The sequence below is a fragment of the Rattus norvegicus genome, chromosome 8 (assembly GCF_036323735.1).
Source record: "Rattus norvegicus strain BN/NHsdMcwi chromosome 8, GRCr8, whole genome shotgun sequence".
NCBI classification, from domain to species: domain Eukaryota; kingdom Metazoa; phylum Chordata; class Mammalia; order Rodentia; family Muridae; genus Rattus; species Rattus norvegicus.
This window is the reverse complement of record NC_086026.1, coordinates 24,423,225-24,711,582: the sequence shown is the minus strand read 5'-3', so window position 1 is coordinate 24,711,582 and position 288,358 is coordinate 24,423,225. Positions and strand designations below refer to the sequence as shown.

Sequence of the window (288,358 nt, the reverse complement as noted above, 5' to 3'; positions counted from 1 at the left end):
ATGATTGTCATTTTTGAAAAATGAGTTACAATTCAAGTACAGTTACACATTACTGCTGGCTCAAGCAACCTGGAGGTAACAGGAGTCAGAAAGAAACTTATCTGTTCAGATCATGCAGGCTGTGGGTCTAACATATCCTAAAAACTCTTACTTATTGGATACAGCTGAATGTTAAAATACTTGCTGCAGCCCAGACCCCGTGGGAAAGAGACCTCACCGCCTGGTCAGGTGGGCACTCCTGAGGCTGCAGAGCAGAAGAGACCACCAACACTGCCCACACCTGCCCACATCACTGGCCCAAGAGGAAACTGTATAAGGCCTCTGGGCTCCCGTGGGGGAGGGCCCAGGAGCGGCAGGACCCCTGCCTGAGACACGGCCGGAACCTGAAGGAAACAGACCGGATAAAAAGTTCTCTGTACCCAAATCCCGTGGGAGGGAGAGCTAAACCTTCAGAGAGGCAGACAAGCCTGGGAAACCAGAAGAGACTGCTCTCTGTACATACATCTCGGATGCCAGAGGAAAACACCAAAGGCCATCTGGAACCCTGGTGCACTGAAGCTCCGGGAAGGGGCGGCACAGGTCTTCCTGGTTGCTGCCACCACAAAGAGCCCGTGGGCAGCACCCCGCGAGCGAACTTGAGCCTCGGGACCACAGGTAAGACCAACTTGTATGCTGCAAGTGACCTGCCTGGTGAACTCAAGACACAGGCCCACAGGAACAGCTGAAGACCTGTACAGAGGAAAAACTACACACACGAAAGCAGAACACTCTGTCCCCATAACTGGCTGAAAGAAAACAGTAAAACAGGTCTACAGCACTCCTGACACACAGGCTTATAGGGACAGTCTAGCCACTGTCAGAAATAGCAGAACAAAGTAACACTAGAGGTAATCTGATGGCGAGAGGCAAGCGCAGGAACCCAAGCAACAGAAACCAAGACTACATGGCATCATCGGAGCCCAAGTCTCCCAACAAAACAAACATGGAATGTCCAAACACACCAGAAAAGCAAGATCTAGTTTCAAAATCATATTTGATCATGATGCTGGAGGACTTCAAGAAAGACGTGAAGAACTCCCTTAGAGAAACACAGGAAAACATTAATAAACAAGTAGAAGCCTACAGAGAGGAAGCACAAAAATGCCTGAAAGAATTCCAGGAAAACACAAATAAACAAGTAGAAGCCCATAGAGAGGAGTCACAAAAATCCCTGAAAGAATTCCAGGAAAACACAATCAAACAGTTGAAGGAATTAAAAATGGAAATAGAAGCAATCAAGAAAGAACACATGGAAACAACCCTGGATATAGAAAACCAAAAGAAGAGACAAGGAGCTGTAGATACAAGCTTCACCAACAGAATACAAGAGATGGAAGAGAGAATCTCAGGAGCAGAAGATTCCATAGAAATCATTGACTCAACTGTCAAAGATAATGTAAAGCGGAAAAAGCTACTGGTCCAAAACATACAGGAAATCCAGGACTCAATGAGAAGATCAAACCTAAGGATAATAGGTATAGAAGAGAGTGAAGACTCCCAGCTCAAAGGACCAGAAAATATCTTCAACAAAATCATAGAAGAAAACTTCACTAACCTAAAAAAAGAAATACCCATAGGCATACAAGAAGCCTACAGAACTCCAAAGAGATTGGACCAGAAAAGAAACACCTCCCGTCACATAATAATCAAAACACCAAACACACAAAATAAAGAAAGAATATTAAAAGCAGTAAGGGAAAAAGGTCAAGTAACATATAAAGGCAGACCTATCAGAATCATACCAGACTTCTCGCCAGAAACTATGAAGGCCAGAAGATCCTGGACTGATGTCATACAGACCCTAAGAGAACACAAATGCCAGCCCAGGTTACTGTATCCTGCAAAACTCTCAATTAACATAGATGGAGAAACCAAGATATTCCATGACAAAACCAAATTTAAGTGATATCTTTCTACAAATCCAGCACTACAAAGGATAATAAATGGTAAAACCCAACATAAGGAGGCAAGCTATACCCTAGAAGAAGCAAGAAACTAATCGTCTTGGCAACAAAACAAAGAGAATGGAAGCACACAAACATAACCTCACATCCAAATATGAATATAACGGGAAGCAATAATCACTATTCCTTAATATCTCTCAAAATCAATGGCCTCAACTCCCCAATAAAAAGACATAGATTAACAAACTGGATATGCAACGAGGACCCTGCATTCTGCTGCCTACAGGAAACACACCTCAGAGACAAAGACAGATATTACCTCAGAGTGAAAGGCTGGAAAACAATTTTCCAAGCAAATGGTCAGAAGAAGCAAGCTGGAGTAGCCATTCTAATATCAAATAAAATCAATTTTTCAATTAAAAGTCATCAAAAAAGATAAGGAAGGACACTTCATATTCATCAAAGGAAAAATCCACCAAGATAAACTCTCAATCCTAAATATCTATGCCCCAAATACAAGGGCACCTACATACGTAAAAGAAATCTTACTAAAGCTCAAAACACACATTGCACCTCACACAATAATAGTGGGAGATTTCAACACCCCACTCTCATCAATGGACAGATCATGGAAACAGAAATTAAACAGAGATGTAGACAAACTAAGAGAAGTCATGAGCCAAATGGACTTAATGGATATTTATAGAACATTCTATCCTAAAGCAAAAGGATATACCTTCTTCTCAGCTCCTCATGGTACTTTCTCCAAAATTGACCATATAATTGGTCAAAAAACGGGCCTCAACAGGTACAGAAAGATAGAAATAATCCCACGCGTGCTATCGGACCACCACGGCCTAAAACTGGTCTTCAATAACAATCAAGGAAGAATGCCCACATATACTTGGAAATTGAACAATGCTCTACTCAATGATAACCTGGTCAAGGAAGAAATAAAGAAAGAAATTAAAAACTTTTTAGAATTTAATGAAACTGAAGGTACAACATATCCAAACTTATTGGACACAATGAAAGCTGTGCTAAGAGGAAAACTCATAGCGTTGAGTGCCTGCAGAAAGAAACAGGAAAGAGCATGTGTCAGGAGCTTGACAGCACACCTAAAAGCTCTAGAACAAAAAGAAGCAAATACACCCATGAGGAGTAGAAGGCAGGAAATAATCAAACTCAGAGCGGAAATCAACCAAGTAGAAACAAAAAGGACCATAGAAAGAATCAACAGAACCAAAAGTTGGTTCTTTGAGAAAATCAAGAAGATAGATAAACCCTTAGCCAGACTAATGAGAGGACACAGAGAGTACGTCCAAATTAAAAAATCAGAAATGAAAAGGGAGACATAACAACAGATTCAGAGGAAATTCAAAAAATCATCAGATCTTACTATAAAAACCTATATTCAACAAAACTTGAAAATCTTCAGGAAATGGACAATTTCCTAGACAGATACCAGGTACCGAAGTTAAATCAGGAACAGATTAAAACAGTTAAACAACCCCATAACTCCTAAGGAAATAGAAGCAGTCATTAAAGGTCTCCCAACCAAAAAGAGCCCAGGTCCAGACGGGTTTAGTGCAGAATTCTATCAAACCTTCATAGAAGACCTCATACCAATATTATCCAAACTATTCCACAAAATTGAAACAGATGGATCACTACCGAATACCTTCTACGAAGCCACAATTACTCTTATACCTAAACCACACAAAGACACAACAAAGAAAGAGAACTTCAGACCAATTTCCCTTATGAATATCGACGCAAAAATACTCAACAAAATTCTGGCAAACCGAATCCAAGAGCACATCAAAACAATCATCCACCATGACCAAGTAGGCTTCATCCCAGGCATGCAGGGATAGTTTAATATACGGAAAACTATCAACGTGGTCCATTATATAAACAAACTGAAAGAACAAAACCACATGATCATTTCATTAGACGCTGAGAAAGCATTTGACAAAATTCAACACCCCTTCATGATAAAAGTCCTGGAAAGAATAGGAATTCAGGGCCCATACCTGAACATAGTAAAAGCCATATACAGCAAACCAGTTGCTAACATTAAACTAAATGGAGAGAAACTTGAAGCAATCCCACTAAAATCAGGGACTAGACAAGGCTGCCCACTCTCTCCCTACTTATTCAATATAGTTCTTGAAGTTCTAGCCAGAGCAATCAGACAACAAAAGGAGGTCAAGGGGATGCAGATCGGAAAAGAAGAAGTCAAAATATCACTATTTGCAGAGGATATGATAGTATATTTAAGTGATCCCAAAAGTTCCACCAGAGAACTACTAAAGCTGATAAACAACTTCAGCAAATTGGCTGGGTATAAAATTAACTCAAATAAATCAGTTGCCTTCCTCTATACAAAAGAGAAACAAGCCGAGAAAGAAATTAGGGAAACGACACCCTTCATAATAGACCCAAATAATATAAAGTACCTCGGTGTGACTTTAACAAAGCAAGTAAAAGATCTGTACAATAAGAACTTCAAGACACTGAAGAAGGAAATTGAAGAAGACCTCAGAAGATGGAAAGATCTCCCATGCTCATGGATTGGCAGGATTAATATAGTAAAAATGGCCATTTTACCAAAAGTGATCTACAGATTCAATGCAATCCCCATCAAAATACCAATCCAATTCTTCAAAGAGTTAGACAGAACAATTTGCAAATTCATCTGGAATAACAAAAAACCCAGGATAGCTAAAGCTATCCTCAACAATAAAAGGACTTCAGGGGGAATCACTATCCCTGAACTCAAGCAGTATTACAGAGCAATAGTGATAAAAACTGCATGGTATTGGCACAGAGACAGGCAGATAGACCAATGGAATAGAATTGAAGACCCAGAAATGAACCCACACACCTATGGTCACTTGATTTTTGACAAAGGAGCCAAAACCATCCAATGGAAAAAAGATAGCATTTTCAGCAAATGGTGCTGGTTCAACTGGAGGTCAACATGTAGAAGAATGCAGATCGATCCATGCTTATCACCCTGTACAAAGCTTAAGTCCAAGTGGATCAAGGACCTCCACATCAAACCAGACACACTCAAACTAATAGAAGAAAAACTAGGGAAGCATCTGGAACACATGGGCACTGGAAAAAATTTCCTAAACAAAGCACCAATGGCTTACGCTAAGATCAAGAATCGACAAATGGGATCTCATAAAACTGCAACGCTTCTGTAAGGCAAAGGACACTGTGGTTAGGAAAAAACGACAACCAACAGATTGGGAAAAGATCTTTACCAATCCTACAACAGATAGAGGCCTTATATCCAAAATATACAAAGAACTCAAGAAGTTAGACCGCAGGGAAACAAATAACCCTATTAAAAATGGGGTTCAGAGCTAAACAAAGAATTCACAGCTGAGGAATGCTGAATGGCTGAGAAACACCTAAAGAAATGTTCAACATCTTTAGTCATAAGGGAAATGCAAATCAAAACAACCCTGAGATTTCACCTCACACCAGTGAGAATGGCTAAGATCAAAAACTCAGGGGACAACAGATGCTGGCGAGGATGTGGAGTAAGAGGAACACTCCTCCATTGTTGGTGGGACTGCATACTGGTACAACCATTCTGGAAATCAGTCTGGAGGATCCTCAGAAAATTGGACATTGAACTGCCTGAGGATCCAGCTATACCTCTCTTGGGCATATACCCAAAAGATGCCCCAACATATAAGAAAGACACGTGCTCCACTATGTTCATTGCAGCCTTATTTATAATAGCCAGAAGCTGGAAAGAACCCAGATGCCCTTCAACAGAGGAATGGATACAGAAAATGTGGTACATCTACACCATGGAATATTACTCAGCTATCAAAAACAACGACTTTATGAAATTCGTAGGCAAATGGTTGGAACTGGAAAATATCATCCTGAGTGAGCTAACCCAATCACAGAAAGACATACATGGTATGCACTCATTGATAAGTGGCTATTAGCCCAAATGCTTGAATTACCCTAGATGCCTAGAACAAATGAAACTCAAGACGGATGATCAAAATGTGAATGCTTCACTCCTTCTTTAAAAGGGGAACAAGAATACCCTTGGCAGGGAAGAGAGAGGCAAAGATTAAAACAGAGACTGAAGGAACACCCATTCAGAGCCTGCCCCACATGTGGCCCATACATATACAGCCACCCAATTAGACAAGATGGATGAAGCAAAGAAGTGCAGGCCGACAGGAGCCGGATGTAGATCGCTCCTGAGAGACACAGCCAGAATGCAACAAATACAGAGGCAAATCCCAGCAGCAAACCACTGAACTGAGAATAGGACCCCCGTTGAAGGAATCAGAGAAAGAACTGGAAGAGCTTGAAGGGGCTCGAGACCCCATATGTACAACAATGAAAAGCAACCAGAGCTTCCAGGGACTAAGCCACTACCTAAAGACTATACATGGACTGACCCTGGACTCTGACCTCATAGGTAGCAATGAATATCCTAGTAAGAGCACCAGTGGAGGGGAAGCCCTGGGTCCTGCTATGACTGAACCCCCTGTGAACTAGACTGTTGGGGGGAGTGCGGCAATGGGGGGAGGGGAACACCCATAAGAAGGGGAGGGGGGAGGGGGATGTTTGCCCGTATACCGCGAAAGGGAATAACACTCGAAATGTATATAAGAAATACTCAAGTTAATAAAAAAAAAAAAGACAAAAAATACTTGCTGCAAACACTGACTACAATTCCCAGAATCATACATGTGTACACATGTGAGTACAGGCACACACACACACACACACACACACACACACACACACAATTCTGTATAAAGTTTATAGTAGATTATCTTGTGTATTATATAATTTTATATAACAGTATTTTTATATAGTTATTTATTATGTGTTGTGAAAATTCCATCTCCACAGCACTCCATCTTTCATTTTTACAACCCATTTTGATTACCTTTATTTCTCTGAACCAGTTATTCTCGAACTTCCTAATGCTATGACCTTTTAATATAGTTCCTCTTGTGGTAACCCTCTACCATAAATTTATTTTTGTTGCTACTTCATAGCTACAATTTTGCTACTGTTATGTACTGTAATATAACTAGCTATGTTTTCCAATGGTCTTAGATGATCCCTATGAAAGGGTCATTTAACCCCAAAAAGGGACCACAACTCCTAGATTGTGAACCACTGTTCTATGGGTTTATTTCTTTAAGCTTTAGATTCCATGAATAAAAATGACAACATACCATAACTATCTTTCTGGGTCTGGTTTATTTCACTTTACATGTTTCCTCAAAGTTTCACTCTTGTCAAACAACAAAGAGGATATTTGCACAACAGCTTTGTGGGAGGAATTTCTTGTTCTATGTGTAAATTCAAAGCAAAGTGATTAAAAACAGATAAGAATTCCTGTCTAGTGATGAGACAGATACAAAACAAGCAAACACATATGCACAGCCACTTTAGCTATTATTAGCTCTGAAGAAAGGAATGAAAACTAGGATAAGACAGTGAGTCATCAACATAGGAGGCTTGCAGAGGGAACATGGTGTGGTCAGGGACACATATGAGTATGTGGTATGATCACATTACAAAAATTTTAATCCCATGAAACACCTGGTGAAGAACATTGTTGAAAATAACAAGTACAGAATTCCTGGTGTAGGTGTGTTCTTATAGCTAATGTAGTTGAAAAACAGAGTGAGAAAAAAAGAAAAAAAAAGAAATAAAGGGGGAATAATATTTTAGAGATTAGAAGTGTGTCTTATTTCTTACCTGCAGAACATGGAACTTCTATAAGTAGGGGGTGCTAATACATAGATGGACAAATAGATGGCTGGGTGAATAGACAGATGTATATGTGCATAAATGAATTGGGTAAGGAAATTGATGGAATCATGGATGATTAGTGGATGAATGGATGGGTGGGTAGGTAGGTAGATGGATGGATAGATGGATGAATGGGTAGATGTGTGATTGGGTGAGTAGACAGATGAGTGGGTGGGTGTAAGGATGGTGAATAAATGAGTTCATCAATGGGTAGATGGATAGGTAAACATATCCACAGATGGATGAATAGGTAGAGGAGTGGATAGATGGATGAATGAATGGGAAGATGGATGGAGGAATGATTGCATGTATGAATGAGGTAGACGCAAGAGTATCACAAGTTCGATGATAGCTTGAGCTACACAGAGAGTCTCAGAAAACAATTTATTGCTCTTTTCTTATTGTGCTTGCTGAAGTAACATATACACAAATTAATGAATATGAAAATGCAACAGATAGATGAAGATGTTTAATAAAATAAAGTTAAGAAGAAATTAAAGACAATTATTCTAAATTAGCACTGGAACGCTTTAGGTTGAAAAAGGAGGAGGAGACTAATTGGAGCTGAAAGGATGATTCAGAATGTAGAGGTGCTATTGTGTAGGCCTAAAATCTTAATCAGATTTCACAAAGCAGCAGGAGAGAATCAAACCCAGAGAGATAGCCTCTGATTTTCACATGTGTGCCATGATACTCACTTGAGAACATAAGCAAAATAAATAAATAAGTATACATGTTTTTAAGATGATAATTTACTTTATTAGTATGGTAAATGATCCTCAAAGAAATATGTGATGGTCTTTGGAGAAAGGAGCCTTTGGGAAGTAACTGGGAATAGATGAGGCCATAAGGATAGGTCCCTCATAATGGCTTTTGTAGATTTATAAGAAGAGGAAGAAATATTTATGCTAGCAAGCTTGACTGTGTCACTTAACATAATGTTCTGATTCATGTTATGATACATCAAAGTGCTCCTCACTAGATGCTGGAACGATGCTCTAAGAATTCTCTGTATTCAGAACTATGAGGGCCAAAACTTTCAATTTATTTATTTATTCATTTACTTATTTATCTATTTATTTGTTCATCTATCCATTCAGTCATTCATTCACTTATTCATAGGCTGTGTCTCACTATGTATTTCTAGATAATGTGGAACTTGTTGGAATCAGGCTGACCTCATACCCGGAGATCCATATACCTTTGCCTCCTCCCTGCTGAGATTAAAGTCATGTGTCATAACCTATTTCTTATGAATGACTGTCTCAGATATATAATATAGCAATGACAAGAACAAAAACAACAACAAGAAGAGACTAAGAGTGTTTTCTTCAGCTTTTTTGCTCTTTTATTTAAAGATTGCTTTTGACTTTTCAGAGTCTTTATCAATGGATGAGTGCGTACATGTGCACAGACACACCACTACCAATACCAACACCACCAAGATAGTCAATGTACTGAGACAGTCTATTTAAATGTGACCTTACTAAAATACCAAAGTCAAATAACTTAACTGTTATAAAAAAAAGTCCATTTTCTCTCACAGTATGATTTTCTTTCTCTCCTTCCTCCCTTCCACACACCACACACCTCTCTGACTTGTTCTCTCTCTCTCTCTCTCTCTCTCTCTCTCTCTCTCTCTCTCTCTCTCTCTCTCTCTGTGAGTGTGTGTGTGTGTGTGTGTGTATGAGAGAGAGAGAGAGAGAGAGAGATATGTTGGCATGTCCTTTTAGCTATTTTATATTTTATAAGTAAGTATATCTCCAACTTCTCTTCTTTTTTTTATTAGAGAATACTTTATTAGTTTTGTAATCAAGCCCATGTAGATAAGACCTTACATATTTAGTACAGTGTTACCCCATACAAATGGAAAAAATTCAGTTCAACATTTCTAGACCAATATGGCTCTTAATTTCTGTACAATGCCAACTCAACACAGTAAACTGGGATACATTTTTCCAATGTTGACAGCACAGCTAAAGTTTACAAAAATTCAAATTGCATATAGATATGGGTATACCAATAATAGCAGTATGTTAGTCATCAATGGATTTTCCAGGTTCTGCAGTCATTTGAACAAAATTGTAGAGACATCATTTAAAAAAAAAAGAAAAAAACTAAACCCCAGAAAAAAGCTCAGTTCTGTTACTCTCCTGGTACCTGGCACCATGTTTTTAAAACTAGCTTCTCAATCATCATCTGGAAAGAAAACATTCTGAGTAACATCATGAAAAATCTCTCTGATAAAACACAGTCATCACTACATATCATAAAGCAGGTACAGCTATTTTACTTTCACAGAGGTATGATACAGTACTAGAGGGTGGAATTTAAAAGGCATTATTTGAGGGGTTGGGGATTTAGCTCAGTGGTAGAGCGCTTGCCTAGGAAGCGCAAGGCCCTGTGTTCGGTCCCCAGCTCCGAAAAAAAGAACCAAAAAAAAAAAGGCATTATTTGAGACTTGATTCTATCTTTCCAGCAGTGGGCCCAAAGGATGGTGCAACACAGCTTTGTAAAGAAACATACTCTTAGATAAGATTTCCTTTCACTACTTGGCACAGTTCTAAGGATTCATTCTCTCCGTGAATGTCAACTAAAAATGGTTATTAAAAATAAAATATCCCTAAAACAAAACAATTTTACCACTGAATTCACATGAAGATAGCCTAGTAGAGACAAGTTAGACCTCACCTTATCAATATATTATCAAATCTACTATGTTTAAATGGTGAAACCTCGAAGAAAGAAGATGCCAAGTAGTGCTTCAAAGCTTCCAACAACAATCAAACACAGCATCATTTTAAATAGAAGCAGAAGCCATATATGGCTCATCTTAATATACTCAAGGATGCTATCTTAGTCAGGATTTCTATTCCTGCACAAACAATTGACCAAGAAGCAAGTTGGAGAGGAAAGGGTTTATTCAGCTTACCCTTCCATGATGCTGTTCATCACCAAAGGAAATCAGGACTGGAATTCAAGAAGTCAGGAAGCAGGAGCTGATGCAGAGGCCATAGAGGGATGTTTCTTACTGGCTTGCTTGCTTCCCCTGGTTTGCTCAGCTTGCTTTTTATATAGAACCAAGACTACCAGCCCAGGGACAGCACCACCCACAATGAACTGACTCCTCCCAGCTTGATCACTAATTGAGAAAATGCTGGGTCTCACGAAGGCATTTCCACAAGTGATGCTCCTTTTTCTGTGATAACTCTAGCTTGTGTCAAGTTGACACACAAAATTAGCCAGTGCACATGCTGACATCAATATTTAATCATCTGCTCAATCATCCAGGAAGGAGAGAGCAATCAGTTGCTACTGTACTTTATTGCGTTCAACCAAATCACCATGGTACAAAAATTGCAAGCTGCCATAATAAAAAATAAGGCTTCTCTATCCAGCACCAGATAGCATCATTTTACTTTCAAGTCTAGAAATGCCGTACACACATCCAAAGAATACGAGGGAACAAAAGAAGCACAGCTGATGTATTAATGAAACCACTCAGTGTCCAGCTGGACTACTTTGTGGTTATGATTCTTCTCCAACTTCTGGGGTTTCATGCTCCTCAGGACTAAACTGTACCACTTACAGATTGCTTGCACACTTGTATATAAATCAACTAAAGATGCAAAGGTTACAGAGGAGTTGGGAGCCTTTGAAGCCTCATTGTAATTGGTGTAGCAACTCTGTGAGTGTAAAATGCTCTATGCCCCCTTGTATGTCTCACAGGATGTCACCGATCACTTTATCCCTGTGGTTGCTGGGTTTATTTGACTTCACTTTCTCTGCCTGCCCACCCCTGCATAAGTCACAGCCTTTATGGTTTTGTTTCTTTCGTTTTGATAGCCTAAAGTTTGATTGGTCCAGTTCTAACAGGTTTGGTGGTTCTGGTGGGTGTATGGGGCGGCTTTGCGTCTACTTTTCCCTGACAGATACCAGGAAAGTCGCTCAGTGTCTCGGGTTTACTTGTATCACTGTCCACTCTCTTGGCTTTGTCTCCTATCTGTTTGCTCTGTTCGCTTTCTGAGAACTGATTGAAAAACCCCTGCTCTCTGCTTTGCCTGGAGCGCAAACTGTGCAGGAAAGGGCTGTGCCATTCTCAGTGTAGTAAGGGCTACCTGGAACTCCTTCTAATGAACAATGCTGTTCATTTCGCTAGACTGTCTGTTTGGAATTGTTGATGTAGCCCTGAATGGACTAGAGGTTCACATGCTGTTTCAACCACTGATTGGAGGTATTCCTGGTTTGATGTAAATGCCACTCACCAAGGCTTTTAGTCCCACTTCAGAAATTTTCCTGTGGATGCCATCATGCCATGCTGCGTCCCAGCAGGGATTAACCCTCTGAAAGGCTGGTTTATTGCCTCCTCCTCCTCCTCCTCCTCCTCATTCTCCTCCTCATCCTCATCCTCCTCTTTCTCTTCTGAGATTCCTCACTAAGAACATGAGACAATCATAGTTAAAGTCTGTGAGCAAAATAAAGCAGTTCCATATCCCACACCTGAGATTAAACAAAAACATATTCACATGGCATAACTGAGTTTTTAAAGAAACCAAAATTTTCATATCTCTCTCTCCCTCTCTTTTTCCCAACTCTGTTTCTTTCCACAGTTTATACTCATCACTAAATCATTGAGCTTTTATAACAGTTCATACTTTCTGGGGCTGGAGATATGGATCAGCAGTTAAGAGCACTGACTACTTACTCTTCCAGAGGTCCTGAGTTCAATTCCCAGTAACAACATGTTGGTTCACAACCAATTGTAATGGGCATCTGATGGCCTCTTCTGGTGTGTCTGAAGTCAGCAACACTGTAGGCACATACACGAAATAAAGAAATAAACCGAAAAAAGAAAAAAAATAGCAAAACAGTTCATACTCTCAACTCTATGTCCTGAAATCATTGCCCTTGCCATACTGTTCTTGAGCTATTGGTGAGATTTGAAACCCTATGCACTGTTGGTGAAAATCTAAATTTGTTCAACCACTGTAGAAATCAGTATGCTTGTTCCAAAAAACAAAAAGAGAAATTCCACATAGATCCCACTATACCTGTGAAGAAATTCATTACAAACAGGATGACTTGGTTAACATAACAACTCCCAGACCACATATCCCAGAAACAGTTTCAAATCAATGATTATTGCAACACTTCTCATGATAACTAAATTTGAAATAAACTTATTTAATAATGGAGAAATGGATGTAGTGAATGTGTTTTAGATAAACAGTGATGATTTTTTTCAGGCATAAAGAAGAATCAAATAATTTTGTTTTGTAGGAAATGGATATAACTGGGAAAACAATATTAAGAAAATTAAGCTATTCTCAGAAAGACAAGTATTATTTTCCTTCATGTGTAGAACCCAGGTTTTACATAAATCCATAAAAATCATATATGTTATAGGACATAAGAACAGAAGCAAAAATATTTAGAGTGTGGTTATCAACCTGTGGGTCACGACCTCCTTGAGGGTTGAATGACCTTTTAACAAAGGTCATTTAAGACCACCAGAAAACACAGATATTTACATTATAGTTCATAACAGTAGCAAAATTATAACTATGAAGTAGCAACAAAAATGATTTTATGGTTATGTGTTACCGCAACCTGAAGAACTATATTTAAGGGTCATAGCATTAAGAAAGTTGAGAACCACTGGTTTAGAGGAATGAAGAAAGGTAATCAAAATGGGCTGTTATGAAAAATGGAGCATTGTGTGGAGGGAATTTTCATAACAAACAATAAAAAGCTCTGTAAAAATATTGCTATAGAAATCAATAATGTACACAATGAGAATATACTATAAAATTTTTAGAAAAGTGTGTGTGTGTGTGTGTGTGTGTGTGTGTGTCTGTCTGTCTGTCTGTCTGTCTGTCTGCCTGCCTGTCTGTCTCTATGGTTCTGGGAGTTGTAGTCAGTGTTTGTAGTATGCATTTCAACACTCAGGTATACCCAATAGGAATAGATTTTAAAATATATCAGACCCCCAGCCTACACGATCTGAGCAGTAATTCTGGCTCTGACTCCTGCTAACTTCAGCTCACTTCAGGGATAGGAAACAGACTATGGAAACTTTTTTCTGATTCTTGCGCCAGAGCCTGGCAACCAACCTAAAACATCCACGGGTACCTGTCTTTTTGGGACTCCAGGAAAGCTAGAGCAAGGTTCTAACAGCCAATCCTGGCCTGGGAACAAGCAAGGGAATCCTTTTGAGCCCTGTTCAGCCTTGAGGGATTAGAGCAATTGTGCACATTTGATATCAGTGGAACTCAGCCACCTGGATGCCCTACCCTGGGAAAGAAGTGTCTATAGGCCCCCAACCAGGAAGCTGGACTGGGGTCAAAAAAGACTCCGGCATCTTCCTGATATGGTAAATGGCCGGCCTACAGCAGAAACTCCCTGGTGGCCGGCAATGGCTGCTGGCCCTGCTGGTACTGAGGTTCCTACTATCCAAAGGTAAGGGTTTCCTGCTTCTCCTCTTTTTGGGGAAGGAAAGTCATGGCATGCATGACTCAGATTCATTCTCCTTCAGCCATAACTATTAACACTAATGGCCTCCATTTTCAGCCTGTGCTACTACCTGCCTGGGACTTCCCCATGTGTTCAAATATATCAACGGGGGCCACACTTCTGTTTTATTTTCTCACTACCTCATATTCCACATTTATCTACTTTTTCTTTGATCTCTCTTAAGTTGAAAGCTGCATGAAGACAGGTTACAGTTTTGCCTACAATAAGCCTTCTGTAAATATGTTTCTTACATAGGTAGGAGTGAAAAGCATGGTGGTCAAAGACTCACCTTTGGGGGTTTAATTGCATCATTGCCTTTTCCTAACTACAAAGCTAAACTAAACTACTGACTTGGTCATTTTAGGTCTCTATATTCCCCATTTGTAACGTATTTATCATACTCATGCAATATAACTGGTTCGATGGAATTGTCCAGATCATGACTAGCAATTTATTATACTCATTAATGTTTATTCATTGTTTAAATAAATGGGTCCGTTACACACACACATATGTGTATATATGTTCACATGTACATATATCATATTTTGATTATATTTACTATCCCTCCTACCTTCTGTCTCCCTATCCTTAGTTACCTACCCATAGATAGGATTCCCATGAAAGTCTTTAGTCCTATTCACTCAGAAGAATCATCCATGTAAGGAGAGCAAAAATTTAGAAGAGCAGATGTTAAGTACAGATTCCTAGGTCCTACTTACTGACTTACTTACTTACTTACTTACTTACTTACTTCCAGGTTTCTCAGGAAATAACCTTGAGTAAATCTTTCATCCATCTGTGCTTTAGTATTCCCACAATTAAAATGGCTTACTAGATACTGAGAAGCAGTTAATAAGGTGTTTGCCACCTAAGTAAGGACCTGAATTCTATCCATAATAACCACATAGAAATCTGGGCTTGGTGATACATACTTGGAATCCCAGTGTTAGGAAGGGAGAAATGGACAATCTCTGGGGCTCAATGACCACCATGTCTAGTGAGTCAGAGAAACCCAAGTCTTAGAGAAAGACTATTTCACAAATAAAGATAGATAGCACCTTAGTAATGGCACTGTTTGGAGTCTGGCTTCCATACACATAGTACAAATAGAATTATGGAAGATAAGGGTAGCTCAGTGATAGAGCAGTTATCTAGTAAACAGTTCAATCTTAAACCCTGTAATCAATTAATAATCCTATGCTCCGGGTATCTCACCACTGGATGTAAGTGCAAAATACTAGCAGAATATCAATGAGATACCTGTACACATAGCAATGCTATCCACAATGGTTGAAATCTAGAACTACCCAACTAACATCTTCCTATCTGTTTTTCTTTCTTCCTTTCTTTCTTTCCTTTTTTTCTTTCACTTCTTTCTTTCTTTCCTCCCTCCTTCCTACCTTCCTTCTGTCCTTCCTTCTTTTTCTTCTTTCTTCCTTCTGCCTTCCTTCTCTCCCTCCCTCCTTGCTTTCTTTCTGCCTGTCCTTTATTCCTTTCTTTTCTTCTCCCTCCCTTCCTGTCTTTCTTCTTTAATTCATTCTTTCAAAAATTCTGAGTACCAAGGTAAATGAATAAATTTTTGAAAAGAGCACAAGGGATTGACCTTGTGACTTAATAATTTGGATTATTATATATTAAGCGATTCTTCATAAGACATTCTTCAGCAATTTAATAATAACATGACAGAAATAAAATAAATAAATACCAAGATTAGCATCTGGCTGCAACTAGCCTGGTGTCACTGGCTGCATGTCTTAGGACAGAAACCTGTCAAGGAGGATAAAAAAACAAACTGCATTATCACAGATGAATGTTATTTTCAAATGCTATTCTTAAAATCTGTGCTCCATTTCTAAAAATTCTAAAAAGCCCAACTTAAACTTATGCTCCGACATAACAGTACTTTTCTTCCCTCTCCTTTTCTTTGTTTTTGTCACAGGTATATATAAATATATAAATAATATCTGATGAGTTCACTTAGTTTCACCCATATGTATAAGGGTTTAAGGTTGACCACTTGCTTTTCATAATGTCTCATAAGGATCATCCTTGAAGAAGGTTGATTTTCACTTTGTCAGCTGTCTTTAATCACCTGTAACTCTTCTAGTGATGCGGCCTGGTGAAACACTCTCCATCTTCATTGTCATATCAACTAAATTTTTCTGTCTTATATAGAAAACCCAATCTAGCAACCTGCATTCTGGTCCTCTGGGTTTTATGATCTTTCCATTCTACCTTACCCAATTTTCTCTGAGACTATCAAGTAGAAGTTGTGTTGTAGATGTATGAATTGGGACTTGCCAACCCACCTCCAACTCTTCTCCACATTTTGACCACTTGCAGATTTCTGAAATGTTGTCCCTCTGGTTAAAAAAAAAGTTTTTTTATGAAAGAATACAACTACACTTACCTGTTTGTTTAAGACTGAACATTAAGAATGTGGTTAGATCATGTGGATCCATCAACAACTGGAGAGGGGCTGTCCCTAAAGCTATTCCCCTTCTGTGGAATCCATTCCCCTAACTGGGCTGCCTTGTCTGGCCTCAGTAGGACACAATCCATGTATCCCTGCAGATACTTAATGCATTTGGGTAGTGGGATATCCAAGGTAAAGCCCTGCCCTCTCAGAGGAGAAGGGGAGACTGGCAAGGACTGGGGAAAGGGAAGGGGTAGCAACCAGGATATAAAATGAGTAAATAAATAAATTAAAGAGAAAAAAGAAAGTGGTTAGTAATTAGTATCTGCTCCTCTAGATTCCATGGCCTAACCAGCATGGGTAGTAGGCTAGATTTACAGTACCAGGCACTGGAGAATTAGGTCCAGGGCTTGGAGACAGCAGGAAGTGGGTGGGTGGATGGGGAGGCACACTTCTGGAGGCCAGGGGGTGGGGGTAGGGAGATTAGGGAGATGGAATTGGGGGCTTTCCGGAGAGGAAAAAAGGAAAGGGGATAACATGTGAAATGTAAATAAAGAAAATATCCAATTAAAAAAAACAGGCTTCTCCTTTACGAAGCAAGAGTTCAGGTTTGCAAATGAACTCTGCTCCATCTAGAGTCTAGTTGTCCTTTGACTGTATTGGAAGCAACATTTTAATTACAGATGTGTGTTCATCTCCAGTTGTCTTATGGAATTATGAATAATAAAAGAATGATGCCTCATAATAAAAAAAGAATTTGATCATTTATAAGTTGGTTGATCTTTATTTTGTAGGTTTTCATTATCTTTAACTGCTTACAATAAGTAACTTTTATAAGAATAAGGCTTTACAAATTTATCTCCATTAGGCTTGGGTCTTAAAACTTACAACGTTGAATTGAAGCTCTTTTAAGATGAAAATAAATTTTAGGTCATAGATACAAGTCCTAGAAAAAACGAGAATATACATCTATACACACACACACACACACACACACACACATATATATATATATATACACACACAAAATAACAGTTTTTATATGACTGTTTTGTTAGTATCTAGCATTTAACAAGGACAGAGATATAAGTGATTAAACATACATATTTAAGTGAGGTTTTTCTAACATAAACAGACAATTATATCTTAGGAATTAATATGTAGCATGTTATAACAAGTTAAGATTACATACATTAGATTGTACATACATTTTTGACTATTAACATTGTTTTGTTCCTCTTGTTGGTTTTATGTTAACCAGGAATGAGTATTTACAGAGTTAGACACTCATAATTATTGCATTTAGCCATTGTACCTTGCTTATATTTTTAAAATTGTTTTATTTATTTATAATCTAAATGTTGCCTCCCTTCCCGGTGTCCCCTCCAAGAGTTTTTCACCCCATGCCCCCTTTTGCCTCTGAGAGAATGTTCCGCTCCTATCCCGCATACTTACCTCACCCACCAATCCGCCCCAGCTTCATATATGTATTTATTATTTTTTTAAAAAACATGAGACATTAGAGTAACAAATAAATCTCATCTTCATTTATTATAAGAAAAGATTTAAAAGAAGGCATTAGGCAATATTTAGGGCCTTTATTTAGTATTTTTAACAGGTTTGTGTTATTGTTGTTGTTGTTGCTGCTGTTGTTGTTGTATAGGTGGACATCCTCACCGTTTTTAGGTTTTAGCCTATACACCCAGAAAATCTTGAGGTCTTATATAATTAGGCTGTAATTACACACAACCAGATGAGAGGAATGACTGGATACTCAGTGAAGGGCCAATGACCTTGTCTATCTCCTCTTTATTTAAAGAAATATTAACATTTAATAGGCCAGTTGTAATTGTTTAAACAGGTACATTTGACATTCTAAAAGTGGGCATTGTTTAGCTTAGAAAGAATACAGCATTACCTTAACAAAGGAAGGCTGAATGCAAATTAATATCAGTGATGGTGCAAATTAATATTACCTGTATATACCATATAAAACCACTAGGCCTTGCTAATTTCAGGTAAACCTTACAGAAAACAGGACTTTTATAACTTGTATAAGAAGTAGAGTTTTTGTATCATAATCATTATTAAATGTATGTTTGCATCATCTAACAGAATTTAGCTGAAGACACCCTATTACAACTATGAAGTTGGATTTATTACTGAGGAATTTTGGACAGAGGGTTCCTTTTGTCATTTTTTAAAATAGCAATTTTATTATTTAATTATTTAGCTAATTTTTTATAGCTGATTGTACCATGAGATAAGATCTACAATAGTTTCTACTAGAAATAGTTTGCATCTTAGCTATTTAAATGTTCATAGACCTTATAGCATGTGATAAACAACAGAAGCCTATGTTAGAAGTGCTTTTCTTTTTTGCTGTTAAATATATCATGTCTTTGGGGATTAGGATAGAGAGCTTCTTAGTAAAGTAAAACAGGCTGTGACTTTTTTTGTACCCAAAGACATTCCAGTCTCTGTGGGACTGCATCCAGTGTTCTGCATCTCTACACCCAGTTTGTTTTGTTTCTGTAGATGGGGGCAGACCACTTGAAAAGCCTAACAGGAAACTGAAGAGTCAAAACAAAGGCAAAAGGCTGCAGAAAGTAAATAAGCCCCAAGAACAAAAAGACCACCCAGGCTCCCCTAAGGTAGTAGAAACTGGCTGGAAGACAAAGCAGAAACAGCAGGCAGGCAGGCAGGCATTAGGACCCAGGGCAGAATGTATCTCCAGTTTTCTTTTGTGATAAGTTTTGGCTCTCGGCCAGGATGTAAACTGAAGCTGAATGCAGGAATGAGAGGAGTTAAAATGAGTTAGGGGGTGGGGGGAGGGTTGGGAGTGAGAGGGTGTTGCTCAGATCCTTTGTGAAAGTTGTTTAGATCTGTAAGAACATCAATATTGAAAGTTTCAAAACTGAGGCCAGGTATAGCCATTATCAGAGTGTTTTGGCTAGATTTGAGTAGGTAATTGAACTTTGTGTGCTGAAGCTCACTAAGAAGGAGCTTTTCAAGCCCCCATTTTTGAAAAAAATGGTTTAAGTTTAAAGTGACAACCATGACAAGTGGAGTGTGCCTTATATGAGTGCCTGTGGTGACCCTGGATTTTGGGAAAGAAGAAAATGAGCCCAAGTGTTAAGAGGGGGGCATCCCCACGTTACAACCATGGGAGGCTCCCAAACCTCCAAGAATTTCATGATTTGGAAATGGAGTAAGAACTTCCCAGGTCTTTGAGATCTGCTCAGGGGACCTCTGAGTCAGGAAAAGAAGGACAAATTGTGCAATATTGTGTAGGTTTGTTAAGAACTGGAATCAGAAAAAAACTGAACTGAACCTATTTTAGCCGGACCCACCTCACCTAGATCATGAGGTAGCATTTGCACTGGGCTAAGAAGTCACCGTATTATTTATTTATATATTTAACAGCAAAAACTGGGATAAGAAATTACCTTCTCCTGGCACCTATCTGTCTTCGAAAGAAAATATTTCTAGCATTGCAGAGTCTAAGTCAGAAAACCACAGTCCCATGGAGCTTTGATTCACATAAAGCTGATTTTTCTGGCTGAGTTATGAACTGTTAGGCCCTGCAGACCCTGTGACCAGCCATGTCTGAGGAGAGATTAGTGAGTGTCTATTTGTACTGGGCTTCAGTCAGAGCTAGGTTGCCAGGAGTCTTTTATGAAGTCCAGGCCTCCAGTGCCTCAGGGCTCAAGTTTCAGTGGAAGCAGAGACAAATAATAGGGGTTGTATACAAGGCAGGACTATTCCCACAGCACTTTAGGCCTAGGGAAGCTTGTTATGAAATAGCAGAGCAGAAGAGAAAAAGAAAAAGGGAGTTTATAGGAAGAAAGAGAAAGAAAAGAGAGGAGAGAAGAGAGCACAGAGAAAGAGAAGGGGAAGTACGGGAGACCAGAAGAAGCAAAGATATCTATGTGAGAGAGAACATGCAAATGGGAGAGGGGTTAGCTAGAGAGGAAAGGGGAGAGATACAGAAAAGGGTCCAGAAAGATGGGAGAGACAAGGGGGAATATTTTAAAAAGAAAAGAAAGATGTAGACAGGTATTCACAGAGACTCACAAAGAAAGTGAATAGATACTGGAGAGAGCAGGGGATATGATGTAATCTGAGAGAATGATAGGAAAATTGGGTGAAAGAGAAATTTGGAGAGAGCAAGATCTCAAGAGAAATAAATGCTTAAAGTGGCTATGGGGAGACAGTGAAGGAAAGAGACCGAGAAAGAAGAAAACATAATGCAACTCTATATGGAGTGGGCAAACATAAAGATGCAGACAGAACAAAAGACAGAGGGTGTGAAATTAGGGAAAAGCTAAGGGGAGCGCAAGGTCTGGAAAATATTGAGGAAGAAACACAAAGGTAAATATACCAAGACTGGAAGGAAGGGTGATGACAAGGGAGGAAGCTAGGGATGCAGTCTAGTGTGGAACCATGATCCTAATGGCCATTAGAAATGAGACCAGATATTTGTCCCTGAGGAGACCTTTCCCATCTTTTCCCATGAAAAGGGAAGCAACCCTCTTAGGAAACCCTGCCCTGCTTCCTCTCTATACTATTTTCACCTTCCTGGAAATGGTAGAGGGCTAGGTTTAATACCCAAGCATGAAGGAGTACAGGATAGATAATACAGGATAGATATTACAAGAGTGAAGAGAGGAAAGAGAGGAGAGGATTTAAGAGTAGAAAATGGAGGATTCTACTTGAATACAATAACCACAGTATGGCTCAAAGAAACAGAAAATGAATATAACCAAGCAAGGAACCTTCTCTTTGTAAAAAGTGTGTGGACACTGTATGTTTGTAAAACTTGTGTGATAGAATCCAAGTCAGCCAAACAAGCAGCACATGTGGCCAAGATGACCTCTGTCTTCTATCCATAATGCAGGTAGCAGATATCTCACCTCATTGGTAGAGAACTCTACTTCACAGTCTGAGAAGATGGATCACCTATGTGTAGGGGAAAGGGAATAGTCATCTAAGAGTTGGATAAATATGCACATTACAAAATGGGACAGGATGAGAGAATATTAACTCTTATCAGGCAAGCTGCCTTTGGTAAAACAAAATCATTCCTCACAGATGATATAGGTAGGATAGAAGAGGTGGAAAGAGATCAACCAAGGAGCTGGGGTTTGGGGTTTTTTCATCTTGTCTAGTGTTTTGATTTTCCATTTTTAAATGAAATTCATTGTGTGCCTGTTTTGTACCTTCCATAAGATACGGCATAACAGCCCTGCAATGAATGTTCTTTGGACAGATGCCAAGTATGAAAACCACATGGTCTCACTGGTTGTATTTCTGTGTTTGTCCATAGAATGCTTTAAAATTAATGTCTCAGGACTCTACCTCAAATTAGTATTTCTTGAAAAAAGCTTCCTCATAATACCTTAAAACACAGCTAAAACTAAGAACTTTGCACTGAAGTGGTTTCTAAATGATGGCCCATGTAACATTTCGGATTTACAATATACATGTTTGGCTGCTCTGTTTCTTTCAAATATATGAATGTCAGTACAGGTCTGGGCTGTAGCTCAATTGGTAGAATACTTGCTCAATTAGAGCCTTGAATTGAATGCCTAGCATGTCACAAACCAAGGTAATAGGAAATATTTATAATCATAATACTCAGGAAGTACAGGCTAAAGGACTAAAAGTTCAAGTTCATCTTGGGGTTCATAGTAAATTTGAGGCCAATCAGTGGGAAATAAGAAAGGCTTCCAATCCCCAGAACTCAGTAGGAAATTTAAAAAGGCTTTGTATCTGTAAGCTCTACAACAACAGATTCACCTCAAAAAAATGTTATGAAAATTGTAAATATCAAGGCAACAGTATAACAAAGCAATAATTTACAACTTAAGTTTAATCTCTGAGACCCTCATGTCAGATGGAGAGAACTGACTTTTGCAACTTGATCTTCAACCTCCACAAGTACACTGGAATCATACATTTTCTCATACATAAATTTTTACAAAGGTTTTTAGCAGTAGAAGAGGCCAGGGGTGTTGCTCTGTGATTCAATATTTGCCTAGCCTGCAAATAGCCCTGGGTTCTTTCCTCAGCTCTTTTTTGTAAAAAACAAAAACAAACAAACAAATAAAAAAACAAACAAATAAACAAAAAACCACACTAAGTTCACAGGTACTTTTATGCACAGGCATACACACACACACACACACACACACACACACACACACACACACACACCCCTACAGTGGTCTCTGATTTAGTCAAACAGTGCTTGCCTGGCAAGCACAAGGTATGGATTGTGTGCCATTGCCAGTGCTATAATTTAGGGAATAAATAACAAATCCGAGTGACAACATTGTACACAGTCAGAAGATTTAATTTTCCTTCCTAATCTCTCTTGCCATATTGCTTCATGATACAATTTTCCCACCCACCAAACTTTACTAGTTTTATTTAAACTTGCTTACATATAAGATTTTATGCCCTACTTGAGGTTTTTACTTTCCATCTTTCCATATGTGTTCCTTCTTCACTCTGCTCTCAGTCTTTAGCATTAGTTCTAAATGACATGAATGACATGAATGAAGAACTTTTTTCGTTTTTTTTTTTTGTTGTTGTTGTTGTTGTTTTGTTTTGTTTTTTTGCATAGATTTGGGTTCCAGGCCTCAACAAAGCCTCTTTACAGCATAGAGACATCACTACTGAAAACTACAACTGAATGCAATGCAGAGATTTATCTACATCACCTCTACTAAATCTCTAGGGATAAGACAGCATTGAAGAAGAGGGAGCAGAAAGATTGGAAGAACCAGAATATCAGGAAGTATGCAGTGAAATATTCTTTCCTAAAAATGACTGTATAGACAAGAGAAGATTAATAGCAAAATTAATGGACATGTTACTGTACAAGAAGGGAAAATTTTCTGTCCCCGCCAGCGGTGACCCAGTTATTCAAGGTCCCGAAGGGGCGCTACCCTTGGGCCTAAATGGGGGGCGAGAGAAGAGGGAGACCAAGCAAGATTCTGTTGTCAAGGTCTCGTTTATTGGGGTGAATGTTACAGCTTTTAAGGCTTTCAGGTAGGGGGAGTGTCCTTTGTGAAACACAGAGGAGGGGGAGGTGCAGATATAGGTAGTGATAGCTGGAGGCAAAGAGGTCAGGCAGTGGAGACACTGGGTATTGATTCAGGAGGTAACAGATATCTGCTAAGGGAGCTGAGGCATCCTTTGAATGTTATCTTTCTGTGCCGTAAATTCATGGGAGAGGCTTTCATTCAACAATCTTAAGACTTAAGTCAGTCATCTTAGGGGTGAATCTCTGTGGCCAAACAGCCCAGAGTCACCTAGTCACTTTGAACCATGCAGTCAAAAAGCGGCTAGGCCCAAATCCAATATGGCTCAGTACAATTTTAGGGTCCTATCCCTAGACAAAGACCCATGGTAACTGAGGACTCTAGGGAAAAAATCACCATCACCCAGGGATGAACCCCCTCCTAAGCTGTAAAACAAGATGCTCTTCTTGGAAATCCTAGTTTTCAGGGACTGGGGAGGTACTCACTGAGTACAATATTTGCTGCACAAGGACTATACACAAAAGTGGATATGTGCGAATAACAGCAAATTTGCTCTGCAAGTCTGAGGACCCAAATTCAAATCTCCAGTTCCCTGAAATCTAAGATTTCCAGAGGGAGGATCTTGTTTTGCACACTAAGCTCACTTCAATCTCAGTAACTATCCAAAGCTGGCCCTGAACTCAAAATCTTACTACTTTAACCTACCAAATGATGGGATTCCAAAAGTGTTTCACCATAACTTGATGGTTTCATTTTTTTTATAAAATATATCAGAATTTTAAAAATATTTATTATCATTGGAAGAGGAAGAAAATATTTCAAATTGCATATGTAGAGGTGAAAGGAGGACTTGTGATCTCATTCTCTCCTTTCATTTTTATGTTGGTTCCAGTAATCAAAATCAGGCCTTCCAGCATATGTAGCAAGAATTATTCCCTACTGAGCTTCTAGATAGTTGGATTAAAATTTTGTGTTTGTGTGTAACTTGTTTACGTGTTTATTTGTATATTACTACTACTGTTAGGGTGGACACACATGAGGATAACTTGTGAGAATCATTATTTCCTTCTACCATGTGAGTTCTCAGAGATCAAACTCAGATCATCTGACTTGATAGCCTGTGTCTTTCCCTGTTGAGGCATTGAGCTAGCCCAGCTATGGCTTTTATAGTTCTTTTAAAGAGTCGATTACTTTATCCCTAGATGAAAATTCTAGTTGTTGGTTCATCTTCAGAAAGTATCAACTGATGATAATGTGGTATAGGGATACTCCATGGTGATTATAAGTGACACAATAGTAGTTAGTTATTGTATTAAGCAACTATCTCTAAACAGTACTTATGTTTAGAAAGGAATTATTCCTTTGGCAGCTTGTCTCACTGCTTATTGCATGTTGACATTGTGAGACCTCGAGCTTTCAATAGCTCCAGGAAATGGATTATTTCTACTTGTCTTTGTTTCTATTTGGGTCTTTTTCTATGTGTATATTTGTTGTGCAAAAAAGGCTAACATTGATTAAACAACCTGTTCAAATATATACATCATATATATATACACATATATATATATATACATATATATAATGTGTGTGTATGTATACATGTTACGCACATAGGTGTGTGCACACATGAAAGAAGAGAAGGATTTTGGTTATCTTACCCTATCACTTTACATGTTATTCTCTTGATACAGGGTCACGTACTGAACCTGGAGCTAGACTGGCAACCAGTCATTCCTAGTGATCCTATCTCTACCCCACAGTACAGGGGTTAAAGTCATAAAAGGAAGCAGATGCATCTTTTTACACAGCTGTCAAAGATTTAAACTCAAATTTCTCATGCATGTGGAAGAAGCACTCTTACTCACTGACCAGTGTCTCTGATATTTTATAAGAGAAAAAAACTAAAGAGAACATTTAATGCTGACAAAGGTGGATGGAGAGATCCTGAGGAATCAGGAGTAAAGAACTATATAGGTGACATTTTCTACTTCTTAAGCATGCAGTCAGCACTTCTTAGGAGGACAAACATAGTGGATAATGGAGATTCAGATAGGATAAGGTGGAGTCATCCTTGAACATTTAGAAACTTAACAGAAGACGATAAGGTACAAATGGAGATATATTGATATTTGTTGGAAAGATGTTCCAGGCAATGGGAATAGCAAGGGCATGGTCTCTGAGGCAGAAGTGTGTCTGAAACACAAAGAAATTAGGTTTTCTGAAACACTGTGGTCCAATGAAAAGGACAGGGGGGTAAAGAAAAAAATAATGGCTGCCTGAAAGTGACATAAGACAAAAATGCAGAGCTAAAGAAAGATGTGAAGCTTTCCTCCAACACATTTTCATTCTTGTTTTTCACAAAAACAACTCCAGGAAGTGGTAGTCTGAACTCCACACAGCAGACAGGTCAAGGCTGAGTTTGAGAGCATATACCACCACACCTACTTCCTAAGTACTTTACATGCAAAGCTTCAGTGGCCTTCGTGCAAAGCTTCTAACACATTTTAGAAACTGTCTTTTAAAAGTTGTTCTTATTATCAGGCATCTTGTATATGAGAGCACAAAATATACATTTAGTAAGTTTGGAAAGAGTAAGACAGAAAATGAGTGAAAGGATAAATGGACAAAGGACATATAGGTGAAGATGTTCCATAACACCGGACTGTATAAACCGAAACAACCCCTAAAAAAAGACAGAAGACAAAGTGACTTACGCCTATAATTTTAGCATTTGGGAGGCTGAGGCAGAAAAATCACAGTGAATTTAAGGATGGGGACTAGGTTACAATGTAAAGCACTGGTGAGTTAAAATAGTAATGATAATAACAGTAATAATAATAATAATAATAATAATAATAATAATAATAATAATAATAATGTTTAAAATTATGTGCCAGCCTTTGAGAGTACAGGCAAGACAGGCTTTTTATGCAGATTTAGCTGAAGGCTTCAATCTCTTGCATTCTTGAGCATAAGGAAAATCTCTGAAAGTTCCAGAAGAGACAGGATTGGGAAGATGGTCCAGACTAAAATTCCTTCCACAGGAGTGTGAGAACTTGAAATCATATCTGAAACACCCATGTGAAAAACAGACAGAAGCAGGCAGGTAGTATTACCCTAGCCTAATCTGTCTTCAGCAGATACAGACAGAATGCTCATTGGCAACCCAGCATAGCAGTCTGGCCACCTTCAGTAAGAAGTCTTGTTTCAGGGAAAAGAAATGGTCAGGTGGACTAAATCACCATGAAACCCAAATATATGAGCTCAGTCTCAACATAGTCACATGGTGAAAGAGAAAGAGAAGCTGAATACCCTCAAATTAGCCTCTCACTGATAAACATGTGCATTGGTACATACGTAGTAGTACATGGACACACACACACACACACACACACACACACACACACACACACACACACACGGTTCCAACAGAGCTCCAACCCAGGAACAAAGATTTGATACACATTCAGAATACTTCTTCACATGACTCCCTATCTGTTTGATCATATGCATTGCTGTTTCCTCACTGTAGTCTACGGCTATTTGTTAAAAGTGAGTTAGGATGTGGTCATGGACTTGTGTGCATTGCTGTGCACACTACTGAATATATTTGTAGTTACATCTGTGGCCAGACTATTGATGAATATTAAAACAATTTGCTTTCAGACTTTTAATTTTCAATAATATAGCTCTATCAACATGATACAACCTATTATCAACCAAGAAGTGAATCTCAATGTGAAGTTATCTATGTTAGGTTGGCCTAATTGTTTTAATTAAATTAACTGAATAGAGAAATTGAGCTGAGCAAAAGCAGGCAAGCAAGTGAGTATATATGCATTTGTTTCTTTCTACTTTTGACTATGGTTATTACAGGACGCACTTCAAGTTCCTTCAGTTGACTTCCCTCAATGATGGAATGTAATCTAGAGTTGTAAGGAAAATAAGTCCTTCTTTACCATGAATTTTGGGTGTTTCTGCCAAGAACTTTTTGGAAAAGTATACAGGTACAACGAATCAATGTCAGAGCATCCATTTGAGAATAACTTTTTGTTTTTCCTGTTTTACACTATGACTACTTATATTTAATTATTGTTCTATGAGAAAATATTCTCAGATATGATGGCACATGAAAAACAAGTTGGGAATCTAATTCAGTTAATAGAGTGAGTGCCTAACATGCGTGAGGTCCTAGTTTCTAATCACAGCAAAGAATAAAAAAGTTATCACGGTGGTTCGTGCTAATAATGCCAGGATCAGGAGATAGGAGAAGGGCAAGGTCTATTTGAGAGCCTGCGTCAAAGCAAAATGCAATATAATAAAAGATAACCTAGGAGTAAACAAAAATACAGAAAACAATGGTATCCATGGCTTCTGGTTGCTTCCTGGAAATTTTGGATACTAGACAACAATGGAAAGATATCCTCAAAATATTTTGATGATTATTTTTAGGTCTCAAACTTAGAACAAATGGCTAGCTGAGCTGGTTATTAACATATCACAGTAGACACTGGTTCTTCCAGCATCCTTCAGTTCCTGGGCTGGAAAAGTAGAAGGTAGGGGGCAGGAAGAGGCTAAGGGATGCTAGGAAAACCTAGAAGCTCGCAGCCAACACCCAGTTTTGGTAAATTAAATAAGCACCTCAGTTATTGGTCCAGGGTTTGATACTTAAAAATTATAAAATTCAAGAATAGTGGTAATAGCAAAGCAATGGGATTCTCATAAAACGGGATGGGAAGAATCAGAGAACACAGGCAGTTGGCTGCCTGCCACATGGCAACTAGGATGTCTATGTGATTCCCATAACATATGTAAGAAAAAAAAGCAAACAAACAAAATATATGGAGCAACGAGCCTTGTAATTTAAGAACTGAGAGAAGTGAAGACATGTGGATCCAACAAGTATTGCCTGATAGGTGCATCCCAGGCTAAATGAGAGAAAATTTTTCACCAGAACAATACAGAAACCAGTTTTCTGCCCACTTGCCTCTGTATAAACTAGTGATGTGACCACACCAAGATCTCATTAAGGCGAAAGGTTTTATTGTAGATTAGAGGGGAAAAATGGTCAAAGGCATCAATAAGACTTCAGAGCAGGAAGAGAATGTAGTAGGCTGAACACAGTCAGCACACTGGAATTTACCATGAGAAAAGAGAGATATGAGAGAGTAAAACAGCACTAAGAGAAAGGGGCAAGAGAGAGAATGGCAAAAATAACAGGGTTTTAAAAAATGACATGCACACACACACATGCATGTGCGCTCGCGCACACACACACACACACACACACACAGAAAGAAATTATAAAGTTTTGTGGTTTGAGTGCTACCAAGGTGGAATGTCTTCAATACCTGGGCATGGTGTTTCTAAATGAAGTTGTTAGGCCAGGGACAAGCCATCCTTTTTGGATAGAGGCTATTGCCCTGTACAACTTGACTCAATTCCTCATGACCTAGGCTATTAAAGAACATTGAGAAGCCACTTCTTCATCAATGCATCTAACACGCTGAGCCATACTCCTAAACAGCACCTAATACCTATTTCATATTGAAAAGGTATGATAGTCCTGTTTAATAAAAAAAGTTGTATTTATAGTCATGTGTATGTTTGTTTGTGTGTGGAAGTATGATCATGTGAATATGAGTGCCCTTGGAGCCCAGAAGGAACATCGGTGAATGAAAATGTGCTGCTCCTAAGTATAGTTGGAGAGAACGTTTGATTGTAGATATGAGGGAGAGAGCAGCCAGAGACATCTGGAAGAGTCCAGAGTGAACATGGCCAGCAGAACACACCGATCCATGAGTAGAGAGAAGGGAATATTGAGAGAGGAAGAGAGGAGGTCAAGATAACCAGGAGAGCACAAGGGAACCAAGAGAACCAAGAGTGAAATAAAAAAAGAGCATGTAGACATAATGGCTGGCTTATATCGGATCAGAAGCTGGGGGGTAGGGAGGCAAAGATCAAATGGTAGGATGGAGAGATTTTTACATAGGAGGAGGGGCGAAACATGCTAAGAGGAGCTGCAGATACAGAGTGAGACCTTCTCTGAGTTTCTTTGAGACTAATCAATAAAATTCTCTAGAATTTGATCTATAGATTGTGAGCCACCTAATGTGAGTACTGGAAATTGAAATTAGGGGTTTTTTGAAATTTTATTTTTTTATTAGATATTTTTTATTTACATTTCAAATGTTATTCCCTTTCCCAAAGCACTATATATAGTAATCACTTGGCCACCTTTCTAGTCTCTGTTTTTCTAGTGCTGGGTATGGAACCTAGGGCCAATGCTTTAGGCAAGAGTTAAAATACTTTCATGCCTCCCTTTCCTTCTGTGCTTTCTAAAGATATTTTCCTTGAATAGAGGAAGCCATGGCCACATATTTGATGGTTAGTTTTTGAAATATTTTATTATGTTTTATAGAGGATGTCTTTTTTAAAAAAAATGTATTATTGGGACTGGAGAGACATGTATCCTTTGTTCAACATAAAAACCTGAATTCAATCCTCCAACCACGTGTTTAAAAACAGTGGTGGCATGATTCACAGTTGTAATCCCAGCAGTATGGAGGCAAATGCAGATGAATCCTAGGGGCCAGTGGTCAAACAGATGTGATAGTAGTTCTAATTGTCAGCTTGACACAATATTTAATTATCTAGGAGATGAAAAATTATCTAGATAGGGTTGGCCTGTGAACATGCCTATGAGGAATTGAATTGTCTTCTTTAATGTGAGAAGGGCAAGTTTGTTGTGTCTCATACAATGCCTTTGGATTGGGGCTTGAGAATGTCTGAGAGGGAAAAGATAGCTGCGGACTTAGAAGCAAGTAGTATGTAAATCATTCTATTAGGTCTCAGGTAGGCCATATGTACGAAAATGAGCTCAAATTGAATTATAGAATACGTTCTGGCCATTATGTAAAAGTCAGCTTTCCTAAGGAACTTGGGAAACCAATTCCCATCTGCCATAGGAGACATTGCCCTCATCGCTGGCAGAAGAGACATCATACTGAAGCCTCTAGGCTCTCTCAATATCAAAAGTACTTTTCCCATATTTCAAAGTCTATGCTACCATACTTCCCACCCTCAATCCCTCTTCTTTATAATCCACATGATAACTATCTGTCTGTCTGACTGTCTGTCTTTCATCTCTATCACACACATACACACTCTCTCTCTCTCTCTCTCTCTCTCTCTCTCTCTCTCTCTCTCTCTTCTCTATTCTCTATGTCTTGAAATCTTCATTATGTTCTATTTCCCTAGCTGTGGTCATGTCCCATCTGTTTAATTTTCTGTCTAGACTATTTCCGAAGCCTCTAGATGTATTCTCTCTCTTATTCACAACAAAAATCTTTCCTCCCGAAAACTCCTCCATTTCTGGTGAGAGTGCAAACTTGTACAACCACTCTGAAAATCATTTTGGCAGTTTCTCAAAAAATTAGGAAGACCTAAGCTATACCATTCCTGGGCATATACCCAAGATATGCTTTACCATACCACAGGGACACTTGTTCACCTATGTTCAAAGCAACTCCACTAATAATAGCCAGAAACTGGAAGCAACTCAGATGACTGTCAACTAAAGATTGGATAAAGAAAATGTGGTTCATTTATGCAATGGAAAACTTCTTAGCTGTTAAAAACAAGGACATCATAAAACTTGTAGGAAAATGGATGGAACTAGGAAATAGTACACCTACTTGTAGGCAAAGAGATAGACATCATTTTGTATGGTCAGGTAATCCATACCAAAAGGACATGTGTAGTATGTACCCATTTATAAGTGGATATTAGCCATAAAGTACATAATACCCACACTACAATTCACAGACACAACGAAGCTAAATAAGGAGGGCCCAAGAGAGGATACTTGAATCTCACACAGAAGGGGAAATAGTCACCAGCGGTGGATAGATGCGGGAGGGAACAGGTGAGTCGATGGGAATCCTGTGTAGGGAGAGTTAGGAAGTACTCAGTGGGATCTCCCCCTTCTCAGAGAAGGGGAGGAGGAGAAAGAGGAGGGGTTACGTGTGGGTGGGACTGGGAAAGGTGGGGCTGTGATTGGGACCAAAAGTGAAGAAATAAATTAATTAATGAAGAAAACAAACAAACAAAAAACTTCCCTCTGTTATTGCAGTCATCATGTAGGCATTTTCTTCACTGTGCCCCCTTGCAACCACTAATGTTCTCTTAACTTTTTACTATAGCGTAATGTGACCTGTTGTCTCAAACTTTTGCTGCTTTGATTCCACTCAGTAATTGTATATAACCTGAAATTTTGAGCCAAGTAAGCCCTTTCTTCCCTAAATTGCTTTTGTCAGGGAATGTTATCACAGAAGCAGAAATGAAACTAAGATACCAGCTTGGCTACTTTTTCAGATTCAGGCCAGATAAAGACCTTATTTCAGAAAAATAGAAATGAAGTAAATTCATACAGCTCCTGACTTCCTGCCTGAGGAATTACTTTTGAGGTTGTCCTTGAACTCTATGTGCAAAGCATACATGGACCCACACCCTCATACATTAACACACATATTTAAGTGGAAACACACACACACACGAGAACACACAAATTAATCCACTATATAGCTTGATTTATGCTGAGTATTTTTTTCATTAATTTATTTATTCACTTTATATCCAAGTCACAGACCATCTTTCCCCTCTCCTCTCCCAGTTCCACCCTCACAAATACCTACTCCTATTTCCCCCTCTCTTTCTCCTCAGAAAAAGGAAAGCTTCCTAGGGTCTCTCGCTGTTCTAGGACATCACATCACAGCAGAAATTTGTGTGTCATCTTTCATTGAGGCCCAAACAGGCAGTCTAGCTAGGGAAAGGGTATTCAATGGCAGGCAACAGAGTCAGAAATAGCCCCTGCTCCAAATGTTAGAGGTCACGATGAAGACCAAGCTGCAAATGTGTACAGGGTCTATGAACAGCCCCTTTGAGTTCTTTAGTTGGTTTTTCAGTCTCTGTGAGTCCTCAAGGTCCCAGATGAGTTAACTCTGTATGTAGGTCTTCTTTTGGTGTCCTTCATTCTCCTGGCTTTCTCAATTCTATCTCCCACTCTTTCACATGACTCCCTGACCCTTACCTGGTGTTGGCTGTGGATCTCTGCATCTGTTCTCATCAGCTGCTGGATAAAGCCTCTCAGGAGGCATTTATGCTAGGCTCCTGTCTGTAAGCATAGCAGAATATCACTAATAGTGTCAGAGTTTGGATCTCTCCCATGGGATGGGTCTCAAGTCAGGTAAGTCATTGGTTAGCCATTCCCTCAATCTCTATCCATCTTTATCCCTGCATATCTTTTATGCAGGACAATTCTGGGTGGATGGTTTTGTGAGTGAATTGATGTCCCCCTCACTCCACTGAAAATCCTACCTAGCTACAGGAAGTGGTCACTTCAGCCTCCATAGCCCTGGCTGGTATGAGTCTCAGCTAGGTTAGGGGTCACCTTAGTAAACTCCTGGGAGTTTTCCCTATCCCATGTTTCTGGCTAATCTCAAAGATGCCCTCACGGAATCCCATTCTCTCTCCCATGTCCCTCTCCCCACACCTGAACCCTAACCATCTCCTCCTCCTCAGACCATCTCCCATCCAATCCCCTCTATTTGTCCATCTTCAATGTCTATTTTTTCCCCATCTGCATCAGATTCAAGCTTCATCCGTTGGGCCCTCATTATTTAGTTTCTTTGTGTCTGGGGATGGCTGCACAGTTATCCTGTACTTTGTGGCTAATGTTCACTTATCAGTGGATATACCATTCACATCTTTCTATTTTTGGCTTACGTTTTTCCAGATGATATTTTCTAGTTTCAATCATTTGCATGAAAATTTCATAGTGTCTATATTTTTAATAGCTAAGTAGTATTCTGTTGTGTAACTGTGCCACATTTTCTTTATCCATTCTTCAGTTGAGGGACATTTAGGTTGCTTCCAGTTTCTGGATATTTCTAATAAAGCTGCTACAAACATAGTTGAGTAAGGATCCTTGTATTACACTGAGGCATCTTTTGGGAATATTCCCAGGAGTTTGGTATATCTGGCTGTTGAGGTAGAACTATTTCCAATTTTCTACAAAACTGCCAAATTGGTTTCCAAAGTGTTTGTACAAATTTGCACTCTCATCAGCAATAAATGAGTCTTTCTCTTATTCTACATCCTTGCCAGCATGTGCTGTCACTTGAGTTTTTGATCTTAGCCATTCTGACAGGTATAAGATGAAATTCCAGACTTGTTTTGATTTGCATTTTCCTGATGACTAAGGACTTTGAACATTTCTTTTAGTGGTACTTGGCCATTAGAGATCCCTTTTCTGAGAGGTCTCTGTTTAGATTCTGGGAATCTTAAAGTAAGAGAATGTGATTTAATTAATCACTCCAAGAGTCCTGTAAGTCTGATCTTGATTATTTATTTCTTTGGGAATGATACAGCTATAAAATAAAAAGTGGTGTGCTCAGTGACACAGTGTGTGTAGTAAGTAGTTTTTGTGCAGACTCTAGTTAGACTATGATTGAGTGTATGTTGCCCTTTGGAACATTCTGGTGGGGAATGAGCACTTGACTAAAAGTGGTTGTGTGGGTGTGAACTGTAGATCTGAGAGTGGTGAGTCATAATGTGAGTCACTGTACCACAGATGATTAGTATTAATGACATGGGAGTTTGCTCTCTACATTCTCTTCTTCAGAGATGCTGGTCCCCTGAGTTTCAAGAATGAGAACAACTTGAGTCCCAGTGACCCTGAACAGCTGAGAGCTATTTTTGCAAAATCTGGGTGTTGGCCTCAGTTTTGGCATAATCAAAGTCACTTTTGTTTACTCGAAACCCAACAATGCAAAAAACAATTGTACTTATTCCACACCTTAACTTTTCTTCCACCTGATGCTTCCAAACATTTTCTTTGATGGGGAGGGTTGATGGGGCTACACATGAAGAAGATAGATGACTGAGCAGATAAAGGTACATATTGCCAAGCCTGATTACCTGAGTATGATACACAGTACCCACACAATAAACAGAATAACAATTCCTGAAAGCTGTGGTATATGTTCCACATGTGCTCTTTGGCATGTGAATGTGTGGGAATGTACACACATACACACACACACACACACACACAGAGAGTGAGACAGACAGAGAGAGAGAGAGCAAGAGAGAGAGAGAGAGAGAGAGAGAGAGAGAGAAATGTAATTTTAAAATAAAAATGATTGTTTCAGTTTATTTTAAAAATCTACTTTTCTTTAGGATCTTTGGATGTTCCTAGCATTCTGAATATTGTAAACCCATCTATGGAGCGCATACTTATAAAGTAAACCTTTGATAGCTTATTATTATATATCTATTAAAATTTTAAAAAATACTTTTAGGGCCTATGATTGAAGCATCATCAGGAGAGTTGTTACTAAGCTTGCACAGAGTCCCAAGTTCCATACCGAGTACCGTATAAGTTAGATGTATTGCTATAAAGCTGTGATCTCAGGTTTCTGTAGGTGGAAGTAGGAATAGCAGTAATTGAAGTAATACATAGCAAGTTCAAGACCAGCTTATCTACATGACACCCTCTTTCTCACAAAATATTTATTAAAGATGTTGTTATAAGGCTAAACATGTTGGCACAATCCTTCAATCCAGGAGGCACTGACACACAGTACGGGATCGCAAGTATCTCAGGCCAGTTTAAAGTTCACTATGGGGCAAAAGATAATATGAGTTTTCTGATGTTCCTGCCTCTACTTCAAGTGATGATATTATAAGCATGTGCTGCCATGTCTGTTTTATGTAATGTAGGAACAGAACATAACCTTTCATGTATCATAAGCAAGTATTTTACTACTGATCTCCATTCGAGCCCTTCCTTGAGATTTATTCATTTTGTTTTGGTCTTTTGTTTTGTTTCTTTTTGTTGTTGTTGGTTTTTGTTTGGTTTTAAAGAGTGCTTCTTACTATGGAGTCCCAGGCATCATGGCACTCACTATGTGTCTTAGGCTTAGTCAGAACTCATGGTTCTTATCCTGCCTCAGATTTGTGAACACTGGAATTACAGGAATACACAGCCATGCCTAGCTGGGGTATCCGCTTTTAAATGAAGGTAAGGGTCATTAAAAACAGGAGGTGATAGCGATAATTAGAACAATGGTAGGTATGTTGAACCCTGAAGAGATTGTGCCCTGAGTACACTGTGTTAATGTTCTCTCTAGACTATTGCAATAGAGAGGAATGAATACAACATTCATGTACATCTGCACATTCAACCACTATGTAGTGAATGTATTCATTTCAAAACAAATCACGCCTGCACTGGACATATACAGACTCTTATCCCTACTCTCTAAAGGGTGCAGTTATCATATTATTAAAAAAATTTTCATTGCTTCTAATCTATGGGAAGATATATGTGATCAAAGGCAAATAATATGCTATTTTATATGAGGAACCTGAGCTCTACTTTTTACTGTCTGCAGAACTTTCTGGAATTCATATTTGTGTTTACCAAAAAAAGACTGACTATATTGTATATGGAGAGGAAATTTTTTTGACATTGTTACTTTAGAGTTTCAGCTACAAATATACCAATTAAATGTGTTTCTTCCATGTTATAAGCTCTATTTCTTTTTTAGCTTTTTGCGTGTACCTGTTATCATGTTTGTGAATGTGAGAGTGGGTACCCCTCAAAGCCACAAGAAGGTATAGGTCCCATAAATAAAGATGGTTTTATAGGCAGCTATAAGCCCCCAGAAATGGGATGCTAGGAACTGAAATCAGGTACACAGGAGGAGCAGCAAAGTACTCTTAACCACTGAGCCATCTTCTACATCCATACAACCCCAATTAAAATACAAGCAACAACAACAACAATAACAACAGCAATATCATCATCATCATCATCATCATCATCATCATCATCATCCATGATTCTTACGAGGATTAAGCAACCTGGTAAAAAGTAAATTAAAACTACAAAACAGAGCTGATGAGATTGGCTCACAAAGATAAAGGTATTTCTGTCAAAAGATAGATGAACAAAGTTTAATCCTTAGGTCTTATATGATGGAAGAAGACAGGTAATCACAAAGTTATCCTATGACTTTCACATAGGATATGTACACACTCACAATAAATAACAAATATATAAATTAATGGAATTTTTTTAAATAACAAAATTAAAACAAGGGGACAAATGAGGGTATCAGACAAGTCGAAAGCTGATTGTTCTTAAAACCCAAGCTTGGCTTTGTCCACTTTGCCTAAAGCAGTTGCCATGGGAAAAATAGACTCACCCTGTTTTTACGAGGGTCTTCAGGAAACCCAGCACACTTTCCACAGCAAACTTATTTCTGTGAAAAGGTGCAATATTGTAACTGATTCAAACAGCCACAAGGAACAGCCAGTCCCACTACATTTTACACCACCCTACCACCTCAGAGGAAATACTGTTCTTCAAGCTGGATGGTCAGAACTGAAACTTACATTCTTAAGTGAACTGAAAAACAACAACAACAACAGTTTAAGAGAAACACAATTGTTATTTTAAAGAACAGGATAAAACTTATGCAGTGACAGTAGACAAATGTTGTCAAGTCTACTTTTGAGACTCCACTACATAAAGAGCTAAAATAATTCCCTACCATTACCTGGGAAGAGGAAACTAAAGACAAAGGAGGTACAGGCTCTACCTGACCTTGGAAGTCTCTAATATTTTTGAGGTAAAAATAACTTTGAAAGGAAAAAAGCACATTTCTCTAAAATTTTGAATAAGGAACAAAAAAGACAGAGTATAAGGACTCATCTGTAACAAAGTAGATCTGTTTCTGAACATCACCTACGTCTGAACCTTGGGCCCAGGAGCAAGAAGAGAAGGAATGGGCAACAGAATGTAATTGCAGCTGGGAACTTCCTTCATCTCAGCTTGCTGGGGAAACAATGCCAACCATGAAACCATGAGCTTCCCCATTTCTCAACTATGTGCCTAAGATATTAACATTTGTGTGCTTTTATGTGTCCCATCCTTGTGGTTTTCTTGGCATGCAGTCTGGTATTGCCTTGCACGAGGAACTGTACTTTGCAAATGTTTAGTTTTAAAAATCCTTTCTTCTCCTTCACGTTCACAGCATTGCAATGTCCACTGAAACCATTAATTCTTTAGGGACTGACGTTTGTGTGCGTGTGTGTGTGTGTGTGTGTGTGTGTGTGTGTGTATGTGTGTGTGTGTGTGTGTATGTGTTAACAAAGTCCATGTAATGAGTAGTAGATGAACCTCTGTTAGCAGAATACTTGAGTGGCATGCATAGTTCAGTCCCCAGCACTATATACAAGGTATGATTGCTCACATCTATAATCGTAGTGTTTGGGAGGTAGAGGTAGGATGAGCTGAACTTCAAGAACTAGGATACTTAGATACTTAGAATGTTTGAAGCTAGATTGGGCTATGTGAAATCTTTTCACAGAAAAAGAAATGAAAGAAAAGGAAAGAAGGTGAAGAGAGGAAAGACAGAGAAGGGAGAGGAAGAGAAGTGATTGAGGAAGACACTCAATATTGACTTCTTATCTTTACTTTCACACACACACACACACACACACACACACACGTTTGTGTACATGTACCTGCATGCATAAGTGCATGTAGCACATACAAAATTAACATATGAATGAAGCCAATCAAAAAGAGAAACACTGGAAACCCATCTACATCAAGGCTGATATGTAACATAGCATGCATAGAGAAAATGCACGTTTTGGGATTGAATCAAAATCTGTGATATTAGAATGTAAAAATACTAATGGTTTGTACAGAGTTGTACAGGCATAAAAGCCTAGAACTCCCAGTATGAGCTGTCCAGATTTGGATGTCTACCTATAGTACACTGAGCCTCTCCAACATCGTGGATTCCAGCGTTGTTTAGTATTAATTCTTTCTCTCTTTAATAGCAGTAAGGGAGGGGGTAAAGTCATAGCTTCATTCTGTTACCGTCAACAGCTTGGGGAGTACTTTTAGAAACTTTGATGCAAGACAGTTTGGGATTTGAAACTTGAGTGCAGAAAAGAAATTCAAGACAAGTCAGCATGGAAGAGTCAGTGCTTTTTATCAAAGTTTATTTCTCTCTGATAAAGTAAAACTCGGGGTCAAATAGGGTTGCACCAGGATTTAGGGTATGTGTAATTTAATGGGGCTTTCTGGTAAGATTCATAGAGAATTGCAGCTTACAGTTGAGAAGTAAGAAATGCCTTAAACACATGTTAATAGTTCTAGAATTATTGCTTCTGAGATGGTGAAAGGCTTCAATTAGGCTGCAAGGTGAGAAACACTCCTCTCTTCTGGTGTCTCCTTATTGTTGATGTTTCTTTATTTTGCCTTATCATGGTCCTGGGTCTCAGTGGGAGATATAGTTTCTATATAGGATCCATGATCTTGAAAGAAAATCATTGAAGCAGCTTATGTTACCCTAACTCCACATCTCCTTTTGTCCTGAGCCTCAAGTTGCATGTTCTTTTTTTTTTTTTTTTTTTTCGGAGCTGGGGACCGAACCCAGGGCCTTGCGGTTGCTAGGCAAGCGCTCTACCTCTGAGCCAAATCCCCAACCCCTCAAGTTGCATGTAAACAAAAAGTTTCTCCCTTCTTCTGAAAAAGTATTTTAATAAGATATTTTACAGAGTAAAGTGTTCCTCTCTGCTGGGAAAGGGTGTCTTGTGTAACAAACAAACAAACAAACAAACAAACAAATAAGTCATGCCCTGCACCTGGTATGATATGAATTTTAAAATTGTACCCTGCCTTGTTTTGGTACCAGGAGTCATTCTGAGGATCCTGGTTTAAGATATTCACTACCCTCCTAATTGGCTTAATAAGTGTGGTGGTATGTAATTCTCTCTTAGTTATTTTAATCGTGTTGAACAGTGCTAGCCTAGGAGATGACTGTCACTTAAACTGCAAATTTTACTTTTGCAGTGATGTTGAATCCAAACTTGACTTGAGTCATTATAAGTTCCCCACCAGTAACACCCTGGCCCTTAAGTGAGATAATTCACTGTTACAGTATGAAAGCACTTGCTATCAAACCTGATGGCCTAACTTCAATACTTGGAATCCTCATGAGAAAAGACAAGAACGAACACAAAAGTTGTCCTTAGACTGTGTGTGTGGGGGGGCTGTAATATATATATATATATATATATATATATATATATATTACAAAAGTGATCACTTAAACATTGAGGCCTTAGTGGACCTCAAATATTATTCTATAAAGTTACTGAAAAGAATGTGGGAGAGAGAAGAAAAAGAAAAATATGTTCCAGCTTAGAGGAACTCCCTTAGGCCATGCTTCTAATAAGCCAATTTCATTCCTCATATCACATTGGCTTATGGCCATATTTACATGGATTTTCATTCACTGCTAATGTACCTTGGAGAAAGAAATGCAAATAGCAGCCTTTCCAAGGCTGTCATTTCTTACTTTGCCTTTGTTCTCAGTTCCTCAGTTAAGTTTCACCTTTTAGTGTCTCTTTTCATGTTCCATGAAAGATACACAGGCATTCACATCATATCAATGAAAATATCCTTTGAAGGCATTTAGATAGGTCTCTTCAACAATCCAAAGTAAATGGAATAAAACATGCAATTCAATGTAAATTTTATGTGAAAATCAAGATTCAAAGGAGCAGCGGTGCTGTGTATACATGACTCATTCTCCTCTATCTCTCTGTCTCTCTTTCTGTCTCTCTCTCTGTCTCTGTCTCTGTCTCGCTCTTTCTCTCTTTTACTCTCTCTCTGCGTGTGCGTGTGTGTGTGTGTGTGTGTGTGTGTGTGTGTGTGTTTGTGTGTGTGTGTGTGATGTATTATGACTATACATGAACAGACACTGGGTGCAGGTGTACATATTTGTGACAAAGCAAGAAGTCAATATCATGATTTTTTGGGACAGAGTCTCTTCACTGAATCTGGAGTTGAAGGATTCCCCCTTCCCCAGGACTTGGATTATAGGCAAGTACAGTTGGACCTGGCTTTTACATTGGTTCTGGGGATCAGCCTGAAGTTCTCATACTTACAAAGAAAGCACTTCACCAAATGAGCCATTTCCAGAGGTCAAACTGGGGGATTTTTAGGAGAAAGTTAATGAAGATGTGAACATCCTTTTAGGAGGGTGGCTGGTCACAAAATATGACTGCATGGTCATAAAGATGAGAAACTTTATAACTTTATAAGATATGTTTCTAAAAATTCTTCTGTGTATCCACATGTTTTCAGAGATGAAGAGGATCGTTTAAAAATATAAAAAGGATATAATAATCTGGAAATAGTTTGACCTCTGTCTTAGCTAGGGTTACTATTGCTGCAATGAAATACCATGACCAAAAAGCAAGTTGGGAAAGAAGAGGTTTATATGGTCGTACTTTCATATCACTGTTCATCATTCAGGAAAGTCAGAACAGGAACTGAAACAGGGTATAAACCTGGAGGCAGTGGATAACTCGGAAGCAGTTGAGGAGTGCTGCTTACTATTGTCTTGCTCCTCACAATTGGCTCAGGTTATTTTCTTATAGAAGCCAGGACCACCAGCTTAGGCTCAACCACAATGTGCTGAGCTCTCCTCATCAATCACCAATTTAAAAAATGCTCCACAGGTCTGCCTACAGCCCAATCTTATGAAGTCATATTCTCGATTGAGGCTCCCTCCTCTCTGATAACTTCTACTTTGTGTCAAGCTTATATAAAAACTAGGCAGGATAAATCCCTAGAGTCAATGTCTGATAAGCTCAGTCCCAATACAATGATATTGAAAGGTGGTGCGAACATCAATGCATTGTGGTGGGAGGTCCCATAAATAACAACTGGTGTGTTGTTATTTAAAGTGGGACCTTGAGCAAGTCTCCAAGAGCTCAGGATATGAGAGCTTTGGCAGCTCTAAGACAGCTAGATTTCTCTGGCTTGCTGTCTAGACATAATCTTTTATAAGGTCGATGATCTTTAACCTACCCTGAACGTGTCACCCCATGATGTATGTCCACGCCTTTACCTTTCTAAACTTCTCAACCTGTGATATATCATTGTCTTTCTGCTCTCTGAAAATGTATCTTTCCAGACACTCTGATGACTCATGTTCTATGTGATGTATTCTTCCACTTTTTTTTGCCTCCTTTCTAACAGAAAATTATCCAACAGCTTTTTCTATCACACTTATCTACCCCACAGTCAGCTCAGTTGATGCAGGCATTCTATCCTTGATATGCTTTAACTATCTCTAAATGACCTCTTTACAAACTACCTCGATGGTTCTCTACTAATACAAAAGTGTATTGAATGATGCTCTCATAACACGCTGAAGGGAAGAACAGGTAGAATTTTGAGGATGATCTTCTTACTACATATAAAAATATTAAGACACAATAGTCAGTGTTAGTACATCCTGTATTTCATTAATATTGGGACTAACCATTTTTTGTTGATTATAGACTCAGAGATTGATGTAATAAATTGCTGGCAGGGCTATAAATAGACTTCAGATTGTCAATTAACTTCCTGAATATTAAATGATGTATTAGGGACTGTGTACATCAATCCCCCCTAAAATTTAAGAATTAAGTTGATTCTCAAGTAGATATTGGCAACATTATACAATTCTGCTGTAGCTTATTTAAATTTATTCCCCAGATTAGTTGAAGGCTAGGATTAACCAAAGTTGATAGAGTGCTTGCCCAGCATACAGAACGCCTTGTATTCATTTCCTAACACAAGTACTTGTGTTGTATACATGTTGTTAGGCATGAAAAAAAATTATTCCCACTATGCCTGATTAAGCAAGCTTTATTTACATGAGCATGAGGGACTAGTCAAATGCCTGTCTCACTCTAAACAAATTTTAGAAAGCAGCCCCTCACTGGCTTTTGACATCACTTTAATGGGGAAGGATTATGGTAGAGAGAATATTATCAAGACAATTGCCTGTTAGCACCTGGACAGAAGAGTGGGAAGACTTAGGGGTAAGGCTGCCTGTGAGCTAGACAAGTGTGATAGAAAACAGCTACTGGGATATTTGACTCTTAGAAAGGAGGCAATAAAAATAACTGGAAGAATACATCATGCAGAAGGGGAAATATCAAAATATCTGGAAAGACACGTTTTTCAGAAGGCAAAAGGACAATCATTTTTTTCAGAGGTTCAGGAGTTTAGCAAGGCAAAAACCATCATGGGGTTACAAGTTCAGTGTAGGTTGAAAACTGTAGTTGGCAGGCTATATTAGGCCTAGGAAACAAACTTATTCTTGTGAATTATGACAAATAAATAAACATATCGAATAATGTGGCTTCTCAACAGCATTGTGCTGCCTTAACAACAATGCAGTCTCTGTTTTGGTTTTACAAAACCTATAATACCAGCACTCAGTACTTGAAGGCAGGAAGATTAGGAGTTCAAGGTCACCCTCTGCTAGGCTACTGTGCCTCTTGGAAGACTTTTTGTTTGTTTGTTTGTTTGTTTGTTTACAATTCAAATATTGTCCCCCTTCCCTTTTTCCCTTCTGCAACCTCCCTATCCCATAACCCCTTCCGGCCCTCCAGTATGAAGATACTCCCCCACCCACCCCCTCCCTCCTTACCACCCTAGCATCCCCCTATGCTGGGACTTTGAGCCTCCACAAAACCAAGGGCCTCTCCTCCCATTGATACTAGATACAGCAATCATCTCTTACATCTGTACCTGGACCCATGGGGTTCCTCTATCTTTGGTTGGTGATTTAGTCCCTGGTAGCCCTAGGGATCCAGTTAGTTGATATTGTTGTTCTTCCTATGGGCTTGCAAACACCTTCATCTCCTACAGTCCTGCCCCTAACTCATCCGTTAGGGTTCCTGTGGTCAGCCCAATGGTTGGTTGCAAACTGCACATCTGCATTGGTCAGGTTCTGTTAGAGATTCTGGGGGTGGGGGGTGGGGGTAGGGCAGTATAACCGGTTCCTGTCAGCAAGTGCTTCTGAGCATCACCAATAGTGTCTGGATTTTGTGTCTGCAGATGGGATGAATTCCTAGGTGCGGCAGTTATTGCAACACCATAGGAAGAACAATGTCAACCAGTCACACCCCTCCAGACCTCTCAGGGACTAAATCACCAACCAAAGACATAGAGGGAGCTATGGCTCCAGACACTTACATAGCAGAGGATGGCATTATCTGGCATAAATAGGAGAAGGCCTTGGCCCTGTGAAAGATCATTTCCCCAGTGTAAGGGAATGCCAGGGTGGTGAGGTGGAAGCAGGGGGAAAGGAGATGGGAGGGGGGAACTGGAACCGGGAAAGGGAATAACATTTGAAATGTAAGTACATAAAATATCCAATAAAATGTGCCATATATATACATATATATATATGTATATATATATATGAACAAATATATTTCCATATATTTAAATAATGTATGTAATATATAAATATATATAGAAATCTAAAAAGAGACATTTGTAATATCTAAAATTGCTGCTGTTTGTAATACCTGGAAAGGGAGAAAGAATACCATTGACATATAATAGAAATAATCTAATGGGTGGATACTATTTAAACATCCTGCATACATAAAAAGCCTCTGAGAGCCTAGATTAACTGGTCTAAAATATTACTACAAAAATAAATAGTCTATATGGAAAACAGTATAAATATACACAAAGGCATTGAAGTATGGTGAATAAATATTTACTCTCGGTGTTTACATAATACTTCATTTTAAAGGCATAAAATAAACCTAAGTGACCACCAACAGATTAATGGAAAATGAAAATATTGAATACAGACGAAATGGAGTGGTTTTCAGACAATTTAAAATAAAAAGAAAAGAAAAGAGGAACCAGAGAGACTGTCAGTAAAGATGCTTTGGGTAAAACCTGACAATCTCAATGCTGTCCTCTGACTTCTACAGAATGTTTTGGGGTATTCAAACTTCCACCATTACACAATAAAAAAATATAAAAATTAAAAAATGAAATCCTATCATGTATATCAAAGTGGTAAATATGCATGTATATGTCAAGCCCAGAGACCAACCTCAGATATCAGTTCATCTTATTAATCTTATTTTTGATACTGAATTTTATTCAGCATTTTTATTTAAAATTCTTATTTTATGTATGTGACGGCTTTGCCTGCATGTGTATAGGTAAAATTATAAATTGCTGAATTTGTTTATCATTTTTAGAGGATTTTTTGTAGAATTTGCACGATTTCTAATTTACAAAGTATCTTGTTATCTGTAAATAGATAATTCATTGGCTATTTATATTCCTTATTTTCCTTGTCATGTCTTATTGTTTCAGGAAGTACTCTGAGCACAATATTGAGCAGTAGAAGAGACTTCCATGTCAGACTTTCTTATTGGCCTGGTGCTTGCAAATTAGGATAGATTTGTTGGCAAGAAAACTCCAATTTTTCTCCTGGTACTCCCTCCCTAATACCGGGATTCTGGACATGCATGGCCATGCCTGGCTTTTTCCTGAAACTCAGGTCCCTCTGCTTGCATGTCTAGTGCCTTTATCAATTGAGCCATTTCCTCAGTCCCTTCACATGAATTTTAACAAAGTGTTTCTTTATGGATAAAAGGGAGATATTACCATTTTACAATACTGACAAGAAATACCAGAAAGACTGAGAAGAATCAGGGTGAGTAAAGGATATACCCAGGTCACTCAATAACTGAAGAACTAGGTATGGTCCGTTGTTATTTCTGCATCTAGGATTGAGCTGGCCCTTTGTTTACAATGATGGATATTTATCATATAAAGATTTGTTAGGGAATGCACCAAATGAAACTCATTTGTGCTCTAATTTTTTTAAATTTCTGAAAAAATTGTATGGTATTTCCTTTTTCTCTTCTCTGCAGGAGGAATTGCACACTTGGACACTGGTACTACGCTAGGCCCCTTTACAACCACAGGAATCTTGCAAGACAATCACGTACCCACGACTCAGCCTCTTACACAGGGAATGTACCATGAGTTGCTTAGCTACTCTGAAAGACCACCAAGGAAATTCTCACTGCTCCAAGTGGGAAACATGAATGGCTCATCTGTGGATGCCAGAAAGCAGAGGGACCAGAACAAACTCATCAGAAAGTCAGAATCCAGTCCAGATCCTTCAAAGTCAACTGAAAAGCCAGTAGTCCTTATGAAGCCCAGGAAGCCAGGCACTAGAGGCCAAGGATGGGATCCAGGAGGCCAGAGACTCTCAGAGCATCCTTTTCCACACGGCCAGCCATACTCAGGATACTCAAGGACACGACTCTGGCAAGATTCCCACCCCAGGACCAGATGTAGTAAGTGATTGTATTTTACTTTTTTCAAGTAGACTCTATATATATATATACCTATTGTATTCCCTTTGGATTTTATTTTATTTAAAATTGGTTTTAGCCCAAATTTATTTATTATAGAATTTACAATTTTAACCAGTTGTTTTTTTTTTTTTTGCTTTCTTTTCTTCCTCTTAAAAAAATGTCACCATTCAAAGTATCAGATATCCTTATGTCATTTTCATACATGCTTAGTTTTAGTTAACTCTCCCCTCCACTTCTCTCATCTCCCTGAACCCCCCCCCCATTTAACCTCCTTTTATTTTTATATAACATGTTCTATTTTGTCCCCTACCTTTCTTCTTTAAAATCCCTTTTACCATTTCTTATGGGCCCCTTTCCAGTTTCCTGGCAACAATGAACAATCCTCCACAAACTTACATAAATTGAAATTAGAACTTAAGATGCACATTTGAGAAAGAATATAGAGTATTTGGTTTTATGAAACTGGGTGGACCCATTAATATTTTCCTGTTTCATATGTTTTCTTCAATTTTCATATATTTTGTGGTGAATAAAATTTCATTGTGTATGTACTATTTTATTGTCCATTCATCAATTGTTAGACATTTAGGCTGATTCCATTTCCTAGCTATTATAATGCAATAACAGTAAACATAGATTATTATTACATTAGCAATATAAAATAATCTGTTTATTGGACATTTTCATTACCCTTTCGTGTATACCTTTTACATATTCTCATGGTTATTTTTCTCTTTACAAATAGTTTACTTTTTAATTTTAAGTCTTTTTTTAAAATCTAGATTTTTTATATGAAAGAAAACATGCTGTATTTGTGATTCTGAATGTGCCTTTTTTATTTAAAATGATGAGCTTCATTTTCCTACCAATCCCATATAATTACATCAGTCTGATATTTTGAAGTAGATTAGTAAATGGCTTCATGATGGAAACATTCTAAGAGATGTGCCTTTTCTTTCATTGTGTGATGATCATAGTGCACACTTACATACTACTCGTGAGTATAGATGAATTACATGTGGCTATTCTTTTTCTTTTGAGATACTGATATGGGAAGTTTAGGGGTCTCTTTGATATCAATGTAGGCCTTTACTATTACTTGAGAAAAGCTGTAATTCAGGAGTTAGAGACTAGGATGTTCATGGTTACACAAAATGCTCAAATCAGTAAAATTTATGAATTATTGATGGTAAATTTTAGAGTTCATAGGTGGGATTTCAAGAGAAGGAGAGAAGGCAGAGCTCCTATAAGAGATGCAGGTTCCAGGAAGTTGGGGACTATCAACTCTTGGTCTGGAAGCTTAATATGGGACTTCGGGCAGAAATGGAATATAGCTGGTCAGGCTGGCAAGCTGAATGATGAAGAATAATGAGGTGTTCAATGTGTCTCTCCATTTCACTCACATCCTCACATACAGTATCCAGACAAATATACAAGACAAAATGTAACCAGGAACCAGAATTCTGCTCTGGCATTCCTGTCCTCCAGCAAGGATATTCTGGGAACTGTTGCCTTGTGGTCTCTTCCCTTCCGATCAATCCTTATTCTCATCAACAGGGTCTCACATGTCACAGACAGTCTCAAATTTGTTATGTAGCTAAGGTCGGCCTTGATCTTTTGATCTTCCCCCTTCTACTTTCAAAGTACTGGGATTGCTACTCTTCTCAGTTTGTAGAGTATTACAGATGCAGTCCAAGATCTTGTACATGCTAGGCAAGCACTCTACTAACTGAGTGAGCTACCACATCATCCCTCTATAGATTTACTTTAAGATTTATTTTTACCCAAGATACAGTCCACAGATCACATGAAGCTCAAGAAGAAGGATGACCAAATTGCAGATGCTTCACTCTTTCTTAAAAGAGAGAACAAAAATATTTATTGGTGGGGATATGGAGACAGTTTGGAGCAGAGACTGAAGAATCGGTCATTCAGAGCCTGCCACATATGTGTATACAGCCCATATATATACAGCCACCAAAACTAGATAAGATTGATGAAGCTAAGAAATGCATGCTGACAGGAGCTGGATATAAATGTCAGCTAAGAGACACTTCCATAGCACATCAAATACAGAGGCGAATGCTAGCAGCAAACCACTGTACTGAGAACGGGATCCCCATTGGAGGAATTAGAGAAAGGATTGAAAGAGCTGAAGGGGTTTGCAGACCTATAAGAACAACAATGCCAACCAATCAGAGCTCCTAGGGACTAAACCACTGTCCAAAGACTATTCGTGGTTTGACCCATGACTTCAACTGCCTATGTAGCAGAGGATGGTCTTGTTTGGCACCAATGGGAGGAGAAGTCTATAGTCCTGCCAAGGTTGGACTCCCAGTGCAGTCGGGGAGGGGAAAGAAGGAGTGGATAGGGGAGAAGACCCTTATAGAATAAGGGGAGGGGGATGGAATAGGGAGCTTATGTCTGGGAAACCGGGAAAGGGAGTAACATTTGAAATGTAAATAAAAAACTATCCAATAAAAGAAAAAAGAATTATTTTATTTTAACAATGTATATGTGTTTGTCTGTGTGTCTGTATATGCATATTACTACAGGTATCCACAGAGATTATGATATCAGATATTCTGGAAGCTATATTTCCAAGCAGTTGTGTGCTACCTAGTGTGGATTCTTAGATCCAATGCAAGCAGTATACTCTCTTAACTGTTGACACATCTCTCCAGCTTCATGCACATGACTTCTCAATGCAACTGAGAAATGATAATATTTTAGTCAGGATTCTCCAGATCAGAACTCATAAAATGATATTTACTAGAATAGCTTTCAAGCAGTTGTTCAGCTGGTCCAACAGTGACTGTCTAGTAACAGAAGGTCCAAGAATCCAATAGTTGTTCAGTCTATAAGGCTGGATGACTCAGTTGATGGTCTTTAGTATATGTCAGGATCCAGAAGAAGTAGACTCTAATTCCAGTGAAGAAATAAACTTGCTAGAGAAATGTAGAGTACACAGTTAAAACACAAAATCTTCCTTCTTTCATGCCCTTTACACAGGATGCAATTGAAAGGTATGTCACTGATTAAAGGTAAATTTTCCCACCTCAAAAGATCTGAATTCAGTTCTCTGCACCCAAATCCCGTGGGAGGGAGAGCTAAACCTTCAGAGAGGCGGACACGCCTGGGAAACCAGAAGAGACTGCACTCTGTGCACATCCAGATGCCAGAGGAAAACACCAAACGCCATCTGGAACCCTGGTGCACAGAGGCTCCCGGAAAGAGCGGCGCAGATCTTCCCGGTTGCTGCCGCCACGGAGAGGACTTAGGCAGTACCCCACGAGCAAACATGAGCCTTGGAACCGCAGGTAGGACCAACTTTTCCCCTGCAAGAAACCTGCCTGGAGAACTCAGGACACACAGAGGCAAAATTCCTCTAGGACCGGGCACTACCTGTGTTTACCAGAAGTCCCACACCCGCGGATCCCGGCCCGCAGCAGCTCTCTGCTCCCAAACCCCGTGGTAGAGAGACCTCACCGCCTGATCAGGTGGGCACTCCTGAGGCTGTAGAGCGGAGGAGACCACCAACACTGCCCACCCCTGCCCACATCCCTGGCCCAAGAGGCAACTGTATAAGGCCTCTGGGTTCCCGTAGGGGAGGGCCCAGGGGCGGCAGGACCCCTGCGCCTGAGACACCGCCAGAACCTGAAGGAAACAGACCGGATAAACAGTTCTCTGCACCCAAATCCTGTGGGAGGGAGAGCTAAACCTTCAGAGAGGCGGACACGCCTGGGAAACCAGAAGAGACTGCACTCTGTGCACATCCAGACGCCAGAGGAAAACACCAAACGCCATCTGGAACCCTGGTGCACGGAGGCTCCCGGAAAGAGTGGCGCAGATCTTCCCGGTTGCTGCCGCCGCGGAGAGGACTTAGGCAGTACCCCACGAGCAAACTTGAGCCTTGGAACCACAGGTAGGACCAACTTTTCCCCCGCAAGAAACCTGCCTGGTGAACTCTAAGACACAGGCCCACAGGAACAGCTGAAGACCTGTAGAGAGGAAAAACTACACGCCCGAAAGCAGAACACTCTGTCCCCATAACTGGCTGAAAGAAAACAGGAAAACAGGTCTACAGCACTCCTGACACACAGGCTTATAGGACAGTCTAGCCACGGTCAGAAATAGCAGAACAAAGTAACACTACAGATAATCTGATGGCGAGAGGCAAGCACAGGAACCCAAGCAACAGAAACCAAGACTACATGGCATCATCGGAGCCCAATTCTCCCACCAAAGCAAACACGGAATATCCAAACACACCAGAAAAGCAAGATCTAGTTTCAAAATCATATTTGATCATGATGCTGGAGGACTTCAAGAAAGACATAAAGAACTCCCTTAGAGAACAAGTAGAAGCCTACAGAGAGGAATCGCAAAAATCCCTGAAAGAATTCCAGGAAAACACAATCAAACAGTTGAAGGAATTAAAAATGGAAATAGAAGCAATCAAGAAAGAACACATGGAAACAACCCTGGACATAGAAAATCAAAAGAAAAGACAAGGAGCTGTAGATACAAGCTTCACCAACAGAATACAAGAGATGGAAGAGAGAATATCGGGAGCAGAAGATTCCCTAGAAATCATTGACTCAACTGTCAAAGATAATGTAAAGCAGAAAAAGCTACTGGTCCAAAACATATAGGAAATCCAGGACTCAATGAGAAGATCAAACCTAAGGATAATAGGTATAGAAGAGAGTGAAGACTCCCAGCTCAAAGGACCAGTAGATATCTTCAACAAAATCATAGAAGAAAACTTCCCTAACCTAAAAAAAGAGATACCCATAGGCATACAAGAAGCCTACAGAACTCCAAATAGATTGGACCAGAAAAGAAACACCTCCCGTCACATAATTGTCAAAACACCAAACGCACAAAATAAAGAAAGAATATTAAAAGCAGTAAGGGAAAAAGGTCAAGTAACATATAAAGGCAGACCTATCAGAATCACACCAGACTTTTCGCCAGAAACTATGAAGGCCAGAAGATCCTGGACAGATGTCATACAGACCCTAAGAGAACACAAATGCCAGCCCAGGATACTGTATCCTGCAAAACTCTCAATTAACATAGATGGAGAAACCAAGATATTCCATGACAAAACCAAATTTACACAATATCTTTCTACAAATCCAGCACTACAAAGGATAATAAAGGGTAAAGCCCAACATAAGGAGGCAAGCTATACCCTAGAAGAAGCAAGAAACTAATCGTCTTGGCAACAAAACAAAGAGAATGAAAGCACACAAACATAACCTCACATCCAAATATGAATATAACAGGAAGCAATAATCACTATTCCTTAATATCTCTCAACATCAATGGCCTCAACTCCCCAATAAAAAGACATAGATTAACAAACTGGATACGCAATGAGGACCCTGCATTCTGCTGCCTACAGGAAACACACCTCAGAGACAAAGACAGACACTACCTCAGAGTGAAAGGCTGGAAAACAACTTTCCAAGCAAATGGTCAGAAGAAGCAAGCTGGAGTAGCCATTCTAATATCAAATAAAATCAATTTTCAATTAAAAGTCATCAAAAAAGATAAGGAAGGACACTTCATATTCATCAAAGGAAAAATCCACCAAGATGAACTCTCAATCCTCATCTTCGATTGGTTTATATACAAGTGTGCAATTTCTAGGCTTGAAAGTAAAATGATGCTATCTGGTGCTGGATAGAGGAGCCTTATTTTTTATTTTGGCAGCTTGCTATTTTTGTAACACGGTGATTTGGTTGAACACAATAAAATACAGTAGTAACTGATCTCCCCCTCTTCCTGGATGAGTGAGGAGATGATTAAAAAAAAAAAGGCTGGAAGACAATTTTCTAAGCAAATGGTACCAAGAAACAATCTTGTAGCCATTCTAATATCAAATAAAATTGACTTCCAACCAAAAGTTATCAAAAAACATAAGGGACCACACTTCATACTCATCAAAGGAAAAAATCTACAAAGATGAACTCTGAATTCTGGACATCTATGCTACAAATGTAAGGGCACCCACATTCATAAAAGAAACTTTACTAAGAGCTTGAAACACACATTGCACCACACACAATCATAGTGGGAGACTTCAACACTTCACTCTCATCAATGGACAGATCATGGAAATAGAAATTAAACACAGACACAGTGAAACTAACAGAAGTTCTGAACCAAATGGATTTAACAGAGATCTATAGAACATTTCATCCTAAGACAAAAGAATATACCTTCTTCTCAGCACCTCATGGTACTTTCTCCAAATTGAACATATAATTGGTCATAAAACAGGCCTCAATAGATATAAGAAGATTGAAATAATATCTGTGCATCCTATCAGATCACCACAGACAAACTGTTTATTACTAACAACATGAACAAGAGAAATGGAATACATACACATGGAATCTGAACAATGCTTTACTCGATGATAATTTGAGGAAAAAATAAAGAAATTAAAGACTTTTTAGAATTTAATGCAAATGATCAGATAAGCCATCTAAACAGTCCCATAACTACTAAAGAAATAGAAGCAGTCATTAAATTCTCTGAACGAAAACTGCCCAGGACGAGATGGGTTTAGTGCAGAATTCTATCAGACCTTCATAGAAGACCTAATACCAATACTGTCCAAACTATTCCACAAAATATAAACAGAGGGAACATTACCCAATTCCGTCTATGAAGCCACAATTATGCTTATACGTAAACCACACAAGAGCCCAAAGAAAGAAAGAGAACTTCAGACCAATCTCCCTTATGAATATTGTTGCAAAAATACTCAATAAAATTGTTGCAAACTGAAAACAAAACAAAAAAAAAAGATCTGAATTCAAGGTATATTTTCTCACCTCAAAAGATCTAGATCAAAAGTGGGTCTTATTACTTCAAATTATTTAATTAAGAAGAAATCCCTCACAGATGCACACAGTCACATGGGCTTTGGCTAATTCACTACGTAGTTGACAACCAAGATTAGCTATCACAGATGTAAACAGAGATGTATGAGATTCCTGAAAGAGTGACATGGTCTACAATGTTTTTGAGACTGGATCTTATTATGTGGTTTATACTGGTAGCCTTGAATTTTCAGGCCTCCTCTCTCTCTCAGAACTGAGACTATATGTGTGTGCTAAGTTAGTTTTTATTACCATTGTTATTTAAATAATTTAGTATACAGGCATGGTGGCATGTATCTCTATTCCATTGAGGCATGGTGACCATAAGTTTGAGACTAACCAAGGATACATGAAACCCTACCTTAGAAAAAAAGGAACAAAATAACAAGAGCCAAAAGGATGGACTAGAAGATAAAATCAATTATCACACAAGCGCGATGACTTCAATTTGAACTATAGATCCCATAACAGAAAAAAGACTCTTAAAAGCTGTCCTCTGACCTACACACACACACACACAGACACACACAAACACACACACACTCACCACAATCAACACCACCACTTCCACCACATAATAATAATAGTAATAATAGTAATAATAATAAATACCAAATAACAACAATAATATTTTTAAATTGACTTGAGATATGTCTCAGAGGTTAAAGCACTTACATACAAGCAAGAGGATCAGATTTATATTGACAGAATTATATGTAAATGCCAGGTGACTATAGTAGCTCACTTGCAATTCCAGCTGTGAAATGTAGAGTCAGGCAATCCCAAGTGCAATTTAGCTAGCAACACTGCACATGTCCATGAACTTTGTATTCAATTGAGGGACCTTCACTCAATGAACAATGTGGACAAGAAATGAAGAATGATTCCCCACATCAATCTTTGGTGTCTACATACATGCTCACACATACATATGCACCCATAGTAACATGAACCAACACACAGAAAAATGAGAAAAATTAGATTTACTTTAAAGTGATAAATGATACAATATAGAGACTGAGAAACCACCAGCACAGAAGAAAACTTTTGTGAGCTGTTCCTCTTGATTTTTTCTCCTTTTCTATTAAAAAAATCTATATATTTTTGTTTCTTTAACATATAGATATGTTTGTAGGGTTATATTCCACATATGAACAGAACCAGGGAATCAGAAATAAAGAAAATAAGGACTGTGGACTGAGGTGATCTTTCTTCGGTGTTTTCATTTATTTCTTCCATTCCTTCTTTCTTCCTTTTTTCTTTCCGTCTTCTCTTTCTGCTTTGGTTACTATTTTGTTTAATACAGGTTATCACTATGTTGCTCAAATTGTCTGTCCTTAAACTAATAATTATTCTAGTTTACTTTCTTGGCTTCTAGAAACACAAAGCTATCCAGCCATTGTAGCTATATCAGTAAGCTCCAAGTACCATGAGAGACCTAGTCTCATGGACAGAAGGTATCAAGAAAGATACCCTGCAAGTCACTGCCCCCTGGAACTGAATATCTTCTTCAAAAGACAGACCTTGGCCTGGGGTTTTTTGGCTTATTTCCTCAAGAACATTTCCTTGAAGCTTTTTTCAGCTACTTCTGTAGACATTTGGGATTAGCAGACTGTCAAAGTGGTCCCTGAGCTGACAGATACTCACAGGCATGTCCAGGAGACATTGAAAAGCAGAGGGTGTGACTATCATCAGACTCTCTTTGCAGGAGGAAAATGTTGTCCTGGCATTTGAGAACTGACAGAAAATCTCTACTGGAACTACAGAAAGCTAAGATTGAGTCCCGCCCTGAAACACAGCATGAATTGCTCATTTATTTGGCAAATATTTATTGAGCACCTGACCTGCTGTATAACAATGTCTATTTGGAGGACAATGACTCATGGGGAATTAAAATGTCAGAATGTCTATTTTCTCACAGGATTATAATTTAACAGATATTATAAAAGAAGAGGGCAAGTGCTATGATTGGTGACTGCTATATATGGTGTGCAAGAACACACTACAGCAGTAGTGTGTTTAATCAAGGATAAGGAAGGGGCAAAAGAGTACCAACCCCCACCTGAGATATTATGAGCCATTTGCAACTAATGGTTGCTAGAAGAGGTGGCATTCCTTATTTAATTGTGTAGCTTTTGATAGCTTGCTCTTACTACCAAGTAAGTACTTCCCACTTATGCTTTGGCAAGAAACTCTAATAAAATTCAACGTACCACACACAGAAAGAAGACATGAAAAGAGGGAAACTTGTCCCAAAGATGCTTTTCAGAGAAAGGGGTGGGGAGATGAACATGTTGGTTGTGTTCCTTTAATCCGAGGACTTGGGAGGCACTGACAGGCAAATATTTGTGAGTTTGCAGACAGCCCCATCTACATAGCAAGTTTTAGGCCAGCCAAGGCTACATAGCAAGATTTTCTCTCTTAAAAGCAAAGAAAAAAGAAACAAGCAAAAAGTTGAAAGGTATCTACATTGTATTATCAAAATTGATTCTATTCATTTTCCAAAGGCGAGCAAGTACATGTTTCAAAAACTCCACATGCTCCACTGTAATGAAATCAATAAATTTAAACACAACATTGAGACTGGTTTATCTTGAGACTCTAGCCATGAGAAGAAACCCACCCATGACACTGCCTGGAGGGCCAGGACCCAGAGACTGGAGAGTCCAAGAGACCTAGGAAAAAGCCAAACATGTCTACTTCCTAGCAGTGGGATGTGCCCACTTCTGGGACTCTTCTCTTTCCATTGTGTTGCCTCTCCCTGTCTTACTATGAAGGAAGGTGCTTAGTATTATCATAGCCTGATATGCCATATTTGATTGATCTCTCAGAGAAGCCTCTCTCTTTTCTGAAGGGAAATGATGGAAGAATGGATTTTGGAGGGATAGGAAGATGGGAGAAAGTGACTGGGAGGAGAGGAGGGATGGAAACTGCAGTCAGGATCTAATTTGAGAGAATTAAAAAAGCTAAACAATGACAAATCACTGAAGTGGGAAGATTCCTATTGGAAAGTATTATTCTGTGTGATAGAAAAGATGGGAGAGAGCAGGATAATGGTAAAAATGACTCAAAATCCTCTCTCTCTCTCTCTCTCTCTCTCTCTCTCTCTCTCTCTCTCTCTGTGTGTGTATGTGTGTGTGTGTGCATATGTATACACACACAATTTTAAAGAATAAACAAACAGAAAGAAGGACTGTATAGATTTGAGAAAGAGCAAGGGATTACATGGGAGAAAGTGAACAGAGAAAAGGGAAAGGAGAGACAATGTAATTATGTTAAAGTTTCCACAATTAAAAAGGAGCTTGGGCAATGACTCACTCTAAAGTACTTTCTGTGAAAGCACACAGAGCCATGCTTTATCCGCAGAAGCAGTGGTTGAGTATGTTTTCAATCCCAAGCCTGGAGAGGTAGAAACAGAGTGATACTTGAGACTTATGGACTAACTAGGTTAGGCAAACCAGCGTGCCTAGTGAAAGAGTTTGTCCTGAGGAACAACACACCCAAAGTTGAAAGGTTAACCTCTGGTCTTTACAACTGTGGTGTGTGTGTGTGTGTGTGTGTGTGTGTGTGTGTGTGTGTGAGAGAGAGAGAGAGAGAGAGAGAGAGAGAGAGAGAGAGGGAGGGAGAGGGAGAGGGAGAGGGAGAGGGAGAGGGAGAGGGAGAGGGAGAGGGAGAGGGAGAGGGAGAGGGAGAGAGATATGAACCTACACACATATATCCCATGCATGAATATCATATACTTTCCCATACACACAGATTGTAACCGCAGTAAAAGATTCAATGAGTGATGAAACTGAAAGCATTCACTCTGTTTTCCTTGTGCCAGACTCTAGAGAAAACACGGCACCAACGTTATTTTATCCTTTCAATTTTAGACAAGCAATTAGACATAGTCATGTGTGCTGTTACATGCCTGTATTGCCAGTCCTTGGAAGACAGAGGCAGAAGGGTCAGAAACTCAAGGCATGGCTCAGTTACATAGGGAATTTGAACCCAGCCTGGGCTGCGTAAGACTCTATATTAAAATAATAATAAAGAAAAGAAAGGAACATAGAGAGGAAAAGAAGCAATTTCAGTGTGATACAGCTGCAACACCACTATTTTTTGGCACACATAATAGTCTTGTCATCTTGACAGAATCAGCAGAATCAGCTAAGAGACAAACCTCTAGGTAGTTCTGTGAGAAATTTTGAGATTGCATTCAAGATATGAAGATCCACCCTGGGACTGGATGGCACAATTTTTCAGCTTCCCGACTGTGGACGCAATGTAGCCAACTATCTCTAGTTCCTGTCGGCATGCTTTCCAATCACAAAAGATTGTGCCCTTTAACAGTGAGCCCACATAAACACTTCCTTCTTAAGCTTCTTTGTCAGACATTTTTTCATAGCAGCAAGAAAACCCACAAATACATCACCTAACATTAAAAGACTATGCACCCCAAAAAATCCCCAAAGTATGTCCTCTTAGTTTAGGAATGGCCGGCTTAGTTTAGGAACTGGCCTGCATTGGTTAGCGTGTTTTTAACATCTTTTACATTTTAGATAATTTTAGATTTTCCAAAGGATTAGATCATATTTAGTATTTCTACTATCATGTATGAGAACTCTCTGTACCCCTTAATTTTGCAACTATGGATTTAGCAATCACACTACCAAAAAGAAAATATCAGTATGATGTTGAAACAGAAGCAATTTGTAAACATTTAAAAGTCAAGATATTTCATATCAGAATCATATTAGCGAAATTTAAAATTGCAGTGGTGATAACTGAAAAATTGGGGCATCCAGACACTCTATTCCTCATTTCTTTTCCGTGTGTATGTGGGGGAAGGGTGGTAGTGATGGATGTAGTGTCTTATGCAGCCCAAGCTGGCTTCAAATTCCTTATGTAGCCCAGGATGATCTTGAACTCCTGATCTTCCCTATTTCCACCTCCAGAGTGTGAAGATTGCAAGATTTCAGTTGTATAGCACTATACCTAGTTTATGGTTCTGAAGATAGAACATGGACTTAAATCATGTTAGTCAAGTACTCTACCAAACTGAGCCTCTAGCTCTGTACCTCATTCTGGCAAAGGAATTATGTATAGCTGAAACTGCTGGTTCTGGACATGCATTATGTGGGATCAGCTGTTCCCATAGAGTAACTCCAGAAATAACTACACTCTTACCTTAAGCTATCTGCCTTATTAGAAAGGCATGCAAGTCTGATACCAGCTCAGTTAGCTTTGTACTAATATAACAGTTTTATGTCCCAGTGAATCTGCTAAGGAGACACTGCCATCTTATGATCTAGCAATTTTATTCTCTTGGGATATAGAAAATATATTCAGGATTTCAAAAATTATACCAGGAAATAAATCAAGATCTCAAAAATTATTTAAACTACCATAATTGTTTCAGCACTATTGGTCACAGTCAAGATATGTATGGACCTACCTACTGCTTATTAGTAGGTAGAAAATGAATAATCTGAAATAGATGTGTGTAGGTGCATGCATAAACACACACGAGTGTTATTAGGCTATAAAAAGAAGAAAATCACTGGATCTGGTAACATGAACTTGCTTTTCCAGCACTCAGGAAGAGACAGGAGATATCAAGTTCAAGCATCTTCAATTATACAGCAAGACGTCTCAACTACCCATCGCCATATCTAATATACATACAATACAAACTAACCCAAAGGCTGTGCACATTTATAAAGATAGAGAGCCTGTTGTACAATATGAGTGAGCAAAAGTGTCATCTTACTAAGGCATAAAAAGAATATTGTATTATTCTACTTACAAGTGATGTGTAAAATAAATAAACAAGAGGACAGAATAGAATATAGGCTATCAGGGTTGGGTAGATGGCTCATCAGTTAAGAGTGCTTGTTACCTTTCCACAGGATCTGAGTTTGGCTTCCAGCACCCATGTTGAGAGGCTCATAGCACCTGAATCTCTAGCTCTAGCAGATCTGATGCCCTCTTCTTGACTCTGTGAGCACCTGTACATACATGTGTGCACTTTCACACACACACACACACACACACTCACACACTCACACACACGCATGCACACACACACACACACTTTTTTTAAAAATTAACCTTCAAAAAAGCAGATTGGTTACCAATAGCTAGAGTAAGATACACAATTCTGACGTGTGTATGTGCACATATATTTGTTCAAGTAGAGATTAGAAGTTTATGTTGACTTTGCTTCTTTATCTCCTTACATATTTTAAATCTTTAATTACTCTTTGTGTCTACCTACATATGCATCTCTCTTCCCCCCCCCCTCTCTGTGCATGGCATGCATGCATGCCACATTATACTTGTGGAGGTTAGTGGATAACTCAGGGCTCATGCATGCCAAGCAAATGAGAACTCTACCAAATGAGCTACATTCTCAGCTCTTTGTGTTATTTCTTGCACATTGCTGATATACTTTGTAGTCCTTGGGTTTTGGCATATGACTCTGATACAGTATACGGGTCTTGAAGGGATACACTCTTGGGTCTTGATTGGTTTTGTTTTCTCTTCAAAGTAAAGAATTAAAGGGTAGGAAATATCTGAAGCATGACAGGTAGCTGCAGAGAAATCTCTCACACCTGAAATATAATCAGCAGTTGAAAGAAGAAGTTAATAGAGTGAGGAAACACACACAGGCAGCAGCAGACACACAAAGAAAAAGATCCTCAGGAAAGTCAAGGGGGGACTTGGAAAACTGAAAAATTCTAGTCTCTTCTTAAGAATTGGGGTGTTTTAAGCCTCTGAAGAGTTTCCCTCCCTAAATTAGGGTTAGACAGTTTGAAGACAGGATGATTGATTGGTTAGCCGTAGTGGTGTGTATGTAGTCTCTTGATACAGTCTTGAACTCTGAATGGGCCATCAGCAGAGGGGTCTCCAAGTGGGAGCAAAAAAAAAAAGCTTGCAAGCTTTTGTCTCAAGTCTGGAGTTGAACAGGAGGCTGGGTACCTTGGAGATTTGCCACCTTATCTAGCCATGACCCTTCTCAGTGTGCTGAATGCCCTTCTGCCTTCCTTCCATTTGGCTAGTTAGAATTATTCATACTTCAGGTCTCTTTCACCAGGTTTCACTGAGTGTCAAGAAAAAATTATTTTTTTTCTTTGTGTGTTCAACATAGTTTTTACTACCTGCTTCCCTTGGAGTCACTTTTAGATTCCTTAGCAGAGGCACTGTGACCACTGTCATACCCTCACACAAAGCTCCCAGCAAAATTCAGACTGCACTAATTCAGTCCTTTCCTCTTCCTCTCCTTTTTCACATTCCCACAAATTACTTTGTTGCTGTGCTCAAGGCACATTAGCTTCTTGAGGCTGCTGTAACAAGATAATCCTGGGTAAGGTTTCATCTTTTGAGATCACATTTACCCTGGATGAAATGCATAGGTATCATTTGTACTCACGCACATTTAGATGAATGTCTAACAAAGCCCAAGATACTGTAGAAATTCAGACTACCAGCATCAACCCAGGGAATCATAGATATTGCCTTCTTTTTCTACCATAGAAGGTATATCCATTCCATGTGAGAGAGCCAACCCTTGAGTATTAATGATGCTCTGCTATGCTTGCAGACAGGAATCTACTATAATGACCTCCTGAGCAGCTTCATCCAGAAGGAGATGGAGGCAGATACAAAGACCCAGCCAAACATCAGGGAGAGCCCCTGGAGTCATGTGGAAGAATGGAGGATGGAATTGAACAAGCTGGAGGGGTCAAGGATACCTCAAGAAGACCTAAAGAGCCAACTCGCATTGGCCTGTGGGGCCTCACAGAGAATGGGTCACCATCCAAGAAGCATGCAGGACCAAGGCAGTTAGTGTTCTTAACCACTAAGTCATCACTCTAGCTCCAGTTTGTTTATCTTTTAAATATTTGTTTATTTTTGAGCCAGGCTCTTTCTACGGAGACAAGAGTAGCCTCAAATTCAAAGACATCCTCCTGCCTCTGCCCAGGAGTACTGAGATTAAAGGCATGCACCAACATGCCTCAGTTTTTAAACACATATGTACTTAATGTATTTTGATTATTTTTATCCCTAACTATCCCTCCTCAATCTTCCTCTGAGACACTTCTTCTTAATACATCTCTCCTCCTTTTCCCTTTCCTCCTTTTCCTCTCTTTCCTCTTCTCTCCCCTCAAACAATGAGTTCAAGTAGTTTTTAAAATTACTTTAATTAATTAATGATTTTAATTGCACATTCATAGTTGTGGGACTATTTACTGAATCCCACTGGCTATACCTCTGAAGAAAATTGACTCCTCCTCCCACAGCAACCACTAACTGCCTCATCCCATATTATTGAACATAGTCATGACAATCACCCAACAGATGTTCTTAAAGGCCCATCTCCCAGAGGGTTCTATATTCTGTCAAATTAGCAGTTAACACTACTTATGTCAAAATATATTGTGTCAAATACTCTTTGGAATATTCACAATTTCGAATATATATATTCACAATATATATATATATTTATATATGTGACACATATCTGATCATATCATTAAGCAAGCACCTTCTATATTCCCCATAAGCCCTCTGTCATTGACATATAACCCTAGTACTTGTTTCCCCCTTTTTTGATAAACATAGAATTTATGCACAATAATAAACACATGAGTATACAGCATAAGCCATTTACCCCTACACTTTATTAAAAAAGTAAAACCATAAGGAGTTTTGGAAGAGAGGAAGCAGGTTTTGCTTTTTCTCTCTGGGGGAAGCAAGCAAAGCTGGGAGAATCACAACATTCAAAATCATAACTTTCATAGGCATAGAGACCTGAGAATGCAAGATTTAGTTTAGGCAAATGATGGACACCTACCAGTACAGGGAAGGCCCTAAAAGCAAACTGTAGACTTCAGACTTGAGCCTGACGCTTGTCAGAAGGCAAAGAAAAATTTGTACCAGGAGCGAAGGAGGCTGGCTTTGCATTTTTGAAAGGTCACTGTGTTGGCTGGGTGAAGGGGAATTAACAGAGGTTGGAGTGTTGACAAGCAATCAGAGTCATTAAAAACAATTTTCAAAGTCAGAGCAGAGAGGAGGGTATGGACATGGATAAAGTGGCAGGTAGTTCAACAGTCACACAAAAAGCTCTCAAAGAAAGAATTCCAAAGTGGCGTTTCTGTGGAAGCCTGGTTGTGAATCCCTTCAAATATTTACCTTATACATTAGAAATACCATTACCATGATTCAAGGAAATCCCAAGGTTTTCAACAATTTTTTATCCAACAAATATTTTTGGTTGTAATTACTGTTCTTTTGTCATTTTATTATTAGCTTTTAATTTACTGTATATTGAGATGTTGTCCATACTAGCCTCAAAAACAACTTCCAAAACCTAGGATTTCCGGTATATACCTCCATACCCACTTTATACAGTGCTGGGGATGAACCCCCAGCAGCATACATGCTAGTGAGAACTCTGTCACCCAAACTACATATAATACTGCCCTTGAACATTATATGAACACAAATTCAGGAGGCAATTATATAGTCTTCAGTTATATAACTTCTCTATGGGTTGCATATAGAACATGTGGGAATTTAGTAAGTTTTGTGAAGGGTATAGTTGAGAGGAGATATTAAATAAATGCCTTTTGTTGAAACTGGAATTAATGTCCATGTTTATGGCTACAAGTACATGTTTCCTTGATGCCTTGCATTCAATTAAATGCTCAGTAAATATTATCACAGTCATAATAGCTTTTGCTATGGGGATTGGAACACTTGATATTCCCATATTCTCCATCATTTTCTCTTGACTTCTCTGCCATTCTGACCCTCATTCATTCTTTTGTGGAAACTCCCTTCAAAGGACTTCTCAACAGATTCCTCTGAGCTTCCTCTAACTCCACCTAACCTGTGGTATTTCAATTGTGGGATGGTTCCTTGTCTTTGAAATCCCCTTGTCAGTCTGGTTGGATTACAACACTGTAAGAATTTTTTTTTCTTCTTTCAGTTCTATAACTACACTTAATTTGACACTTAAAAGTATGTTCTCACCCATCCATATCAACAGAGTTTTGTTTGTTGTTTTTTGTTTGTTTTTGTTTTTTAATGTAGCAGAGACATAGCTTACTTACTAAGCTTGTTTGGTGAATCCTTATTTTCCTAGACAAAACCACATGGATTCTGTATGGAATATCGTTCATTCCACAGATTTGTTGAGCCTGTACCAATGAACACATTTGGAATCCCATCTCCTTTTTGGCAAACTTTTTGGATATATTTTATGCCCAAGACAATACTTCTTGAAACACTCTCCATAGATGTGCTCGATCAAAATACATTGTATACATTTATGATATCCTTAAATAATAATAAAGTGAGAGTGATTGAGGAAGGCACCTGAAATATACTTCTGCTTCCATATGCATGTATAGATGTATTGTTAACATCTATAATTCCAGCATCTGGAATGCAAAGATATTAGAATTGTCATTTATTTGAATGACTACCTGGACTTCCCCAGTAAGAACGGCCTGGAGTACAACTCATGGGTAAAACTCTCTCTAGTGAGAGACTTTTTGCATGGCTCACTTGAACACATGAGGTGGAGCTGTGAACCCAGACACAAATGCCTATGGAATGGGGTGAATCCTAGTTTGGTGATGACTAGAAATAATTACAGTACCTAGTACGTGTTCAACATGAAACTATACCCCTTAATCTTGCCCCAATTGCTTTTTATTTCAAAGACGTATTTCATTTTAATTATGTCTGTGACTGTATGTGGATATGTGCACATGAGTGGAATGGTTGTGGAAGCCAGATGAGGGAACCAGATCGGTTGTAGTTAGAGTTACAGGAAGTTTTAATGAGACCTGAACTGGGGTCCTGAGTGCTTATAGCATATAATTATAAAAAAAAGTCCACACTAAGTCCAGCTAAGTACTGGCAATGGTGGTCTCACCCTCTCCTATGGTTTCTGTGGCTAACAGGCTGCCAAGCTACACTGATCTTCACAGGCCAAGCACCCCCAGTTGCTCGACAGCAGAAAGCCCGCTCGCTCCCTTGGCACGAATTCCCATAACCCCATAAAATGAAAATTCCAGAGGCTTGTAATTTATTAGTTAGATCTATAACAGTAAATCTTCAACCCCCAAAATTCACACACAAGGACTCAAAACTCAATTGATATAAATACAAACTGCACACCTCCATGGGGCAAATGTATCCTGTATTATAATATTTCACCTCTATAATATTCACAGCTACCTGTGGCTCATCCAGGCCACGTGATTCTGCTTCATCTTCCCCCACATTCTCTCTGTCCTGTCTCCTTTCACTTTCCGTAGCCTAAAACTTTAAGTTCCACCTTCCCTTCTGCTCCCCAATCAAAGGGTTTATCCTTATCTGATTTATTAAGATTTCACGTAGCCTCTTCTGCATATAGGCACAATGCACAGGACCAAAAGAACAGAGAGCAATTCACACTTGCCCTTTTTTAAGGTAGGGCAACTTTTGTACTTGGGCTATGGTGACTGATGATGACTGATGATAAAATGGCTGATGGTACCTGGGAGGCTTACGGTTCCATCACAGAGAAAGTGATAAACTGTTTATACTCCCCAGGGTTGGAGCTGAGTAGATGATTCAGCAAGTAAAGGTGCTTGCTGAACAAACATGAGAACCTGAGTTCAAAACTCATGTTTGAATCCCTTGTATCTATATAAAAAGGTTCTGTGTGTGTCTGTGACCCTCCAGCATTGTGTGAGCATAAAGAAGATCACGGAGTAAGCTGGCTGCCACACTAGCTAGCTTCAGATGGACTGGGAGCCCTTTCTTAAGGGTACAAGTATAGCGGCAGATACCCAATTCCCTCCACTAGGCTTTGCAATAGATGAGTACACATGTATGTATATCATAAATACCTCTCTGGTGCTGACAGGGGAATGCAGAGATCTAAGTCAGATGGTTGGCTATTGATTTGAACATCCTAGTGTCTGAGGGACCCCATTTTCCTGTCTTGGGAGTTGAAAGGGAGTAAAACAGAGTTGTTACCAAGGATAATGAATGACTTGGCTTCTGCTTCTGTTTACTTTTTGTGGGTGGAGAGTGCCTTGGTAGGGACTGCCGTTGAAAGTTCAGACAAAAGCCAAGCTCAGCATCTCCTGCTCTTCTTCTCCACCGCCTCCAACTGCTGTATTCTCTTTGGAAAACTTCTTCACTACGACCTCACCTGGGCCAGCTGATTCTGGCTTACCCTTCTCCCTTGGGTTCTATGACATCTATTCCAGGAAGCCTGATTTAATTCTCCAACCACTTCCATGTTGAAGTCTGATGTCTCATACTGACTTATTAGTTACAGGTCAACCCTGTACTTGTTTATATGCCCATCACCAATGAGGCACATGCTCAATATGCCCCTGTGAGGAGGGAGTGAAAATTCCAAATATTACAAGCGGCATAAGCAGGGAAAGCAAACTGGTGGGTAAACCTTCAGGAAACTGCAAGAAGATGGTGACCTGAAAGGTGGAGGTGGAGGTTACTAATAATTAAACTTGTACCAACCATAGGTTTATAAAGTTTAGTTCCAGGGACAAGAGGTAAGAGAGACATGGAGACCTGAATTCCAAACTCTGACCTCTTTACCCTGAGCACCTGCACTCACTGACTTTGGGAGATGGGTGATCTTAAAGCTACTATACCTGTCTGTGAAAGGCTGAAAAACTGAGACTTTCCTAAGGATCTGGGCAAGTGGAAAGAATGGTCAAGGAGATTCCATTTCTTATCCTACTTGATTTTTAGTAGGCTATTGAGAAAGGAGTCTGAGGAGATAGCTAAATCAGTAAAATGTTTGAACTGTAAGCAGGAGAGCCCGAGTTCAATTCATGGAACCTACCTATAAAGCCCTGCAATGTGTTCAGAGTATGGTAATGTACTGGTGTGATGGTCTGTGCATTTGTAATCCCTATACTGGGAATATAAGCATGGGGAAGAGATGCACATACTGGGGCTTGCTAGTCAATCCATCTAACCACATTAGTGAACCCCATGTCAGTGGAAAACCATTCAAATGGCACAGTGGGTAAAGACAGTTGTCACCAAGCTTGAGGACCTGAGTTTTATCTACAGCTGAAATCCACATGGTAGACAAAGAAAAATGAATCTTACATGATATACACCTGCACACACATATTGAAGCAAGCAAAAAATATATCAATAAAATAAAACAAAAAGCAAAAAAAAAAAAAACCAACCAATACACCCACCCAAAAAATAACAAAGAAACATAATAAAATAATTAAATTCTAAAATGTTGAACAGCTCCTGAGAAATTAAGACACTTAACAACTGTCTTCTGAAATTCACACATGGTTACATGCACCAAAATACATGTATAAATAAATGAACATTCCCCCAACAGAACCTAGAAGAGATTATGGGTCTTGAAAATAAGAACCAGAAACTCCAAATCTCTTGCTGAATTCAATTTTTTTATTTTTTTTTCATTTTATTTAAAATTTGTGTATATGGGTGTTTGGCTGCATGTGTGTCTGTGCCTGATGTTCAGCTAAGGGTGTCAGATCTCCTTGAACTAGAGAAACAGATGGCTGTTAGCCACTGTGTTGGTGTCTCAAATTAAACCTGGGTCCTCTGAAAGAGCATCCAATGTTCTTAATATCTAAAGGATATTTTCTGCACTTCTTGCTGAATTCTGTGCAGCAATTTGCACCCTTCCTGTCTGTCAGGGCAACTGAGCAGCTTGACTTAGAAGAAATACACTACAGTCCCTGCAGTGCAGGACAGGGATGATGGTCGAGACAAAAGAAAATGGGGTGACTGTTGTGAGCTACTAAAAAGCTTAGTCTTCATTTTCATCTTTCCTGGCAACTAAGGAGTTCCCACCCAGGAATGCTGCCTGCCCCGCACTCCCACACATGCCAAACTGACATATACTCTGTAGGAGTTGAACCTTCCCCAGAGGACGGTCCACCCCATTCCTATCTGGTGGTACCAGGCTCTAAGTGAGAAGCTATCAGGTAAAATGTGTGTGTGTGAGTGTGTGTGCGTGTGTGTGCGTGTGTGTGCGTGTGTGTGTGTAGGAGGGTAGCGGGGTAAAAAGAAAAGATGTGTACCAGAGGTTTCTCTTTCCTCCTTCAAACTCAGACAGATCAGACATCTTGCTTAGTACTAGAGTCAAGCTTTGCTAAGGGCAATAATTACCCTTGGCCTTGTATTAGTATACAAGGTGTTAGTCACTGTATAGGCTCTGAATAATGCCAGATGACATTTGCCAGCTGTGACAGCCATTGCTTCCCTCTAGGGCAAGTAGGTCCTGCCTCTCTTAGCAAGGTGTGTCAACACCCTCCCTGAAGCTAAGCTGAGGGCAGGTTAGTCTGGGTTCAGTCTCTCAGAACCTTACTTGGAGTAAGAAGCAAAGCACAGCCCAGCCAGGCAGGAGGATGGGACAGGAGGACCTGCCCTGCTCAGCACATCAATGCAGGTACCTGCTGACTCTGACTGCCAGTCTTTTGCTCACGTATGGGCCAGGTAAGAAGTAATGGACTCAAAAGACTCTGGGAGGAGAGGAACTAGTAACATGGGTACTCTGGCTTTTGCAAACTGCTCTATGGGTTTGTCACTAGCAGCTGAGAACAGAACTGTAGGTTGAAGGGGACTTTAATTTATGTACACCTGGGTCCCTGACATCTCATGTAAAAGAACTGAATGTGAAGTCAGAATGTACCCTTCAGTGAATTAATTGAATAATCTGAAAGACAATAGGAATTTGAAGAGAGTTAAATGTAGGTATTAGGAGAGTAATATTTTTAAGTGCCACAGCAATAGATGTGTGTGCTACTTTAGATATTTCAAGACTGTATGATCTGCAGTAATTTGAGGTATCAGCAAAAATAGGTATGTCTAAATTCCTTTTTCTCATCCATAGAATCTTGTCTTCAAAGAAGAGTCTGTCTTAGATACATTGTAGTTGGAAGAGAGCTGGTAGATATAAAATGTTTATCGAGAAAAATATATATATATCACAGGAGATAAGGTTTCAGGCATAGCTCATTAGCTATTTTGAGAAAATCTCCTTTTTCTCTCTCCCTTTGTGTGTGTTTCTTTGCACATGTGTGTTTGCATATGTGTCTGTGTGTGTGTGTCTCTGTGTGTGTGTGTGTGTGTGTGTGTGTGTGTGTGTGTGTTCATGTGCCATAACACAAATTTGAAAGTCAGAGGACAACCTCAGGTGTAATTTTCTCACCTTCCACATTGTCAGAGATAGTCTCTTCTTCATCGTTTGCATATGCAAGATAGTTAGTCCACGAGTTTCTGGGCACTCAGGTGTCTATGTAGTACTGAGATTGCAGACATGCACTGATAAATATAGTTTAATTGGGTTCTGGAGATCTAAACTTAGACATGTATTGAAAGTGTTTTACCCACTGAACCACCTCCCTGACTTCGTGTTAAATATTAAAAGTACCTTTTAATCACAATTATTTATTTATTTTTATCTATTTATTTGTGTGGGAGGGGCTCACATGCTGTAATATCAAGAGAACATTAGAGGAAAACTTGTAGGAGTCTGTTCTCTTCTTCTGCCATGTGGATCCCTGGATTCACAGTCAGATCATCAGCTTTGGTGATAAGCTCCTTTGCCTACTAAGCCATCTCACTTTTCCACATTAACTATTTTTTAGCAAGCTTCTTTGTTCTTTATAAAAATGAGCATACTAGTTTTGTCAATTACATGGGCAACTCATAGATGTCCACAAGTGTGAGATAAAAATCAGAACCAGAAGAGTGAGTAGGAATAGGTTGTCCTTTCCTTCATGGTGTCCCTATTGTTTCCAAACTTGGTGTTCTGCCTCAGAAGCAACCAGGATGAGAGCTCTCTCTTTTTCTCTTTCTTTTAAGTAAATACTTTCTTTAAAACTACCTGATAAGGCTGCACTTTTCTGTACTGATATTTATGAGTTCACAATACTATTATTTTGTACAGGAAATATCTTCTAGGCTCTGAGTGCAACTGACCAGGTTCTGTTTGCTCACTTGCTTAATCATAACCTTATTCTTTCATAACTTTATAGAACCCTGGGCTTCTAGCACCCAAGAGAAACTCTCAGGGAGGACAAGCTGCCACAGGATTCCTTGATAGTTTATCCAGTGGGTAAGACAAATGACTGCCCACATTGGAGGTACAGTGCTGCACTCGTTAGTGACTCGTTTAGTGACTTTGAAGTATTGTAGTTAGGGAAGTATGCCTTCATTACACGGAAGCACTGGATTTTCAAAACAGGGTACTGGCAAGGAGTTTTACCGCTATGGTTCTTAGGAGGTAGAGAAGGCATTATTTCAGAGTAGACTAAGAGGGCAAAAGCACAATCAACAACTAGTGCCAAGTCTATTTGGGTAGATATGGTGAACTGAATGTAGAGTTATATGATATAAGGATAGGTAGAGGGATGAGCAAAAGTGGAATGACATTCTAGGAACTTTTCCTAAGACCTGTTCTTGATTCCAAAGGATGAACTTTTTAGGTCTGTGGGTCATTTAGGAAAATCTTCCTCAGTTATGCTTCCCCTACCATAGAAAAGAGGTATGTGACTATTGTGGAGGGTCAGGAAGAACACACACACACACACACACACACACACACAGAGAGAGAGAGAGAGAGAGAGAGAGAGAGAGAGAGAGAGAGAGAGAGAGAGAGAGAGCTCCTGCAGAAAAAGATGCAAAATAATCCAGGCCTCAATGTGGAGCCTCCCAAACTCTCCCAAGTGCATACATTTTCTACTGACTTCATGAGCAGGAAAATTTAGACTTTCAAAGGAAATCTTTCCAGTATCTAAAATACACTGAAGTTGGGGCAAAAGAAAGCCCTCAGTGCACTTGGAAAGTTAAATGTCAGTTCATTTACTCTTTGCTAAAGACAAAGACACCTCCATACCTCTGAAAAGGTAGGGGCAAGAGACGTTCAGCATATTCCAAAATCCAGAGATAGTTTTGGCTCCTCCCTTGTTCTTTCCTCCCCAAACCCCAAATCATCCTAGCTAGTACTGAAGTATTAAAGTCCTGGCCACCAGGGGACCCTGGAAAAGCATTGCAGTTTGATATCTTTGTGAGGTTCTGACAGCCTTCAGAACTCTTGATACGAAATACTAGTAATGAGTGTTAGCCCTGGAAATCCAAGTGTATTGCTTGCCAGGCAGAGAGAAAATCCAGGCTCTATTGACTATGTATCATTGATTAACTTGATGCTTCTGGTTATCAATTAGCCACTTGTACACCTTGGACAAGCCTCATTGCACCTGGACAAAGCTCCTATATTGTAATATTTTAGTATTATTATTGTTAACTTAGTGTGTTTAGTTTATTTCAATGTAATCATATATGTATGTAGAGGCTAAAACACCATCATGTTTTATAGGTTGTGGTAACACATATGATATTGAGTATCGACTTGAAGTCTGAAAGATCCTTCAGGGATAAGGATACTCCATCAGTAGATTTTGGAGACCATTGGGTCCTGCTGAAATTCAAAGATTCTTGTAATGTTGAACAAAAATTGAACATTGTCTTAGTTACACTTTTATTGCCATGACAAAAATGCCATGATCAAGGCAACTTATAAATTCATTTGGAGATCCAGACGCCATCATGGACACAAGCTTGGCAGCAGGCAGACATGGCACTGGAGTAGTAATTAAAAGCTTGCATCATGAAATATAACCATGAAGGATTGGGACTTTCATGTACCACTGTCTGCACATGCTCCATTACATGTAGCTGTGGTATTCCAGTATTCCTGCCTACCTAGATGTTTCTTTTTGTAAAAATATTTTAGTGGTTCCTTTGTGAATTTCACATAATGCACCCACCAATCTCACTTATCTCCCTGTCCTTCCTTATCTGCCCTGTGCCCTCATAGTCCCCCCCCAAAAAACAAACAACAGACATATAAACAAATATTTTGCCATGGAAGCTGCAGTATGCCACAGTATACCATTTTGCCTCAACAGCTTTTCTTGCAAATGTCCACTGCAGTGAGTCATTTTGTGCTGATTCGAGCCCTTTGGCTTTGGCTCACTGAATCCTCACTGGGATTTCTCTCAGATATCCTGTTGCCCTGTGTTATAGAGATTGTGAAGCTTTGGTTCTGGAGGACCACCCCCTTCACAAGCTCCAGCAGTTCATAGAGTGTAGACATAGGGGTGGGCCAACTCAAAGCTCTGGATCTGGGACTGGGTGGGTTGATCAGCTTGAAGCTCTTCCTCTCACATACCATCAGGGCAAGCTCTTCGGCACCCACACCACCTGGGCCAGATCTCCAGCATAAGCAAGCTTTCTTGAGGTTTCTTATGCATCACACTTAGAACTTAACTCTTCATGTCACTACTCTTCTTCCATGGGAACAGCTGAGAAAACATAGCTGTGCCTGCATCGTCAGACTTTTATCATAGTTTTTTTTCCTGCAGTCACACAGCTGAGTCGGCATACTAAAGTACCTGAAATATACAGGTTTTCATATCCCAGAAAAAATAATTAGACCAGGAATACAGAAATATAGATGTATTATTAAGAAAGGGAAAGCACTCCCAAGAACATAAATGGACAGGTGAGCTGAGCAAAAAGCCTGTGCTCAAAAGTGCTGAAAATTAGGCCTTTATGGATCACGACCCTTTATAGATCATTCACAACACACACATCTTTCTCTTTTTTTACTCGTATATCTTGAGCTTCGGGGAACATGCTGTTTGTTATGTGCAGCCCAGATAGAGAAGAGCTTCCAGCCTTTCTGGCAACTCCCTTTATTTATATATGAACCTTTTTATTTATGTTATATACCTTGGATTTAAACATACTTATTCATTTTTGTGTTTACATCTTGAGGAGTCCAGGCTTTGAAGCAAGTGTGTAGGTCAGAGGACAACTTTCAGGAATCTGTATCTTCTTTCTACCTTGGAAAGATGGTGCCTCTCATGCTGTATTTTCTGCTTCAGTGTATTGTTATTGTCTTGCTAGCCTGTAAGCTTCTTTTTTTTTCGGGTGATGCCTGTGTCTATGACTCTTCATCTCTTCCCTAGGTTTTCTATCTCTAGAGTTGTCTCCCTTTGTGCCTTTTTATTGTTTCTATTTCCATTTTTAGGTCATGGATTTTTTTTTATCTTTTTTAACTTGGGTATTTCTTATTTACATTTCAATTGTTATTCCCTTTCCCGGTTTCCAGGCCAACATCTCCCTAACCCCTCCCCCCGCTTCTCTATGGGTGCCTGTAAGCTTCTATGTGACTCTTCTATTTCCACTTCCTGTCTAACCTAGGAATGGTAAGTTTGCAGACATTCGTTACACACCTGGGAAAAAAGAAGAAAAAGGAGAAAACAACAACAAATATCCCTGCTGGGATGGCAGGTTAGAAAAGGAAGCTTCAAAACCATGAATATAAAAAGTAAATTAAACAACAATAAGGATCCAATAAGAAAGTCAATGACAAAGAAGAAGAGTAGACAACCAAGGGTACTGGACTGAGGTGGCACATATGGATGTGACTTTTTCTATAGAGAAGGAATATAGAAAAGCAAGATATTATAATCAATCTACTCTAATTCATCTTGGTTAATTTTTATTGGTACACCTGGAGAGAATGGTGTTTTTTCCCATCATTTCTGCTTTAATCTCAGAGAAATTCATGTTTAGTGAAGTGAGTTGAGCCAAAACCAAGAAGAAACTCAGAGTTCCAGGACTTGCATTCCTGTCTAGTGTGTAAATGTAAGGCTTTGAATATCTCTGGGCATTTTCTGAATCTGTGAATGTTACCTAGTATTGTGGCCATGGGTGTCGATCAACATACACTAGGGAGTATACTATGTGTGTACTTGTGTATATAAATGTTTAACTGAGACTATATATTTGTGGGTATCTGTATGTGAGAAGGACCATGTATATGCATACAAGTTTGAGGATATTTTGTATGCTTAAGTGAAAATGTGTTCACAAGTTTCTGTCAGCATATCCCTTAGATGGCTGTCTCTGCACATGAGTATTGTACATGTTTGTATTTGGGTCTGCATGAATGTTGTTCTGAGTAAAGATCTGAGCCTGTACTGAAGTGTCCACATCCTGTGTTCCATGGCAAAGAATTGAGCCATAAACTCATAAAAAAGAGCAATAGACCCAGTTTGTTGAGAAAGGAAAGCACTCCCAGAATAAGAGCAGGTTAGAGTGCTGAGAAGAGTCCACAACATTGGGCCATGATTCACATGGCCTTTCAAAAGACATTTACATAGCAGCTGTCTCTCTGAAATTTGCAGAGCCTGAGTTTTCCTTGAACATGATCCATTTGTTGTATGAAGGCCAAGTAGTATAGGGCTTTCAATTGTTCTCTACCAATTGCCTTCCTTTATATGTTAATCTTATTGTTTCTTCAGTCTCTTCTCCCACAACATTGTGGGTATGTGTATATAATGAGTTAGTTTCTCTTACAGGAAGATCCCAGTTTTCACTCCTGGTAGAATGCCTTTAATTTCTCATGAGAGAGTCAGCCCTTAACTCTCTCCTTCCAGGGCAGGCAGCAGGGAAAGGAGCCACTTTTACTGAGATCTCAAAGACCTCATCTATCTTTGTGACTTTAGGCTGAACCAACAAGCTGGAAGGCTGGGCAAGGACTAGTAGTTCAGTCTATTGTCTTCAGGAGGCAGGAGTGCTCAACATTTTCAGGACTCTCTGAGCTCCTCCTCACCTGTGAGTGAAGGCTGCTCAGACTGGTCTGACCTCATACTTCTGTGGATCTGGACTTCCACACTGTAAAGAGAGAAACCGTTCCTGCAGCAGGAAGGTGGGGTGGCTCGGGCTGGCTCTTGGGTGTCCCCATACCCTCCTGATCTTCCTTCCCATCTTTCTTCACCAGTTTTACCGGATTGCATTTATCTGTTTCTGAGACATGTTCTTGATGTTTGTAAATCTGACAAGTTACTCCACTGGTAAAACCCACTCATTCCTACAATTATCATCTTTCTTCAATATCTATAGAGAAATGGGTTCAGATGTTCTGGGACACTAAATTCCCAGGATGATAAAGTCGCTTTTAGAAAAAGCTGTGGCTTTTAGCATGGCCTACCAACATTTTTCCCATATAATTTCAATCCTCTCTAGACTACTTATAATATCTATTGTAATTCATCTGTATCTGTAAGTGATCTGTAAATAGTTGTTACAAGGTGTTTAAGGGACTAATAAGGATGAAAGCCTATATGGTTTTAGTAAAAGTATATTTGTTCTTTCTAAATATTTCATCCTATAGTTGATTGAATAACAAAGACAGGGAGGGGAATATCTGAAAAAGTCATAGATACAGAGAGAAAGAAATGTAGCATTATTTCTCTCATATGAAAAGAGTGGACTTAAATATAAATATATAAGTATCCATGGATGAGTGGGTATGAGTATGTATTGGTGAATATATTATGTATGTATAATCCTTTGGTGGCCCTGTTCTTATTTTTATTGATGCTGTGCACAACCTACTAAGTTGTTTATTGGCTTTTTTCCATGGCACGGGCTCAAGTATTTTAATATAGTGTAATCTTATAATAGGAGGAGCTTCTCAGTCCCAGAACAGTCAGTCATGTACATGGTTCTGGACAATTCATGTTAAGGAGGTTTAGAGCATAGAACTGTCCTTGTGTTGGTCAGAGGGTGGACTTCATCATGAAACCTCTACTCACAAGAAGGTAGTAGTACACAAATTCCTAGTTGTAAAAATCAACAGTATTTTCAGATGTGACTTGTCTCACTGTATGTCATATAGAAGCAAATATCTGTTTCATGAAGGAATGAGAACAAACTTCACTAGGTGTCAGTGGCTGAGGACACAGAGACACAATTCCACACTCTCATCCTCAGAAGCCTGTAGCATTCCATTAACCTTTTAGGAACCTCAACTTTTAGGAACCTCAAAGCTGGATTCAAGGCTTTGATAAAAAAAGAATTTCAGGACTAGCTAGTATGAAGCAGAGTTAAAGATTTATTAAAGATATTTCAATGAAAAGTTAAATGTGAAGATTAAGAATAAAAGGGGAATCCCATGGGGAAATTGAAGCATATTGACTTTTAAATATGTGCTTTCCAGGGATAATAAGAAATAAAAAATATTACACAATTATCAATATGAAGTTTTTTCCCCATCTTTAATAAATTGGGTATTTCTTTTTTACATTTCTTTTTTTTTAATCTTTATTAACTTGAATATTTCTTATTTACATTTCGATTGTTATTCCCTTTCCCGGTTTCCAGGCAAACATCACCCTAATCCCTCCCCCTCCCCTTCCTTATGGGTGTTCCCCTCCCAACCCTCCCCCCATTGCCGCCCTCCCCCCAACAGTCTAGTTCACTGGGGGTTCAGTCTTAGCAGGACCCAGGGCTTCCCCTTCCTCTGGTGCTCTTTCTAGGATATTCATTGCTACCTATGAGGTCAGAGTCCAGGGTCAGTCCATGTATAGTCTTTAGGTAGTGGCTTAGTCCCTGGAAGCTCTGGTTGCTTGAAATTGTTGTACATATGGGGTCTCGAGCCCCTTCAAGCTCTTCCAGTTCTTTCTCTGATTCCTTCAACGGGGGTCCTATTCTCAGTTCAGTGGTTTGCTGCTGGCATTCGCCTCTGTATTTGCTGTATTCTGGCTGTGTCTCTCAGGAGCGATCTACATCCGGCTCCTGTCGGTCTGCACTTCTTTGCTTCATCCATCTTGTCTAATTGGGTGGCTGTATATGTATGGGCCACATGTGGGGCAGGCTCTGAATGGGAGTTCCTTCAGTCTCTGTTTTAATCTTTGCCTCTCTCTTCCTTGCCAAGGGTATTCTTGTTCCCCTTTTAGAGAAGGAGTGAAGCATTCACATTTTGATCATCCGTCTTGACTTTCATTTGTTCTAGACACCTAGAGTAATTCAAGCATTTGGGCTAATAGCCACTTATCAGTAAGTGCATACCATGTATGTCTTTCTGTGATTGGGTTAGCTCATTCAGGATGATATTTTCCAGTTCCAACCATTTGCCTACGAATTTCATAAAGCCGTTGTTTTTGATAGCTGAGTAATATTCCATTGTGTAGATGTACCACATTTTCTGTAGCCATTCCTCTGTTGAAGGGCATCTGGGTTCTTTCCAGCTTCTGGCTATTATAAATAAGGCTGCGATGAACATAGTGGAGCACGTGTCTTTTTTATATGTTGGGGCATCTTTTGGGTATATGCCCAAGAGAGGTATAGCTGGATCCTCAGGCAGTTCAATGTCCAATTTTCTGAGGAACCTCCAGACTGATTTCCAGAATGGTTGTACCAGTCTGCAATCCCACCAACAATGGAGGAGTGTTCCTCTTTCTCCGCATCCTCGCCAGCATCTGCTGTCACCTGAGTTTTTGATCTTAGCCATTCTCACTGGTGTGAGGTGAAATCTCAGGGTTTTTTTGATTTGCATTTCCCTTATGACTAAAGATGTTGAACATTCTTTAGGTGTTTCTCATCCATTCGGCATTCCTCAGCTGTGAATTCTTTGTTTAGCTCTGAACCCCATTTTTAATAGGGTTATTTGTCTCCCTGCGGTCTAACTTCTTGAGTTCTTTGTATATTTTGGATATAAGGCCTCTATCTGTTGTAGGATTGGTAAAGATCTTTTCCCAATCTGTTGGTTGCCGATTTGTCCTAACCACAGTGTCCTTTGCCTTACAGAAGCTTTGCAGTTTTATGAGATCCCATTTGTTGATTCTTGATCTTAGAGCATAAGCCATTGGTGTTTTGTTCAGGAAATTTTTTCCAGTGCCCATGTGTTCCAGATGCTTCCCTAGTTTTTCTTCTATTAGATTGAGTGTATCAGGTTTGATGTGGAGGTCCTTGATCCACTTGGACTTAAGCTTTGTACAGGGTGATAAGCATGGATCAATCTGCATTTTCTACATGTTGACCTCCAGTTGAACCAGCACCATTTGCTGAAAATGCTATCTTTTTTCCATTGGATGGTTTTGGCTCCTTTGTCAAAAATCAAGTGACCATAGGTGTATGGGTTCATTTCTGGGTCTTCAATTCTATTCCATTGGTCTATCTGTCTGTCTCTGTACCAGTACCAAGCAGTTTTTATCACTATTGCTCTGTAATACTGCTTGAGTTCAGGGATAGTGATTCCCCCTGAAGTCCTTTTATTGTTGAGGATAGTTTTAGCTATCCTGGGTTTTTTGTTATTCCAGATGAATTTGCAAATTGTTCTGTCTAACTCTTTGAAGAATTGGATTGGTATTTTGATGGGGATTGCATTGAATCTGTAGATTGCTTTTGGTAAAATGGCCATTTTTACTATATTAATCCTGCCAACCAATGGCATGGGAGATCTTTCCATCTTCTGAGGTCTTCTTCAATTTCTTTCTTCAGTGTCTTGAAGTTCTTATTGTACAGATCTTTTACTTGCTTTGTTAAAGTCACACTGAGGTACTTTATATTATTTGGGTCTATTATGAAGGGTGTCGTTTCCCTAATTTCTTTCTCGGCTTGTTTCTCTTTTGTGTAGAGGAAGGCTACTGATTTATTTGAGGTAATTTTATACCCAGCCACTTTGCTGAAGTTGTTTATCAGCTTTAGTAGTTCTCTGGTGGAACTTTTGGGATCACTTAAATATACTATCATATCATCTGCAAATAGTGATATTTTGACTTCTTCTTTTCCGATCTGTATCCCCTGGACCTCCTTTTGTTGTCTGATTGCTCTGGCTAGAAATTCAAGAACTATATTGAATAAGTAGGGAGAGAGTGGGCAGCCTTGTCTAGTCCCTGATTTTAGTGGGATTGCTTCAAGTTTCTCTCCATTTAGTTTAATGTTAGAAACTGGTTTGCTGTATATGGCTTTTACTATGTTTAGGTATGGGCCTTGAATTCCTATTCATTCCAGGACTTTTATCATGAAGGGGTGTTGAATTTTGTCAAATGCTTTCTCAGCATCTAATGAAATGATCATGTGGTTTTGTTCTTTCAGTTTGTTTATATAATGGATCTCGTTGATGGTTTTCCATATATTAAACCATCCCTGCATGCCTGGGATGAAGCCTACTTGATCATGGTGGATGATTGTTTTGATGTGCTCTTGGATTCGGTTTGCCAGAATTTTGTTGAGTATTTTTGCGTCGATATTCATAAGGGAAATTGGTCTGAAGTTCTCTTTCTTTGTTGGGTCTTTGTGTGGTTTAGGTATAAGAGTAATTGTGGCTTCATAGAAGGAATTCGGGAGTGATCCATCTGTTTCAATTTTGTGGAATAGTTTGGATAATATTGGTATGAGGTCTTCTATGAATGTTTGATAGAATTCTACACTAGACCCATCTGAACCTCGGCTCTTTTTGGTTGGGAGACCTTTAATGACTGCTTCTATTTCCTTAGGAGATATGGGATTGTTTAACTGGTTTATCTGTTCCTGATTTAACTTCGGTACCTGATATTTGTCTAGGAAATTGTCCATTTCCTGTAGATTTTCAAGTTTTGTTGAATATAGGCTTTTATAGTAAGATCTGATGATTTTTTTAATTTCCTCTGAATCTGTAGTTATGTCTCCCTTTTCATTTCTGATTTTGTTAATTTGGACACACTCTCTGTGTCCTCTCGTTAGTCTGGCTAAGGGTTTATCTATCTTGTTGATTTTCTCAAAGAACCAACTTTTGGTTCTGTTGATTTTTTCTATGGTCCTTTTTGTTTCTACTTGGTTGATTTCAGCTCTGAGTTTGATTATTTCCTGCCTTCTACTCCTCCTGGGTGTATTTGCTTCTTTTTGTTCTAGAGCTTTTAGGTGTGCTGTCAAGCTGCTGACATATGCTCTTTCCTGTTTCTTTCTGCAGGCACTCAGCGCTATGAGTTTTCCTCTTAGCACAGCTTTCATTGTGTCCCATAAGTTTGGGTATGTTGTACCTTCATTTTCATTAAATTCTAAAAAGTCTTTAATTTCTTTCTTTATTTCTTCCTTGACCAGGTTATCGCTGAGTAGAGCATTGTTCAACTTCCACATATATGTGGGCATTCTTCCCTTATTATTATTGAAGACCAGTTTTAGGCCGTTGTGGTCCGATAGCACGCATGGGATTATTTCTATCTTTCTGTATCTGTTGAGGCCCGTTTTTTGACCAATTATATGGTCAATTTTGGAGAAAGTACCATGAGGAGCTGAGAAGAAGGTATATCCTTTTGCTTTAGGATAGAATGTTCTATAAATATCTGTTAAGTCCATTTGGCTCATGACTTCTCTTAGTCTGTCTACGTCTCTGTTTAATTTCTGTTTCCATGATCTGTCCATTGATGAGAGTGGGGTGTTGAAATCTCCCACTATTATTGTGTGAGGTGGAATGTGTGTTTTGAGCTTTAGTAAGGTTTCTTTTACGTATGTAGGTGCCCTTGTATTTGGGGCATAGATATTTAGGATTGAGAGTTCATCTTGGTGGATTTTTCCTTTGATGAATATGAAGTGTCCTTCCTTATCTTTTTTGATGACTTTTAATTGACAATTGATTTTATTTGATATTAGAATGGCTACTCCAGCTTGCTTCTTCTGACCATTTGCTTGGAAAGTTGTTTTCCAGCCTTTCACTCTGAGGTAGTGTCTGTCTTTGTCTCTGAGGTGTGTTTCCTGTAGGCAGCAGAATGCAGGGTCCTCATTGCATATCCAGTTTGTTAATCTATGTCTTTTTATTGGGGAGTTGAGGCCATTGATGTTGAGAGATATTAAGGAATAGTGATTATTGCTTCCTGTTATATTCATATTTGGATGTGAGGTTATGTTTGTGTGCTTTTCTTCTCTTTGTTTTGTTGCCAAGACGATTAGTTTCTTGCTTCTTCTAGGGTATAGCTTGCCTCCTTATGTTGGGCTTTACCCTTTATTATCCTTTGTAGTGCTGGATTTGTAGAAAGATATTGTGTAAATTTGGCTTTGTCATGGAATATCTTGGTTTCTCCATCTATGTTAATTGAGAGTTTTGCAGGATACAGTAACCTGGGCTGGCACTTGTGTTCTCTTAGGGTCTGTATGACATCTGTCCAGGATCTTCTGGCCTTCATAGTTTCTGGCGAAAAGTCTGGTGTGATTCTGATAGGTCTGCCTTTATATGTTACTTGACCTTTTTCCCTTACTGCTTTTAATGTTCTTTCTTTATTTTGTGCGTTTGGTGTTTTGACTATTCTGTGACCGGAGGTGTTTCTTTTCTGGTCCAATCTATTTGGAGTTCTGTAGGCTTCTTGTATGCCTATGGGTATCTCTTTTTTTAGGTTAGGGAAGTTTTCTTCTATGATTTTGTTGAAGATATTTACTGGTCCCTTGAGCTGGGAGTCTTCACTCTCTTCTATACCTATTATCCTTAGTTTTGATCTTCTCATTGAGTCCTGTATTTCCTGTATGTTTTGGACCAGTAGCTTTTTCTGCTTTACATTATCTTTGACAGTTGAGTTCATGATTTCTAGGGAATCTTCTGCTCCCGAGATTCTCTCTTCCATCTCTTGTATTCTGTTGGTGAAGCTTCTATCTACAGCTCCTTGTCTCTTCTTTTGATTTTCTATATCCAGGGTTGTTTCCATGTGTTCTTTCTTGATTGCTTCTATTGCCATTTTTAATTCCTTTAACTGTTTGATTGTGTTTTCCTGGAATTCTTTCAGGGATTTTTGTGTCTCCTCTCTATGGATTTCTACTCGTTTATTTATGTTTTCCTGGAATTCTTTCAGGCATTTTTGTGATTCCTCTCTGTAGGCTTCTACTTGTTCTCTAAGGGAGTTCTTCACGTCTTTCTTGAATTCCTCCAGCATCATGATCAAATATGATTTTGAAACTAGATCTTGCTTTTCTGGTGTGTTTGGATATTCCATGTTTATTGTGGTGGGAGAATTGGGCTTAAATGATGCCATGTAGTCTTGGTTTCTGTTGCTTGGGTTCCTGTGCTTGCCTCTCGCCATCAGATTATCTCTAGTGTTACTTTGTTCTGCTATTTCTGACAGTGGCTAGACTGTCCTATAAGCCTGTGTGTCAGGAGTGCTGTAGACCTGTTTTCCTGTTTTCTTTCAGCCAGTTATGGGGACAGAGTGTTCTGCTTTCGGGCGTGTAGTCCTTCCTCTCTACAGGTCTTCAGCTGTTCCTGTGGGCCTGTGTCTTGAGTTCACCAGGCAGGTCACTTGCAGCGGAAAAGTTGGTCCTACCTGAGGTTCCGAGGCTCAAGTGTGCTCGTGGGGTACTGCCCAAGTCCTCTCCGCGGCGGCAGCAACCGAGAAGATCTGCACTGCTCTTTCTGGGAGCTTCAGTGCACCAGGGTTCCAGATGGCGTTTGGTGTTTTCCTCTGGCGTCTGGATGTGCGCAGAGTGCAGTCTCTTCTGGTTTCCCAGGCGTGTCTGCCTCTCTGTAGGTTTAGCTCTCCCTCCCACGGGATTTGGGTGCAGAGAACTGTTTATCCCGTCTGCTTCCCTCAGGTTCCAGTGGTGTCTCAGGCGCAGGGGTCCTGCCGCTCCTGGGCCCTCCCCCATGGGATCCCAGAGGCCCTCTACAGTTTCCTCCCGGGCCAGGGATGTGGGCAGGGGTGGGCAGTGCTGGTGGTCTCCTCTGCTCTGCAGCCTCAGGAGTGCCCACCTGACCAGGCGGTGAGGTCTCTCTCCCACGGGGTTTGGGAGCAGAGAGCTGCTGCAGGCCGGGATCCGCGGGTGTGGGGGTAAACGACCTTCTAAATATACTTCCCTTCACTGTCCAATGGCAATTATAATCTCCCAAGATAGAGTATAAACAGTTATTGCAACCCAACTTATCTAGAATAGCTAAACCTGGTATTAGGGATATATGCCTGTGTGTGCATGTGTGTATGTGTGAGCGTGTGTGTATGTGTCTCTTTTTTACATTTCAAACGTTATTCCCTTCACCAGTTTCCAGGCCCACATTCCCCTAACCCCTCTCCCTCCCCTTCTACATGGGTGTTCCCCTCCCATTCTCCCCCCATTACCACCCTCCCCCCAAGAATCCTGAGTGGTTCTCAAGTTATATCTCAAAAGGTTATTAAGAAATATTTGTTTTTCTATTGCCATCTTCTTTTTGAAATCTATTTTTTCTTGGATATTTTATGTATTTACATTTCAAGTCCAATTGGATCAAATCCCAAAACCCCTCCCACGTACACTCCCTCTGCCTCTGCTTCTAAGAGGATGCTCCCACTCCCACTTACCCACTCCCACTTCAATGCCATGGCAGTCCCCTATATTGGGGAAACGAGCCTTCTCTCAGGAGATACCCATATCTGACTCCTGTCAGCAAACATTTCTTGGCATCAGCAATAATGACTGGGTTTAATGGCTGCATGTGGGATAGATTGTCCAGTGGACCCATCTCTAAATGACCTTTTCTTCAGTCCCTGCTCCATTCTTTGTCCCTGTATTTCCTCCTGTGAGTATTTTGTTCTCTCTTCTAAGAAGGACTGAAGCATACACATTTATTCTTCCTCCTTGTTGAGCTTCATATAATCTGTGAATATTTTCTTAGGTATTCCAAACTTTGGGGCTAATATCTACTTATCAGTGAGTGGATACCATGTGTGTTCTTTTGTGACTAGAATATCTCACTAAGGGTGATATTTTCTAGTTCCATCCATTTGCCTAAGTGTTTCATGTAATCATTGTTTTTAACAGTTGAATAGTACACCATTGTGTAAAGGTACCACATTTTCTGTATCCATTCTTCTATTGAAGGACATATGAGTCCTTTCCAGCTTCTGGCTATTATAAATAAGACTGCTATATACATAGTAGAGCATGTGTCCTTGTTATACATTGGAGCACCTTTTGGGTTTATACCTAGGAGTGGTATACCTGGGTCCGCAGATAGTACTATTTCCAATTTTGTGAGCAATCTCCAGTCTGATTTCCAGAATGGTTGTACCAGTTTACAGTCCCACAAACAATGGAGAAGTAGTTCCTATTTCTCCACATCCTCTCCTGAGTTTTAATCCTAGCCATTATGACTGATGTGAGATGGAATTTTAGAGTTGTTTTGATTTTCATTTCCCTGATGTTTAAAGATATTGAACATTTACTTGGGTGCTTCTAAGCCATTTGGTCTTTCTCAGGTGGTAATTCTTTTTTAGCTCAGTGTGCAATTTTTAGTAGGATTATTTGATTTGCTGGAATCTAATTTCTTGGCTTAATTGTATACATTGGATATTAGTCCTTCACTGGATGTAGGATTGGTAATAATCTTTTCCCAATCTGTTGGTTGACATTTTGTCCTATTGACAGTGTCCTTTACCTTACAGAAGTTTTGCAATGTTTTGAGGGCCCACTGATCTATTCTTGATCTAAGAGCATAAGACATCAGTATTCTGTTCAGGAAATTTTCACCTGTGTCCATGTGTTCGAAGCTCTTCCCCACATTCTCTTCTGTTAGTTTCAGTGTATCTGGTATTATTTTGAGGTCTGAATCTACTTGGAGTTGAGATTTGTACAAGGAGATAATAATAGGTAAGTTTTCATTCTTCTACATGCTGACTAGTTAAAACAACACCATTTGTTGAAAATGTCCTTTTTCCATTGGATAATTTTAGCTCCTTTTTCAAAGATCAAGTGACCATAGGTATATGGTTTTATTTCTGGGTCATTGATTCCATTCCGTTGGTCTACCTGCCTGTTTCTGTACAAATACCATGCAATTTTAATCATGATTGCTCTGTAATACACCTTGAGGTCAGGCATGGAGATTGCTCCAGAAGTTCTTTTATTGTTCAGAATAGATTTTGCTATCCTAGGTTTTTTGTTATTCCAAATGTATTTTCAAATTGCTTTTTCTGTGAAAAATTGAGTTGGATTTTGGGTGGGGATTTCATTAAATATCATTAAATATGGCTTTCAGCAAGATGGCCATTTTTACTATGTTAATCAATTATCATGGGAGATCTTTCCATCTTCTGAGATCCTCTTCAATTTCTTTCTCCAGGGACTTGAAATTCTTGTCATACAAGACAAGAATTGCTTGTTTAGAGTCCCATCAAGGTATTTTACATTATTTGTGACTATGTGATGGAATTCTTTTCCCTAATTTCTTTCTCAGTCTGTTTATCCTTTGAGTAGAGGAAGGCTACTGATTTATTTGAGTTAGTTTTACACCCAACCACTTTGTTTATCAGGCTTAGTAGTTCTCTGATGAAATGTTTGGTGAGAATTTTATTGAATATTTTTGCATCCATATTCATGAGAGAAATTGTTCTAGAGTTTTCTTTGTTGGATATTTGTGGAGTTTAGGTATAAACATAATTGTGGCTTCATATAAAAAATCATATCATCTGCAAATAGTGACATTTTAACTTCTTCCTTTCCAATTTGTATCCTATTGAGCTCTTTTTGTTGTCTAATTCCTCTGGCTAGGACTTGGAGTGCTATTTTGAATAGGAAGGGAGAGAGTAGGGAGCCTTGTCTCATCCCGTATTTTATTGGGATTGCTTCATGTTTTTCTTCATTTAGTTTGATATTGGCTACATGTTTGCTGTATACTGCTTTTACTATGTTTAGGTATAGGCCTGGAATTTCTGATCTTTCCACACTTATCATGAAAGGTTAGTGAATTATGTCAAACAGTTTCTCAGCATCTAATGAGATGATGATGTGTTTTTTTCATTGTGTTATTTTATATAGTGGATTACATTAATAGATTTCTGTATATGAAAGTATCCTTGCATGTCTGGGATGAAGCCTAATTGAACATGGTAAATGATTGTTTTGATGTATTCTTGGATTCAGGGTATGAGAATTTTATTGAATATTTTTGCATCCATATTCACGAAGGAAATTGTTCTGAAGTTTTCTTTCTTTCTTGGGTCTTTGTGCGGTTTAGGTATAACCAGAAATGTGGCTTCATAGAAAAAATTGGGTACTATTCTTCCTGTTTATATTTTGTGGAATACTTTAGAGAATATTGAAATTAGGTCTACTATGAAGATCTGATAGAATTTTTCAGTAAACATAACTGATCTGGGTTTTTTGGGGGGGGAGACTTTTTTAATTTTTTTATTGGATAATTTATTATCGACATTTCAAATGTTATTTCCTTTCCCGGTTTCCTGTCCATAAGTTCCCTATCCCCTCCCACTCCTCTTCTTCTATAAGGCTGTTTCCCTCTCCTTTGACCCCCCTTGTTCTCCCCATAACATTCCCCTGCACTGTGGGTCCAACCTTGGCAGGACCAAGGGCTTCTCCTTCCTTTGATGCCCAACAAGGCTATCCTCTGCTATATATGCAGGTGGAGCCATGGGTTAGTCCATGTATAGTCTTTAGGTAATAGTTTAGTCCCTGGGAGCTCTGGTTGGTTGGTATTGTTGATCTTATGGGGTGGAAAGACCCTTCAGTTCTTTCAATCCTTTCTCTAATTCCTCCAACGGGAGTCCAGTTCTCACTTCAATGGTTTGCTGCTAGCATTCACCTCTGTTTTTGACATGCTCTGGCTTTGTCTCTCAGGAGAGTTCTATATCTGTTTCCTGTCAGCATGCACTTTTTAGCTTCATCAATCTTATCTAGTTTGGTAGCTGTGTATATATGGGCCACATGTGGGGCAGACTCAGAATGGCCATTGCTTCAGTATCTGCTCCAAATTTGCCTCTATATCCACTCCTATGAATAATTTTATTTTCCCTTTTAAGAAGGACTAAAGTATCCGCATTTTGGTCATCCTTCTTGAGCTTCATGTGGTCTGTTGATTGTATCTTAGGTAATTAGAGCTTTTGGGCTTATAACCACTTATCAGTGAGTAAATACCATGTGACTTTTTGTGGGATTGCGTTACCTCACTCAGGATGATATTCTCTAGTTCAATCCATTTGCGTATGAATTTCATGAAGTCATTGTTTTTGATAGCTGAGTAGTACTCCATTGTGTAGATGTACCACATTTGATGTATCTATTCCTCTGTTGAAGGGCATCTGGGTTCTTTCCAGCTTCTGGGTATTATAAATATGGCTGCTATGAACTTATTGGAGCATAAGTCTTTGATATATGTTGGAGCATCTTTTCAGTATATGCCTAGGAGAGAGGTATAGCTGGATCCTCAGGTAGTGCAATGTCCAATTTTCTGAGGAACTTCTAGAATAATTTCCAGAGTGGTTGTACCAGTTTGCAACCACACCAACAGTGGAGGAGTGTTCATCTTTCCATACATCCTTCCCAACATCTGTGGTCGCCTGACTTTTTGATCTTAGCAGTCCTGACAGTTGTGAGTTAGAATCTCAGGGTTGTTTTGATTTACATTTCCCTGATGTATAATGTTGTTGAGCATTTCTCTAGGTACTTCTCAGCCATTCCATAATCCTCACCTGAGAATTCTTTGTTTAGCTCTGTACCTCATTTTTAATAGGATCATTTGGCTCTCTGGAGTCTAACTTCTTGAGTTGTTTATATATTTTGGATATTAGACCTCTATCAGATGTAGGATTGGTAAAGATCTTTTCCCAATCTGTTGGTTGCCTGGCATTTTGTCCTAATGATGATGTCCTCTGCCTTACAGAAGTTTTGCAGTTTTATGAGGTTCCATTTGTCAATTCTTGATTTAGTACATAGACCATTAATGTTTTGTTCAGGAAATTTTCCCCAGTGCCCATGTGTTCAAGACTCTTCCCTACTTTTTCATCTATTAGATTGAGTTTATCTGGCTTTATGTGGAGGTCCTTGATCCACTTGGACTTAAGCTGTGTACAGGGTGATAGGAATGGGTCAATGTGCATTCTTCTACATTCTGACCTCCAGTTGATCCAGCACCATTTGTTAAAAATGCTATCTTTTTTCTATTGGTTGGTTTCAATTCCTTTGTCAAAGATCAAGTGATCACAGGTGTGTGGGTTCATTTCTGGGTCTTCAGTTCCATTCCACTGATCTACCTGCCTGTCTCTGTACACATACCATACAGTCTTTATCATTATTGCTCTGTAATACTCCTTGAGGCCAGGGATGATTATTCCCTCAGATGTCCTTTTATTGTTGAGGATAGTTTTCACTATCCTGGGTTTTTTGTTATTCCAAATGAATTTGCAAATTGCTCTTCTAACTCTATGAAAATGTGAGTTGGAATTTTGATGGGGATTGCATTGTATCTGTAGATTGCTTTTGGCAAAATGGCAATTTTTACGATATTAATCTGTCCAATCCATGAGCATGGGCAGTCTTCCTATCTTCTGAGATCTTCTTCAATTTCTTTCTTCAGAGACTTGAAATTCTTGTTATCAGATCTTTCACTTGCTTGGTTAAAGTCACAGCAAGATATTTTATGTTATTTCTGATAACTGTGAAGTATATCCTTTCCCTCATTTCTTTCTCAGCCCTTTTATCCTTTGAGTAGAGGAAGAATATTGATGTGTTTGAGTTAATTTTATACCCAGCCATTTTGCTTATTGTTGTTTCTCATGCTTAGTATTCTCTGGTGGAACTTTTGGGGTCACGTAATTATATTATCATTTCTTCTTCAAGTAGTGATATTTTGACTTCTTCCTTTCCAATTTGTAAACCTTTGACCTCTTTCATTTCCTGATTGCTCTGGTTGACTTGGAGTAGTATACTAAATAAGTAGGGAGAGAGTGGACAGCCTTGTTTAGTCCCTGATTTTAGTGGGATTGCTTCAAGTTTCTCTCTGGTTTGCTGTCCATTGCTTTTACTATGTTTAGGTATGGGCCTTGAATTCCTGATCTTTCCATGACTTTTGTCAAGAAAGGGTACTGAATTTTGTCAAATGCTTTCTCAGCACCTAATGAAATGATCATGTGATTTTTTTCTTTGAATTTGTTTACATAGTGGATTACGTTGATGGATAATCATACACTGAACCAATCCTGCATTCCTGGGATAAAGTCTATGTGATCATGATAAATGATCATTTTGATGTGGTCTTGGATTCAGTTTCAGTGAATGTTCTTGAGTTATTTTGCCTAGTTATTCATAAGAGCAATTGGTCTGAATTTTTCTTTCTGTGTTGGGTCTTTCTGGGGATTAGGTATAAGCATAATTGTGGCTTCATAGAAGAAATTGGGTAGTGCTCCGTCTGTTTCTATTTTGTGGAATAGTTTGGACAGTATTGGTTTGAGGTCTTCTATGAAGGGCTATAGAATTCTGTACTAAACCCATCTGGTCCGGAGCTCTTTTTGTTGGGAGACTTTTAATAACTGCTTCTATTTCTTTAGGTGTTATGGTGTTGTTTAAATGGTTTATCTGATCCTAATTTAAGTTTGGTACCATGAATTTGTCTAGAAAATTGTCCATTTCCCTCAGATTTTCCAGTTTTGTTGAAGATCGTCTTTGGTAGTAGGATCTGATGACTTTTTTGAACTTCCTCAGATTCTCTTGTTGTCTCCCATTTAATTTCTGATTTTGTTAATTTAGATACACTCTCTGTGACATCTGGTTAGTCTGGCTAAGAGTTTATCTATCTTGTTGATTTTCTCAAGTAACCAGTTCCTGGTTGTGTTGACTCTTTGTTTAATCATTTTTCTTTCTACTTGGTTGATTTCAGCCCAGAGTTTGATTATTTCCTGCCTTCTACTCCTCTTGTGTGTAATTGTTTCTTTTTGTTCTAGAGATTTTAGGTGTTCTGTGAAGCTGCTAAAGTATGCTCTCTCCTCTTCCTTTTCAAGGCACTTGGAGCTATGATTTTTTTCCTCTTAGCACTGCTTTCATGTGTCCCATAAGTATTTTTATGTTGTGTCTTCATTTTCATTAAATACTAAAAAGTCTTTCATTTCCTTCTTAATTTCTTCCTTGACTGAGTTATCATTGAGTAGAGTATTGCTGAACTTCCATATATATTTGGGTTTTCTGCCGTTTTTGTTCTTATTGAAGACCAGCTTTAGTCCTTGGTGATCTTATAGGATTCATGGGATTATCTCAATCTTCTTGTATCTGTTGAGGCCTGTTTTGTGACATAGTATAGGGTCAATTTTGGAGAAGGTACCATTAGGTGCTGAGAAAAAGGTATATTCTTTTGTTTTAGGATGAAATGTTCTATAAATATTTGTTAAATCCATTTGGTTCATAACTTCTGTTAGTTCCTCTATGTTTCTGTGTAGTTTCTGTTCCCATGATTTATCCATTGATGAGCAGGGAGTGTTGAAGTCACTCACTATTGTTGTGTGAGCTACAATGTGTGCTTTGTGCTTTACTAAAGTTTCTTTTCTTACATTTCAATCATTATTCCCCTTCCTGGTTTCCTGTCCATAAACCCCCATTGAATATTAGCCAAAAAGCTCAAATTATCCAAGATGTAATCCACAGGCTACAGGAAGTTCAAGAAGAAAAATGACAAAAATGGGAATACTCCCACTCCTTCTTAAAAGGGCAAAAAAATTATCCAGAGCAAAGTTATGAAATGGAAGCAAAGTTTAGAGCAGTGACTCAAGGCATGTCCATTCAAAGCCTGACCCATATGTGGCCTATATATATACAGTGATTGTTGTTTCCTATTATTTTTGTTGGGAGAGTTAGAATTTTATTTCTATGGCTATCATCTTTTGTGTTTGTTGCAAAAAGATTACTTTGTTGCTATTTCTAGTATGTAGTTTCCCTCCTTGTGTTGGAGTTTTCCATCTATTATCTTCTGTAGAGCTGGATTTGTGGAAAGTTATTGTATAAATTTGGTTTTGTCATGGAATATCTTGGTTTCTTCATATATGGTAATTGAGAGTTTTGCTGGATATAGTAGCCTGTTGTGGCATTTGTGTTTTCTTCGGGTCTGTATGTCAACTGCCCTGAATCTTCTGCTCCCTTCTATACCTATTATCCTTAGCTTTGGTCTTCTTATTTGTTCTGGATTGCCTGGAAATTTTGGCTTAGGAGCTTTTTTCCTTTTTTCATTTTCTTTCACTGTTGAGTCAATATTTTCTGTGGTAACTTCTGCCTTGAGATTCTCTCTTCAATCTCTTGTATTCTATTGGTCATGGTTGCATGTATGACTCCTGATGTCTTTCCCAGTTTTTTTTTTTCTCCAGGGTTGTCTCCCTTTGTTATTTCTTAATGTTTCTATTTCCATTTTTAGATTTTGGGTGGTTTTGTTCAATTCCTTCACCTGTTTGGCTGTATTTTCCTGTAATTCTTTAATATGTTTTTGTGTTTCCTTTTTGAGTGTTTCTACTTGTTTACCTGTATTCTCCTGTATTTCTTTAAGGGGCTTATTTTTTGCCCTTCTTAAAGTCCTCTATTATTATCATATGATGTGATTTTAAATCCAAACCTTGCTTTTATGGTGTGTTGGGATACCCAGTATTTTCTCTGGTGGGAGAACTGGGTTCTGATGATGCCAAGTTGTCTTGGTTTCTGATGCGTGGGTTCTTGTCCTTGCCTCTTGCTATCTGGTTATCTCTAATGTTAGTTGGTCTTGATGTCTCTGAATGGAACTTGTCCCTCCTCTGAACCTGTGATCCTGTGAGCATGTGAGTCTGTGAGCCAGTGAGAGCCTGTGAGCCTATGAGCCTGTGAGCCTGTGAGGCTATGAACCTGTGGTCTTACAAGTGAGAGCACTCCTGAGAGACCATCTCTCTGGGCAGGTTTGGGGTCTGGAGGACTGTCAGATAGGCTTATCTCTGGGTGCTGATAGAGACTGGAAGTGTCTGTCCCAGGCTGCTTTTGTGGTTTCCATGCGCTGTGTGTTCCCTGCAGTTCTCTCTTTGGATAGTTAGTGGAGAGAAAATGGGTTCCAACCTGTGGGCTTAGGAGTGAGAGTGCTGCTGCAAGATCAGCATTTTGGGGACAGCATTTTGGTCTGGAGAGCTATGTAACAGTCCCAGCTCTGAGCACAGATAGAGACCAGGAAGCCCATCTCTCTGTTGATAAATGAAGTTATAAAATGTCTTCCAAGGTGCCATGTGTGTGATTATAGTCTGATAACATTAAAACAAGTGGTCACAAAGGCTGCAAAGGGGCTTAGGATAAGTGTTGTTGTAACTGGGGTTCTGGTGAAAATCTTAGTAAATCTAAGATTTACAAAGAGAAAAGTCTTAAACAGTTGTTAGTGGTGCTGAAATGGCTGCTTTTGTGTTGGTTAGAGGATTCAACCAGACTCCCGAATAAAGTATTATTCTTCTTTTTCTATGCCTATAATTATTCCTATCTTTTTTTTTGCTTCAGGAAGCCCTGCTTTAATCTCCAAAGATTTCATAGATGCCTCTATCACTTGAAAAGATGCTAACTTTCTTCACCTAAACTCTGAAAGTACACTACAAAGTCCTTCAACTATAGGATCATCTATGATGATAAACAAAAACAAACAAAGTATAACTTCAGAGAGACATAAAACAAATCTAATCCTTAGGTTGCCTTAGATTTCTATAGAAATGCCTGCCTTTCTCACCTCTCCCTTTACAAATTTCTCTTTGACTATCAACTACCTATAGATATGAAAGGAGAGGTGGGGCCTCATGAGCCTATCATAGATAAATTCGTAAAGGACTATTGAGAGGCGCTATCTGTCTCTGTTTTATTCAGGAAATCATAGCTGCTGGGAGTTTATGTAGTTCACAATTTTATCATGTCCAGAAGATACTGTTTTACCTTGGTCCTCTTTAACCTCTGGTTCTTGTATTCTTTCTTCCTTTTTCTTTGAACGTTCGTTGGGATGGAGGATGTGTTTGACATACTATCATTCCTGAGATTTACAGGAAAAAAACAAATTGCACCATTTTGGGCCAAATTTGAAGCCAGCTGTATTTATTAAATATTAAAGTATGACAAACAGATGGATTTCGGTCAGGAACACTCCCTGGGTTTTACCACCTAAGTGGCCCACAAGACACATATTGCAGGAGGTTATAAAGGCAAACATATAAGCCACCATACTTTTCCATGAGGCTATTGTTATATTCGAAGAAATACAATGCCCAGCATCCCAGGTGGTTCCTTGGTCCTTAAGTAGGTGGAGTTTACAAACTGGTTTTGGGTATTACAGTAAAAGTCCCTTTTATAGCAGAGGGCTCTATAGACTCTTTCTTTCTACAAATTGACCAATTGTGTGTCTCTATATTTATTATCATCCATTGCACAAAACCACTTTCCCAATGAGGACTGAGAGCACTACTAAAAACATATAGAAGGAAACCTGGTACTATATTTATTTACCAAACTGATAGTGGTAGATTTTGCCCTAAGAAATATGAGTTCCCTAGCTCTGGGTTCGTGGCTAGATTTATAGGACTAGGCACAAGTTTTCACCTGTGAAGTGGACCATAAATTAAAAAAAAAAGTTGTTTATCCCCATAACATTTACACCAGTGTGGTATGTATTAACATATCTTGCCAAAACAATTGTTATTGTAGCCTACAGTGTTCATGGCTGGATAATCTTGTTAATTGATTTTGTATCCCAGGAGTTTACATAGCTACCAGGGAGAAATCTTCTGTCAGTATCAGGTTGGCTTTTCCATGTCTTATTACAAAAGAGTGTGTTTTTCTGAGTACATTCAGTGCTTTATCATATAGGTATGTATCCATCAGTCCTGTTGTTCCTGAATTCTAAGGTGACTTCAGGTTTTCCCACCCACCTTTGAACATTCAGAATAGGATATCAAACTGACAGTAATATTTCCAAAGGGACAGAAAATGAAGACAAAACAATGTAAGATTCTGTTTTTTTTTTTATTAGGTTTATTCTTTTTGTCTTTATATATTCATAAAGTGCATTCTGACTACTATTTCCTCCAACCTCTTATATTTCTCCAATATTTATTAACTTTTTTTGACCTATTGGCCCCTTCCCTAGATCTATGACTTCTGGTTTTGACATATAATCCATTTAGGTTAGAACTATCTATTGAAGCCTGGTGTGGGTTACCAGTGAACACATAACTGACTCTCCTCCCTGAATATACTAGCAGTATGTAATTCAGTATGTAACAGTACAAGGTTCCCCTGAGCCCCTATCCTTTCTATGACTGTTAATGAGTCCACTTTTATACCCAGCTAATAGAAAAGAATGCCACATTTTATCATGCAGTTTAATACACTACAACTAAAAAATTCAAGACTTTTAGGCACAGATCTCAAATGTTTACTTTGAATGTGTCACCATAATTAAAATAATAACAACACAAACCCATAAATTCTGTAAAATTCTGCCAGTGCTTAGATACTAACTACATGGTGTTTTATGTGTATGTGAGTGCTTGGCTTACTGCACTTGAGCAGGGGAATAAAGCCTGATTTTCTCAGAATACATGGCCTATTACCAGCCTCCACCCCCTGTCAATCCAGGTTTAAAGACATAAATGGCATTGGCTTGTAAATTGAGAAATTTACATGAGAAACAGCCTACTTAGAATGAAACAGAAAGCCCCAGAGAAATCACAATAGGACCAAATATAGAAAATCACTCCAGTGATCCCCTGCAACTTTCCATTAAACATATATTTACATGTAGAACTATAGTCAAATCCCTGCTAATATTTGACCAAAGAAAAAAGTCAGCCTTAGGCTCATGATGGTTTCTTTAAAGGGATATAGAATAAATGTATTCCCCCCCCTCTGTGTGTGTGTGTGTGTATTTATGTATGTATGTATGTATGTATGTATGTATGTATGTATGTATATATGTATGCATGCATGTCTTTAAGTTTGTAATGTAAATATCGCTACAAAGAGATAAATTGCATGCTCCTTTTCATACACCTAGATTTTCCATAACTTGTTAAAGTAAGAAATTCGATCTAGGCATGATGATATTATAATTCTAATACTTAGAAGATAAGAGAGGAAGAACTGGAGTTTTATTTAGTTCAGGGTTACATGGCAAGTTTCAGACCAACCTAGATTCATAAAAGAGATCCACAAAGAAAGAAAAAGAATGAGGGAATGAGAAAGAGAAAAAGTAAAATAAAAGAGAAGGGTGGGTGGAACACAAGGAAGGAAGAAAGCCAATGAGGATATCAGAAATTAAAAAGAGAAAAGAAAAAGAAGAAAGGGAAGAAGGGCTGAAAAGAAGGATTAAAAAAAAGTGGCTCACAACCATTCTGTAATGGGATCCAATGACCTCTCATGGTGTGTCTGTAGACAGCAGCAGTGTAGTCACATATGAAAAATAAAGAGGAGACAGAGATAGAAAAAAAATTTTAAAAAAGGATAAAAGAAAAGGAAAGGTAGGAATGTATGGCACTTCCAACTGTGTGATGGACATAGAAGACACAATGTAAAAACAGGCAGAGAAAGATAAATAATGCGTTATTATATATTTTAATATATACATGAGATGTTGAAAGTCAAATTTATAGCACAGAAAAATATGGAAATGAGATTCTGGAAGCCGGAGGATGCGAGAGAGTTTGACCAATTAGTAGGGAGCATTAGAACACCTAAATTTTTTTTCATAGATACATCTTCCAACAGTAATGCTAGTTTGTAGTACAGGAAATAATACCTTAGGAACAGGTATTAATGTATTACCTGTTCCTTATTACCTTAGCAATTTAGGTATGTGTGTGTCTGTGTGCATGCATGCATGTATGTGTGTGTTCGCACGCGCGCACGCGTGCATGTGTGTGTGTGTGTGTGTGTGTGTGTGTGTGTGCTTAATATATGAAAATGTGTGTTGCAGATTCACACACCCATGCATGCCCACAAATTTATCAGAGAAAGATGGAAAGATGGCAGGTGTCCTGATTCATTACTTTCCACCTTATTCCCATGAGACAGGGGCTCTTACCAAAACCAGAGCTAGACTTGTGACTATCAATCCCCCATGATCCTCCAAGACCATTAACCTGTGAAGTAATGGAATTACAGATAGATGTATACATACCCTCACCTGATTTTTAACAGGGTCCTTGGGATCCAAATAGGTCCTCGGGCTCTTGCAACAACTCTTTTATCCAATGAACCATTGCCCTAGTGTCATGTATGTAGGTCCCCCCCTCCTTCTTTTGATACTTTTCATGATTTTTTGTATGTGTACATGGTGTGTGGAAGTATGTATATGTTTGTTTTGTGCATGTATGTATGTGTGTGCGGAGGCCTGAGGTGAATGTCATGAATCACATTAAAACTTCTTACCACTTTCTTCATTGAGAAATTCTCCATCAAACCCAGAGGTCTTCAGTATGGTTAGTCTTCCTAGTCAGCCTTCCCCCAGGAGCCCTGTCTCTACATTTTCTGGATAGAAATTATGATCAGGTGCTGAGTTATCTCCCTAAACATAGATATTTTTCTTTTTCTTTATCTTTCTGAGAGAATTAACTATATACACCTCCTAGTAAAGTTTAATAAGCATTTGTGTATCATGAATGTACCAAGAAATCATGGATTTATTCTATTGTATGTTCAACCTGTTACAAACTATTAACTTCTTGATATTAGCTATTTTTAAAATGTATTTATTTCTTGAGAATTTCATACATATAAATAACAAATTTTTATCATATTCCCTTCACTCCTGTCTCTAACTAATCCCAGACTTCTTCATCATGTTCCGTTTCCAATTTCATGTCCTTTTCCTTTGTAAATAAACATTTTGTAGTACATTTTTAGTGTTTGTGTGTGTGTGTGTGTGTGTGTGTGTGTGTGTGTGTGTGTGTGTGTGTGTGTTCATGTCCCAGTATACATGTGGAGGTCAGAGGAAAATTTTTTTTTTTCAAAACCAGAAATTTATTTCTTTACTAAGACAGGATCTCATGTGGCCCAGGCTGCCTGTGATTTTGAACTAAATCCTGATCAATGTCTTCATTTCCAGAGTGCTGACGTTACAGACATTTACCAGCACCCCATTTTATGTAGTATTAGAGCCTAAATCCAGGGCTTCATGCATGCTATATCAGTACTTTGCCAAGCTATCTATGGCTCCAGGCAGAGGAAAATTTTTATAAGTCAGTTATTTCCTTCCACTATGTGCATATCAGGAATCAAATAATCAATCTCAGTTTGTCAGATTCGGCAGCAGTACTTTTACCTGTTGAACTCTCTTCAGCAATTCCTCTCCTTCTCCTCCTCCTCCTCTTCTTCCTCCTCCTTTTTATGTTTCTTCCCTTCTTTTTTGAGTGACCCATTGAGTCTAATTAATGCTGGCTTCATGCATGCTGATATAGCACTAACCATGGACAATTTTTTTCAGGGGCCACAACTCTGTAGAGAACTGACTGTCTCTTACCAATCTACAGTCGATTGTCATTAACTCTACCTCCCCTAGCCATGCTGGAATATTAATTGACTTGATGTTGTGTTGGTCTTGCATAGTCCAGCAGAGTAGCCATGAATTCATTAGAGCAATGGTCCTGTCCTGTCCTTTGTAGCTCTGGTTCTTAGAGTCTTTCAACTTCCTTTTCTAGAAGGCTCCTTGAGCATTAAGGAGAGAAAATGTAATTTAGGGCTGAACACTCCATAGTCATTTATTCCCTGTATTTTAATCAAACCTGCTTATTTTTATAGCTATTAGGCTGTTGGTTTTGTTTTTAAGCTATATTTCACGCAACTTCACTTGATAAATAATATAATGTTGTAGTGATTATTTTAATACATGCTTTGTGAACATAGGAATGCTAAGTTAGAAATATTTTATATTGAAACCACATAAATATAGTCAAGGATAAAATTACTTCTGATACATGAATATAAAAAAGATATGATTAATGCAGTTATCAAGCATAATAAGATTCAAATCATCATATGGGTATATGAAGGTATGTACAGCTATTCCTAAGTATATTATTGGATTATTAATTTTATAATTATTTATTATTTGTCAAGAGTTTACTATATCAAGTAAACAAAAACCAACTTTGCCTTCTCATGTAGCCTCAGCATTCCAAGAACAACATAGTTCTAGTGGATCTATGACATCAGTTCTTAGACCAACACCTAAGACAAGCACAAGAAGTTTGGACACAAGCCCAACAGCAGTGACTGATTCTACTTTACTTTGGAGAAATAGCATTCCTTCAAAGCTGGCCACTCTAAAAGGCACAGGAAACTCAAAGAAAGCAGTGAACACCATGAAAGCTACCAGTTCTACTTCCAGTGTACATTTTTGGTCAGTTATACCTAAAACTACATTGTCCAGAATGCTCTCTGAAATGACAGGGAAGAGCACTGGTTCTCCTTCCATGACCTCATCTAATTATACCAGGACTGAGATATATAATGGGGCTGCATTAAATAGTACTCTTCTGTCAGACACATCTACCATTCTAACTATGACAGAAACTAACATAACTGAGATGATTTCAACAACAAAACCTACTTCTAATCTTACTGAAGTGCCCTTTACTAATTCTGTTCTTGTATCCAGCACAGAATCTATAACTAACAGCAATTCCAATCCAATAACTAATCAGCTGATCAAACCAGAAGAAACCATCACTGGAATGTCTACTGGACCCCCAAACGCCATAATCAGCAAAGAAATTACCACTAATAAGACAGAACATTTTGTGGTATCCCCAAATGTGATTATATCTCTTGGTATATCAGCAACTATGTCAGGATCAGGAATGTACTCCAGTGACTCTCAGAATTATTCATTGTTAGAGACATTTACAGACTCATCACTACCAGAAGAAATCAGCTCTAAAGGTTTCAGGGTTAGTACAATCAGAACAAATTCTTCATCACCTACTAGTTTCACATCAGACAGACATCTACCTACTACTCATAACACTACCAAACAAGGTTGGACCACAGCTCGAATACAATCTAGCACACTCGAAAAAATGGATTCATTTACACAGTACAGTCCAAACCATACAGAAATGCCTATGAATCTCTCTTTTCTTGAATCTTCAACAAAAGACATGTCTGCTGGAACCACATCTTTTACAACACTACATGAATCAATATCAGAAGATACTTCTTTAGGAATCACCTCAGAATCACAATTGACAAATAGCAACACTGGACATTCTCTGGTGACATCAAGCAAGGTGACTTCTAAAAATCCATCAACCTCTGCCTCAATCAAGGTCACTAACTCCAGTAGGGTGAATACATTTCCACACCCAGAAGCCAGGGATCCTCCTAAAATTATTGCTTCAGAACCATGGACATCTACTCCTTGGTATGATGCCATGTTTGCAGATGCCATAACAATGCCACATGGGTCATATTCACCTTCTGTTATTTCTTCCATGATAGACACACACAATACATCATGTACTTGTTCTATGGCCTATGTCATCACAGTTTCTAAGGACGTAATCCCAGCAAACTTGCACACAAGCTCAGGACATGTGACTTCCTCAATCCCAAGCTTGAATAGCAGACCTCAGAAGAGTTTCAACACTGCACAAGTGTCCAAAATCTCACAGGTGACCACTGTTTCCTCAGTCACGAAAGGAAACAAGAAAAATGGGAATTCAGTACCCCAACTCAAACAAACCATTACCCCTATACCAATCTTATCTGAACATGAATATTTCACAATTCTAATCAGCTCAGAAGGCACCACATTTTCACCTCCACAGTCAATGTCCTTTGCCACAGAAGGTACTGAAAAACAGACAGCTTTTTCCTTTATCGAAGCATGGAAAAATTCCAGTAAATTGGAAGATAGGCATCCAACAAAAGAACACACAATTAGCCAGAATAATGTATCTACTACTCCTTCTCTGCTCACATCTGCGACAAAAGGGATATCTGCTGGCAGAACATTCCTTTCTAAGTTATATCACTCAACGTCAGAGAACACTTCCACTGGAATCTCCACCAAGTACTCAAGATCTACAACCACTACAGAATCAGAAGAGACTACAAGCAGCCACAGGAAATATTCTGAGGTGATGTCAAATATGGTAACTTCCAAAGACATATCAACCATGACTTCAAACATAGAGACCCAATACAGTGGGACACAGACATTTTCACTTTCAGAATTCATGATTAAGTCTACCAACATCAACCCTACAACCACATCCAGGACTCATTTACTTTTGAAAGAGTCAATGTCTACAAGTTCAACAAGACCTACAACTGAGGCATCCTCATATTCTCCAGTTCCTGCCAATGTAGGCAGGTACAGCACCACGTCTCTTGATTATGTCACTTCCATCTTCATAATTCCTAAGTTCCCAATCCCTACTGGATTATATATGACCTCCAAATCAGTGACCCCTTCTATACCAAACTCCAACAGTGCCCAACTCTCAAAAATCTCAGAGAGAATCTCTGTTTCCTCACTTACACCAGTGGAAGACATGAAAGATAACACTTACAAACAAACCACCACACCTACATCAGTCTCAGTTGAAAATGTGTCTTTCACAACCATTATGTCAACCATGGAACTTTCACCTACACAGTCAGTCTCATTTGAAAGTACAGAGATTATGACAGGTACATCTTTCCCCTTGAGGACAGCATGGACAGATTTCAGTACAGCTGAAAACATAAATGCAACCACAGAATATAACACTAGCCATAGTGAACTTTCCACTAGCCATTCTCCATTTGAATCTAGGATAGGACTCATATCTGCTGACAGCATATTCTTTTCAGATTTTCAGTCAACATCAGAAGATACTTCCCCCAGAACCCCCATCAGTCTCCCTACCTCCACTATCAGTTCAGAATCAGAAGAGATGAAAAGTAGACCCATGGGACATTCTACAGTTATCTCAGCCATTTTGACTTATCCAGAAACATTAAGCATTGCCTTAGTAAATGATACTCACTCCAGTGGGACACATATATTTCCATTTTCAGAATCCATGGCTCCTGTCAACAGTTCTTCAGCATCATGGACAATGACTCCTGAGAAAAAGTCCATGTCTACGGATTCCAAAAAAATACAAGAGTCACTTTCACTGACCCCTGATACATCCTTGTCACACAGTAATAGTAGTCATACTTCTGAATCTGTTGTCTCTTTGTTCACAATTGCTAAGGATTCAATTCCAACAGATTCATATACTAGTTCAGGTTCTGTCACTCTTTATATTCCAAGCTGGAGCAGCATCTCTCAACTAAGCTCCAACCCCATTCATGCTCCCCAAATGTCCCAGATGAATACTTATTCCTCAGTCACACCAGGGTCCAACATGGGAATCAGTCATCCTGTACCTGAATTCCAATATACCATTCCATCTGTTTCAGTGCCATCTGAAAGGAAAACTTTCCCCACTACCTTGCCTATTACAGAAGTATCCATACTTTCACCTACACAATCAACATCATATAAAAATACAAATATGAGCACACAGACAGTTACCCACCTGACCACATTGACACAAGCTAATGTATCTGAGAAGGTACACTCAAGTACAGATTTCATTAGAAGCCCTTCTGCAGTGACTAATAGTTCCTCTACTCTGGTATCAAGTACAACATTCATATCTCCTAATAACACAATACTCCCAATGCGTCAGTATTTTACATCAGAGCATACCAAGGTTACATCAGAAGATATGACCAGTGGAATTTTCACCAAGTTTCATGGCTTCAACACCATCCCAGAAATAGAAGAAATGTCTACCAGTCAGATTAGAAATTCTAATGTGACTTCAAACATTGCCCTTTCCCTAGAAACATCAACCATGTCATCAGAGTTAGACAATTTTATGAGTTTCAGCCCAGCCCCTACAATCACAGAGACATCCACATTTCTAAGCCAAAGGTATGAAGTCCCATCAATTGAAACTTTTTCAACTTTAAAAAGAAGTCTACCTGGCAACTCTCCAGGATATCTTGATAAATCTTCCTTAATATCCTCTGTTACTTCTACAGGAGAAAATGGCACCCCCTCTCCTAGTTCTCTTGTCTCAGTCTTAACCCCTTCTAAGGAGGCAATCACAACCAGGTTGGATAAACAGTTAGATAATTTGTCTACTTCATTTCTGAATTGGACCAGTAGCACACATTCAAGCCAAGAGACTTCCCAGGTTAGCAAACATTCACAGACAAGCCCTACTTCCTCTGTTAAATCAGAAATAATTATGGAAGTCAGCAGTTCTGTACTCCAATCCAAATCTTCTATTACTCCTGCATCAGTTTCAACTAAAACTGCATTTTCAACCATGTTTCAGAATCCCTTGATGGGTACTACAGTTTTTATTTCACAGCCAACATTCTCTGATGCCTCTGGAACTGTAACAAATACAACGTCCTCCCTAAACCAACCACTTCCAGAAACTATTACTCTTGAAGAGACCACCATCCCCACAACACATAATACTGCTCTGTCTCAGTTAACCCCTAACATGTCTACTAGCCTCTCCATTTCAGAATCCATTAGAGCTGGCAGAATCCCCACAGGAAGCCCTCTTTATCCCTCAGAATCAGAAGATATTACTCCTAGAAGCATCTCTGGACTCATTACCTACTCTAGCACAGAAGAACACATAGAGTTAAGCTCCATTTTTGGGGTAGCTAATTCTGTGTCTTTATTAAATGATACCCTATCCAGGGATACTTCAACCACTGTCCCTATGACAGAATTTTCATCATCTGAGCCTCAAACATCTCCACATTCATCCTGGATAACTGAATCTAGCATTTTTGGGGAACAGTCTCAAACAAGTTCTTTATCCAAGGAAAAACACACCACTATAGATTCCACAACTACTATGACTGAGAAAACCACACTTTTACCTGTTACTTCTACCTCTCAAGGACAAAATGTCTCCTCCCTTGATTTTGCAGCTGCACTAGTAACTTCTATTCAAGAGGCAATCTCAAATGAAAAAGATACAAGTATAATATCTGGGAGCACCTCAATTCAAAGCCTGGATACTACAGAGCATTCAACTCCAGGTTCTTCATATAACATGGAAAACTTGCAGACCAGTCACATTTCCTCAAAATCTCCAGCAACAAGAGTGGAAACTGATAGTCCTGGAATGCATTCCAAAGGCACTGTGTTAATTAATTCAGTTCCATCAAGAATAACTAAAATGACTTCACAAAGCAATTGGGACACAATAATTTCCCCATCAATGCCCTTATTTAATGGTGCACATTCAGAAACTCAGAAAACTTTCCCCATAACTTCAATAAAACAGGAAACTAGCATGTCTGAAGATATTGACTTGACGAAACATATTTCTGGTCTTTTTACAGTGTCTACTAGCACTGACCCTGGAATTTCAAGAAAAGAAGCTAACTCAACTGATAGATCATCCATTCCAAGCTCTGTATCCTTTGCAAAGACAACAGACATCTCAATTCGAAATGCCTCCAGTAGCTCTACTCTTTACTTTCCAAGCCCTGACATCAGTCAGGTAGTTAGTGTTGAGAAATCATCCAACATCACCATTCTTTTGAACACAACAGATCCTACAGCTGATGCTGAGGTGTTCTCTGCTATAACTCAGACATTTTTACATTCAGACTCAATCTCTCATCCCAGCAGTTCTGAGTTACTCTCATGGACAGACTCTCCACTCCAGGAAGCAACTTCCTCCATGAATTATATAGAAACTATACCTGGGACAGCATCATTGTTTCCTGCTATTTCTCTATCAGAAGGACAAGGGCTCTTTTTTCCCTCTTCTGGCGAAACAATTAAAGATGAGTTGCTCATAAACTTAGCTTCCTTTAGAACTTCATTTCCAAGCTGGAGCAACAGTGAGCTAGCCACCTCAAAGGACACCAGAACCTCACAAACATCTTACAGTCCCACCAGAACTGAAGTAACCACTGTGGACATAGCCACTTCTGGATATCAGGCCCAATACACTGTATCATCTGAGACTCTTTCATTCGGTAGTACTGCCTCTTCATTGTTGACAGCACCAACCAAGACTACTTCTGCTTCCTCTTTATCACCACAGAGCTCAAACTCCACTTCTTTTCCTAAGGCTTCATTCCCCACTTCTGAATTGTTTAAAACAAAAGATATATTGAGTAGAAGCTTGAAATTGGGAGTGAGTTTTCCTCCAAATTTGAGCAGCACATCACTTGAAGTCCTGGGTTTATCTGAAGTTAATAAAGAAAATCATAATTCTCCCTCAAGTTTCACAGTAACCAATATGAATACCATTAGTATGGGACATGAACAAAGTTCCTCTGTATCAATGCCTTATGACTCATCTAGAGACACCAATAAAATGAGCACTCCTTCCTCTATATGGGTGACTACTATGTCCACATCATTGTCTAGCCATTCAGAAACACCAAGATCTAATACTGAGCCACTTTCCCATTTGACTTCTGGATTGCGGGACACTAGCATATCCCTACAAACAAACAAACCTTCTGTTCCTGAGCCCACTCTCCTTTTGCCAAGTTCTGAGGCTGATGGCACATCTACTATGAATATATCATCGCCATATCAGAATCTATCTTCAGGGTTTACTAAAGTTTCAGCAGAAACAGTTACTATTTTAAATACTTCTTCATCTATTCTAGAGTCTACTGGGATAACATCCTTCCCAGTATACAATTTTACTATACCTTCTCAAGAAAGTATCCTTGTTCCAAGAACTGATATACTACCTTCAGCTGAGACCACTTTGATTGATCCAACACTTTCTCCCACAGAGGAGATGACTTTAATTGCCACAACCAGCAATCCAACATCCAGTTCACATGTGACTTCCAAGAATTTCCATTCTATAATACAGTCAAGCCATTTGTTTGCCACCATTGTAAAAAAATTATCTCCTTCAATTTCAACACCATTGCCCTATCCTGCTTCCAGTACCACTGACTCTACAGCCAGCCCATCCTCCCAAGAGATTACTACTCCTTCAGGTAATTTACAAATTGAAGATAACGGTGTTGTGATATTCCATGGTTATGTTTATAATCTCGAAGTCTAGTTCCCAATCCATCCAGATGACTTTATCATTCTTCTTGAAAAGCAAAATGACTGAAAGAGCTGACTTGGGAAAGGTTACAAGTGCTTCTCAGGTTCCTACACATTCAACCAGGTTGATAAATAAGCAGCACTATTTCTAAATTCCTACTTACTGACCAGTGAGGCTCATAGGCCATACTCCTTTCCCTTGAGGTAGAGAGAAAATTAGGAGTTCATTATTGCATTGATATTTATTTATGATTTCTACAGTTGTCAACAGTGAATCAGAAAAATTGAGCAAATTTTTTGGCTTTCACTCAGATATTCTCATACATGGTCAAACAATGCTCTCATCATCCTCAATTCCTACTATAAATACTTCTGCTCTCTCTTCTACCTTCTCTTACATTCCTTCCACACCCTTTGTAGTCAGTATTCTCCTTTGGAGGCTTTTATTTGTTTGTTTGTTTCCACAGGATATAATATTTATGATATTTATTTTACTGTCAGCCTAATTTTGGTTACCATTATTATTTCTAGTTCCTACAAATGATTTCATTTCATTCTTCTACATGGCTGAGTAAAACGCTGTTGTTTAACTATGTTTGCAAAATCAGCCGTTTATTTAAAAGCAGGTATTCTTTTTGTGCATTTTTGGAGATGAAAACTAGGACCTTGCCCGCATGAGGCAAGTGCTTTACAGATGACTTATACCCTCTCCTTCCATACTAGAAGATACTTTAGCAAACAGTGATTGAACTTCTGACATCAATCAGTTCTAAGAACTGAGCTAGGCATAAACAAAACAGAAAAACAATCAAGATCATGAGTAATTACTACAATGTAGTAGATGGTCTAGTATAATTGTTAATAATAATGGTGATGAGAATAACAATTAGGCTTAAATAGTTCTTACTTCTATGTCAACTGCTGTTTCATGAGGGTTTTTAACATTCATTGTAATATTATTTTTGTATTCACTTGTACAACTTCATTGTAATGAAGTTGAGATACAGAGAAGATATGAAATAATTTTCTCACCATCATAATACTGGAAGAATTGAGCTAAGAACTTAGGTATGATTGATGTATGCCTGTCACTCTAGCATATGGGAGGCTTTGGGGAAAATATTCTTATTTCAAAGAGAGCCAGGGGTATATAGTGAAACAGTGTCTGAAAAACCAAGGAGAAATAGCTTAGTCTAGAATACTGCCCATAGCATGCATAATGCCATAGGACTGATTCCCCAGCACTCCCCCCAAAAAAAGATTTCACACTATGCAGGAATATAAATTTATCTTCTTAATGATTAATTCAAACAGGGGCAGATAAAAGTTCAAGAACATAAGAGATTCTGGAATTACAGTAGCCATAGGAAGGCAAGATTTTGAAGAGAGATTGTAATCCCTGTCAAATACTACAGAAAGACCAAGCTGGCATAAAAGTGAGAGGTATTTTGGCAACATGGATAGATAAGTTATGTGTAGAGGAGTAGATTAAAGGCAAAGTAACATATAGATAAAAGGCAGAGATTTTGTTTGATATGGTTTTTTTAGATTTGCAAATTCACAATTCAAGTGAATTGACAAATATGCGCTATGGCTAAGCATCACATGCAGCCATTGTTCTATGTTTTCTTTTTTTTTTTTTTTTGAAAAAATTTAAAAATTTTTTATTATATATTTCTTTACTTACATTTCAAAGGTTATCCCCCTTCCTGGTTTCCTGTCCATAAGCCTCCATTCCCTCCCCTCCCTCTCCCCCATACAAGTATTCCCCCTATGCATCCCCCTTATTGCCCTCCCCCATATTCCCCTGCACTGGGGGGTCCAACCTTGGGAAAACCAAGGACTTTCCCTTCCACTGGTGCCCCAACAAGGCTATTCTCTGCTACATATGCAGTTGGAGTCCTGGCTCAGTCCATGTATAGTCCTTCGGTAGTGGTTTAGTCCCTGGAAGCTCTGGTTAGTTGGCATTTTTGTTTTTAATGGGGTTGCAAGCTCCTTCAACTCTTTCAATACTTCCTCTAATTCACCCTAAGGGGGTCCAATCTCAGTTCAGTGGTTTGCTGCTAGCATTGACCTCTGTATTTAACATGCTCTGGATGTGTCTCTCAGGAGAGATCTATATCCAATCCCTTTCCACATGCATTTTTTAGCTTCATCAATCTTATCTAGTTTTGGTGGCTGTATATAAATGGTCCACATGTGGGTCCTCCTCTGAATGACCATTCCTTGAGTCACTGCTCTAAATTTTGCTTCCATATCCCCTCCTATGAATATTTTCCCCCTTTTAAGAAGGAGTGGGAGCATCTGCATTTTGGTCATCCTCCTTCTTGAGCTTCCTGTGGTCTGTAAATTGCATCTTGGGTAATTTGAGCTTTTTGGCTAATATCCACTTATCAGTGAGTCCATACCAAGTGTGTTTTTCTGTTATTGAGTAACCTCACTCAGGATGATATTTTCTAGTTCATTCCATTTGCCTATGAATTTCATGAAGTCTTTGTTTTTGACAGCTGAGTAGTACTCCACTGTGTAGATGGAATTTTTTAAATCCATTCTTCTGTTGAAGGGCATCTGGGTACTTTCCAGCTTCCGGCTATTATAAATAAGGCTGCTATGAACATAGTGGAGCATGTGTCTTTGTTGTATTTTGGGGAACCTTTAGGGTATATGCCCAAGAGAGGTATAGCTGGGTCCTCAGGTAGTGTAATGTCCAATTTTCTGAGGAACGTCCAGACTGATTTTCAGAATGGTTGTACCAGTTTGCAATCCCACCAACAATGGAGGGGTGTTCCTCTTTCTCCACATCCTTGCCAGCATCTGCTGTCACCTGAATTTTTTATCTTAGCCATTCTTACTGGTGTGAGGTGGAATCTCTGGCTTGTTTTGATTCCCATTTCCCTGATGACTAAGGATGCTGGCTAAGGAACATTTCTTTAGGTGCTTTTTGGCCATTCGATAATCCTCAGCTGAGAATGTTTTGCTGAGCTCTCTATCCCATTTTTTAATAGGGTTATTTGGCTCTCTGGAGTCTAACTTCTTGAATTCTTTGTATAGTTTGGATATTAGCCCTCCATCAGATGTAGGATTGGTAAAGATCTTTTCCCAATATGTTGGTTGCCATTTTGTCCTAATGACAGTGTCTTTTGCTTTACAAAAGCTTTGCAGTTTTAGGAGGTTTCATTTGTTGATTCTTGATCTTAGAGCATAAACCATTGGTGTTTTGTTCAGGAAATTTTCCCCAGTGCCCATGTGTTTGAGACTCTTCCCCACTGTTTTATGTTTTGTATATATATATAAATGTACATTATATAAAATATATAATATATATTATATATAATATATTATAGTGCTGACAGAATTAATTTAAGTGTATAACATAATATATTATAATATAAAATAATAAATAATATAATTGTATATGTATAATATAGTATATATATTATAGTACTGACAGAATTAATTTAAATGTATAACATTATATATATATGTGTATGTATGTATGTATGTACGTATGTATGTATTATAGGTGCCATATATAATCTATATATGACAAATGGAGGCCCAGGCTGGCCTAAAACCCATTCTGTAAATTAAGCCGACACTAAATTTAAAATAATCCTGTTGAAGCCATGCACACAGTAGAGATTACAGATATTATCAGAGCACCAGACATGACTCAAGGGAAATTTTTTGCCTTTTCATTGAACATGCTATTAGAGTTACATCACAGTGAAAGAGTAGTAAGGAAAATTGTGTAATCATGGAAACTGAAGGAATAAAATGCCTGATTATGTGGGAGGATTCCAGAAATGAAATCACACTTCCAAGATAGCAATAAGTACAGGAAAAGACTTTTTAGGGACACTATCTCTCTGAAAGAATTAAATTTGATACCAGATTTTATTTGTTACACAAATTCAAAAAATGCCCTCTTAAACCACTACTACTTTATTGGGAAGTATGTTTGAGTCCCTACAGAAATACTTTTAACAAGTCTCAAGAAAGCTAGAGATACTGGAAATTATTGATTCACTTTCTATATACATTGTATTCTATATCACCAGGCCTCAAATTCATGATTCTTCTGCCCTATGATCTTTAATATTTGTATTTAAGGTCTATAACACTGTATGTTACTTTGATTCTTCTTGTAGTTCATTCATACTCTATAGTGAAATCAAATCAAATAAAAAGAGAAGAACAGTTTTACGTAAAATTGGGAGAAAAGGAGGGCAGACATAAAAGGTTGGGGATATGATTTATTTGGTAGAGTGCTTCTTGACATACACAAGGATCTTGTTTCTACCCCCAGTGTTGTACAAGGTATGCCTGGAGATACACACCTGTCATCCCATTACTCAGGAGGTATAGAAAGAAGGATTAGAAACTCAACGTCATCCTTAGCTATGTATCAAGTTTGAGACAAACCTGGGCTGCGTGAGACCCTGCTTTTTAAAAAAGTGAGAGTTAACCTATAGGAAGAGATGTGCCTAATCCTCGAGAGGCCCCAGGAAAAGAGGGTGCCTGGTGTGGGGAGCACCCTCTTGAAAGCAAGTAGGAGAAATGGGATGAGAAACTGTTGGAGGAGATATCTGGAGGAGCAGGCAATGGCTGGAATGTAAATAAATGAATTAACAAAGAAAAGAAAAAGAAATTGTGAAAGAAACAGGAGGAGGAGAAAGGGAGGAAGAGAAATGAAGTAAAGATCAACAGTATAAAGCAAAGGTTAAAAGAAAAGAAAGATATTCAGATCTGCACATAGTCAGGATGGGCAGATTGATACATTTATAGGAAAGATATGGATATAGAAACTGGCTAGTCATCTTGTGTAGCTGTGACTCCAGGTCACTTTCACAGACTCTACGAAAGACATGTACTCATGGACTGATCTATTTAAACAATTGGCTTTCTGGAAGACATAGTTACCTGCTTTCTTCCTCATTCTCACATGTAGAAATGGAAGATGGCATGCAATACCACACAGAGATATCTAATGAAACTGCCCATGAAGACACTGCAGGCCTGGACAAGGGTCCTCTGGCTTCCATATCACCTGGTAACCATAAAGGTACATCCCATCATGCGTACTCCCAAGAAATAGAAATAATACCTTTTAAATTTCTTCCTGTTTCAAATAAACACACTTCTTGTTTTCTTAAAGAGAATACTATATGGTTTTTATGAATCCTTGTAAGAACTGGATCTTTGTCTAATGGTTACTATGTAGAAACCAGTGTATACCAGTATTTTTTATAATATGCTCAAAAATCTTCAGTGCAGACAACAAAATGTTAATTTCACTCTTCCCCATTCTTTCTCTAAAGTGTTTCTGTGTAACTCATCTTGGACTGATTCAAAAAAATGCTGATATCAAGAAGTACCACCATTTTCACATTGATAAACTAATTTAATAAAATATATGTGTTGGAAATTATGATATAAACAGACTGCACAGAAAGACAGCAAAGGGACAAAATAATTATAGTCCAATTTTGTGTGTAGGAGTGTTGTGGATACTCTGCAGCAGCTCATGTATACTAAACAAGCACACTGTTGCTAAAGCCTGCTCTTAGCTCCTCATTAGCAGTCAAGGACTCTGTCGATGAGCCATGCCCCAAAGTTCCTCACTGGAAGATTCTAGGCACAAATGTTACCAGAGAACCATGCTCCCAGCTTCTCACTGAGGGATTCTAGGCAAGTGATCTACTGTGAACAGTATCCATATGCCTTTTCATGAACTTCCTTAATGTGTCCAAAAATTCCTTATGTACCAGAGACTTTGAACTTGTGGTTCTTACCTCAACTTAGTGAGTATCTGGAATTATAGACCTAGCAATACACCTTTTGAAAATTTTTTATTCTATTTTCAAGTGTAAAATTCTACAGTCACTGTGCTGGGTTATAGCCCAACAGAATACTTACTTAGTGGGTGTGAAGTGCTAGCTTCAGCCTCCAGCAATGCAATCAATCAAATAATCAATCAGTCACTAATAATGGCTTTTCAAAAAATCCAGAAAAGTACAAATAACACAGCGTGAACCCATGCTTCATCTAGGCAGAAGTAATCATTAACATTTATAGTCTTTTATATATTAATTTTAAAATACATACACAACATGTTAAACTTATTGAAGACAGAGCTGGTAGTTCAGGGCTATAATGCTCAACAAGCAGCTAAGTAAGTAGGACTGGGAGTTTGATAACAACTTGGATAAGTTAATGAGACCCTTTTCAGAACATAATTGAAAGAAGAGCTGAGAATATACCTCCATGATAAAAACTTGATTAACACTACAAGGCAGTGGGTTTTATTCTCAGCACTGTAAGGCATGAGGTACAAAATTCATTTATTAAAAATATGTTAAAACAAATCAAATTATTGGTAAAACTTTCAAGAGATTTTATGCTGTATACTTTATACTACTGTATACTTACAAATATACCAATAGCATTTTATTCTATATGTTATAAATTACTATAGAAGGTGAATATAATCAAAATACATTAGACAAACTTCACAAAGTATGAATAAAGAGAAAAAAATTAATATTAGTGTGTTAGTGAGATGGTTCAATTAGTAAAAGTGCTTATCCCCATGCCTGGTGACATAGGTTCAAGCCCAGAATACACACAGTAGAAGAGAATTGGCTCCCACAATTGTCTTCTGATCTCTTTATGCATACCTTGGCACACATACATAATAACTTGGACCCACACACACAAAATTAACAAAAATAATTTTACTTGCTATAGGTACTATACTACAACTTTCATTGTGTCCAATGTACTATTTCCATTTTTCAATTTGAAAAGGCTGCAATGGAATGTCTTGTATCATAGAGAGATTTTATGATAGAGGCAATATTTGAATTAGGCTTTAAAGGAGGAAAATCACTATGTCAGAAAGAAAAATAGTTAAGGAGGACCTTCTGCATGGACATCAGAGCTATACATCATGGCCGAGAGAGAAGTAAGATGTAGGGACCATAGCAAATTAACCTTTGCTTATTGTGAGAAAGAGGAGAAAAAAGAAACTCTAGGCATACATGTAAAAGCCTTGCAATTTCTGAGTGCTCTTTTACAAAATTCTGGCAAATGTGTGATTTCTTCCTGGAGACCATGACATGTCTAAACCTGAGAAATTCTGCTTCAAAGAAAGTTGTTTAGGTTTGTTTAAAAAAAAGAAAAGGTTCAGTACCACGGTTTGATAACATAATATTGTTCACTTGTTCACTGCAAGACTTCTAACATTATTGGGGGATTTGCATACTTAAAGACTCTACATAAGCTCGGAATGTAGCTCACATGCATCAAGGACTGACTTTGAGTTACAAATTTGCATAAACTTGGCAAGGTGATGCATACCTGCTATTCCAGCACCCTGGAGGTGGAAAGAGGAGGACCAGAAATTCAGGATCAACTTGAGATGAATCATAATTTTGAGGCCAGCTTAGGCTATGTGAGACCTTGTCTACAATAAATGTAGATATGTGCCTATAGGAAGTGACCTCTTTATGTCAAAATAATAGAGGTTCCCACACTTTTAAAAATATATTCATTCATATATTCATATACATACGAATGTATATATGAATGTCTGTATGTACGTTGTGCACCCACCACATGAACATAGTACCCATGAGGCTAGAAGAGGGCATCTGATTCCTCTGAAATGGAGCTATATAGATTGTTATAAACTGCCATGGCTCCTACGAATTAAACCTGGGTCCTCAGAGGAGAAGCCACTGCTATTTAGGATTGTGTCATCTCTTCAGGCCCAAGCTTTGCTGAGTGCCTACCACATATCAAGCAGTCAAACATTAATAGATATTACCAAATAGTACTGCTGGAAATGAAAATTGTTGTTCAGATATTATGGTAAGAAAATGAAACATAATTAATTCTCAGTGAAGCTGAATTTAAGCTTGCCTGTGAATGGAACAAAATTAATGGGACCTGATGAGGGATAGATAAGGCAGGAGCAGGAAAGAGCTTAAACTTGATCAGTACAGATAATAGAGGGGAACATGGATTAAATTTATGTCACAAATTATGGAGAAGATACAGCCCAAAGGGATAAAGACTCATTTGGTAGAGTACTTGCCTAGAATTCAGAAATTACTCAATTTCCATCCTTACCGCAATATAAACTAAGTATGATGGTGCATATCTATAATCTCAGTAAATAGGAGGCATGAAGATCAAAAGTTAAGAATATCATCAGCTATGAGGTTGAGTTTAAAGGCTGGCCTGGGAAACACGAGATCCCAAAACACACACACACACACACACACACACACACACACACACACACACACACCAAAAAAATTTAAAAAGCAGAAGAGGGGAAAACAGATGCTTAATGTAGCAAAATTCATAGTACTCTTTCCCAAGTCATAGCATGCCACCCACATCCCAGAAAGGCAGCATTTTATAGGTATGTCTCCACCTTTTATTATGTAGAGAAAAAGTATGAATTTTGTATCAAGAAAGTATAAACATTTTTATGATTTGTGTTACATGTCTCAACTTACAGATCTAACCACAGAAGAAGCAGTAAAAGCAGAGACCACTGCCACAGCTTTGAAGGTCACTTCCATTTTCAATTCAAACACCAAAATGTCAACTGCCAATTCAAGACCCTCGACTCACCTCAAGACATCAGAGAAAACAACCAACATCAACACAGCAGAGATGATTATTACAGCCTCAGATACTTCCCAAAATTTACTAGAGATAGCACCATCATTTTCCACAGGCCTTAGAGAAAATACTAGCATGATTTCCAGGAGAAGTTCACCTCCTTACAGTAGAGAACCAGAAATTACAATTCCATATATCACCAGTCTTAAGACAAAGACAATACCAAATGTTTATACTTTGACAGCCCCCTCTTCTGAGTCTGATACAATCTCATGGATCACCCATGATTTAGAAATTACTTCAGCTGTTGCCAAGACAACCACAAATGCTTCTCAAGTTGAATCAGATTCTATGGTGTCCATAGCCACCAATCCCAGAGGAGAACACAGTTCAAACATTTCAACAGCAGCTGTTTTCCCTGCCATACCAGATTTGGCATCTATTGAACAAGTAAGCAGATTGTTTGATCCAACTATAGCTATCTCATCTAGTATTTCTGAAATGAAAAACGTAGACAGTCACAGTTCTAAGGAAGATACAAGAACATCTAAACCTATTCTGACAAATTCACCTTCTGAGCCATATAATACAATTTCTCTTATCTCTTATGCTGGGGGAAAGACTGGTTCACCCATGTCTACTATAACTGTCTCTCCAGATGTAAGAGAAATAATGAGACCACTTTTCCCTAGCTCTGGAAACACAAATCATACAAGAAACCAACCTATTTCTCAAGGTCAATCAAAAACCACGACCTCATGGATCACCCATCCTGGAACAGAAGTAACTTCAAGGGTCTTAACTACAACTATCTCACCTAATATTCAAGAGATGGTAACCTCAAAATCTGTAAATCCTACTGCTAAACTACAGACCACAACTTCATTGATAATTGATGGTGAAGAACATCCCAGTTTAGCCACGTCTACTCGAGCTGTCCCTCTAGGTGTAATAGAAGAAATGCCACCACCACTAATTAACATGAGCACAGAAAAGAATGCAAGGACTTCAACTCTAGATTTTTTCCTATATCAACCAGAGACCACAACCTCTTGGACCACTAACCCTGAAAAAGAAACCATCTTAGGAATTCATACTACAAATTATTCACCTAGTGTTACAGACAGGATGACCTCAATAAATCTGAACTATACTCCTTCTGAACCAGAATCTATAAAATCATTGGATATACATGTGGAGGGAAATCCCAGTACATCCATGTCTATTCAGACTGTTTTACCAAGTATAAGAGAAATGATGATATCACAGGCCACTAATTATGGAAGAGAGAAACATATAAGCACTTCAGCCCTGCCTGTTTCCTTAGGTCAAAGACAGACCACAGCCTCATTGGTGAACCATGCTGAAAATGAAGCAACTTCAGAGGCTTTACCAACCACCATTTCAACTATTCAAGGAATGAGTTCAACAACCCGTATGACTTCTGAACCACACACCACAGCTTCATTGGTCACGCATAATGGAGAACAACATAGTTCAGACATGTCTACACTGCCTGCCTCTTCAGGTATAACAAAAATGAAACAACCACTGGAAACTTCTACAGGAAAAGAAAACCAGTCAGTCTTTACAATTCTGGCTGTTTCCCTAGGTGTACCAAAGACCAAATCTATAAACACTACATCAAATATTCTGGACATGATTATCTCAAAAGCTCAGAACCATACTTCTTCTGATGGACACACCATAACTTCACTGGTTACTCATGCTGGGACACAGTCCAGTTTATCCATGTCTACTGAGGCACCCTCTTCAAGTATAACAAAATTAACAGCATCTCTGTTCACAGATATGGGCAAAGAAGATGTTGCAATAACTTCTCTGCCTATTTCTTCAGGTGAAATGGGAAGAAGAGCACCATCAGTCACCAAACCTGAAAAAGAAGTCACTTCAGAAGATCAATCTATCACCATTTCAAATAGCATTCAACAAATTATGACCTCACCAACGGTTATTCCTACTGAACCACATACCATAGTTTTAGTAGACACCCATTTTGGGGACCAACCCAGTTCAGCTATGTCAACTCTGCCTGTCACTTCAGATTTAACAAAAATCATACCATCACTGAGCACAAGACCTGGTACAGAAAGTCATTCAGTGACTTCTACTATGGGTATTTCTGAAGGTCAGTTGGAGACCACAACCTTAGGAGATACTCATACTGGAAGAGAAGGCAATTCACTGACATTATCTGCAGTCATCTCAACTAGTGCTCCAGACATAATGATCTCAACAACTAAGAATGAAACTACTTCTGATACACAGACTATAACATCATTAATCACCCTTGTTGAAGAACACCACAGTTTATCTGTGCCTACTCAGGGTGACTCTCCAGGTATAATGAAAGAGACATCATCACTATTCACTGATTTAGGCACAGAAAGCTATACAATGACATCAACTCTGCCTGTCTTTTCAGGTCAACCAAATATTAGAAAAACATGGGTCAAACATTCTGAAACAGAAGTCACTGCAGGAATATTACCTACTACCATTTTAACTAGTATTCCAGAAATTATGGCCTCACCAACTTCTCTTCTTTCTGAGCCACATACCACAGTTTCATTAATCAGCCATGTTGGGGGAGAGCCCAGTTTGGCCATGTCTACACTGCCAGTCTCAGGAACTTTAACAGAAAACATACCATCAGAGGTAAATTACCCTGGCATAGAAGGCCATTCAATGACTTCAGCTCTAGATGGTACCAGGGATCATATAGATTCTACAGATCAATGGGTCTCCCATCATTCCAAAGAGGGAACTTCAATGGTCCTTTATACAACCATCTCAACCAGTGCTCCGGACATGGTTGTTTCAATAAATAAGAACCAAATATCTTCTGATACACACACTGTAACATCATTCATCACCCAAGCTAAGGGACAGCCCAGTTTATCAGGGTCTACTCAAGATATCTCTCCAGCTATAAAAGAAGTACCACAATCAATATTCAATGACTCAGACACAGAAAGCTATGCAGTGACTTCAACTCTGCCTGCTTCTTCACATGAACCAGAGACTAGAACCAAATGGATCCCTAATACTAAAATGGAAGACAAATTAGGAGTGCTATCTACAACCATTTCTTCAAGTACACCAGAAATGATGATATCTCCAACACCTATTACTTCTGAAATACATTCCACAGTTTCACTCTTCACTCATGTTGGAGAACAAGACAATATTGCCATGTCTTCTCTGACAGTCTCTCCAAGTATAACAAAATTCACAGCTACCCAGCAAACTCACACTGATACAGAAAGCCATACAGAGACATCAGCTCTCAATGTTTCTACAGGTCAAGCAGAATCAACAACTACATGGCTCACCCAGTCAGCAAAAAAAGAGACTACACAGGTTCTTTCTACAACATCACCTACTGTTTCAGACGTGATGACATCAGCAACTCTATACAGCACTTCTCCTGGTACACAGACCATAACATCATTCATCAGCAATGATGGGGAACAGTCCAGTTTACCTACATCTACTCAGGGCATCTCTCCAGGTATAACAAAAGGGATACCATCATTATTTACTAACTTAAATACAGAAAGCTATTCAATGACTTCAACTATGCCTGTATATTCAGGTCAACCAGACACTATGACACTATGGGACACTAATTCTGAAAAAGAAGTCACTGCAGGGGATTTAGCTACCACCATTTCATCTAGTGTTCTAGAAATGAAGACTTCAAAGACTACTTTTCTTACAGAATCACATACTACAATTCCATCCATCTCCCATGTTGTAGAACAACACAATCCAGTCATGTCTACTCTCCCTGTCTCTACAGGTATAAAAGAAATCATACCTTCACAAGGAACTCACTCTGATACAGAAAACCATTCACTGACTTCAGCTCTAAATGTTTCTGCAGGTCAAGCAGAATCAACAACTACATGGCTCACCCAAACAGCAAAAAGAGAGACTTCAGGGGTTCTTTCTAGAACAATGTCACCTACTGTTCCAGACATGATGACATCAGCACCTCTAAACAACACTTCTCCTAGTACACAGACCATAACATCATTCATCAGCCATGATGGGGAACAGCCCAGTTTATCTATGTCTACTCAGGACATCTCTGCAGGTATGACAGAAGGGACACCATCATTATTCACTGCCTTAAACACCAAAAGTAATGCAATGACTTCAAATATGCCCGCATCTTCAGGTCAAACAGAGTCCAGGACACCATGGGACACTAATTCTGAAATGAAAGCTACTTCAGGGACCTTATCTAACACCATTTCATATAATGTTCCAGAAATGAAGATCTTACCAACTGTTCTTCCTTCAGAAACATATTCTGCAAAAGTTCCATTAGTCACCGAAGTTGTGGGACAACACAGTTCAGTCATGTCTACTCTCCCTTTCTCTCCAGGTAGAACAGAAAGCATACCATCACTGGAAACTACTTCTGGTACAGAAAACTATTCAGTCACTTCTACCCTGGATATGTCTATAGATCAAGCAGGATCCACCACCCCGTGGGGCACACATACTGGAAGAAAAAATAATTTAGTGGGTACATCTACAATAATTTCAACCACTGCTCTAGAGATGATGACTTCAATAAGTAAGAATCAAGCTTCTTCTGAAACACAGACCATAACATCATTTATCAACCATGCTGCAGGGCAGCCCAGTTTATCTGGGTCTACTCAGGGAATCTCTTCTGGGATAAAAGAAATGACACCATCACTATTCACAGACTTAGACACAGACAGTAATGTAATGACTTCAACTATGCCTGCTTCTTCAGGACAAGCAGAGACTAGGACACCATTGGGCACTACCTCTGAAATGAAAGTGACTTCTGGGACCTTATCTACCACCATTTCATATACTGTTCCACAAATGATGGCCTCAGCCACTTTTCTTCCTTCAGAACCACATACTACTGTTCCATTAGTCACCCATGTTGTGGGACAACCCAGTTCAGTCATGTCTACTCTGCCTTTCTCTCCAGGTAGAACAGAAAGTATTCCGTCACTGGAAATTAGCTCTCAAATAGAAAATTATTCAGTGACTTCTACCCTGGATATGTCTATAGATCAAGCAGGATCCACAACCCCATGGGCCACCCACACTGAAAAAGAAGGCACTTCAGGAACTCCATCTTCAATCATCTCAACTAGTGCTCCAGACAGGATGACTTCAATAACTAAGAATCAAACTTCTTCTGAAACACAGACAATATCATCATTAATCAGCCATGATGAGGGACAGCACAATTTTTCTGTGTATTCTCACAACATCTCTCCTGGGATAAGAGAAGTGACACAGTCACTATTTACTGACTTAGGCAAAAACAGCTATGCAATGAATTCAACTTTGCCTGCTTCTTCCAGTCAAGCAGAGATTAGGACACCATGGGACAGTAATACTGAAATGAAAGACACTTCTGGGACCTTATCTACCACCATTTCATATACTCTTCCACAAGTGATGACCTCAGTAACTGTTATTCCTTCAGAACCGCAAACTGCAACTGTTTCATTAGTCACCCATGCCGTGGGACAACCCAGTTCAGTCATGTCTACTCTCTCTTTCTCTCCAGGTAGAACAGAAAGTCAGTCATCACTGGTAATTAGCTCTGATATAGAAAATTATTCAGTGATCTCTACCCTGGATATGTCTATAGATGAAGGATCCACCACCCCATGGGGCACCCATACTGGAAGAGAAGGCACTTCAGGTACTCCATCTTCAATCATCTCAACCAGTGTTACAGAGATGATGCCTTCAATAACTAAGAATCAAACTTCTTCTAAAACACAGACCATAACATCATTCATCAGTCATGATGATGGACAGCCCAGTATATCCGTGTCTACTAAAGGAATCTCTCCTGGGATAGAAGAAACGACACCATCACTATTCACAGACTTAGGCCCAGACAGCAATGTAATGACTTCAGCTATGCCTGCTTCTTCAGGTCAAGCAGAATCTAGAACACCATGGGACACTACCTCTGAAATGAAATCTACTTCTGGGACCTTATCCACCACCATTTCACATACTGTTCCAGAAATGATGACCTCAGCAACTTTTCCTCCTTCAGAAACACATATTACAAATCCAATAGTCATCGACATCGTGGGACAACCCAGTTCAGTCAAGTCTACTCTCCCTTCCTCTCCAAGTAGAACAGAAAGTATGCCATCAATGGACACTAGCTCTCATACAGAAAACTATTCAGTGACCTCTACCTTCGATAAGTCTATAGATCAAGCAGGATCCACAAACCCATGGAACACCCACACTGACAAAGGAAGCACTTCAGGAACTCTATCTTCAATCATCTCAACCAGTGCTCCTGAGATGATGTCTTCAATAACTAAGGATCAAACTTCTTCTGAAACACAGACCATAACGTCATTCATCAGTCATGATGATGGACAGCCCAGTATATCTGTGTCTAATAAGGGAATCTCTCCTGGGATAGAAGAAACGATATCATCACTATTCACAGACTTAGGCCCAGACAGCAATGTAATGACTTCAGCTATGCCTGCTTCTTCAGGTCAAGCAGAATCTAGAACACCATGGGACACTACCTCTGAAATGAAATCTACTTCTGGGACCTTATCCACCACCATTTCACATACTGTTCCAGAAAAGATGACCTCAGCAACTTTTCCTCCTTCAGAAACACATATTACAAATCCAATAGTCATCGACATCGTGGGACAACCCAGTTCAGTCAAGTCTACTCTCCCTTTCTCTCCAAGTAGAACAGAAAGTATGCCATCAATGGACACTAGCTCTCATACAGAAAACTATTCAGTGACCTCTACCTTCGATAAGTCTATAGATCAAGCAGGATCCACAAACCCATGGAACACCCACACTGGCAAAGGAAGCACTTCAGGAACTCTATCTTCAATCATCTCAACCAGTGCTCCTGAGATGATGTCTTCAATACCTAAGAATCAAACTTCTTCTGCAACACAGTCCATAACAACATTCATCAGTCATGATGATGAACAGCCCAGTTTATCCATGTCTACTCAGGGAATCTCTCCTGGGACAAAACAAATGACACCATCACCATTCACAGACTTAGGCCCAGGCAGCTATGCAATGGCTTCCACTTTGCCTGCTTCTTCAGTTCTAGCAGAGACTAGGACACCATGGGATACTACATCTGAAATGAAAGGTACTTCTGGGACCTTATCCACCACTGTTTCATATAGTGTTCCAGAAATGACAACCTCAGCAACTTTTCTTCCTTCAGAACCACATACTACAATTCCAATAGTCACCCATGTTGTGGGACAGCCCAGTTCAGTCATGTCTACTCTCCCTTTATCTCCAAGTAGAACAGAAAGTATGCCATCAATGGACACTAGCTCTCATACAGAAAACTATTCAATGACCTCTACCTTGGATATGTCTATAGATCAAGCAGGATCCACAAACCCATGGAACACCCACACTGACAAAGAAAGTACTTCAGGAACTCTACCTTCAATCATCTCAACCAGTGCTCCTGAGATGATGTCTTCAATACCTAAAAATCAAACTTCTTCTGCAACACAGACCATAACATCATTCATCAGTCATGATGATGGACAGTCCAGTTTATCCGTTTCTACTAAGGGAATCTCTCCTGGAATAAAAGAAATGACACCATCATCATTCACAGACTTAGGCCCAGGCAGCTATGCAATGGCTTCCACTTTGCTTGCTTTCTCAGGTCAAGCAGAGACTAGGACACCATGGGACACTACCTCTGAAAAGAAATCTACTTCTGGGACCTTATCCACGACCATTTCATATACTGTTCCAGAAATGGTGACCTCAGCAACTTTTCTTCCTTCAGAAACACATACTACAATTCCAATAGTCACCCATGTTGTGGGACAGCCCAGTTCAGTCATGTCTACTCTCCCTTTATCTCCAAGTAGAACTGAAAGTATGCCATCAATGGACACTAGCTCTCATACAGAAAACTATTCAATGACCTCTACCTTGGATATGTCTATAGATCAAGCAGGATCCACAAACCCATGGAACACCCACACTGACAAAGAAAGTACTTCAGGAACTCTACCTTCAATCATCTCAACCAGTGCTCCTGAGATGATGTCTTCAATACCTAAAAATCAAACTTCTTCTGCAACACAGACCATAACATCATTCATCAGTCATGATGATGGACAGTCCAGTTTATCCGTTTCTACTAAGGGAATCTCTCCTGGAATAAAAGAAATGACACCATCATCATTCACAGACTTAGGCCCAGGCAGCTATGCAATGGCTTCCACTTTGCTTGCTTCCTCAGGTCAAGTGGAGGCTAGGACACCATGGGACACTACCTCTGAAATGAAATCTACTTATGGGACCTTATTCACCACTGTTTCATATAGTGTTCCAGAAATGACAACCTCAGCAACTTTTCTTCCTTCAGAACCACATACTACAATTCCAATAGTCACCCATGTTGTGGGACAGCCCAGTTCAGTCATGTCTACTCTCCCTTTATCTCCAAGTAGAACAGAAAGTATGCCATCAATGGACACTAGCTCTCATACAGAAAACTATTCAATGACCTCTACCTTGGATATGTCTATAGATCAAGCAGGATCCACAAACCCATGGAACACCCACACTGACAAAGAAAGTACTTCAGGAACTCTACCTTCAATCATCTCAACCAGTGCTCCTGAGATGATGTCTTCAATACCTAAAAATCAAACTTCTTCTGCAACACAGACCATAACATCATTCATCAGTCATGATGATGGACAGTCCAGTTTATCCGTTTCTACTAAGGGAATCTCTCCTGGAATAAAAGAAATGACACCATCATCATTCACAGACTTAGGCCCAGGCAGCTATGCAATGGCTTCCACTTTGCTTGCTTTCTCAGGTCAAGCAGAGACTAGGACACCATGGGACACTACCTCTGAAAAGAAATCTACTTCTGGGACCTTATCCACGACCATTTCATATACTGTTCCAGAAATGGTGACCTCAGCAACTTTTCTTCCTTCAGAAACACATACTACAATTCCAATAGTCACCCATCTTGTGGGACAACCCAGTTCAGTCATGTCTACTCTCCCTTTATCTCCAAGTAGAACAGAAAGTATGCCATCACTGGACACTAGCTCTCATACAGAAAACTATTCAGTGACCTCTACCTTGGATATGTCTATAGATCAAGCAGGATCCACAACTGCATGGGCCATCCACACTGAAAAAGAAAGCACTTCAGGAACTCCATCTACAATCATCTCAACTAGTGCTCCAGACAGGATGACTTCAACAACTAAGAATCAAACTTCTTCTGAAACACAGACCATATCATCATTCATCAGCCATGATGAGGGACAGCCCAGTTTATCCATGTCAACTCCCAGCATTTCTCCCTTGATGACAGAAGTGACACAATCACTCTTCACTGACTTAGGTACAGACAGCTATGCAATGACTTCAACTTTGCCTACTTCTTCAGGTCAAGCACACTCTAGCCCACCATGGGACACTAATTCTGAAATGAAAACCACTTCTGCAACCTTATCTACCACCATTTTATCTACTCTGCCAGAAATGATGACCTCAGCATCTCTTATTCCTTCTGAACCACATTCTACAGTTCCATTATTCACCCATGTTGAGGGACAACCCAGTTCAGTTTTGTCTACCCTATTGATCTCTCCAGGTATAACAGAAGTAATGTCATCACTAGTCACTAGCTCTGCCACAGAAACCAATTCAGTGACTTACAATATGGATATTTCCACAGAACAACCAGGATTCACAACACCTTGGGGCACTCATTCTGGAAAAGAAAGCACTTCAAGAACTCTATCTACGATAATCTCAACTAGTGCTCCAGACAGGATGACTTCAATAACTCAGAATCACTTTTCTTCTGATACGCAGACCACAGAATCTTTGAACACCCATGGTGGAGGATATCACAGTTTATTGCTATCAAGTCCGAATATCATTTCAGATATAACACGAGTGACACCAGAACTATTTACAACCTTGAGCACTGAAAGCTATACAGTGACTTCTATTCTGCCTGCATCCCCAGATCAAGGAGAGACTACTGCACAATTGCTAAACCAACCTGTAAAGGAATCCCCTTCAGTGGTTCTACCTACCACCATTTCAACCAGTGTTTCAGAAGTGATGACCTCACCTCTTTCTGAACTTCATACCATAGATTCATTAGTCACTCATGTTGGGGGACAGCTTTCATCCATGTCTAATTTTACTGTCTCTCCTGGTATTACAGAAATTATATCATCACAGGACACTAGTTATGTCACTGAAAGTCATTCAGTGACATCAGTTCTAGCTCTTTCCCCAAGTCCATTGGCAACCACAAGCCCATGGGAAACCCATCCCAGTAGAGAAGCGATTTCAGAGATTCTTACTATAAACACCTCACCTAGTGCTATAGACTCAATGACATCAAAATCTAAAATTCATTCTTCTTCTGAAACACAGTCCATAATATCAACGGTCACCCATGGTGAGGTACAACCAAGTATGTCTGTGTCTACTCAGGCTAGCTCACCGAGTATAACAGAAGTGACACAATTACTATCCACTGACTTAGGCACAGGAAACTATTCAATAGCTTCTACTCTACCTGCTTCATTAGGTCAAACAGAGACAAAAGCTCCATCAGTCACTAATCTTGAAACAGAAGTCACTTCAGGAGCCCTATCTACCATTATTTCAACTATTGTTTCAGAAATGATGACCTCATCAACTGTTAGTCCACATACTACAGCTTCATTAGTCTCTCATGTTGGGGAACAGCCCAGTTCAACCATAACTACTTTGCCTGCCTCTCCAGATAGAACAGAAATCATACCATCACTAGTCACTCACCCTGGCACAACAAGCCATATAGTATCTTCACCTCTGGACATTTCCCCAGGTCAAGCAGAATCCACAGCTCCATGGGTCACCCACTCTGGGAATGAAGGGTATTCAGGAGTTCTTTCTACAACCATCTTATCTAGTGTTCCAGGCATGATGACATCAAAAACTCAGAACCATACTTCTTTTGATACACAGACCATAACATCTTTCATCACCCATGCTGAGGAGCAGGACAGTTTATCTTTGTCTACTCAGGGTGTCTCTCCAAGTATAACAGAAGTGACACCATCGCTATTTACTGAGTTGGACACAGAAAAATCTGCATTCCCATCAACTCTGCCTGTTTCTGTATTTCCACCTGGGAGTAAAACCACATCAGTCACCCATCCTCAAACAGAAGTCACCTCAGGGTCTTCTATCATCATAACAGCTAATGTTCCAGACATGATGTCATCACCAACTCTTATTCCTTCTGATCCACATACTACAGTTTCATTAGTCACCCATGTTGCAGAACAGCCTAGTTCAGCAATGTCTATTCTGCCTGTCTCTCCAAGTACTACAGAAACTATATCACCACTAGTCACTCACTCTGGCACAGAAAGCCATTCAGTAACTTCAACTCTGGCTGTTTCCTCAAGTCATTCAGAGACCACACCCCAATGGATCACCCATACCGGGCATGAAGGGACTTCAGGGACTCTGCCTACAACCACCTCTTCTAGTATTCCAGATATTATGACCTCAACAACTTTAAACCACACTCTTTCTAAATCACAGACAGTAAAATCATTGTTCACACATGTTGGTGGCCAACCCAGCTTAAACATGACCACCATGGCATTTTCTCCAAGTATACCAAAATTGACAACATCACCGAGTACAAAATTCATCACAGAAAGCCACCCTACCACTGTGGCTTTGTCTTCAAGTCTGTCAAAAACTACAGCCTCTTTGGTGACTCCTCAAATGGAATCCACTTTAAGTTTTCTAACTACTACCATTCCATCTACTATTCTAGAAATGATAACACCACCATCCCTTCTTACTTCTGAACTACACACCACAATTTCACTGGCCACACCTCTTGAGGGACAACTTACTTCATCCACATCTACTCTGGCCATTTCTTCTGGTGTAACAGAAAAGATACCATTACTAGTAACTAGTTCTACCACAGAAATCTATTCAGTATCTTCAACTCTGGATACTTCTCCAGGTCTAGAGAGTCCTGACTCAATGGACACCACTCCTAAAATAGAAGCCACCTCAAATATTCTAAGTACAGACATCTCACCTAGTGTTCCAGACTTGATGTCCTCACCAACTCATATTCCTTTTGAACCACATGCTACATTGTCATTAGCAACCTATGTTGGGGAACAATCCAGTTCAAATATTTCTACTCTGACACATTTTCCTGGTATAAAAAATATAGTAACACCACTGGCCACTACCTCTTTGGTAGAGCCACATACAACTGTTCCAACTCTGTCTGTTCCTGCAGATCAAAGGGAGACCACAGCCCTGTCGGTCACCCATTCTGGAAAAGAAGTCATGTCAACAGTTTCCAGTCCATCTACTTTACCTGGGGATCCAGAAAGAACTGAAACATGGGTTATACTTTCTGCCAAGACCAGCACCCCACACCCCACAACAAATTTCCCATTTTCTTATAGTGATACCACTTCCTCAGCATCTGAGGTAGAGACCAGTTCAGTCACAACTCTATTATCTGGTGCTTCTGAAGAAGCTACCTCTCTCTCTGTCCACATTGGGACTACGACAAGTACAACTACTCTAACTGTAAACCCTTCATCTATTTTACCAGGAAGTACAGGCTTTTGGCCTTCCAGTCCTTCCACAGAATATACTCTGACTGTGTCCTCTCTTCTCCCTGGGTTTTCTGACCATCCTACAACTAGTAAATCTAGTACTGCAACTTCACAGAACATAGAAATGTCACCATCTCTCAGTACAATTAGACATTCAGATTTTGTCAGTGATGTCATAAGCCCCACTGTAACCTTATTACCATCAGAGTCTTCAACACATGCATTAACTGACCTGGAAACCACAAATGAAGCCACTCATTCAGCTACCACAAGTTCAAGACCCACTGAGGCTGAGATTACAACTACATTACATGGAAGTTCATTTGCCCTTCTGACCACAAGTAGAACATCCACATTGTCCCCTGAGAATGTGACTTCAAGGCCAAGTAAGCATGAAGATTTTTACTGTAGTAATATACATATATATATATATATATATATACATGCATACATATATGTATATGTATATATCAATCATATATGTCTGTGTATCTGTGTGTGTTTGTGTATAATGTAAATATTTTTCTGAAAATGTTTTAGGTGTTCAATTCAGTATTGTTTGTACAGTGTTATGTACCATCACTTTCAGTTTTTAGGCAGTTGTTAGATTCCCGTTTGTTGCTGGCTTGCTGGAGATTGAATTCAGGACCTCACACACTTTCCAAGTCCCAGGCTACTAAGTTGTACCTGCAACCCTCCAAAAAATTTTAATCACCACAAACTAAAATTTTGTACACATTCAACAGTAATTTGTCCTTTTATATTCCTCCCAACTATTAGTGATTCTATTTGTTTCCTATCTATATACTGCATGTTTTAGCAGGAGTTATACAGATAATCACAGATACTATGAGTTTAGTACTGCAACAGTCATGGCATACTTACAATATAAACATTCATAGCTCATAATGCCTTACTTTGACCCTTATATTTTTCTGTACCCTCTTCCTCAATGTTCCCTGAGCCTTAGCGTGGATAGCTCAATGTATTTATATATCCACACATTTATTTACCTATTTGTGTGTGTTTGAGTGAGGGTTTATGGTGTTTGCATTGCATCACTCTTTATTACCTTATATTTGCTTCATATTATTCCCTTAATGTAGGGTTTTTCACTGAACTTGGAACTAAACTGGCAGTGAGGAATCCTGAGAGATGATCCTATCTCCACCCACATGACTGTTCTGGTGTTTTAGCCACATGTTCAATTTTTTTTTACGTGGGTGCTAGGGATTTGAACTCAGATCCTCATACTGGCACAGCAAGCCCTCTCACACATAGATCACTCTTCACAGACCCAAGAGCTACAGCTCTTTTATTAAATTTTGAATTGATATTTTATTTTTTCTTTTTATTCTATTTTTGAAATTATAATGTAATTGCATAAATTTCATTTTTTTATCCTCCCTTCAAACCCTCCCATAAAGCCCTACTTTTGTTTTTAAAATTTACATTGTTTTCATATGCATGTATGCATATGTAAATATTATATGCTCCAAAATTCTGACTTTTTATTGGTTATTTTCTTTGAAATAGTCTTTATCTGCTGCAAAAACACATTTTCTTGATGAGAGGTGAGGATTACACTTTTCAGGACAAATGTTTAGATTGTTGTTTGGGATTATGCTGGCTTAATAAATTAGTTGTTTTATGTTTTCTGGGTATGGTTAACAGTATTAAGTTCCCAATACCAAGCTTGATTTGCATCTTTTGAGCATGTCTTAAAACTAACTTTGAGAATTATTGGTTGTCACAAAGATATACATTCCACTACATCCCCATAAGGTTACTGTGGAATACTAGTAGTTATTGTGGTTCATAGGCGTTATACCTGGATAAGACAGTTTGCTGTTTTTCTCCTTTGAAATCTTCCACAGTGTTCTTTGGTATGATGAAAGGTAATCTTCAATGAGGAGGCATTAAAAACATTTCCAGCTCAGGATCCAAGTCCACCTCAAGTCCAGCTCAAGTCCACCTCCAGTTATATTCATCCAACAAAACCACACCTCATATGTCCTTTTCAAATATTGTTACTCCCTGATGACTAAGTGTTCAGGCTTTTCTTCAAACATTTATCTCCTTGAACACAGAACTTAGCTCTCTTTCTCCTTAAACTAAAAAAGGGTTTTATATTTTTCCTTGCTCAGCTTGCTCCTTTTTATTGTAAATCTGCATTAGAGTGACTATTAATAACCATGCAGCAGCCTATGACACGCTACCTTGAAATCTCCTCTGCCAATGCTTTTAATCCAAAATGCTTCAATTTAGCCTTAGGCATATTGCATGGGGGGGGTTTAAAGGCAGAAAGCACCTACATTCTTCTCAAAAATATCACAAGAATAGTTTTTAGGTCACTTATTAATATTCTTCTCCTCTAAAATCATTTAAATGGGTCTTCCCATTCCACATTATCTTCAGCATGACGGTCTTCTATGTTTCTACTAGGATAGCTTGTTAAGATATCCTGTTTAAAGTGTCCAGCAAATTTTCTAGTACAAAGTCCCAAAACTTCTGCTCTCCTCCAACAAACAGCATTGTCATGCCTAGCATAACAATACTCTACTTCTTCTTACCCACATCTTTTACTTCTTGGTCCTTTTCCTTTTAAAGTAATTCCTTAATCCTTTTCAAATATTTCTTTTTCCTTGTGACTGAGTGTATAGGGACCATTCTTGTTAAACCACTACAGATGAAAGGTTGGATGTGGTGCAAAAGGGACTTGCCAATTGTGGAAATTGGGCTGGGTCCTGGTGGAATCCTTGAGGCAGATTTCAATACAGGCAATATTGGCCAGACTAGGCTCAAGAACTGCATGTTCTAGATTCTGAGCTATATTCTGCAGGTAAAGGTAGGACAACGATGGAGGGCGGGTTTAGGGCTACTCACTGGATTAGACTCTGGAGAAGATCTTAAGATGTGTGTTCTTGCATCAATTTGATGTGATGTTTTCTAGACTCAGCCTTCTCCATTATCCCTGTGTTGAGTCATATCAACTTATACCTGCTTTCCCATAGTTCATTTCTTCTTACCTTCAGGGCCACAGAATACTCTTCTCTTGGAATTCTTGAGTTTTATTTTGTTTCTTGTAATTTTCTTTTTCTGAACTTACCGTGACTTCTCATAGACCATAAATATCTCCCATTCACAGATGCATATGCATCTATTCTATTCATTTTCTCATATCTTCATTTTCCTTTTTGTATTTTGAATTTTCTAAATTTTTATCATTTCTCTAAGAAAATTTCCTAACCATAGTGCTAATATGTTTTTGCTTTTTCCCATTTTTTTATTATGAGTATGAGTAAGGGCTTATTTAAAAGATTGTAAACAAAATACAAATTTCTATACAGGTAAAGAAAATGTCTCCTCCTCCTCCTCTTCCTCCTCCTCAATCATCCTCCTCCTTGTTTTCCTCCTCCTCATACTCTAACAAATATTAACTGCCTATCAAATTGCAGGGAGGAACAGAGCTTCATGACCTCCTCATCCAAGCAACTATTCCTTAAGATGAGACAGGGCTTTGTGAAGATCCATCTGACATTCCCTAAATCAACCACAGGATGCTGACTGATCTCATTTCCTACAAGTCATCATATCTGCTGTGAATATAAGAATATGAAATGCCCAATATATCTTAAATACAACATTCCTCAGCACTCTGACTCCATTCCTTCTTCTGGATCTTATATAACTTCTAAACCTTCACAATTTTCCATGAGATTTTTTAGGGCATTATAGATACATCCAATTTATGGCTGAACTTTCAAAAATCACTTATTCTCATCACTTTGACCAGTTCTAGGTCTTTACTGTTACTACTCTCCACTGAAAATTTTGGGTGGTGTGGCTCATATCTGAAAATAAAAAGTCTTAGTCCTTTCTTGTGTCAATGCAATGTTAATAACTTGTCACCTTTGGTCCTTCTTCGCTGAGAATTCGGGATCCTTTTGGAGAGGAAGTCAATTATCTACTAAGCTCCACCTCCCTGCCTTTATTTTGGCAAAAAAAAAAAAGGATTTTGGATAAGATATCCTAGACTATCTACTAGGCACTGTAGCCACTAGACAGTATTAGTCTTCTCCTCACATCTGGTTCTGTAGTAAAGCAGAAAAAAATTTGTCTCTTTCTTTCTCCCTCTTTCTCCACCCCCCACACACAAACACGAACACAAACACAAACACAAACACAAGTTCATTGTTATACTCACACATTCTCTCTCCCCTCCAGCTACAAGTATCCATCCAGAGCTAGTGCCATTCATATTCAACTTGACAATCACCAACCTGCCTTATACAACAGAAATGGGCCACCCAAACTCTTTACTCTTCAACAGGACAGAGGCAGCTTTGAAACTTTTGGTAATGTACAACATCATACTATGGCTTACTTTTCCTTCACCCCACCCAGTCTCTGGGACCTTTCTCACCTATCTTTCTGTCTTATGCACAGCTCCAGTCCTTGTTCATTAATACTAGCATTGGTGCTGGCTATTCTGGTTGCAAACTGACCTTGATCAGGTAAGTCTTCTTTTGTTTATATCATGGAGAACTTCTCTGTAATGGACTAATATATCTGGGGTTCAAAAGAGGAACATAAGAAAATAAAGGCAACATAAAAGACTGGAATCACTGTCTTTGAATTAGTGCAAGAGAGACAGGCCATCCTAAATGAAGAGGCTGCTCATGAAAGTTACATACATGAAGACAATTTTCTGGAGCATTGATAGTCCCTGATCAGAAAAGGTAGTATAAAGTCATTTAGCAATCACAGAATTCCTTATTTCATGCCATACTCTGTGACTTAGCAACCCTGACTTTCTTTCTGAAAAAGTTATTGTTTGTAGAGAAGGGAGCAGTTGCACAAACCTGAAACCATGAATTAACCAGATCAAAGAGACCATTAAACTCTACACAGAGGCTAAAACAGACCAGTAATGAAGGTTTTAGCTCCACCCTGGGGAGCTGGGTAAAGCTCTCTATGGGTTATGATGGTTGAAATATATTTTGAGAGTGAATGTATAGTAACCAAGGAAACAAAGGAAAATAAACCATTTCCTGGGTGGTTTGTTATTAGTAATCGAAGATGTAAGAGTTGGGCATGGATTCATGTTACTATGCCTTCTCCTCCACCTCCTTTTATTTATCCTCTTTTTTCCCTCTTACTTCTGTTCTGCCTCTTACTCTTCCTTCTTTTCTATTTTCTTCCCTCCACAAAAAAGCTCTATGATACTGCTGACTAAAGTGTAGCAGAGTGAATAAAGAATTAATGGATGAAAAATGAATAAAGAAAAAGAGAAGAGGGGAGTATGATAGAAGTAGAAGAAATAGAGAATAAAGGAGGTAGTTGAGAAGGATGGAGAAAAAAGTTTAAAATTATGTAGAAAGAAGAGTGGTTTAAAAAAGGAAGGAAGGGGGGCAAAAATAAATGTGGGAATTAGAAAGGGATCAGCTGGTAAGTATTCCAAGAATTCTCATAGTAACATTGAATATTATAGTAAAAATGGCTGGTAGTTGATATGATATATGTTAATGAAAGGAAAAATGAGAGCAAGAGAAAGAAATGAACACATTTTTAGAATGTACAAACTTTACAAAGTAGGAAATCTAAAGAAACAGGACTTAGAAGTATGCAACTGAGAAAGTCTCTCATGGTCTATTAAAAAGTCTAGACCCACAGTGAACAGGATTGTTGCAGGGAAGGCAGTAATGGGGGGCAGGATGGTGAGGGGAATGCCCATATAGAAGGGGAGGGGGAGGGGTTAGGAGAATGTTGGCCTGGAAACCTGGAAATAGAATAACACTTGAAATGTAAATAAGAAATACCCAATTTAATAAAGATGGGGAAAAAAGACATGTAAAGCCAGGAGGTACTCTACTTTAAAGAGCTATGTACAATTCTCTTCTCCCTAAGTGAATCATTCATGTATTTCTACCACTCTAGGTCTGAACAGAATGGCACAGCCACTGGAGTAGACACTATTTGCACCTACCACTCTGACCCAATGAGTCATCCTCTGGACAGAGAGAAATTGTATCAAGAAGTAACCCAGCTGACCAATGGTATTACCAGGCTGGGTCCCTGTACTTTAGATAAAGACAGCCTCTATATCAATGGTGAGTATCTGTTAGAATGGAGGCCATTTAATGCCCAGTGTTAGTTTTCACTGTTATAAAAAGGTAAGAGAAACCAGTTTCAGTCCAGGTCAATTAGTTGCTGTATTATTGATTTGCTTTCCTCATCACTGTGCCAAAATATCTGACAAGGGAAGCTTAAGAGAGAAATATCATATATTGGTCCAGTTCCACATTACAGTCATAGCAGTGACATCATGTCAGCAGGAGCTTAAAGCAGCCAGTCACATTGCATCTGCAATAAGGAAGCAGAGTGAGAGAAATCCTGGAATTAAGTTCCTCTTTGTTTTCATTCAGTCTGAGATTCCAGCTGGCTGGATGGTACCATCCACATTCAATGTCTATTTTCCCACATCAAATTGGAGAATCATTGTAGAAATGCCTTCATAGACACAGCATATCTGTTTTCATATGATTATAAATTTAATCAACTTGATAGAGATTCATCATTGTTATTTGGTTACTTTTAGGCCCATGTCAAGGTAAAAATATGGTGGAATATATAGAAAAGGTAATCTGCTCTTTTATGGGATCCAGGGAATATAGAGATAAGGAGAGTATGGGGACATGATATATCCTTCGATGGCATGTAGAACCAGTGACCTAATCAAATGAGCTTGCACCTCTGCTAATAATTCATTCAGTTATTAGTTCATTCATTGAAGAGGTTATCACTCTTATAAACCAATCACCTTTCAACAGTTTCACCAGTTAGGACACAAGCCTTCAAGTGACATTTCCCAATAACTCATTTATAGGTGATTTTGATTTCCAGAAGATATATACCCATGTCACACATCCATGTCACATACTAAAAGGATAATAATATATTCTGATACATACACATAAGTGGATGCTAGTAAGCATCCCAAATATGCAAGATAGCTCTTTGCTAGTTTTTTTAAGTCAATAGTCCCAATCTTGAGATATTATTGCACATAAACTTTTGATTTCTATCATTTAATTTATTGTTTGAGAATTTCTTGGAAACCTGGTCCAATATTTCTTAGATGACTTGTTTTGACGTACTCAATCCACACCCCCCACCCCAAAGAAGTCCAAAATATTTCCTGTTTTACTACTTGGGATTTTTTGGGTTTGCTGCTAGCATTCACCTCTGTATTTGTCATGCTCGAGCTGAGCCTCTCAGGAGAAAACTATATCAGGCTCCTGTCAGCATGCACTTCTTGGCTTCATCAATATTGTCTAGGTTTGGTGGCTGTATATATGTATATAGGCTGGATCCCCAGGTGGGGCAGGCTCTGAATAGCCATTCCTTAAGTCTCTGCTCCAAACTTTGTCTCCGTATCTTCTCCTGTGAATATTTTCCCCCTTTTAAAAACTGAAGCACTTTTGTCATACTTCTTCTTGAACTTCATGTGGTCTGTGGATTGTATATTGGGTAATTCAAGCTTTTGGGCTATAATCCACTTATCAGTGAGTACACATCATGTGTGTTTGTTTGTGATTGGGTTACCTCACTCAGGATGATATTTTCTAGTTCCATCCATTTGCCTATGAATTTCATGACATCATTGTTTTTGATAGCTGAATAGTACTCCATTGTGTAGATGTACCACATTTTCTGTATCAGTTTCTCTCTTGAAGGGCATTTGGGTTCTTTCCAGCTTCTGGCTATTATAATTAAGGCTGCTATGAACATAGGGAAGCATCGGTCTTTGTTGTATGTTAGATCATCATTTGGGTATATGCCCAGGAGAGGTATAGCTGGGTCCTCTGGTAAAATACAGAGATAGAAGAGAGAATCTCTGGGGCAGAAGATACCAGAGAAATCATTGACACAGCCATTAAAGGTAATATAAAATTCAAAAAGTTCCTAACCCGAAACATCCAGGAAATCTAGGACACAATGAGAAGATCAAACCTAAGGATAATAGATATAGAAGAGAGTCAAGACTCCCAACTTAAAGGGCCAGTAAATATCTTCAACAAAATTATAGAACAAAACTTCACTAACATAAAGAAAGAGATGGCCATAAACATACAAGAAGCCTACAGAATTCCAAATAGGTTTGGCCAGAATAGAAATTCCTCCTGTCACATAATTGTCGAAACACCAAACGCACAAAACAATGAAAGAATATTAAATGCAGTAAGGGGAAAAGGTCAAGTAACATATAATGGCAAACTATCAGAATTACACCAGACTTCTCACCAGAGAATATGAAAGCCAGAAGATCCTGGGCAGATGTCATATAGACACTAAGAGAACACAAATGCCAGTCCAGGCTATTATATCCAGCAAAATTACTTGGGGTTAAATTTCCTCTTGTTCCTTCTTCTCTTCATCTTCCTCTTTCTCCTCTTTGTGGTCCTCTTCCTCTTCTCTTTCCTTCTGTCCACATCCTTTTGCACCTATCATCTTCCTTTTTCTCCTTCCCATTCTTGCTTTCTTCCTCTTTGTTCTTGTGTCTCCTCTTCCTCCTCTTCCTCCTTTTCTTCTCTTTCTTCCCTTCTTCTATTGCTTTTGATCCTCTTTTATCTCCTTCTATTTCTGATTCTCCTATTAATTTTTTCACCTGTTCGTCTTTCTTGCTTTAGTATCACTTTTTATCCCCATAACCTCTTTTATTATTATTATAAGACCTCAATTAGAGTAGAAGATGATGGGCTAAGTTGGGAATGATGATGATTCTATGCCTAAATGTTTCCCAGTTGCCTAAGAGTCACTCTCCTAATTCTCAGGCTTCACAAGATATCTCAGAAAACTACAGCTCTGAAAAACCATTGTCATCCTTAATAAATACACATAAAATACTTCCTGTTGACGTGCTGTCTACAGCAAGACTGTCACAGCAAGGCTACTGCTGTGACATTAATAGCATTAATAGCAGCTTATGTTTATCAAAAGGATCCTGTTTGGTGAGAATTTTGGAATCATGTTACTCTTATGTAAAACTTTTTGAGTTTCTTTTTTTTACTCATTTTGACTGAGAATGATTATGCATTCAAGGAGGAAATAATTTGCCAAAGGTTATGACTATAAAACATTACAGGATGAGGATTTCACTCATGGACACTCGTCTCAGCTAACATGGTGAACCATCCAAGCACTGCAATCCCAAAACTTCATCTTACCTGATTCATAGCTAGATATTTCCTTCTTTATATCCAATTGGAGTTTCCCTTTATATATAATATGAAATACATATTTCACTTTATTATTTAAGGTACATAATGTTTCGTTACTATGATAAAATACCCTGATCCAGAGGTAGTAGATATCTGCAGCAAAATATTATTCTATAGATATTAAAGGAATTTAGTCCACATGAACTCACAGTGGTTGTGACTAAAACCACAAGACTTAAACAACAACCAAAATACAAACATGAATGGGGAATTCTAATTTCTGCTATCTATGTATATATAAGACTACTGGGGCATGGTTAAATCAATAACCCCAACCATACAACATGTTGACACCTTATTTATTTTTATATGTATTTATTTTTATTGGCTATTTTATGTATTTACATTTCAAACGTTATCCCCTTTCCCCATTCTCCTCTCCCCCTCCCTCCTCCCTTGATTCTATGAAGATGCTCCCACTTCCACCCTCCCACTCCCACCTTAACACTTTGGCATTTCCCTAAACTGGGGAAACAAGTCTTCACAATACCAAGAGGTTCTCCTCCTATTGATGCCAGACAATGCCATCCACTGCTACATATGTTTCTGGAGTCACTCCATGTGTACTCTTTGGTTGGCAGTTTAGTCCCTGGGAGCTCTGGGGATATGGTTGGTTGATATTGCTGTTCTTCCTATAGAGTTGCAAATCCCTTCAGTTCCTTCAGTCCTTTCTCTAACTCCTCCATTGGGGTTCCTGTGTTCAATCCAATGGTTAGTTGCAAGCATCCTTATCTGTATCAGTAAGGATCTGGCATATTTTCAATGGACTTCCATATCAGGTTCCTGTCAGCAAGTACTTCTTGGCATCCGCAATAGTGACTGTTTGGTGGCTGCATATGGGATGGATCCCCAGGTGGTGCAGTCTCTGGATGGGCTTTCATTCAATCTCTGCTCCACATTTTGTCTCCATATTTCCATCTGTGAGTATTTTGTTCTCCCTTTTTTTTCTTTTCTTTTTTTTCAGAGCTGGGGACCGAACCCAGGGTCTTGCGCTTGCTAGGCAAGCGCTCTGCCACTGAGCTAAATTCCCAACCTTTTTGTTCCCCTTTTTAAGAAGCACTGAAACATCCACACTTTGGTCTTCCTTCTTCTTGAGCTTCATAAGATCTGTGAATTTTTTCTTGAGTATTCTGAGATTTTGGGCTAATATCCACTTATCAGTGAGTGCATACTGTGTGTTCTTTTGTGACTGGGTTACCTCACTCAGGATATTTTCTAGATCCATTCATTTGCCTTAGAATTTCAAGTAGTCAACGTTTTTAACAGCTGAGTAGTACTCAATTGTGTACCACATTTTATGTATCCATTCCTCTATTGAAGAACTTCTGGGTTCTTTCCAGCTTCTGGCTATTATAAATAAAGCGGCTATAAACATAGTGGAGCACATGTCCTTGTTATCTGTTGGAGCATCTTTTGGGTATATGACTGGAGTGGTATAGTTGTGTCCTTAGGTAGTACTATGTCCAATTTTTTGAGGGCCCCTAGACTGATTTCTAGAATGGTTGCACCAGCTTTCATTCCCATAATCAATGACTCCTTATTTAATAGCATCCATCAATAGTGCCTCAAGTAGGATTTGGAGTTCCTAATGAAGGTGTTACTTGGGCTTATTCTTCAAGGTACAGCCCAGCATGGCAGAAAAGTCAGTGCACCACTAGCTTTAATCTACTAGATGAATCATATCTAGAAGCAATAAGTGTAGAGGTATGGGAGAGAAATTAAGAAACTCAGCTAGTTTTTCTACTTTCTCTATATTTCAGGATATCTGCCCACGGAATCATATCACCCACATTAAGGGGAACTGTCTTACCTCAATTAATCTGATCAAATAATCCCTTATACTCATGTCCATAGGCTAAGATAATTTACGTCATCCCTTACTGGTATGACATAAGGCTTGTCTTCTCTGACATTGTATAACCTTTCAAGTTTACAATATCAAAAATTATTGAAAATGTACTACAAAATTTGGATGAAACAAAATATTTTCGACAATATGAGTATTGTTTAGTGGTAGATTTGTTTTGTATGGCGATCTACAAGCCAGATAATCCTTCCAGAATTTACTGTTGCATTAGAAAAATGAATAAAAGATATAGATGTAAAGTCAAATGTCAAATGAAATAATACAGGAATAATTAGTTAATTTCAGTGTTTTGCCTAAATCTGATTTTTATTTTTATTCCTTAGATAGAATATGAGAAATGGAATGCATGATCCAAAAAGTAGACATGGAAAGTTGTTTTATGGCCTCCTCCTCCTCTTCTTTATCATCCTTCTGTTCCTCTTCTTTCTCCTTTTTTCTTTCCTTCTCCTCCAACCTACATTCCCTCCTTATCTATTTTCCTCCAGAGAAAAAGTAATGGGATGTTCTTTCCTTGGCTTTCTCCTCTTTCTACTTCTTTGCCTCCTGGTGTGCATCTCAGAGGTAGGTCACTTGCCTAGTATGCACAACACTCTAGATTCAATTCACAGTGTTGGTGCATACACACACACAGACAGACAGACAGACACACACACACACACACGGACACACACACACAGACACACACACACACACACACACACACACACAAACACAAGCACACTTTCCTCTCCAATTTATGTCAAAACCCAGTTGAAAGAAATTATATCTAATACTCTATTTTCACCAAAAAAACATCATATTCCTTTCATCAAAGTTTCCCAGTTTCTCATCATCCATATATGATCCAGTATATTATATATATATATATATATATATTATATACACATATATGTTTATGTATATATGTGTGCACAAGGTTCTAAATTTATCTATACATCAAAGGATATCTGTTTGGGATATTCCTTTGAATACCCTACCTTCAACCAGAGACCCTACTTTATAGCCAAAGAAATGACGCAGAAAATACAGAGGATGTTTCTTTCTGTCTGACGGGCAATGTTATACTTAACAGACCAGAACAGGCAGTTGCCTAGGGATGGAACTGCCTACAGTATGATGCATCTTTCTGTATCACCTAACCAAGACAGTCTCCAGGATGTCAATCTCATCAATGTACTAGAGATACTAAACTAGTATCATCAATTTTTTAACCATAACAAGAGGTGCCTAGGGAGCCCTACTTTCTTAAATACCGTCAATGAAGTTTGTTGTAACCAAAGGGAAACGAAGTTGAGTGAAAAAAAAAGATTTAAATTATCTTCACAGATAGAGAAAATGTAAATATACTTATCATAAACACATTTTTACCTTGGCAGAGAAAATATAAATATACTTATCATATTTCTATGTTTTACCTTGACAGTATATGAACTATTATTATTATGGCATAGTATATTCACCTCAAAATTTAGGTCTTTTTAATTATTGTATGCATTTTAAATTTTTAAATTATTTTTCATTTTATTTTTATTTATTAAACTTTTCCTTAAACCACACACACACACACACACACACACACATGTGTGTGTGTGTATTCTGTTTACTCTAGCCCTACATTAACTCTTGATTCCCTTCCAGACTTGTCTTTATTTCCTTACAGATCCCATTCCCACATTCATGTCTTTTTTGTTTTGTTTTGTGATTGTATAAAATTCAAGTCTTATTGTACTGTTTCAGTAAAATTAATCTTTATTATAGTCATCATAAATATTATTGCAGAACAGGGCACTTAAGAGCAAATATTCAGTCATTAATGTTTATATATAAATCTCACAGTGATTCATAATGACGTCTATGTTCAGGTCTAATGATTTTTCATCTATTAGTGCTTACATAATAGTCCTTTATTATTACTCTCTCTTTCCTGCTTGCAGGTTATAACCATCGGTACTGGATCCCTACAACCAGCAGTGAGTTCACAGAGCTGTGGTGCCTTAATATCTCCTGGACCTCCCCTTCCCTAGAGGCAACATAATAGGAGACTATATATATATACATATATATATATACATATATATATACATATATATATACTTACACACACACAAATACACACACACTCACATATATATATATATATATTAGGTTTTATATATATATAACCTATTTGATTATTTATATTTCATTATTATTAATTCTGTAATATAAAATGGTTCAAAAGACTGCTTACATAGAAACTAAATGAAACTATCACTTTGATTATAGCCATCCCAGGTTACAGAGTATATTACACTTCACACTTCTCTTTTCTGTTACAGCTACAAGTCCATCTCTGGTTCACTTCACCCTCAATTTCACTATAACCAACCTGCACCATTCAGAGGGCATGGGATCTCAAGGGTCTGATATATTCAACAACACAGAGAGGATCTTGAATCACCTGGTAAGAGCTCTCTCTGGCTCATCCTGTGTCATTTCAGTCTGGTAAACCTTGGCCCTTAACTTGTCTTCTCTTTTATCAACAGCTAAAGCCCATGTTCAAGATTAGCAGTATTGGATCCCTTTATTCTCGATGTAGATTGATCTCACTGAGGTAAGAAGACTGAAATAGATATACAGCACATGTTGATGATCAATAGGCGCTAATGCCTAACATCTTGCTCCTAGAGTTCTAGAGGCAGGTGGCCAGCAACTCTTCTCTACTAATTTTCCTTTCAGAGGGGAAAATGTCGACTTCCTTTTCTTATAGGAGACAATGATAAGTAAATGTATTGATGACTTCCTGTTAAGTTTTGTTGTAATATTATTCCTGATGCTGTGATAAAAATTCGGTGAGGGCAGTATACACAAGGAAATATTTTGGCTTAGAACTTTATGTTATAGCATATCATATGGACAATTTACAGTAGAAAGGACTTCAGAACAGTGATCATATCATACCAACAGTCAAGAGTAGAGGAAAATTAAGGGACCCATCTGACTATTGCCTACTAGTTTACTTTCTTCATTCTTAGAAGTTCAGACTGGGTGTGATCAACAAAAGTCTGAATCTGTCTGCTTCAACTAAAAGCCAACACCATTTTTTCACAGAATTTCTGACAAACTGACCTGACCCAGAGAATTTTCTCTTTAAGCAAGCCTTTTCATAGCCAATACCAGCTTATGTGAGGTTGACATTTAAAACTGACCATATGGAAATAAGACACAGAAATGATGAGAAATATATCTGGCATCAATGGTTGAATACACGTTAAGTCAGTTGAAATTGTTTTCTTTGAACTTATTTTCAGATTCCTTTTTTTTTCTATCCCATGGTTACATTTCTATTGTTAGCACATGTGAGTCTAAGTTTTAGTTGTTTATGTTAAAGATAGCACAAATACTGACATGCTCAGAGGCTATGTCCTTTTTGTTTAAAGGACGTTGGCTCTGTAATGCATTGTCTTCTTCTGGCCCTGAGGCCATTAATTCCCCATGAGGAACCCCTCCTCTTCTCTCCCAAGGTTCTTGGAATCCCCATTTTGCAATCTCTGTCTCTTTTTCTTGCTAGGCCTGAGAAAGATGGAACAGCTACTGGAGTGGATGCGGTTTGTACTCTCCACTCTGATCCCTTGGGCTTTCAGCTGGACAGAGAGAAGCTGTACTGGGAACTGAGCAATAACACCCAGGGTGGTACCAAGCTAGGATCCTTCACTTTAGAAAAGGACAGTCTGTATATAAATGGTGAGAATCCCCTTAGCAATCATAACCTGAAGATGAGAATGTAATTCTAAGACCAGTGTACTTTCTGGTTGATCATAAGACCCTTCCTATATATCATCTTAAACATGAGCAATCACCCGCTAAGTTAAGTGCACATATAATGTTTAGAATCTTCAACTCCTTCTCTTTTCTCTCTATCACTACATTACAAAGAATTTTTTGAACATGTGTCTAACCAACAAAAGCCTTGCTAAAGCCACATCGAAGATTATCTCTGGTTGAATCCAATGATTGTTAGACATTGCTTCAAATATGGGTCTGTTTGCAGTTGAGTTTATTGTTTTGTTTTACATTAAGGTACATTTTGCTCTGTGGCTGTGGCTGGCCCAGAACTAATAATTTAATCAAATCTGTCCTCAAATTCATGATTCTCATGCTTCAACCTCTCTTGAATGCTGGGATTCGCAGTATATAGTCACACACACACACACACACACACACACACACACACACACACACACACACATATATATGTATATATACATATATATATATATATATATTTTATATCTCTGTGGAGCTAAAACACCTCTATCATGCTTGCTTCATGTCTCGCCATATTCTTTGAGCCTTAGTTCCATTTGAAGATTTCATTTTGAAATCCTGAGTAAAAAGTGCTAGTTCCTGCCTGTAATCTCTAAGTTTGCCTAGTATATTCAGTAGTCTTGGTTTCATCTCTAGTAACATAAGGAAGAGAGGATATGGGGAGGAATAGAGGAGGAACTAGAAGGAGAAGAAGCAGAATCAAAACTAAAAAGCATTTACCAGGAGTGACCTCCACTTTTTGCAATCATGACACTTCAGAGATGAGATGGAAGATTTTTTTCAAGATTATGCTCAGCATAACTCTCTGAGTTACAGAGAGAATTTAAGGTCTCCCTGGTTACAGAATGAAATTTTATCACAAATAAATTAAGGACTCCAACTCAAACAAAAGTTAGATCTTTCATCTTTTTCCACTTCTATGCTATAAAATTAAAATAGAACAGTTTGTGAATATATGTAGTAGAAATAGGGGAATGTTTGTTGTCCCAAGTAAATTATAAGTTCATTAGAACAAATACAGTTCTTCCGATGACATCTAGATTTTAAATATTTCCCAGGGTACTTGAACTCAGAGATGAGGATGATGGACCTAAGCTATGTTATAAACATGTCTATCCTCACATTATCATTCTTTCCTGTTACCATTGCAGGTTTTACATATAAAAGAATCTCTGCTTCCACTCTTAACAGTGAGTACTTAGAGGCTAATTGTTATGTTTACTATACCCTATGGGAACAGTAGTTAATCTACCCCCTACTGAATCCAAGCTTGTGAAGATGAAAAAAAAATAAATTAAAAACTGGACTACCATTTCTCACCCCCCCCCCCGCCCTGCCATCATATGGCTGAATTTGTAGAGCAAAAATGCTCTCTTGTGACATTTATGCAGTACCTTAAATAGAATTATTCACTCCAATCCATTTCTCCTCAGCTCCGGTGACCTCCTCTCTTTTTCTCATGGAGACCTCCACTGCAAAACCTATCCTCTCTACTGGTAGGTACCTACTTTCTCCAGGTCATTCTTTGAAGCCAGCTCTCAAAGACAGGACATTGGAGATAACTGAGAGAACCCAGAGTGTTCATGGGTACTTCTTCGTCTTTGAATTTCTCAAGAGCAGGAGATTGGTTATACTCAAATTACCAGCCATATCAATCTTGGACAGCGTATTTATTTTGAGGGCCCCATTTTCCTCAACTACCAAATATACAATTATTTAAAACTTCATACTAAGACTCAAAGAGTCACTCCTTTATATACTTATAGCTCAGTAGCAAAACGATTAATAAACATTAACAGACTCTAGATTTGAATTTACTTTAATCTTTTGTTAATATGTATGTATGCATGTGTGGCCACAGAGGCCAGAAGAGTGTCCAAGCCCCTGTGATTAGAGTTGTAGGCATTTGTGAGCCACGAGGTGTGGGTGCTGTTATAAAATATAATATGTTGAGGGATACTTGGCAGACCAATGCCAATGTATGTCCTTGGGTAACTATGCCATGCAACAGATATAGTATAAAAGTAATTTATTTGGGGGCAGAAATGGGAGTGAATACCTTGAGAAGGGATAGAGGCAGACAGTAGACGGAGAGCAACAGTCATAGAATGATGAGGAAGGGTGGCATAGCAAAGCCATGATAGCAGATGGCAAGGCATGAGATTATGGGTGGCAGAGAATAGAAAAGAGGGAGAGGGAAGCTAACCCGGAGCATGTGGGAACAGAGAGAGAAAGCTGGAATGGTGGGCAATCCTTTTATACAGTTGATATCTGGTGGCATGGCAGGTGATAACTTAAGCAATTGCTAGGTCTCTGAGGGCACACTAGTGGAATCACCTCTAAGGGAACAGGTACTGTGAACTAAACCTGAGTACTCAGGCAAGGGTAAGAGTTCCAGTCAAGTGTTGAAAGGAAGGAGCAAGAATGTGATATAAAGCCGACAAGAAATAAAGACAACAAAAGCTAAGGCTAAGACCAGGAGATACTGTAGTTGCTGAAAAACCTATGCCAAGCAACTTATTTAGAAGTACAGCATCAGTCTGTACCCACAGCTGACCCTGTGCCAAAGCTCTCTATGCTGGGATGCCAATGAGAGAGAACTGGTTTCTCAGGAGTGCTGAGAAACCTGAGAGCACAGGTAGGACTACCACTTCTGTTCCAAAGAACCTGCATGAAGCCCTTGGGATGCAGGACCTTAGGAACAGTCTGGGACAGGTGCCTTCCAGTTTCAATTTCTCCCTAAAGCTGACCCTGTGCCATAGGTCTCTGTACCCAGATCTTGCAGACAGAGAACTGGAATGCAAGAACACATGAGAGCTCAGGTAGGACCACCACTTCTGCTCAGAGGACCTGACAAGAGCCCTCAGGACACTGGAACTGAGGGGCAGTTTGGGACAACGTCATTCCAGTTTCTACCAGTACCTAGAACTGACCCTGTGAGAGAGCTCTCCCTATCCAAATACCAGTGAAAGAGAGCTGCTCTTCCAGGAGTGCTGATACACAGACTTACAGGAAGGTTAAGACACTGTCAGAGACAGCAAGACCAGCTAAAACTAGAGATAACCAGATGGCAAGAGGCAAGTCTAAGAACCTAAGCAACAGAAACTAAGGGCACTTGGCAATTTGAGAATCAAATTCTCCCACCACAGCAAGTCCTAGATAACAAAAAACATCAGAAAAGTAAGAATCTATTTTAAAATCACATGTTAGAGGACTTTAAAGACATAAATACCTCCTTAAAAGAAATACAGCAGAACACAGGTTAACAAGTAGAAGCCCTTAAAGAGGAAACACAAAAATCCTTTAAAGGGTTACATGATAACACAACTGACAAGTGAAAGAATTGAAGAAAACCATCCAGGATCTAAAAACGGAAATCGAAACAATAAAGAAATAAAAATAAATAAATAAAAGGACAGCATTGTATATAGAAAACCTAGGAAAGAGATCGGAAGTCATAGAAACAAATACCACCAACAGAATAAAAGAGATTGAAGAGAAAATCTCAGGGGCAGAGAAAATACCATAGAAAACATTGACACAAATGCAAAATGCAAAATGTAAAAGATTTTAACCTAAAACATTCAGGAAATCCAGGACACATGAGAAGACCAAACCTATGAATAATAGGTATAAAAGAAAGCAAAGATTCCCAACTTAACTGTCAGTAAATATCTTCAATAAAATTATAGGAAAAAAAAACTTCCCTAACCGAAAAAAAGAGATGCCGATGAACATAAAAGAAGACTACAGAACTTCAAATAGAATGGACCAGAAAAGAAATTCCTCCTGTCATATAATAATCAAACCAACAAATGCACAAAACAAAGAAAGAATATTAAAAGCAGTGAGATAAAAAGGTCAAGTAACATATAAAGGCAGACCTCTCAAAATTATATCAGACTTCTCAACAGAACTTATGAAAGCTAGAAGATCTTAGGCAGATGTCATACAGAACCTAAGAGAATACAACTGCCAGACCAGGTTACTATATTCAGCAAAATTCTCAATTACCATAGATGGAGAAATCAACATGTTCTATGACAAAACCAAATTTATACAGTATCTTTCTACAAATCTAGCTCTACAAAGGAAAATAGATGGAAAACTTCAATACAAAGAGGGAAACTACACACAAGAAAAAGCAAGAAATTAATCATCTTCCAACTAACCTAAAAGAAGATAGGTACAGAAACATAATTCTAGCTCTAACAACAAAAATAACAGGAAACAACAATTACTGGTCCCTAATATCTCTCAATATCAATGTATCAAGGGACTCAATTACCCAATGAAAACACATAAACTAACAGACTGGACACATAAAGAGGACCTAGCAGTTTGATGCTTAGAAGAAACCCACTTCAGTGACAAACACAGACACTTCCTCAGAGTAAAAGGCTGGGAAATTTTTTTCCAAGCAAATGTTCCCAAGAAAAAAGCGTAAGTAGCCATTCTAATATTGAATAAAATAGACTTTCAAACAAAAGTTTTCAAAAACAATAAGGAAAGACAATTGATACTCATAAAAGGAAAAATCCACCAAGATAAATTCTCAGTTCTGAAAACTATACTCCAAATGCAAGAGAACCCACATTCATAAAAGGAACTTTACTAAAGTTCAAAGCACACATTACACCCAACACAATAATAGTGGATGACTTCAACACGCCACTCTCATCAATGGACAGATCATGGAAACAGAAACTAAACAGAGACACAGAGAAAGTAATAGAAGCTATGAACCAAATGTTTTTAACAGACATGTATAGAACGTTTCATCCTAAAACAAATACAAGAAGATTGAAATAATTCCATGCATCCTATCAAATCACCACAGTGTAAGGCTGCTCTTCATTAACAACAAAACTGACAGAAAGCACACTTACGCATGGAAGCTGAAAATTTTTCTATTTAATGATAACTTTGACAATGAAGATATAAAAAAATTAAAGATTTTTTTTAGAATTTAGTGAAAATGAAGGTACAACATACCCAAACTTATGGGACAAAATGAAAGCAGTTCTAAGAGGAAAATGCATAGCTCTGAGTGTGGCCAAAAGGAAACCAGAGAGATCATTCAATAGTAACTTGACAACACACCTGAGAGTTCTAGAACAAAGATAAGCAAATGTACACCAGAAGAATAGACAGCATGTAATAATCAAACTCAGGGCTGAAATCAATCAAGTAGAAACAAAAAGAAGTATACAAAGAATCAACAAAAGCAGGAGCTAGTCTTTGAGAAAATCAACAAGATAGATAAACACTTAGCCATACTAACCAGAGAACACAGAGACAGTATTGAAATTAAAACGTCAGAAATGGAAAAGGAGACATAGCAAAAAAATGAGGAAATCCAAAAATATCATCAGATCCTACTCTAAAAGCCTATACTCAACAAAACTGGAAAATCTGGAGAAAATGGACAATTTTCTAGACAGATACCAGGTGCCAAAGTTAGATCAGGATCAGATAAGCCATCTAAAAAGACCCATAATTCCAAAAGAAATAGAAGCCATCATTAAAAGTCTCTCAAAAAATATTATAAGAACTAACAAACAAACAAACAAACAAACAAAAAACCCAAAACCCAGGACAAGATGAACCCAGGAGAATTCTATCAGACCTTCAAAGGGTATTTTTACCAATACTCTTCAAACTACTCCACAAATAGAAAGAGAAGGAACACTACCCAATTCATACTATGAAGCCACAATTACAATTATACCTAAACAATACAAAGATGACACAACAAAGAAGAACTTCAGAACAAATTCCCATATGAATATCAATGACAAAGTACTCCATAAGATTCTCATGAACCAAATGCAAGAATGCATCAAAATGACCATCCATCATGATCAAGGAGGCATCATCCCAGGGATGCAGGTATGGTTCAATATATGGAAATCTATTAATGGAATCAACTATCAAAACAAATTAAAACAAAAAACAAAAACAACTACATAATCATTGCCTTGGATGGTGAGAAAGCATTTGAAAAAATTCAACACCACTTCATGACAGAAGTCTTGGAAAGGTCATGAATGCAAGGCCAATGCCTAAACATAGTAAAAGCAGCAAACTGGTAGTCAATCTCAAGCTAAATGAAGAGAAACTTGAAGCAATCCCACTAAAATCAGGGACTAGACAAGGCTGCCCACTCTCTCCCTTCCTATTCAATGTGGTAGTTGAAGTCATAGCCACAGCAATTAGACAACAAAAAGAGGTTAAAGTGATACAAACTGGAAAAGAGGATGTCAAAATATCACTATTTTCAAATGATATGATTGTATACTTAAGTGACCCTAACAGTTCCACCAGAGAATTACTAACCCTGATAAACAACTTCAGCAAAGTGACTGAGTATAAAATTAACCTAAACAAATCAGTAGCCTTCCTCTACTCAAAGGATAAACAGGCTGAGAAAGAAATTAGGGAAATGACTCCCTTCACAATAGTCACAAATACCATAAAATACCTTGGTGTGACTCTAACCAAAATATTGAAAGATCTGTATGACAAGAACTTCAAGTCTCTGAAGAAAGAGATTGAAGAAGATCTCAGAAGATGGAAAGATCTTCCATGCTCAAGGATTGAAAGGATTAATATAGTAAAAATGTACATTTTGCCAAAATCAATCTACAGATTTAATGTAATCCTCATCAAAATCCCAAGTCAATTCTTGACAGAGTTAGATAGAACAATTTGCAAATTCATCTGGAATAACAAACAAACAAACAAACAAAACAACCACAGAATAGCAAAAACTCTTCTCCACAATAAAAGGGCTTCTGGGAGAATCACCAAACTTGCAGCTGCATTTACAGAGCAATAGTGATAAAATCAACATGGTACTAGTACAGAGACTGCAGATATCAATGGAATAGAATTGAAGACCCAGAAATTAACTCACACACCAATAGTCATTTAATCTTTGACAGAGGATGCCAACTGCCCCAGCCTGTGGGGGTTCAGAAGAGATCTGTGTGGGAGCAAAACAATTGGGGAACAGGAGGCACAAGGAAGGAGAACAAGTTTGATCACGCTCTCAAATTTTATTTCCGTGTAGTGGCTCATGAAGACAAGCAAGAGGGAAGGCCACGCAGTGCCAAAACCAATTTCACTACTGTTACACCCTCTTATTGTTCTTTCAGTTCTTATAACCCTAAATCTCAAATTGCAGGTGTGTTGATAAGAACAGATAACTGGCTAGGTTTCTCAGAGTGGGCTTGACATTCCTCAAACATTCCTGAGACAAAGGTGGGCTTGGCTTCCATCCAATGGAAAAAGACAGCATTTTCAACAAAATGGTGCTCGATCAATTCACCAATTGGTGAATTCAGCACCAATTCAGCACGTAGGAGAATGCAAATTGACCCATTCTTATTGCTTTATACAAAGCTTGATCCAAGAGGATCAAGGACCTACACAGAACACCAGATACACTGAAACTAATAGAATAGAAAGTGGGGAAGAACCATGAACTGGGGAAAATTTCCTGAACAGAACACCAATGGCTTATTCTCTAAGATCAAGAATTAACAAATGGGACCTCATAAAATTGCAAAATTACTATAAGGCAAAGGACACTGTCATTAGGACAACTGGCAACAAACAGATTGGGAAAAGATCTTTATGAATCCTACATTCTATAGAGGGCTAATGTCCAATATAAACAAAGACCTTAAAACGTTAGACTCTAGTGAATCAAGTAATCCTGAAAAAGGGGGGGGGGCTACAGAGCAAAACAAACAATTCTCAACTGGGGAATGGACAAGAAGCACCTAAAGAAATGTTCAACATCCTTAGTCATCAGGGAAATGCAAATTAAATTCCACCTCACATCAGTCAGAATGGCTAAGATCAAAAACTCAGGTAACAACAAATGCTATCAAGGATGTGAAAAAAGAGGAACATTCCTCCATGTTTGGTGGGATTGCAAGTTGGTACAACCACTCTGAAAATCAGTTTGCAGGTTCCCCAGAGACCTGAGGACCCAATTATACTACTCCTAGGCATATACCTAAAAGATGCTCCAACATATAACTAGGACACATTCTTTGCTACGTTCATAGCAGTCTTATTTATAATAGCCAGAAGCTAGTAAGAACCCAGATGTCCCTCAACAGAGGATGGATACAGAAAATATGCTACCTTGCACAATGGAGTACTACTCAGCTATTAAAAACAATGACTTCATGAAATTCTTAGGAAAATGGATGGAACTAGAAAATATCATCCTGAGTGAGGTATCCCAATCACAAAAGTACACACATGGTATGCACTCACTGATAAGAGACTATTAACCCAAAAGCTCAAAATACCCAAGATACACTTTTGAAAAACTCGTGAAGTTCAGGAAGAAGGAAGACCAACATGGGGATTCTTCAGCCCTGCTTAGAAGGGGGAAAATTGCTCACAACAGGAAATTTGGAGACAATGTGTGGATCAGAGACTGCCCCACCTGGGGAATCCATTTGTTATAGAAACACCAAAACCAGACAACATTGCTGATGCCAAGAAGTGCAGGCTGTCAAGAGTCTGATACAGCTGTCATGTGAGAGGCTCTGCCACAGCATGACAAATACAGAGAGGATGCTAGCAGCCAACCATTGAACTGAGAATGGGGTCCCCAGGAAGGAGTTTGAAAAAGGACTGAGGGAGCTGAAGGTGTTTGCAACGGCATAAGTAGGACAACAATATCAATTAACCAACACTTCCAGTGCTCCCAGGCACTAAACCACCATCGTAAGAGTACTCAGGTATGGACCTATGGCTCTAGCTGCATGTGTAGCAGAGGAAGGACTTATCAGTCATCAATCGGAGAAGAGTCCCTTGATGATGTCCAGGCTTGATGCCCCAATGTAGGAGAATGTCAGGTCAGGGGAAGTTGGTGGGTGCGTGAGGAAGCACCCCCATACAGAAAGAGGGGGAGGAGAGTGGGATAGCAGGTTTCTGGAGGGGAAACCAGGGAAGGGGTTAACATTTAAAATGTAAATAAAAAATATATCCAGCAAAAGAAAAAGAAAAAGAAGAAAAAGAAGAAGAAAAAGAAAAAGAAAAAGAAGAAGTACAACATCATAACTTGTTTTCCAGTGAAGGAAATGGCCAAGCAGAGAGTTAAGTCAGACAATGTTGGCTAAGAGAGCACAGGATAACTCAAATAAGGTCGCCTTAGGACTGATACCCACAGCTCAGGAAGATGAGACAGATCCTTACAAACCACAAGCTTATTTCCTCCTCTCTTTTCATGACCCTTATTCCTACTGATTCGGATCATCTAAAAATTAAGGAGAGAAACGCCTCCTTACTCATACAGATATCACTCTAGGGTCACCTATTTTAACTGAGCACTTACCTGAACATTGTCCCTTACCCTCTTTTTTTTCCTCTGTCCTGATGGCTGTTTACTACAGTCTAGAGCCTGTATCCCAGATTCACCCTGTACTTCTCAAGTCCGTTCCTGGACAAGAACATGGAACTAAAATGTTTTTTGTTCTTTCATGGGGCGTCTAAAAAAGACTTGAATCAATATGGCTCCCCACATTCTTAATTGTATGTGTATTTCTATGTGTGTGTGCATGTGTGTACATATTTGTGTGTTGTGGTTGTTGTTTTGTGGTGTTGTGTGTAGATGCTTGTACATGCATGCACATGTATGTGGATGCTAAAGATCAGTGATGATTGTCTTCCTCAACTATTGTCCACCTCATTTTTTGAGATGCTGTCTGTAACTACCCTGTAGCTCATCAATTCTGGCTATTACCTGGCCAAGAGAATTCAGAGATTTTGCCATCTCTATCTTCCCAGTACTGATTACACAGTGTAGTGTAGTTCCACACTAAGCTTTTTGAATAGATACTGGTTGATCTGAAATAAGGTCCTCATGTTTTTAAGACAAGTGGTGGACTGACTGAGCCATTTCCATAGCTGCTTAGTTTTCAACAGGAATGTGAAAACAATGTACACTATGCCTGGATATGAGGAATGAAGGGTCATCTAGAAGGTGATGGTCTGGAGCAGGGACTGGCACTACTTCAGCCCAGATTCAGAATCCCATACCTATCTTTCCCTTACCTTGTACTGACAGTGCTGGGGGTTCTAAAAGAGTAGACACACTCTTCATCGTATGTATTCTCTTGTTTTACATTCCTGAAAGTTCTAGAGTTTGAGATTCAAAGGGAACACTGACATAGATTGTAAGTTTGAGTAAGAGACTCATTAGAAGTCTATTTAATCACATGGACAGACACTATATTCTGAGAAGAAATCAGGCACATGAAGCAGAGTAAGGATCCTTCCTTATAGATCTCATAAGTCTGTTTCATGTAATCAGGATTATTCAGGTTATTAAGTAGTAAGTGATAAGTTATTTCTCTGCTAGTGAAATGAGTAAATTCTAGCAAGATTAAAATACATGTATAAACACAGATTTATTGGGAAGCTGCTCTTGGTCAGGAGACTCTCCCCAAGGACCAAGGCCAAAGAAGTACCCAAGGGACAGAAGAGACAGGTGAAGGGTAAGAGAGAAAGCAAGAAAGAACACACAGAAAGGGGACTAGAAAAGGAGAGTGGGAGAGAGAGGAAACAGAGAAAGAGAAATGGGAGATCAAAATGTCTGGATTATATAGGGAAGAGCATCTGGGGGCAGGATTGCCCAGCCCATAAGCTAGAAAGTTCAGGAATGGGGACAGGGTATATCAAGTAGGGACTGAGGAATTCTGGGAAAAGTCTGCTTTGAGATTATATATATAATCAGTCTCTTGCCCTGAGGTCTGAAACCAAATAGTCAGCAGACTGTCTCTGATTCCAAGGTGGTCAGCAGGCTATCTCTGCTTACTAAGAAAAGGAAAGAGGGACCTTCTATTTCATGGATGGAATGTGTGACTCTTAGGATGTGGTGGAAGTAAGGATGAAGGACACACCTAGTTTCAGGTACACCAAGTATAAGCACAGTAAGGTCGCCACTGGTAGTGTTCTAAATATCTTGGACTGTGACATCCTGATATCTCTGACCTTCCTGGAAGGTCATGAAATACTCTGGGAATGCAGGAACCTTAGGAGTCTATTGCAGGTTTACAGATTCACTGACAGGCTTTTGTTAGGGAGCTTGTCATTTCCATTACAATGATTGTAGGAAATAAGCTGATTCAGGTCAGCTTCTCCTAAACAGCAGTGTAGTCTGGATTCTAGCAAACACCTTACTTCCTAGGTTATACCTTTCCCTGACCACTACGGTAAAACTGAGGTTCCACTGTGATCTGGGCGTACCCATGGAGTCGGTAAAGGAGAAAAGATTCAGGCTGCAAAGGCCAGGCTTCATCAGGCTGTGATTTTTGGAGTGTTTTTTTTTTTTTTTTAATTTCCACATGGATCAGATTTTACATGTATAAAATCAGCTTCCAATACCATCTCCCAGCATGTCAATGATTCCAATTTAAGAAAAACATGCAAATCAAGTATAACCAAAGCATAACACATATATGTCTTTAAAGAATTTTTCTCCTGTGTGTTTAGGGTGGGAGAGGGCAAGCAGGCTGGAATGAATGTATGAACACATGCCTGTTGATGCTGAAGGCCACATTCCTTCAGTCTTAATCCTCTGGCACCATTCACAGTTTGTTTTTGAGAAAAGACAACTCATTAGCCTGAAACTCACCAATTGGGTGAAGCTAACTGGCCACAGAAATCTACCTATTGCCACCTCCCTAACATTGGATTTACAAGTATTTACCATCACACCTGACTTTTGGTAGATGGGTTCCAGGATTAAATTCTGGTCCTCATTCTTCATTTAATTGACTGAACAGTCTGCTAATCCACTCTCTGCCTTTAAATATTTTTCAAATTAATTTTTACTTGGTGCCTGTGTACAGGGACATGCTTGTGTGTGCATGAATCATAATGTGATTGTTGAGATCAGAGGACAACCTATGAGAATTAACTCTTCATTTCTGTTGTATGTATCCTCAATATCAAACTTAGCTCACCCAGCAAGTGACTTTCTAAGTCCTTTTTAAAAAAAAGACAAACAGACCTGAACATTTTACTTTTATTTTAATTTTTAATGAATATGTACACAGATCGCAGAAAAATAAATTTGATTTTAAAAAATCTCAGAAAATACAGATTCATGTTGGAATTTTCTCAACAGTGGGTATGATGTGATAAGTCTCTGTACCAGGGTGTAGTAAACACCACAGAGACATGCCACTCATGCTTGATATATAACAAGTGATGCCAAATCTACTTTCTTCCCTGAGAAAGCTACAATTCTAGAGGTAGACTTTGTAATGCTTGAGGGTACTGAATTTCCCAGAGGATCCAGCAGCTCATTCTGTCTTTTTCCCACCCCCACTGTAGGGCCAGGCTCTTCGCTGGTTCCTTTCACCATCAACTTCACCATCACCAACCTCAAGTATGAGGAGGGTATGAATTACCCTGGATCCTGGAAGTACAATGCCACTGAGAGAATTCTACAAAGACTGGTAAGAGCTGTGTCCAGTAAATGCAGATTTACAATGATGGGAGTCACAACTATCAGCTTAGGCCACACCCTGCAATAAGGCCACACAACCCTCAACCTTATTCCATAGATTCCAGCTTTGCTTACCAGTGCTACCTTCAGACACCTCAAACAGAGTCTGTATTCCTTAGTCCTTGTATTGACAGCCTTCTCCCTCTTCCCCATAGCTTCGGCCTTTGTTCAATAAAACCAGTATCGGCCTCCTATATTCTGACTGCAAACTGGCATTGCTCAGGTAAGTCCTAACACAAACAAGCCAGAGATCCTCAGTGTGTCCCAGATCCAAATGGTACCTTTCTTCCTTTTCTCTTCTATGTTCATTACCCTTATGTAAATCCAGGAGTGCTAGACTCAGCACCCAAGTTGTCACCTACTCATACAAGTTCCACTTCAGTTGCCCCCACAGCCTGCAGACCATCAGGTTGATTTCAACTTTTCCTGCTTGTCCGTTCTGAATTCACACCCTCATTCCCTCATTGTGAAATAAAGGAAATTTCCATGGAGTTTTTAAGTTTGTGCCTAGGATTGCTTTTATAATATTGATACATTAGCATTCATTTTTAACACTGTGATACATTCTCTGACTAAGCAACTTAGAGGGAAAATGGTTTATTTTAGCTTTACATCTCAAGGAACAGATTATATTTAATTTCAGGGAAGTCAGAGTAGCTAATGATTGAGACATTCACATCATACCAACATGTAGGAATAGAGAGAAATAAAATTAGGAATGCCCTCTCACTAGTACTCAGACTGACTTCTCTATTCTTGTACACTTCAGAACCCCTAGTGTAGAATCTGGTGCTAATCACAGTAGGCTAAGGGGTCCCATATTAATTACCTTCATTAAGGTCATTCGCCAAAGGCATGTGGACACATGGGGAAACAGGTTGGCCCAGTGTAGATAATCCCTCATTAAAACTTTGTTTACAGGTGATTCAAGTTGACAGTTAAAGTTAATAAGCACAGACATTGCTGTCTCTGGTCTTTGCTTTAATTCCCAAATCCACAACTCTCTTCAAAATGTACCCCCTATTCCTCACACCATGAGAGTGTACACTAATGTCTTGCAGTCAATAAAAAGTATTATTCCATGTCTGCTGAGACTCACAGACTACTGGAAGTCAGGACACTTAGAGAATATAGGCCTTGTGTGTCAGCTCCACAGCTGTCATCTCCTCTCCTCTCGCTGCTTCCTCCCTGTGTATCACCTTAAGATGCTTCCTAGGCATCCTTCTTCTCCTCTGTTCTTCTCAGACCTGGGAGAGATGGAACAGCAACAGCCACAGGAGTAGATGCCATCTGCACTTACCATGCAGACCCAACCGCACCTGGGCTGGACAATGAACGGGTATTCCGGGAATTGAGCAATCTGACCAATGATGTCACTCAGCTGGGCCCTTACACCTTAGACAAGAACAGCCTTTACATCAATGGTGAGCAGTGGCAATTTTTGCTCTTGTGAAGAGCATACTGTCTCCCCTCTTAGTCCCTACTTCTTCACCCTGCTCCATTCTCACTCTTTTCTTTTCTCCTTAGGTTATACACAACAGATCCTGTCCAGCACAGCTACACGTGAGTATTCTGAGGCTCAATAAATATCTCCTATGCTGTAAGCCCCAGGCCCATGAAATATCTGTATTTCTTTCTTTAAGCCTCTCTCTTTTTAGAGGTAAACAGAAACCTATGCTCTAAAAATCCTTCAGTCTTGTTTGAGGCACAGCTCAGTAAAATTCTTGAAATGGGTGCAGAGTTTGAAACCTAGTAGTTGTGTAAAAAACTGGACATCACAGTAAATACACAGTAAATATTTGTAATACAAGTTCTAGAAGGAATAGACAGTAGGATCCTGGGGTTTCTTGATCATCCACACTAACCTAATTGGGTGTGTACAGGTCCTATGACCTTGGATGGACACAAAGTAGTTGTACTAGTAACTAAACAAACTAACCAATGATAACACTCAACTGGGCAGTTATACCTTGGACTTAAAACATGAAGTGGACAGTGATTGAAGAATAATACCTGAGTGACTGGGTAAGTGAATCAGCAGTTAAGAGCACTAACTGTTCTTCTAGAGAACCTGTGTTCAATTCCAGGTACCTACATAGTAGCTCACAAACATCTGTAACTACAGTCTCAGGATTTCATTTGCCATTTTCTGGTCTTCCTGAGCACCAGGCATGTATGTGGTAAACATGTCTTAAAACTCAGGTGAAAAAACTAAAATAATTTGTGAAAAGAATGAAACCAGATGTTGTCTTCTGGCATTTGCATGCAATGCAGTACATGTGCCTGCTTAGACATTAAAATGAATGTTAGGAACATGCACTTACCTTCAGTAGCTTCCAGGTTAGGGAAAACTTCCTACAGGTTAGAGAAAGGCAAATAAGAGCTGTTTGGTTATTTAGAGTTTTTGTTTTGTAAAAAAAAAAAAAAAGAAGAAGAAGAAGAAGAAGAAGAAGAAGAAGAAGAAGAAGAAGAAGAAGAAGAAGAAGAAGAAGAAGAAGTTGTTGAGAAGCCTGGTTATGGAAGCTAAATGCAATTATCCCTTGCACTATAGTCATCCCAGATTCCAAAATATATTATACTTCACACTTCTCTTCTCTGTTACAGCTACAAGCCCATCTCTGCTTCACTTCACCCTCAATTTCACTATAACCAACCTGCACCATACAGAGGGCATGGGATCTCAAGGATCTGAAATATTCAACAACACAGAGAGGATCTTGAATCGCCTGGTAAGAAATCTCTCTGGCTCACCCTGAGTCATCTCACTTTGGTGTCCTTTGGCCCTTAGCTCTTTATCCCTTGTATCAACAGCTCAAGCCCATATTCAAGAATAGCAGTATTGGACATCTTTATTCTGGCTGCAGACTGATCTCACTAAGGTAAGAAGACCAGAAGATATAGAGGGCATAAAGAACATCAACAGGAGCTAACTGCTAGCATCTTGCTGCTAGAGTTCTAGAGGCAGGTGATCACCAACCCCTCTCTACTCCTTTTCCTTTCAGAAGGAAAAACGTAGACTTTTTTTTTACAGGAGACAATGGTATTCTATTGAGCACTTCCTGTTATGTTTTGTTATAATTTCTCTTCTGTTGCTAAGATAAAATACTCTGACAAAAAATAATAGGCATAAGAAATATTTTTTGGCATAGAATTCTATATTACAGTATAACCTGTGGGAAAGTTATATTTAAAAGTTTCAGAGAAGTAGTCATTTCATACCCACAGTCATTATTAGAGGAAAGTTAATGTACCTATCTGTCTGATGCCTACTAGCTTTCTTCAATTTTACAAACTCAGAATGGGTGCCATCAACAGAGGTCTGTGTCTTCCTACCTTAATTAACAATCAAGAGTATTTCTCACAGAATGGCTGACAAACTGATCAGAAAATTCCTCATTAAGACTTTTCCTAGGCAATGCCAATTTGTGCCAGTCGACATTTAAATCAGGCCATCACAGATCAGAAAATGTTGACTATGTTCACACATGAAGATAAGCCCTAGAGATGAGGAGAAATATATCCGGCATCAATCAATGGTTGAATGCATGTTAAGACAGTCGACATTGTTGAGTTTTTTTAAACCTTACTTTAAGATTCTTTTTTTTTCTACCCTTATTGTTAGATTTCTTTTGTTAGGCCATGGTGAAATTATATTTTAGATGTTTATGTTAAAAATAGCACAAATACTGACATGCTTAGAGCTGTGTCCTTTTTTCCCCCTCAAGAATGTAGGCTCTCTTGTGCACTGTGTCTTCTGGACAGAAGCCAATAATTCTTCATCAAGAATCCCACTTCTCTTCTCCCTTAAGGACCCCCCTACCTTGGAAATTGCCATTTCATAATCTCTGTCTGTTTTCCTTGCTAGACCTGAGAAAGAGGAAACAGCCACTGGAGTGGATGCTGTTTGTACTCTCCATTCTGATACCTTGGGCCTTCAGCTGGACAGAGAGAAGCTATACTGGGAACTGAATCATAACACTCAGAGTGTCACTAAACTAGGATCCTTCACTTTAGAAAAGAACAGTCTGTACATCAATGGTGAGCATCCCCTTAAGAATTATAATCTGAAGATGAGAATGTTATTCTAAGACAAGTGGGTATTCTGCTTTATCATAAGATCCTTCCTATATATCATCTTAAACCTAAGCAACCAGCTGCTCAGATAGGACCTCAAGGAATTATTTGAATATGTGCCTAACCAAGAGAGGCCTTGCTTTCCTCACAAAAAAGACCATCTCTGCTCGATACTAATGGTGCATCAAAAGTGGTTCAAGTCTGGGTGTGTTTGTAGTTGTGTTTGTTATTTTTACTTTGAGTTACAACTTGCTATGTTGCCTAGAACTAAAAGTCTAATTCAGTCTGTCGTCAAAATGATGATTCCAGCTCCCTCGAATCCTGAATTTGCAGTATATAATTCCATAAAAGTATAACTCATATCTCTGTGGAGCTAAACCACATCTTTCTTGCTTGCTACATGTCTGGCCTTGTTCTCTGAGCCTTAGTGCCAGCAGGAGCTTTAATCTGAAATTTATACTGAGCTTGGAGTAGTGGCTCATGATGCCTATAATTCCTAAGTTTGCCTGGTATGTGCAGAACTCTTAGTTAGAGCTCTAGTACTATAAGAATAAAAAAAAGAGAAAAGGGAAAGAATAGAGTAGGATATATTAGGAGAAGAAGCAGATAGAAAAATAAAAATGATTTACCAAGTATGATTGCCACTGTTTGCAATCATGGTATTTCAAAGATGAGATTCAAGAGTTTCTGCAAGTTTGTGCTCAGCCTGAGTTACAGAGAAAAGTTAAAGCCTGCTTGGCTACAAAATAAGATTCTATCACAAAGAAATCAAAGATTCTGTCTCAAACAATGGTTGGATCCTTCACCATCCTCCCCATCAAAAAGAACAGTGCGTGAAATATATGTGGCAGAAATTTGAGTGTTGTCTGGTATTCCAAGTAAACTAAAAGTTCAGAAGACCAGAGGTGGTTCTCTTGATGATGCTAAGTATTTTCCTGTATAAACTTGAAGTCTCCCCTTGAGGTGTAGCTGGTGGGCCTAAACTATATGAAAAACATGTCTGTCCTCACATCCTTATTCTTTCCTGTTCTCATTGTAGGTTTTACATATGTGAGAACCTCTGATTCCACTCTCAACAGTGAGTACTTAAGAGGCTGATGGTTGTGTTTGCCACACCCTATGGGAACAGTAGTTGATCTATCCCCTACTGAATCCAAGCTCACGAAGAAGAAAAAATAAATAAATTAAAAGCTGGACTCTTACATACCCCCATCATATGACCCAATTTGAAGAGCAAAGATGCTCTCTTGTTTCATTGATGTTACCTCAAATAGAATTTTTCACTCCAATCCATTTCTCCTCAGCTCCAGTGACCTCCTCTATGTTTTTCACTGAGACATCCACTGCAAAACCTATCTTCTCTACAGGTAGGTGCCTTCGCTCTCCATCTCCTTCTAGGAAACCAACACCTTCAATTTCAAAGGCAGGACTTTGGAGATAATTGAGAGAACTCAGAGTGTTCATGGGTGTTTCCAGTACTTTGAATTTCACAAGAGCCAGAGATTGGCCATCCTCCAATCTCCAGCCATCTCAATCTTGGACAATATATTTATTCTGAGGGCCACCTTTTTCTCAACTACCACATGACATATTTATTTAAAACTTCATACTAAGACTCAAATTGTCACTCATTTAATTCTACTGTTTGTAGTTCAGTAGTAAACACTTAAGTAACAGGCCCAAGTCCCTGGTTTGGATTAATTTTAATGTGTGTGTGTGTGTGTGTGTGTGTGTGTGTGTGTGTGTGTGTGTGTGTGTGTACTATGCATCCATGGCTGGCCACAGAGTCCAGAAGAAAGTATCTAAGACCCTATGGTTGGAGTTGTAGACATTTATGAGCCACCAGATATGGGTGCTATAAATTAAACCTGTATCCTCTGGCAGATATGAGGGTTCCAAATAGTGACATGTTGAAAGAAAGGAACAGGAATGGGAAAGCTCAATACCCCAATGTAGGAAAATGCCAGAGATGGGAAGCAGGAGTAGATGGGTGGAGGAGCACCCTTATAGAAGCAGGGGGAGGGAGGACGGAATAGGGGATTCCCAGAGGGGAAGTCAGGAAAGGGGATAATATTTGAAAATTAAATAAATAAAATATTCAATAAAAAAGGAATGGGAAATAAAGAAAGCAAGAAATAAAACAAAACAATACTAAGACCAAGAGATTTTGAATAAGCTAACAAATTATGACAAGCACATTATTTTAAGAAGTACAAGATCATATATACTGCCTCCAGGAGGTAGTGGGGGATGACCAAGAAGAGAGCTACATCAGGCAATGTTGGCAAAGAGAGCACAGAATACCTCAGATACAGCTGTGTTAGGTGATAATCACAGCCCAGATAGATGAAACAGATCCCCCAGAATTACAACCTTAACTCCTCCTTACTCTTCATGACCCTTATCCTTACTCTTCAGGTCATTAGAAAGTAAAGAGAGAGAAACTCTTCCATATACCTACAGGTCCTACCCTAATGTCACCTATATGAACTGAACCCTTAGTCCCTTTTTCCCTTTCTGTCCTGGTGACTGTTCAGTATAGTCTAGAGCCTATATTCTAGAGTCAGAATGTGCTCACTAAGTCTGTTCCTGAACAAGGACTGTAAGGGTCCAAAAATCCTTGAAGGAATACTCCAGACTCAGATATTATGAAAGACAAATACAATTTATTCTGAAGAAATAACCAGAAAGCAGGGGTCAATCTTTGTTTGAAATGACAGCCCCAAACAAAAGCAGGAAGTCCTTCTTATGGGAAATGAACTCTCTAGAAAGACTGGTAACCTAAAATTTCATTAGGGGGTGCTAGGAGGTCACAAGTGGTCAGGGGTCTATATTCCTTTGTCATCAACATTTAACCATAGGGCTGCCCAGCATAGGTGGCCCATTCTGAGATAAGATGTTTCCCCACAGACTGTTCTTTGGGACAAGGTTTTATGACCTTGTTTCTAGACTTTTTTGGTCTGTTCCAGGAGCTGGTGCCTATGACCTTCTTTCCAAAAACCAGGCCTGGTCCTTACATGGAGAGAAATGGGGTTTATAAATTCATATTTAGGTCATAGAACTAAAATTTCTTTTGTCTTCTCAGGAAAAGGACCCTGAGAAAGACCTGAATCAGTCTGGCTCTCCAGATTCTTAGAGAGAGAGAGAGAGAGAGAGAGAGAGAGAGAGAGAGAGACAGAGACAGAGACAGAGATACAGAGACAGAGACACAGAGATAGACAGAGACAAAGAGGTTGTTGTTGTTATTGTTTTTGTTGTTTTTGAGCTGTGTTGTGCATAGATACTTGTACATCCATGCCCGTACATGTGGATGCAAAGATCAATGACGAGTGTCATTCTCAACAGCTGACTACCTCATTTTTTGTCATAATGCTTTTAAGTAACCTGTAGCTCATCAATTCTGATTGTCTATTGTCTTAGGGTTTTACTGCTGTAAACAGTCACCATGACCAAGGCAACTGTTATTAGGACAATATTTAATTGGGGCTAGCTTACAGGTTTAGAGATTCAGTCCGTTATCATCAGGGTAGGAACATTGCTGTGTCCAGGCATACATGGTACAGGAGGAACTAAGAGTTCTACAGGATGAGGGTCTTAAAGGCCATAGTGGCACACTTCCTCCAACAAGGCTACACCTCTAAATAGTACTAGTCCCTGGACCAAGAATATATAAACCATCACCGCTATTTTCTGGCCAACAAGCTTCCAAGATCCCGCCATCTCTATCTATCTTGTATTGACTTCACAGTTGTGTAGTGTAGCCCCGTATCCAGCTTTTTACATAGGTAATGAGGATCTGAAATAAGGTCCTCATGTTTGTGAGACAAGAACTGGATTGATGAAACCATCTCCACAGACCCCTACTCTTCAACAGGAACAATGAGAACAAAGTATAATATTTATAGATCTGAGGAATGTAGGGTCATCTCAAAGTTTTGGAGCAGGGACTATCGCTACTTCAGCTGAGGTTCAGAATCCCATTCCCATCCTTTTCATATTGGCACTGCTGAGTATTCTAAACAGACAACATCTTCAACTTATCTATCTTGTTTAACGTCACTGAATGTGCTAGAGTTTTAAGTTCAAGGACAACACTGAGGAAGAATGTAATTTCAGATAAGAGATTCATTAGAAGGCTAAATATTCCCATGGATAGAAAGCTTATTGATGGCTCTAAAGAGAGATCAGACACATGAGGTAGAGCAAGGATCCTTTCTTATAGATCACAGAAAAGGGGGTTTCATGTAATCAGGTTATTTCTGGTTGCTAAATGGTCAGTGATGTTGTTTTTTTTTTCTTTTTTTTTATTAACTTGAGTATTTCTTATATACATTTCGAGTGTTATTCCCTTTCCCGGTTTCCGGGCAAACATGCCCCTCCCCCCTCCCCTTCCTTATGGGTGTTCCCCTCCCAACCCTCCCCCCATTGCCGCCCTCCCCCCATAGACTAGTTCACTGGGGGTTCAGTCTTAGCAGGACCCAGGGCTTCCCCTTCCACTGGTGCTCTTACTAGGATATTCATTGCTACCTATGGGGTCAGAGTCCAGGGTCAGTCCATGTATAGTCTTTAGGTAGTGGCTTAGTCCCTGGAAGCTCTGGTTGCTTGGCATTGTTGTACTTTTGGGGTCTCGAGCCCCTTCAAGCTCTTCCAGTTCTTTCTCTGATTCCTTCAATAGGGGACCTATTCTCAGTTCAGTGGTTTGCTGCTGGCATTCGCCTCTATATTTGCTGTATTCTGGCTGTGTCTCTCAGGAGCGATCTACATCCGGCTCCTGTCGGTCTGCACTTCTTTGCTTCATTCATTTTGTCTAATTGGGTGGCTGTATATGTATGGGCCACATGTGGGGCAGGCTCTGAATGGGTGTTCCTTCAGTCTCTGTTTTAATCTTTGCCTCTCCCTTCGCTGCCAAGGGTATTCTTTTTCCTCATTTAAAGAAGGAGTGAAGCATTCACATTTTGATCATCCGTCTTGAGTTTCGTTTGTTCTAGGGATCTAGGGTAATTCAAGCATTTGGGCTAATAGCCACTTATCAATGAGTGCATACCATGTATGTCTTTCTGTGATTGGGTTAGCTCACTCAGGATGATATTTTCCAGTTCCAACCATTTGCCTACGAATTTCATAAACTCGTTGTTTTTGATAGCTGAGTAATATTCCATTGTGTAGATGTACCGCATTTTCTGTATCCATTCCTCTGTTGAAGGGCATCTGGGTTCTTTCCATTTTCTGGCTATTATAAATAAGGCTGCGATGAACATAGTGGAGCACGTGTCTCTTTTATATGTTGAGGCATCTTTTGGGTATATGCCCAAGAGAGGTATAGCTGGATCCTCAGGCAGTTCAATGTCCAATTTTCTGAGGAACCTCCAGACTGATTTCCAGAATGGTTTTACCAGTCTGCAATCCCACCAACAATGGAGGAGTGTTCCTCTTTCTCCACATCCTCACCAGCATCTGCTGTCACCTGAGTTTTTGATCTTAGCCAATCGCACTGGTGTGAGGTGAAATCTCAGGGTTGTTTTGATTTGCATTTCCCTTATGACTAAAGATGTTGAACATTTCTTTAGGTGTTTCTCAGCCATTCGGCATTCCTCAGCTGTGAATTCTTTGTTTAGCTCTGAACCCCATTTTTTAATAGGGTTATTTGTTTCCCTGCGGTCTAACTTCTTGAGTTCTTTGTATATTTTGGATATAAGGCCTCTATCTGTTGTAGGATTGGTAAAGATCTTTTCCCAATCTGTTGGTTGCCGTTTTGTCCTAACCACAGTGTCCTTTGCCTTACAGAAGCTTTGCAGTTTTATGAGATCCCATTTGTCGATTCTTGATCTTAGAGCATGAGCCATTGGTGTTTTGTTCAGGAAATTTTTTCCAGTGCCCATGTGTTCCAGATGCTTCCCTAGTTTTTCTTCTATTAGTTTGAGTGTATCTGGTTTGATGTGGAGGTCCTTGATCCACTTGGACTTAAGCTTTGTACAGGGTGATAAGCATGGATCGATCTGCATTCTTCTACATGTTGACCTCCAGTTGAACCAGCACCATTTGCTGAAAATGCTATCTTTTTTCCATTGGATGGTTTTGGCTCCTTTGTCAAAAATCAAGTGACCATAGGTGTGTGGGTTCATTTCTGGGTCTTCAATTCTATTCCATTGGTCTATCTGTCTGTCTCTGTACCAATACCATGCAGTTTTTATCACTATTGCTCTGTAATACTGCTTGAGTTCAGGGATAGTGATTCCCCCTGAAGTCCTTTTATTGTTGAGGATAGCTTTAGCTATCCTGGGTTTTTTGTTATTCCAGATGAATTTGCAAATTGTTCTGTCTAACTCTTTGAAGAATTGGATTGGTATTTTGATGGGGATTGCATTGAATCTGTAGATTGCTTTTGGTAAAATGGCCATTTTTACTATATTAATCCTGCCAATCCATGAGCATGGGAGATCTTTCCATCTTCTGAGGTCTTCTTCAATTTCTTTCCTCAGTGTCTTGAAGTTCTTATTGTACAGATCTTTTACTTGCTTGGTTAAAGTCACACCGAGGTACTTTATATTATTTGGGTCTATTATGAAGGGTGTCGTTTCCCTAATTTCTTTCTCGGCTTGTTTCTCTTTTGTATAGAGGAAGGCAACTGATTTATTTGAGTTAATTTTATACCCAGCCACTTTGCTGAAGTTGTTTATCAGCTTTAGTAGTTCTCTGGTGGAACTTTTGGGATCACTTAAATATACTATCATGTCATCTGCAAATAGTGATATTTTGACCTCTTCTTTTCCGATCTGTATCCCTTTGATCTCCTTTTGTTGTCTGATTGCTCTGGCTAGAACTTCAAGGACTATATTGAATAAGTAGGGAGAGAGTGGGCAGCCTTGTCTAGTACCTGATTTTACTGGGATTGCTTCAAGTTTCTCTCCATTTAGTTTAATGTTAGCAACTGGTTTGCTGTATGTGGCTTTTACTATGTTTAGGTATGGGCCTTGAATTCCTATTCTTTCCAGGACTTTTATCATGAAGGGGTGTTGAATTTTGTCAAATGCTTTCTCAGCATCTAATGAAATGATCATGTGGTTCTGTTCTTTCAGTTTGTTTATATGATGGATCACGTTGATGGTTTTCCGTATATTAAACCATCCCTGCATGCCTGGGATGAAGCCTACTTGATCATGGTGGATGATTGTTTTGATGTGCTCTTGAATTCGGTTTGCCAGAATTTTATTGAGTATTTTTGCGTCGATATTCATAAGGGAAATTGGTCTGAAGTTCTCTTTCTTTGTTGTGTCTTTGTGTGGTTTAGGTATAAGAGTAATTGTGGCTTCATAGAAGGAATTCGGTAGGGCTCCATCTGTTTCAATTTTGTGGAATAGTTTAGATAATATTGGTATGAGGTCTTCTATGAAGGTTTGATAGAATTCTGCACTAAACCCGTCTGGACCTGGGCTCTTTTTGGTTGGGAGACCTTTAATGACTGCTTCTATTTCCTTAGGAGTTATGGGGTTGTTTAACTGGTTTATCTGTTCCTGATTTAACCTCGATACCTGGTATCTGTCTAGGAAATTGTCCATTTCCTGAAGATTTTCAAGTTTTGTTGAATATAGGTTTTTATAGTAAGATCTGATGATTTTTTGAATTTCCTCCGAATCTGTAGTTATGTCTCCCTTTTCATTTCTGATTTTGTTAATTTGGACACACTCTCTGTGTCCTCTCGTTAGTCTGGCTAAGGGTTTATCTATCTTGTTGATTTTCTCAAAGAACCAACTTTTGGTTCTGTTGATTCTTTCTATGGTCCTTTTTGTTTCTACTTGGTTGATTTCAGCTCTGAGTTTGATTATTTCCTGCCTTCTACTCCTCCTGGGTGTATTTGCTTCTTTTTGTTCTAGAGCTTTTAGGTGTGCTGTCAAGCTGCTGACATATGCTCTTTCCTGTTTCTTTCTGCAGGCACTCAGCGCTATGAGTTTTCCTCTTAGCACAGCTTTCATTGTGTCCCATAAGTTTGGGTATGTTGTATCTTCATTTTCATTAAATTCTAAAAAGTTTTTAATTTCTTTCTTTATTTCTTCCTTGACCAGGTTATCATTGAGTAGAGCATTGTTCAATTTCCACGTATATGTGGGCATTCTTCCCTTATTGTTATTGAAGACCAGTTTTAGGCCGTGGTGGTCCGATAGCACGCATGGGATTATTTCTATCTTTCTGTACCTGTTGAGGCCCGTTTTTTGACCAATTATATGGTCAATTTTGGAGAAAGTACCATGAGGAGCTGAGAAGAAGGTATATCATTTTGCTTTAGGATAGAATGTTCTATAAATATCCGTTAAGTCCATTTGGCTCATGACTTCTCTTAGTCTGTCTACATCACTGTTTAATTTCTGTTTCCATGATCTGTCCATTGATGAGAGTGGGGTGTTGAAATCTCCCACTATTATTGTGTGAGGTGCAATGTGTGTTTTGAGCTTTAGTAAGGTATCTTTTACGTACGTAGGTGCCCTTGTATTTGGGGCATAGATATTTAGGATTGAGAGTTCATCTTGGTTGATTTTTCCTTTGATGAATATGAAGTGTCCTTCCTTATCTTTTTTGATGACTTTTAGTTGGAAATTGATTTTATTTGATATTAGAATGGCTACTCCAGCTTGCTTCTTCTGTCCATTTGCTTGGAAAATTGTTTTCCAGCCTTTCACTCTGAGGTAGTGTCTGTCTTTGTCTCTGAGGTGTGTTTCCTGTAGGCAGCAGAATGCAGGGTCCTCGTTGCGTATCCAGTTTGTTAATCTATGTCTTTTTATTGGGGAGTTGAGGCCATTGATATTGAGAGATATTAAGGAATAGTGATTATTGCTTCCCGTTATATTCATATTTGGATGTGAGGTTATGTTTGTGTGCTTTCATTCTCTTTGTTTTGTTGCCAAGACGATTAGTTTCTTGCTTCTTCTAGGGTATAGCTTGCCTCCTTATGTTGGGCTTTACCATTTATTATCCTTTGTAGTGCTGGATTTGTAGAAAGATATTGTGTAAATTTGGTTTTGTCATGGAATATCTTGGTTTCTCCATCAATGTTAATTGAGAGTTTTGCTGGATACAGTAACCTGGGCTGGCATTTGTGTTCTCTTAGGGTCTGTATAACATCAGTCCAGGATCTTCTGGCCTTCATAGTTTCTGGCGAGAAGTCTGGTGTGATTCTGATAGGTCTCCCTTTATATGTTACTTGACCTTTTTCCCTTACTGCTTTTAATATTCTTTCTTTATTTTGTGCGTTTGGTGTTTTGACAATTATGTGACGGGAGGTGTTTCTTTTCTGGTCCAATCTGTTTGGAGTTCTGTAGGCTTCTTGTATGTCTATGGGTATCTCTTTTTTTAGGTTAGGGAAGTTTTCTTCTATGATTTTGTTGAAGATATTTACTGGTCCTTTGAGCTGGGAGTCTTCACTCTCTTCTATACCTATTATCCTTAGGTTTGATCTTCTCATTGAGTCCTGGATTTCCTGTATGTTTTGGACCAGTAGCTTTTTCCGCTTTACATTATCTTTGACAGTTGAGTCAATGATTTCTATGGAATCTTCTGCTCCTGAGATTCTCTCTTCCATCTCTTGTATTCTGTTGGTGAAGCTTGTATCTACAGCTCCTTGTCTCTTCTTTTGGTTTTCTATATCCAGGGTTGTTTCCATGTGTTCTTTCTTGATTGCTTCTATTTCCATTTTTAATTCCTTCAACTGTTTGATTGTGTTTTCCTGGAATTCTTTCAGCGATTTTTGCGATTCCTCTCTGTAGGCTTTTACTTGTTTATTAATGTTTTCCTGTGCTTCCCTAAGTGTGTTCATGTCTTTCTTGAAGTCCTCCAGCATCATGATCAAATATGATTTTGAAACTAGATCTTGCTTTTCTGGTGTGTTTGGATATTCCATGTTTGTTTTGGTGGGAGAATTGGGCTCCGATGATGGCATGTAGTCTTGGTTTCTGTTGCTTGGGTTCCTGCGCTTGCCTCTCGCCATCAGATTATCTCTAGTGTTACTTTGTTCTGCTATTTCTGACAGTGGCTAGACTGTCCTATAAGCCTGTGTGTCAGGAGTGCTGTAGACCTGTTTTCCTCTCTTTCAGTCAGTTATGGGGACAGAGTGTTCTGCTTTCGGGCGTGTAGTTTTTCCTCTCTACAGGTCTTCAGCTGTTCCTGTGGGCCTGTGTCTTGAGTTCACCAGGCAGCTTTCTTGCAGCAGAAAATTTGGTCTTACCTGTGGTCCCGAGGCTCAGGTTCGCTCGTGGGGTGCTGCCCAGGGGCTCTCTGCAGCGGCAGCAACCAGGAAGACCTGTGCCGCCCCTTCCGGGAGCTTCAGTGCACCAGGGTTCCAGATGGTCTTTGGTTTTTCCCTCTGGCGTCCGAGATGTGTGTGCAGGGAGCAGTCTCTTCTGGTTTCCCAGGCTTGTCTGCCTCTCTGAAGGTTTAGCTCTCCCTCCCACGGGATTTGGGTGCAGAGAACTGTTTATCCGGTCTGTATCCTTCAGGGTCCAGCGGTGTCTCTGGCAGGTGTCCTGCTGCTCCTGGGCCCTCCCCCTCAGGAGCCCAGAGGCCTTATACAGTTTCCTCTTGGGCCAGGGATGTGGGCAGGGGTGAGCAGTGTTGGTGGTCTCTTCCGCTCTGCAGCCTCAGGAGTGCCCACCTGACCAGGCGGTTGGGTCTCTCTCTCACCGGGTCTGGGAGCAGAGAGCTCCGGGTCTGGGAGCAGAGAGCTCGATGTTGTTTCTCTGTCAATGAAATGAGTCAATTCAAGCCAGATTTTAAAATGTATATATAAATTCAGGTTTATTGCGATGCTGCTCTCAAGCAGGTTTATTGTCCCCAATGAGCTAGGCAAGAGGGAGAGAGAGAGAAAGGAGTAGGCTAGAGAGAAAGCAAGAAAGAATTCTCAACTGAGGTATATTGAATGGCTGAGAAGCACCAAAAGAATGTTCAACATCCTTAGTCCTCAAGGAAATGAAAATTAAAACAGCCCTGAGATTCTACTTCATACCAGTGGGAATGACTAAGATCAGAAACTCAGGTGACAACACATGCTGGCAAGGATGTGGAGAAAGAGGAACACTCCTCCATTGTTGATGGGATTGCAAACTGGTACAAATACTCTAGAGATCAGTCTGGAGGTTCCTCAGAAAATTTCACATAGTTAATACCTGAGGAACCATCTAAACTACTCGGGGGCATATAACCAAAAGATGTTTCAACATATAACAAGGACACATGCTCCATTATATTCAGAGCAGCCTCATTTATAATAGCCAGAATCTGAAAAGATCCTAGATGTCCCTCAACAGAGGAAAATGTGGTACATCTGCACAATGGAGTAACACTCAGCTATTTAAAAAAAATGACTTCATGAAATTTTTAGGCAAATGAATGGAACTAGAAAGTATCATCCTGAGTGAGGTAAACCAATCACAAAAAAACGAAAGAAAAGAGAAAAAGAAAAGAAAACAACAACAACAACAACAAACAAACAAATAAAAATTTGTATGCATTCACTTGTAAGTGGCTATTAGCCCAAATGCTCAGATTACCCAAGATACAATCCACAGAACACATGTAGCTCAAGAAGAATGACCAAAGTGTGGATGCTTATGTCATTCTTAGAAGGGGGAACAAAAATATTCATAGGAGGAGATATGGAGAAAAAGTTTAGAGCAGAGACTGAAGGAAAGGCTATCCAGAGACTGCCCAAACTAGGGATCCAGTCCATACACATACAGTCACCAAACCAAGACAACATTGCTTATACCAAGAAGCGCATGCTGACAGAAGCCTGATATAGCTGTCTCCTGAGAGGCTCTGCCAGAGCCTGACAAATACAGAGGCAGATCCTCGCAGCCAACTATTGAACTGAAAATGGCATCCCCCTTAGAGGCGTTAAAGAAAGGATCAAAGGAGCTGAAGGGGTTTTCAACCCCATAAGAACAACAATACCAACCAACCAGAGCTCCCCGGTCCTAAGCCACCATCCAAAGAGAACACATGGACAAACCCATGGCTCCAGCTGCACATTTAGCAGAGGATGGCCTTGTTGGGCATAATAGGAGGAGAAGCCCTTAGTCCTGCCATGGCTCTGGGAGGTGGGAAGGGGTGGGTTGGTGGGTGATAGAATACGGTCATAGAAGAAGTGGGTGGGGGGATAGGATAGGGGGTTTATAGACAGGACTGGGAAAGCAGATAACATTTGCGGTGTAAGTAAAAAGTTGTCCAATAATAAATGAAAAGAAAGAGAGAGAGAGAGAGAGAGAGAGAGAGAGAGAGAGAGAGAGAGAGAGAGAGAAAGGAAGGAAGGAAGGAAGGAAGGAAGGAAGGAAGGGAGAAAAAAAGAAAAAGAAAGAAAGAAAGAGAAAGAAGGAAAGAAAGGAAGAAAGAAAGAAAAAAGAAAGAAAGAAAGAAAGGAAGAAAGGAAGGAAGGAAGGAAGAAAGAAAGAAAAAGCACACAGAGAGCTGAGAAAAGTAGAGCAAGGGAGAGAGAGAGAGAAAAAAGGAAGAGCTCAAAGTGTCTGAATTATATAGGGAAGAGTTTCTGGGGGAAGGGCTGTCCAACTTCTGTGCTGGAAACTTTATGGTTGGGAGCGGGGTATGCCAGGTAGGGATTGAAAAATGCTGGGAGACCCTGAACCCAAGGTCTGCTTTGGTATGTAAAATATACACCATGGTCCCTTGTCCTGAGATCTCAAATCAGTCAGCAGACTATTTCTGGTTCTTAGTTGTCAACAGACTGCCTCTGATTCCTAAGTGGTCAGCAGTCTGTCTCTGATTACTAAGGGAAGGAAGGAAGAAATCTAACTCGTAGAATATGGAGGAAGTGAGGAAATGGGGCATATCTGGTTTTCAAATATATGGGTTGGGTCACCACTGGTAGTGCTCTAAATATCTTGGAATGTAACATCCTGAGATCTGTGACCTTCCTGGAAGGTCATGATTTTCTCCTGGAATGCAGGAACTTTAGGAGTCTATTGTGGGTTTACAGATTCACTGAGAGGCTTTTGTTAAGTGACTTGTCATTTTCATTACAATGGCTGTAGGAAAGAAGCTGCTTCAGCTCAGCTTCTCCTAAACAGCAATGTGGTCTGGATTCTAGCAAACACCTTACTTCCTAGGTTATATCTATTACTGATCACTCTGGGGGAAACTGAAGTTGCACTGGGATCTGTTCCTGACCCTGGACTTTAGTAAAAGAGAAAATACTGAGGCTGCAAAGGATGGACTTGACTCAGGCTGTGCCTTTTAGAGATTATATAAGTATTTAATTCCCCCATGGCTGAGATTTGCATCTATAAATTTAGCTACCCAATAAAATCTCCCACCAGATCAATGGCCCCAATTTAATAACAAAACAAAACAAAAAAAAGCATGTAAAGTGAAGTATAATACATAACATAATAACACATAATTTTTTTAAATGTAATCTTACTCTTGTGTAGGTTCCATGTACAGAAAAAAAGCAGGTTGACTCACATACACATGTACATGCCTGTGCATGTTGAAGGTCACATCAGATGTTATTCCTCAGGAATGACCCACAGTTTGTTTTTGAGACAACATGTCTTACTATCCTGGAAAGCAGTAGAAGCTGTCTGGCCATTGACCCAGAGGAATCCTCCTGTTCACACCTCCTGAACAAGGGATTTAAAAGGGTGTATCATCACAGCTTGCTTTTTTGTAGATGGGTCCTGGGATCAAGCCCTGGTCCTCATCTTGACTTTTTTTTTCTTTTTTCTTTTTTTTTTTTTTTTCAGAGCTGGGGACTGAACCCAGGGCCTTGTGCTTGCTAGGCAAGTGCTCTACCACTAAGCTAAATTCCCAACCCTCATCTTGACTTTAGTAACTGAGCTTGGGCCTAATCCTCTCTCTGACACTAAAATATTTCTTAAATTAATTATAACATGAGTGTTAAAATCAGAGGATGATCTATGAGAATTTGCTTTTTATCTCTACTGCACAGGGGTGATGTGAACAAACCCAACTCTTCAATTAAGTGATTATATTCAGTCATCTCACAAAATGGGAACACAATAACATTATTTTTGAAAAGTCACTTTGTACATGGGTTGCAGAAAAGCAAATTGTACTATATCAGAAACCAGCAAACAAAGATGCATGTTGGAATTTTCTCAACACAGGGTATGACGTGATTAGTCTCTGTACCATGATATACTGAATGCCACAGAGAAATTCCACTCATGTTTGATATATAGAAAGTGATGCCAAATCTACACTTTTCCCTGGGAAAGCCAAGATCCTAAAGGAAGATTCTATAGTGCTTGAAGATACTGAATTTCCCAGCAGCTCATTGTGTCTTTCTCCCATTCCAACTGTAGTGTCATACTCTCCTCTGGTGCCTTTCACCATCAACTTCACCATCACCAACCTCAAGTATGAGGAGGGCATGAGTCACCCTGGGTCCTGGAAGTTCAAAGCCACTGAGAGAATCCTACAAAGACTGGTAAGAGCTCTGTGCAGTAGACGCAGATTTTACAAAGATGGGAGCCACAAATATCAGCTTAGGCCATACCCTGTAAGAAGGTCACACAACCCTTAACCTTGTTCCATAGATTCCAGCTTTACTTAGCAATGCTACATTCAGACACCTCAAAAACAGTTGTATTCTTCAGTCCTTGTACTGACAGCCTTCTCCCTCTTCCCCATAGCTTCGGCCTTTGTTAAATAAAACTAGTATCAGCCTCCTGTATTCTGACTGCAAACTGGCATTGCTCAGGTAAGTCTTAATACACACAAGCCAGAGATCCTCAGTGTGTCCCAGATCCAAATGGTACCTTTCTTCCTTTTCTCTTCTATGTTCATTACGATTACATAAATCCAGGTGCTAGACTCAGCACCCAAGTTGTCACCTACTCATAAAAGCTCCACTTCAGTTGCCCCCACAGCCTGTAGACCACCAGTTGGTTGTTGAACATTTCCTGCTCATCCATTCTGATTTCACACCTTCATTCCCTCACTGTGGAATAAAGGAAATTTCCTTGGAGCTTTAAATTTTGTCCCTAGGTTGTCTTTTATGATATTGATATATCAGCATTCATTTTTAATGCAGTGATACATTCTCTGACCAAACAACTTAGGTGAAAAATCGTTTATTTTAGCATTACGTCTCAAGGAACAGTTTATAATTAATTTCATGGAAGTCAGAGTAGCTAATGATTGAGACACTCACATCACAACCATAGGCAGAAATAGAGATAAATAAAATTAGGAATGCCCTCTCACTAGTACTCAGATTGACTTCTCTATTCTTGTACACTTCAGAACCCCTAGTTAGAATCAGGTGCTAACCACAATAGGATGAGGAATCCCACATTAATTACCCTCCCTAAGATCATTCCCCACAGGTATGTGTACACATGTTGACACAGTTTGGCACAGTGAAACTCTGTTTACAGGTGATTCAAGATGACAGTTAAAGTTAATAAGCACAGACATTGCTGTCTCTGGTCTTTGCTTTAATTCCCAAATCCACAGCTCTCTTCCTATTCCTCACACCATGAGAGTGTAAACTAATGTCTTGCAGTCAATAAAAAGTATTATTCCATGTCTGCTGAGACTCACAGACTACTGGAAGTCAGGACACTTAGAGAATATAGGCCTTGTGTGTCAGCTCCACAGCAGTCATCTCCTCTCCTCTGGCTGCTTCCTCCCTGTGTATCACCTTAAGATGCTTCCTAGGCATCCTTCTTCTCCTCTGTTCTTCTCAGACCTGGGAGAGATGGAACAGCAACAGCCACAGGAGTAGATGCCATCTGCACTTACCATGCAGACCCAACCGCACCTGGGCTGGACAATGAACGGGTATTCCGGGAATTGAGCAATCTGACCAATGATGTCACTCAGCTGGGCCCTTACACCTTAGACAAGAACAGCCTTTACATCAATGGTGAGCAGTGGCAATTTTTGCTCTTGTGAAGAGCATACTGTCTCCCTTCCTAGCCCCTACCTCCTCACCCTACTAAATCCTCACTCTTTTCTTTTCTCTTTAGGTTATACACAGCAGATCCTGTCCAGCACATCCCCACGTGAGTATTTTGAGGCTCATTAAGTCTCTCCCATGCTGTAAGTCCCATCCCATTGAAATAAAAAGAAACAAAAGCCACCATCTGTATTTCTTTCCTTAAGCCTCTCTCTTTCTAGATATGAAAAGAAACATATGCTATAAAAATCCTTCAATCTTGCTGGAGGCACAGCTAAGTATAATATTTGCAGTGGGTACAGAGTTTGATTGCTAGGAGCTGTTTAAAAAGCTGTGTATCAGGGGAAACATTTTTTTTGCTAGCTCTAGAAGAAATAGAGAGACAGGGGGATTTTTGGGGTTTACTGGTCAGCAAATCTAATTGAATTTTGGATGCACAGATCCTATGATGTTGGCAGGACAATGAGTAGGTTTCCTGGGAACTAAGCAAGGTGAACAATGATATCACACAGTTGGACTATTTTACCTTGGACTTAAAATACAAAGTGAACAGTGCTTGAGAAATAACAATTCTTGAGGGGCTGGGGAGGTTAATTAGCAGTTGAGAACACTAGCTGTTCTAGTACAGCTGGATTCTATTCCATGAGCTTACAACCATGTGTAACTATAGTACCAGGGGAATGGATGTCCTTTTCTGGCCTTTGTAACTATCAGGCATACACATGATAAAAAGATATCCATGTGCACAAAACCACGTAAAATAAAGTAATTCATAAATAAATTGACACCAGATATTCTCTCTTGTCCTGCATATACAATGTAATACATATACACACTTGCACATTAAATGGTCCACACCTCTCTGATAGCTTCAAAATAAAAGCATTTTTCATTCTAAACAACTGGTAGACTTTTTATCCATTAATTCTATAATGAACATCCTTTCTGGCAGTATGACAACTCCTGTTTCCAATCTTACTGCTAGGAATGTTTCTTGAAAAGATGCTTTTTTAATTTCAGCAGGTTAAAGGAGGGATAGAGTAGGTGACACATCTCTAAAGAGCCCAAGGTAATTTCTGGATGACAAGGTCTTCTGAGTTTCTGGGGGATTTCTTAGGCATCATACTCCATATCCCAAACATCTTTCTAAAACATTATAAAACCTGTAGGTTTTCAGTGGCTTTAAATCCTTTCCTGGTCCTTTAAAGCATCCAAACCAGCAGGGCTCATAGATGATAACTGAAGGTTATAGTGCCCATATGTCAAAAACAAATTCAGGAACAGAAGTGGTAGTTCAATAAAGAACTTGCCATATGGGCAGAAGACATGAATTTGATTCCTTATCCCCATGTAAAATTGCCAGGTATGATAGTTAGCACATATAATTCTAGGACCTGGAGGTAGAGATAGACAGATTGATAGACATCCATGGACAGCTAGTCTTGCATAAGTAGTGTACATTATCATTGATAGCCTCTATGCCAAGGGAAGTAGGTGATATTTTAGAGGGTAACACCTAATGTGTTCCTCTGGCCTTCACCCATATGCACATATGACATATATATATATGTATATATATATATATATATATACACACACATTCACAACAAGAAAAAATCAGGACTAATGCAATAGCACACTCTCATATAGGCTAAGTGTATAGAATACATAAAAACTACAATATATGCCCAGTATTAACTGTGCAGCCTGCCACCTACAGATTTGATGGCAAATCCTTAATAATTTGCTGCAATTTTACATTTGTATTCTATTTTCATTCTACTTGCATTGTGCTATAATACTTTATTCAGTCCAAGCAATCATTCTAATATAAGTAAAGAACCTCTTTATGTAAAGTCCCCAGATGGGACTGATATACAGATGGCCACATATAAACTGATGACTTAGAGAGTAAAGACATTTCCTGCCAAAAATGATGAACTGTTTTTTATTCTTGGGACCTACATTGTGGTAGAACAGACTCAATTCCTCAAATTTTTCTCCGGTTTTCACAACCATGTTTTGACATGTGGCACACACAATCATCAATCAATCTATTGATTGTACAACAAGTTGATTGAAAGTACAACAAGTACTTTACTGAAGAATTGTTGACTTCAGAAAAGACAGGGTTTTTTTTTAAATTTTTTTTATTTTTGGTCCTTTTTTTCGGAGCTGGGGACCGAACCCAGGGCCTTGCGCTTCCTAGGTAAGCGCTCTACCACTGAGCTAAATCCCCAGCCCCAAAAGACAGGGTTTTAAGAAGAAATTTCAGGAAGGAAAAAATTCATAGATAGCTTGCCAACTGGAAAGACAGATATATTTCCTTTCTGCTTGATTGTGAATTTAGCCCCATGCAGCAATTCTTTGTAACTTAGTTGAAGCTGATGTGAGGTTTCTTTTCAAAGAAACTGTGTTTCACAGAGCAAAAATCTCCTCAGTGCAAGAACATGAGCACAGCTAGTGCCCAAGCTCAAGTCAGAGAGAAACAATAGCCTTGGTCTGTGTCTTTCTTCTACCTCCTCTGCAGCAGCAGGTCCTGTCCTGGAGCATTTTACTATCAACTTCACCATCATTAACTTAAAGTTTGAGGAGGACATGCGTAACCCTGGATCCAGAAAGTTCAATATCACTCAAAGAACTCTGCAGAGCCTGGTGAGAGTCGTGCACATTGTGCCTAGCACTGCACAGAGGTAAACTCTTTCAGTGCCCCAGAAAGAAAACTCTACCTCTGACTCCAAAATGAAATCTTGCAAGAAGACCTGTCCCATCTCAGACTGACCCCAAGGATGAAATATCTCACCACCTTGCCAGCCTCACTTCTGCCTCACATCTACCTGCTCATCTTCCCTCACTCTTCTAACCTTCTTCCACAGCTGAGGACATTGATCAAAAAATCCAGTATTGGAGCCCTGTATTCTAGCTGCAGACTATCCTTGCTCAGGTGGGTTTTGGGGTAAGGAACTGGGGTACTAGACCTAAAAATGTACTCAGTTTCTTTCTTGTTGTCCTTCCACATGGCTTTTGGTTAGGTAAAGTGAGGAAGCTCAGATACAAGATGTTTTCCAATCCTACCACCTCCCCCACTCTATTTCACACCCAGTATACGGTATCACAATTTTATTGTTCTTTTTCATTCTGTCTGAGTTTTGATTCCCGTTTTCTGTCTTTGGGATAGAGGATTTTTTTTCTTACACATTCAGATTCTGCACTCTGGTTGATATGAAGACAAAACTTGACATTTCCATTTGTTGATAGTCTTAAATCAAGTTCTCAATTTTCTTGGATATATAAACTCCTCCAATCCCAGGACACAAGAGTAGCAATTTGAGTTTTGTGTTTGAAAAAAATTCGTGACTACATGACTTTTCATTGTCTCAGTCTAGTGGAAGTCATTATGCTCAAAATCAAATGCTGGTTCCTGTCTGCTCCAATCTTCCCTTTCATTCTTAAAAATTGTTTTTTGTTTGGTATGTATGTGTGACTCTGTGTGAGTGTTTGCACTTATGTGTGTGGTTGTCGGCGTGTGTTCGTGTGTGTGTGTGTGTGTGTGAACACTAGTATCATGCTATCCATATGTACCCAGAAGATAATTTATTGGGACCACCTCTCTTCTTATACCATGTGGGTTCCAAGAATGAAATCCAGGTTGTTAGGACTGGGGACAAATACCCCTACCTGTTAATCTACTTCCCTGGCCCTCTAACAACCTTTTTATTTACTGTGGCTACTTCCTGCCCTGTCTCAATATTTCAGGATGCCTCCTTAATAAATCCATTTATTATCCATTATCTTATCTGTCCTTCCCAGACCTGAAAATGATGGTACAGGCACAGGAGTGGATGCTGTCTGCACTCACTACCCTGATCCCACTGGCCATGGATTGGACAGAAAGATGGTGTATTGGGAGATCAGCAGGCTGACCTATGGTGTCAACAGGTTGGGCCCTTACACCTTGGATGAGAAAAGTCTCTATGTTGATGGTAAACAGTGGCCACCTTCACTTTGCTGTAATGATGAGCCCACATTCTCCTCTCTCATACCTCCATTTTGTTATTCTAAATTTTCACTCTTTCTTGCATTTGCTCTGCAGGCTACACACGTCAGATTGTAGCTACCACTACACAGAGTAAGTACTCTCATTTTCTATAAATCTCAACCACACCTATGATCCCCAGGTATGGTATGGGATTTCTGAATGAAAGAAGTCAAGGGCCTAATCTCCATTTCACAAACTGTTGTCTGAGACATTTCTTGGAGATACATGACACAAAAACATCTACTTACCAAAGATAGGGAACTGATGACATACCAAAGTAGCAATTATAGTACTATCCAACTTGGGTGAGCAGTGAGTTTATTAGGGTTATTCCCAAGAACAGGATGAGTCAAAGCAGCCTTATCACCAATAGCCACCCTAGCATGAGTGACACCTCACACAAGCTGTATCCTTAGATCTCACTATTTGACTTGCAGGTGTCACACTAAGTCACACAGTCTCTTCTAGGCAGCTGATCTGGTCAGTGTCTTCTGCCCTCAAAGTGTTTCACTGCTTCAATTATTTTGGGTCCTCAATAATTTCCTAGTTTTTGCCTTACTTGTAAAGTATGTTTATTTTGTAAGTCTCACCAGCCTCCCCTCTCCCTCCCGGAATGAATGTTTCAACTCAGATGAAATTGCTAAAGGATACAAGCCTACCTCATCTTTAGCCTGTGATAGCAGAAGACTTTGAAACAAAATAACTCCAACATCTGTATTCTCTCCCAGATGTCTTTAAGCTAATGAATGACCTTTCTACTCTGATCATCTGACAATTTCCCCCCACAGCATCTATGATGACCATTGCTTCTATGGGGATGATAAGCAACTCTTCCAATCCTACAGGTAGGCATTCTCCCCTCTTAAAATATTTCTAATGATTTTAGAATTCTTAGAGTCGAGAGAAGGAGTAGGAGAAGTGACATGGTGTAGATGAGCCTAAGATTTACTTTTGATGATTTTCACATATTCTTCAAAGCCACCAAGAATCTGCTTAATCCTATCTATTCCCTGGAACTCAGAACTTCTGGAACTTGTTTCTGAAACTTATCTCTGGCCACTGTCTTCTAAATCAATCCCCAGCCCTTAGAAATTTATATAGCAACAGGGTTGTGGGCTGAGACTAGATATCTAGTGTCTATCTCAACAAAATGTCAAATTACTGGTTTATCAACTGAGCAGTTCAAATCAATCTACAGCTTGCTTAAAGGACTTCTGTTATTGAATAGATAACCAGTTATTCTGGATAATTCTTATTGACTATATTGTTTAATTTAAATGTGTACCTGGTGCTTTACTATGTGTGAATAGTATAGTCATATTCTTTCACTAGGCATTTAAAGAAGAATTGATTTGTACTAAATTGATGAACCCTGATGAATCAATCATCAGCTAATGAATCCTCTATTTTTAGGATTATGTTCTGTGGCTTTTTTCCTACCCCATATGCAACATTTTTATTCTGAGAACTCTGAAAAATTTCAGGCCTGTAGATATGCTTCAGTGGATATAGGCTCCAAACCTGAGTTCTCTCCCTGGGATCCACATGGTAGAAGGAAAAACCACATTACCACAAGTAGTCCTTAGACTTCCATATGCACATGCTAACACATATGTGTCTATATCCTCTGCAACCACAAATTTTTAAAGCTAAGAAATTAGATTTGAAAAATATCAATAATATCTCAAAATTGGACAAGGAAAACTGATCTGTTACCCTTTGGAATTTAATCTTTGTTGACAACTTCTATTTTAGTCCAGTATGGAGAGATCTATATCATATGGTTATCTAATTACCTGCCTCCCAATCACACTGCTATGCTAAATTTTCATGATTCAAAATCAAAAGTCTTGGTTATAGATATAGCTTTGGTGGTATACTGCAGGCCTAACATTCGTGAAACCATAAGTTCTACCCCCAACCCCATTTAAACTCAGCATGCTGAGGGATGCCTGTAAGGCTTGGACAATGGAGGCAGGATAATAAAATATGTCATCCTTCACTACATAGCTGGTTAGAGACCAGTATAGGCTATATGAGACCTTGTCAGAAAAATTATAGAATTTGTGTAAAAATCACATTAAAATAAAGTGCTTAAAATGTTATGCATAATATAAAAGTCATCAGAAGCTAACACAATAAAATAAGTTCACATATGTTAAATAAATAAGCAATATATAAATACAATAATATGTCCTATTTTTATTAGATATATTTCTTACATTTCAAATGTTAATCCCTTTCCCAGTTTCCTGTCCATAAGTCCCCATCCCCTATCCCTCCCCAAAACGGGTATTCTCCCCATCCATCCCCCGTGCTGTCCCTCCCCCATATTCCCCTGCACTGGGGATCCAACCTCCTGTTTTCAAGTTGAACTCTATTATTTAGGAAATTATTTAAATTCCCATTGGCTCCATATTTTTTATATTCATTAATTGATTTTTGTTTGTGTGTGTGTGTGTGTGTGTGTGTGTGTGTATGTTAGAGAGAGAGAGAGAGAGAGAGAGAGAGAGAGAGAGAGTGTGTGTGTGTGTGGTGCATCACTATAAAACAGTGGCTGTCAAAAGACAACTTGAAGGAGTTTGTTCTGTCCTTCTACAATGTGGTTTTCAGGAATAGAACTCAAGTCAGCAGGTTTGGCAGCAAGCAGCTTAACCCATTAAGCCATTTTTGCCCATCCACATTGTGCCAAGTTTTAGATTTGTTAAATGGACATCATAATAACTACCTGATTAAAAATAACAAATCCATTGTTTGTAAGCTCTTTAAATAGGACTTCACACACAAAAGACTAACATATATGTTTCTTATGAATTAGAACAAAAATAATAACAAAGGCTGATGTGATAGCTACGTCTTAACGTGCTTTTCATGCAAGCCTGACGATAAGAGTTTGATTCCTCAGAACACATGTTAAAGGGAAAGGAAAGGATGGTAGAGCAGAAAGAGCAAAAAAGAGGGGGGGAGGGAAGGAGAGAAGAAAAAAGAATGAAGGAGGAAAGAAGGAAAGATGGAATGAAGGAAGGAAGGAAGGAAGGAAAGAAGGAAGGAAGGAAGGAAGGAAGGAAAGAAGGAAGGAAGGAAAGAAGGAAGGAAGGAAAGAGTGTATTGTCACGTACTTATAATCCTAATTCATGGGAAATGTAGCCTTGAGGATCACTGTAACTCATGGGACATCCATCCTAACTTACATGATGAGTACTTAGCCAATTAAAGACCCATTTTTAAAAAAGCAAGATCAGCATTTTCTGAAGGAAATCATCCTAGGTGTCATTTTTTTATTCACATGTATGCAGTCCCACATGCAATGACTCCCAAACACATGTGCACATATACTCAATCACAGATACACACACACACACACACACACACACACACACACACACACACACAATCAATAAGCAGGTGTCAGAGAACACATTTTCTTAAACAAAAAATTAAAAGAATAAAGCTTATATGACTTTCAGCTTCTTAGAGAATCAGATATATTCCCTTTATTGTTGATGGCACATTTATCAGTCAAGAGTAACCATATCTATTCTTGATATGTCTGAGTCTTCTTTATGATGAAACTGTCTAATTTTGAAAAACCCCTTCTGACTAATAGAGATATCCCCAATCCTAGTTCAAAGAGAGAAAAAATAATTCAATAACTTTAAAGAATGTGTCTCTCCTATCCCTCCCATCCTTCTACTGTAGCAGGCCCTGTGCTGGTGCCATTTACCATCAACTTCACTGTCACTAATCTGGAGTATGTGGAGGATATGGGTCATCCTGGATCCAGGAAGTTCAACGCCACTGAGAGAGTGCTGCAGAAACTGGTGAGACATCCACTCCAATGTATACTGGCTCATCTACAGATGAAAGCTACACTCACCAGTACAATTTATGAGCAGGAAGGAGACCCCAGCAACTTCACTCATAGCTCATAAATGAAAGAGCTGAACACAGATAACAACTTGCTCTTCTCATGCTTCCCTTATCCTCATCCTCAGCATAGTTCTCATGCCTTTCACCTTTCTCCACAGCTCAGAGCACTGTTCAGTAAAACCAGTATCAGCTCCCTGTACTCTGGATGCAGATTGACTTTGCTCAGGTGAGACATTATAATAACAGCCCAAGCGATGGAGAGATAGTTCAGTCAATATACTGAACCTGACCTGAGTTTGATCCCCAGAACCGACCTAAAACGTCAGTCATGACAACGTGCACTTGTAAACCCAGTACTGGACTGAGAATGAAGAAGTATATACTGGATTGTCCTGGAGATTAACTGGCCAGTCAACCTAGTTAAATCAGTGTGGCTTATGCCTCATAATGAGAAAGAGAGAGAGAGAGAGAGAGAGAGAGAGAGAGAGGGGGGGGGGAAGAGAGAGAGAGAGAGAGAGAGGAAGAGAGAGAGAGAGAGAGAGAGAGAGAGAGAGAGAGAGAGAGAGACCTATTTCAAAAAGCCAAGATGGATGGCTCATGAGGTAGAATAAACTCTTTGATATCTATATGTATACATAAGCATGAACACACACACACACACACACACACACACACATACACGCACACGGCGCACACACACAAATGCACTTGTACACATCACAATTGTGTTGGATCAGACTTTTCTAAGATATTCCTATTCTGGTTTAGTCATCTTGCCTTTTGTCTTTATGTCCGCAGCACTGGAAAATTTAGAACACCTGAGTTTCATATTAGCTCCTGATTCTTCCATTTGTCCTCAGCTGTCCTCATAGCCCGCAACGGCCACAGGATCTCAATGCTCAGATACTCTTAATTCTTCCTTTTTCTGACTTTGAAATAAAGTAGAATTGTGGAGTTGGGGGCTGGTTAAGTTCTGTGCATAGAAATCCTCTTAAGACAATATGAATTTCCATTTGCTATTAATACCTAATTCATGTTTTCATCTATTATAAATATGACCCCTCTAGGCACTGTGACATTATGATGTAGGTTTGAGTTTTGCATTATATTTAACATATTTACTTTCATGTCTGCTCTTTGTCACAAGATAATATTAGAAGTTATCATGTTCATAGAGTATACGCCTGGTTTTTCAGCCAATACACCAAATGTTCCACTTCTTCTGGCCCATTCCATACCTGTCCCAAACACCTCTGGATCACTCCCCAGATAGCCCATTTAATGTCAATTCCCTTGGCTGCTTTTTCCAGGCTTGAGCACAATGGGACAGCTACAGGAGTAGATGCCGTCTGCACCTACCACTCCAACGTTTCTAATCAAGGGCTGGACAGAGAACGTTTATACGGGGAGCTGAAAAGACTGAACATCATGGAGTTAGGACCCTATACCCTGGACCAAAACAGACTCTATGTCAATGGTAAGCTATATTTCAGAGACACAGTTTTCTCCTTCCACACCCCTACTTTCCCAATCCTACTCATTTTTTACTCCTTTTTCATTATCTATGTAGGTTATAAACAGAAGATTCTGGCCACCACCCACAGGCGTGAGTATCTTGAGTCTTCATTATTATTTACTAAGTCCATGAATCTGAAACTCTATCCCATGACAGAAACACATTTATTTAGGGATGAACAAGGGAGGTGTCATTTCATTATGTCTTCTAATGGATAGCATCTACAGTCAAAATAATTGTTTTTCCTTTGTTCTCAGCTTCAGTATTGGCAACTGTTTCTGAAGGAACACCGAACATTTCTTCTGCACCAACAGGTATGGATTCTCCACTGTTTAGATTCTTCCAGTCATTTAAAAATAAGGAGAGATCTGAGGCAGATGAAAACTGTCAGAAGACACCAAAGAGATTTCATAGTGTCTTCAGGTGCCTGCAGAATCTTTGAATACTAAACCTAGCACCCAAAACATTTCCTAGAACCCATTTCTTTTGTCCCTTGAATTCTACATCACCCAACATCCATAATTAGGGTACATTCTACCAGGACTAGTTGATGGGGGTATTTACTTAGTTTGTAATGGCTGTTGTGCAAGGAGCTTGCACATTCTTCGATCAAATCTCTAGTCTATCAAATAAATAATGAGTCAGAAGTTGGTCTTAATAACTATTTTTGGTCCTGAAAATGTAGCCTAGTTGATAGAATGCTTACCTGGCATGCACACAATTCTGAACTCCAACCAGCATCACATAAAGTAAACCTTTCAGTTCATGCCTATAACTTATGAGGTGGAGAAAGAAGGATCAGAAGTTAGCCTGGGCTACACAAGAGCTAGATTTGTTTTGTTTAAATGGGAGATGAGAAGAAAAAAATACATTGTTATTAAATAAATTAAATAGATAAAAAGTTATTTCTGCTAATTATTAGTATGCCTGTAATATAAACGTGTATCAATTTCCTGACCACAGAAGTACTGCTTTATCATTTTAGTAGAATTTTAAAGGTTTGATTTGTCCATAATTTGTAAGCTGAGTATTTCTGTTCCCTGAATTCCTTCCCCACTTTTTCTATGTTAAAACTGCCAATGTACCAGAAACCTTTTTAACTAGAACAAGGAAAATCCATCTGCTCGTCACAAGGAGTTGGTGCTTTTAAACAACTTGTGTTGTTTGACTCTAGTAGTGTGAACTGTACAATCTGGTGACATACAACTTTATTACTTTTCTCATTGCAGTAACAAAATACTCCACAAGAAGCTCCTTTGTGGCATCCGGGCTTGTTCTGAGTTACCATTTGCAGTACAAAATTTGTTATGTAAGAGAAGACATAGTGGTAGGAATGGAGGATGACTGTTCTCAATGTATCTAAAGTCAGTAAATAGAAAGGAGGTGGGACTGGGCTCTCTTACTTGAGCAAGGCTCCACCTCCTCAAGGTTCCACAACTTTCCCAAGCAGTTCCTGTAGCTATGGACCAAGAATTCAAACACATGACTCTTTCAGCAACATTTCTCATTCATGGCTACAATTAATATTCATATCTTTATCTTTGTGGTTGCATGAACTGGAACAAATTATCCAGCTTCCCACTTGCCTGTCTTTCCACTTTTAAAATGGGAATTATAGTAACATTACTTAATCCTACTAAGTGAATTATGACAGTCTCTCCAGCCTCTTCACATTTCTAAAGACAGTTTCTTACAAAAAATCTGTAGTTATCAATTCAACTAGGCTGACCAACCAATGGGCTCCAGGGGTCCATCTGTCTCTTCCCCCATTTAAAGCTGTGTTTACAGACCTATACAATAGTGATTGGCTTCACGTTTCTCCCATTTAATAGGGGTGCTAGAAATCTGGACTTAAATTTTCATGCTTTTGCAGTAGTCACTTCACCAATTGATTTATCTTCTTGGCCTCTCCTTTATAATTTTTTCCTTAGTCCTTTCAGAGATAGATACTGGTGAACTTATTAACTAAGAATCAATTTATAAAATAGTTCAGTTGAGAATAGCTGCATAACTTCTATAACTAACCAACTGACCAGCAGGTTGTGTTAAGAAACATTTTTCTTGAGTTGATTAAAGAAATGAAACTGCAGGTCACTTACAAATACATGTATGTCTCAGCTTCTTGATAGTTAATAAGGAAATGGTCCTTTTCTCTGCATAATTCATGGGAGTGAATGTCCAATTGCCAAGATTAGAACTATGGGTCATTTTATAGTACATGATGATTTTGCGTGATCCTCTCTACTCATTCCTACTTTTTATTATAACAAATTAACTGTCAAAATAAACAGAATTGGATCTGTCTGCAAACAAATTTCAATGGATACTGGCATCTTTTCTTATTTGACTGCATATTGCCTGGGCATAAAGGTATAAGAACTATAGAAAAAATCTTACTATGAAAAAAATCACATTAGGACTGGAATGATAGATCAGTCAAGTAAAGTACTTCTATCACAATCATGAGATACCAAGTTCATATCTGCAGCACTTGCATAAAAAGAAGAGTGTGGTAATACATATCTGTAATAATAGCACTGAAAGCAAAGACAGGAACATTCCTGAGGCCTACATCTCATTCAATCTAGGCAAATCAGTGAGTTCCACATTTAGTGAGAGATCTTTTCTCAGAAAGAAAACCAAAAAAAGTAGAAAAACAAAGACATAAGACATGATGTCTGGCTCCAAATGCACATGTATACAGGCATATGTAATATACATGAAAACATATATGCAAAAAAGGAAAAAATATCCTCTAATGACTATTGGAAGGTTTATGTAATATTTATTTATTCATTTATTTATTTATAAGATTCTAGGCTAAGAACTTAAAGTCATATATAATCATGACATTACTACAGTTATGTGGCCTGGTTCTGCTAGTTAGAAATGTGGTTTGAAACATACTATTTAATGTCTTAGTTCTTAAATCAATAATAAATATGTGCATCTCAAAGAAAGGATGTAGATTATTTTTCAGAAGCCTTCATCCTAGTTTCCAACACAGTGGGAATAGCATAACTTATTACTCACAATGTAGAAGAGTTCCACATCCTTACACCACTGTTTGTTTGCTTGATGACTACCATTCTGAGAAAAGTTAAATGGAATCTTAGTGGAATTTCTATCTACATTTTCTGGCTGGTTTGTATTAGTGCTGATATATGACCCTCTTGTACTATTGTGTGTACCCAAAAAACCCTCACTCACCATAGTTCAGAGACTATTGCACATCAGTGTTTATTGCATCACTTTTCATGATAGCTGAGTTTTGGAACCAACAGTAATGTCTACAAACAAATTGATGAAGAAAACATGCTACATATGCAAAATGAAACATTGCAGCAATAAACAATAAGTCTTCTCAATTGTAGAAAAACTGATGTAACTGGCTATACATTGTGAATTGTTATACTCAGAAAGACAAATATCATGTTTCCTCTCATTTGAGGGCCTTAGGTTCCTTATGTGTTTATATATAATTTTTATCAATGGATGACAAAAGTGTTGAAGTGGTAATGTCTTAGGAACAAAAATAATGGGAGAGGTGGGAGGTGGGAGCAGAAAAGTAGAAGGCTGTGAGTTGTGTGAGGGAAGGGTGTGGTCCAAGTACATTATAGGCTTGCATGAACATGCCCAACATAGTACTGAGAAGAGACAAAATAGATTTACATTATAAAAACTCAGAAGCCAAGGATGACTTAAGATAGCTACCTGGAGGGAAAGATACACTTCCATTCTGCTTTATAGTGAAGTTACCTCTATACAGCAATCCTACTTATCCTTGATAATTAAGTTGAAGATCTCATGATGTCTCTTCCCTCCCCACCCACTAAAGAACCTGTGCTTCTTACAGGAAAATTTTCTCCAGTACTTGAATATGTATATAGTTATTGCCTCATGCTGAAGTCCAGAGAGAAATAAAAGCATGAGCTCCTGTCTTTCTGTCATCCCTTCTGCAGCAGCCAGCCCTGTCCTGGTACCTTTCACCATCAACTTTACAATCACTAACCTGGAGTTTGAGAAGGATATGCGATACCCTGGATCCAGGAAGTTCAATATCACTGAGAGAATCCTACAAAGCTTGGTGAGAGAACTGCTCATTGCAACCATCACCACCTACTGGTGATGCCACTTGAAGAAATTAATACCCATTTCTTCATCCTGATTGTACATATGCAAGTCCAACTCACCATTGCCTGCTTTTCACATCTCAATTCTGTCCTCTCTATTGCTCATTTCTCCTCCTCACCCCTCTCCTCCTCCTTCACAGCTCAGGCTCTTGTTCAACAAAACCAGTGCTGGTCGATTGTATTCGGGCTGTAGGCTGGTCTTGCTCAGGTGAGTATTTAGAATAGCAGGCTAGAGTTACTTAAAGTTCTCTCAGACCAAAAACTGTGTTCAAATTCCTCCCTGTATTTCTACACAACATGTGCACAGGAGAATTCAGGAAGTACCATATCTGGTCTCAAATTTTCTCCTAATTCTACTACTTGTCCAGCAGTCAATCAACAACATTGCAAGTTCCTTCTGATCATCCACTCTGTGTTCCTTCCTATCTCTCCTTACTTTAAAGTAAAAGAACATTTCTTGTGAACCCTAATGTTAACCCACATAATTTCTCTTAAAGCAAACATGCCCTTTATGCTCACTTATTTTGATTTTTTGTGTTCTAATTATCATTTTTAGTATGTTTCATTTATGACTTCTTCTTCTCCCATAACCTACACTTGCTTATGTGATTCTTGTAATTGATAAAAATTCTTGACTCACTGTCTGCCCAGGGTCACACATTACTGGAGGTCAATAAGATAGAAATTGTACAACTGACTTATAAGTCTGCACCAGATATTTCTGTTCCTCTGAACCCCTTGTATGTTGTGCCAGGTATTTCAGAATCCTTCCTCAGGGAATTCATTTATCATCATTCTTCTTATTTAACCTTTTCAGGCCAGAGAAAAATAGGGCAGCTACAGGGGTGGATGTCATTTGTACCTATCACCTCATCCCTTCTGGCAACAAGCTAGTAAGTGAACATATATATGGAGAGCTGAGCAGTCTGACCCAGGGTGTCACCCAGCTGGGTCCCTATACCCTGGACCAGAACAGTCTCTATGTCAATGGTGAGCATCAGCCATTTTGTGCTTTGCTATATTGAAGAGTCCAAACCTTCCCTTTCCAGGCCTCCTTTTCCTCAATTCTAATATACTTTGAATCTCCTATTATCTCTGTAGGTTACACAAACCATATTCTGGCTACCACCCCCAGAGGTGAGTATTTTAAGTTTCCTTAATTTCATTCTATACTTATCCTTATACCTAGCTTTTTGAAATAAAAAAAAGGAAAAAAGCCTTTTCATTTTATTCTTCACCAAACTTCCAAGATGAGATGAATAGCAATTTAAAACCTATCAGAACCCACATTAGGACATTCTTCAAGGTGTCTCTACATAGATGATGTCTCTATTCTAAATGAATGTCTTTTCTCCCCACAGTCTCTATGCTTAGCAATGTTTCTTCAAATACAGCAAATCCCATCTCCAATCCCACAGGTAAAATTTTCTCTGAAAATGCTCTTGTAGTTAGTTACAGGAGGCAGAAGGGGTGGAAAAGTATGTCCTAGAGAATCCCAAAGTTGACTCTTATACAGGGCTTCAAAAGTCTGAGAATTCTCAGAATACTATTTCCTACCCTAGCATCTGGCCTCCAAAGTCCAAGCATTCTTTAGTACCTGCTTCTTAATGTAGGTATCTATTCACTTCTAAATCTTCCTCAAAGACTTAGAAAAATATTAATCAGCAGTCAAGAAAAATGTCTACAGGAAGCAATGTATAAAACATCAACTCATGAACTTATCAGATTCCTAATTTGACCATTTGAACAAATGGCCAAAATGTGTGTGTGTGTGTGTGTGTGTGTGTGTGTGTGTGTGTGTGTGTGTGTGTGTGTATTGTGTGTTTGTATGCATGCACACATGCTTGTTTGTGTTTTTACTTTTAGAAGCCAGAGGTGAGTCTGTTGCTCTTCCTCAGGTCTCATGTTGGGAATAGAGAGTTAAGAGGTAATTCCATAAATAATGCACTTGTTACTTAAACGTGAGAACCAGAGTATGTATTCCCAGAACCCACATAAAATCTGGATGAGCATAGCTACTTCTCTGTAATCCCAGAATGCAAGAGGTGAACTCTCTGGAACTACTAGAAAGACAGATTAGCAGAAAGAAAAAGCTCTGGGTTTTCTGCAAGAGACCTTGCCTCAATATATAAGATGGACTAGTAAGAGCACCAGTGGAAGGGGAAGCCCTGGGTCCTGCTAAGACTGAACCCCCAGTGGACTAGATTGTTGGGGGAGGGTGGCAATGGGGGGAGGATGGGGAGGGGAACATCCATAAAGAAGGGGAGGGGGAGGGATTAGGGGGATGTTTGCCCGGAAACCGGGAAAGGGGATAACACTCGAAATGTAAATAAGAAATACTCAAGTTAATAAAAATAAATAAATAAAAACCTAGAGGGCTGTAATCAGGATGTAAAGTGAATAAAAATAAATATTAAAAAATTAAAGAAAAAAAAAAGATGGACTAGGACTGGAGAAGACACCTGACATCAACCATGGGTTTCACACACGGATACATGGATACATGTACCTGAACAGACATATGCTCCACACTATGCAAACACAGGCACATATATGAATACCACATAGCCACATACATATGCCCAATAATTCCATGGTTCTAAATGCTTTTGTTTCTTTTCAGAATTCTCTAACATAAGCCTTTACTCTGAGCTGAGAATTGATCCTGCTCGGATAAATTATCCCTATGTTCTAGACATCTAAGGTCTCTTCCTCTGATGGACATGCCACAAAGAACAAACCTGTCAGTGATGCATAGATAAAGTTATGTACAGCTGCCATGCCGTGACATGAAGGGAATCAAAAGATGAAGAAAACAATTAGTCAAAGCAGTGATAGAGGCATGAGCGATTTATCAGTGGCTTGATGACCCCCTCCTCCATCCATGTTGGAACTCTGTATTGGTAACAACTGCTGTGAATTTAAGTGCATCAGCCATGTGGTATGCTAAAGACAGCATTCCACAGAGCTCCTTCCCATCTTTTTTCTTCTTTCCTCCTCTTCTTTTGTGATAATTCCTGAACTTTGCAGGGGTGATACAGATGTTCTGTGTGTATCTAAGTGCTAAAAAGTTATTCTCAGCGCTTTGACTAGTTATGAATCTCTGCAAGAACTGCTGTCTGCTGTAAAATATGGCATCTTACCAAGACTGTAAGCATAGTGCTATTATATTTTAACTGCCATAAGTGTTTAATTGCTGGAATTCATATCATTCAAAATAAGGGGTTTCATTCATTCTGGGAGAGACATCTCAAATTGTTGCCCTAGTATGAATGTATGGGTTCCAGTGATATGAATATAAAATATGTTCTAAACTCTAAATCTTCTAAATATGACTCAGTGCTCAACTTCTCCCCTAATCTAATTGCAGCCTCAAGCTCTGCTCTGCAGCTGTGCACTCTTAACTTCACCATCACTAACCTACCCTACATGAATGACATGTGGGTCCCAGGATCTGCCAAGTTCAATAAAGTGGAGAAAATCTTGAAGCTCCTGGTGAGACTTCTGCCCACCTCCCTTGCCTCACCCACTCTGTCACGTTTTGTCCTGTTTGCTCACTTCAGCCACACCTGCCACCTGATTTCTAGTTCTCTTCTTTGTTTTATGTACTATCAAACACCCACATCCTACATGCCATAAGCAATAATACCCGGCCTACCTATTGCCTCACCTACTTAAGACTCACCTACAACATTATTCTATCCCTTCTCTTACATGGCTCATTGATGTTGCATTCACTCACTGTATCCATGCCTTCCTGCCCCATTCATTGATACCTCTTTTATCTCTTCCAGCACAGCCCACTGGTCTCTAGGTCTAGCCACTGATGGTTGGCAAACCTACCCCATCCACACCTGTGTCCCTCTGTTACTACCCCTAAATAATGCTCACTTAGATTACATTTGTAATATTCTCTGAGCCTCTACCTATCTTTTCCAGACCTTGTCACCTCTTCTTGCCCTATCTAAAGATTATCCCACCTACTATCGATTTGCCCAAGCAATTTACTAAAGCCCTATCCACCACTTCCCTGTCTTGGTCTGCCATTTGTTCCTCCCCATATTTTTCCCATGACCTTCCATGGTGCCCTGGCCAACTCTTTCAGCCCTACCTACTTCTCTTGCTTTCTCCTGTGGTGACCTGTTCATCTCCCTTATCCTATCTACTGTTGTCACATCCTCTTAATCCTACCATATCATGTTTTTCTTGCCCCCTCTATTCACTAAGGTCCTACTCACAACCCCATCTTGCCCAACCTATAGATGCTCATACATATTCTGGTCCCCACCCACCTGTTCCCAGTCCACCTATCCCTCTTCTTATCATTTCCACTTATTGTTTGTCTATCAGTTCAAGACTTGCTTACCTCCGTTTCTGCACCCCTTTTTTAAAGACATGCTAAAACTCCCATCTCTGGGTTTACTGGTACCTACCACATCTGTCTTGCTATAGTTTGCCTCACCTACTTTTTCCAGCCTTGTCCACCTCACTCTTACTCCGATAATGTATGTCCTGACTACCCACTCTATCCATGCCTACATATTTTGCCTTTACCATTGGTGACCTACCCACCTGCCCTTGCCCTACCCACAGTTGTGGGTTTACCCACCTTCTCTAGACATACAATTGTCCTGATTCCCATCCCATTCACTAAAGCCCTTCTCCATTCTAATACTGCCTTTGTCTCTCTCTTATACTTCATTCTGATGCCTGATTACATCTGGCATCAGATATTCTGATCGTATTACATCAGTATTGTGCCCACCCATCCTAATCCTCTCTACTTTTCTCTTCCTATACCCACTGGTTCCTGTTCCATCTCTCTGATCTCCATTCATCCCTCCCTTGTCACACTCATTGACTGCCCCTGAACTCACTGTAGCCCTGTCTACATTCCACTTACAATCCTGCCCACTTAACCTTTATTACCTAACACTGGTGTATACCACATTCTTATTTTCACATTCATGAATGCCCTTGCTGCAAATTCTAATTGGTTTACATCTCTACTGCCGCTTTCACCCATCCAGTCTCACACACATCTTCCCGTACCATTCATAGTGTTTCTAGTATCACACTTCCTTCTCTCTTGGTCTTCCCACTTTTCCCAACTAAGACCAATAACTGAATCCTCTCTATTCTTCACAGCTCAAACCACTGTTTCAAAATGCCACTGGTGGTCCACTGGACTCTGGTTGCAGACTGACCTCACTCAGGTGAGAACAATAGAGGAGACCACCCAAGAAGGCATGATAGAATTTCTTCACACATTTCTCTATGTCTAAGTCTTACTTTTGTTCTCAACCTTTTTTGCAACCCCCTGAGTTAGGCCTGAATCTATTTTTCTCTTTCTTATTAACTTCAATATTCCAAGGTATGTGTATTATCTTCTATAACTGAAACAAAGAAAACAAAACAAGAAGCCCAGAAATAATAAACTTACAATGAAATGTCTTTTTGTTTGACACATTCAGGTTTGCTAAAATTCAGTATGTATCTGAGCATAAATTTCTGATTCTCTTTCCTTTATCTGTTAAATACTGGGATTACAGGTGTCTGTTATCAAGTCCAGTGTGTGTGGTGCGATGGTACCCAGAGCTTATGTACAGTAGGCCAGCATTCTACCAAACAGGGTATATCACAAATCTAAGAGAAAAGTGTAGTTTTGATCACAGATTTAAGCCACCTCTCTAATTAGGTGATTACTTGCTTTTGGTTTGTGGAGGGGCAACAGAGCTAAATTGACCACATCCAGACCAAAAAAAAAAAAAAAAAAAAAAAAAAAAAAGAAAAGAAAAGAAAAGAAAAAAGAAAAGAACAGGTTAAAATGCTACAGTTTCCTTGAGAACACACCCTAAATAATCTAAAGACCTCTCACTTAGCCCCTCCTCTCCAGCAATCTCCACTTCCCAATAGCACCATGTCTCTGCAGTATTCACATTTAGAAGTTATTTATTATTTAATCTAACATTGTATTTCTTGAGAATTTGTTTGGATACTCTTTCTAAGGAATCACAACTACTCCTCTGTCCTTAATTGAAGAGTGGTCCTCCTGTATTCTATAAAGCCATATACTTTAACTAAGTGTACAGCTTTGGGAGGAATGCATTTTGGTGGTAAGAGAGGAAGGAAAAACCTGCTAAGTCAATCACCTAAATCAACCTCTTTGATCAGTGGAATAACAGAAGTCAAAGATGATGATCCTCACATTCTAGCACAATACTTCTTAGAAACAATATGGCAAAACAATTGCAAATTACAAATGAAATAAGGGACATGCCTGACCCTTTGTAAGAGATGCTCTACAGCTTTTAAATACAGTCTGAGACACATCCAACCATTCCTGATATTTCACATAAAACAAGGAGTTAATATGTGCCAGACGCTATGGTACAGAACAGAGAGACTGTTATATTGGCATTATTATGGGTGACTGTTTTATGTACAGTAGGATATACTAGGATTGTATGAGTTAGAGTTTTCCAGAGGAGAAGAATCTATTGGTTGATGCATATTTTAAAAGGGATGTATTAGTTTGGTTTATAAGATTCATGTTGTATAGTCTAACAATAGCCATCTGCAACCTAGAGGGACTGAGAGTCCAGTAACTGCTCAGTCTACAATAGTAAATGCTTCTACCATGTACTGAAGGCCAAGAAGACAATTGGAAAGCTATTGGTCTCCAGTCTAGGTTTGAAGCCAATGAAGTTGGGTTCTAATGGCAAAGAAAGATGGAATAGGTAACACTGATAGCAGCTTCAACAGGAAAATGAAGTTGCTAGCAGAATATAAAAACTTCCTACATGTAGGTTGACTAGAAGGTGCCAAACACATTCAGAGTAGATCTTCTTACTCCAATTATCTTAATATATCCCCACATATACGCCCAGAGTTTTGTCTATGAATAATTTGAGAATTTTTTAAGTTGACATTTATTAACCATAACATGTATCTCAGAAATCTAGCTAGAAACATATGTTGATTACCTCATCTTCTCATCCTAAAGCTATAATTACAAAAAAAAAATCCCTTTACATCAACAAATATACTCTGGGGAAGGTACAACTGACGTATGTTTTAGAATCATAAAGTTCAATGTTTCCCTCATATAACCTTCTGAATATTTTCAATGTAATAATTATCATTCCCATTGGACCAATAGAAATACCAAGGTTCAAAGAAGTTAAAAAACATGCCTATTACTGAGAGTTGCCAAATGTTAGAGCTAGAACAAAAACATTTTCCACTTAGACCTTATGTCTTTCTCTAGCATTATTTTTTTTAATTTTATAAAGTTTAATACAAAATTAAGTATAATTTAGGAACTCACAAGTAAATGTCATCATACAGTACATAAAACTTACTTTTATGAAGGTTTTCTTCTTTAAGTCTTTTTCTGTCTCTAACTTCTATTGAAAATTCATATAATATACTCTGATCATAGTTTCCCCTCCCTGATATTTTCGCATTTCCTCTGCTCCCTACCCATCTAAGTCTACACCTTATTTCTCTCTTTCTTTAGAAAAATAAACAGGCAAATAAAAAAACAAATTAATAAACCACTAGTCAGTCTACTTATTGCTATCTCCTCTATTTGCCTTTTCCAGGCCTAAAGAGGATGGAGAGGCCACCAGAGTAGACATGGTCTGCACTTACCATCCAAATTCCACAGGCACTGCTCTGGACAGCAAGCAATTATACTTGGAACTAGAACAGCTCACCCACAACATTACTCAACTAGGTCCCTATACCCTGGACCAAAATAGTCTCTATGTCAATGGTAAGTTATGGTCACATGAACTTTTCTGTAGCAAAGCCTGAATTGTGTCAATTTAAGGATATCTGTTTTCTCCACATTTATACAAACCTTCTTACTTTTTGTCACTTTGTTCCTCACTGTAGGTTACACACACCAGACTGCAGTAACCAGCCCTAGCAGTGAGTATTTAAAAAATTCATCACATTACAGTTTGGAAGAAAAATGAGTCCCTGACCAGCTTTAAAATAAAAGGAAGGAGTTAGTTGCTCATGCTAAGAAGCTCTTGAAATCACAGCTCCTTGTAGTTAGGTGCATCCTTCCATATTTCTTTTGCAAAAGAGAAATGATATTGAATTGTAATTGGGTGAATGGGTAAAAAAAATTGGTAAATGATTTAATAGAAACATAAATGAGAGTCTTTGCTGAAGATATTCCCTTTTAAGTTCTATAACTTCTCATTTTTTCTTGTGTATGTGTAGGAAGGTTGTTGAGTTGTATGTATGTGGCATGTGTCCATACAGGTTCAATTACATACATTTACTGCTTATATAAGCCAATGGTTGACTTGGTTTGTCTTTCTTTATTATTCTTAACCATATTTTTTTTCTTTTTTAAAAATTTTTTATTGGATTTTTTAAAATTTACATTTCAAATGTTATCCCTTTTCCTAGTTTTCCATTCATAAACTCCTATCCCAACCTGCCTCCCCCTTCTTCTATGAGGGTGTTCCCCACCCATCTACCTATCCCTTCCTGCCTCCCTGCCCTGACATTCCCCTACATTGGGGGTTTCCAGCCTTGGCAGGACCAATGGCTTCTCCTCCCCTTGGTGCCCAACAAGGCCATCCTCTGCTACATATGAAGCTGAAGCCATGGGTCTCTGCCAGAGCAAGACAAATACAAAGGCGAATGCTTGCAGCCCATCACTGAATTTAGAATGGGGTCCCCAATGGAGGAGTTAGAGAAACTAATGAAGAAGCTGAAGGGGTTTGCAATCCCATAAGAACAACAATACTAACCAACAAGAGTTCCCAGGAACTAAATTACCATCCAAAGAGTACACCTTAACCATATTTTTTAAGACAGGGTCTCTCATTAAAATGGAGCTCACATAGTCAACTAGACTAGCTAGCTAGCAAAGTCCAGACATCTAACTGTCTTCATCTTTCTCTCCAGTGCCAGGATTTTCAGCATATGCCACCACCACCAGATTTTTCATGTGTACTGGAGTACTTAACTCAGGTCCTCATGCTTGCCGAACAGTTTTGCCCATTGAGCTCTTTCTCATTTTTACCTTCCTGACCTGAAATGCAGGATGGCTTAGTACTGCTGCTTTCAATTAGTGAGCCAAGGATACTTAATGCTGTACTCTCCAATGAGATAACAGAGTCAGGACTGTGGCCTCAGGCTCTCCCTGCCCTGTGTTAATTACTAAGCATGACAAAAAGCTAATTTTCTCCTTAAACCCTCACTACTATAGAATCATCCTTGGAGTTATTTACCTTCAATTTCACCATCACCAACCTTCAGTACACAAAGAACATGCAACCTGCAGGATCCAAGAAGTTTAACATCATGGAGAAGATCCTGCAAGGCCTGGTAAGTCCTGTTTATGTTACTCCAGCCTTGTTTACTTCACTTCTTCCCTGAATACTCACTATTCCTGTCTATCTATCTTCCACAGTCACGCAACCAAACTTTATCACCACACACTTCTCTCCAGAACTATCTCCTCTCTAGTCCTATGTATCTCTCTTCAATCCCCTTCTACTTCCAACTCACCAAGCTAGAGACCCAAACATCTCTGAGAGTCTGCCATTCTTTATCCAATCTAAACTTAGTCTTACCTCCTCTATTATTCCACATACCCATCTTCACCACAGACTACCTCATTCTGACCAAACTCTATTGTCTGACCCCAACTCCTCATTTCTGGAACTTTACTTGTGGCACTTCCACTGTTCGTCAGCCATGCTAGCTTACTCCAGGCCAATCTACCAATCTCCAGCTCCACCACTTTCATCTATACCCTCTAAACTTTACCCCAACCTACCCAATTGGTTCATCCCAAGTGGATTCTTATTCCCACCAACAGTGTGCATCACCAACAGAAGAGCAACTAATTAAAGGGGAAAATCTGTCCTTTGATCCCCTGTGCCATTGCCTCACCTTCTATTCTCTTTTCAACAGCTTGGGCCCTTGTTCAAGAACACCAGTATAGGGCCTTTATATGCTGGCTGCAGACTGACTTGGCTAAGGTGAGTCCTTAAAAGGTCAACCCAGGGTGGCCCCTGTGCTGTCACACCCACCGATGTGAAGTATTTCTTACTTGCCCCTCCCCGCCCCCAATGTCTTCAGCACAGAAGGCTATTCAGGAGTCAGTGGTACTAGGAAAATACATCCCTTGATGCTGCTAGTTTTCCTTATAACTGTCTCAAATCCTTGGCAAGCACAACAGTAGAATAAGACACCAGTTTTAGGCACATGTTCTAGAATCTCTTCTTGCTTTCTTTCTTTCACAAGAAGAGACATTATCACAGAGTCTCAACTCTACTTCTAAGGTTTCACTAAAAAAAAGGCAATGCTCATCTCACTTGAATATCCATGTTTCTTGATTAATTACTATGGGAAGAAAATGGAACCAGTCTGTGTGTGTGTGTGTGTGTGTGTGTGTGTGTGTGTGTGTGTGTGTGTACGGATTTCATTCAAATATAAAGAAAACTGAAATTATAAAAACTACTGGCAAATAGATTTTTCTAGAAAATATCAAACAATGTGATCCAAAGTCAGAGATCCAAAACTTTCGTCTATGGACCCTATTTATAAAGCATATACTCATCCCAGTAAAAAAAAAAAAGTAATCTAACTGTGAATGAAACCTAAAAATATAGAAAGGAAGCCAAGAGAGGATAACAATAATAATAATTATTATTATTAAGGAAAGATGGGAAGAGATGGACAAAATGATCCTGAGACATGAAGGAGAAAAAGAAACTAAGAAGTATAATACAAGGAATGAATGGTACATACGAGAATAGGAATGATGGGTGGAGGAGAACCTTTAAAACAGTTCATTAGATAATTTCATAATAATATCTAACTCTATATTTTCCTAATTCTAAAATCCTAAAGATGGGTTAATCAGTTAAAAGCACTCTTCTAAAGGACCCAAATTTGGTTACCAGCACCAATGTCAGGAAGTTCACTACTACCTGTGATAGTTCCAGAGAATCTGACACCCACCTCTAGTCTTTGTGGGTTCCCAGACATGTATGAGCGTGCAAACACACACACACACACACACACACACACACACACACACACACACACACACACACACACACACTTAAAACAACAAAGACAAATGCATATAACCATTTGCTTTATTGAAACCCAGACAACTATTTTCAACATGAGCTAAATCTCCTGTCTATATGCTATAAAGATGTAGGTTTTAGTCTTAAAATTTGTTTATATTTGTCCCACCCCCCAGTTCTTCTCAGTCTGAGTTATACAGGGAGAAATGTTTTTGAAGAGCAAAACTTTCAACCTAAATATTTTGATTTTTTAAAATTACTTTATGTGCATGAATGTTTTGCTTTCAGTAAACAAGCTCATGTGTGCACATGAGTATGAGTGTGTACCAAAAGACAATACTATCATCTTCATCAGAAGCTCACACCTATTTTTTAATTAAAGAGTTCTTTTTATCAGTACTTCAGAGTTGAGACATCTTCTAGTGACTTTACAGCCTGTATCCCTGACTCCCTTTCCTAAGAACTGAAGTAGTCATGACCCTCTGGATTTCTTTCCTGAGTGTGAAAGAAGGAATTTTTGCTGTCACTGAGTACTAACTTCCCGTATTACTCTAATAATTCTGAAGAGCATTTATGAATATTGATTATACTCTCTCTCCCCAGTTCCAGGAAGGATGGTAAAGCCACTGGAATAGACACAGTTTGCACCTATTACCCTGACCACATGGGTCATGGGCTGGCCACAGAACAACTTTACTTGGAGCTGAGCAATCTGACCCATGGTGTCACTCAACTGGGCCCCTACACTCTGGATCAGGACAGTCTCTATGTTAATGGTGCGGAGATGAGTATTAGTCAATTTCCTTATTGGTTTAACAAAGCTCTTAACAAGTATAACTTAAAGAAAGAAAGATTAATTCTGGCTCAGTGTTTAAAAAAAGATTCCTTCATGGCAGAGAGACAGGAATGTTGGTGTTTAATATATGTTCTTCTTTTCATATACCCCAGAGCCTAAAACCAAGGAATGATACTACCAATAGTGAGGGATGGTCTTGACTGCTCAATTAAGTCCTCTGGATAGGCCTTCATGAACTTGCATAGGTTATTGAAAATCCCATGAAACTGACAGTCAAGATTAAGCATCCTAGACTGCTCACCTTTAATGCCGCTTAGCATCCCACATGTACTTCTGATCTACTTTCTGTCTGCTCCCTCTACTTTTATTCTTTCATCGGTGAAGATTATACTCATTAGATCTTAATCACTACCTCCAATAACTAGTATGATTAGGTTTAAGATGTCGGAAATTTTGAAATTTTCTACCATATATAGTCCAGACCTTTGAAAGGGAAGCATCCATGAACTTACTTTCTACATACCTCATCCCAACCCCACATTCAGCCTTTAGTGAGCAAAGTTCTATTGCCTACTATTGCCCAGACATAGGAACTTCCTTGCTGGAAAATACAGAAAAATGGAGTTTCCAGCAACCACATAAAATGTTTTCTTCCTAATTTTTATGCTGAGAGCTTCTACTTCAATGTAAAGGCTCATGTTTGAATGTGGGTTTCTTCTTCCTGCCTGGGTGAGTTTTGAGTCAAAATCTCTGCATCTAGCCCAGTCTTCCATCTGGACTTAATAGTAGAGTTAACAAAGCCTCTTTTCTTCTCAATATATAAAGTGCATTTGATCCATTATAGATGGGAACTTAGCCTTTTCTATTCCATATGCACATGTCTGATATTCATTTGATTGGACATATATTTATGTGATGTTGCATATCTATATATTTGTACATGCACATGGTGGCCTGAAGCTAATATTATGTGTCATATTTGAGTTCTCTCCATCTTATGTATTAGGCAGAGGACTCTTTCTGAACCTTGAGTTTGTTGTTTTGGTCAGTCTGGCTAGCCAGCTTACTACAGGGATTCCCTATAGTTGCCTCCACCATACTAAGATTAGAGATGGACTGGCACATCTGTCATGCCCCTCTGGCTTTTTCATATGTGTTATGAAGATCTGAATTCAAGCCAAGTGCTTTACTAACTAAATAATCTCCCAAGGCTCCTCAATTTCTTTATAACTCATAATTCATAATTCATAACTATAGGTATTCCAACCTTGAGTAAAGCATCTTTCCAATGGCAAAGTTATCTTTTTTCAACATTTTATTTTTATTATTCATATTTGCATCAAATCAATGAATTTTAAGCAAAGCTCAGATGACTAGAAATTTAACGTTGTTTATAATTCTGATCCCAAAGTATGTTTCAAACAAAATCTAAGTTGAATGAGAGATAACATCCTTGTGAAGACAAGCTTAGAACCTCTAATCTAGTAATTTAAAATGTTCTGTAGCAGAAAGCTTGGTTCATGCCAACAGTTGCCTTTGTGCCAGTCTTTCTCCTTTTTTATCTTCCCATGTTTCTACAGGTTACATATATTCAGCTTCAGGGATCGTCCTTAATAGTGAGTATTGCAGATTCCCACATTTCATGGCTGCCTCCCTTCTCCTGTATGTATGAGATGATGGATGAACCAACATCTTCCTCTGTTATCCACTTTAAATGGACAGAAGTTTAAAATGGTTCATAGAAATGTAGACTGAGTGGAAGTGGTAAGAGTCACCCATCCTTCCACAAAGCACACAACACAAGGGTGATGCTAAGTTTCAAACAATGGTGTCACAAATCAAAATATAGATTCTTGGATATAGTAACCCAGGTTGCTGCCACTTATCAAAGATATATCACATTTTAATTGTATTCCTGATATGTTGTTTTCTTTTACTTTGCTTTGTTTTCATCAAAGCTACCACCTCCTTCCCAGCTTTCTCTCTGGCTCCATCCTCTACAAACAATTCCACAGGTAGGCAGCAGTGCAGGTTATTATTGGTACCAGTAAGGTAAGTGAATGATTTCTTCTCTCAGTGCCCATTCACCTTTCCAATGAAGACATTGATTTCTGTTATTCAATCTAATTACTCTTCCTGCATGTATTTACCCAATCTACCTGGAATGTTGTCCCTATTGCTTAGCTTCAGCAACTCTTAACAATGATTTTCATATATGAAATAATTCTTTCTCCAAAGAGTTTTATTCAGTCATTGGTTGGGTAATTCTTGCAACTGTCCTACCTGCCTTCCAACTAGTTTCTTCTGAAGTGCAATAGACTGGGTAATTTCCCTGACTCCTACATTAGCAGATGGTATCCTATTCATCTTTGAACCTAAAGAGTTTATTACACGATTTTTCATACACAAATCATGTCTTGAAAAGTGAAGTACAGTCACAATTCTATTGTTTTAATAGGTTTACAATGTCTCCTGCTTCAAATTTTACTAGTCTAACAATGTCTAAATTGAACATCTTTATCTTCCCCACTGATACAGACAATGGTACTGTAATGGTACCCATCACTCTCAACTTTACCATAACCAACTTACACTATACCGAGGAGATGGGACATCCAGGTTCCTTGAAGTTCAACTCTACTAAGTGGATCTTACATTATTGGGTAAGTGTTTCCAAGAACCCTAGCAACTCTACAACTCTATGGCAAAGCCCCGTCTATATTTTTGCTAATCCTCTCTTGTTTTATTCTTGTTTGTTTGTTTATAATTTTCCATCAGCTTGGTACCTTGCTCAATAAGACCAGCATTGCCCCAGTCTACTCTGGATGCAGGTTGTCTTCACTCAGGTGAGAACCCCAGGTAGAGTGAACACTTATAAAACAGCTACAAGAGATTATGCACCTCTTCTTCTTCTTCTTCTTCTTCTTCTTCTTCTTCTTCTTCTTCTTCTTCTTCTTCTTCTTCTTCTTCTTCTCCTCCTCCTCCTCCTCCTCCTCCTCCTCCTCCTCCTCCTCCTCCTCCTCCTCCTCCTCCTTCTTCTTCTTCTTCTTCTTCTTCTTCTTCTTCTTCTTCTTCTTCTTCTTGATAGTTTGTGTCCTTATTGGTTTTTTTATTTACCTTTCAAATGTTATTTCCCTTCCTGGTTTCCTTGACATGAGCCCCCTATCCCATCCCCAGCCCCATTCCCTTCTTTGATAAAGGTGTTCCACTCCCCAACCACCCCCCTTTCTGCCCCCTGACATTCCTTTTCACTCAGGGGGTCCAGCCTTGGCAGGACCAATGGCTTCTCCTTCCATTGGTGCCCAACAAAGCCATCCTCTACTACATATACCATCCACCCAGACACTAATACTTTCATCCTGCCCAGACAGAGTTTAGGTTGAACAGTGAGTGATTACTTTTACTAATATAAATTATTTACTGTAGAAAACTCAAATGATATTCTATTTAAAATGAGGGTTCTCTTAGAAGAACTGAATATTATGTTTATAATACAAGTAAAATGTTTTCTGAGGTGTTAAGGAAATGGGCTATTGTAAGGTTGTAGATCCCACATCCTTCTACCATAGGGCAAGGCTGCATGGGAAGGCAGCTCAAGGAGAATTTGACTACACTAACCTCACTTTGCTATAAGGAAGCACTAGCACACCAATGCCTAGGGGTGGGGAACACAGTCTGAGAAGTGGGAAAGCCAGAGCTAGCTTAGGAGTTACCAAGCCTGAACAAGGCTGAAGCATTAAGGTTCCAGGTTCTTGGGCATCCAGTTACCACTGGGAGTCACAGAGCTGAGAATGAAGTGGGGACCCACAGGCTGGATCTAGTCCAGGGTCAGGGGTGGGGTGGGCTGTGGAAGAGAACCCCAGCTGGTCCCATGGAGACTGTACTGGGCTTGGTGGGCACAGGTTTGGTGGCAGTTGTGGTCAGGAGTGCAGAGAGGCCTTTGACTAGAGATTAGAAAGCACCAAAAGCCTTCTCTATGGCTTCTTGCAGTGGATCCCAATAAAAAGAGACAGTCTGTTATTCCAAACCATTTATTGTCATGGTGTAAACTGGATGAATAAAACCATACACACCCTTCTTAGGGTCAGCATGAGATTAAATACCTTTTGCAGGGAAAAATGTCTGTGAAGGGAATCTTAATTGCTGCGCTCCATGGGCATTTAGGTACTTCATTAGCATGGAAATCTCTGTCTTGAACCTATGTAACCACAGGTCATATCTCTTTTATGTGAGAAGCATGACATGTTTTCACAGTCAGGGGTATGGCAGGGAGTTGGGAGCCACCTAGATCTCAAGGTGTATGCCCACCAAGTCTCCAGGTGTTAACCTGCTCTGCCTTACCAAACTTCCTGTCATGGTTTTATGTCCCATAGACCAATCAATATAAGGCTTTTTATAGAATCCTGAAAAATTGAAGTCCACCCCCAGAAAACCACATAAAATGCTGAGTGTGGTGGCAAACATTTTTTAACCCCCTTTAATCTGGCTAACAAGATAGACCCTGATTCAACAATACGATTGAATTTACAACTAGATGAGATAAGCAGGTCACTGGAGCATAGTCCTTCATCCTAACATAAATGGCAAACCTTAGGTTCTAATGAATGACTCGATCTCAAGAAATAAAAAACAATGCAGAATGTGGGGCTGGTAAGATGACTTTAGTGGGTAAAGTATTTCCTATGTAAGTTAGATGACCTGAGTTTGATTCTCAGAACTTACAAAAAATGTCTGATGTGGTTGCTTTTACCAGTAATCTGGACACTCCTACAATAAGGTGGGAGGAAGGCACCCAGAAATAATCCCCAAAGCTTGCTACTCTTTTGGCCTGAAGTATGAAGTGCCACAGAAACAAAACAAGAGAGACTCTTATTCACTAGCTGACTCCTGGAAGCTGTCCTCATGCACCATGTTACTTTTTTGACCCCACTCAATCATAGTGAATGTATGTGTGTGTGTGTGTGTGTGTGTGTGTGTGTGTGTGTGTGTGTGTGTGTGTGTGAGAGAGAGAGAGAGAGAGAGAGAGAGAGAGAGAGAGAGAACCTATTTCTGACCCCTGTGTCCAAAGGCTCAGATAAGACAAATAGAGACTTACTTTCAAACTTTATAACTATCTCCTTCACAATCTTCAGCCTACTCCCTTCTGCTCCTGCTTTCATATCCCCCAGCTGCTTAAGAACCGACCTCATTATTCCAATCTCAAATGTCTTTCTGACAGATCTGAAAATCATAGAGCAACCACAGGAGTTGACATCATCTGTAACTTCCATTCTTACTCCATGAGTCCTAGAGTAAACCAAGATCAGCTATTTTGGGAGTTGAGCCATGGGACACATGGCATCACCCGTCTGGGCCCCTATACCCTGGATCAGGACAGTCTCTACATAAATGGTGAGATCCCATGTTTAAGCAATGATCATTTTCCCATTTAGAGTCTTAGTTTTTCTAAAGTACTGACAAATTCATCCCTCTTTCTAGAATGGTCTTTTTCCCATTTTCCTTTCCTTTTGTGTCTGGATTCCAATTATGCTTCTATTGTGATGATTCCAAACCACCATGGGGTAAATGGTAGAGTGCTTGCCTTGCATACGTAGAGATCTGAGTGCCATCAGAATCATACAGTTTCACTTTCCAAAACCACTTCCCAGTTTTTTGCCTAAGAACAAGTATAAAACCTTCACAGCCCCAATGACCAGATCTATTCACCTTCAGTCTCACTGCCTTCTTAGTTGTCTCCTCCATAAACATTCACTTTTGGTGTCTTTCCCTCTGCTTTTTTTCCCCAAAGACTCTACATTCTCCTTTGCCCAGAATCTTTGATATTCACCCTTAAGTTCCTCATATTTTCTTTCTTTACAGGTTATAGTTTTGGAGCTGCAGCCCTTAATACCACCAGTGAGTATTTCTGGCTGTCATTGCCCAGCTTTTCCTCCCACTTTCAGGGACCACTCAAACGGTTCTTTTTATAAAGAGCTTTGAATAGCCATTGGTTGGATTTTATAGTCACCTCCTACTAGATTTCACTTCCCTGGTCAAAGAATTGGAAGACGCTGTTCACTGTTGAACAGAAGAGGTTATTGCAGAACCTCACATACACATGTATGTTACTTGTAAAAATGAAGTAAGTCTTAATGACTTAAGAGTTATAGAATATCCCTTGTTTCAGATCATTTTAGTCTAACAGTGCCCATGGTTAAGTCTGGAAAGAGGATTGCTTCCTGCTTTGTTCCAGGCTTGGAGCTTCTCTCTTCATCTGCTACTCAAGCAATGAATCTGTAGTAGCACCCATCACTCTCAACTTCACCATCACCACCCTCCCAGTAAATACTGAGAGAAACAACCCCTCCTCACCAGGCTAGACACAGACACCATCACCTACCGAACTCTTGCATGGCTTCCATTTTAATTCTTCCAAAAATTATACGTTGCTATCCTTAAGAGATAAACTGAGGTATAATAACATTTTTAAAAGAATGTATTTCATCAAGTAATTATTTGTGAAGTGGGAAATACCAAATCAAGTTTTCCAAAGGTAATGTGGAAGCAACTACAGATAAATTCTGACCAAAGATAGGACTGTCCATGGTTTTTTGCAACTCTCTCTCTCTCTCTCTCTCTCTCTCTCTCTCTCTCTGCCTGTTTTATGCTGAATTCACCTAAGATAAAGGAAGAAAGAATGAAGGGGAAAGAGAAGCAAGGAGAGTGACAGGGAGAGATTAAGGAGAGCTGGGAGGAGGGAAGGAGGGCAACATGGAGAAACAAGAGGAAAAGCCATTGTCGTAAGACAGAGAAATAGGGATGGAGAAAAGAGAAGAGAAGGAGAGTTGTAAAAGTGAAAGGGAAGGAGGCAGAAATGGGGTAAAAGAAACTAGAGGAGGGATAAAGTGACAAAGAAAGAGGACAACAAAACAGAAAAAAAGGAAGAGAAGGCGCACAGAGAAAAAGGAAATGAACAGCATGAGATGAAAAGCAACAATATCGACCAACCAAACTCTACCAGAGCTTCCAGGGACTACACCACCAACCAATGCGTACACATGGAAGGACCCATGACTCCAGCCGCATGTGAAGCAGAGAATGCCATCGTCCAGCATCAATGGGAGGAAAAGCCCTTGGTCCTGTGAAGGCCTGTTTCCCCAATGTAGGGAAATGCTAGGGCGTTGAGGAGGGTAGTGGGTGTGTGGGAGTTGGAACATCCTCATAGAAGCAGGGAGAAAGGCAGAGGGGTATAGGATGGGGGAAAGGGTATAACATTTGAAATGTAAATACATAAGATAGCCAAGAAAAACAAAATTAAAAATATTTTTAAAAAAGAAGAGCAGGGGGAGAGGAAGAGAGAAACAGGTAGATGGCACAGAAGAGAATGAGAGAAGGAAGAAAAGTAGAAAAGGATGAGAGAAATAGAAGGAAAAAGATGATGGAGGACAGAAGATAGATAGGGGTACAGAAAGACACTAGGTATCACTACTTCTGCTTCATATGACCTGCTCACTCACAAAACCAAAATTACCTATAGGGAGAGTGGGAGGATAGAAATAGTCTTTCAGGATTTTCTACATCATGGGAACCCCTAACTAGCTGCTATAGTTGCTTCATTAACAAGTCACCCACAGACCTATTGTCTTACCCACTGTAAAGAACATTAACTCCCCCTATCCCCAACTACATACTATCATGTCAGCTTTAACTTTCTCTCTTTCTTTCTATTTGCACAGCTGGGGAACTCAGTGAGGAGTTGTTCACAGTGAATTTCACCATCAACAACCTACGCTACTCAGCTGATATGAGCCAGATTGGATCCCCCAAATTCAATATCACAGATACACTCATGCAACACCTGGTGAGCTACCTGCCTCCCCTCAGTCCCTTCCATCCCCTTCCTAATGGAGATGCCTGCCTCTAACCAACTCTGGCTCCTTTCTTTACAGCTCAGTTCTTTGTTTCAGAGGAGCAGCCTTGGCCCCCTATACACAGGCTGTAGAGTGGACACTCTAAAGTAAGACACGTTCTGCACTTTCTGTTTACCTCTCCTACCCATTATTCAACTTGAAAAGTCTTGGAGTTGTGATGATTAGGATGGTGATAATTCATGTTTATCTATTGTTTTGTCTTTTAATCATTTTATGACAATTTAATGTTTTATAGCAAAAGGGTACTTACCTATAATCCTCCAGTAATGGTCTCGAACTATGACTTAGAAGCAAAATATCTACCTAGAATCTACCAGTTATTGACCTGAGATGGTTTGGCTTAGACCACTTACCAAGAATGTACAAGAATCTAGTCTTGATGCCAGTATTATAACAACATTAAATTGTTGGATATAAAAATAAAAATCCATCAGTCCAAAGCAGATCTCTCTGAGTTTGGAGCCTACCCTGTCTGTATAGTAAGTTCCAGGATAAACTTAGTTATTTGGCAAGACCCTGTCTAAAAACAAAATAATGCAAAAACTTAAAAATAGTTCAGCTGACTGACTAGTGAATTTCTGGATGCCTCCTGTCCCAGTGCTGGGATTGCAAGAACATGTGGCCACACTGGAGTATTTTTTATATTGGTTCTTAAGAATTAGAACTCTGGTCCTCCTTTTGCTCCTACTAGGTTGCCTTCTCCAGCCTTTGCTTTGTGCCTAGTCTTATTGCATCTTGTTAAACAATATTTGGTTGATATCCTTGAAAGGCTCTTTTTGGGAGGGGATTATTGAGGTATAGTGAATCTTAGGGAGAGGGGAAGTTGTGGGGATCAGGAGGAGTGGAATAAGAGGATGCTGTGGTCAGGATGTATTTTAAGATTAAAAAAAAAATAGGGTTGGGGATTTAGCTCAGTGGTAGAGCACTTGCCTAGCAAGCATAAAGCCCTGGGTTCAGTCCCCAGCTCCAAAAAAAAAAATTAAAAAAATAAGTATAAAGAAAAATGAAAAGAATTCAGGTGCTCCTGTTTGAAAAGCAAGGATTACTACCCTCCAACTCATTTACCTTTCCCTTGATTCCTTTTTAATTATAAACACACACACACACACACACACACACACACACACACACACACATAATTTATCATCTATATTAGCTTCAGATTTATTTAATGAAATGTTTGAAACAATTAACATATGAAAAAATTGACTTTTTTCTTGTTTTATTTTCTTTGTTTGGCTGAACCATTTGTTGTTATTTTAGTTGTTGTTGTACATGATTATGGAAGGTTTAATCCAAAATGGGACAAATCTACAGCTTTGGGCTTCTAGCAATAAAGCACACTGCCATACAGGTATGTAGGAAGAAAAAGATGTCAGCATCAGGAAACAAAGCAGGATGAGTGTTAGAGGCCAATGCTAACCTTTGAGGACTCACCACCAATGTCCCAAAGATCTGTTGTGATCTCCCATCTCCTAAAGTTCCACAATGCCTCCTTTTACAGCAGCCTAAGACCAAGCTTTTAACCCATGGTTCAAACAAAGTTTTGAAGAATAAACATCCACACATGGTGAAACGTTGAAATGATTTCTAGGTAGACAGTGAACTGGTGTTAATATCTCCACATTGTTGTATAATCACAGCTATGATCCATTTCTGAAACTTTACCTTCCTAAACTGAATCCATTTCCATTAAACATTACTCTCCATCCCTATTTCCAGATCCTTCAACCTACCATTATGCTTTTCAGATCTGTGCTTTTTATGAGCTATTTATAAATTAAATAATAAAACATTCATCATTTCGAGGCTGGCTCCTTATGCTTAAAATAATATCTTCAACTCTAAGTTCATCTGTGTTGTTATATGTCAGGATTATATTCTTTTCTACGGCCAGATAATGTTTCCCTTGTATATAAATGCCATGTGCTCCTCATCTGATGACTATGACTGAATCTTTCATGGAGGAAGGCCAATATGCCATGTTCTGGAGTTTCACTGTGGCAGGAAAAAAAATGCCTCTATTCCTGAATGCTGCATTCTGGAAGAAACTTGGACAGATAAGACATAATTTCCTAAAGGGTGCCTAATGCTATAATGGGACAAAGATGCATCAGTGTCTGACATTCAGAAAAGCCTGCTGGTTTTATCCTAAAACATTGAAAGAGTAATGAGAATAAAAGAAGGGAAAATAATAGATGGGAAAGAGGGGAAGGAAGGAGGGAAAGAGGAAGATGAGAAGAGTGAAATATAATATATACCCATTATAAGGGATGTATGTCTTGGAAAGGTCAGAAATGCAAGGCTAATACCTAAGCATAGTAAAAGCAATAAACAGCAAACCTGTAGCCAACATCAAACTAAATGGAGAGAAACTTGAAGCAATCCCACTAAAATCAGGGACTAGAAAAGGCTGCACACACTCTCTCTCTACCTATTTAATATAGTACTTGAATTCCTAGCCAGATCAATCAGACAACAATAGAAGGTTAAAAGTATTCAAATTGGAAAGGAAGAAGTTAAAATATCACTATTTGCAGGGAATGTGATAGTATACTTAAGTGACCCCAAAAGTTCCACCCGAGAATTTCAAAGCCTTATAAACAACTCAGCAAAGTGACTGTATATAAAATTAACTAAAACAAGTCAGTAGCCTTCCTTTACCCAAAGGATAAGCAGGCTAAGAAAGAAATTAGGGAAATGACACCCTTCACAATAGTTCCAAATAATATTAAAATACCTTGGTGTGACTCTAACCAAGCAAATGAAAGATCTGTATGACAAGAACTTCAAGTCTCTGAAGAAAGAAATTGAAGATGATCTCAGAAGATGGAAATATCTCCCATACTCATGATTTGGCAGGATCAATATTATAAAAATGGCATTCATGCCAAAAGCAATCTACAGTTTCAGTGCCATTCCCATACAAATTCCAACTCAATTCTTCACAGAGTTAGAAAGGGCAATTTGCAATTCATTTGGGAAAACAAAAAACCCAGGATAGCAAAAACTATCCTCAACAATAAAAGAACTTCTGGGAGAATCACTGTCCCTGACCTCATGCAGAGCAATAGTGATTAAACAGTGTATGGTATTGCTACAGAGACAGGAATAGAATTGAAGACACAGAACTCACACACCTATGGTCACTTGATATTTAACAAAGGGGCTAATGCGGGGGGTGGGGGGAAACATTTTCAACAAATGATGCTGATTCAACTGGAGGTCACCATGTAAAAAAATGCAAATTGATCCATTCTCATTGCCCCTTACAAAGCTCAAGTTCATGTGAATCAAGGACCTCCACATAAAACCAGATACACTGAAACCAATAAAAGAAAAGTAGGGAAGAGCTACAAACATATGGACACAGGGGAAAATTTTCTGAACAGACCACCGATGTCTTATGCTCTAAGATCAAGAATTGTCAAACGGGACCTCATAAAATTGCAAAGCTTCAGTAAGGCAAAGGACACTGTCATTAGAAAAAAATGGCAGGGAACCAAGAGATTGGGAAAAGATCATTACCAATCCTACATGTGATAGAGGGCTTATATGCAATATATCCAAAGAATTTGAGAAGTTAGACTTCAGAGAATCAAATAATTGTATTAAAAAATGAAGCACAGAACTAAACAAAGAATTCTCAACTGGGGAATATCAAATGGCTGAGAAGCACCTAAAGAAATGTTTACCATCTTTAGTCCTTAGGGAAATGCAAATCAAAACAACCCTGAGATTCCACCTCACAACAGTCAAAACAGCTAAGATAAAAAAAAAAAAAAAAAAAAAAAAAAAACTCAGGTAACAACAGATGCTGCTGAGGATGTGGAGAAAGAGGAAAACTCCATTGTTTGTGGGATTGCAAGCTTGTACAACCACTCTGGAAATCATTCGGTTGCTTCTTAGAATATTGGACATAGTGCTACCTAAAGACCCAGCTATACCACTCTTGAGCATATACCTAAAATATGCTCCAACATATAACAAATATACATGCTCCACTATGTTCATAGCAGCCTTATTGATAATAGCTAAAAGCTGGAAAGAACCCAGATGTCTTTCAACAGAGGAGTGGAAACAGAAAATGTGGTACATTTACACAATGGAGTACTACTCAGCTATTAAAAACAATGACTTCATGAAATTCATATGGATGGCAATTGGATGGAACTAGAAAATATCAATCTGAGTGAGGTATCACAAACACTAAAAAGTGACCCATAATATACACTCAATGATAAGCGGATATTAGCCGAAAAGTTCAGATTACCCAAGATATTATTCACAGACTACATGAAGCTCAACAAGAAGGATTATTAAAGTATACATTCTTTAGTCCTTTTTAGAAGGGGGAACAAAACTATTCACAGGAGGATATACAGTGACAAAGTTTGGAGCAGAGACTAGAGGAAGTGTCATCTAGAGAATGCTCCACATGGAGATGCAGCTCATAAATAGCCACCAAATCTAGACAATAGTGCTGATGCCAAGAACTGCAAGTTGACAGCAGCCTTATATAGCTATCTCCTGAGACGCTCTGTGAGATCATGACCAACCCTTCAACAGAGAATGAGGTCCTTAATGGAGGACTTAGAGAAAAGATTGAAGGAGCTAAAGGGATTTGCAGCCCCATATAAACAACATAACCAACCAACCAGAGCTCCCAGGAACTAAACCACCGTCTAAAGAGTACATATGGACAGACTAATGGCTTCAGCTGCATATGTAGCAGAGGATGGCCTTGCTGGGCAACAATGGGAAGAGAAGCCCTTGGTGCTGCCAAGGCTCAATGCCCCAGTGTAGGGGAATGTCAGGGCATGGAGGCAGGAAGGAGTGGGTGGTTGGGTGGGGGAACACCCTCATAAAAGCAGGGGCAGGGGGATAGAATAGGAGTTTCCTGGACAGGAAACCAGGAAAGGGGATAACATTTGAAATGTAAATAAAAATATATAATAAAAAATGAAAAGAATGAAGAAGACAATGATGGTGAGGGCAAGATTGAGGAGCAGAAGAAAATGGGGGAAAGAAGAGGGTGAAGCCTAAGGGAAGGGAGGGCAAACAAGGAGAAAGGAGGAAATGGGAACAAGAGAAGAAAACAGAAATGGAAGATGAGGAGGAATGGAAGAAAAAGAAGAAGATCAGGACAAAATAGAGAGGTGAAGAGGTAGAAAAGAAGAGGAAGAAGAAAAGGAGGTGAAACCAAAGTTGGGATAACTTAGGAAGTAACCTAAGGAAGGATGCCAAGAGGGAAGCTTTTAAACAAATGCATGGAAATTCAAACGTGAGAAAGTACATGAGAGGGAAAAGCAGCAAAGGGCATCAACAAAATCAGACTGTGGACTATGAGTTGTGTACAGTTACCACAGATGTAGAGGCATCATGTGGTCTGAATCTCCTCAACATGTCCCTCTTCCTCCCTAACTCAGGTCAGTAAAGAATGGTGCCCAGACCCAGGTAGATGTCCTTTGCACTTATCACCAAGTTTTCAACAGTCGGGGACTGCCTGCCAAGTCAATTTTCTATGACCTAAGCTGGCAGACTCATGGAATCACCAAGCTGGGTCCTTACTCCTTGGATAAAGACAGCCTTTTCATCAATGGTGAGCCTTTTCTTTCTCCACCTTTTGGTGTTCCTGCATATTAAGGAGATTTTCTATTACCAGTTCTTTAGGGAAATTGTTGGAATTCGAATCCAGGTTCCCATTCCCAAACCCTAACTCTATCATAATAGACTGCTCCTTGACAACTTGATTCTATATCTTGAAAATTTTGAATCTAAGACACAAGTGCAGTTATCATTGCTCAAGATGGTGCTCTAGACAAATGCTTCACAAAACAGTCTTTTCTGGAGAAATCAAGAGGGAAGATTTGTGTCAAAGCCTTATTCTTCTCATACTTACTTTGGATTGAATTCTCTCCTGGATTGTTCCTTTATGCAAGGAAGTAAAGCAGGCATAAGTGTATCTAATGGCTTAAGTTTTAGATACTACATATCAGCTTAAAACCAAGAAAGGACAGAGTCTAAGAGGTATGCGTTCTAACACATTCTAAAAATTGATCAAAATAGTTCCCTACTTCCTTTCTCTTCCCTTCCCTTCTCTTCCCTTCTCTTCTCTTTCCTTCCCTTCCCTTCCCTTCCCTTCCATTCCCTTCCATTCCCTTCCATTCCCTTCCCTCCCATTCTCTTTCTCTCTTCTTCTTTTCCTCTCCACTTTTCCTATCCTTCCATCCTTTTCCCTTTATTCTATTTCTTCATTTCTCCTCTGCTCCCCTCCACCTCCGATACTATGCACTCACCTGTCCTCCCCAACATGGAAATAGTGCTTAAAAACTAAGTGAGGTCATACTTAAGTATCACTTTTACCTCATGTAGTAGTTAAAATTTTCATTGCTGTGAGCAAATACCTGACAAAATCAGCTTAAGAGGAGAAATATTAATTTTAGTTTCCAGTTCAAGGAAACCTATCTCATTATGGCAGGGGTAAAATTAGAATGTGGTCATATAGTAATAATAGTTAGAGTGCAGAGACAGATAGATGCAAGTCCTCTTACAGCTCTCTCCTATGTGTTTAATCACAGACTCTGATATGGAGCTGCTCACTTGTTTAGGATCCATCTTCTAAATCCCAATATTTAAATGTATCAATTTGTTGTCCAATTAAGGCAGCTCTTTCCCTAACCCACAACCCAACCTAGAAATTCTCCCTTAGACATACCCAGATATTTGTCTCTTAGGTGATTCTAAGACCAGTCAAACTAACAATCAATATTAACAATTGTGCCCAATTATAGAAGAAAGGAGACCCCCATTACTTTCATTTTAAAACAGAAAATGTGAAGGAAAGAGGATGAAAAGAATATGACCCATTTTGATATTCTAGTTGACATCCACCCCTTCAATTTTTTTCCCTGAAAAAAAGTTGTTTTGGATATATCTTCTCAATTGCACTATTTAAATGTATTAGTCTGTTGTCCAGTCAACATATACAAAAATCTATAAAGATCTTACCATGGCACCAGGGATATTTGAACTTTTTTCCAAAGTAAACTTCAGTGCATATTGATTTTTTCATTAATATATGTTTCATTTGGAAATAGGATACTACACATAGTAAGTGTTCATGATAAATGGTAATTAGAGGGTAAACAAAGGGAGCACAATAGTGTGGATAGCTGCATATATGTGGTGGGTGTATAAGCATAAACCTCTTGTTGGACTCATGCCACTGACTAGTTTCTTTTAAGAATGAGGTCTAATTGAAATATCAAGAAATAGTTCATGTGTCGCATAACTCAGTTTGGGCTCAGTAAGTGAACATAAGGAATGTATCAAACTAGGGTTCCCACACGGACCATGGCATATGGTAGCTCTTTGCCACTTCCACTTACATATGGCTTTTATTTTCTAGGTTACAATGAACCTGGTCCAGATGTACCTCCTACAAGTATGTGTCGGTATCACTAAGCATTTTGGTCTATGTATGTCCCTGTGTGCACAAAGGAAAAAGCATCCTTCAGAATAAAACAGTCTTCCAAGAGAGACTAATGTCTTAGGGGATAAATAATGCTGAATCTTTGGGCTCCTTTTTAGACCGTCATACCTAACATCAGATCTCTGAATTTTTCACACACTTTAGGTTAAAAAAAGAAATTTAAACAAGAGTTAAAATACAGAGGTCAAATGTGACTGTGTAGTTTATCTCTTCTATTAACAAATCCTACTGTGGCACCAGTAGGGGCTTCACTCTCAAGTTCTAAATTATGTTCACTACTTAAGTCTTTTGGGATTTAAAAAAAATACTTTTTTAAAATCAGTAACCTGTTCACCTATCTTTTCAACTATCTACTCTCATTTTCTCTAACCATTTTTCTTTTCTGATACCACATTTCGATCCACACATCCACCCATTTATCTATCTACACACATTTCATTGTTTATCATCTAATAATCTTTTCATTTATTCTGTTTTTTATATCTAGTCATCCAATTATCCATTCATTTCTCCTATTCTTTATTATTTGACCTTTATTTCTTTTGTCCATCTGTACAAACATCTTCACACTCATCTGTATACTAAAAATAAACACACACACACACACACACACACACACACACCCCATTCTTCCACATAACTACACATCTTTTGTCCAAAGATTGTTTGACACTTGTTTCCCCTGTATTCCTTTCATTACATGTCTATATGCTTCTCCAGACACCCTGTAAACAACCTAACTGTTCATTTTCCTATCTGTACATCCATTCTTCTATATTCCCATCACATGTTTACATCCTACTGTGTCCAGTTATCTGCCTATGAACATGCTCTTTTATTTACTTGCACTTATTTCCTCTGTTTTGCTTCATCTCTTCAGACTGTTTTTATTTTTCTTGAGTTCTGCTTTGACCTATCATTTATTCATTTTTCTTTACAGTCACACCCTTTCTAGTCTGCATTTACATTCACCTCTTCTTTTTGATAGTCACTCTCCTTTCACCACTCTCACTATCTTATTCATTTAATTCATAACATTTTCATAATCTTCCAATCATATGATTGTTATTTCCTTGGTCTGAATTGTACCAATGCTGTAAGGCTTGCCCTGTCAGAGAGCTTTGCCCATGCCTGATGCTATGCCTTTTCTACAGCTCCAGAGCCAGCCACCACCATTTTACCCTCCTCAACATCATCTCTGCAACCAGAGTCCAACACAGGTATCTGAGAAATCCTTTTACTTATACTTGATAAGAACCCTTTGTCCCAGTATTCCAACAGTTGTCATGTAAGAGCTAGGAAGCTTAAGATGTGAAAAGCCAAGTGTCAGGTTCATCACTATAAGCACAAAGGTCAAAGTAGCAATTGAATTAGATGCCTGCTATCATGCAACCAGCATGTTTGTGAGGGAGACAGATGTTAAGAATACAATGAGGGGATTTCAGAGAGAGATTCAGCTGGCCTAAGTTATAGGATGGATTTATGGCAAAAATGTCCCCTGTACTGGTTCTCACTGGATGAGTAAGAAAGTGTGGGTGGAAGGTAAATTAACTCAGCAATGACTACTGTCAGAAACAGTGTGTGCAAGCAGATAATTGATTGGACCTTGGTTAGCATTAAGAATTAGATTCATCAGAGAAAGTGTAGACAATGAAGGCAGAAGGTCATAAAAAACAGATCAGTGGGTAAAGTATCTGGCACACAAACATGAAGATTCAGTACCCATGTGTTTAATAGTAATGACAGATTATATCATAGAGGGCATGATCTGGTCAGAACATTATTCTAGTCTTGTCCCAAGTAAACACTTAGTTGTAGGTATGTACCCTTTTGTCATCTTCCAGCTATGTGGCACAACCTGGAAACCTTCACAATCAACTTCACGATCTCCAACGTTCCATATTCAGCAGACATGATCAGTGGCTCAGCCATGTTCAATTCCACTGAGAATGTCTTACAACACCTGGTGAGACATTCATCCTGAACCTATCTTCCTGCTGGGATTGAGTTCATCTTCATTCTCCACTCAATTGTTTACTCTATTTGCTCCTCTTTCATCCATAGCTTGGACCCTTGTTCCAAAATGACTCCTTCAACTCAAGTTGCAGACTGACCTCCCTCAGGTGATTCCACTTTCACATAATTGACCAAGAATAAATTTCCTTTCTTTTGGTCTCCTATCATTTTTCCTTCCTTGAGGTTTCCATCTACATTAGGACATCTGCTAAATCTCTATACCTTTCTCTTTAAGGCCTGAGAAGAATGGAACATCCACAGGTGTGGTTACCACCTGCACCTACCAGCATGACCCTGGACAGGCTGGAATGGACACACAGGGTCTGTACTCAGAACTTAGCCATCTGAGCCATGGATTCACCCAGATGGGAAACTATACACTGGAGGCACATAGCCTCTATGTGAATGGTGAGTGTGGTCTATGGTTTGCTATTTTGTGCCCTTAGGCATCCTCTAATTTCTTTATACTCCCACATGTTCCTGGTAATCTTCGTGTAACCCAGCTTTTTCCACATTTTTTATTTTGGTTCAAATGACTGAATTAGCCCATACAAAAAACATAGCAAGGTAAGGTAGTCTATCATTCTATGGAAAATATCAAGGAGGAGAGTCATCTAAATGCTGATCTTCAGCTCATTAACTGTTCATTCATCTGGAAATCTGGGACATAGGACAATGCTGTCCAATCTTAGGGGATATTATCCCTCATGAGCTAATCTAATCTATGAACTCCTTCATCATCACCCTCATATAGTCTGTTTCCTTGGTAATACAAAATTGTCAAATTGACCTTTCATAGTAACCACTATACCTCATGAAGTGTGCACAGTATCTTAGATCTTCATTACTGCTTTTCAACAAATGAAGAACTTAAAGTACCAGGTATGAAAGAGGCCAGCATAAACTTAGAAGAAGGGAATTTTTTGGCTGATCTCAGTCTTGGTGTCCTTAGTTTATATCTCATCCTTTTCTTTTGGCCACTGAAGAAACCTATGTACGGTTTCCCTATTTAAAATGCACAATTTATGTGTCTAGTTTTGTTGTCCAGTGAGCATTTACCAAAAATCAACTAAGAGACAAACATTATTCCTGCCACCACAGATGAATTAATTTCATTTGCACTTCACCCAAATGTATCCTATAGTGAATCACAACATATTTTATTCAGTACAATTATTCTTCAAATTTAAGTGGAGAAGACAAATAACAAACAACAATTTTGTGTGTGTGTGTGGGGGTGTATGTGTATATGAGTGTGTGTGTGTGGGTGTATGTGTGTGTGAGTGTGTGTGTGGATAATGGCATAGATGAGACTATATTTTTGAAGATTTAGGAATGAATATGAATTTAATGAGAGGTTCTTTCCAGGAACATGCTAGAGAGCTGGTAGGCACTTATGCTTTACTTTTGTATTTTTAGGTTATCATGTTCTTGGTCCAGACATTCTTACTACGAGTAAGTATCAAATCATGCTAATTTGACCTTGGTCCAAGGTTTCCTCCTCATTTACAAAGAAGCTTCCCTAAACACAATACAATCTCCTGTATGCAGTCAAGGTCTTAGTAACAGTAAAATCAGCCTTGGACTTCTGAATTCTTCATACTGCTTCAGTTTAGAGGAAGAAAGTTGAATAAGTTAATGTTATGTATAAAAGGATCATATCAGATAGTGATTTACTTCTTTTATTTTTGAGATTATAATTTAATTACATTTCCCCTTCCCTTTCCTCTCACTATAAAACTCCCTTGCTCTCTTTCACATTCATGGCTTCCTTTTTCATTAATTGGTGTTGCTTTAATATATGTTTATGCGTGTGTATACATATTACATATATATATATGTATATTATATATATATTCCTAAATATAATTTGCTCAATCTTCATAATGTTACTTGTATCTATGTTTGCAGAACTGTTCTATATCAGATAAACTACTGGTATGCTCATCCCTGGGAAAGACTATTTCTCTCACTCTCATCATTCCTTTTGTCTATAATTCTTGGTGTAGAATTGAGGTCTCATGGGCTTTTCCTCATTTTCTGTGGCATGTCTATTTCTGTTGTCCCAGTATAGCTCATATCTATGCAGTAATGTATATGGATGTAGCTTCTGGCATTACTGGAATAGACAGTCTCATGGCAAACTCCCTAATTCTCTGTCTCTTACAAACTTTCCTCCTGACTCTTCGGAAACATTCCTAGACCCTCAAGTATAGAAGTTGTCTTATTAATATACCCCCTGTCATGATATACCCACAATGATTCACTACTCTGCATTTTGATTGGTTGTGGTTTTCTGTAATGTTCCCTGTCTATTACAAAGAGAAGCTTCCATGACGAGTAAGGACTACACTTTAAAGAGCAATTCTTTAGTTTATGTCCACTATAACTCATACTATTATAGTCTTAGCAGGGAATTCATTGTCAAGTTATGACCTTTCATTGCTACTTAGATTGTTTTGCTAACAGGTTACATTGCTTTATTCCATAAGCCAATCACATACTTTTTTCTGCAACCATTCTTTTATTTTCATAATTCATCTTATGACACCTAATTTGCAACCAATGTACTAATTTTCTTTTAAATTTGTTATTTAATTTTCATTTTCATTCTTCCTCTATTTTCTGCCTTTGCACATACTTTCCTTCTGTCTGTGATCAAACCTGCATGCATTCACAATATTGCTCTTTCTTTGTTCATTCATCATTTACTCCATCCATTCATTTACTTACATGTATATATATATTTAATAACATAAACACATATCCATATACTCTCCTACTTTCTTACCAATCTATAAATAGGTTAAACCATCTAAATGCCCATTTATTATTCTTTATATATATATATATATATATATATATATATATATACACGTATACTGACCTACTTATTTATTTTCAGTTCTCTAACCTGAATGTCCTTTCTTTCTCCTATCTACCCACATATCTATGTATCCACCTCTACATCCACCTACCCACATATTCATTCATTTCTCACCATGCATCCATCCACCCACTTCATTCTTAATTTAATATACTAATTCATCTATGTACTCACCACCCATACAACTGCCCATTCATGTACCTGTTCACTCATCCAGTTATCATATCCATTCATATATTTTTGCTGCATCCCATAGCTCCCATTTCTAATGTTCTATTCTTGTTGAAATATGTTTGGAGTCATTTATCATCAATTTATCACTTCCTTTTTGGGTTTCAAAGTGATGACTGCTCACAATTTCCACTGCCTTGAATACATTTTATTCATACATTTAATTATTCCTTCAATCACATAATCACTCTTATTTATAGTCTACTTGTAAATTGATGGTCTAGTTTGAGTCACTATTATAAGAACATCCCTTGACTGTATAGTGGCTCTGTTTATCACTGATGACTGCCTTTTTCACAGCTCCTGAGCCAAGCACCACCATCCTGCCTTTTACACTGACATCTATGCAGCCAGAATCCACCACAGGTATTTCTGGAAGTATCTCCCTATACTTTATGTAAAGTTCTGTCTCACACATTGTCCATTATTTGACTTACATGAATCCTGACACCCTAGGATGCAAATATTGAGTGCCAGGATTATTATTAAAATCACGAAGATTGGGTCAGCATTTCAATCAGATACCTGACCTCAGGCAGCTCCCAGCCTTCTGAGATGAACAGACCTTGAAAATTCATTGAGAGTTTCTTGTGAACTAAGAGAGACCTGACCCAATCAATAGAAGTGAGTGTAGAGGCCTTCTATAGAAGTTCAGCCTGAACCAAATCTCCTATGATACATAAAAATAATAGATAAATTGTCCTAATTTGATACCATGAAGGAAGAGTCCAACAGTTTGGACACCTTGGCCATCAAGGGTAAATAAGAAACTGGAGAAATTTAGTTTCCTTGAAGCATGAAGCCTAGCACTCAGTAATGACTCTCCATGTCCACCCCAGATCAAGAGGACACAGAATTGATAAGGTACTAAAGCTGAATTATAAAAAAATTCACTATAAAGGAGACTTGAATGTCAAGTCAAGAAAGCTTAACTTGACACTGAAACTCCAAAGAAAGCTATAGATTTTAAGAGCACTAGTGATATCCTAGGGGACTTTTCACTTCAGAAATACTTTCCTGGTATTTATCATACAAATATCCACATAGACAGGATATAAAATTAGTGCAGGTTAAAAGTCTAGAAATTAGAAGATATGACCTAATCTGTTGTAGTGAAGGAGATAGCACATGTGAGGAGCATTCAGAAAAGGGAATTGGTGTGACATGGGAAGAATATATTCAGTTCTGACCTAGATGTGTACAGTGACAGGTGGTGGTATACTAGGGACATAACTTGGTGAGTATTAGAATCTAGTGTAATATGTGACAAACTCTGTTATAGAAAACTTTCCTTCTTTCTTCCTATAGCTAGAGAACACCATCTGGAGATCTTCACAATAAACTTCACCATCTCTAATCTTCCATATTCGGCAGACATGGACTATAGCTCAGCCTTGTTCAACTCTACTGAGAGTACTCTGCAGCACATGGTAAGACTCTCATTCTGGAAACTCCTTGTGAGACTAACTTTATGTACATCCTTCATTCAACTCGTTTCTCTTTCTCCTTCCTCCATAGCTTAGACCCTTGTTCCAGAATATCTCCTTCAACTCCAGCTGCAAACTGGCCTCCCTAAGGTGAGGCTACTTCCTTGTCATTTTGTTTGAAGCAATATCCCTTTGTTAACTTTTTGGCTGTTTCCTTTTTCCTTGGGACTCTCTTCCACATTAGGATATTCCTAGAGTCTCTACATTATTATTTTTAGGCCTAGGAAGAACCAAAACTCAACTCGTGTGAACATTATTTGCTCCTACCAAAATGATTCTGCACATCCTGCACTGCACATACAGGAGCTGTATTCAGAGCTGAGCCATCTGACCCATGGATTCACTCAACTGGGGAACTACACATTGGATAAAGACAGTCTCTATGTGAATGAAGACAGTCTCTATGTGAATGGTGAGCACAGTCTGCATTTTTCTTTTCTTTTTTTATTTTATTTTATTTTATTTTTTGGTTCTTTTTTTCGGAGCTGGGGACCGAACCCAGGGCCTTGTGCTTCCTAGGTAAGTGCTCTACCACTGAGCTAAATCCCCAGCCCCCTTCTTTTTTTTATTAACTTGAGTATTTCTTATATACATTTCGAGTGTTATTCCCTTTCCCGGTTTCAGTCTGCATTTTTCTATGGGATGTATTCAGTCATTCTTAATTTTTTTCTACTCTTTCAAAGTCAGTGATCTTTTTCTAGACCAGAAGCATCCATGTTTTTAAAGTCCTCATTCAAAAATTTTAGAAGCACCCATGAATAGCATGGCAGGGAAGTACGTTTAGCTGGTTACATTGTGCCCCAAGTCAGGAAGAAGATGGATATAAACATTGGTCATTGTCTTGCTTTCCATTTCTTGTAGAGTTCAAGAACAACATCCACAGGATAGAGGTACCAGGAATTAGGGTGGAGCTATACTCTATATTTAAACCAATCTCCAAAACTCCATAAAAGAATTCTTATAGCCTTGTGTCCTTGGTGATTCATTGTGTTGTCAGGTCACAATCAGTATTCACCACTGTTTACCATGATGTTTACTCTCATTTTAACAGAGAAACTAACGCATGTGTTGGTAAAAGGACCTGCCCTATCTAACATGAGTTTATCTGGATTTGAGTTCTAATGTTTCAAGTCCTTTAACTTGGCTATTGCAAGGATTCATGTAGGATTTTTCCTCTCCAATAACTTACACATTTTTAAATTCACTACTCTATTGTTCACTCAGTGATTTATGGTTTCTATTGCTATTATGAAACACCAATACCAAAAAGCAAGTTGGGGAAGGAAAGACTTATTCAGCTTACATTACCACAGCACTGTTCTTCACTGAAGGAAGTCAGAACAAAAAGTCAAAAATGCAAGGATCTTAGAAACAGGAGCTGATGCAGTGTCCATGGAGGGGTGCTTCTTTTTGGTTTGCTTTCTTTTCCTTGCTCAGCCTCTTTCTTATAGAACAAGAGCAGGGATGTCACAACCCATAATGGGCAGGGCACTCCTTCATCTATTACTAATTAAGAAAATGCCTTACACCCAAATATTATGTGCCAGGAGTCTGCCCAGGACTGGGTCCTTTCTGGAAGGTAGCCAAATGGGCAGAGTGGTGGTGGTGGTGGGAGAGGGGGCAAAACTTGTTTTTGTGCATGTAAAGATTGCATACTATTAATATTTACTCTCTTTGCTTCTAAGTTATATAGGGGCCAAAGTGAATGGTTTTGGTTAGCAGAAGGAGATTAGGTAAAGGATTTATTGTTAGTGCTCCTTTTTCTATCCAGGAAGCTAGAAGTCCTTCACTGGCCTGCATGTTTGACCCTTTGTGAAGCAGAGAGGAAGGAAAGGAAAAGAATTAAGATTCTTTACATGGGAAAATTTCCACAGATATGTATATATTCATACATTGACACTCTGGCCAGGCTTGGCCATTTTTCTCAATCAACATGCATGCTTACATATATACAATTATACCTACATGTGTAAATATAAACAAAAAGATATACACATATATACTTTTGGATGAATGGATGGGGTAGAGCCACCCAAGCCATCAAACCATACTATACCATCTTTTTTCTATTCTCTACACTTTTTATAGACAAACCTTCTTAGAAAATTACCTACAGATAAAATGGTATGAAAAATGGGAGTTACAAAAGGATGTTAATATTAAATTCAATGTAGTGTTTAATCCTTTATGCTGTATACCTGCAGCTTTACTCTTGGATCTGAATGTTTTTCCTTGAACACAAATTTATCCCAAGCCTATATCCCATTTTAGTATAATTTTGAAAGCTTGTTGTATTTTTTATTATTCAGCCTTTACTTACTATTATGAGAAGTGGCACATCCTGTTCTTAATTCTAACTTTATTACATCTTTCTATTAAAATACTAAAACCATCTCTTAAGACTTTCTTTCTAAGATCAAATCAAGAATTCTATAAAACCATCAATTCTGCTATACAACATTAATTCATGAAAGTTCATCTTTATGTTAATCTGTAGGAAATCTGATCAATGGGAGGAGTTAATGCCCAAGAATTTTTTAAATTAATTTAATAATGACAGGGAAAGCATATGAGCTGCAAGATCCAATCGTGAGATGAAGTCTCTTTGGGAATAATAAGTTATGTGTGCACTTTGTTCCAGTCGAAACTGTGGTGAAGCATGGAGTGCTTAGTTCATCTTTTTACTTTTCAAATGGAAATGCACTGTTACACATAATAACTTCCCATGTGTGAAATGAATATATAAAGAGTTGAAATGATGACTGCGTATGTGTATGCATATAAATATGGTGAGAATGATATGTAGAAATAGGGCATATGGACTCACTTAGTGGGGCACATAATAGGAGTTAGAGTAGGCTTAAACATCTACATTGTTTCCATATGGATTAATGCATGGTGTTGAGTTATGCATCACAAATTCCTTATGTTTGTTGTTGTTTTTGTTTTTCTAGGTTACAATGAAACTGGTACAAAAGAACCAACCATAAGTATGTATCAATTTAGCCTTACCTAGGTCTTGCTCCATGTTTTTCTCCTCATTTTTAAAGGATGCATATCCTAAACATAGCCAGTACTCCAAGAGGGACAAAAGTCTCAGTGGAAGGAAGAAGCAGAGCTATTGACTTACTTTGGAACTGAAGCTCTAGTGTTGTATTTTTGAAATGTTTTTATCCTCTGGATCAAAAGAATTTTCAAATTTCCTATGGGGTTGCATAAGAAAACTGAATTAATGCAGACCGCAGTTATGCCACATAAAACAAATGCTACTATAAATATAGTAGAGGCTTCATTGTTAAGTAGCAAATTCTGTTGGCTACTAAGAATTTTGATAAAAATGTACCACTCGTTCAGCATCCTACTCCTCTGTCTTTTTGATTTCTCTCCTTTCATTTGCTAGTTATTCTTCCTCCAGAACCACATTTTTAGTCATTTATCCATCCAACCATTCATCCATTATCATATTTATTCTACTTTATTTCTTTATTTCTTCTATTATTCCTTTTATAGTCATTCTTCTAGCTCTTCACCAATCTGGAATTAATCTGCCCACTCATATTTTTATACTTCTCCCCATTTGCTATGTTGTGCTTTATCTCTTTGATATTCCCCTTCTTTGTTTCCCTGCCCATATAAACCATTTATACCTCCCCGCCCCCCGATAGTTCCCTACACTGGAACATTGAACCTCTTGTTTTTATTATTAGTTTTTTTATTGGATATTTTTTATTTCAAATGTTGTACCCTTTCCTTATTTCCCATTCATAAACCTTCTATCCAATCACCCTTCCTCCTGCTTCAATGAGTGTTCCCCAATCGAACCACCCACCCCTACCTGCCTTCCTGCCCTGACATTTCCTTATACTGGGGCATTCAGCCTTGGCAGGACCAAGGGTTTCTCTTCCCGTTGGTGCCCAACAAGGCCATCCTCTGCTACATATGCAGCTGGAGCCATGGGTATGTCCATGTGTACATTTTGGACGGTGGTTTAATCCCTGAGAGCTCTGGTTGGTTGGTATTGGTGTTCTTACGGGGTTGCAAGCCCCTTCAGCTCCTTCAATCCTTTCTCTAACTCCTCCGTAGGAGACCCAGTTCTCATTTCAATAGTTGGATACCAGCATCCTTTGTAGTTGTCATTCTCTGGCAGACCCTCTCAGGAGACAGTCATATCAGGCTCCTGTCACCTTTCACTTCTTGGCATCAGCAATATTGTTCAGGTTTGGTGGCTGTGTATGGGAAGGATCACCAGGTGATGCAGTCTCTGGATGGCCTTTCCTACAGTCTCTGCTCCAAACGTTGTCTCTGTATTTCCTCCTGTGGATATTTTTGTTCCTCCTTCTAAGAAGGACTGAAGCATCTGCATTTTGGTCGTTGTTTTAACTGAACTTCATATGGTCTGTGGATAGTATCTTGGGTAATCATAGTGTTTGGACTAATATCCACTTATAAGTGAGTGTATATCATGTCTGTGTGTGGTTTTTTTTTTGTGTGTGTGTGTGTGTTTGGGTTACTTCACTCAGGATGATATTTTCTAATTCTATCCATTTACCGTGCATATGAATTTAATGGAGTCAATGTTGTAAATAGCTGAGTAGTACTCCACTGTGTAAATATACGACATTTTCCGTATCCATTCCTCTGTTGAAGGGCATCTGGGTTCTTTCCAGCTTATGGCTATTATAAATAAGGCTGCTATGAACATAGTGGAGCATGTATCCTTTTCTTTTGTGTATATACCCAGGAGAGGTATAACTGGTTTCTCAGGTAGTACTCTGTCCAATTTTCTGAGGAATCTCCAGGCTGATTTCCAGAGTCTTTGTACCAACTTCCAATCACACCAACAATGGAGGAAGTCCTCCTCTCTCTCCACATCCTCACCAGAATCTGTTGTCACATGAGTTTTATATCTTAGTCATTCTGACTGTTGTGAGGTGGAATCTCAGGGTTGTTTTAATTTGCATTTTCCTGATGACTAAGGATGTTGAACATTTCTTTAGGTGCTCCACAGCCACTTGATATACTCCATTGAGAATGTTTTGTTTAGCTCTGTACCCCATTTTTAATACGGGTACTGACTATTTGATTTTTTGGAGTCCAACTTCTCAAGTTCTTTGTATATATTGAGTATTAGCCCTCTATCTGGTGTAGTATTGGTAAAGACCTTTTCCAAATGTGTTGGTTGCCATTTTGTCCTATTGACAATGTCCTTTGCCTTACACAAACTTTGCAATTTTACAAGGTCCCATTTGTCAATTCTTGACCATAGAGCATAACCCACAGGTGTTGTGTTAAGGAAATTTTTACCTGTGAACATGGGGTAGTGGCCTGTCCCCACTTTCTCTTCCATTAGATTCAATGTAGCTGGTTTTATGTAGAGGTCCTTGATCTACTTGGGCTTGAACTTTGTAAAAGGCAATAAAAATGGATAAATTTGCACTCTTCTACATCCTGACTGCCAGTCGAAACAACACTATTTGTTGAAAATACTATGGTTTTTCCACTGGATGGTTTTTAGCTCCTTTGTCAAAGATCAAGTGACCATAGGTATGCAGGTTCATTTCTAGGTTTTCAGTTCTATTCCATTGATCTACCTGCCTGTCTCTGTACCAATACCATACAGTTTTTTTTTATCACTATTGCTTTGCAATAAATCTTGAGGTCAGGAATGGCGACTTCCCCCAAAATTTCTTTTATTGTTGAGAATAGTTTGTGCTCTCCTGGATTTTTGGTTATTCCAAATAAATTTGAAATTACTCTTTCTAACTCTATGAAGAATTGAGCTGGAATCTTGATGGGGATTGCATTAAATCTGTAGATTGCTTTCAATAAGAGGGCCATCTTTACTATATTAATCCGCCAATCCAAGAGCATGAGAGATCTTTCCATCCTCTGACATCTTCTTCAATTTCTTTCTTCAGAGACTTGAAGTTTATATATATATATATATATATATATATATATATATATATATATATATATATATATACATATATATCATTCACTTTCTTGGTTAGAGTCACACCAAGGTACTTTATGTCATTTCTGACTACTGTGAAGTATGTCCTTTCCTTCATTTCTTTCTCAGACTCTTTAGCTTTTCAGTAGAGGAAGGCTATTGATGTGTTTGAATTAATTTTATAACCAGCCACTTTGCTGAAGTTGTTTATCAGCTTTAGAAGTTCTCTGGTTAAATTTTTGGGGTCACTTAAGTATAAAATCATATCATCTGCAAATAGTGATATTTTAACTTCTTCATTTCCAATGTGTATTCCTTTGACCTCCTTTTGTTTTCTAAATGTTCTGACTAGTACTTGGAATTCGATATTGAATAGGTAGGGAGAGAGTGGGCAGTCTTGTCTAGTCCCTGATGTTAGTGGGATTGCTTCAAGTTTCTCTCCATCTAATTTGATGTTGGCTACTGGTTTGCTGTATATTGCTTTTACTTTGTTTAGGTATGGGCCTTGAATTCTTGATCTCTCCAAGACTTTTATCATGCAGGGGTGCTAAATTTTGTCAAATGCTTCCTCAGCATCTAATGAGATGATCGTGAGGTTTTTCTTTCCCTTTGAGTTTGTTTACATAGTAGATTACATTAAGGAATTTCTGTATATTGAACCATCCTTGCATGCCTGGCGTGAAGCCTACTTGATCATGATAAATGATAATTGAGATGTGTTCTTGGAGTCACTTTGTGAGAAATTTATTGAGTATTTTTGCATTAACATTCTTGAGGGAAATTTGTCTGAGGTTCTCTTTTTTTGTTGGGTCTTTGTGTGGATCAGGCATAGGCATAATTGTGGTTTCATAGAATGAATTGGGCAGAGTTTCCTCTGTTTATATTTTGGGGCATAGTTCAAAGAGTATTGATATTAGGTCTGCCTTGAAAGTCTGATAGAATTCTGCATTAAACCTATCTGGTCCTTGACTTTTTTTTGGTTGACAAACTTTTAATAACTGCTTCTTTTCTTTAGGAGTTATAGAACTTTTCATATGATTCATCTGAATCTGATTCAACTTTTGTACCTGTTTTCTATCTATCTAGAAATTTCAGGTTTTCTAGTTTTGTGGAGTATGTAGGCTTTTGTAGTAGGATCTGATGAGTTTTTAAATTTCTTCAGTTTCTGTTGTTATGTCTTACTTTTCATTTCTGAGTTTCTCAATTTGGATACTGTCTCTGTGCTCTCTGATTATTCTGCCTAAGGGTTTATCATCTTGTTGATTTTCTCAAAGAACCTGCTCCTGGTTTTGTTGACTATTTGTACAGTTTATTTGTTTCTATTTGGTTGATTTCAGTCTTGAGTTTTATTTCCTGCTGTCTATTCCTCCTGGTTGTATTTGCTTCTTTGTGTTCTAGAGCTTTCAGGTGTGCTGTCAAGGTGCTAGTGTATGCTCTTTCCAGTTTCTTTATGGAGGCACTCAGAGCTATGAGTTTTCCACTTAGCACTGCTTTCATTGTGTTCCATAAGTTGGGGTTTGTTGTGACTCCATTTTCATTAAATTCTAAACAGTCTTTAATTTTTTTTCTTAATTTCTTCTTCGACGAAGTTATCATTCAGTAGAGCATTGTTCAGCTTCCATGTGTATGTGGCTTCTGTTTTTGTTGTTATTGAACACTTAGATGATGATCTGATAGGATGCATGGGATAATTGCAGTCTTCTTGTTTCTGCTGAGGCCTGTTTGGTGACCAATTTTATGGTCAATTTTGGAGAAGGTAGCATTAGGTGCTGAGAAGAAGGTATATATATTTTTTTGTTTTAGAATGAAATGCTCTATGCATATCTGTTAAATCCACTTCTGATGGTTTCTCTGTGTCTCTGTTTAGTTTCTGTTTCCATGATCTGTCTATTGCTGAGAATGGGCTGTTGACATCTCCGACTATTATTATGTGAGGTGTTATGTGTGCTTTGATCTTTAGTAAAATTTCTTTTACGAATGTGGGTGCCCTTGCATTTGGAGCAGAGGTGTTCAGAATTGAATGCTCATCTTGGTAGATTTTTCCTTTGATGAGTACAAAGTGATCTTTATTGTCTTTTTTGAAGTCTATTTTATTTGCTACTAGAATGGACACTCCTGCTTATTTCTTGGAACCCATTGCTTGGAAAATTGTTTTCCAGCCTTTTACTCTGAGGTAGTTTCTACCTTCGTCACTGAGGTGAGTTTCCTGTAAGCAAAATGCTGGGTCATCTATATGTATCCAGTCAGTTAGTCTATGTCTTTTTATTGTGGAATTGAGTCCATTGATGTTAAGAGATAATAATTAAAAGTGGTTGTTTCTTTCTGTTATTTTCATTGTTAGAGGTGGAGTTATGTTTGTGTAGCTATTTTTTTTGGGGGGCTTCTTGCAAAAAGATTACCTTCTTGATTTTTCTAGGGTGTAGCTTCCCTCCATGTGTTGGAGTTTTCCATCTATTATCTTTGTAGGGCTGGATTTGTTTGAAGATATTGTATAAATTTGGTTTTGTCATGGAATATCTTGGTTTCTATATCTATGTTAATTGAGAGTTTTTCTGAATATAGTAAACTGAGCTGGCATTTGTGTTTTCCTGGGGTCTGTATGACATCTGCCCAGAATCTTCTGGTTCTCATAGTCTCTGTTGAGATGTCTGGTATAATTCTGATAGTTCGCCTTTATATACTACTTGACATTTTTCCTTTACTGCTTCTAATATTCTTTCTTTGTATTGTGCATTTGATGTTTTGATTATTATTTGACAGAAGGAGTTTCCTTTCTGATCCAGTCTATTTGGAATTCTGTAGGCTTCTTGTATATTAATAGTTATCTCTTCAGGTTAGGGAAGTTTTCTTCTATAATTTTGTTGAAGATTTTACTGGCCCTTTAAGTTGAGAATCTTCGTTCTCTTCTTTACTCCTTATCCTCACATTTGGTCTTCTCATTGGGTCCAGCATTTCCTGGATGTTTTGGGTCAGGAGTTTTTTGCATTTTGCATTTTCTTCAACTGTCTTGTCAGTGTTTTCTATGGTATCTTCTGCATCTGAGAGTCTCTCTTTTATCTCTTGTACTCTGTTGGCAATGCTTCTATGTCTCCAGGTATCCTTCCTATGTTATCTATATCCAAAGTTGTCTATCTTTATGATTTCTTTATTGTTTCTATTTCCAATTTTAGTTCCAGGGTATCCAGGATTTGCTGTAGTGGGAGAACTGGATACTGATAATGTCAAGTATCCTTGATTTCTGTTGCTTATGTTCTTATGTTCTCCTTTCTTTATCTGGTTATCTCTAGTGTTAGTTGTCTCTGGATGCAGCCTGTTCCTCCTATGATCCTGGTTGTGTCAGAATTCCTCAGAGTCTAGCTGTCTATGTGACCCTATGATTCTGGGATCCCGTGATCCTAAGATCCTGGTTGTGTCTGATCTCCTGGAATTTGAGCTTCTTCTGTGATCTTGAGATCCTAGGCATTTCAGAGCACCTCTGATCCTGCATTTGTTAGAGCATCTAAGAGTACGGCTACCTCTGGTTGTTGTGGGAATGGGTGCAGTGCCTGTGTATAAGTTCTGCTAAGGGCACTGGTTCAGACTGGAAGGGACCCGTGCCCCTGACTGGAGAACGGTACTGCATCCTTGGATCCTGGGGGACTCAGTTATTCTGGGTGTTGGAGCAGGTGTTGCCATAGATGTTATGGCCTTTCTTGTGATCTTCTCTTCCTGGGAGTGTTAGATCAACTGGGAGCTGGGGTTCCTCTGTGTGCTGTTTTTCTCTCTCTCTCTTGTTTGTGCATCTACCTAGCCTTATGTACATATATCCATCCATTCATCACTTATGCATTTGTCTATTCATCTACCATTCAATCATCAACTTATTTACTATCCTGCCCATCCACTAATATCTACCTACCTATTCACATACCCATTAATTCATATACTTACCTTAAAACTCAACTACCCATTTGTAAATTCATCCTACCATTCATCATGCTCATTTCATGTTTTACCCTTCTTTTCTTCTGTCCACTTCTTAAATTATGAGTTGATGCTTCATCTATCCATTCTTCTTTCTACTTATCTTTGTAGCAATATCATTAGTGTCTTCCAATTTATTTGTTCTCCATTATCAGCCTTTCTCCAGCCAACCACTTTCATTACCTGAGTTAATTTCACTCACGGGTTTTTTAGCACTACCATCAACCATTTTGATTTTAATTTCATTTGTGTATTATCTACCTACAATGTTTTTTATCTACCTTGGACTATTGCTGCATTGGCATCTCTAACTACATGTGGATTTGTCCATCCCTGAAATTTCTTTCTACAGATCCTGACACAGCCCCTACTCTGCTCACTTCTTCATCAACATTTGTGCAAACAGAATCCACCACAGGTACTAACAGACCTATTTATATATTTATATGATCCCTTATCTCTTACCTCCAACACCTAACATCTATATGAGATCTACACATAGGTTTATGAAGACCTTGGTGCCATAGCCATCATAACAGACAAAAATATTACAGTAGCAATTCAGTCAATTGCCGAGCCTCATACAACCACAAGAATTTCAAGATAACCAGACCATTTACAGTACAGTGAGGAAATAGATGTGGGCCTGCAGCTCACATGGTAAGGAGAATAAAGCTTTTTAAAACATATTTCAACATAATGTGAATCCCTCATTATGAGTAGGAGTGATCCAGATAACTAAAACATAATGTTTTGCTGGAAATTATCCCAACAATGGGGGGGCTTATTGACCTAGCAAAGCATAATATATTGTGAGAATTGACTGAAATTTGGCTCTCACAGAGCATAAATACATAGATACAGAGATTCTGTATGGCAATCCCATAGATACAGAGCATAATACAGCCTTGCATTTGTAGTCAAAACTCCATAAATACTTGTGGAAGATCCAGATTGATGAATAATTAACCCCAAAAAGTCGTAAGAAACCAGACTGAAAAGGGCTTTGAAAGACAAATCAATACACTCAACCCAGACTCTGAATCTACACAAAATCTGTGAATTGTAGAAGTGATGGCATAGTCTCAGTAATGTTTTCTTACCAGCACACTCCTCTAAAGTTCAGCATAGAAAATACCCTTTAGACAGTACATCTCATGTGTCTTGTAGGGTGATAGATAGCTTGGATAATTTAAAATATGATTATGATAAGGAAGTATACCCAAAGTATGTTAGGAATATTCAGATATGTGAATGGGTATGACATGAAGGTGAAATATTAATGGTGTAACTTGGGGGAGTACATCGTTAGGTGATGAGACACAGGATGGGATTTCAGTGTGGTCCCACAGAAATCCTTAATAATACATCTTCTTATCTCTTTTAGTTGTGGGGCACCATTTGAAGACTGTAACAGTCAGCTTAACTATTTCCAATCTTCCATATTCAGCACATATGAACAATGACTCAGCTGTGTTCAACTCCACTGAGACTGTTCTGAAGCACCTGGTGAGACCCTCATTCCAGTGGCTTCTGTTTGGCAATCCCATTTACTCACTCTATCCAAATTTTATTTCCCTTATTTTCCTCCTCAGCTTGAACCCTTGCTCCGTAATATGTCTTTCAACTCCAGTTGCAGACTGGATTCTCTGAGGTGAGTCCACTTCCTGTCCATTTTCCAAAAATCTATTAATGTAACCCTATGCTTGTTCCTTCCCCATTCTGGTTCTTATTTCTAAAGTCTATAATCCTCTCATTTTAGGCCTAAGAAAAATGGAACAGCTACTGCTGTGGAAGCTATCTGCACCTACTTTCATGATCCTGCAAACCCTGGGATTGACACCCAGAGACTGTACACAGAGCTGAGTCATTTTACATATGGAATCACTCAGCTTGGCAACTATACACTGGACAATGAAAGTCTACAGGTCAATGGTGAGTATGGTCTATGGCATATCCCCATGGGATCTTTTAATTTTCTATATCTAGCAATAGTTTTGATAGTAATGTCTAGACCAGTTGACTCAATGTTTTTAGTACCTTGCTTCAAGAATTCAAGAAGACCCACCTAGTAACCTGGTTAGGAGGTAGGGATATAAGGCCATATTTTGTACAAAGTCATCAAATATAGGAATATAAATGCGTTTGCTAAGCTTCCTTTCTATGTCTTGTTGAATATAGTAATATATCCCAGTGTCCATGAAACCCACCAAGTGTTTACTTATACTTGGTTTTTGCACCCTAAATAACCAGATATACAATCTTGCTTGCAGATATATCCAAACAATTGCCAGTTTGCTTGATGATTCTAGGTCCTGTCAATTGTCAAGACATTTTAACAATAATATGCCATGCACTGGGCAAGAAGATATTATGTATCTACATTATTCCAAAGTTTATAAAAGCAAAGCACAGAGTTGAAAAAGGACTTACATGTTCTTATACTGAGTTTCCACTGCTCTAAATATTGGCATGAAGCTCTTCATTTTTTCTATATTAGTTAATTTATCTATTTATTTTATATTCCAATCACAGCTTCCCCTCTTTCCTCTCCTCCCACTCCCTCCCTCTTACCTCACTTTTGTCATTATACCTTTTCACTTTCATCTCAGAAAATTAAGGTCTCCCATGGATATCAACTCCATACTGCTTCTTTTATCTAATCTATTTTACTTGCAGTGATTTGTGTAAAATTTTCATCCTCTTTTTATTTTATATTAAGCATTTGCATAAATCATACATTATACCTAATGCAAAGAAAAAGTAATTTTTGTCTGTACTAACTGCATTGGGGGAAACATTTTCATTTTTTTACTTTTTTCTATACTGTATACCTCAAATTAAAATGGAATACTACACATAATAAAGACTCAATAAGTGCCTTCTGAAAGAATATGTAATGGTAGAAGAGAAGGGAAATTATGACATATATCGATATGTATTATTTTGGAAGTGAGTTATGAAAATTATGTTTTATAACTACCTGTCAGGAGCATGTTAAAGATATGGGAAGAGATAGGTATAGTTGAAATACCAGAAAAGTCTTCTGGATAACTTAAGTCAGGTCTTATAACATGAACAAATGTTCAGTATATATAGAAGGATCGTGTGATACTATATAGATCAAAGTAGCCTCTATCCTTTCCATTGATTCCCCCTTCCTCTTATATGTCCTTTATTTTCTAGGCTATAGTGAAACTCATCCAGAAGAATCTCCTACAAGTATGTATCAATTTATCCCAACCTGAGTCCATACTTTTCTTCCCATTTCTAAAGGAAAATTGTCCCAAACACAAGTCAATCTTTTCATGGAGGTCAAAGTCTCAAGGGAAGCTACTAGTCTCTTGAAACTGAAGCTCTCATGTTAGATTTCTGCAATTTCTCAACTCTTCTTCCTTGGATAACTATATTTGTAAAGGTATACCCTACATAATTGTGGAGGTTAGTTTAGATGGGAACTGTGTAATTTGTGTTTCCTAAAACAAAGTGCCAATATCAGAGGCTAAATTATCACGCTGTAAAATTTAAAGACTATTTAAATGTTTTGACTAAAAATGCCTACTCTCTCTTATTTTTTTTCTAATTTGTATTAGTTTCTTGAAAGTCTTATACACTGAATTTGTGTTACCATTGCATCACTGGACATGTCTTTCCAGGCTAGTCACTGTTGTAGTTCACAGAGTGAACAATTGAATAAGATTGGTGATTCTTCTTCCACCAGCAGGCATAACACTTTCCAGTCCTCTGAACACTGGCCAGAAGGGATAAATCTTTTGGCTGAGCACTAAATTTATTTCTGTATGTGCTATGACTCAAATGTGAGTCCTCTTAAGCAATACAGGTCTAATCAACAAGTTCTATAGAGTAACCAAAAGTGTTGTTAATGTCCAGTAATATTTGGGAGCATATGAAACATCATTTGCCAACAATCACAAAAAGAATCATCTACTACTGGAGCTGGGCTTTGATTTGCCATCATGTTGTGTCTATTGGGGCATTTTTCATCCCAATATATAATTACTCCATTTAGATACTTTATATGTATATATGAACATATTTTAGGAAGCTTCTATAATATGAAAGCTCCATCTGGCTTTTTTGGAATACTCTTAATGTTAAATATTCCTCCCTTTATGTTCCCTCTACCTAGTTACACTAACTCCTCTTCCGTTTAATACTTCCTTTTCAATTATTCCTTTTCAACCTTAAATATCATCATATTCTATCAAATAAAATATATAATATAAAAATTCAAAGCTAACATTCACAAATAATAGAAAAAATATGCTGTTCATCTATCTGGCTCCAAATTATTTCACTAAAAATTATTATTTCCAGCTCTATCCATTTACCTCCACATTTCTTAATTATATAAATTTTATTTAAACTTTTATGTAATTTATTTTTATCATATCTACTTCTCCTCCAATTTTGCTCAGATCCTCCCCAGTTTCCTACTCACCCAAATTCATGTTCCTCTCTCTTTCCTCTATATTTTCTTTCCCTTGAAATCACCCTCAAAATGTAAATCAAAACAAACAATAAGACAAATCAATTCAAAACAAAAGAGAATTAAACAAATATCTTATACCATAGTAAAAACAAATGAACAAAAAGGAATCTATTTTGTGTTGTCCAACTATTTTTAGGTATAAATGCTGCTCTGGCAGGAATCAGCATACACAGTGCACTCCACTGGAGAAAATTAATTTCCCCTTTCTAGCAGTTATCAGTTAAAGATAGTTTTTGCTTAGAAGTGGAACTTTATATCCACTTCCCCTTCTCAGTGCTATAATTTTTGTCTGGTTTGAACTTGTATAGTCCGGACAATTGAAGATGACTCCTAGGAAGTAGTGTCTTCCAGATATAATAGGACTGATACACATATAAACTCAGAGATTGTGATAATTGTATTATACTTACCAGATCAATAATATTGTACAAATGTACCATATATTATTATCTATCCATCAGCTGATAAGCATCAAAATGGTTTTAATTTTCTAGATATTGTGAATAGAGCAGCATGCTCCTCAAGAGTAGCATATAGTCTCCTTTAAATATATTCCTAAGAATACACTGATTCTTACAATAGATCTATTTTCAGTATTTGTAGGAAAATCCACACTTATTTCTTCAGTGGTTTCACTCCCACTAAAAGAGAATAATTGTTACCCTTGCATCATATCCAATGCCAGCTTTCATTATTTGTTTGTTTGTTTGTTTTGTTTTGTTTTGTTTTGGATCTTAGTCATTTTGATAGGGGTAAGATGAAAGCTTAATGAAGTTTTAATTTTTCCCCCTGATAATTGGGGAAAATATGTTTCTTCACCATTTATAGATAACTTTGTGAGAATTCTCTATTTAGAGTTGTGCCATAATTTTTAATGAACTTGATGATGGGTAAACAAGTGTGTGTGTGTGTGTGTGTGTGTGTGTGTGTGTGTGTGTGTGTTTATGTGCATGCTTCAATGGACAGATTATAGCATAGATATATGAATTGGTAGATGAAAGTATTGACTATATGGATAGTTATATAGATAAGAAAATAAGCACTGTATACATGGATACCTGAATGAATGGATTGGTATGTGAACTCACAATACATAAAGATAAAAAATGAATGCTGTGCAGGCAAGCAGACATAAGAAATATGTTTACATATACCTGAAAGTACAGAGGATAATAGGTTGTAGCTGATGTATAGATATGTAGAGAGGTGTGTCACAAATGAAAGGACAGGAGGATGTACATATAAATGGATAAAGAAAAAAGAAATAGAGATGAAATGACAGATGGACAGTGATATGGTTTATAAATGAAAGGTTTATGAGTGAATGAATATAATAAAGAAGACAGAGACAGAGGAAACAAAGGAAATACAAAACTATGGATAGGACAATTGATGGATGGGTAGATGGATGGATAAATACAATGAAAGATATATAATTTAATTTATTCTCTCCTTTCTTCTGTCTCTCCAATTATCTTTGATTTGATTCTTCTTGAACTCTGTTGACTTTCCTTTCTATGTATACTTTCTTGCATTCATCTATTTATTCTTCCAGTTTTCTATGTTCTTAACCCAACTATGTTCTGTACTCATTCTTTATGGTGAGCACTAATCTCAATATTTGCATTAATTCCATTAATTTACTTGCTCACACTTTCACCTACACAATCACTCTTCAGTCTTGTTCTTAGTTCACCTATGAATGGTGTTTCTGCCTTTAACCAAAATTTTCTCTCACTATGGACAGTCTTTGTTGTATGTAGAAAAGGGAAGGCTTTCTGAAAAAAAAAATCCTCCCTTAACTGAATCTCTCAGTATGAGTACCCACAATCAAAGATAAGTGGAATATGAAATGTTCAGCCATGATAATCCTTTTCACAGCTCCTGAGCCAGCCACTACTCTGCAACCTTCTCCATCTACATCTTTGCATCCAGAACCTACCACAGGTATCTTGGGATCATACTGCCTGGTCACCTCTGATTAGAGCCCCTGTTTCACATTTCCACCATCTGACATTCAGATAGAGCTAGGAAACCAGGATGTGAAGATCCTAGTCTCAGGGCCATCTTCATATGCACAAAGATCAGACTAACAATTCAATCAGATACTTGCCTATATATAACCAATAGGCTTGTGAAACTAATAGACCACTACAATACAATGTTTGTGGCGGTGGTAACAGATATATAATATAATGGAGAAAGGGAAAGGCTTTCTTAGGAAAATTCCTCCTAAACTGATTCTCTTGGGATGAATAGGAGTGATGCAAATAAATGAGACATGATGTATTTCTGGAAGTAAAGATTTTAATATGAGGGCTCAGTGATCAGTAACAATATAGTGAATGAAAAAAATAGGGAGAAATTTTATTTAAATGAAACATAATGCTCAACTCCCGGTACAACCTTTATATGTCATTCTCAGCACTTAAAAGATCATAGTGGTAGATTCAGAATACAAGAGTAAATGAGACTGAAAGTCAGTAGAAGAGTACCTGAATACTGATTTAGTTTGTATTCTGCTGCTGTTATAAACCTAATCTAAAGCAACTTGTGAAAGTTGAATTTATTAGACATGTAACAGTCTGTACTTAAGGAAAACTAAGTAGGAACTCAGGGCTGAAACCTAGAGAGAGATCCAAAGAGATCTCTCTTTGGGAGAAGATTGCTTACTACCTTGCTGGCAGGCTCATATTGGTTGTATTTATTGCATAATCCAAGCCTACATACCTAGGCATGGTGCTGCCTATAGTTGATTTGGTCTTCTACATCAAATAGCAACCAAGAAAATGCACCATAGATATGCCCACTGGCCAATCTGATGGAAGAAATTCTACAGTTCTTCTTCCCAAGTATGACTATTTGACAATCAATATTAGTCACAAGTACAAAATCTTTTAAGTTGTACTTGACACTGAAAGTACACATAGAACTATTGATAGTAATGAACCATAATCCATCCTATGAGAATTTTAATTCCAGAAGCCTCTCCTAGTGCTCCATATATAGAATATCTTTAGACAATAACTCTGCAGGAAAAATAATCTGGTCATAAGAAGATAAGACATAGGCTGCAGTAGAAAAGAGAATTATTGTGAAGAAGATTCAGAAAAGGGTGTCAGTGTGGTATGAAGTTAAGAAATTGTGGAGGTTCTGACCTGATTGGACACTCTAAAATGTGGTGTGAGTAGAAGAGAAAACAAGATGATAAAAAAAGGAGTTTACTCTGGTATCATATAAATTCTCATTTCTTCCTACATTTATTCTTCCCATAATTATAGAGCATCATCTCAAGATCCTTACAATCAACTTTACTATATCCAATCTTCCATATTCATCAAATATGAGCAATGGCTCAGCTATGTTCAGCTCAACTGAGAGCATTGTGCAGCAACTGGTGAGAACGTTGTCCCAGGAGCCTAGGGGATACAAATCTCATATTACCATTTATCCAAAACCTGTTATCCTTCCCCTCTTCCTTCCTTCTCCATAGCTTGGTCACTTGTTCCAAAATGACTCCTTCAACTCAAGTTGCAGACTGGATTCCCTTAGGTGAGTTCATTTTCTGTCCATTTGCTAGAATTTCCAGTGATTATTGTTACCATTTTCATTCCTTTTACTCCCTTCTAGTTCTAATCTACATTATAACATTTCTAAAGTCTCTAGACCTTCTCTTCCTAGGTCTAAGAAGAATGGAACAGCCACCGGTGTGGATGTCATCTGTACCTACCACCGTGATCCTGCACATCCTGAGATGGATATCCAAGGGCTGTACTTAGAGATGAACAATCTAACTTATGGAATCACTCAGCTCGGCAACTACTCATTGGAAAAGAATAGTCTATATATCAATGGTGAGTAAGCTCTGTGGTTTGCTACAAGATATCCTCAGGCATTCTTTTTTAATTTTTTTATTGAATATTTTACTTAATTTCAAATGTTATCCCCTTTCCCAACTTCCCCTTTGGAATTGTCTAATTTCTTCCCCATTCTCCCAGCCTCTATGCAAGTGTTCCCCCAACCCTCAACCACTCCCTCCCATCTCTCCACCCTGGCATTCCACTAAATGGGGAAATTGACACTTAAGTGCTTCTCCTCTCATTGATGCCCAATAAGGCCATCCTCATCTACATACGTGGCTAGAGCCATGTGTAGTCTTTGGTTGGTAGTTTGGGAGCTCTGGGGGGGTCTCCTAGGTTGATTGGTGTTCTCCCTATGGGATTGAATTCCTTAAGCTCCTTCAGTCTTTTTTCTAACTCCCCCATAGGGGGCCCCGTTTTCAGTCCAATGGTTGGTCGAGAGCATCTGACTCTGTATTTCTCATGCTGTGTCAAAGCTTCTCAGAAAACAGCTATATTAGGTTCCTGTTAGCATGCACTTCTTGGCATCCAAAATATTGTTTGGGTTTGGTGACAGTATATGGGATGGATCCCCAGTTGGGGCCATCTCTCGATGACCTTTCCCTCAGTCCATCACACTTAGTCTCTGTATTTCCGCCTGTGAATATTTTGTTCTCCCTTTTAAGGGGGACTGAAGCATCCATACTTTGGTATTCCAACTCCTTGAGCTTTATGCAGTCTGTGGATTGTATCTTGGGTATTCCAAGCTTTTGGGCTAATACCTACTTAACAGTGAGTGCATACCATGTGTGTTCTTTTGTGACTGGGTTACCTCACTCAGGATGTTGTTTTCTAGTTCCATCCATTTGCCTAAGAATTTCATGAAGTCATTGTTTTTAATAGTTGAATAGTACTACATTGTATAAATGTATGACATTTTCTGCATCCATTCCTCTGTTGAAGGATATCTTGGTTCTTTCCAGCTTCTTGATATTATAAATAAGGCTGCTATGAACATAGTGGAGCATGTGTCCTAGTGATATTTTGGAGTATCCTTTGGGTATATAAACAGAAGTGGTAGAGCTAGATCCTCATGTAGTACTATGTCCAATTCTCTGAGGAACTTCCAGACTGATTTACAGAGTGGTTGCAATTATATTCATATACTTTCTTATACATGTAAATTTCCCTGAACTTTAGATTCAATAGTACAAATGTCCTCTTTATGCCTGATTACTCAACATTAAGTTATTCTCAACACAATGAATCTGCATTATTTTGGTCTGAACGATCTCTTAGTACAAAGAATATCTTAAAACATTTTGATACAAAGAAAATCTTATTTGATCAAGGCTGAAAATGGGAGTTTGATTCCATGTCTTATATTCCACTGAGCTTAGGAAAGCTTGGTTTTGGGTTTTTTTTTCTTCTTGTTTTTGTTTTTGTGAACAACGAAGTTTTCTACAGTGTTTATGACCTTCCCAATAATAGGTATTTGGGGGAGGTTTAAATACAGTACCTGAATTAAAACAAGGCTAAGATCATTCTGCCAGTTGTTGGTTATCCATAATGGTCATGTTATAACTGCACTAGTAAGCATACCTTACCTGTCCACTTGGTATAGGAATACACACAGTCTAATGCCAATAATTAATTGGTAAAATAATTAATTAGGTTTTTTCCCCTAGTAGCCTCCAGTGAATGGGTTTCCAGTTTAGTTTCAGATTTCTCTGTGTCCTCTAATCCAAAGTGTTTGGTTTCTTATCTTTTTTTTTTTATTACTCTCATTATAACAATAAGAACTAAAGACACAGAAATGTGAGTTTCCAACAAGTTTATTTCTAATTTGAGATTTGATGATTTGAGTTTTCATCTGGTCACTATGCTTTGGAAATCACAAGATAAATATAGGGTTTTATCCCTCATAAAGTACATGACTTATATGCTTGATTATGTTGTCAACTCGATAGCACCAAACATGTAAGCCAAACATTAAGCTTGGCACTGAGGAAAATAAGTTAAATATGCATTTTGTCCCAGTGTAAACTATAGTGAGGTCCATACTTGTTTTAGCATTTTATTATTCAAATGGAAATGGACTAACAACATACAGAAAGTACTCAATAAACATCAATTAGATGAGTAGATAGAGGAAGAGTAGAAGGGAAGATGATAGGGTAAGTGTATATGCAAAATGGAGAGTGAAGCATAACAATATATCTCAGAAGTGCATCTTTTTAAGAAGGGGCTGTAGAGGTGGTAAGAAAATATTGGATCTGGCTGAAATGGCAATAAATTCTCCACAATGACATTTATGTCAGATCATAGAACAGGATTAGATGCTGAATAATATGAATAAACAAGCATCCAAATTTGTCCCACATGTACCAAGGCAAGGTGTGTGACACCGTGCTGCTCCCTCCCCTTATGAGTGCCTTTTGTGTTATAGGTTATAATGACCACAGTACAGAAGACCTTTATACAGGTATGTATCAATTTGTCCTATGTAGGTGCTAGTCTATACATTTCTCTTCATTTCTAAAAGAAACTTAACCTAAGTATAAGCCAATTTCTTGAGTGGAGGAAGAAATAATAGTGGAAAATGTGCTTTCCTTGGCCTCTTCTTGGAATTTCAGGCCATCTGTTAAGATTCCTGATTTTTCTTCACTCTTACTAGTTGAAGAAAGATGTTTATAGAAGCTTAGTCTATAAAATTATGGGGCTGAGTTCAGGTAAAAACAGTAGTTTATGTCTACTAATACAGATGATTGTCCCCTAGTAGGAGTTTCATTATCAAGCTGAAAATTCTGCTGTCTACTTAAGTGGTTTTGGTAAAAAAAAAAAAAAATTACATTCTCTTTTTCAGTTGTCCATTTCTCTATCTGTATTATTATTATTATTATCTACTCATTCATCCTCAAATGCTATATTTCCATCTATCTATCCATCTATCCACAAAACTACTTGTCCATCCTCCTATCCATGTTGTTCACGTTCATGTATTACTTTGATTCCCTCTGTTTTTCCTTCTATTGTTTATCTCTTTTAATCCATTTTCACTTCCTGCATCTATCTACCAATATTTATATCCATTTGCCTATTTATCTTTTATTAACTGATTCTTTGTTTTCTTTCTCTATCTACCAACACATGGATATATCTACCTGACTAGTTATCCAGCTGGAAAAATAACCACCCATCTATACACTGTCACTTTGTCCATCTATCTACAAATCTGTTTTCTATCTGTATGTGTACTTGAAATTATTTCTTTCTGTCTTTTCTTCATCTCTATATCTGTCCACCCATCAGCCATTCACTTATCGATCATCTTATCCCCTCATCTATGTACCTACTCATATTACTCATATATTTTATATATATACATATATATATATCCCCTAACGCATATGCCTAACCATTTATCTATAAATCTGTCAGTCTATCTATCCATCAACCTACATACAATGTCCAGATGTCCAGTTATCTTCTTAGTATTTGTGCCCTTCAAATTTCCTTATTCTCTATCACCATTCATCCACTCACACACCCATCCATATATCCACCCACCTGTCTTCTCCATTCATCCATCTCACAGACACACACACACACACACACACACACACACACACACACAGACACACACACACACACACATCATATGTGTGTACCCATATTCCCATCTATCATCATGTTCATATATTTACCTATTCTTCGGATTTTATCTCCCTTTCATCACTCTTTATTTTTATTCATGAATTTGTTTGGATTATCCATTTGTCTATCATCCTTCTACTCATTCATTTATCTCTTCTACATTTTTTCACTTGCAATTTATCTGGTGCATTTGCTTATCCTTTTATTCACAGACTTGTTCCCCATTAGTTCAGTCAATCACTCTTCCTTTATTCTTATGTATTATCCACCCAGAAATGGTTTTCATGACTGGAGCACTGATGGAAGGTTTTTCAATTATGTGAGGTCTCTATCCATCTTAATGATAATCTTTCCTCAGCTGCAGAGTCACCTACCACCATCCTGCCTTCTCCATCAACATTTGTGCAGGGAGAACCCACAATGGGTATGTTAGAGCTCTTTTTCATATGCTAGATGAGATTTTTATTCCACATCTTCACTATTTATTTTCCAGAAGACAGCGAAAAGCTAGGATATGAAAATCCTAGGGTCAAGTCCACTATTATAATAACAAAAGTAAATCTGGCAATTCAATCAGAGGACTCCCTTCGTGCAACCACCAGACTCTGAGTTAACAGTTACAATACAGTGAGGAATTTTAGTGGGAGAAGAGTCGAATAGCAAAATATAAAGAGGGAATGCCTTTTTGGAGAAAGTTCCACTTGAATTGATTCTATCAAAGTGAGTAGGAGTGATCCAGATAAATAAGTCATGAAGTTTTTGCTTGGAGTACTCTATCACTGAAGGATCAATGGCCTACAGTGACAAAATGTGTTGATAGAATCAAGAAATGGAAACAAGAAAGCTGAGCTCCCACTGTAGCTGTCTCATTCAGGACTCAGAGGGACATGCTGGTGGTTGTGGAATGGATAAATAACTAATGATTAAAAAGATCATTAGAAAATTGATTTTAAAAAAGTTTGAATGAAAAAAAAGAAGATTCATCTTAGGACTGGAGAGATTGTTCAGTGGTTAAAGTGCATCCAATACAAACATAAAGAAGAGAGTTAACATCCCAACATGGCATGGTAGTCTGTCTGTAATCCCAGAATTTGGAAAGACAAGAAAGAGCACCTTGTGAAAGCCAACAAGCTAGTTTTGTCAATAGTGTAAACTCTAGTTTCAATAAGATACCCTGCCGTAATATATAAAGTTGAGAGAAATCAAGAAAGATATTTGGTGTCAATCCCTGGCCCCCATATCTGCACACATGTATATACATATACATATATATGCATATACATATATACATATATACATTTGAATGTTTAAAACAAAACCACAGTAAAATAAACTTGAATTTGATATTGCAAGTTCAAAACAGTCATGACTAATCTGAGAGTCCAAGCAGTCTTAGTAAGATTTATATTCTATAAAAGTTTTTCTACTTGTATGCATAGATAGCATCCTTTAGACAAAACATCCAATAAGTATCTTAAGGTGTTAACATTGGAAAGAGAAGATAATTCTTAGATGCAATGGTGAAACAGAGAGAACACATGTGAAGAACATTCAGAAAAGATACTTGGTGTGACATGGAGATGAGGAACTGTTAGGTTCTTCCCTGGATGAGTACATTGTAAATGATCATGCTATGGGAAGGAAGGTGACTTGATGACTACAGGAGTTCAGAATAATCCCAGGCAAACTATATGCTGTGGTTATTTTCTTCCCATAGCCATGGGATATTTGAAGACCTTCACACTCAATTTCACCATCTCCAACCTCCCATACTCAGCAGACATGAATACTGGCTCAGCTACATTCAATTCCACTGAGAGGATCCTGCAGTATCTGGTAAGAGCTCATATTGATAACTCCCAGTTTGATAAGACCTATTCCCTCTTCTACTACCTCTTCCCTTCCATTTTCTTCTCAGATTAGACCCTTGGTCCAGAATGAATCCCTCTATTCAGATTGCAGACTGGCTTCCCTCAGGTAATTTGAGTTTTTGTCCATTTCCCAGTAATTATCATCCTTTATTGTGACTCTTTTGGTTGATCTTCCTTCTTTGGAAGATTTATCTGTGTTAGGATCTCTCCAAAATGTCTATATATTCCTTTCTCTTCAGGCCTAAGAAGAATGGAACAGCCACTGGGGTGAATGCTATCTGTTCCTACCACCTTAGCCCTGAACATCCTGAGCTTGACACTCAGGAGTTGTTTACAAAGCTGACTCAGCTCACCCAAGGAGTCACCCAGCTTGGCAGCTACATGTTGGACCAGCACAGTCTCTATGTCAATGGTTAGTGTGGTCTGTGATTTGCTGTGGAGTATCTCTAAGCATCCTTTAATTTTCTTCTATACCTGCCAAAGTTACTGGTGGGGTCTGTCTAATCTTATTGTATCCAGATCCTTAGTATTTTTCCAAAGAAATGAAAGGCACATACAAATAATTAAGTAGCAATTAGGTAGCAGGAGCTTTAATTCAAAAGCAAAGCAAAATATTCATACCAGATAAACTGCAAGAAAGTGGTAAACTGAAGTTAGATTTGTTTAAAAACCTTGAGTCACTGTCTCAAGGCTCTTTTCTGCAGGTCCTTGATAAAGATGAATTGTTTGCTAGGTGTGAGTGGCAACTGGCTTCCTGTTTTGACTTATATGTAGGTCGTATAAACCTTTGCTCACTGTGGTTGTACTTTCTAATGGTGCATTTTATTTTAATCATATTCATGTACATTCATTTATAGGCATAAGGTGGTAAATAGAGCATTGTCTTTAAAAGTACACTCATGCGGGGCTGGGGATTTAGCTCAGTGGTTAGAGCGCTTACCTAGGAAGCGCAAGGCCCTGGGTTTGGTCCCCAGCTCCGAAAAAAAAAAAAAAAGAACCAAAAAAAATTAAAAAAAAAAAGTACACTCATGCATCTAAAACCAGTTTGGGCTGGATTGGTACACCACCTCTCAATATGTTTGTCCACAAATGGTAATTAACAGGCGGGGGCTAATAAACTAGTAAGAAACTGTGATGGTAGAGTAACTTATTGCTTCATCTGGAAAGGAACATGTTTGTAACTTGATACCTATATGGTCCCAGGTTGCTAAGCTATTCTCACAATACCTCACCAATACCTCTCTCCTCCATATCTTCCAGGTTACCCTCACCAGACTGCAGAAATTACCCCTAGTGGTGAGTAACCCAATACCAAACCTCCCTCCACTACATTCAGGGGAAAATACAACATTCTCTGCCTGTATTACCAAATATTTAGAAGAGAAGGAACTAGAAACTTAAGCCAGGGTATTGCTGTAATAAAAGCAAGCTGTGAATCACATGCACATCATAGGAATGATGAGAGAAATCACCAATAAATGCCAATTGTGTAGATAGAGATTATTTTATGCACTTTTAGTTCTTAATATTTGGAAAGATGAGACAGGAAGATTTCTTGAACCAATGGGTTTGAGGTTATCTTGAAAAACAGCAACATGTGCTATTACAATATGTTGTTTCCATGGGTGGATAGAAAGTAAGTGTGTAATTCAAATGCTTTATATAAGAATGGAAGACCTCTTCCTTAAGGACTAAGAAAACCATCATCAACAGTGATTGGATGTCCTGAACCTGCATTGCAATGAATATTTTATGACCATATTCTACTTCCTTATCTCTATAAAACAAAGTTTTCCCATATGTTTGTTGTAAAATAACGGTCTCTATTTTATGGACTAAAAGCCACCCTTGACAGTTACTGGTTTTCCTGAACCTCCATTTGCAATTAATATTTCATGACCTTATTCTATTCCTTCTCTCTTTAAAACAATGTTAGCTTAAGTGCTGATTGTAGAATAATACCCCTCCCTAAACTAATGTCATGGATTTTAAAGTTGATTGTTCTTTTGCTTTTACCCTTCTCTCTTGTAGAGATATAAGTGAAAAATAAAACTGCATGGAGCTAAAATTATCACAGTGGTTGTTTAGTATATGCACAGCTTGTGAAATGACTTACCACAATCAAGTGGGTTAGCACACACATTCCTGACAATAGTCAATAAAAGGGAGAGACAGAGACAGGAATGACAGGAAGAACCTTTAAATTCCCACTCTCACATCTGAGCCGAGTAACTAATATTTATACTCCCAGTATTCAAGAGCATGAAGCAGGAAGATTGTCAGTATAAAAACAGCTTGGACTATATAGTGTGTTCCAGGAAAACCTAGAAGATAGTGTGAAACTTTGTCTCAATGAAACCAAACCAAACATCTGCTATCAAAATGTTTAAGCATATATTGATAAGAAAGAGGAAAGAGAAAATGGGAAAGAGGAGGGAGATAAGAAAGTAAGAATTAATATGATTATACCTATTTATGCATGTATGGAAATGCCTGACTGAAACCATTTTCTTTGTACAGTTTACATATGCTAAAAATCAATTATACATACATACTAACTATAGTTAGTCCCTATAAAACAAATAATCCTCAGAACTATCTATCTCCCTTGTTATCATTTCTTTATAGTAAAAATAATAGTCTTGTAAAGTCATTTCCCCTTTCTGAAGTTTACAATTAGATGCCATTATCTGCAGTCACCCAAAGTGTAACAATGTCAGAGTTTCTTGTGCACATATAGCTGGAACTGAAGCCTAGTATTAACCTTTCCCCATCTTCTTCCATGCCCAAACCTCTAGTCATCCCTTGTATATTCTCAAGTTCTACTAAATCACATCTAATATACAACTATTTGTGAGAAATATCCTTACATTGGCACAAATGAGAAATCATTCTCATTCGGTGTCATTGTCCATTCATCAATTGATGAACACTTTAATGGAGAAACCTCTAATCTTGCAGTCCCCCACATGCACACATACATAGACACTGATATTTGTTGTCTTTGTTTCATTTTTTCCTAATCAGAATTGTTTTTGAAGTTATATGTAAGCATTTTACAAAATAATTATTTCACTTATAAGTGAGATCATATGGTATGTGTATTTCTCTCTAATTTATTTCACATGATAAAATATCCTCCAAGTTGATTCATGATAAACTTTAATTCAAGATCCAAGGTCTGAGACTCATGCTTTTTGGCAAAACTATCATACACTCTTCCACATGGAATTCCTTTATGTTAATAGATCTTACTTGGACAGCAATGTGTGGTAGGAGCTCAAAGGAATAGTGTAGCAAGAAGGGATTCCTCATAGAGAATCTCATATGGTAGAATTGTACTTAGTACTGTGACAAGACCTTGAATAAGATAGGTGTGTATACTTTCATCACGATCCATTGTGTTGGGCTCCTGAAGAATAAATTGGAGTTTTCTTGGCAAAGAAGGTAGAAGGGCATTCCACGAAATAGAACCTAGATAAGCAAATGAGAAATGCCTGAGTAATATGAACCTTTGTAAAAATTTTCCCTACTTTGGTGTAATGTTGTATTTGTGAACTCTCTCTATTCTTAGCATACATGCCTATTTTAGGTTCATTCTCATATCAGGCAGAAATTTTCTAGCCAACTCTAGTCCTGTACAAAAAACTAAGGATCTTTTCTTCCTCTGTTAATATAGGCTATGTACCGCTGAATGTAACCATACAGGGCAAGTACCAGATAAACTTCTGCATCATTAACTGGAACCTTAACAACACAGATCCAACATCTTCAGAATATATCATGCTAGAGAGGGACATCGAAGATAAGGTGAAATCACTTTCTAATCTCCCATCTTTTCCTTCCCTGAGTACCCCTATTATTAATCCATCTGACTACCAAGTAATCATTTCAACTTTTTGACTTTGCTGATGTGTTCTCCACTTCTCTCATGTTTTCAGTGGTGCAGTGTAGGTGTGTGGACTGTTTACCAGGCACACAAACTGAGGCTCACATAGGAGCACCAGTAGTGCTGCTGAGATAGCACAGAGGGTAAAATGCTTGATGGGCAAATCTACTGTCTTAAGTTGGATCCCTAGCACACATCTAAGAATGGGAGTAAAGAAGACCATAAAGTTGTACTCTGACCTCCAGAGGTACACCAGAGTATGACTAAACCCCCATCATACACACAAAATAATGACATTTTTTTATAAAAACAAAGATTTTAAAGGGATCTTATGTTAACTTTCTGTGTTGTGAAAAATGCCTGAAATAAACAGCTTACCAAAGGAAGATTTAGTTTCAACTGATTAATGAAGAGATATCTGTCTGGGCTCAGATATCTTTATTACCTGGGTCTCAAGGGAGGCATGGAACATGAGGCACAAGATATGACAATGGCTGGAGTGTGTGTAATGCTCTTGTGTGAAGAATCTGGGACAAGATCCTATCTTTCAACAACACACTCCCAGTGACTTATTTCCTTCAAGCAGACACCTTCCTTTAGTTTCTGCTACTTCCTAATATTTCATTTAACTATAGCTCCCTCAGTGGATCAGTCAATAAAAGGTCCAATCTTTACTATCTAATCCCTTCCTATAGCCTGCACATTGCTGCAGTAGAGATTAGGTCTTCAACACGTGCGTCTCCACCAAAGGACCTTTAAGATACAATCCATACCAGCTATGTGTTATCTGGAGAAGACAGTAGGTTGAGCCAGAGTAAGCATTTGAACAATGTCCCCAGACTCATACATATCCCATTGTTCATGGTGATCTCTTAACCCCATGGTACTTCTCTCTTACAAATCCTCTTTACCCTTCCTTCTAGGTCACCACACTCTACACAGGTAGCCAGCTAAAAGAAGTATTCCTGTCTTGCCTGGTCACCAACATGACGTAAGTTCTAAAGGTTGGAAACTGACTCCTTAAATTTAACAATAATACAATAGATTTGGTGCAGAATTCAAAGTAAACATGATAACTATATTCCAGACCAGCCTCTGAATTGAATACTGTCACACATGATCATTTCTCTCATAGGTCTCTAGGAGTTGGGGACAGGGTAACTTAACAGAATCTGAGCCTCAGATAAATAAATTTTCTAAGGACTACCAACACGAGATTTGAATCCTGGTCTTAGGGAAGGAACAAAGATGTCTGTGCTTGAGAAGTGGGTCAACAAACAAGATATGCAATGCTTCCAAAGCTCAGTATCTCTGGTATTCTTTTATTTGTAGATGTGTGATATATGTGACTGGTGTATTCACAAGTGTGCAGATGCAGAAGCATGGGCAAATGCCAGCAAAGGATATCAGATATTATGCTATGAAACTCTCCACATTCTTCCCTTGAGACAGGGCATCTCACAGAACCTGGAGTCAGGCTTGCTGCCAGGAAGACTCAGAAATCTTCCTGTATGACCTGCAAATGCTGGTGTTATCAGACTGTGCACAGCATACTCAGACTTTTTATGTGATCTGAACTTAGGTTCTTATGCTTATGTCACAAGTTTTGTTATTCAGTGAGTTGTCTTTAAAATCTCACCTCTGAAATTTAACATAAGAATAATTACAAAAACACATTCCATCTGAGTGATGAAAGCCACTCTTTAAGGATCCTTATACATAAAGTGGTTTCTTTTTTTGTTTCGTTTTTGTTTTTGTTTTTTGGGTTTTTTTTTTTTTTTTGGATGATAATTTTTTAAGTACAAAAAAACTTAGCGTCCATTTAACCCAGTTACTTGCCTTTTCTAGTTTGGCAATGCAAGCCGCAGACTTAGGACCCAGGATGTTGCTTCCTCAGTAGTGGCAGATCTCATCATATCTGTCATTATAATTGGTCCTAATAGCTTCCACCAGCTTATCTAGCGCACCCCTGTCTTTCGAGTTAACCTGTGTGATGGCAACAGTGGTGCATGTCTTCCTGTGAACCAGGTGCCCCAGCCTGGCCTTTCCCTTGATGAAGCAGTAGGGCACCTCCATCTTTCGACACAGGGCAAACAGGAAACCCACCAGCTTAACCGGGTCAGCATCACGGGCAATCACCACCAGCTGAGCCTTCTTGTTCTCCACTAAGGTGGTGACTGTATTGACCCCTGCTCGGAGGACAGGTGGTCTCTCAGTTGAGAAGTCCCCTTTGCCAGCAGCTTTCTTCTCAGCATGGGCCAGGAACCTTTGCTTCTTCTCTTGCTTGGTCCCTGCCTGTAATGGTGGGCAAGCTTAAGCAGCTGTTTGCCTGTCCAGGGCCTGAGTGAATTGGCAGGGGTTATATTGAGCTGCTTATAGAGGATGGTTCTTTGCCTCTGCAGCCTGATGTAGTGAGGCCATTTGATGAAGCATGTGAAATCTCTTTTGGACTGGATGTACTGCCAAATGCTGAAGTTCTTGGGCCTTTTCTCAAATGAAGGATTGACCAACTTTTTGGCTTCCTGTTTCTTGACAATGGCGGGGACTGGGACCACCTCTTTCCCCTTGGCCTTCTTTCCCTTGGGCATCCTGCTCAGCTGGAGGAGAGAGGACATATGAAGTATTTAAGATATATTATTATTACTATTTTTATTGTTTCAGCTGATTTCCTAGAAAACATATTTCCTAGTAAAACAGTATCTAGAGTGTCTGAATATTCTAGATAACCCCAATCCCTATTCATACACCCTTGAGTCTTTAAAAGTAGCAGCTTGAAGTACTGCAGCATTCATTGCTATCTGAATTCTTGTGGTCTCTGTTTCTAGGTCTGGCTCCACAGTGGTCACTATTGAGGCATTGTTCTCCTCTTATCTGGATCCGAACCTTGTAAAGCAAATCTTCTTGAATAAGACACTGAATGCTTCCTCCTACTGGCTGGGTGCCACCTACCAGTTGACAGATCTGCATGTGATAGGTACAAATGGTGGTGCTAGTTTCAAAGGGAAAGCAATAGGGTCAATTAGTTGAAAGCAAAGGGTGGTTGAGTATTACTGAAATAACAAGTAAGAAGGAGGCTTTCTGGAGGCTTATGTTAATGGTTCCTGCTTGTGCTTCATCTAAAGGAAGGAAGAAGGGAATATGAAGCAAATACACCTAAGCAATTTATTTTATTTAGTATATAAACTTTGTGTATATGTGATATACAAAGTGTGGATGGAGAAGTTGGTATCAGGTATCTTTCTATATTGTGCTCCACCTTAGTTGCTGAGACTTTTTCCTGGAGCTCACAATTCAAGCATACCAGCTAGCCAGTAAGATCCAAGAATTCTACTATGTCCTTCTCCCCAGTGCTAGGATTACATGTACCTGCTGCACCTACCTTATATAATATAATATAACATTTTTATTGTTTTGAAAACTTCATTTATGCATATAAGATATTTTAATCATATTCACCCCTATTCCAACCCAACTCCTTATATATTCACCCTCATTTTCTACCTTCCCACTGTAATAACTTCTTTTTTTTTTGAATAACCCACTGAAACCAACTTGTGATGCTCATGGATGTGGAGGCACCCATATGGTGGATCATACTCTTACCAAAATAAGAGGGAAGGACCTCTCCCTCCATTTACTTTCAGTCTCCTCAACTAGGAATGGAGGCTTCTGAGGCCTTCTCCTATCCATGCTTGGATGTTTATTGGATTGGTCTTATACATGTCTTGTGAAGACAACCACAGCTTATGTCAGTTCTTAAGTTCAGCAGTACTATTATGTCTAGAAGACACTATTTTGTTCCAGTCCTTGCTGACCTCTTGCACTTAGTCTTTCCACCTCCTTCTTTCATAATGGTCCCAAGCCTTTCAAGGGCAATGTGTGTGTGATTGAACAATCAACAGAAATGGATTCTCTGCACTTTGATCAGTTGTGAATTTCATTAAGTATTGTTATTGTCTACTTTGCAAAAACCACTTCTCTAGTGAGATCTAAACTAGTTTTAAGCTACAGGTAGTGAGATATGAATTTAAAAAGCAGTATGGTACCACATATGCTTAGAAGAATAATAGCTGTAGGACATTGCTCCCAGATTTTTATGTGGATGTTAGGGATTCAAACTGAGGTCTTCATGCTTACACAGTGAGAACATACTCCCTGAGCCATCTCCTTAGAGCATATACATAAACTAACATGAGTTGCCTGCCTCCTTGAGTGTCCATATGAATAATGAAGGGCTAAGTGATTGCTGACAAGTAATTAATATGGAAGTTTTACATCTCCCCCCCCTCTCTCTAGACATGAAGACATCCATCCTTCTGCCAACAGAAATACCAACAACCAGCTCCAATGCTCAGCATTTCAACCTGAATTTCACCATCACCAACCTACCCTATTCCCAAGACATAGCCCAGCCAGGCACCACCAAACACCAGCAAAGCAAAAGAAGTATTGAATATGCGGTGAGAATGGTGTAGTTTGTCCACTTCAATCCCAGACAGAATCTGACTATGAACACTGGGTCAGTAGGCAATTTGTTTTAATGTAAGAGTCCCTAAAGACACATTTTTATTCCCAGTTTTAAAATTAGAAGAACACATAGAGACTCAATAGCTAACAAAGGGTGCTACAGCTACGTCATACCTGGAACAAGATATCCAATGCTTGTGTTTTCATTTCTCAATGAAATCATAGATTGGGAAGTAAACTAGGTAGCTGTCAAATTTCTTTCTCAATGGACCAGGAGCATATGACCTAGGAAACATTGTCCTGTTTTTCAGCTCAATCAGCTTTTCAGAAACAGCACCATCAAGAGTTACTTTTCTGACTGTCAAGTTTTAGCCTTCAGGTAAGTGCCTCAAATGACCCTGAGGACTTCTTGGCTTCAACCTCACTATGCAGCAAAATATGACCTAGAATTACTGGTTCCCTTACCTCCACCTCTGGTGTAGAGTTCTGGGATTAGAATTGTGCAATCAAATCTGGGAAATTACTAATGTACAGAATCTTTTTACAGTAAAAAAAGAAAGTGCAGCCTGGGGGAACAGTCATGGGACAACATTTCTCTCTGCTGGCCTTGACAAGGATAGAAGCCACAATATGGTTCAAAAGGAGATGGCTCAGTAGATAAAATGCTTCCCTTGCAAGCTTAGAGACCTGTATAACCAATATAACAGACTCATGAATCTGTTATCCAGGAGCTGGGCTGGGGGAGAGAAATTAAAGTGATTCATTATTTTTTAATAATTTCTTGGTTTCTATTTTAGGAAATCAATCCAAGGGATATTGAAACTGTTGCCTAAAATCTAAACCAGGAAGTACAATTAGCTTACACATTATGAAGCCTACCAGATAGTATGGTAGTTGGTAGATGGGTCAAAAAAAAAATCAAGAGTGTAGAATTAACATATATGTTATATATATATTAAAATTATCAATATTCAAACAAGCTAGATTTTACTTGACTAACCTGGATTTAAACATAAAATAGATAAGAGAAATGAATAGTACAGTAAATAGTAAAATAGATAATAGAAAAGAACCACCACAAGGAACCAGGCATGGAGGCATGTCTGAAATCTCTGTACTCTTTTCTCCAGCAGAACTAGGGTTCCAATTTGTTGGCTTAGGCTCATTAATAAAACAACTTTTTAAAGAACTAAAACGGGAACCTGAGAAGTAGTTTATTAGACTGTGAGAGAAAAACGAAGAGTATAAGCAAGGTGAAAATCCTGAGACCTGCCAGGAGGAGGAGGAAGAGGAAAAGAAAAATCTATGCGTTTGAGTCATTATGCCTTTACAGGTCTTCAAACAGTGTAGAAAGTGTATGTGCCACAACTTTAAGGGAAGTCTTCAGAGAAAGAGTAAGAAGGCTAAGACTGACAGGAAAAGCATGCTTAGGAATTTGCCTGGCATTTAAAGATTACAAAGAAAGAGAAAGGCAGTTTTTAAAATTACAACTAAGAAAATGAATCTATAAGCAGTTTCATCAAAACAGGAACTTCTGTTGAGTAGAAATACATTACTTCATTGAAAGGATAATTATTCCTATCTCCATGGCATTTCTTCAGATCCTACCTAGATGACTGACAGTCCAGATTGGATGAACTCTTAAACAAGCAGATGGTGTTGTATGATGTTCTTATCCTTAAGGCAGAACAGAATGCCATGGCTTTACCAAGCTCAAGAATTCAGAATTCGTTCTTTTATCCAAAGAGTAGTAAATTTGCCATAAAGGACTTCAGCAAAACCATAATACTGCCACCTTTTTTTTTTAAATAAATTTTTGTATTTGTTTGTTTTATTTTGATTTTTCAAGTCAATGTTTCTTATGTAGCCCTGGCCATCCAGCAACTCACTCTGTAGACCAGGTTATCTTGGAACTCACAGAGCTCTGCCTAACTCAGTCTGCTGAATGCTGAGATTAAAGGCATGTGTCACCACTGCCTGTCTATAAATTTTACCTTTTTAAGGAGCTCTAGCACTTACAAATGCTTTTCTAGTGTTAGCAAGGAAATCAGGTTGTAGACTCCAAGGCTGATTATGTGGGTGGAGTCTATCTTCAGTGGCCTCCACATCTGTTACTGAATTTCTTAAGTATGAAAGATCGGGATGGCAGAAAGGTGAGGTGGGAGTGAATGGGTGGGTAGAGGAGCACCCTCATAGAAGGAAAGGGGAGGAGGGATGGGATGAAGGTTTTTTCCAGAGGGCGAACCAGGAAGGGAAGGGAGACAACATTTGAAGTGTAAACAAATAGAATAACCAAATAAAAGAAAGAAAGGAAGAAAGAAAGGACTTTTTTTTAAAAAGTGTAGAAGACTGAGGCAGGAGGGTCAGAGGTTCAAGACCAACCTGGCCTACTCTGTGATCCCTTATTTCAAATAAACAAACTATCATTTGTCCCAAAGTTTTCTTTCCTCATTGGATTAGAATAAAGTACATTCAAAATCTGAGATTCTCTTGGTCTATAAGATTTCTGATAAAAGTGTAGATAAATTCACTTGCCACTAAGAATGATACATAAGTTCAATCTTCAAGATTCTTGTGGTAGAAAGAAAAGAACTACTTTCTATAAGTTGTCCTCTGACCTCCATATAAACAGTGTAGTATATTTGATCACACATACACATGTGCATGTATGTGCATGCAAATAAACATAATACAAATATTTTTCAAAAAGTTCTCAGAATCTTACTTGAAGAGATATTCTGAAGCCCATGATACTGTAAATCTGCAGGAGCATCTGGTCAATGCCAGCTAATCATGTTCTAAATAGTTCTCGACCCTTATTTTGTATTAGTGTCATTCTGTAAACATGTGATTAGCATTCAAATATACATCTGAAACTACCTAAGTATCTAAGTTCATAGATATAGTTTTCCTCATGTCCTGTGTTTTTCTGTTATCAAATTATATGCTGTATTTTTTTTTACAAATTTCAGCCTGTGAAAAGGGAAGAAAAATGACCTACAACAGTTTTATTTTGTCTTCTGAGATAGAGTTTCATATAGCACAAGCTGGTCTCAAACTCACTATGTAATTGAAGATAATCTTGAATCCTCCTGACTATACCTTCCAAATGCAGGAATTACAGGACTAAATAACCAGGCCTAGTAAGATTGGTTAAGGAACATCTGGTCAATGGCAGCTAATCATGATCTAAATAGTTCTCGACCCTTAGACCCTTACTGCGTATCAGTGTCATTCTGTGAGCTTTTGAAAGTAAAATGTTAATATGCAGGGTCTGATAAACATTTGTATTTAATTTATTTGGATTGAAATCCAAGTGTGGTTACAATTTTTTATTGTATAGTTTACAAATTTACATTTCAAATGTTATCTCCTTTCCAGGTTAGCCTCTCTCCCATTCCCCCCACCCCGCTTCTATGAGGATGCCCACACTCCCACCCACCCACTCCCACCTCAACTCCCAGGCATCCCCATATACTGGGGAAATCTATCCTTCTCAGGAACAAGGGCTTCTGCTCCTAATTGATGCCAGACAATGCCATCCTCTGCTACATATACAGATGGGGCCATGGGTCCCCCACATATGTACACTTTGGTTGGTGGTTTATTCCCTGGAAGCTCTGGTAGAGTCTGGTTGATTGATATTTTTGTTCTTCCTATGGAGTTGCAAATCCCTCCAGGTCCTCCAGCCCTTTCTCTAATTCCTCTATTGGGGTCCCCATGTTCAGTCTGATGGTTAGCTGCAAGCATCCTCATTTGTATCCATACAGCTCTGGCAGAGCCTCTCAGATGATGTCCATATCAGGCTCCTGTAAGCAAGCACATCTTGGCATCAGCAATAGTGACTGGGTTTGGTGGCTGCATATGGGATGGATCCCCAGGTGGGCCAGTCTCTAGATGGCCTTTCCTTTGGTCTCAGCTCCACTCACTGTGTCTGAATTTCCTCCCACGGGTATTTTGTTCTGCCTTTTAAGAAGGACAGATGCTTCCACGTTTTGTTCTTCCCTCTTCTTGAGATCCATATGGTCTGTGAATTGTATCTTGGGTATTCCAAGTTTTTGGGCTAATGTTCACTTCTCAGTGAGTGCATACCATGTGTGTTCTTTTGTCACTGGGTTACCTCACTCAGGATGATATTTTCTAGTTACATCTATTTGCCTAAGAATCTCATGAAGTCATTGTTTTTAGCAGCTGAATCGTACTCCAATGTGTATTTGTACCAACCCTTTTGTCGAGGACATCTGGCTATTATAAATAAGGTTCTGGCTATTATAAATAAGGCTTCTATGAACACAGTAGTACATGTGTCCTTGTTATATGTTGGAGGAACTTTTGCATATATTCCCAGAAGTGTTATAGTTGGGTCCTCAGGTAGTACTATGTCCAATTTTCTGAGGAGCCTCGACTGATTTGCAAAGTGGTTGTACTGCTTGCAATCCCACCCAAAATGAAGGAGTGTTCCTCTTTCTCCACATCCTCACTGTCACCTGAGTTTTTGATCTTAGCCATTCTGTCTAGCATAAAGTGGAATCTCAGGATTGTTTTGATTTGTATTTCCCTGGTGACTGGGGATGCTGAACATTTTTTTAAGTGTATCACAGCCATTTGATATTTATTGATATTTATTCCACCATTGAGAATTTGTTGTTTATCTCTGTACCCCATTTTAATAGGGTTATTTGATTCTCTGGAGTTTAACTTCTTGAGTTCTATGTATATATTTGATATTAGACCCTTAGGGAATATAGGATTGATAATAATCTTTTCCCAATCTGTTGGTAACAGTTTTGTCCTATTAACAGCATCCTTTGCTTTACAGAAGCTTTGGAATTTTATGAGGTCCCATTTATTGATTGTTGACCTAAGAGCATAAGCCATTGGTATTCTGTTCAGAAAATTTTCCCCTGAGTCTTTATGTTCAAGGCTTTTCCTTACTTTGTCTTTAATTAGTTTCTGTGTATCTGGTTTTATGTGGAGGTCTTTGATCCACTTAGACTTGAGCTTTGTACAGAAGATAAGAATGGAGTCGATTTGCATTCTTCTACAAGCTGAACTCTAGTTGAACTAGCACCATTTGTTGAAAATGCTGTCTTTTTCAATAATGCATGGTTTTAACTCCTTTGTCAAAGATCAAGTGACCGTAACTATGTGGTTTCATTTCTGGGTCCTCAATTTTATTCCATTGATGTACCTGCTGTCTCTGTGTCAATACTATGCAGTTTTTATTACAGTGGCACTGTAATACAGCTTGAGGTCAGGGATGGTGATTCTCCAAGAAGTTCTTTTACTGTTGAGAATAGTCTTAGATAACCTTTAGCCAGACTAACCACAGGGCACATAGACAGTATCCAAATTAACAAAATCAGAAATGAAAAGGGAGACATAACAACAGAAACTATCAGATCCAAAGTATACGTGAGAGATGATGTCAGATAAAGATAGAAATTTGATCAGTGGTGGGAAGTGTCTTAGTCAGTGTTCTATTGCTGTGAAGAGACACCATGACCAAGGCAGCTCTTGTAAAAGAAAGCAATTAACTGGGGCTTGTTTACAGTTTCAGAGTTTCAGTCCATTATCATCATGGCAGGCAACATGATGGCACATAGGCAGATATGCTGGATAGTTAGCTGAGAACTATAGTGACATACTTCCTCCCACAAGGACACACCACCAATCCTTTCACATAGTACTACTTGCTGGTAACCACACATTTGTAGCTATGAGCTTGTGATGACCATTTTTATTAAAACCACCACACCCACCACTGATGCATTTAAAATATATTTTAATTAATTCTTTAAGAATTTTATACAGGACCATAATAGCATACACCTTTAATCCCAGTTCCTGGTACATAGAATTTAGTGGATCTCTTTGAGTTTGAAGCCAACATGGTCTACATTGTGAGTTCCAGGATAACCAGGACTACATAGTGAGATGCTTTCCCTTCTTAAAATATATTTTTTTGATAATTTCCTTCTTTTAATTTTATTTTTATTCTTTTATCTCTTTTTACAGTCCAGACATTATCCCCCTTCCAGTCCACCCCCAACTGTTCCATATCCCACTCTCCTTCTTCCCCTGCCTCATCCCTACCAGACCTCTCTACTCCCTGGGGCCCAAGTCTGGGGTTAGGTGCATCTTTTCTGACTGAGTCCAGACCCAGCAGTCCTCTGCTGTATATGTGTCTGAGAGATCCCTGCGGAGAGGGGGCCCAGTTAGCTGAGACTGCTGGTCTCCCTATAAGGTCAATCTCCTCCTCAGCGTCTCCTAATTAAACGACAGGAGTCACCAATTTCTTCCTTTCAGAGGGCAGTCATGATAGGTTCTTCTGTGTAAGCACACCATAGCAACAGTAATAGTGTCAAGCCTTAGGGCCTCACCCTGAACTAGATCTCAATTTGGGCCTGTCACTGGACCTCCTTTTCCTCAGGTTCTTCTCCATTTTTGTTCCTGCAGTTCTTTAAGACAGGAATAATTCTGGGTTAAAGTTTTTGACTGTGGGATGATAACCCCACCCCTCCACTTAATGCCTTGTCTCTTTACTGGAGGTAGACTCTAACAAGTTCCCTTTCCGGACTATAGGGCATTTCATCTAAGGTCCCTCCTTTGAGTCCTGAGAGTCTCTCACCTCTCAAGTCATATCCACTCATCATTTTTCTATTAACTCCTCCCTGGCGCACACTTACCCCTCCAATCTTTGTATTGTCTCTTCTTTAAGTCTAGTATGTGCCACATGTATTCATATGTGGGAAGTAGCAACTGGAATGTGGTCCCTTAAAAAGTGGACCCTTCATCAAAAGCAATCAACTTCCACTTTGTCCTCACTGAGCTGGAGACTTGTGAGCCCCTCCCATTCATGTTGAAATATTGACTAGTTTGACTTTGTGCAGGCCTTATGCAGAAAAGTTACGAGTTCATAAGTGCAAGTCTTGTTATATCAAGAAGATTCTGGTTCAGTATTCTCCAGTCTCTAATTTGTATAATCTTTCTGTTTCCTGTTTCATGGTGGATTCTGAGCCTTGAGGAAAATGCATGAGATATAGATGTACAATTTGTAGCTAAACTCTCTACAGAGACTAACTATACTTTGAGCAGTTGTGAAAGTCTGTGTGAACTACCATCCTCTGCACAAAGAAACATCTCTGATGAGGTCTGAGAAATCCAGTCATCCAGGAGGAGATATATAAATTTATTTTTTAATTGATCTGATGTTTTTAATTTCATTTTAGATGTTATTCCCTGTTTCCTGGTTTCCCCTCCAGAAACCTACTATCCCACCCCCCATCCCACCTCTGCTTCTATGAGTGTGCTCCCACTCCCTCCCACCTCCCTACCCTGACATTCTCATACATGAGGACAGGTCCAAGGGCTTCTCCTTCCACTGATACACAACAAGGCCATCCTCTGCTACATATGCAGATGAAGCCATAGGTCCATTCCTGTGTTCTCTTGGGATGGTGAGCTATGGGGGATCTGGTTTGTTCCTATTGCGTTTTTCTTATAGTATTGTAAGCCCCTTAAGCTACTTCAGTTTTTTCTCTAAATCCTCCATTGGGGACCCTATTCTCAGTTCAGTGGTTGGCTGTGAGCATCCATCTCTGTATTTGTAATGCTCTGACAGAACCTCTCAGCAGATCACTATATCAGGCTCCTGTCAGCATGTACTTCTTGGCATCCACAATATTGTCTGGGTTTGGTGGCTGGAGATACATTAATTTATATGGCAGGTTTTTAACTATGTCCATTTAGAAAAACAATAATAGTGGGGTGTACTCTTAGAGGCTATGAGCTCCACAGCTGTGGCTTCTTGGCTAGTTTTTCAATACCAGGCATGCTTCCTCTTACAGAGCAAGCAGGTCTTAAATCTAATTGCATAATAATTGGTTACCCCCATAACATTTGTGCCAATATTGAACCCATAAAAATCTCTTCCCAGACTGGTCATAATTATAGCTCCAAGGGGTCACAACTGAGTGAGACTGCTAGGATTCCTCCTAGCCTATCCTCGCCCTGCCAGAGCCTACATATGTAACTATGAAACACAGTCATTAGGGAGGAATCTTCCTAAGGAATCTGCCCTGGGAGCAGCTTCCTTGGTTCCAGCTTGGTTTCTTCTAAGGTCTTACCCTGGATTAATCTAGCGTAGGTAAGCTTTTTGTAGGTAACTACAGCAGCTTGGCATTCCTGAATGCAGTGGTCCAGTTTTGTCTGGAAAATACTGTTTTGGGGGCCTCCTCTATAACCTCTGGCTCTTACTATCTTTTGGCATTATACAATGATCACAGAGCCTTATTAGGAACAATATAATACTGGTGACTCATGTAGGCCTTGCCACAGTTTAAGTATTCAATACCAGCATGACATATCTAATACCTGTATCAAAAGGTGCAGGTGCCAAATGTTGACATTTTCCCACAAAATTCCTCAAGAAAAAGACTAGCAGAGGGAATCTATAATCAAGATAAAAATAGCAAACCACATTTTTCATCCTCTATACCGTTTCAGGTCTGTCTCCAACAACAACCACACAGGGGTAGATTCCCTATGTAACTTCTCACCATTGGCTCGGCGAGTGGACAGAGTTGCTATCTATGAGGAATTCCTTCGGATGACACAAAATGGTACCCAGCTGCTGAACTTCACATTGGACAGGAAAAGTGTCTTTGTGGATGGTAAGGCACCCTGGTCACTGTAGGCAGAATGACATTTCCAGCCAGAGGTTCTTAGCTAGATTTCTTCTTTTTTTCAAGGTATAATTTGTGATAGTTAAATTATTTTAAAATTTGAATGAAAATGCTGAATTAAGTAAGGGTAGTAAATGGAAATTATTTTTAAATATTATTTAATTTGAATAAAATATAGTTAAATTTAAACAGTATAGTATTATACTAGTCTATCTACTTCTCTATATTTCTGAAAAGTTTTATTTAAAAGAATATCCAGGACCAAGAGCTTCTTTTCCTATTGGTGGCAGACAATGCCATCCTCAGCAACATAGGTGGCTAGAGCCATGGATACCCACATGTGTACTCTTTGGTTAGTGGTTTGGTCCCCGAGAGCTCTGAATAGTCTGGTTGGTTGATATTGTTGTTCTTCCTATGGGGTTGCAAACCCCTTTAGCTCCTTCAGTACTTTCTTTCTCTAATTCCTCCATTGGGGTCCCCATGCTCAGTCCAATGGTTAGCTCCAAACATTCTTATCTGTATCAATAAGGCTCTGGCATAGCCTCTCGGGGGACATCCATATCAATCTCCTGTCAGCAAGCAGTTCTTGGCACCAGCAATAGTGACTGGGTTTGGTTTCTGTGTATGGGATGGATCCCCAGGTTGGGCAGTCTACGGATGACCTTTCCTTCAGTCTTTGCTCCACTCTTTGTCCCTGTATTTCTTCCCGTGAGTATTTTGTTCCCTCTTCTCATTTCCCCAGTGTAGGGGAATGTCAGGGTGTTGAGGTGGGTGAGAGGAGGAGCATCCTCTTAGAAGCAGGGGGAGTATGGAGGACTGGGATAACATTTGAAATGTAAATATAAAAACTATCCAATAAAAAAGCAGAAATAAACTTATTTCCAAAGAAAAAAGAATAGGCAGCCATGGCGATGCATGTTTTTTAGTCGAAATTCTTTAGAGACAGAGGCAGGTAAATCTCTCTTGAGCGCAAGGTCAGCCTTGTATAAATAGTGAGTTTTAGGCCATCTTTGGCTATATAATGAGACCCTGTCTCAAAGAAACAAAAATTTACAAATAAAATCAAAGAATAAAGCATGGCTAAGGGTTCATCTCAATAGTATAGGACTCACCTTCCATATTTAAGACCTTGGATTTTACACCAAACTCAAAAAGTAAAGACTGGCCAGCCATGATGACATATGCCTTTAACCCCAGTATTCAGTAAGCAGCTGGGGATAGATTTCTGAGTTCAAGGTCAGCCTGGTTTACAAAGAGAATTCCAAGATAGCCAGGGTTACACAGAGAAACCTTGTCTTGAAAATCTTAAAATATATAAGAAAGACATACTCACATTCCCTCTCCATTTTATTTATTTCCAGGGTATTCTCAAAACAGAGATGATGATGTGATGAAGAATTCTGGTAAGGTTCAGACTGACCCATGCCTGGAGTATCACAGGGAACACCTCCTCTTGTCATAGAGTGCTGTGTGCATAGGGTCATGAAGAAAGGGGGTCCAACTATGGCAAAGACTGTTGAGGTAGAATGGACAGACATAGGGTTTTTGTCCTGCTTGAGGTCCATACAGGGAAAAGTGGGATAGTGAGTCATAACATTGAACCACTAAACTGTCTACACAAGATTTCTACCCATCACCAAGCTGTATGGGACTCAGGAAGAATTGCAAGGAATGATGTGGAAATGGAGGGTTCACTCTAGTATTTATCTCCTCAGGTCTTCCTTTCTGGGCTATCATTCTCATCTGCTTGGCGGTACTACTGGTACTCATCACATGCCTGATGTGCTGTTTCCTGGTGAGCAAGAAAATAGTGGGGAAGGGTTTCCTGTATTCTCAACTCTGAGTTCTTTAAAACTTTTAAATAGGCAAGCCTCATACAAACCATCTTTGGTCTGTGATGGTCTACATGAATGACAATGTTCTCAAAAATTGATGTTGCCTGGTACTAATGTAGCCATCTAAGCTTGTTTAAATACTAACTGTAAGGACTGTATACTGACATTGCATTCATAAAATAAAGTCCTAAACGTGTGTAGTGCCTGCCTATGTACTATACATACACACGTACTTTGCTGGTGATATGATTTGTGAGCATTTTCTTCTAGATTGTATGTGGCAAGCTTCTTTAATTCTTCTTTTCTGATTTTAGTGCTACTGATATTCAAAGTCACTGTGTAGCTAAACAAGATCATGAGTTCAGAATATTCCAGTTTCTGCCTCTTGAGTGACAGGATAATAAATTAAAAAAATTAGGTATTTGCTTCTAGTCTCCATCTGTGCCCAGAGCTGGGGCTGTTCCACATCTCTCAAACACAAAACCTGCCTGCAGAGAGCTAGTCTTCCAGGAGCACTCTCCCTCCCAAGCCAGCAACGCAAAGGTGGGACCCAACTTTATTTCCATTGACTCTCCAAGGAGAAACCCACCAGGAGTACACAGGGGACAGGAACTGAAGGGCAGCCTAGTACAGGACCCTCCCAGCCTCCATCTACTCCCAGAGCTGTGGCTATCCCACAACTCTCAGACCCAAAACCTGCCCTGAGAGAGCTGGTCTCCCAGAAGTGCACTCACTCCTAAGATCATAGGCTCACAGACTCACAGGCCCACAGGCTCACAAACTCACAGGCCCACAGGAGGGACAAGTTCCAGTCAGAGACAAAAAGACCAACTAAAAGAGATAATCAGATGTCGAGAGGCAAGCACAAGAACCTAAGCAACAAAAATCAAGACTACTTAGTATCATCAGAACTCAGTTCTCCCATCACAGCAAATACTGGATATCCCAACACACCAGAAAAGCAAGATTTGGATTAAAAATCACATCTTGAACTGAACGTTCAAATCTGTAACCAAATCCAGTGGGAGAGAGCTGGACTCTCAGAAGTGAGGACAATCCTGAGAGCTGAGGGGAGACCTCCAATTCTGCTCACATTCCTGACCCAAGAGGAACCTGCCTAGTGCCCTCTGGATACAAGAACCTAGGAGCAGTCAGGTGCAGGACCCTTCTGGTTTCTGCCTGAGCCCAGAACTGAAATTCAGTCACCAGGAACACTGAAACACCTGAGAGCAGAGAGAATACCAACTCTTCTGCTCCAAGCAACCCCCTTGGAGGCTTCAGGACCCACAAACCCAGGAGCAGCTCTCTATTCCCAGATCTAGCTGAAAGAAAACAGGTCTATAGGAGTGATGAATCACAGGCTTACAGGAGGGTCAAGCCAGTATCAGAGACAGCAAGACAAGCTAACACCAGAGAAAACCTGATAGCTGGAGGCAAGCACAGGAATTTAAGCAATATAAACCAAGACTACTTGGCATCATCAGAGTCCAGTACTCCCACCAAAAAATACTGGGTATCCAAACACACCAAAAGGCAAGATTAGGACTTAAAAAAAATCACATCTCAGGATGGTGATAGAGGGCTTTAAGAAGGACATAAATAACTCCCTTAAAAAATACAGGATAACAGAGGGAAAGAAATAGAAACCATTAAATAGGAAACACAAAAATCTCTTAAAGAATTATGGGAAAGCACAACCAAACAAGTGAAGGAATTAAACAAAACCATCCAGGATTTAAAACTGGAAAGAAAAAGAATAAAGAAATCACAAAGGACATAAATAACTCCCTTAAAAAATACAGAATAACAGAGGGAAAGAAATAGAAACCCTTAAATAGGAAACACAAAAATCTCTTAAAGAATTATGGGAAAGCACAACCAAACAAGTGAAGGAATTGAACAAAACCATCCAGGATTTAAAACTGGAAAGAAAAAGAGTAGAGAAATCACAAAGGAAGACAAGCTGGAGATAGAAAACCTGGAAAGAGATCAAGAGGCTTAGATGCAAGCATCACCAACAGAATACAAGAGATAGAAGAGAGAATCTCAGGGGCAGAAAATACCATATAAAACAATGACACAACCACCAAAGATAATGTAAAACGCAAAAGGCTCCTCACCCAAAACATACAGGAAATCCAGAACACAATGAGAAGATCAAACCTAAGGATAATAGGTATAGAAGAAAGTGAAGACTCCAAATTTAAAAGGCCAGTAAATATCTTCAACAAAAATCATAGAAGAAAACTTCCCTAACCTAAAGAAAGAGATGGCAATAAACATACAAGAAGCCTACCAAAGTCCAAAGACATCAGACCAGAAAAGAAATTCCTCCTACCACATAATATTCAAACTACCAAATGCAAAAAAAAAAAAAAAACAAAAAACAAAAAAAGAATACTAAAAGCAGTAAGGGAAAAATGTCAAGTAGCATATAAAGGCAAACATACCAGATTTACACCAGACTTCTCACCAGAGACTAAGAAAGCCAAAAGATCCTGGGCAGATATCATACATACCCTAAGAGAAAACAAATGCCAGCCTAGGCTACTATATCCATCAAAACTCTCAATTAACATAGATGGATGAACCCAGATATTCCATGACAAAACCAACTTTATATAATATCTTTCCACAATCCAGACCTACAAAGGATAACAGATGGAAAACTCCAACACAAGGATGAAAATTAAACCCTAGTAAAAGAAAGAAAGTAAGCTCTTTGCAAAGAAACCAAAAAGAGGAGAGCCACACAAACATAATTACACCACTAACAACAAAAATAACAGGAAAAAACAAACACTATTCCTTAATATCTCTTAATATCAATGTACTCAGTTCCCCCAATAAAAAGACATACATTAACAGACTGGATACATAAGCAGGACCCAGAATTTTGCTGCATACAGGAAACAAACCTCTGTGACAGACAGACACTACCTCAGAGTAAAAGGCTGGACAACAATTTTCTAAGCAAATGATCTCAAGAACCAAGATGGAGTATCCATTCTAATATCAAATAAAATCAAATTCAATCAAAAGTTATCAAAAAAGATAAGGGAGAACATTTCATATTCATCAAAAGAAAAATCCACCAAAATGAACTCTCAATCCTGAATATCTATGCTCCAAATTCAAAGGCACCTACATTCATAAAAGAAACCTTACTAAAGCTCAATCACATACTGCACCTCACACAGTGACAGTGGTTGATTTCAACACCGTGCTCTCATCAATGAAAAAAAAAATCATAGAAACAGAAACTAAACAGAGATGTAGATATACTAACAGGAGTTATAAACCAAATGTATTTAACAGATACAGATAAAAAATATTATCCTAAAACATAAGAATATACCTTCCTCTGAGCACCTCAGGGTACCTTGTCCAAAATTACCTTATAATTGGTCACAAATCAGGCCTCAACAAAAAGATACAAAAAGATGGAAATAATCCCATACATCCTATCAAATCACTATAGATTTCAAGAACAACAAAAAGGACAGAAAGCCCACATACACATGCATATTGAACAACAATCTACTCAATGTACTCAATAATAACTTTGTCAATGAAGAAATAAAGAAATTAAAGACTTTTTAGAATTTAATGAAAATGAATACACAACATACCCAAACCTATGGGATATAATGAAAAGCAGTGCTCAGAGGAAAACTCATAGCTCTGAGTTCTTCAAAAACAAACAAACAAGCAAAAAACCTGGAAAGAGCATACATTAGCAGCTTGACAGCACACTTAAAAGCTCTGGAACAAAATAAGCAAGTGGACCCAAGAGGAGTAGACAGCAGGAGATAACCAAAATCATGGCTGAAATCAACCAAGTAGAAACAAAAAGAACTATACAAAGAATCAAAACCAGTAGCTGGTTCTTTGAGAAAATCAACCAGATAGATAAAACCTTAACCAGACTAACCAGAAGGTACAAAGAGTGTATCCAAATTAACAAAATCAGAAATGAAAAGGGAGACATAACAACATAATCTGAGGAAATTAAAAAAAATCATCAGATCTTACTAAAAAAGCCTATTTTCAACAAAGCTGGAACACCTAGATGAAAAAGACAATTTTTTAGATAGACACCAGGTACCATCTAAAACCATTTAAACAGTCCGTTAACTCCTAAAGACATAAAAGCAGTTATTAAAAGTCTCCCAACCAAAAAAAGGCCAAAATCAGATGGATTTAGAACAGAATTCTATCAGACCTTCATAGAAGACCTCATATGAATACTGTTCAAACTATTTCACAGAATAGAAACAGAAAGAGGACTCCCTTCTATGAAATCACAATTATGCTTATATCTAAACCACGCAGACCCAACACAGAAAGAGAACTTCAGATCCATTTCCCTTATGAATATCAAAGCAAAAACACTCAATAAAATTCTCACAAACAGAAACCAGGAACACATCAAAATTATCATCTGTCATGATCAAGTAGGCTTTATCCCCAGGATGAAGAGTTGCTTCAATATACAGAGATCCATCAACATAATCTACTATGTAAACAAATTCAAAGAAAAAACCACATGATCATCTCATTACATACTGAGAAAGCATTTAATAAAATTCAACACCCCTTAATTTTAAAAGTTTTGGAAAGATCAAGAATTCAAGGCCCATATCTAAACATATTGAAAGCAATATACAGCAAACCAGTAGTCAACACAAAACTAAATGGAGAGAAACTTAAACCAATCCCACTAAAATCAGGGACTAGACAAGGCTACCAACACTCTCCCTACTTATTCACTATAGTACTCGAAGTCCTAGCCAGAACAATCAGGCAACAAAAGGTCATCAACAGGATATGAATTGGAAAGGAAGAAATCAAAATACCATATTTGCAGATGATATGGTAGTATTTTAAGTGACCATAAAAATTCCACCAAAGAACTAGTAAGCCTGATAAACAACTTCAGCAAAGTGGCTGGGTATAAAATTAACTCAAACAAATAAGTAGCCTACCTCTACTCAAAGGATAAACAGGTTGAGAAAGAAATTAGGGAAAGGACACCCTTCACAGTAGTCACAAATAACATAAAATATCTTGGTGTGACTCTAACCAAGAAACTTTAAAATCTGAATGAGAACAACTTAAAATTTCTGAAGAAAGAAATTGAAGAACATCTCAGAAGATAGAAAGACTTCCATGCTCATGGATTGGCAGGATTAATATAGTAAAAATGGCCATTTTGTCAAAAGCAATCTACAGATTTAATGCAAACCCCATCAAAATTCCAACTCAATTCTTCATAGAGTTAGAAAGAGTAATTTGCAAATTCATTTGAAATAACCAAATATCCAGGATAGCAAAGCTATTCTCAACAATAAAATGAACTTCTGGGGGAATCATAATCCCTGATCTCAAGCTGTATTACAGAGCAATAGTGATAAAAACTGCATGGTATTGGTACAGAGACAGGCAGGTAGATCAATGGAATAGAATTGAAGACCCAGAAATGAACTCACACACCTATGGTCACTTGATCTTTACAAAGGAGCTAAAACCATCCAGTGGAAATATAGCATTTTCAACAAATGGTGCTGGTTCAACTGGAGGTCAGCATGTAGAAGAATGCAAATCAACCCATTCTTATTGCCCTGTACAAAGCTTAAGTCTAAGTGGATCAATGACCTCAACCAGACACACTCAAACTAATATAAGAAAATGTGGGGGAAAATCTTCGAACACCTGGACACTGGGGAAATTTCCTTAACAGAACACCAATGACTTATGCTCTAAGACCAAGAATTAACAAATAGGACCTCATAAAACTGCAAAGCTTCTTTAAGGAAAAGGACACTGTCATTAGAACAAAATGGCAACAAACAGATTGGCAAAAGACCTTTACCAATGCTACATCTGATAGAGGACTAATATCCAATATATACAAAGACCTCAAGAAGTCAGACTCCAAAGAACCAAGTAGCCCTATTAAAAAATGGGGTACGGAACTAAACAAAGAATTCTTAGCTGAGCAATATTGAATGTCTGAGAAGTACCTAAAAAAGAAGTTAAACATTCTTAGTCATCAGGGAAATGCAAATCAAAACAACACTGATATAATGATAAAGATACATAATGATAAATGGAGAATATCATAATTTGTATGGTGTGAATTCTACCATGAACATCTCTGAAATGTGTATTGCACTAACTGTATTCTGCATGTTATATAATGGATCTTAAAATTCTAATGTTAGGCACTAGTGAAATACACACAAAGATTTATATAGCAAAGTGAATAGAACGATAACTGGGAGGCTGAGACTAGTAAGTTGTGGCAAAGATAGGAAGTAAAAGGAACTCTTACTGAGAGCTAGTGGAATATAGATTGGTCATTTTTTTTTTGAGAGTTACATTTACTTGCCACAGGACACAACCATCCCTATTTTAATCATTTATGCAAGAGTAATGAGCATTCCTTTCCAAAACACATGTGCAGTTTTAAGCTAGAAAAAATTCCAATAGTATAAAGAAGAGAAAGATAAAAAGTCCCATCAGTAGCCAAGAAGCTCTTTCAAATTGTTACATGCTGGTAAAGGAAAAAAATCATTTTTTTCCAATGAAGTAACACAAGATATATCAACCACACTCCAGAGCAGGCCCTATGTCAGAAGTATTTTGTCAACACAGATTTAAATCCATTAGGACCTTTGGGGGGAGTGTCTTAATTTTTCTTTGTCTTACTGAGTTTTTGTTTTAAATTTTTCTTTCTTTCTTTTGAAAGAACAATGCAAAAGAGCATGGGATTGAGTAGTTAGGATGTGAAAAAGATCTGAGAGGAGTTGGGGAAGGAAAATATAATCAAATATATAAAAAATGTTTTTAAAAGACTATTAAAAAGAGAACATCTATCACAAAAGCTAGTATACAATGTGCATAACTATCTTTCTAGTCATAGCCACACCAAGGGATAAAAAAGAACTCAATTTAAAAACAAATTCAGTTTCCACCATGTGATACATCTCAATAATTGAATGCTATTTGGCTATGAAAATAATGAACAATTGATTTATGGAAATAGAAGTCTCAGCGATTTCTTGAAACAAAATTGTTTGCAAATGGCCGAGAAGGATGAACTATGACAAAGCCAAACACAGTAAGCAACGATGAATGGCTATTTCTCTTTTCTGAGTTGTACTAAAAACTTACCAAATCATTATTTCCTTTTGAATCAGAATTTTACTATATAATCCAGGCTAATATTAAATTAAAAGTTTCCCTAACTCACTTTCCTAGTTTCTGGGAGTGGAAACACATCTCTCTGTTCCTGACTAAATGTTTAAATGTGTAGACTTTATTGTACGTCAGTTATTTCTCATTTATGCTAGGAGAATTCCAGTGGGGAGGAAGCACAGGAATAAGGATGAGAATGAGATGAGAACAAAATTTGGAGAAAAAAAGATTATATATGAGTAGATAAGTAGTAGGTAGGTAAGTAGATAAGTAAAAATATAGATATATCATATATAGATGTTTGACAGATGCTAAGTGACAGAAGGATTTGCAGATGTTTGATTGTAGATATATATATCACAGTACATTATTATTAATACATGGCAGATAATAAAAATGATAGAATCATAAGTAATCACAAGATGATAGATAATTCATATGCAACTGGCAATATAAGCAGAGAGTAGATTACTGATGGTTGATAGGCAATTCTATACGTGATTGAAAGGTGTTTAATGAATATTAACTTAGAAAGAGGGAAATATAAGAGATATATGGGTAGAGTAATTATTGAGACAAGAGACAGAAGAAGGCATTTTAAGGGAGAAACCTAAACAGTAAAAGGAAGTAAAGAGATAGACACATCAGGCCTTTGGCTTTGACCATGTTTTCATTCTTGATGTCTCTCGTACCTGGGTATCTGGCTAATTCATTCTTATTTCTCCTGACCCTCACAGGTGACCATCTGCAGGAAGAAGAAGGAAGGAGACTACCAAGTTCAACGTCACCGCCTAGCTTATTATTTGTCTCACCTAGACCTGAGGAAGCTCCAATAAGTACCTGCCAGTGGTGCCTCTTCCCTAATGGAATTCAAAGATTAAATAAAACACATTGGTCATACTCAGCATGTATGACTTTCATGACTTGAACCCTGAGGGTGTCCCTGGGGACTAAGTGAGAGATGTCCCTCCTTTGTTAAGTTCTGAAGGAGAACTTATGGTCTGTAGCCTCATGGTATGTCATTCTTTAGAGACACCAGAAGGAGTGAAACAGGTTATATTACTTTTCTTGGTGATAAAGCAAAATATCTCACCACAGCTACTAAAAGAAATGTTTAGTTTGGCTTACAGTTCCAAGGAGGCATACTCTTTTTATGGTAGGGGAAGGGTAGTAGCCAGAGCAGGAACCACGTTGGTCATATTACACAGGTAGGAAACAGAAGAGGACGTGGGGGCAGACTATAATGCCTCAAATTCCATCAGTCTATGAACCTCCTCTTCCAAGAAGACTCCATTTTCTAAAATTCCCAAAACCATTTTGAGCTTTATCAACAGATAGAGAGATCAACTGATTAACTATGTGAGACAATACAGAGCAATCTTTCTTCAAACCACAGCATCAGTGTATAGATATTGTCATGGAGTAAAATGAACACATCGCTTCAATGTGTTGTGTCCTCTCTTAGTCCCTCACTATATGCCTTACCTTCACTTCAATATCAGCTATCACACTAATATGTGTTTCTGCAACTCCTCCACCCAATGAAGCCCTACAGAACTCATATTTCTCTTAAATATATATTCTCTGAGCCTACCTTCTGCAGGACTTCAACACAAATCCTCTGGGTTGTTACCCTCATCCCCTTGTAAATCATCCAAGATGAGAAGTAAACGAAGAAATAAATGAGTGGGTCAGAAATGACTCCAAAATCAGACTCAGAACTTGGAACCTACATGCTTTATGAAAGTCTGATTTCCTGAGTAATGTCACACTTTTCTAAAAATCAAATCTGGTTTGAGTGGGAAAAACTCAAATATAGGGGAAGATAATGACAAAAGGCCGGCATTTTAATGTTTTTCATCATCTTGTTCTCTGAACACAAGTAAACAGTGTAGACTAGCTTCACAAATGTCCTGTTTTGGATTTAAAAGAATCCACTGATGACATCTACACATATTTCAAAATTTTAACAATGTATATATTTGTGTATGTGTCTGTTATCAACATGTTATGTCACTTCTATGTAGGTGCCTGCAGAGGCCAGAAGAGCATGTTGTATGCCCCAGGAGTGCTTATTATATTGTTATCCACCAGAAGTAGATATTGGAGATTGAACTTGAGTCATCAGGAAGAGTTGTATATGTTCTTAAGCTGATCTCTCCAAATCTGAATGTTAGAAATTTAATCCTCAAGTGATCTTGTAGTTATTTTCTCTAACTTTAACATTATCTTTCGTGTGAGAGAGAATCAAGATTCTTAAAATGTTAATGCTGCAGAGGTGGCCCCACACGTAGTAGCACATACTGCACTTCCTGTTCTCTTCCCAGTATGCACAATGAGCAGTTCACAAGCACCTGCAATTTCAGTCACCTTCCTCTGACCTTTGAAAACAAATGTATGTATATACACAGAGAGAAATACACATCAACACACAAATAAAAATGAATGTTTATTTTTAAAGAGGAAGTTGATGACTGGGAAAGTTAGATTCACAGGGTCCCTATCCAAGGATAAAACACAGTAAGTAATTGCTGCCCACAGGAGGATATTCAATGTCGTTGCATGCTGATTCTGTGGTTAACTAATGAGACATAGGTGGGTTTATATCTTTGGTCTCTTAGGGATAAGTGTTTGGGTTTTGACAGGAAAACACACAGAGTACCAAGGCAACAGTTTTGGAAGTTGAGATTAAGAAGCATTCTGGGCATATGGGCTCCCTCTATCTCCATAAATGGAGTCAAGTTTCTATTGACAAAGATCTTGTGGGCATGGGTTATTTTGCCTCCTATCCTTCCAAATAGGGACTTTGCATTTTCCCTCTTTTGTCCTTCCACCTTTTGTCAGAGGAAGATGAACCTTCATCTTCCTCTGACAAAAGAAGCTGTACTTTAGATGCCACTCCCCTGGTCTTGGAATTCCCAATCTTCACAATTTTGAGAGAATAAATTCATTATTAGTTGAGTGGCATGTGGTTTTCTTTCTTTTATAGCACTATCCCGTGAACAAAGACCTCATCCTTGTGAGCTTTATTTATGTTATAGCTGTAGGATGAAGATTCAAAGACAGGAGAGAGCAAAAAGAGGAAAGAAAAGAATTACTTAAACTCAACTTATTGATCTAGACAAACTACATAGAAACAGAGAGAGCAGCCTGAAGAAGCAACACACACCTGAATCCCAGCCTTCAGGACACTAAAGCAGGATGAGTACATGCTCTAAGACAGCCTCAGCTACTAAGTAAGACCCTGCAGAGAAGGGAGAGGGGGAGGGAGAGGGAGGGGAAGGGGGAGGGGGGAGATAAATATCTGGGTACACAAACCAATTCTTAATCTATCCCAAGTCTTCACCAAAAGAATATATATCAAAAAGAAAAAGGAAGTGGGAAAATGGAATACCATTGGGATGAAAAGGAATCAGTAATAAAAATTGTATATCTAAATTACTTTTACAACACCGACTAATTACAACTCCACATGAATGCCAAATTATTTCACCCCTAGTTTCGAATGTCTTCATTATAGGAAGACACACTGCTAACAAAGGAGAAACACCATGCTGTATAATGGGTATTGTCTAAGTCAGACTCTGGGTGTTTCTAAGTATGTGAATAGTGTACAGAACTCCAGCATTCTTTGATGTTTCCTGATTGCATGTATAATGTGAGCAGAGGCCTCACACTTCTGCTAAGCCTTTTCTCACCTCAAATTGTGAAGCAAAATAAACTTTCTTTAAATTGCTTTAGTCATGCATTTTACTAGTGATGAGAAAATTAACAAATGATAGCTGCTAATTTGTTTTAAAAATCATCTTACTGTATATGTGTATCAAAGCAGTGTTCATATACCTTTACACAGATTCACTGCAGTCCTCACATACATCAATGAAACTATTCTTTGCAACAGATAGATACCATTTTAATGAACACTACAATAAATCAAAGGAAAGAATTATAGACTTCAATCTCAATGAAGACTCATGCAATTCCTATACCTAAAGTGCAGTGATCATTGCTGAGGAAGGGACAGAAAGCTTGTAAGGGCCAAAAGAGCAGGGAGTTTTCTGTGAGATCATGCCTACCAGAAATATCAGAAGACACAATAACTTCTAAGACATTGTAAGTAAAATGCAAGGATGTTAAACTACTACTAAATTATGGTTTGAAAGTTAAGAATATGTGTTGCTTCTTTGAGAGGACATGGGTTCTATTCCCTGTGTGACAGCTCACAATTGTCTATAACTCCAGTTCCAGGGGATCCAATAGTAATAGGCATATATCCAGACAAAACACTTATATACATACTCATTTAAGGGAGAGGGCAATAAAGGGGATGTATAGGAGCAATAGCTGTATGTGGTAGGGGGAGGGGAGGGAATGGAGGCCTGTGGACAGAAATCGGGAAGGGGAATAACCTTTGAAATGTAAGTAAAGAAATATATAATAAAAAATTTAAAAAATAGAGTATTGGAATATAAAGAGCAGAAGAAAAATCTTTCTCACATCAAACTCAATTTCTCATCTCAAAACTAAATTATTGGGGCTGAGAGTTGGTTCAACACTTAAGAGCACTTATTACTCTTAGAGAAAGTCCAACTTCAGGTCCCAACACCAATCAATGGCTCACAACTGCCTCGCTACAGCTTCAGGAAATAAAATGCCCTCTTCTGGTCACTGCATGCACCTACCCTCAAGTACTCATAGCAACAGACAGACATACATATAATTAAAAGTAACTTGTTATGTTTATGATTCTATGTTTATCTATGTACTATGTATGTGTGTACCTGGTGTCCATGGAGACTAAAAGAGGGCATTGGATACCCTGGTGATTGGGATTACAGTTGTACATAAATCACTTTGTAGAAACTGGGAATTGAACTTGGGTTCTCTGAAGAGCATCCATGCTCTTAATTACACATCATTTCTACAGCACATAAAATAATTTTTAAAAATAAAAATTACTGGGCTGGGTGATGTAGTTCTATGAGTGGGAAGTTGGGTTCAAACTTCAGCATAAGAGGTGGGTAGAGTAAGAGAAAAAAAGTAGTAAATTATCATTTGTATTTTTTTGCATCGCACAGACTTTTAATAAAGTATTGTTAAGTTTAAAGTTTCAAGGTCTCAAAACAACTAAAGACTGCAAAGAGGCGTTAAAACAAGGCTATGCCCCATTTCACGTGCAGTGTCTTTTCCCCAGTACTCCCTCCCCCCATCATGTTTATACCTTTGCTTTCCTTGAACCCCTCACTTTCTCTGTCTCATTTGCTAGCTTGTGTGCAATCAATGCCACTGCCAGTCTTTCTCTTGCTATTTTCACTTTCCTTTCCTGGATGCTAATATCCTCTTCAGTGACCAGAAATTCTTTGCAAAGGATCTGTGGGCCTGCTTCTGGTATCATCTTTGCCAAATGTGAAGATGACCCAAGGGTGGACAAGGGCCTGGGGTCCATGCTGTTAGCTTGAATGATTGAAGAGGCGGCGTCTGTGTCTCTAGGTGTAAGATCTTTCAAAGCCTTGGAAAGGTCTGAAGTGCTCAAAATTTCTCCCGCACTGCTGTAGGCCTGGAGTCCTTGAAGTCTCTTTTGCCAGCAGGCTTGCTCCGGCTTCTCCAAGGTCTCCTCCCACTGATAGTATCTTACCTCATTGCCCAGATGGGATGTGATTTTAGTGACTGGCCTCTTGAATGTATAATTAGACATCCTCAGGGGGATTGAGGTACTTAAACAAGGCTTTGATGGATTCTCACAGTCACATTGCTTCCTCTGTGAAGTCTTGCCCATCTGACTCCGTTCTTAGCCCTATAAGCATAAGGCATGAAATTGGATCCATGTGATGGAAAGCTGCTGATTTTATTACTCATGTGATACCTATTATATTAATGCTACTTGTAATATCCATCTTCCTCCTCTCCCTTGTGATACATTTGACCTGTTTTCAGAAACAACAAACAGATCTAAGTTGAGCACAGAAAGCTCCAAGTCAATGCTCTCCCACAATGTGGCAAAACTCCCTCTTTGCTGGAGTGGACTTTTTTCTGGAGTGGAGTTTTTCTGGCTCTACTGACAATTGTTTGAGTCCTCATATTCCCTGTCATGATACACTGTCCCTAGTTTTCCTCTAAGTCCCTAATACTGTCATTCTTCTGTGTTATCCGACTATGAATTTGTTATGAACCATTTGATTGTTTATAGCTATTATAACACTTAAGTCAATAGTGAAATTAGGTCATAAGAGCCAGAGATTGAGAGAAAGTTTCTGCTGGACATAATGGGACCATTGTGCTTGAACTCACAGTAGCTCTCATTACTTGTATAAAACCTGTACAAGATCGGGACAGCCAACATTATTACAGCACAGATGTGGCTCCTGGTGGGTTGCTCCAGTCCATGGCCCTGCACCTATGCACATACTGGGGACACTGATAACTTTCAGAAGGTTACATAAGGATAAAGAGGAAGAAGAAATGATGAAGGTATTTGGGTAAAACTGGTAGGGTATGAAATAGAATGATATGTTCAATACATTTCATATATGTAAAAATTTTTTAAAGAATAAGTATTTATTTTAAAAATCAAAAGTGAAACTACCAATACTATCACTCTTGAAGAGTCACTGAGATGTATTTAGCAACCCAAATGGTCATGTTAAAAATAAGTAATTTAGAAAGTCTATTTTCATGTGAACAGAAAAAATAATGAAGGAAGGAAGGAAAGAAGAAAGGGAAAGGAAAGAATGAAAAGAAATGTATTCACCCATTACCAGATTTTAATTTCTAAGGCTTTTGTTCAATGTAACAAGTTTTGTTATATATAACAAATAGCAGTATTATTTCTCACGATCATAAGTTATCATAAGTTGACTCCTAACTACTTATTTTCTCATTATTCTCCATATTTATTTACTTATTTTTATTAACATACATTAGATACGCAAAGGGCTTCACTGTGACATTTCCTTATGGATGAATAATATACTTTGATCATAGTCACTGCTGGTATTTTTGTTATGACTTTTCTTCCTCCTCCTCTTCCCATTTCCCTTCTATATCTATCAGGTTTTCCTTTACTGTGTCATATTCCTTTTACATTTTAAAGCAACATACTTTCTGTATCAAGGTGGCTCTGAAGGTGTTTGGGCCCTTCCTGCTGAACCTGATAACCTGAGTTTGACCCACAGGACCCACATGGTGCAAAGAAAAGCACATGCTCCCATGGGCTGACTGCTGACATTCATATGCTTGTCAAGGCAGACATATCTAGAGGAGCACCCCTCCCCCAAAAAAGAATATAAATGTTAAAATTGCTTTAAATATATAGTTTACACATAAGAGAAAATTCAATATTTTGTCTTTTGTGTGCATATGTGTAGAATGTGCATGTACTTATGTGTTTGCATGTGTATGTGCATATAGATATATGTCTATGCAGGCCTGAAATTCATATCAGATATCTCTGCAATAGACCTCCACTTTATTTCTAGAGGCAGGTCTCTCATTGAACCTGACCCTCACTAATTCTGGGTAGTCTAGCTAGTCATCTTGCCCCTGACATCCATTATTTCTGCCTCCTCACTGCTGTGGTTACAGGTGGCCACCACACTTGCCTGTTTTTTGTTTTGTTTTGTTTTGTTTTGAGATTAAACATTTGAGAATGTTTCTCCCATTCTTCCCACCAAGATCCTCATAGGCCCCTCACTTTTTTTACAATCTTGACCCCCCTTTTCACTAATTGTTGGTACATGCATACCTGTATATCTATATATTCCTAAATATTGGCTGGCTTGTATGTTGGTTTTGGGGATTTAAACTCCAATCCTTATAATTGCACAGAAGTGTTTTATCCACTGGGCCATCTCCTGAACCTGGCATTTGTCTTTCCAAATCTGACTTCTTTTGCTCAATATAATAACCTCTGGTTCTGGCCTCTGTCCTGAAAATGGCACAATATCATTCTCCTTTATAATAGCTTTGGAGGTCAGCTGAAAGAGTGCTTGCTTAGCATGCAAAAGACCCTAGGTTTCATCTCCATAAAATAAAGTGCAGTGATCAAGTAAGTAATGACAACACTTAGGATATGGAGGCAAGAAGACCAAAATTTTAAGGATATTCTTAGCTATACAATGAGTTTGAGGCAAGCCTGAACTACATAAAACCCTGTTTTAAAATACAATATCCTATTGTCTATATATATATATATCTCACTTTCTTTATACATTCATATTATGATGGACATCTGGACTGATTCTACAGTTTGACTTCTGTCAAAAGCATTCTGTCAGATTAACATCTGAAGGACAAATATTCACAGATGAGTATAATAATGTAGTAAATATAAATACACTGCATTATGATTAAATGAATTAGCATCTTTACAATTTTAACATTTATCATTTTCTTGTGTTAGGAAGCATCAAATTTCTCTTCCCTAGCTCTTTAATATGTAAGAAATATTGTGAATTATAGTCACTTGCAGTGTTATACAATATAAGACCTAATTCTTCTAGTGTAAATTTTGTACCCATTATCCAAGCTCCCTTCTTTTGATACCATATCAATGTTTGCTGCTGTGGTCTGTGATCTCAATAGTTCCATTTGTATTACTAAAAAAAGTTACTATTTATCTTACCTACTTTTTAAAACTTCATATCTGGAAGACTGCCATCAATATCATGCCGCAGCTATTGCCAGTCTTATGACAAGTTAGAAGAAAAAACACACAACATACTATTTTGGTGCTTTTATAAATATGAAAAACTAACACTAACATGGAAAAAGTCATAATGCTTGGACATTTTCCTTTTGTTTTACGTTAGTCTGTTGACTCATTAAAGTCCCCTTAAGCCTGTTTGATATTTTCTCAATTTTTACATTTTTTTCATTTCTACTTCTAGTTCTACTTCCTGTTGCTGTGATAAAATACCTTGAAAAAAAAGTAGATGATAGTCCATTACTGTAAGAGTTAAGGCAGCTATTTACAGCTACCATCAAAGCAGAGGAGTAAAACCCTCACACACTTACACACTCAAGTCCCCTTAAAACTTTCCTAGTACTTCATGAGAAAGTTGAAAACTAGGCTGAAGTTTCAGGGATCTAGTTGACATAATTTCACATATCATTATGTTTCTAAACTTCTTCCAATTCTGTTGATATTTTCTATCTCCCAATCTGACATTTCTCTCTACCCCCATCTTCCTGTATAGTAATCTTATAACTACAGTAGTATACCAAGAAGTCCTTCCATCCTCAATGTCTCTTTTCTAGGAAATCCTTCTTTTGGTATTTGATCATGTTTATATTCCTCTGAACTATATAGAATTCCCTTGCCTAACCTTCAATGTCCCTTCCTCCTGGTATTGTATTTTCTGTAACATCTTACCTCCAACCAGCTCTGTATTACATTTCTCTGTAACATCTTACCTCCAACCAGCTCTGTATTACATTTCTCTGTAACATCTTACCTCTTACCTCTAACCAGCTCTCTGGATGATTTAGAACCTTCATATGTTGTCATCATTCTGTGGTTCACTCCCTTGAAGTCACAATGACCCTTTGTTATTAGATCCAAAAGGAATGTTTCACACATTCTTGAAGTGGAAAGAATTTGGAGCCACTCAGAAATGTGAATCTACTTTTACAACTGGAATAGCGTGGGGGGGGCATTAATTTTGGTTTTTTTTGGGGGGGGCGGGCAGGGGCAATAGATTCTGGCTCCACATAATCCTTGTCGTCTTCAACTTGCTGTATAATTCAGACTGACCTCAAACCGTTCATCCTCTTGTCTCAGCCTTAGCCTCTCAAATGAATTACCATGTTCATAAGTAACATGAATAGAGAGCATATACATCTGATAAAATTCAACTCCTCTATTGATATGTGTTGTTAACAGAAACTACGAACTTCTAGAATGCATTTTAATGTAAATAATATAAAAACAATAATGGCTGTGTATTTAAAAGAAACTGATAGCTTTTTACACTTTCAGCATAAAAAATGACAAGTCATTGAGATCAGTATAATAAACCTGATTTCAACATTTTATAATGCATACATATATCAAAACATCATAGAATCACATTTGTATCTCCTATAGATTGGATCTGAACTGTATGCCATAGGCTTCTATTTTGAATTCTCAGTTCTTAGCTTTATGGCAGTATTTTGAAGGTATGGAGTCTTTAGCAGGATTCTGGCTAGCATAAGAAAATCACTGGGGACAAGCAATTTGACATTATAACCACTTCTGGTTCCATATCATAAGACTCTGCTCCCTAGTCTGCCGCAATGCAAACAACTGCTGTCTCTCAATAATCCCAAAGCCAAATCCTATAGGATAGACTGTAACATTCTGAAGCTAAATAAACTTTTTCCGCCTTAAATTACCTATTTTATTCACAGTGATACAAAAGTGACTAACAGGACTAATAAATATGTAAATTTTCTGTCTAATAGCTACAAATTTAACTTAATAAAATGAACATTAATTCTATGTCATAATATATAAAAACTTTTATTTCCATATAATGCTTCAGGTTATTAGCAAATTTTATCATTTCTATATCTTTATACAGTTTGACAAATAATTAAGTGTATTTGTTGAAGTCTTGATGTATTTTCTACTATAAAATTCTAGCCATTGGGTTAATTCCTACAGCTTATATGATCCACCAGCTTTGAAGGTAATTCTCCCTCTGGTAACACAAAAGATACATGGTATAGAAACAGAAGTGACAACTTGTATTTTCTAACAGACAGGACATTATCTGGCAGTATAGCTGAGGATCAGCACAAGGTAGAAAACAGATGAAACCAATGAGGAGGTGGGAAACGAAGACAGAGATGTGAAGAGGGGCACAGAGCTGTTGAGAAACATATAACAAAGGAAGATGAAATGGAGAAAGACGTGAAATGGAAGGGGAAGAAAGAAGATGGAGGAGAAGGAGAAAGGAGGTAGGGATTGGGGAAGAGGGAGGATGCTCAGATGATAGGAGACATAAAAACAAAACAAAACAAAACAAAAAACCCCTAAGAGTGGCTAAAGATCATCATATTCTTTTGATTTAAAATTATCAGAAAATGTACAGAACATAAAACATACCCTCTGTCCATTCTTCAGTGTCTGGTTCAGTGGTATAAGTATCTTCACACTATTGTGAAACCATTGCCACCATCCATCTGAAGAATTGCCTCATTTCCCAAACAGAAACTCTTCTTCTATGTCCCAGGCAGAAGAGTATACCAACTCTTCATCCATCGTCCCAGGCTAGGGTGTCCTCTGTTTTCTGCTTCTACAAATTTTACTACTCTAGAGACAGCTGTATGTAGAACTAGATAGCATTTGACTTTTATGACTAGCATATCTTACTCAACAAAATATTTCATTTGTGTTGTACTATTTGCCAAAATTCCCCTTGTTTCTAAAGCTGATTCCTACTCCAGCCACAGGTAATCCAACAATGTAAAGAGTGAGGTTCCTGACAACTCATTGCCCACTCTGGTCCCTGCATAGGTCTCCACTGAAAGCTGATGATCACTTGCAGCACATTTCCTAGCACAGAGACAGTCACAGTAGACGTGGGACCAGGAACAGAAATCCATTTGTGCTTGGGAATTGAGATCGTCACCCTGGCTCCAGTCAGTCCTACTGCTCACACTCAGCTTTGTGGTCCTTGTTTTCATTTCTGGGAAGAGATTAAATTCAAGATAAATCCATTTCAACCAACAGAACACAGAATATATAAGATACACACACACACACACACACACACACAGTTGAGGTAATGATCTCCAATACAGTCTAGGGTTAGTTTGTGTTGCATAAAGCCCCCCTGTTTTATAACATTTGTGTATGCATATACTGGGCCTGAAAGATAGTTCAGTGGGTAAGGCTGATTGTCTCCAAGCCTGACAACATGAGTTCCAACCCTCTGTCCCAAATGGTGTGGAGATAAATGGCATGAGGTCTCTGATCCCAGCTTGCTAGCTTCGAGGCAATCTAGGGTCATTGTAATTCTCAGCAGACTGAGACCAAGGAAGCTTACTTTCTCTAGCAGAGGCTCCTGGTGTTCTGCCCAGTAAACAGGAAACCCAAGTGACCCTCAGGACCCTTTCCTCATGAGAAAGTAACTTTGTTTTTAACTATAATTACCAACACATCTAGGTGTTACACTGCAGACAGATTTCTCAGTCTGCAAGGAGGTTTGGGTCACTTTGAACAGAGATAAACTATTGCAAGGTATACAGCACCTGGTGTAAACTAGAAACTGTGGGAAAATCTTTATTCTGCCTTCTGTATAAAAGATGCTGAAACTTTCAATAACTGTGCACTGGTGTGGTATACCAGTGCATCCCCTGTGTTCTGGTTAATGTGACCCTCACTTTGGACCCCTCAAGGTACTCAACATTGGCAATGGTGTAAAGAGAGAACTAAGTCCTGAGAAATATCCTCTGACCTCTGTATGCAGACACACACAATAAAGAAAATACATTTTTTAAGTTAGCATATGTTAATTGCACAAAGGAATGTGTTTATGATATTTCCCCTAGATTCCATCTGTGATTAAACACATGCAATATTTTTCTGAGAGTGGTTTATTTCTGTTAATATGATGATTTAGTATAATAATCCCTCCTTATCTTTTTTCTGTAAACATATTGTTTTTATGGCTGAATAGAATTTTACTGTATGCATCACATTTTTACCCATTAATTTCTTAATGGGCATATAGCCTATTGCAGCTTAGCCACTGTGAAGACAGAAGTGACAAACGAGTATGCAGATGTATCTCTAACAAGCTACTATAGTTTTTGTTGTGTTGACACAAGCTAGAGTCACCTGTAAGATAAAACCTCAATTGGGAAAATGCCTCCATCAGATTGGCCTGAAGACAAGTCTGTGGGGGCACTTCAACCATTAAAATTGATGTGGGAGAATATATAACACATTGGGCAGTGCCATCCTGGGCAGGAAATCTTAGGTTGTGTGAGAAAGTAAGCTAAACGAACTAAGGGATTAAGACAGTAAGCAGTGTTCTCTACATTTGTTTTAGTTCCTGCCCAGATTTCTCTCAATGATGAACTGTGATTAGGATATCCTAAGAATCGGCGGCTTCTTCTTCCTCCTCTTCCTCCTCCTCCTCCTTCTTCCTCCTTCTCTTCTTCCTCTTCCTCCTTCTACTCCTTCTTCCTTCCCCTCCTCTTCCTCTCCTTCTTCTTCCTCTTCTTCCTCTTCCTTTTCTTCTTCTTTGTCAGAATGTTGGATCACAGTATTAGAAAGCAAATTAGAACACTGACTGATTTTTTTTTTTGTAGTATATACCCAATAGTATAACAGGAAGGTTTATTTCCCTCAGTTACAATGCCTTTCATCAAGAAAAGAAAAAAGTTCATATGAATTCAAGCTATAGAGAGTTGCAAGGGCAAGACCTGTTCTCATGAGTCTAGGCTGTATATCAGTGGTTCTCAACCTTCCTAATACAACTGTGATCCATTACCGTAGCTACTCACGCTGTGGTGGCCCCAACCATAAAATTACTTTCGTTGGTACTTCATGACTGTAAGTTTGCAAGTGGTATGGTATATAAATATCTGGGTTTTTTAAATATAAAATTTATTTATCAATATGTATGTGAGTACACTGTTGCTGTCTTCAGACACTCCAGAAGAGGGCATCAGATCCCACAACAGATGATTGTGAGCCACCATGTAGTTACTGGGAATTGAACTCAGGACTCCTGGAAGAGCAGTCAGTGCTCTTACCCTCTTAGCCATCTCTCCAGCTCCAATATCTGTTTTCTTACAGATTCCTGTGGAAGAGTCAATCAATCTCCTACCCTTCAAGGCGCATCGACCCACAGGTTAAGAATCACTGCTGTATACAGTATTGAGGACAACATGTGCTTGTAAACATCCTCTGAATAGTAAGACGTCTGAAGTACACCCATTCTAATTTTGTACTTAAGAGTCCTGAGGTCACTGGGGTCTTGCCGGGTTCTTTTGGAGTTTTCTCAAAAGGCAGTAAGAATTCTATTTTTTTTTTTTGACTGTCCTAAGTTGTTTATTGGATATGAATTTTACAAATATTACGTGTGTTAGCAGTAACGGTGGAGCTGGAGCATTTTGTGCCTTCTCCAGGCTGCACGGCGAGATCCACCAATAGTGTGATGGAACTTGTGGCCCTCTCCAAGGCCACGGCTCTTGAGGCCAGCAGATGTCAGCCCACGCATCTCCCTGTGCTTGTGGACTGGTTTGGTGATCCACTGGGTGTCAGGATTTCTTCTAATAGCTTTATGGAATAGATCAAAAGAATTCTTATACTGCTTCACTTCATAGACCACATTCTGAAATGATCCCAGGATGGTAACCTCCAGTAGGACCCCTGGGGATGAATTTTTATATTCTGTAGGATCACAGGACTCACATACCCCATACAACATATGCCTATCCATATTCCTATTCCCGTAACTAGCCTCTCAAATTCCTTGGTACAGTAGCAATCATACCACACACCCTATACTATCATTTGCCCACCACTGAAACTAATCTCCACCCACAGCCAACTCAGTTCACTCGTGGCTTTGTCTTTGTCCATCATCCTCTCCCGGAACTAATCACCACCACAGCCACTTCCTCAGAACTATTTCCCAGCTATTACCTAACCACCTCTCCGCCCTCCCCACAAAGCTAGCTCTTGCAGGTTCTGTCGTGGTCTGTTGGCCAACAGTCCCTTGCCGCCAGAGTCTCCTTGGCTGATTTATCCAGAAATCCAACTATGTAAATAGTCACTGAACAAACTGGGAAGCACACTTACAATCCGGAGGGGTTCACGGACGCCGAGTTTGCCACTAATCCTACTCTGAAACCTGGACGAATTTTTGGGCGGAAGTGAACCGAAAGGCGGTTAGCGCAGGGACGGAAGTGGAATTGCAAGGGGAAACGGAAGGAGGAATAGATCCGGACGCGGACAGCTAGTGTGATCATTCTTCGACGTGAGCGTGTATACATGATGTTTCGTTTTTATAGGAAGAGAAGTTTCTTTTCTTTGAAATAAACACCATAAACACGGTTTCTTGGGGTTTGGTTGAGCATCTATGCATCTGAAGGAAAGCATTGTAGGATGTGTGGCACAGGAACAGAGCATAAACTCTTAAGCATAAACACAATGTGCTAAGATGGATTTTCAGGGAACCTTTGGCTCCTGGGCCTTTTTGGATGACAGATTCATAACTCCTCTCACTCCCAATGTGCCTCAGTTCTCATCTGCAGCACCTGCAAATATGTTTCCATACTTTGCAGAAGAATTCTGAAGATGTATGAAAGGTAAGAACTTTGAGTTTAGAGATTATCCTGGGTTATACAAATTGAAATATACAAGGTGGAAGGAGAGAGGAATCACAATCTGAGATCTGACAACAAAAAGGATAAGAGTGAAAGAAGGTGAGGAGGTAGGAAGGAAGACAGAACAACAAGAGACGGGAGGGCAAGAGACAAAAGGAGATAGAAAGAAGGAAATAGAGACAGGGTGAAAGGCAGACAAATACAGAAGCACTGACAGCTGAAGATCCTTCCTTGTTGTTTTTAAAAATGGAGGAAGATTGCCAAGTATAATGCTGCATACCTTTAAGCACTCAGGAGGCAAAGGCAGGAGGATCCATGATTGGAGGCCATCCAGGGCTTTATAGATTGAGAACCTATGTTTGTGTGTGTGTGTGTGTGTGTGTGTGTGTGTGTGTGTGTGTGTGTGTGTGTGTGTGTGTGTGTGTGTTGGAGGAAAAAAATCTCAAGTCAAGGAAACATGATTCTTTTTAAAAAGCAACGTCTTTTTTAAAAGGTTGAAGGGAAGATGCCGGAGGCACTTAGAAATTCTGGGCTTCCCCTTCCACTGGTGCTCTTACTAGGATATTCATTGCTACCTATGAGGTCAGAGTCCAGGGTCAGTCCATGTATAGTCTTTAGGTAGTGGCTTAGTCCCTGGAAGCTCTGGTTGCTTGGCATTGTTGTACATACGGGGTCTCGAGCCCCTTCAAGCTCTTCCAGTTCTTTCTCTGATTCCTTCAACGGGGGTCCTATTCTCAGTTCAGTGGTTTGCTGCTGGCATTCGATTCTGTATTTGCTGTATTCTGGCTGTGTCTCTCAGGAGCGATCTACATCCGGCTCCTGTCAGTCTGCACTTCTTTGCTTCATCCATCTTGTCTAATAGGGTGGCTGTATATGTATGGGCCACATGTGGGGCAGGCTCTGAATGGGTGTTCCTTCAGTCTCTGTTTTAATCTTTGCCTCCCTCTTCCCTGCCAAGGGTATTCTTGTTCCCCTTTTAAAGAAGGAGTGAAGCATTCACATTTTGATCATCCGTCTTGAGTTTCATTTGTTCTAGGCATCTAGGGTAATTCAAGCATTTGGGCTAGTAGCCACTTATCAATGAGTGCATACCATGTATGTCTTTCTGTGATTGGGTTAACTCTCTCAGGAGTATCTGGTAAGGGAACTGCTTGCTAACGCTCATCATCTGCCATGGGGATCCCTGGGATAAAGAAAAGTTATGTGGTTTGACAGTAAGTGCCTTTACCTGCTAAGCTATCTCCCCAGACCCATTTATGATTATTTTAATTGTTTGCTATTATAAATGCAATCAGTGATCTTTCCCTAGGTTTTTAATATTTGAATATAATTGAGATAATCCTTTGAAATGGATTTGACAGGATAAAAACTGAATGCTAACATATTCATTTCATTAAAGCTATGGCCAAATGTATATGAGAAAGCTTTTCCATATGTCCTCAGCAAAGTCTATAGTCTTTTGTGATTTTGTTTATGGAACAGCTGAGAGATTGTGTCCAGTGACAGTAGTCTGTGCCTCTGCTACAGTCATCATTATTGTGTTTTATAAAAAGATAAAGAGAGAAGGAATGTGTTTGGTGGACGTACAGTAAGGTGTGGGGGAATAGGGTCCCTCTGTAGGCCTATGCTGCGGCATCCCTCCCCCCTGAGGTACCAGCCACATGACAGTATAATATAGAATAGAGTTCATTCATGGCAGCATGGGGAGGGGAATTTAGGGAGTAAAGACAGAGAAAGGCAAAGAGTGAGTAGAGGACCAGAGGGAGGCCATGAGCACATGGAGAGAGGGGGGGAAGAGAATGGGGAGAGAAGGGAGGGAAGCAAGCAAACAGAGCAAGAGTAAGAAGGCAAGAGAGAGAGGAGGACACAAGCAGCCCCTTTTATAGTGAGTCAGGCACAACTGGCTGTTGCCAGGTGAATGTGGAGCACAGCCTAGACAAAATCCCAACAGTCTGTTGATTCAGTGGTATTGTTCCAGATATGGAAGTGGTAGACAGTAGATGTTACCATGTGAGGAGCAAGGAGCAACAAGAGGAAAAGAGACATTATGAAAAATATTGATTAGTATAGGGGAGCAGACTGGACAGTAACTAGAAAAAAACATACTTAGGCCATATGAGTATTTCACCACAGAGGATGCTACCTGGCTTGAATGGCAAGATGAACTTGATGAAAAAAGATAATATGGGACCAGCAAAGTAGATACATCACCAAAAGCCACCCAACACTGGTGACTGTTCACCAATCCTGTAAACTTGGAACTCAAGTTGTTACTTGCAGGCTGTTTCATAGGTCACAGAATGTCTGATCCTGGCAGCTTAGCAGGTCTGATCCTTTTCAGGCTGCTAGGCCAATCTGTCTCTTCAGCAATCCTTACTGCTTATATAACTCTGAGGAGACAGAGGCCTTGTGAATCTGCTCCATTTTACAGATTTCTCCTGAGTTATTTATTTCCTGTGCCTTAAGGAGCCTCCCCCCTTAAGAATTTCCAGTGTCTTAATCAGGCTCCTTTAGAACTTCATACATCTTAACAAGTCAAGACATAAATTAATACATTCCACCAATTAAGTGTCTTCGAAGTTCTGAAGTTGCATTAACCTTACAAGCAAACTAACCAAATCTAAGAAAGGGATCATGGGAGCCCCATTTACAGCCACTGGGTCAAGAGCATAGGGAAACCCACTGAGTGACAACTGCCATCTAAAATTGGGATATAGGTATGATCTGAGAATTGATTCTACATACTATGAATTTTCAAGCCTGATAGTGTATGCATGCCACAGGTGAGTTGAATTAGTAGACATCTTGCTTGGTTGCTTGAAGTGAGGAGAATTCTTATTGATGGTGATGTGAAAGTAGAGAGAGAACAGACCTTACCACCTCACAAACAACCTGCCAAGCAGAATAAAGGCAGAGGGAGACACAATGTGAATTTTGAAGAATGCAAAGTTAGACAAGCTGAAAAAGTCTCATCCTTCAGCACCCCTGGGAAAGGAGAGTGGCTGTGTAGACTATCTTCTGTTGATTCCAGAATGCTGCCCTTGATGTATGTGGAAGTCAGAAGTGTATCTGGCCCATCTACTGCCCTGTGTTCAAAAGATTTAGTGTTGGAGTCAGAATGGCAGCAACTTTCATTCCTCTAATATATGATAAGTCATTGAGTCCTAGCAGCCCTTAGCACTAGGCCTTAGACTCA

The 288,358-nt window shown here is 38.7% G+C and overlaps 2 protein-coding genes across 7 annotated transcripts; one reads left to right on the top strand and one right to left on the bottom strand.

The window, feature by feature from the left end:
* The first annotated feature begins 67,088 nt into the window (after positions 1 to 67,088).
* Muc16 (mucin 16, cell surface associated) lies at positions 67,089 to 270,743 on the top strand. Its single transcript, XM_063266294.1, has 93 exons — positions 67,089 to 67,471; positions 96,686 to 100,849; positions 101,093 to 103,573; positions 108,580 to 108,693; positions 112,162 to 125,382; positions 129,224 to 129,354; positions 129,446 to 129,513; positions 130,937 to 131,109; positions 138,082 to 138,117; positions 138,466 to 138,590; positions 138,673 to 138,740; positions 139,698 to 139,870; positions 141,106 to 141,144; positions 141,388 to 141,450; positions 152,324 to 152,448; positions 152,654 to 152,721; positions 153,744 to 153,922; positions 154,026 to 154,061; positions 155,103 to 155,227; positions 155,310 to 155,377; positions 156,364 to 156,536; positions 157,612 to 157,650; positions 157,877 to 157,939; positions 170,900 to 171,024; positions 171,230 to 171,297; positions 172,289 to 172,467; positions 172,571 to 172,606; positions 175,031 to 175,155; positions 175,377 to 175,444; positions 176,311 to 176,483; positions 176,594 to 176,629; positions 177,328 to 177,384; positions 180,239 to 180,360; positions 180,568 to 180,635; positions 181,720 to 181,886; positions 181,980 to 182,015; positions 182,183 to 182,239; positions 185,888 to 186,012; positions 186,199 to 186,266; positions 186,876 to 187,048; positions 187,160 to 187,195; positions 187,420 to 187,476; positions 189,429 to 189,553; positions 191,207 to 191,274; positions 193,666 to 193,838; positions 193,961 to 193,996; positions 195,297 to 195,415; positions 196,007 to 196,074; positions 197,737 to 197,909; positions 199,510 to 199,545; positions 199,888 to 199,944; positions 200,468 to 200,592; positions 200,708 to 200,775; positions 203,148 to 203,320; positions 203,789 to 203,824; positions 205,645 to 205,769; positions 205,858 to 205,925; positions 211,269 to 211,441; positions 213,251 to 213,286; positions 214,489 to 214,554; positions 215,179 to 215,300; positions 215,399 to 215,457; positions 215,586 to 215,758; positions 216,770 to 216,805; positions 218,769 to 218,834; positions 219,777 to 219,898; positions 219,987 to 220,045; positions 220,174 to 220,367; positions 222,910 to 222,945; positions 230,227 to 230,292; positions 231,262 to 231,383; positions 231,470 to 231,528; positions 231,637 to 231,809; positions 233,061 to 233,096; positions 236,269 to 236,334; positions 237,669 to 237,784; positions 237,881 to 237,939; positions 238,069 to 238,241; positions 240,676 to 240,711; positions 242,242 to 242,307; positions 243,601 to 243,719; positions 243,802 to 243,860; positions 243,994 to 244,166; positions 245,015 to 245,050; positions 247,434 to 247,564; positions 248,567 to 248,634; positions 250,469 to 250,617; positions 251,940 to 252,103; positions 252,422 to 252,489; positions 260,619 to 260,785; positions 262,159 to 262,200; positions 262,513 to 262,592; positions 270,573 to 270,743. Exons 1-93 carry the CDS (start codon positions 67,384 to 67,386, stop codon positions 270,669 to 270,671), a joined length of 28,515 nt encoding a protein of 9,504 aa, XP_063122364.1. The 5' UTR covers positions 67,089 to 67,383; the 3' UTR covers positions 270,672 to 270,743.
* Positions 270,744 to 274,895: 4,152 nt separating this feature from the next.
* On the bottom strand, positions 274,896 to 284,718 carry Mbd3l1 (methyl-CpG binding domain protein 3-like 1). 6 transcript variants are annotated; one of them, XM_017595527.3, is made up of 3 exons: positions 284,636 to 284,718; positions 280,925 to 281,507; positions 274,896 to 275,629 (listed from the first exon to the last, which is right to left on the bottom strand). In XM_017595527.3, the coding sequence occupies exon 3, from the start codon at positions 275,609 to 275,611 to the stop codon at positions 275,051 to 275,053; it is 561 nt and encodes a 186-aa protein (XP_017451016.1). In that variant the 5' UTR covers positions 275,612 to 275,629; positions 280,925 to 281,507; positions 284,636 to 284,718; the 3' UTR covers positions 274,896 to 275,050. The 6 variants fall into 6 exon arrangements, with proteins under 6 accessions (XP_017451016.1, XP_063121116.1, XP_038936923.1 ...); XM_063265046.1 differs by lacking the exons at positions 280,925 to 281,507; positions 284,636 to 284,718 and adding exons at positions 278,456 to 278,518; positions 279,206 to 279,288; NM_001106803.1 differs by lacking the exons at positions 280,925 to 281,507; positions 284,636 to 284,718 and adding exons at positions 278,460 to 278,518; positions 279,247 to 279,294 and having other exon boundaries at positions 274,903 to 275,629.
* Positions 284,719 to 288,358: the final 3,640 nt, after the last annotated feature.

What these genes read in the sequence shown, in the direction of transcription:
- Muc16 (XM_063266294.1), top strand. Translation starts at nt 67,384, where the DNA reads ATGGGACAGGAGGACCTGCCCTGCTCAGCACATCAATGCAGGTACCTG. An exon ending in TCTGGCCACCACCCACAGGC is followed by an intron (nt 182,016 to 182,182) that starts GTGAGTATCTTG and finishes CTTTGTTCTCAG; the next exon opens with CTTCAGTATTGGCAACTGTT. An exon ending in TACAGAAGACCTTTATACAG is followed by an intron (nt 240,712 to 242,241) that starts GTATGTATCAAT and finishes ATCTTTCCTCAG; the next exon opens with CTGCAGAGTCACCTACCACC.
- Mbd3l1 (XM_017595527.3), bottom strand. Translation starts at nt 275,611, where the DNA reads ATGGGCAAGACTTCACAGAGGAAGCAATGTGACTGTGAGAATCCATCA.